Consider the following 288,358-nt stretch of genomic DNA (forward strand, 5'->3'; position numbering starts at 1 on the left):
TCCCTTAGATAAGTGCTCCTCAGGCCACCAATTAGGATATTTAAATAGGTGATGTCTGCCGTGGGGATCACCGTCTTCACAAATTCCAACAAATTATCCAGCGCTGCCTTCCTCTTTGTTTGGTTCTTATATTCAGGGTGATTTATCTGCCATAGACAGGGCAGCTCCCTGAACATATCAATGAAGATTGCCATAAAGTCCTTATCTTTCAAGATATCCATTTTCACTGCAAGACACAACACAAGACAAACCCTAATGTCAGCCTAAAGTCTACTAAACTTGTGCAAATACAGGCCTCAATCTAGAAGCAGTATAGGCCCAATGTTAAATCTTACCTTCGTTATCACGATTGGCACCTCCATTACTCCTTCCTCCGCTCACAGATCGTACGTACTACGCATGTGTGTTACGCTTTATAGACACTGCGCATGCATGAAACTCCGCCCGCGCCTGACGTTCTTTCTAGTCTATTCCCCGCCCCTTCTCGTTCGGCGCAGTGGGGAAGAGCACATGACGGAGTCAGAGCAGGTGTCTGATATTTACACCAACGAGGAGGAGGAGGAAAAAAAGCCCGGAGGCAGAAACGTCCCGATCCAGAAGGAGACAATTTAAGGCATCAAATATGTCCTTTGGGGAGATGTTGGAGATGGTCGACATCCTGAAGAAGGCCGACTATGATGGAAAGTATGGACCTTACCCCAACCCCAATGTCCGAAAGGCCAAGATCATGGCGAAAGTGGTCAAGAGTCTGCACCGGAATTTTGGGGTACGACGATGGAAAGATCAGCTCAGGAAACGGTGGTCGGACCTAAAATTAAGAGCGTACGGGCAGTACAGAAAGATCCGGAGAGTGCTGCAAAAAAGTAAGTAGTTGTGCTGTGTTCCTAGTCTTTTTGTGTTTATTACGTTCGTGCCGCTCCATGTGCTTTTCTTAACTGTTATCCAGTTTAAAATTGCAACTTTCATGTTCATGGGCACATTATTCGTTCATATCAAACATTTTTCTTTCGGCCTATAAAACACCATTGTTTTGGCCATATGCATTTGCCCACATTTTTCAGGGCCTACTTGTCTGAAAATAATTTGGTTGTGTAGATGGGTTTGTTACTAGAATGAAATGCAAACTAGATTCTGTGTAAGGAGAGGACACTCAGCAGCTGTTTAGACATCTGGACGCTGGAGCACTAGTGTGGGATACAAGAACACAACTTTTTATTAGGGGGCCCACACAGGTGCTCCAATGTATACTATAGGGGTGTCTCCATCTGTGAGGCTTGTACAAGACAGGTAAAGTATTCAAGCTTGACAAAGGACAAGAAAAATGCTACATCTTAGAACTCTGCCCACAAAAAAAATTGTACCCCATTTCCAAACAATGTTTCATATTTATATTTCTGCCATCAAATATCTGTGTGCTAAGTATACCATTTTTTTTTTTTTTACATAGGGGAGAAAAGACTCGGACACCCCTCAGCCGAGGAGACCAGAGACCCCCCCACCTCTGGAAGAAGGTTAAATCCACCCAGAACAAGCAGAGCAGGAGGAGGAAATTGGCACCACAACAGGTGAGTGTCTGCGACCACAGGCTCAAGGAAGAGATGGATGCTGGCATATTTATAATACATGTTTTTTTTTGGTTTCTATCTTTTTAGGTGATCGTGATGTTGTGGATCCAGATCCTTTCACCTCGGAAAGTGCACAGATCCTGATCGGGGAGATCATGGGGTGTAATAGGGACTTGGAAAACATCAAGAAAAACATCAATGATGTTCTTCAAAAAAATAAGAATATCATTGATGTTTTGGGGAGTTTAAAACCCCTCCAAATCCCTTTGTTTTATGGTGTGCTACAATTTTAACAATTTTTGTCAAATTGGAGAAAAGCCAAATTTTGAAGAGGCACACAGTGTGTCAACATGTGCTATCTGCCATCACGGGAGATCAATGGACGCGTTTTGGGGGCAACCTCTTCCTCAATAATAAAGTAGCTGAGAGGGGGGGGTTGCACCCCCAAAATACGTCCCTTGATCCCCCATGATGGCAGCTAGCACATATTGACATTCGGTTATTTGTGTGCATCTTCAAAATTTGGCTTTTCCGGGGGTGACTTCACCCCATCTGAACGCAATATCAAACACAGTTTCTAAATACTCATGTCTGATATTGCCTTCAAGTTCTACCAAATGTGAACTTTGTAAGTTCAAGATTTGTGTCTTTCTTGTTGGTTTTAAACATGCCTGTTTTATCGTAAATGGACATTTATACTTTTTCTAATGTGACCCCAAATTTGTTATACAACAAACATGTTGGTTTGTTTTAAAAGCCTTTTCTAAATGCACATGTGATTGTTCAGGTATTAAAAAGATTGTTAAGCAAGAATGTGTGGATTATTGTCTCAACGCTACAACACTTTTGGGGTGCTCTAATTGCTGCTTTCTGTGACAATGGGTGTTATTTCCTAAGGGCAAATCCACTTTGCACTACAAGTGCAGTTTCAAGTGCACATGTAGTGCAAAGTGTCTTTGCCTTTAGTAAATAACACCCAACAGTGCTTTGTAAGGTTACACAATCACGCCATTTTCAAGACTCACCACATTTCTGTCAGGGTCAGCTAAAACAAACACAAGCAGTAAATGTCACCAAAGATTTGCTTATTTTGTTTTTTTTATTTGAAAAAGGTTTTACACATTGTCTGGCATATTGATAGCCCCCCTACCCGTAGAGAATTCAAGGTATCTTAGCCGAACATCACGGGCACTCGGGGGGGGGCAAGCCAGGACGGCCACTTTCAAGCGCCGTCAGGGTTGGTTCATTTTGAATTCCAGCCTCTGGCCCAACCGAGCCAGCATAGTTGGCAGAATGTTGCCGTAAAAAGTTGTGTAGAACACAGCACGCCAGGATAATGTGATTCAGTTTGTACTCCGCCATATGTATGGGTGTAACGTGTTCTCCACCACTCTTCTTGCTCTGGCCAGCCAGTAATTAAAAACCCTCTGGTCCGGGGTGAGGGTTCTCATCGGGAATGGCCGCATAAGATGGTCCCCCAGCACAAAAGCTTCATCCGCAACAAAGACAAATGGGAGTCCTTCCACATTGTCTTCTAGAGGTGGCAAGTCCAAGCTGCCATTCTGGAGACGCCTGTAGAACTCCGTCTGGGCGATGACTCCACCATCGGACATCCGGCCATTCTTCCCCATGTCCACATACAGAAATTCATAAGTAGCCGACACCACCGCCAACATCACAATACTATTGAACCCCTTATAATTATAATAGTACGACCCTGAGTTGGGTGGTGGGATGATGTGGACGTGTTTCCCATCAATTGCCCCTCTGCAGTTAGGAAAGTCCCACCGCTGGGCAAAGTGGGAGGCCACAGTCTGCCATTCCTGTGGCGTGGAAGGAAACTGTGGAGTAAAACAAAAAAAAATGATTCTTTTTGCACATAAACATGGAAAGCAGATTAGACACAAACATTCTTGGCCAACATCAAGATAACATTTATTTATGGGAATTTTTAAAGACCAAAGTATAAGGTACACTGAACATACCCCCCCCCCCCCCCATGCGCCATTTCTAACATTATGGGGGGGGACGGGACTCTTGGACAGGTAACCCTCTCCACTTCATTGAGAGATGAATGCCTAAATAATGGGTATTACTTTAAACAGCCCCTTCTTAGTTACACTATTGGCAGCCCACTGGACAGGTAAGAAGTGTCATAATACAAAGATATAAATACACACTGTACACATTTGGACATTCTGCTATTACCTATCAAGATAATAATAGGATACAAAAACTTTAAACATTACCATTTTAAAGTATACAGGCAGGCCCTTGCACTACATGCTTTGGGGAATTCATCCATACATCTGAGCACAAAAGAGGTGGGTATAGTGTGTATAGGTTTGGCAAAGTCAGCAGATAGATGATTGAGGATAGACAGAGAATTGGTATCAGCTGACTTAGCAGTTGGGGGAAGGGAGGGTTCCAAATGATTTGGGGACCCCCCCCAAAAAAGCCTGTGGCACTCTGCCTGAATTTAAAGCACAAATCACATTTCAAAACATTTTAGGGGTGTTTGGGGTAAAGCACTACTATGGAGCTGATAAAATACATTGTTAAGTGACTACATGAGGTGAATATACGGCCAGGAGACCATGCTGGGGAGGTAAGTGAAGGCAAATATGTATGAAGGACAACAAAAATAATTACAAAAATATCAAGCATGCATGAGAACAAAGGGGACATTCACAGCATATTCCAATCATGGTAATTGGGGAATGAGGAAAGAAATACAATATATTATCAAACATTAAATACAATAAAATGTGATATTAAAGGATAAAAATCTTACCTTCATATACTCCTTCTGCAGGACCTGGATGATGGCAGAACAGGTCTCTGGGATAATGATCCCCAGAGCCTGGGGGGAGATTCCTGTTGAGAACTTGAGGTCCTGCAGGCTTCTCCCCGTCGTCAAGTACCGCAGGGTGGTAACGAGCCTCTGCTCCGGAGTGATGGCTTGCCTCATGCAGGTATCCTGCCTGCTGATATAGGGGGTCAGCAAAGTCAACAAACAGTGAAATACGGGGTCCGTCATCCGGAGAAAGTTCCTGAAATCATCAGGATTATTATCACGGATCTCACGGAGCAAAGGCATATGACAGAACTGGTCACGCTGAAGCAACCAATTCTTGGTCCATGAACTCCTCCCCACCCTGTTCATGGACTGGACTTGTGTCAAGGTCAGGACCCCAACACCAAGCCCCCGCACAGCACGAACTCTACGAGGAGTATGTATACGCAACATGGCTAGAAAACGGTCGGCTGCTCAGAACGAAGTAACAGAACGCACTGAAGAACAGCAAGGCCTGTGAAGAGCGACCTGAAAAACAGTAACGAACTAACAAGAACACAATGACAAAGTCACGCGTAGCTTTTTTGCACACACTGAAGAGCAGATACAAACCCACAAGCACAAACTGAACAGCAGAAAACGATCTGAAAACCACGAGTCTGAAAAAGCGCGAATCGTCTCTCACCAAACTTTTACTAACACGAGATTAGCAAAAGGAGCCCAAAGGGTGCCGCGCTTGGTTCTGAACTGGCCTTTTCTAGTCTCGTCGTGGTTCTTGGCGATCGGAAATTCCGACAACTTTGTGCGACCGTGTGTACGCAAACAAGTTTGAGCCAACATCCGTCTGAAAAAATCCATGGATTTTGTTGTCGGAATGTCCGATCAATGTCTGACCGTGTGTACGGGGCATTAGAGTTAGGGTCTGCAGGATACAGGGTGTCTTGCTGTGGCCTGCAGCTTACACATGTATTTGCAAATGTGTGCAACTAAACCCCTGTTTTTTAACGCAAATTGTTAGGCAGGTTAATTCGGTTGGTCGCAGGCTGGTTGGTAAGTTGAGCTTGGAAATCCTTTGGTTTTATTTTAAATATGGTAGAGAAAGGGGGGAGGAGGAGGAAGAGTGGAAATTCTACTTTTGGGTGAAGTTCCGCTTTAAGGAAAAGTAAAGCTACTTTTACACTTTTATATGCAGTTTATGTTGAGTGTGGTATATTTTAGGTGTGTTTTACCAATAATCTTTATAAAAAAAATTTTTTTTTTGCTTTGGAAAATGGACCAAGATGCATCAAACAGGATTTTTCAAGCGACAGCAGCTGTGATGCACCAAGGGCAGATGTGTCAACTTAAGCTAACCAGTGGCAGCTGGTGAAGTTTTAGGATGGGGGGGCGCCAGACCCCGCCCTTCCATTTTGACCTGTCCCACTTGGTGAAAATGGGCATGGTTTCAGCGGAATAGTGGGTGTGACTTAAAGGGGTGTGGCTCTAAGGGGTGTGTTTAGCATCTGAGATGAACGAGGGATGGAGGGGGAGGGAGGGAGAGAGAGAGAGAGAGAGAGAGAGAGAGAGAGATGGAGGAACAGCAGGCCCAGATCCTACACAACAATAGAAATATGTGTGTTCTAGAAAGTTTAACAATCAGCAGATAAAGATACTCCAAACACCTGGTGTTAGCACTTCAATCATCCCGGCACTATGGTTGTTATGGTGTAAGGATGATTGTAGCGCATTATTTCTATTATTACATTGTAATATAAAATGAAATCATTCAACTCACCATAATGCAGAATCAGTGGGAGTCCTGAGCGTGTCACCTGTAACGTTGCCTGCCACCAGATGCCATCAGGTGCCCCCAGCAGAGTCCGTCCTTACATCAGGTGCCCCCAGCAGAGTCCGTCCTTACATCAGGTGCCCCCAGCAGAGACCCTCCTTACATCAGGTGCCCCCAGCAGAGACCCTCCTTACATCAGTGTCCCCAGCGGAGTCCGCCCTTACATCAGGTGCCCCCAGCAGAGACCCTCCTTACATCAGTGTCCCCAGCGGAGTCCCTCCTTACATAAGGTGCCCCCATCAGCGGAGCCCTCCTCACATCTGTGTCCCCAGCAGCGGATTCCTCCTCACATCTGTGTCCCCAGCAGCGGAGTCCTCCTTACATCTGTGTCCCTATCAGCGGAGTCCCTCCTTACATCTGTGTCCCCATCAGCGGAGTCCCTCCTTACATCAGTGTCCCCATCAGCAGCAGAGTCCTCCTCACGTGTCCCCATCAGCAGCAGAGTCCTCCTCACATGTGTGCCCATTAGCAGCAGAGTCCTCCTCACATGTGTTCCCATCAGCAGAGCAGAGTCCTCCTCACATGTGTCCCCGGCAGCACAGCCCTCCTTCATGCCGTGGCCGTCTCTGTCCCCTTCAGCGGCAGCTAGTTTCCAGCTTTTTCCGTGTATTCAGTGGAGAGGGGAGGGGCCTCCCCACTCTACTGAACACAAGGGGATCAGTCCTCACGGTGGCGGCCATCTTTTTGTAGCCCGCCGGATGTGACGTCTGGTCTCACACTGAGAACAAAACACCTGGCCGTAGTGATACACTACGGGCGCCGGGCGGAAGCTGTCCGGCGTGATGGACTACGCCACAAAGCAGCTCCAAACCCCGCAAATGAAGCGCCTCATCTGCAATCTCGTGATTGCATAGACGTGGCGCTTCCCATAGTGCACTGTGTCCGGCGCCTGAACACAGTGCACTTAAGGACCTTTTTTTTTTTTTTTAAAGGGCCATGGATGGGCCACCACTGAAGCTAACAGAGTTTTATAGGAGGCACAATAAACATCTGGTATTCACCTTCCTAGTCTTCTGTCAGGGCCTATGCCTTTTATAAAGAAAAATACTTTGCCTAATGTGAGCAGAGTTTACTTTAGAGCGTAACTAAAGGAAGTTTTTTTTTCATTTAGCATAGAGTAATGGAGGGTTATAACAACTGTTAGTTTTTTTTGTTGCCATCTGGGGAGATTTTACTTTGCTTCCTGTCCCATAGCCAAAACAGGAAGGGAGAAGAAATCCCTTCACCAGAAGATTTCCCCTCTATTAGTGATCTGATGTCAACCCCAAATTTGGGATTTTCCTTTACCCTCACTTTTGATGATACCAGTAAACAGGACAGATAGAGAGGGTGAACCTTCTATTGGTCAACATTAATATTTACCAGCACATCACAGATCACCAAAGGAGAAAAGTACAATTTTTCAGAGCCGCGCAGGACCCCTTCGTCGGGCATGTGATTCGGTGGAAGTAGTGTCCCAAATTCCATGGTCACTATCAGGTTATAAGACCCTTAGTCTGGGGAGCCACAGGGGTGCAGATTATCCACTTGCCGACCGCCTAACGCACATATACGGCGGCAGAATGGCACGGGCAGGCAGAATCACGTACCCGTACGTGATCTGCCTCCCGCGGGCGGGGGGTCCGATCTGACCCACCCCCCGGTGCCAGCGGCGGTCGGCATTTGACTGGGAGCGTCGGGAGGCGAGGGGGAGACCATCCGATCGTGGCCCCCCCCTCGCGATCGCTCCCAGCCAATCGGAATCCTCCCCTGCCTGTGTGTAGTTTCACACAGGCAGAGGATGTGATGTCATCTCTCCTCGGCTTGGCAGTTTCCGTCCCAGCGCCGAGGAGAGAAGACATGTAAGTGCACAACACACACACACAGTAGAACATGCCAGGCATACTTTACACCCCCGATCCCCCCCCGATCGCCCCCCGATCACCCCCCAATCACCCCCCCCCCTGTCACAAACTGACAGCAAGCAGTATTTTTTTTTTTTTTCTGATTACTGCATGGTGTCAGTTTGTGACAGTTACAGTGTTAGGACAGTGAGTATTACCCCCCTTTAGGTCTAGGATACCCCCCTAACCCCCCCTAATAAAGTTTTAACCCCTTGATCACCCCCTGTCACCAGTGTCACTAAGCGATCATTTTTCTGATCGCTGTATTAGTGTCGCTGGTAACGCTAGTTAGGGAGGTAAATATTTAGGTTCGCCGTCAGCGTTTTATAGCGACAGGGACCCCCACATACTACCTAATAAATGTTTTAACCCCTTGATTGCCCCCTAGTTAACCCTTTCACCACTGATCACCGTATAACTGTTACGGGTGACGCTGGTTAGTTTGTTTATTTTTTATAGTGTCAGGGCACCCGCCGTTTATTACCGAATAAAGGTTTAGCCCCCTGATCGCCCGGCGGTGATATGCATCGCCCCAGGCAGCGTCAGATTAGTGCCAGTACCGCTAACACCCACGCACGCAGCATACACCTCCCTTAGTGGTATAGTATCTGTACGGATCAATATCTGATCCGATCAGATCTATACTAGTGTCCCCAGCAGTTTAGGGTTCCCAAAAATGCAGTGTTAGCGGGATCAGCCCAGATACCCGCTAGCACCTGCGTTTTTCCCCTCTGCCCGGCCCAGCCCACCCAAGTGCAGTATCGATCGATCACTGTCACTTACAAAACACTAAACGCATAACTGCAGCGTTCACAGAGTCAGGCCTGATCCCTGCGATCGCTAACAGTTTTCTTGGTAGCATTTTGGTGAAATGGCAAGCACCAGCCCCAGGCAACGTCAGGTTAGCGCCAGTACCGCTAACACCCACGCACGCACCGTACACCTCCCTTAGTGGTATAGTATCTGAACGGATCAATATCTGATCCGATCAGATCTATACTAGCGTCCCCAGCAGTTTAGGGTTCCCAAACACGCAGTGTTAGCGGGATCAGCCCAGATACCTGCTAGCACCTGCGTTTTGCCCCTCCGCCCGGCCCAGCCCACCCAAGTGCAGTATCGATCGATCACTGTCACTTACAAAACACTAAACGCATAACTGCAGCGTTCGCAGAGTCAGGCCTGATCCCTGCGATCGCTAACAGTTTTTTTGGTAGCGTTTTGGTGAACTGGCAAGCACCAGCCCCAGGCAGCGTCAGGTTAGCGCCAGTACCGCTAACACCCACGCACGCACCGTACACCTCCCTTAGTGGTATAGTATCTGATCGGATCAATATCTGATCTGATCAGATCTATACTAGCGTCCCCAGCAGTTTAGGGTTCCCACAAACGCAGTGTTAGCGGGATCAGCCCAGATACCTGCTAGCACCTGCGTTTTGCCCCTCCGCCCGGCCCAGCCCAGCCCACCCAAGTGCAGTATGGATCGATCACTGACACTTACAAAACACTAAACGCATAACTGCAGCGTTCGCAAAGTCAGGCCTGATCCCTGCGATCGCTAACAGTTTTTTTTGTAGCGTTTTGGTGAACTGGCAAGCACCAGCGGCCTAGTACACCCTGGTCGTAGTCAAACCAGCACTGCAGTAACACTTGGTGACGTGGCGAGTCCCATAAGTGCAGTTCAAGCTGGTGAGGTGGCAAGCACAAGTAGTGTCGCGCTGCCACCAAAAAGACAAACACAGGCCCGTCGTGCCCATAGTGCCCTTCCTGCTGCATTCGCCAATCCTAATTGGGAACCCACCGTTTCTGCAGCGCCCGTACTTCCCCCATTCACATCCCCAACCAAATGCAGTCGGCTGCATGAGAGGCATTTTCTTTATGTCCTCCCGAGTACCCCTACCCAGCGAACCCCCCCAAAAAAGATGTCGTGTCTGCAGCAAGCGCGGATATAGGCGTGACACCCGCTATTATTGTCCCTCCTGTCCTGACAATCCTGGTCTTTGCATTGGTGAATGTTTTGAACGCTACCATTCACTAGTTGAGTATTAGCGTAGGGTACAGCATTGCACAGACTAGGCACACTTTCACAGGGTCTCCCAAGATGCCATCGCATTTTGAGAGACCCGAACCTGGAACCGGTTACAGTTATAAAAGTTAGTTACAAAAAAAAGTGTAAAAAAAAAAAAAAAACACATACAAAAATATAAAATAAAAAAAAAAATAGTTGTCGTTTTATTGTTCTCTCTCTCTATTCTCTCTCTATTGTTCTGCTCTTTTTTACTGTATTCTATTCTGCAATGTTTTATTGTTGTTATGTTTTATCATGTTTGCTTTTCAGATATGCAATTTTTTATACCTTACCGTTTACTGTGCTTTATTGTTAACCATTTTTTTGTCTTCAGGTACGCCATTCACGACTTTGAGTGGTTATACCAGAATGATGACTGCAGGTTTAGGTATCATCTTGGTATCAGCCAGCGATCGGCTTTCATGTAAAAGCAATCCTAGCAGCTAATTAGCCTCTAGACTGCTTTTACAAGCAATGGGAGGGAATGCCCCCCCCCAACGTCTTCCGTGTTTTTCTCTGGCTCTCCTGTCTCAACAGGGAACCTGAGAATGCAGCCGGTGATTCAGCCAGCTGACCATAGAGCTGATCAGAGACCAGAGTGGCTCCAAACATCTCTATGGCCTAAGAAACCGGAAGCTACGAGCATTTTATGACTTAGATTTCGCCGGATGTAAACAGCGCCATTGGGAAATTGGGAAAGCATTTTATCACACCGATCTTGGTGTGGTCAGATGCTTTGAGGGCAGAGGAGAAATCTAGGGTCTAATAGACCCCAATTTTTGCAAAAAAGAGTACCTGTCACTACCTATTGCTATGATAGGGGATATTTACATTCCCTGAGATAACAATAAAAATGATTTAAAAAAAAAAAATGAAAGGAACAGTTTAAAAATAAGATAAAATAAAAATAATAATAAAGAAAAAAAAAAAAAAAAGCACCCCTGTCCCCCCTGCTCTCGCGCTAAGGCGAACGCAAGCGTTGGTCTGGCGTCAAATGTAAACAGCAATTGCACCATGCATGTGAGGTATCACCGCGAACGTCAGATCGAGGGCAGTAATTTTAGCAGTAGACCTCCTCTGTAAATCTAAAGTGGTAACCTGTAAAGGCTTTTAAAGGCTTTTAAAAATGTATTAATTTTGTCGCCACTGCACGTTTGTGCGCAATTTTAAAGCATGTCATGTTTGGTATCCATGTACTCGGCCTAAGATCATCTTTTTTATTTCATCAAACATTTGGGCAATATAGTGCGTTTTAGTGCATTAAAATTTTAAAAAGTGTGTTTTTTCCCCAAAAAATGCGTTTGAAAAATCGCTGCGCAAATACTGTGTGAAAAAAAAAAATGAAACACCCATCATTTTAATCTGTAGGGCATTTGCTTTAAAAAATATATAATGTTTGGGGGTTCAAGTAATTTTCTTGCAAAAAAAAATTATTTTTTTATGTAATCAAAAAGTGTTAGAAAGGGCTTTGTCTTCAAGTGGTTAGAAGAGTGGGTGATGTGTGACATAAGCTTCTAGATGTTGTGCATAAAATGCCAGGACAGTTCAAAACCCCCCCAAATGACCCCATTTTGGAAAGTAGACACCCCAAGCTATTTGCTGAGAGGCATGTCGAGTCCATGGAATATTTTATATTGTGACACAAGTTGCGGGAAAGAGACAATTTTTAATTTTTTTTATTTTTTTTTGCGCAAAGTTGTCACTAAATGATATATTGCTCAAACATGCCATGGGAATATGTGAAATTACACCCCAAAATACATTCTGTTGCTTCTCCCGAGTACGGGGATGCCACATGTGTGAGACTTTTTGGGAGCCTAGCCGCGTACGGGACCCCGAAAACCAAGCACCGCCTTCAGGCTTTCTAAGGGCGTAAATTTTTGATTTCACTCTTCACTGCCTATCACAGTTTCGGAGGCCATGGAATGCCCAGGTGGCAAAAAACCCCCCCAAATGACCCCATTTTGGAAAGTAGACACCCCAAGCTATTTGATGAGAGGTATAGTGAGTATTTTGCAGACCTCACTTTTTGTCACAAAGTTTTGAAAATTGAAAAAAGAAAAAAAAAATTTTTTTTCTCGTCTTTCTTTATTTTCAAAAACAAATGAGAGCTGCAAAATACTCACCATGCGTCTACTTGTGTCTACTTTCCAAAATGGGGTCATTTGGGGGGGGGTTGTGCCACCTGGGCATTCCATGGCCTCCGAAACTGTGATAGGTAGTGAGGAGTAAAATCAAAAATGTACGCCCTTAGAAATCCTGAAGGCAGTGATTGGTTTTCGGGGCCCCATACGCGGCTAGGCTCCCAAACAGTCCCACACATGTGGTATCCCCGTACTCAGGAGAAGCAGCTAAATATATTTTGGGGTGCAATTCCACATATGCCCATGGCCTGTGTGAGCAATATATCATTTAGTGACAACTTTGTGCAAAAAAAAAAAAAAAAAATTTGTCACTTTCCCGCAACTTGTGTCAAAATATAAAACATTCCATGGACTCAACATGCCTCAAAACAAATAGCTTGGGGTGTCTACTTTCCAAAATGGGGTCATTTGGGGGGGTTTTATGCCATCTGGGCATTTTATGGCCTTCAAAACTGTGATAGGTAGTGAGGAGTAAAATCAAAAATGTACGCCCTTAGAAATCCTGAAGGCAGTGATTGGTTTTCGGGGCCCCGTACGCAGCTAGGCTCCCAAAAAGTCCCACACATGTGGTATCCCCATACTCAGGAGAAGCAGCTAAATGTATTTTGGGGTGCAATTCCACATATGCCCATGGCCTGTGTGAGCAATATATCATTTAGTGACAACTTTTTGTAATTTTTTTTTTTTGTCATTATTCAATCACTTGGGACAAAAAAAATGAATATTCAATGGGCTCAACATGCCTCTCAGCAAATTCCTTGGGGTGTCTACTTTCCAAAATGGGGTCATTTGTGGGGGTTTTGTACTGCCCTGCCATTTTAGCACCTCAAGAAACGACATAGGCAGTCATAAATTAAAGGCTGTGTAAATTCCAGAAAATGTACCCTAGTTTGTAGGCGCTATAACTTTTGCGCAAACCAATAAATATACACTTATTGACATTTTTTCTACCAAAGACATGTGGCCGAATACATTTTGGCCTAAATGTATGACTAAAATTGAGTTTATTGGATTTTTTTTAGAACAAAAATTAGAAAATATAATTTTTTTTCAAAATTTTCGGTCTTTTTCCGTGTATAGCGCAAAAAATAAAAACGGCAGAGGTGATCAAATACCATCAAAAGAAAGCTCTATTTGTGGGAAGAAAAGGACGCAAGTTTCGTTTGGGTACAGCATTGCATGACCGCGCAATTAGCAGTTAAAGCGACGCAGTGCCGAATTGTAAAAAGTGCTCTGGTCAGGAAGGGGGTAAAACCTTCCGGGGCTGAAGTGGTTATGGAAGCCAGTCACAAGATAATGTTATTGTTCCTATCGCACATGCTCCTGGATCAGGTTTAAAAGTAGTGGATGCTGCAGCAACATCCAGCTGGAACTGGAATAATCATAGATTAACATTCATATTTGCCAGCACACTATGGATCACCAATGTCATCTGAAAAGGCTACTTTTATTGAAGAATGATCACATTACAAGGAGAAAAGTGCAACGTTTTGGAGCTGCGCAGGGCCCCTATTGTCAGGCATGTGATTAATTTTTTATTGGGGACACAGACAGCAATAAAAACCTGACAGGTGGTCTAGTCCCTCGCCACTCTATCCAAAACTAGTTTTGCCTTTAGTTACACTTTAACTGCTTGCCGACCGACAATTGACGGCCAGGCGGCGCAGCTCTCGTTGCGGGAGGGCATCATATAGCGCCCTCGCTTTCCCGGCCCACCAGGGGGCGCGCGCGCCGCCGACGGCAATCACGCGTGCCCGCTGTGTCACTGGGCACCCGGTGTGCACCTGCGATTGCCCGGTAACACAGCAGGACCGTGGATCTGTGTGTGTAAACACACAGATCCACATCCTGTCAGGTGGGAGGAGACCAATGGTGTGTTCCCAGTACAGAGGAACACCGATCGGTCTCCTCCCCTTGTGAATCCCCTCCCCCTACAGTTAGAAACACTCCCTAGGAACATAATTAACCCCTCGATCACCCCCTAGTATTAAACCCAAAAATATAGCCAAAATATTGTTTACTGTGCATATAGGCAAGTAGTTATCATGAAAAATACAATATCATGCACTACACGGCTGAATTGCCTGATCTTGAATATTTAAATTCCTCATGGATCAACGCGTTTCTTTTTCAAGCTTCATCAGGACTCATAAAGAGGTTAAAATAACTATATAGAAAATAAGACATAGAACATCATTACATCATGTACATGCATTAACATGTTGTGGCTAAGATCAAACACACGTGAGACTCTCACCCCCATGTCCATGCACAACCAACTATATAGACAAACATCCCTAGGTGGGCACAGGGACACCAAGAGGAACCAATAACATGGACAAGGATAATGTGATATTTTAAAATGTAATTGATGATAGGAAAAAGGAGGAACCAGGAAAGATAAACTGTAAGAAAGATTAAACTCAGCTTTAGGGTAGATGTAAACTTTAACTGGATGACATTTAGCTTGACTTTAGAATCTCCTGCCCCAGTATCCCACAGCTGCAATGACCAGATGCCTAGACAGACAGAGTTCAGTGCAGCTAATCCTTCTCTTAGCAGAGGTCATGGCTACAGTGAGCTATCATGAGATCCCAGAAGCAGTTTCTAACGTTATTTCATGACTTCAATTTATCTTTTATGGTTTGAAAACCAAATAAATCAAGAATTTAGGTTTCTTGTACTATAAGTGTGTGTTGTGCACTCATTTGAGACAGAGTCGTCTTTCAGGTCCACTTTCCCATAGTGTAAAGCAATGGAATACTATTATTAGTACTAGTAAAGCACAAAGGATAATTAGGAACCTGATTTTGATAAGCTTAGCTCAGAAGTGTCTTATTTCATCTAGTTTAATCAACTATTTGTCATGTTCATTGACCTTATTTCACAGCTGGATCACCACAGTAATTACAATCATTTGCTTTTTTAAATAGAGAACATGTTGTGTGAATATGAGACTTTTGTTAAGATGCAAGGTTCTGTTTTTTTTTTTTTAATTTGTGTGCAAGACTTTACAGACTGTCTTTGACTTACATAAGAGCTTTCCAAATCATTTTGGATATTTGTAACTGTAGCCTAGGGCTGGACTGGGACAAAAATTTGGCACTGAACTTCATCCAGACCAGCCCACTTTGACAGGTGACAGGTCTCTCCCATGCCGGCCAGACAAACCCGCCCCCCCAGCCGGCCAACTCCGATGGCCAACCAAGCCCCCCCTTCACGATCCATTAGCCGTTCTACTTTATTTCTCTTATAGGCAGTACCAGTGGGGAAGCTAGACATTATTTCACCTGGGGAAGAGAATCAGTTTGTCTCCCCCCCCCCCCCGTAATGGGACAAGATTAGGCAGGAAAGTGAGAAACTCCCAGGCCATAGCTGTTGAGTCAGCTGTCTGTCCCCTCCCCCGTACTCTTTCTGGTCCCCCCCATGCTCCTCTGTCCCCCACCTGTGCTCCCCCCTGTGCTCCTCTGGTCCTCCCCCTGCTTCTCTGGTCCCCCCATGCTCTTCTGGTCCCCCACATGCTTCTGCGTTCCTCTCTTGTTCCTCTGTTTCCCACCCATGCTCATCTGGTCCCCCCCATGTTCCTCTGTACCCTTGTGCTTCTCTGGTCTCCCCCCGTGCTCCTCTGGTACCCCCCCGCTCCTCTGGTCCCCCACATGCTTCTGTATTAGTATTGGTATTAGTATTAGTATTGGTTAATTTTGTTTCGCTTCACATTCTACAGTCCAATTCGAGCCCAGTCGCACGAGCAGCATGACGATTTGTATCGGTTCATTGCATTCGTTTCATTTCAGTTCACACACTCTACAGTCCACTTCAAGTCCAGTCGCATCAGCGGAATCTAGTCGCGTCGGCAGCACAGCGATTCATGACGGATTCATTTCATACACTTCACAACTGATTCATGTCAGATTAATTTCATTCATGTTACAACCGATTTGTATCGGATTCATTTCATACATTCCACAATCGATTCATGTCGGATTAATCTCATACACTCTACTACCGATTCATATCTGATTCATGTTCTACACCTTACAACCAGTTCGTATCGAGGGCATTTCATACACTCTATTTCGGATTTGTATCGGAGTCGCTCATACATTTACAACCGATTCATATCGGATTCATTAAATACACTCTCAGGGACGGCGTCAGTCATTCAGGACTACAGCCCATTCCTACATACTCAATTTTCTGCTTTCCTTTCTTGTTTCGCCTGCCAATAAAGCCACATTCTGTCCTTTCTCATTTAGGTCAGTTGAGGTCAGGCTCCATCCTGCACCAAGTTGGACGTTATTTTCGATAAAAAACCTCCAAAAAAACTGGACTTTCATGTCATGAGGCATCTGCCACAAGCGACTAATCATTACTCAGACTAATCTACTCAAACTCACGCATAACTCAGCCGATACTCTGCTTCACATACTCTGTCAGCTAATTTCACACATCCCACTGCCCATTTCGAATCTAGCCACATCAACAGCACAACGATCTGAATCCTCAGCAAGACACTACATAAGTCTATTTTCCAAAGCTTCCTGCAGCCCGATCTCCATCATGAGGCACCTGCCACGAGCCACCAGTCACTCAGCTTTTCGTACGTGCGTAGTATGCAAACCACTTCTAGCCAGCTATTCAAGTCGTTATTAGCATAAGCACGGGCGCATGGCTGTCCAAAGCGGACATGTCAGACACGTCTTAATTACTGCCCATTGAGCCATCCCTCTGGCGGCAGCAAGGCATCAAATGGAGAGGTTGAAGACCCCAATCAAGTTCTCAGGCTGGACCCAGCAGCTATAGCAGATTGACAATGTAAAATGAATTCTTCGCAAACTGGAACGGCATATTCATGTTTATTCTGTTATCATTAGCTTTGTCTCCTCAGGTAGTCATGAATACTGTAGCCTCCACAGGCTTCACTGCAATTTTTGGCCATCACTGGTTCACAGGGCCATGGCCTTCAGAAATCCTCCTAATCCTTAGATTCATTCAACCTTCACTTTTCAGAGTCATCTACTATCCCTCCTTGGTATCAGCTGACATTGGATTAAAGCCACACCTTCTCAGGGAAACCCGGCTCATCAATCAGTTTTATCCCACAACACACTGAAGGCATACCACACCTCTTGGAGCGCCTTCTGCAAGCTGCGGGCATCCTGCCCTGGGGCAACGTCAGGAGACATTAGGGACGTACTTGCCTTCATATCATGCCACACATGACTGGCTCTATCACATAACACCATCAGGCTATACCCTCGTAGTATTTAAAACCCATCAATCCGGCCCCCGGGTCGACATCCTTCTTTCCAGACTAACAACTTCTTGTGCCAGTAGCGATACTCAACTGTCTGCTATCTCACCTCCCAGCCAATTGAGCTCTAGCCCCCTGCTACCTTTTCCGACCAGCCCCTTGAGGGACAGCCAGTTCATCAGGCACGTCAGGATCCTCATGCTTAACATTAGACCTTGACCCATTCCAGTACTCCGGACACTCCTTCCAGATCGAAGCAGCTTTGACTGCTTCTCAGCATGGGGTTCCAGGCCATGTCATTAAAGTGGTGTTCCAGCTGAAATTATACTTTTTAAATAAAAATACCCCTATAATACACAAGCTTAATGTATTCTAGTAAAGTTAGTCTGTAAACTAAGGTCTGTTTTGTTTATAGCAGTAGTTTTTTATTTTATAAACTTCCAGCAGGCCGTGGCCATCTTAAGTGTGGGCATCTGAAGCCAGACTGTATTTCTTCCTGGATCTCATCCTTGCAGATCTCGCATATGCTCAGTGCAGCACAAGCAGTGTAATAGGTTTCAGGTCAGGTTTCCATAGCAACGGCAGTGTCAGAGGAAGTTGCCGCCCCTTCCCAGAAGGCATTGCAAACAGGAAATGATGCGATGGGCCATGGCCAGGGAGGAGGAAGTGAAAAATGAATACAGCAGATATACAGTAGGCGCTGAGAAAAAAAATAAAAAAATATCCAATTCGTTTACAGTGCACAGTTTAGTGAGGGATGCTGAAGAGTTGTAAAAGTGGGTGGAACTCCACTTTAAGTAGTTAGGTAGGTGGAAATCCGCCTGCTTCACCCGGTACATTCCAAACCCTCAGGTTTCTCCCCTAGCTGAATGTTTTTGCCCCCTTTTTTTGGTATACAGGACAGCAGACCAAGGCACACTTCAGGTCTATTTCATGTTGTAAGTCTTGTGGCATGTTTATGTGGTTCACATCCATCCCGGGTGAAGGGCTTCGATTATGAATATATAATATAACACAGTATAAAACAGTATCTCAAAAGTGAGTACACCCCTCACATTTTTGTAAATATTTTATTATATCTTTTCATGTGACAACACTGAAGAAATGACACTTTGCTACAATGTAAAGTAGTAAGTGTACAGTTTGTATAACAGTGCAAATTTTCTGTCCCCTCAAAATAACTCACACAGCCATTAATGTCTAAACCGCTGGCAACAAAAGTGAGTATACCCCTAAGTAAAAATTTCCAAACTGGACACAATTACCCATTTCCCTCCCCAGTGTCATGTGACTCATTAGTGTTACAAGGTCACAGGTGTGAATGGGGAGCGGGTGTGTTAAATTTGGTGTTATCGCTCTCACTAATGGTCACTGGAAGTTCAACATGGCACCTCATGGCAAAGAACTCTCTGAGGATCTGAAAAAAATAACTGTTACTCTTCATAAAAATGACCTAGACTATAAGAAGATTGCCAAGACCCTGAAACTGAGCTGCAGCATGGTGGCCAAGACCATACAATGGTTTAACAGGACAGGTTCCACTCAAAACAGGCCTTGCCATGGTCGACCAAAAAAGTTGAGTGCATGTGCTCAGCGTCATATCCAGAGGTTGTCTTTGGGAAATATACGTATGAGTTCTGCCAACACTGCTGCAGAGGTTGAAGGGGTGGGGGGTCAGTCTGTCAGTGCTCAGACCATAAGCCACACACTGCATCAAACTGGTCTAGCTGTTGTCCCAGAAGGAAGCCTCTTCTAAAGATGATGTACAAGAAAGCCTGCAAAACAGTTTGCTAAAAAAAAAGCAGACTAAGGATATGGATTACTGGAACCATGTCCTGTGGCCTGATGAGACCAAGATAAACTTATTTGGTTCAGAGCGTGTGTGGCGACAACCAGGTGAGGAGTGCAAAAACAAGTGTGTCTTGCCTACAGTCAAGCATGGTGGTGGGAGTGTCATGGTCTGGGGCTGCATGAGTGCTGCTGGCACTGGGGAGCTACAGTTCATTGAGGGAACCATGAATGCCAACATGTACTGTGACTTACTGAAGCAGAGCATGATCCCCTTCCCTCAGAGACTGGGCCACAGGGCAGTATTCCAACATGATAACAAACACATCTCCAAGACGACCACTGCCTTGCTAAAGAAGCTAAGGGTAAAGGTGATGGACTGGCTAAGCATGTCTCCAGACCTAAACCCTATTGAGCATCTGTGGGGCATCCTCAAATGGAAGGTGGAGGAGCGCAAGGTCTCTAACATCCACCAGCTCTGTGATGTTGTCATGGAGGAGTGGAAGAGAACTCCAGTGGCAACCTGTGAAGATCTGGTGAACTCCATGCCCAAGAGGGTTAAGGCAGTGCTGGAAAATAATGGTGGCCACACAAAATATTGACACTTTGGGCCCAATTTGGACATTTTTACCTAGGGGTGTTCTCACTTTTGTTGCCAGCGGTTTAGATATTAATGACTGTGTGTTGATTTATTTTGAGGGGACAGCAAATTTACACTGCTATGCAAGCTGTACACTCACTACTTTACATTGTAGCAAAGTGTAATTTTTTCAGTGTTGTCACATGAAAAGATATAATAAAATATTTACAAAAATGTGAGGGGGTGTACTCACTTTTGTGAGATACTGTGTGTGTGTATATATATATATATATATATATATATATATATATATATATATATATATATGCAGTGGGTAAAATAAGTATTGAACACGTCACCATTTTTCAAGGTAAATATATTTCTAATGCCCCGTACACAAGATCAGAAATTCCGCCAGCAAAAGTCGGATGTGAACTTTTGGTCAGAAATTCCGCCCGTATGAATGCTCCATCGGACATTAGCTGGCAGAATTCCAGCCAGCAAAGGATTGAGAGCAGGTTCTCTATTTTTCGGTCGGAAAATGTTCCTATCCGAAAATGCGTTCATCTGTATGCAATTTGGACACGCAAAAAAAATCACGCATGCTCGGAAACAATTTGAAGCTCGGAAGCATTGAACTGAATTTTCTCGGCTCGTCGTAGTGTTGTTCGTCACCGCATTCTTGACGGTCGAAAGTTCAGAACTTTTGTGTGACCGCGTGTATGCAAGGCAAGCTTGAGCGGAATTCCGTCTGATAAAAAAAATCCAAGTTTTTTCTGATCATGTGTATGGGGCATTAAGGTGGTAACAACCCATGCAATCCATATATGCAAAGAAACCAAAACAAATAAGTTCAGAAATTAAGTTATGTGTAATAAAATGGAATGACACAGGGAAAAGGTATTGAACACACAAAGAAAGGGAGGTCCAAAAAGGCATGGAAAGCCAAGACACCATCTTAATCAGTAATTAGAAAGCCATCCTGCCCCTTGTCAGTGCAAATTAATATCAGCTGGTACAGTCTCAAACTGATGGCCTACAAAAAGGTCTCGTTACCAATGTGTCACACAAAAAGCATTTCATGATGGGTAAAAGCAAAGAGCTCTCTCAAGGCCTTCGCAACATTGTTGCAAAACATACTGACAGCATTGGTTACAGTAGTATTTCTAAACTTCTGAATGTTCCAGTGAGCACTGTTAGGACCCAAATCCAAAAGTTTTAAGGACATTTCACCATAAACTGGCCAGGACCAGGTGCTCCTTGCAAGATTTCTGACAGAGGAGTGAAAAGAATTATCAGAAGAGTTGCCCAAGAACCAAGGACTACTTGTGGAGAGCTTCAGGAAGGTTGAATGATGCTGCCCATCAAACTGAGGACATCAAGCAGCAGAAAAAAACAATGCAGGGAAACACTTTGAAACTAAACTGAATATTGCATCGAAAGCTGTTTTTTTTGCTTTTAAATGGGCCTATCATTTTCATCTTGTTACCTGTGGCTGCAATTCCTCATTAAACAAATAAAACAACAATTTGCTTTATGCTCATAATTTTCAGCAGGATTACATATTATATAGAATGTATAGATTAGCTGCCAGACTTTGTACTGTGACCCTTTATCACCAATGCTTTTGAAATAGCCGCAAAGTCAAGTCTATTGTGAGCCATTACAAGTAGAAGGTCTGTTTGTGCATGGTACCAAACAAAGCACTGCATCTGATCATTATCATGTTTCGATTAGTTGGAAAAGCATTTTGGCATTCTGGTTAATGTGGTGAGAAGATGACAGATGTGTCTGTATTCATATGCATGTACAGAGACCAAGGGTCTGGTCTAGAGGGTCCATCTGCCCCAGATGTCTTTATCTGATTTTAGGTACTCATGAGTGGTAGGACCTGCCTTTGTATGGCCATGGTAAACATTACCATGTTCACCTTTCCTCCAAATGAACTATTTTCTCAAGTATTCTGTAACGTAACTGTTTCCTTGCCTGCCAGCATACAAGCATAATATTCCACATGGCTTTAAAGCTCTACTCCAGCCAAAATGTTTTCTTTTAATTTTTGATACAGTGAAAGTTACGGTTACAATTTTTGTCAGGTTTTTATTTCTGCTGGGAGATTACCCTTCAATTCCTGTGACATTGAGAAAAAAAAAAAAAAATAGGGCGTGCATTTGTCACTTGGAAAAGAAGGCAATCCAGCAATACTGTAAATACGAATAATTAGTTCAGGCAACTCAAATAATGGATTCTCAGTTCGCATAAATAATGCAAGCAAATAACATTCAAAAAATTTGCAAATAAACATGATAATAGAAAAAATCTATAAAAATATTGCAAGTATCGGCATAAAAGTCCAAATAATAAAATCACTGCTGTGACAATGTGAACTTAATCAAATGTACCTTGTGTCCCCATTAAGAAGTTCACATTGTCACAGTGGTGATTTAATGTCGATATTTGCAATGTTTTTGCAAGTTTTTTTATTTTATCAAGTTGGTTTGTACATTGTTTGGATTTTCATGCTATTAGCTTGCATTTTTTATGAGAAGTGAACATTTATTATTTGAGTTGCGCTGTACCAAATATTGCTATTCATATTGTGACTCTGTTGTCTGTGACCTATAGTGAATTAGATTTTGTGACTATTTTTCCCGAGCGCTATAGTGAATTCCATTTCCGTGCTAATTTGCGTGGTTTTAGCCATTTTGTGACCAATTATTCTCGCATTCGCGCTATAGTAAATAAACCCCACTGAGTGTTGTGAAATCACTTACTAAGTGTTAGCTGTCACGCATATTTAATTGTATTTTGGTTGTGCAAATTTGTTTTTGGTGTATTAAAGCGGAGTTCCACCCAAAAATGGAACTTCCGCTTTAAGGGAGGTGACCCCCTGACATGCCCAATTTGGCATGTCATTTTTTTGGGGGGGAGCCGGTACCCTCTTTTCAGAGAGTCCCAGCTCCCACTTCCTTCTGGTGTACCGCGGCACTGGAAGGGAGATCACTTCTCCTCCCTCTCGGCAATATCTGGGACACGTCACAGGTCCCAGGTGGTTGCCCGGGCAGTCACGGCGCGGCTCGCGCATGCGTTGTGGGTACCCGGCTGTGAAGCCACAGCCGGGCGCCCACACTTACAATGCCGGCGCCGCAGAGAGGAGGGGGAGACGAGCGGGGCTTCGTTCCCCAAGACACATTGCTGCACCCTGGGACAGGTAAGTGTCCAATTATTAAAAGTCAGCAGCTACAGTATTTGAAGCTGCTGACTTTTAATTTTTTATTTTTAGCAAGCAGCACTCCGCTTTAAATATTGTAAATATATTATCGGAAATTCTACCCCTCCCCGTTCTAAAAACAAAATAAAACCTTTTGCATGGAGTTAAACTTAAAGTGATTGTAAAGGAAATGTTTTTATTTAAAAAAAATAACAAACATGTCATACTTACCTTCTTTTGTGCAGTGGTTTTGCACAGAGCACCCCCAATCCTCCTCTTCTCGGGTCCCCCGCAGGCGCTCTTGGCCCCTGAGCCTTGCCGAGTGCCCCATAGCAAGCCGCTTGCTGTGGGGGCACTCATGCTTGCTCGCTCCCCAGCTGGCTCTCTGCATTTATAAGACACAGAGTGTGTCTCAGCCCCGCACCCGCCAATAGCTCCTGCTGCTGTATCTCAGCCAATCAGGAGGGAGAGACCTAGTAGACCCTCGGGTCTCGTGCACATCGCTAGATCGAGATCAGGCTTAGGTAAGTAAAATGCATTAAGATAAAAAGCCTTCAGCTTTTGCAACCACTTTAAAGAGAAACTCCCATTAAAACAGATTTTCATTTACTTGTATGTGGAGTAATCTACAATAAACATACTTACATGCCCAGAAATCCAGCTGATCTGGCTGGCCTGCTGTGTGCAATAGTTTTGCACAGAGCAGCTTCAATCCTCCTCTTCTAGGCCCCCCGCCGCTACTCCTGGCCAAACCCCCCAGAGTTTCTATGTATAAGACCAGTTTTTGAGCAGTAGAAGAAGTACATTGTCACTCTTTGCTTTTATATATAACTCTTTTCAGGTAATTTTGGGCGATCTCCTCCTTCCTAGAAGGTTTTGCTAGGCCAAGGACAGCTCAAGGAGAGCCATTGACATCATTAATGCTCTCAATAAGACCAGTTTAGAAGCCCTCCTGAGCATAGATGCTGAAAAGGCCTTCAACTGCCTAAGCTGACCTTTTAAATGTTCTACTCTTCAACACATAGGAGTCTGGAGTCCTTTTCTTTTAAAAAGCGTTTATTGAAATTTTCGAAAAAGTAAAATTACAGACAACAAGGTACAGTGGTGTCAAAAGTAGTGGATGCCAATAGGACAATAGAAGAAAAAGGAAATTAACCAATAGGCCAACTATTACAAAGGCAGAACAAAGGCAAATAAGCACTGTAACTACTGCAATTAAACCATCATAACCAGGACAGAAATGCTTAAAAGCACAGCAAGACACTCAAGTACGCGGGATCTGCACTTCATGCATGATCAGAGCCACCCAAAACCTGGGGGGAGAGGGTGGTACAAGTTCTCTATACAAGCAAGCATAAAAGAAGAGCCTATGGTGGCCCAAAACCAAAAAATAATTGTTAGGCAGGAGAAAGGAAGAGAAAGAAACAGAGGGGAATAAGGGGCAGGGGGGAATCCTGCAGGACACAACCATAGGTCCTTGATGGAGAGCCACATTAGTATCATAAAGTCGAGAGCAAAGAGCGGTCCAGGTTAAAATTTTCATTAAATAAGTGCGCATGCGCACAGCACCAGGAGCGGACATGTACTTACCGAGCTCCGCTCACCGCCGGGCTTTCCCAGCTACAGTTAGCAATCCGGGTGCAGTAAGCACTTTCTCGGGCACCGGGCCATACGATGCAGTGGATGGCAGCTAAGAAAGCCAAAAAAAACAGCAGCGCTATCATCCCACAACCCGCTCGGAGCGCCAGTTACCTGCAGCATGCCAGGCCCCCTCTCCCAAGATGGCGCCAGATCAGAAGAAGAAGCCTGGACAGGCGGCTCAGTAATCTCGCAATCCGGGCCTCCCCTCACTCTGCGGCAGCCTCACCAAATGCATCTGCCATCCCACAGGACACCCAGATGCTGGATCCATTCTCTTCCCAGTCACAGGAGGAGCTGACAGTGACGCACAGAGCTGAGCTCCCCCAGTTCTCTCCTACCACGGGGTCCCAGGGAGAGGGCCCGGAATATGCAGGATCCCCGGCCTACTCTATGGACAGACACATGGCAGACCTTACGGAAATGGCTCTGAGACAGTCCAGTTCCATACTGGATCAGTCCCAACCACCACCACCTGCTCCTTATTCTGGTGATGCAGCCCTGCTGGCTTGCTTCTCTGCACTGCTCCAACAAGAATTATCTAAAGCCTATACTGCAATAACAGCTGAGATAAGGGGTGACTTCCACTGCATTGGTGAGAGACTAGACACAATTGAATTCAAGGTGGATGGCACGGTGGGCAGGGTTAACCAGAATACTAAGATGATCTCCTCTCTGCAAGACCAACTTGACCAAGCTAACACAAAAATCGAAGATCTGAAAAATAGATCCAGACTGTACAATTTTAGGCTGTGCAGATCGCCAGAATTGATCACCGATCTGGAAGATGCAGTACACATCCTGATGCAGGACCTGATTCCAGGAATTTCCCCTTACCATCTCGCGCCTTGACTGCCCCGAGAACAGATGGCCTCACCGGAGATATGTTAGTAAAACCACATTTTTATAGGATCAAGGAAAAAATTATGTCGGAAGCCAGGAGTAAGGGAGACGTAACCTTATTAGGTCACCCAGTCCAAATATTTGCGGACATCTCCCAGCAAACCATCCAGAAGAGATGTGCACTGAAGCCATTATTGACGCACTTAATTAATCGCCACATAAAATATTGTTGGTCTTTTCCCTTCCGCCTCTCATTTGCCTACAAGGGTAAGACGCACTTGTTTGCCAATTTCCGAGATGGAGAGGAAATTCTGCTAGACCTAGGACTGATCACTCCAGAATCTTCATTTCCCTCTCCTCGGCAAGCAAGGGAAGGACCGCCTTCACCCAACAAGGCCGCTCCTCATCCAAGTGGTCCAACCCAGTCATGGGAGCATACAGATGAAGCTGAACTGAATTCCAATCTTCTAACCCAGAGTTGAGGCCTTGCCTGCCGAAACCCAGATCTGACGGAAGCCTAGTGAAACTCCTTCCTGATGATGGACACATTGTTCTTCCTTGACTCATTTTTTATTTTAGTTTTTGTTCTTTTTTTCCCCCTTTTTTTTCCTCCTTTTTTTTTTCTCCTCCTCCCACATACATATTCATGGTTGGAACTGTTGTGAAACTAGGATCTGCACACTTTAATCCAGTTCTAGGAAAGGGAGATATGATTTTTTTTTCCTCCCTATCTTGGTCCAAAGCTGAAAAAGATAATCACTTTGGCCGGATAGTGGTTGTCTACTGTATTCACTAAACTTGCCTGGTTATACTTATGTTGAAGTTTTGTATCCCGGATACTTCTTTCCTTCAAAGTAATAGGAGTGGAAAGACATTGAGGTGGAAATGCATGCCACTTCTTGGTGAGCTTGTCCCGCCTTGTTAGAGGGTGACAACCTCACAATACTTTATGGGAAAGTTGAATTCCCAGAGGTCATTGACCTACGTCACATTACAAGACGTTACGTTGCTTATATGTATTGCAACTTTTTTTGAGACACTGATAACCAGTGTGTCGGTACATTATTGAAATTCACTACTCTTTCTTTTATTCTTTCTTACTTTTTACCTAAGTGCACTCCATGCTCCAAACCTGAAGGTCCCCCTCAGAGCGATAGGATCTCGGACGAGACGATGGAAAACTATAACAGGCAAGTGCAGTCTATCGAACCACAATGTTGAGTACCCAATCAACCAAATTCACTGTTTTCTCCCATAATGTGCAGGGCACAAACTTTCCAGCCAAAAGGGCAAAGGCCTTTCACCAATAGCCATATGCATTGCTAAACGCATACCCTTTACCCCTGACATGGTCATAAAAGATAAAGAAGGGAGGTATATTATGGTGGTTGGGAGAATCAACAAACAGGTCATTAATTTAGTCTCCCATTATGCCCCTAATCGGGGACAGGTAAAGTTCTTTGAAACCATGCTAGCGACACTAATCCCACATGCAAAGGGTCAGACCATAATAGGAGGAGACAGTAATGCACATAAACCAGTTTTGAAACACACTCCGAAACAGGGCTGTAAACTGGCTAAGCTGTTACACTCCTACATCAATCAAATCAGCCAAAATATTGACCACAGCGTGGTCTGATCATTCCCAGGTGCAAATCTGCTTATCAGACCTTGGGACGAAACCGAAACCTACAATATGGCGCTTTAACGCCTCCTTACTTATTGATCCTATTATTATCACAGAAATTGAAAAGGCAATAGGCCAATACTGTACTGAAAGCCGAGCCACTGATACTACCCCGAGCGTCAATTGGGCAGCACATAAAGCCACAATTCGCGGCCAGTTGATCCAGCTAGCTTCTAGGACCAAACGCATATATGCACAAACAATAGAACAACAGGAGACTGATCTACAGGCCCTTATGCGAGAGTAAAAGAAAACCCCCGGCTAGATTTGAGACACAAAATTGACGCAGCACTCACGGCATTAAATCTTAGCCTCACCACCAAAGCGGAGAAGCATCTTCGCTGGTCCAGACACCAATTCTACACCTTGGGAGACAAGCCAAAAGCCTTGTTAGCTAGGAAACTCGCACCTCGCCCTTACAATCCAGCCTTACCAAAGCTATGCTTGTGTGATGCCAAATTGACCCAGAATCCACAACTGGTGGTACAGGAATTCTGTACCTTCTACTCTAAATTATACGCTTTACCAAACGCTTTTCCCGTAACTCTAGCTGATAAGTATTTTAGGGACATACCTTCACCTAAGGTGGTAAACGATCATATTGTGCTGATGGAGGGAAATTTTACGGAGGGCGAAATCAAAGCGGCTATCAAGAGTCTGCACCCCTCAAAGGCACCCAGTCCTGATGGATTCTCGAGTCAATATTACAAGAAGTATTCGGAGTTGTTGGTGCCCCACCTATGCTCCTTTTTTAATGACCTGAAGAAAGGCTTGGCTTTGGCTACACATGAAAATGCACCCTTTATCCATGTCATCCCTAAACCTGGGAAGGATCACGGGGACTGTGTTAACTATTGCCCAATTTCATTATTAACGTAGATCTTAAATTAATGACCAAAGTTTTGGCAAACCAAATAAATACCTTCCTATCCGGTTACATCCATCTGGACGAGGTGGGGTTTGTGCCCAATCGTCAGGCACCTGATCAGACCCGACGATTAATAAATGTTATATTAGCGATTCAGTCCAACTGGGACAATCGTGGACCCAGGAAGGGCATGCTGTTATCATTAGACCTTTGTAAGACCTTTGACTCCTTGTCATGGGATTATCTATTTTATGCATTGAAAGGCTATGAGTTTGGCCCAAAATTTTTGGGGGTGTTGAAGACTCTTTATAGCTTACCCACGGCAAGAATCCAGGTCAAGGGATACACCTCACCTCAAATGGATATCCATAGTGGAACTCGACAGGGTTCTATTTTTATGGGCCCTGGAGCCCTTGGCTATTAAAATTAGGAGTCATCCTGACATAAAGGGTATACATTGTGGGGAGCTCGAGCACAAGTGTGCTACGTTTGCTGACGACATCCTCATGCTCCTCTCACCCCCGGTCATGTACTACCAAACCTATACCAAACATTGTGCCACTTCTCCATGATTTTGGGTCTTTCCATCAACCATTTGAAATCTATTGCCCTCAACCTGTACTGGACACGGACATAGTAGCGCAACTACAAAACTAATTTCCATTTAAATGGCAGATGAAAGCCCTCCCATATATAGGAATCTTCCTAACTCCCACTCTAGATAAGTTATATCAGGCAAACTATACCCCTGTATACAACAAGATGGTGGCTGATCTCCAACGATGGGTTAATAATCCTCTGTCGTGGTTCGGTAGACTGTACACGATCAAGATGAATCTCTTGTAGAGGTTACTGTATCTATTCAGAATACTACTCAATTTGTATGCCAGACTTACACAAATTCCAAAACAAGGTTCTGAAATTTATATGGGGGAATAAGAGACCTCGGGTGAACAAGCGCACCCTATACACGCCTAAGATGAGGAGTGGCTTGGGAGTCCCGGACTTAGCCAGATATGCTGCGCAATTGGCACAGCTAATTCGCTCCTCAACACCTCCATCCATCTGGATGAAAATTGAATCTTCCCTACATCCCACAAAACCAATTAGTCACCTGATGTGGCTGAAACAAAAAGACAGACCAGTCATGATGTGTCCCACACTCTCATTTTCATTAAACCTATGGGATAGATTGACGAAACCCCATAATTTCAAATACCCACATACTCCCATGCCCCCCCCCAGCTGGCAACCCAGACTTTACCCCAGGTCTCAATTCCCAGACCCTTGCTTGATGGACAAACAAGGGTTTGATATGCATAGCTGACCTCTGATCCTAGGGGGATTCTATCACAAGGAACCCTTCAAAAAAATACCTCCTCCCAAACTTAAAAATCTTTCATTATGTGCAAATAGTGCATTTTCTGCACACCTTACATCGCGCAGCTGGTCTAACCACATCCACCTTAATGAAGTACTTACAACCCCTGGCAAAAATGATGGAATCACCAGTCCCTGAGGATGTTCCTTCAGTTGTTTATTGTTGTAGAAAAAAAGCAGATCACAGACATGGCCAAAAACTAAAGGCATTTCAAATGGCAACTTTCTGGCTTTAAGAAACGCTAAAAGAAATCAAGAAAAATAATTGTGGTAGCCAGTAACAGTTAGATTTATAGAACAAGCACAGGGAATAAATTATGGAATCACTCAATTCTGAGGAAAAAATTATGGAATCATGAAAAACAAACAAAATAACACTCCAACACATCACTAGTACTTTGTTGCATCACCTCTGGCTTTTATAACTGCTTGCATTCTCTGAGGCATTGACTTAATGAGTGATAAACAGTACTCTTCATCAATCTGGCTCCAGCCTTCTCTGATTGCTGTTGCCAAATCATCTTTGCAGGTTGGAGCCTTGTCATGGACCATTTTCTTTAACTTCCACCACAGATTTTCAATTGGATTGAGATCTGGACTGTTTGCAGGCCATGACATTGACCTTATGTGTCTTTCTTCAAGGAATTTTTTCACAGTTTTTGCTCTATGGTAAGATGCATTATCATCTTGATAAATGATTTCATCATCCCCAAACATCCTTTCAATAGATGGGATAAGAAAAGTGTCCAAAATTTCAATGTAAACCTGTGCATTTATTGAAGATTTAATGACAGCCATCTCCCTGGTGCCTTTACCTGACATGCAGCCCCATATCATAATTGACTGTGGAAATTTGCATGTTTTTTTCAGACAGTCGTCCGCATAAATCTCATTGGAACGGCACCAAACAAAAGTTCCAGCATCATCACCTTGCCCAATGCAGATTCGAGATTCATCACTGAATATGACTTTCATCCAATCATCCACAGTCCACGATTGCCTTTCCTTAGCCCATTGTAACCTTGTTTTTTTGTGTTTAGGTGTTAGAGATGGCTTTCTTTTAGCTTTTCTGTATGTAAATCCCATTTCCTTTAGGCGGTTTCTTACAGTTCGGTCACAGACGTTTCCTCCCATTTGTTCCTCATTTGTTTTGATGTACATTTTCTGTTTTCAAGGCATATTACTTTAAGTTTTCTGTCTTGAAGCTTTGATGTCTTCCTTGGTCTACCAGTATGCTTGCCTTTAACCACCTTCCCATGTTGTTTGTATTTGGTCCATGTTTTAGACACAGCCGACTGTGAACAACCAACATCTTGTGCAACACTGCGTGATGATTTACCCTCTTTACCTACATACTAACAAGCAGATTTAATCTGATGCAGGTGTTAGTGTTTGTAATGAAAATTTACAGGGTGATTCCATAATTTTTTCCTCAGAATTGAGTGATTCCATAATTTATTCCCTGTGCTTGTTCTATAAATCTAACTGTTACTGGCCACCACAATTATTTTTCTTGATTTCTTTTAGTGTTTCTTAAAGCCAGAAAGTTGCCATTTGAAATGCCTTTAGTTTTTGGCCATGTCTGTTATCTGCTTTTTTTCTACAACAATAAACACCTGAAGGAACATCCTCAGGGACTGGTGATTCCATAATTTTTGCCAGGGATTGTATGTAGATCCTTTGATAAGCACACTGGCTTTAGCTGCAAAATCTATAGTATGTTGACCTTTACTCCAGAAAAAGTGTTCTACATGAAGAAGTGGGAACTAGACATAGGTGAGACATTCGATCTAGCTGAATGGTCCACAATGTCACAGTGTGCGGCAAAATCATACATAAACACCTCATTAATTGAAGCAAATTACAAGGTTTTGCTTGGATGGTACATGGTACCGACGAGAATAGCTTCGTTTGTCCCAGGGGCCTCTCTCTCCTGCTTTTGAAGGTGCGGTTTGGAAGGCACGGTAATCCATATATGGTGGTCCTGTCCCAAGGAAACTTTATTTTTATGGCAGCCAGAATAGCAATTGCCAGATGATGGAAGACACCCACGATCCCTTTCGACCTGGTAAAAAATAAGTTGACATGGATCATGGTAAATGAATGCCTCTTGGCGATCCTACAGGACAAACTAGCCCTTTTTGACAAGATATCGGAACTCTGCATAAAATACTTGTCTGACCCCCTGGGAGATATCAGGGATTGACCAAATTAATCTTAGGGAGTGCACTTCCCTCTTTGATAATCCTTTCTTCTTACTTTTATTCTTTTCCTTTTTCCGGAATTGTCTATGGTCTTGGCCTTCCCCCTCACCCCCGGAGAGACAGGGAGACCAGGGGATATTCATAATTACCGTATATACTCGAGTATAAGTCGATCCGAGTATAAGTCGAGGCCCTAATTTACCACAAAAAAATGGGAAAAACTTATTGACCCGAGTATAAGACGAGGGTGAGAAATGCAGCAGCTACTGTAAGTGGAAAAAGAGGGTCAACAATGCCCATCTGCAGCTGTATACCTCCCTGTGTCCTGTGCATGTGTCATGTGTCCTGTGCATATGTGCATGTGTCATGTGTCTTCTGTATATGTGCATGTGTCATGTGTCCTGTGTACATGTGTATGTGTCCTGTGTATATGTGCATGCGTCATGTGTCCTGTGTATATGTGCATGTGTCCTGTGTATATGTGCATGTGTCATGTACCTGTGTCCTGTGTATATGTGCATGTGTCATGTACCTGTGTCCTGTGTATATGTGCATGTGTCATGTACCTGTGTATATGTGTATATGTACCTGTGTCCTGTGTATGTGTGCATGTGTCATGTGTATATGTACCTGTGTGCATGTGTCTGTGTGCATCCTACCTGTGTCCTGTGCATCCTCCGTGTGCCGCTCTGCACCGATCAGCGTGTGTGGCGGCCATTCACTGTTCAAAAGCCGCGCCTCCTCCTCGTCATTTCCCAGCAGTCAGCGGTCAGCCTATCATGGACACCACGGACGAGGATGAGAGAATGTCCGTGATAGGCTGTACACTGACTGCCTATCACAGACGAGGAGGCGCGGCTTTTGAACAGTGAGAGGCTGCTGAGTGCTATGTAGCACACACTGGCCGCCGTCTGCCTGCATGACACGCTGATCATGTAGGCAGACGGCGGTGACTCGAGTATAAGTCGAGGGGGGCACTTTCAGCCCCAAAAAAGGGTCTGAAAATTTCGACTTATACTCGAGTATATACGGTACCTTTTAGACTACAGAAATGTTAATTAGTTGTGTTATCATTTTATCTTTTTCGAAATTGGAACAATACGATAACAGATGTGCAGGTTGGAAGATAATACTCTTCTGGAAAAGTCACGCTGTATAATTATACTGAGATATGGTAAACAGTTTAAGCCCAAATGTCAAAAATGTTTTGCAACTTTCAATAAAAAACATTGAAACCCGAAGATTTTCATTATAGGCCACCCGTGGTTACCAAACCTTCAGATAATAATCCTGCATATAATTCAAAATAGAGATGAGCTTCTCGTGGACCATGGTCCCCATGAGGCGATTTTGGTTGGGTGAAGATGTTGCTGTTGTCAGGCCTTGGCCAGTGTCTGGCGGGCCACCTGGAAAACAGAGCCCACTCACTTCCACTGATGTTTAGTTAATATAGGCTTATGAAGCAAAGCCTCCCACGAATTGCACATGAAGGGTAACTTCAGCACGGTTCTGATAAGTGTGTATACTTGGGTCCAGAAACGAATCGTCCAGGAGCAAATCCACCAAATGTGGAGCAAGGTGCTCCATTCTCTACAAACCCAAAGCAAAATAGGGGAAGCGTTGGGGACAAACTGAGAAATTAGATCAGGGGTCATATAACACACGACAGAGCAATTTAAACACATTCTCTTGAGCAGGCTGCGTGCTTGGATAAGGGTCTGGTATGGCATGGATTTTGGGGGGACCCCACGCCATTCTTTAAAAAAAACATTGGCGTAGGGGGTTCCCCATAAAATTCATAGCAGACCTTAAAAAGCCTGGTATGGATTGGGGGGGGCATGCTGTTTTTTTTCACAATTTTCGATTGCTGGCAATGGTTTTTTGACATTCAGCTGTCAGCAGATGAAACCCAGCCTTAGACCCCTTTCACACTGGAGGCGTTTTTCAGGCGCTTTAGCGCTAAAAATAGCACCTGTAAAGCACCTGAAAGAAGCCTCAGCTGCAATCCCAGTGTGAAAGCCAGAGTACTTTCACACTGAGGCGCTGTGCTGGCAGGGCATCACAAAAAGTCCTGCAAGCAGCTCCTTTGCAGCACTGTAGGAGCGGTAAATACACCGCTCCTAAAGCGCCCCTGCCCGCCATAATGCCGGCAAAGCGCAGCTGCAGCAGCGTTTCGCGGGTGGATTTAACCCTTTTTCGGTCGCTAGTGGGGGTTAAAACCGCCCTGCTAGCGGACGAATAGCGGCGCTAAAATGACGGTAAAGCAGCGCTAAAAATAGCGCCGCTTTACCGCCGACGCCCGGGCGCTTTCAGTGTGAAAGGGCTCTAATGTATTGCAATTCCGTCTTTCCCCCGTGAGAGTTTTCTTTGCGACTTTATATTATATGAATGATTTAAACATAAATGCACACATTAAATTAAGAGTAAAGCGCTTGGGGAGATTACTAAATTATTATGATCATATTCTAAATCCAATATAATTTATAACTTGTTTGCTATGTTAGTTTACCTAGGATGAAGAAGACATAGAAAAAGCCAGGACAGCATAGCAAAATAAAAAGCATTTAGCATTTAGCAACTTATCACGGAAAGTGCTGTGCATCATCTGGCCGGTTAGCTCAGTTGGTTAGAGCGTGGTGCTAATAACGCCAAGGTCGCGGGTTCGATCCCCGTACGGGCCATAAGCTTTTTTTTTTTTTCTTTTTTTGCTTAATAGTTTTTTTTAATAAATTGTTAAATTATTTATCACCACCTTGGAGTTCTGAAATTATAATCTGTTTACACTGTTCATTAACATCTATATATATATCTATTTTTATAAATGATCTATGAGCTGAGTTACATTATCTTTTTGGGAGGTAATCTTATTATCTTATCTTATTGGGAGTATTTGTACGTAATAAATGTGGTACTAATTAGATGTTAAAGCAAAAAAGAAGAAAACAGTATAGTGTTATGCATATATGCACGAATTTGGTTTTCATCTAAGAACGCTGTTAAATGCATAATAAAATAAATTTGTCATGAATCACATAACACAGTTGTAGTTACCCATGAGGACCAGAGAGGGCACTGTTGTTTTTCTGTTTACATTGTTTTTCTGCATCCCAATTGTTTGATAAAATGTTTTTTTTTTTTTTTTTTTTGTGACATGCAACTCCTTGATTTTGTGGACTGTCCCTATTTTGAAAACATTACCCTTGTAAATACTCTTTATCTGTGCTGCCCACATACACAAAAAATGTCTTCTTTTTTTAAAGCTAGAAACAATAGAGCTTTAAGTTAGGGCCAGTTCACACCACATGCAGTACAGTGCATTTTTTTCTGCATCAAAAACGCATGGAAAGTAGGTTATATGGTTTTCAATGGCATAGTTCACACCAGAGCTTGCAGTTCAAGTGCATTCCAGTTCCAGAAAAAAAAGTAGAACATGCTGCATTTATCCTGCACTGGACTGAAACGCTGTAAAACGCATCAAAAATGCACTGGAACGCACCTAAACATACCAAAAACGAACATGTCCTTATTTAAGTTTAAGAAAAAAAGAGGGGGAAAAAAGGGAATGGACTGCATCAAAAACACACTGGAACGCATCACAAACGCGCATGCAGAAAAGCATCTGGAACGCATCCGGACTGCATTTCTATGGTGTGAACTGGTCCTTAAATAATAAAGTTAAAAAGACCCCGTCATCAATGTAAAAAATTGCAGGTGAAAGCACAGAAAAATCACATATTTTAAACCCGCGCAGCGTTTTTACCTTCCATAAATGATGTATTTATTCCCTTGCAATGTGCCTCTTAACTTGCTAGAAAATGTGACTACTCCAGGAGAGTCAGTTACATTGTACATCCCCTTAACCCCTTGCATGTCATTGCCCCCTCCAGGGCCAGGGTGAGGGGTGGCCATAGAGGCAAACACCTTGGGTACACCAACAGTGGAGGGGGTTCAAAAAAGACAAGGACCTACAATTTATGCTGTTGAGGTAGTTCATGGAGGATGGGGCCCATTTTGGTCCTTTTCCTTTGGGGGCTAAAGAACCTTGTTCCAGTACTGCTCTCCTCTTCTGAGAGTGTCTAATTATTGTCTGTGCTGGCCCAGCTCCTCCGCCCCTCATCTCCCTATGTAACTTTGAGAGGAGCCCTAATTGCAAGTTCTGAGTCTGCTGGGTTTGCTGACATTACATTTAAGATGACAGCAGTAGTCTTAGGCCTTTTAGTCCCTGTTACAATCAGGACAAATAGAGAGTGTGATTTTTTTTTCCAGTGGAGATACAAAGAAAAATAAAATACTTGACAAGCTACTCTATCCAAAACAAATTATTATTTTTTCTCTAGGAACCAGTGGCGGCTGGTGCTTACTATATTTGGGGGCAGCAAACTAACACCAATCCTCTCCCACAGGAGACAGCCGGGAATGCGGCGATCGCCATGTTTACTATGCTTCAGTGTGTGAATGAACAGAAAGCCGCTCAGCACGGAGCACTTCCCATCTATTCACTGTCCATTGCAGCTGAGGCTGCATAGAAGGGGACTGGGGAAGCTCTGTTTAGACGCTTGATATTTTACCAAAGCCACCCAACAAGGCTCTTACAAAGATTGTAAAAAAACAACAACAATATAATAAAAAATAATATTGTAAAAAAATAATAGAAAAAAAATAATATTGCAAAAAAATGATAAAAAATAATGAAAAAAAAAAATACTGACACGTCCACTGCCCTACTGACACCAATCTCTGCTCTACTGACACCGTTCACTGCTCTGCTAATATACACTCATGTGTGCTTGTGCTCTGGGGTGCACACTCTAATGCAATAGGCTGTGCACACCAATGCATAGGAAGAATTCATATATACCAGCCTCAGCCAGCAAAAGGAGCTCTAGAGCAGCCTGAGATCATCAGGGCTTCCGCAGCATCCTGGCTGAGAGAGGCATTAAAGCAGGGTTCCACCCAAAAATGGAACTTCCGCTTTAAGGGATGTGACCCCCTGACATGCCACATATGGCATGTTTTTTTTGGGGGGGGGGGGAGCGGATACCCTCCCACTTCCTCCTGGCGCACCACGGCACCAGAAGGGAGATCACCTCCCCCCTCCCTCTCGGCAATCATCTGGGACACGTCACAGGTCCCAGATGATTGCTCGGCCAGTCACGGCGCGCGGTGCGGCTCGCTCCTGTGCAGTGGGTGTCACAGCCGCCCACAGTTACAATGCCGGCGCCGCAGAGAGGAAGGGGAGACGAGCGGGGCTTTGTTCCTCCGCATCACTGGACCCTGGGACAGGTAAGTGTCCGATTATTAAAAACAGCTGCAGTATTTGTAGCTGCTGACTTTTACTTTTTTTTAAGCAGAACTCCGATTTAACATCAGAGCTGAGCTCCCAGTCCTCAGCTGAAAAGTACTTTGGCAGAGCAGGAGCACGATGAGGACAGGGAGACCTGAGACCAGACCTCTCCTCCTCCCCCTACAGTATCCAGAAGGTACAGTACTGCAGGTTTTAAGAATTCTGTGTGTGTGTGTGTGTGTGTGTGTGTGTATATGTATGTATTTATGTATATGTACTGTATGTTAATAGACTTCCTCAAGAGCTGGTTCTGGCCAGCTCAGTAGATTGTTTTAACAAAGACCTGAATTCTTTCCTAAATGTACATAATATAACTGGATACTAATATTTATAGGTAAAGTTGATCCAGGGAATATCCGATTGCCTCTCGGGGGATCAGGAAGGAATTTTTTCCCCTACTGGAGCAAATTGGATCATGCTTTATTGGGGTTTTTTTTGCCTTCCTATCTAGTGGTTTGCTCCATTCCTCCTGAATGTCGTGGTTCCAGGAACAGCTAGCACATGGTGATTAGGCCTGACACTGGCCCAGCCAAGCCTTAGCAATAGCCTTTTGCAAGCAGGGATCGCGGGCCCCTATAGTGTAGCAGAAAATATGTAAGGGTCCTTTCACACTGGGGCGGTTTGCAGGCGCTATTGCGCTAATAATAGCGCCTGCAAACTGACCCGAAAGTGCCGCTGCTTTCATTCCAGTGTGAAAGCCCCGAGGGCTTTCACACTGGAGCAATGCGCTGGCAGGACGGTAAAAAAAGTCCTGCTAGCAGCATCTTCGGAGCGGTGAAGGAGCGGAGTGTATACCGCTCCTTCACCGCTCCTGCCCATTTAAATCAATGGGACGGCGCGGCTATACCGCCGGCAAAGCGCCTCTGCAGAGGCGCTTTGCGGTGGTTTTTAACCATTTCTCGGCCACTAGCGGGGGGTAAAACCGCCCAGCTAGCGGCTGCATACCGACTGTAAAGTGCCGCTTACAATAGCGGCGCTTTACCGCCGACGCCCGCCCCAGTGTGAAAGGGCTCTTAAGTGTTGTTAGTGCTAGCTGTCCTACTGCTCCCAGTCAGTCCTCTTCAGGCCCTGGCTCCTGGCTGCAGCTGCTCTACTCCACTGCCCATGATATTGCTATCCTCTCTACTGGCTCCACACCCAGCTCTGACTGTTTCCTCTCAGTCCTCTCTAGCATGCGTCTCCAGTCCTCCTGACTGCACATGTCACTCACCAGCCCTCCTGGCTGCAACTGGTGGTTCCCACCTGAAGTATTGCCCAGCAATACTAGCTCCCGCTGCCCTTTCTGACTGTGCCTCTTGTTCAGATCCTTCATGCTTTCTTGAAGGGCTCCGTCCTGCAACCGAGTCCCAGGCCCAAGGTCACCCCCCCAGACTGTGAAGCTCCCACAAAGGCCCCGACAGCCTAGCACTCCATCCTCAGTTCTTCCACCCGACAATTCCTCCCCAGCTGGGCTGACCCTAGGTATTTCAAGGAGACCTGTCCCCTGCCAATCCTAGTTGGGGATTGGTCATATCATTCCCTGAGACACCCCAGACAGCTCCACCTCTCTTCCCCTCCTCTTCTTCTAGAATCCTCTAGAAGAAAGAGGGAGGTAATAGTGAGGTAATGCTGTCTGTGAGTCATTGCTGCTACTCTGAGCCACTCCCAGCCCACACAAACCAAAACAGCCAGGCCTGCCTAAATTTACCTACACTTACAAAAAAAACCTAGTCTAGCACCTACCTAGATAGAGGGTGCTTCATGTATATAGGACTATACATGTGTGTATATATGTACTGTATATATATACTTTTTTTTCCTTTTGCTGGTTGAACTGGATGGACTTGTGTCTTTTTTCAGCCAGAATAACTATATAACTATGTATGTATGTGTGTTATTTTTATGCTAACCTCTAATCCTGTACAATCAGAACTGCTTTTTATGGCTCGTTTACAATAGTGGCAAACCCAAATGATCCATGCTCGGATTGCTTTTCAGAGGCATTTGACAAGCGGTGAAGAGGCAATATGTCACCTCCTCACCACCTGTTTTAACCCCCTATATGGAACATCACAGTGCCTCAGACGCGTGCTATGCGGTTACATAGTTGCATAGCTCCCAATTGTCTCTGAATTTGAGGGTCTGCCCCTGATTTGGAACAAAGTCCCTCTGTCCCTCTTTCCTCCTCATGCGTCCCTCATTTTGGTCTGATGCATATATCTGTATATAAAATGCACTTTTTATCTATCAAAAAAGTGTTTTACAATGCTAATTCCTTTATCCAGTTTTAAAAATATAAAAATATATTTCAAAAGCCAATATAATGGAATAATAGTAGAAAAAAATAATAAAAAATAAAGCACTTGTAGATTTAACTAATATTTTTTGTAAAATTCTCCTTTAAGGGGGTGTGGCAGGGGGTGCGTCCTTTGCCTACATACTTTCACTAATAGGTGTCCCTTGTTCCAATCTCAGAAAATTGGGAGTCCATCCAATTCAATCTGTATAGGTGCGTGCGAGTTCATGGTGATTGCAGCGTGGCCCAATTCACATTGGAGTACATTTCCTGCTGCAGCCACAGCATGTGCATGACCCTAGCTACTGCCTATGCAGCTAAAAGTAGAGCAGTTGTGGGTGGTAAAAACATGGCTCAACCATGTGATTTTCTTTTTTCCGTCCCCCAACCTTATATTTCAACAGGCCCCTGGATCACATCTGTGTGGCTACATGCTGCATGTAGGGCTGCCTATTCATTTCAGTGGGCTGCGCTATCTGCACAAACAGAGAAAGACGTCCCTGACCCTTTTTTAAAAATCACACCAAAAACGCATTGTATTTGCAAATTCATAGGGGTATAATTAAGACTTAAAGTGGTTGTAAACCTGAAAAATCAAAAGGGAGTCCCGTAGTAAAAGAACAAAAGGGGATGGACGGAGGGACGGCATGACAGGGCTGGGCACAGTACAGGCAGGGGATAAGGTAGAGAGTTGTCCCCTTTAAGAAAAGGGGGGTGGTCTGGAGCCGCCGGGAGGAAGTAAGTGGAGGAAAAGGGGGGAAGTGACATCAGTTGAGAGCAGAGGAGAAAGAGATTCCCACCCACCCTCCTGAGGTTTGGTTTGTATTCAGGGGGACTGTCAGGACAGCCCGGCAGTGGTGGGTCTTTGGAGGAAGAGAAGATGGCTGTTATATATATAATATGGTTGGGACCCATCTGTGGTATGGGGTTCTCAGGTACCTTGCGGTTAACGAGGGGTTAACCAGGAAGGGGTAAAAATGTAGGTCACTGCGAAGGTTGAGTACCGTCTCTGAGTCGGTGGCTTGCGACTGGAGGCCTAAAGTTTAAAAGAAGTTGGTCGCAGTGACCAAGTTGTGTGTCGTTGCCCTCGAAGACCCCCAAAGTATATAGAGAAGTTGGGTGATGGTTATTTAAAACGTTATTTATTTAAATTACGTTAATTGTTAATAAAAAGGCCGTAAGGCCATTTTACTCCAAAAACCTTGTCACGTCATTTGTGGGGGAAGTGGTTTGGAGATTATGTTATAACAAGTTGGGGAAAAAGAGACTGTAGGTTATGTCCTTCATACGACAAGTAAAATAAGCACTTTACCTATTACAGTAAAGCAGCAGAAGCCACCTGTCCCCAGTCTTGCCAAAATAAAGATCATCCAGCACTCTAAATCCTCTATGCTTTCTAGCAGTGTTAAAAAGCTACACATTACATAAAATTTGTGTCGCCACACCCCTGCTCCTGTGACTGACAGATCACGTAGTTCCCTCATGCAAGAGCATGAGAGAAGGGGTGGTTCGCGCCTGGAGATTGCCGGGGGGGGGGGTGTAGAAATGGGAGGAGAGTCCAGTGACTCCGCTTCCTAAGCTCCGGCATGCAGACATGCCCAGTGTTCTGCGATTTACCTTTAAACTGTGGAAACATTAATTTGATGCATGTCTTTTATGTTGTTTGCACTTGAGGTTTACAACTTACAACCACTTTAATGGAACCCCTGCCCATCTGCTAAAGAGCAGCATGTTTGTCTGCATGTCGGGAACGCAGGCAATTTTGCGTGTTTTCCTGGCATGCAGTAATGTGAACCAAGCCTCAGACTGGGGTGCCTCGAGACTGAAAATACTTTAAGGGAAAAAGGTTGAGAAACATTGCTCTAGAGTCTATATGAGTTTTCTGCAGTTCTATGCTTGTGTGCTATAAAGAAAGTATATTCGGTCCCTTGTTGTTCAGCTTCATATAACACATACAGCTGAAAGAGTGAGAAGGAAGACATACCCCTCCCTGTCTCTAGTTTATAAGGTTCTGTATGAAGTATCCATTAGTCCAAAAGTGAGCAGATACTGATGGGCTGTCCTAATATTGGGAAGCCCAAAATTCTGTGTTAACCCATTGTCATAAAAGCACCGTCTATTAAATTAAACCCTACCCTGAGGAATTTATGTGACGAGTGACGCAACACGTCAGGCAGGGCCTGTGACATCACTTCCGGTGTCTCTGGCACCCAGAATTTAATGAGGAGGCATTCAGCCAAGATTTGTGTTGTATATACATGCTGTTTTTCAAGTAATTTTTATTGTGAGTGCATAACTTTGACTCATTAAAAAGGTTTTATACTTTAGCAATATTGCTCTATGAGTTCTTTCTTCTATATATTTGAATAAACTGGAGGTGAGTGGAGTGGATCCAGGCTAACCCTACAGAGGGATTCCTAGTGGAACACATAGATCCGGTTGGATATAGAAGTTTGGAGATTTATTAGAAAAAAAAATAAAAAGGTGCTGTGTGACCATATGGTCATATCTTAAAGGTGAGCGGCCAATTCATTCACTGGTGGCTGGTGGTGGATGTTTCTCAGCATGAAGAATCACTTCAACACTTATAGTATTAGAGAAGTGAATGTCCTTGGTCTTAGAGAACTATTTGCATACCTGCAGCAGAATTTATGTACCTTTTTGGACTGCTTTTGATTGTCACTTTGAATTACTACATTGGATGTGGGCATGTTATGGACTAATGAAGGATTCATGGATTTTTCACGTTTAGTTTTTTTTTTTGTTTTATTTTGATTTATGTATTTTAACTTTATATGAATGATCATGTATAGGTGATAGATACTATTTACAATATTTTGCACTAGCGCACCATTCATATATCATTTATTTCCTGATTACTAGTGTTTGGTTTCACTTTAGAAATGGTTGCAGCAGTTCATTAACTAAGTAGGTTGGGGTATATAACGATTTTACATAGCAGTGCATAAGTATTTTACATTATTATACCATCTATTAAATGTTTTTATTTTTCTGTAGTTTTTCTTGGGTTGCATACTTTCAGGACCATGCTGAGGGGTAGGCAGAAGAGGCAACCACCTTGGGTACTTCAGCAGGGGGGGGGGGGGGTGCAAAAAGAGCAGGACCTGAACCTACACTGCTGAGGTAGTTCAGAACTTTTTGGAAGGGTGCACTTTTTGCCTTGAGCACTAAAGGACCTTCTCCCAGCACCAGATACTTTATTAATTTCATCCAGTATTACATTAGGACAGTCTCAGCATATTTATTAATCTAAGCACATACTTATGGCAGCACATAACCACATTCTTCACTACTGGGTGGCAGCCATCCTTTCATGTAAAAATTTGTGGTCCTTGTCAGAAGCATAATTTGATCGTACATCCGCAATACTGAGGATTTTTTCCAGTTTTCTCTACAGCAATGAATGTTTTAAAGACTTTTTATGAACTTCCAAACCACAAATGACAATGTGGGTTCTAGCGTGGTGGTATCATGGATGCAGCCAACTCTTTCTATTCACTTTAGTGGGAGTTTCTATTTTTGCCCTAACATTATTAGATCAGTCAGAATATTCTTTTTTAGACCATTGTATCCAAATGAGCAAAATCTCTCTTTTTTGGGCAGGAGTACTAAACAGAGTTGCTCTCTATGAGGGCAATGATCAGGGACATGTAAGAGTGCGAGTGGGTAGGTGTGACGGAACTGCTTGGCACCCCACTTGGGTGCTTCCTTCCACCAAACAGTGCCTCCTGCCCTCCAAACCGTTACAGCAGACCGGGAGCTAATACCAGCTTTATTATCCCAAGCATCGTACACAGACAAGGTGTTGAGGTAAATTCCAAAGGAATGACTGTTTATTGAACAAGTTTTTATACACTTCAAAAGTAGGTCAGTCACCACATGAACAATCAAACCAAATATTTACCCAAAACATCACACAATGGTTTATATCAGGGTTCTTCAAACTACGGCCCTCCAGTTGTTCAGGAACTACAATTCCCATCATGCCTAGTCATGTCTGTGAATGTCAGAGTTTTACAATGTCTCATGGGATGTGTAGTTCCGCAACAGCTGGAGGGCCGCAGTTTGAAGATCCCTGGTTTAGATAATGAGGTAGGGCTGACACAGGTCTAATCTCATCATAGATACCTCCAAGAATTAGCCAAATTAGCCAACAGACAGAAACAATAGGTGAATGGGAATTCACACCTAGACAATGCTTTGATTAATCAGGAATCCCAGACTGTCCAGCAACAGTATTCAAGAAGACCCAGGGCTGTCCAAATCTCACTAACCAGCTTTTATTTCACATACATATGCTTACTGAGTTTCAAGTTGGCAAAGACCATCATGGCTTCCTTGACTGTTAAATATAATAATGTCCTCTTGCATTATATAACAGGACATTTTCCTAAATGCTCGTAGCTCTCTCGAAAGCTAGGTCCCATAGTCAGTATGCCAGAGGCTAGCCTGCAGTCACCTCCAAAAGCCCCTGTCCTGGTTGGGTCTGTCACAGTAGGAAAGGATAGAAGTTGATAATCTCTTTAGACTTAGGTTAACCACATATGCCTAAATATAAGGCATGACTTAAGCCAGCAATACATGGTGCAAATTTCTTTCCTGTAACGATTCCCCCATCAACACAGACAGTGCTGACAGGGGAATTGGCAGTTGTCTTTTACCGGCGGGGGAGCAGGGGTGGGAGAAGCTGTCTTTACCGGGAGAAAACAGGGATTATCACTAGGGGCTATAGCAGCCGCTAGTGATAATTGCAAGAGAATCCGGCAGGCTGGTTGTACTCAATTTGAACGGTTGTACCCAAGTCAACTTGGTACATTCAGCCTGCCCACTAACAGGGGAACCGGCAGCAATTGGAACTGTGTATGGCCGGCCTTATTCAAAGATCTTAGTCTGGAAAATTGACAGAAGCATAACTAAAAAACACTGGTAGGCCACAAGTAGAACTTGTGCTGCAAAGCCATAGCTAGCAGAGGTTGACTTACAGGTAGCCCACGCTCAGAAAATTAGTTATAAGTTACACTGTTCAGATCTGAAACAACACTGTTTTTAATATGCCAGAAAAGGCAGCTTATATAATGTCAATGATGTACTATATTTGTGCCATAGCCACTGAAAACTGGCAACATTGATTAGTACTGTTATGCTAATATACCCATATTGTATGAAATCACTATCATAATTACAATAGGTATAAATCTGTGAACTTTCTTGCCCTTAGTACAGCAAGAATATATTGGAAAGAACAGAGGAAACTAGAAGCACCTCAAACAGATTTTGGAAACCATCTGACTTAGATAATGATATACCTATAAAGGTGATGCCCACTTACTTTTGTAACACTGTAGTGTAGCAGTACCCCCGTAGGGGCTGCTGAATGTAGTAGTCCATCTGTCACCCTGACCAGCCAGGCACACACTTTTCACTCGCTCAGAGACATGAAAGCAGTCCTTGCACTTGTTTTTATGTTTTATTGAGGGGAAATTAACTTGGACGGGGGATAAGAGACTAATGAGATGCCCAAGTAATTAACAGTCAAAGTTGGGACTACTATATACAACACAGTATATACAATCTCCTCTAATCCTCCTGCACTACCTAGTAGATTATCTCTCCTCACTCCTCCAGCACATCACTTGCTGCATTTCCTGGATCAGCTAGCACTGCAGGCCTGACACTGGCTCATCCAGGCGTAAAGCAGATGCCCTTTACAGGCAGGGACCATGGGCCCTCTATGGTGTAGCAAAAATAAGAAAGTTCCAGTGCAAGCTGGAGCTGTGGCTACTGCTCCAAGCACCACCTCTTCAGGCACTGCCAGCCCTCCTGGCTGCAGCTGGCCCTTTCCACTGCCCGTGGCACCACCATGCTCCAGACTGGCTCTGCACCCATCCCAGACTGCTGTATCTCAGTCCTCTCAGGCGTGCCTCCCAGTTCTCCCGATGGTGTGAACACTCACCAGCCCTCTTGGCTGCCTCTTTGGAACTCCTGGAGACTTGCCAGGCAGTGTTCTCCCACTTTCCGCTCTTTCTCCTCCTGTGCCTCCTGGTCAGGACACCTCTGTTGGTTGTAAGAGGGTCCTGTCCGCACCTGAGCCCAGGCCCAAGGTCATCCCGCTAGACTGGGGAGCTCCCTTAAATGCCCTGACAGCCTAATACTCCATCTCCATCTTCCACTTGATCAACCCCTCCCCAGCTGAGCTGACCCTGGGTATTTAAGGAGGCCTGCCCCCTGCCAATCCAGATTGGGGATTGGTCAGGCCTCCTCAGAATTCCCCATGTGGCTCTACCTCACTTCTCCACCTCATTTTCCAGAAAGCACCAGAAGATTCTGGAAAGAAGTGGGAGGTCCTAGTGACACCACCTGCGAGTCACCCAGCTCTACTCTAGGTCACTCCCAACCCAGATCACATAAGCACTCCCAGGCTTGGCTGCCAGCCAAGTCTGAAAATTTACCTACTCTCAAAAAAACCTTGTTCTAACTTTCTAGCACACTAGAGGATGCTACAGTAGTAAAATCGACCAAAAGTCATAATTTTTTAATTTAGGTCTGTTGATCTCTCTAGGTTTTAAAAAAAATGCTGCCTAACAAAAGGTAACATTCCATGGATCATGACACAGGAAAAATCAGCTACTATTTTGAATGATCAAAAACAGCATTTGTAAAATATTTGGAACCCCTGGGTACAATATCAGTAAGCAATGTTACCCTTTTAACCACTGTACTGAAAATATCATAGAGATAGAGGGGAGGGGTCAAACAAAAACACCACATCCCAGTAAATAAATTGAAAAAAAAGGGGGACTTAAGGCCACACAGAGGCCAAGGGACTAACGTTGCTTGATAAGCAAAATGATCAGATGCTACACTGTATCTCCTGAAGAAGCTTAAGAAAGCGAAACATGTCGAGAAAGTGGTATCGAGCTCTGTATTATATTTTTACCAAAATCGCTCTGTAAACATTTATCAGTGTTTTGTCTCATGTCTGCCTTTTTTAAGATTTATCAATAAAATATATTTTTTTACCTTATAAATTTTCATTTTGCTTATCGAGCACCGTTAAAGTCCCTTGGCCTCTGTGTGGCCTTAAGTCCCCCTTTTTTTCACTGTACTGAAAATCTTTTAGAGCAGGGATCTCCAAACTACGACGTCCCATGGGGCATTGTAAAACTCTGACATTCAAAAACACAACTAGGCATGATAGGAATTGTAGTTCCTGAACAACTGGAGGGCCATAATTTGGAGACCCCTGTTTTAGAGGAAGGTTATCGTGGTCTTTACTTTTTCTATCTTTTCTATTCTTGACCTTTATCTGAGATTTCATACTTATCTGACTAGTTTACTTGGATCTTTACTTAACAATCTCATTGAAGAACATTAGAGTGCACCAAGAATGTCTTGTCCTGTCAGATCTGACTAAACCTTTAACTCTTTTCAAAGGAACATTTTTAACAACATTGTCTATGCTGCCTTAACTATATATCTGTACTGTCTTTTTGTACTTATGACAATAAAAACAATAGGAAGAAAAAAATTGCTGCCTCCCTCACCACTGACACTTCCCTCTCTCCTGGAGTCCCTCTGAGCCCAGGCTACCAGTTCCTCTCTTTCAGAGTGAGTTCTGTGGGAGGTAAATGTTCTAATTGGCTGCTCAGAAAGATTCAGCCAATCAGTGCCTTTGCCTCACAAAGATTCCAGGGGAACAAGCTTCAGGAGGGAGGAGCCTGGGGGCACTAAGAGAGTGCCAGGTGCTCCCTGGGTGTTTTGTAATGTCATATAATAAGGAGTGTCAAACTCAATTTCATCATGGGTTGCATCAGCATTATATTTGCCTTCAAAGGACCGGTTGTATCTGTAAGATTAAATGTCCAGAGCACCCCACCTCCCCTTACATCAGATGTCAAGAGCCCCCCACCCTCCCTTATATTACAGTGCAACCTCCTTACCTTGTGCTGCTGCAGGGAAGAAGCTGGGGGTAGACCTGGGAAGCAGAAAGTGCAGGGTCTGGAGGAAGACCAGAGGAGGGCTGGAGACAGCTGTCAGAGTCTTCTGAAAGCTGAGTGCAGGGTAGTCAGAGATGAGGGGGTGCTGTGGCTGCACAGAGAGGTACAGTATCTTTAGGAGGAGTTCTGTCCTCCTCTCTTTTGCCAACTGCTGACAAAGGGGGGGAGGCAGAGACAAACCTCTCTGTGGCTGCAGAGAGAAGTGAAGGATCTAGTGGAGGAGTTCTGTCCTCCTCTCTGCTGCCAACTGCTGAGACAAGGTAGGGGTGGAAACAAGGAGGGTGCTGCAGCTGCAGGAGAGGTGCGAGGGCCACATGAAATGGCCTGGTTGGCCGGATTTAGGCCACGGGCCTTGTGTTTGACACATGTGCCATACATTGAGCATAATGAGACCCCAAATATCCCTACAAATATAAGAGATTGTAACTAAGCCCAATCTAGCAAGTTACGTTTGGATGATGTAAAAATCTTTTGTTTAAAATTCCTTCACAAACCAGGTATAGCCTTCCTTGCTGAGCCCAATAATGGTAAGAATGATGGGCCGTGATGGATCTTTTTACCTTGGCACTATAGTTTTCCTCCAAAACAAGCCAGCAACTGTTGGCCCCCCACCTAACTGCTTCTTACATACAAACTTGGAAAGCTTGTTCTTCAGCTGTATTATGCATGCAAAGCCATAAAGCCATCTTAGTTTTGTAGGCTGAGATGAGAATATGAGATGGCCGCATGTACAGACACTCCAGCCTGCTTAGCTACCCTGTTCATAAATAGACAGCTGATGATAAAAATAAATTACTTTCAAGTTTAAATTTTACAGCAGTTCCCATGTGTGAGTCTCAAGTTATTTCAATCACCTTAAAAGAGCCTTTAAAGATAGAAAGAATTTAGGATACATTAATGAGACAGAACCTGTATGAGACATCTGGGCCAACAACCAATTGGCAATAAAAAAATAGGGGACAGATAACAATAACTATTACAAGTAAGCAGGCTGCATCTGACCTCTAAGGAGAAGGAACTCCCCTGAGAAGTCAGGACATAATGGGATGCAAGGAAGACATTCACTGGGTATGTGAGAGACATAGAGAATCAAAAAAGGTTCTGGTGTCACAAAGTCTTGCCATCTAAATTTAAATGCCAATACACAGAGATCACAGTCATTGTGAAATACATGTGTGTTATAGAATATTTGTTATACTTTCACTGTTGTCTGTATCCCTGTTGGGAGGTTTTCCCTCACCTCATTTTCTGGTAACAGATGGTCTTTGTCATAGGAAGTGAAGGAAAATCTCCCCAATGGGGACTTGTACAACAATAAAACATGACTGAGATGTTAACCCTTCCCAGCTTTAGCTAAGAAACAAAGCATCCATAACGGATCTTGATACATAGAGAAAGCACTTTGATTTTTATATCAGTGAAGTGATATATGATATAGCATTAGCTGTGAGATCATAGTTTAAGCAGATACAGTAAATGCTTGCTGGCATTTGTCATGGACCCAAAATGTCACATTTGTGAAAAAATTTACTGATTTTATCTCATTGCTAAAGCTATGCTATGAATTACTGCACTGATAGAATACTACAGGTGCGATCTTAACAGACTACAACCCAACAGGCTACAACCCAACAGGCTACAAGTAATCTGGGTTAATTAGTTTCCATTGTGAATACAGTGGGTAAAATAAGTATTTAACACAACACCATTTTTCTAGTAAATATATTTCTAAAGGGTCTATTGACATGAAATGTTCACCGCATGTCGGTAGCAACCCATGCAATCCGTACATACAAAGAAACAAAAACAAATAAGTTCAGAAATGAAGTTATGTGTAGTAAAATGGAATGGTAAAATAAAGAGACAATCAGCGCGAACCAAAATGTGAACTTAATGCAGGCTGAACACTAAGAGGATAACACCAACCTCAATGACAAACAATAAACAGAATAAGTGCAGCGCAAAAAAATATATATAAAGTACAGCACAAAAACATATAAAGAATGGTCTGATCATATATTAAAATAGTTCATTTATAATCCAGAATAGCTTTCTTCTGGGGACACTCGTACACAGCTCAAATCCAGGAAGTGTATATGAAAAAAGATTGTGCTTACCAGAACCAGTTGACCCCTTGGTTATAGGGGGTCAAAAACAGCATGAATGGATCCGTGGCAGAACTGCTGGGCTAGCTGTCATCTACAAAGATCCCCTCAGGTCTGTGGTATGGACAAATTAGTCATTGTATGCACCCGGAAGTTCCTGTGCTGGCCAGGATCTCCATCTAGGTGGACATGAACATACAGCAGTGTATCAGCTCCATACCACAGACCTGAGGGGATCTTTGTAGATGACAGCTAGCCCAGCAGTTCTGCCACGGATCCATTCATGCTGTTTTTGACCCCCTATAACCAAGGGGTCAACTGGTTCTGGTAAGCACAATCTTTTTTCATATACACTTCCTGGATTTGAGCTGTGTACGAGTGTCCCCAGAAGAAAGCTATTCTGGATTATAAATGAACTATTTTAATATATGATCAGACCATTCTTTATATGTTTTTGTGCTGTACTTTATATATATTTTTTTGCGCTGCACTTATTCTGTTTATTGTTAGTAAAATGGAATGACACAGGGAAAAATTGAACACGCTAACTGAAATTTATTGAATACTTCGTACAAAATCCTTTGTTGGTAATGGCAGCTTCAAGACGCCTCCTGTATAGAGAAACTAGTTACATGCATTGCTCAGGTGTGAGTTTGGCCCATTCTTCCACACAGTCTTCAAATCTTGAAGGTTATGTGGGCCTCTACTGTGAATTTTGATCTTTAGTTCTTTCCATAGATTTTCTATTGGATTCAAGTCAGGTGATTGGCTGGGCCATTCTAGCAGCTTTATTTTCTTCCTTTGAAACCGATTAAGGCCTCTTTCACATGAACGATCCGTTCAGGTCCGCCTGTCAGTTTTTTAGGCGGACCTGAATGGACCCTCCATAGACCTCTATGGAGCGTCGGATGTCAGCGGTGACATGTCCGCTGACATCCGACTCGCTCCGATAAAGTGTAACGGAGGAAAAACCTACTTTTCCATCTGTTTTCGGATCGGATCGGGTGACGACGGACTCTACGGTCTGTCGTCATCCGATCCCCCATAGGGGAGAGCGGCACTGTGACAGGTCCGTCGCTGCACAGTGTGCAGTGATGGACCTGTCATCTGCCTGCTCAGTGGGGATCGACGGAGCGATCCCCGCTGAGCAAGCGGATGTTCACGGGGCGGATCATCTTGGATCCGTCCCGTGTGAAAGGACCCTAAGAGTTTCCTTGGCTTTGTGTTTGGGATCATTGTCTTGCTGAAATGTCCACCGTTTCATCTTTATCATTCTGGTAGATGGCAGCAGATTTTTATCAAGAATGTCTTGGTACATTTTTCCATTCATCCTTCCTTCAATGATATGAAGTTTAACCGATTCCCGTCCGGCCGCCGCAGTTATACTGCGGCAGGTTGGCTCCCCTGGGCAAGCCGCTGCAACTGTATGTCAGCCCTTTAAGACGCTGTAGGAGGCGCACTGGCATGCGCCTGCAGTGTGTGCCCAGAGCCGAATTAGCCATTTTCCCTCCCCGGTGTCATGTGACTCATTAGTGTTACAAGGTCTCAGGTGTGAATGGGGAGCAGGTGTGTTAAATTTGGTGTTATCGCTCTCACTCTTCCATACTGGTCACTGGAAGTTCAACACCTCATGGCAAAGAACTCTCTGAGAATCTGAAAAAAAGAATTGTTGCTCTACATAAAGATGGCCTAGGCTATAAGAAGATTGCCAAGACCCTGAAACTGAGCTAAACCATGGTGGCCAAGACCATACAGTGGTTTAACAAGACCACTCAGTTCCACTCAGAACAGGCCTCACCATGGTCGACCAAAGAAGTTGAGTACACATGCTCACCGTCATATCCAGAGGTTGTCTTCAGGAAATAGACGTATGAGTGCTGCCAGCATTGCTGCAGAGGTTGAAGGGGTGGTGGGGGGTCAGCCTGTCAGTGCTCAGACCATATGCCGCACACTGCATCAAATTGGTCTGCATGGCTGGCGTTCCAGAAAGCAGCCTCTTCTAAAAATGAGAAAGCCCGCAAACAGTTTGCTGAAGACAAGCAGACTAAGGACATGGATTACTGGAACCATGTCCTGTGGTCTGATGAGACCAAGATAAACTTATTTGGTTCAGATGGTGCCAAGCGCGTGTGGCGGTAACCAGGTGAGGAGTACAAAGACAAGTGTGCCTTGCCTACAATCAAGCATGGTGGTGGGAGTGTCATGGTCTGGGGCTGCATGAGAGCTGCCGGCACTGGGGAGCTACAGTTCATTCAGGGAAACATGAATGCCAACATGTACTGTGACATACTGAAGCAGAGCATGATCCCCTCCCTTCAGAGACTGGGCTGCAGGGCAGTATTCCAACATGATAAAAACCCCAAACACACCTCAAAGACGACCATTGTCTTGCTAAAGAAGCTGAGGGTAAAGGTGATGGACTGGCCAAGCATGTCTCCAGACCTAAACCCTATTGAGCATCTGTGGGGCATCCTCAAACGGAAGGTGGAGGAGCGCAAGGTCTCTAACATCCACCAGCTCTGTGATGTCATCATGGAGGAGTGGAAGAGGACTCCAGTGGCAACCTGTGAAGCTCTGGTGAACTCCATGCCCAAGAGGGTTAAAGCAGTACTGGAAAATAATGGTGGCTACACAAAATATTGACACTTTGGGCCCAATTTGGACATTTTCACTTAGGGGTGTACTTACTTTTGTTGCCAGTGGTTTAGACATTAATGGCTGTGTGTTGAGTTATTTTGAGGGGACAGCAAATTTACACTGTTATACAAGCTGTACACTCACTACTTTACATTGTAGCAAAGTGTCATTTCTTCAGTGTTGTCACATAAAAAGATAGAATAAAATAGTTACAAAAATGTGAGGGGTGTACTCACTTTTGTGAGATACTATATGCTCCAAATGTTATCAATTTAATTTAGTAGTTTATTTGTGTCTATTAAAGCCCAAACCACACTAATACAAAATACATTAATTACTGTATATCATTTAAAGTGTTTTCATTTTGGAATATTTCCGTTTATTAATTGGCATATTGTAATAGCTCCCAACTGTACTTATTATCTATGTACTCATCCATGTTTCAAAGATCTGGCCCTAGAAACATTTGTCTCTAGAAAACAGTCTTTTTGGAGCTGCTAGATTTATAGGAATCCTTTTGGCTCGATTCACATCTATGCATGTTGCTTTGGAGCGTTTCTGGAGTGCTTTTTGCAATGCTTGCCGCATTTTTGGATGCATGTTTTTACTGTGATTTTGCCACGATTTGCGTATTTTTTTTCAGTGTATATAGCTGGTTGCTATAGGGGACCAGGAAGCCGGTCGCCACGTCCTGAACAACTGATGAGTCATCAGCTGTCAGTTGGCTTCTCTGCTGAATTAAAAAAAAAAAGAATTGCCGGCTAAAAAAAAAAATTGTGAAAAAAATTGGGTCTAGTATGGATTTGTAGGGGACCCCCATGCCAAAAAATAAAAAATAAATTGTGTGGGGTCCCCCCCAAAATCCATACCAGACCCTTATTCGAGCATGCAGCCCGGCAGGTCAGGAAAGGGAGGGGACGAGCGAGCTCCCCCCCAAACCATACCAGGCCGCATGCCCTCAACATGGGGGGGTGGGTGCTTTGGGGCAGGGGGGGCTCTGCGCCCCCCCTGCCCCAAAGCACCTTGCCCCCATGTTGATGGGGACAAGGTCCTCTTCCCGACAACCCTTGCCTGGTGGATGTCAGGGTCTGCGGGCGGGGGGGCTTATCAGAATCTGGATAAGGGGGCCCCCAGATCCCGGCTTCCCCCGTATGTGAATGAGTATGGGATACAAAAAAAAGTAGTGTAGCGTGAAAAAATACTGTAGACAGTTTTTGACAAGTTATTTAAAAATATCTTCTTCCTTCCCGCTTCTTCCTCCGGTCTTCCTCCATCTTCTTTAACATCTTCCTCCTCCGGGCTTCTCCTTCTCCCACTGCTTCTACTTCCGCTCTTCTTATTTCTTCTTTGTCTGGTGTTCTTCTTCCTCTGCCGCCGAAGCCCTCCTCCGATGCTGAGTCCCGCTCCCGCCTACGACCCTCCTCCGATGCTGCATCCTGCTGATCTGTCCCTGCCAATGTCAAGCATGTCTTAGATAATGATGGGGGCGTGACTATCGTATGACATCACCTGGAGGCCCGCCCCTTGTGATGTCACAGACCATCGTGCCCCAGGCGGTGATGTCACAAGGGGGCTGGGCCTCTGGATGACGTCACCCGATGGCCATGCCCCCATCATTATCTAAGACATGCTTGACATCGGCGTAGACAGATCAGCGGGATGCAGCATCGGAGGAGGGTCATTGGCGGGAGTGGGACTCAGCATAGGAGGCGTGTTGGCGGCAGCAGAGGAAGAAGAAGAACACCGGACAAAGAAGACAGAAGAAAGAAGAAGAGCAGAAGAAGAAGCAGCGGGAGAAGGAGAAGCCCAGAAGAGGAAGATGCGGAAGAAGATGGAAGAAAACCAGAGGAAGAAGATATTTTTAATAAAAAACTTGTCAAAAACTGTCTTCTGTATTTTTTCACACTATTCTACTTTTTTTTTGGTGAATGGGCAGGGGAACAATGTACCCCATACACATTCACATAAGGAGGGAGGGTGGGATCTGGGGGTCCCCTTGTTAAAGGGGGCTACCAGATTCCGATAAGCCCCCCCGCCCGCAGACCCCTACAACCATCGGGCAAGGGTTCTCAGGAAGAGGCCCTTGTCCCGATCAACATGGGGCAAAGTGCTTTGGGGCGGGGGGGCGCAGAGCCCCCCCTGCCCCAAAGCACCCACACACCCCCATGTTGAGGGCATGTGGCCGGGTATGGTTCAGGAGGGGGGGGGGGGGTCGCTCGCTCATCTCCTCCCTTTCCTGACCTGCCAGGCTGCCTGCTTGGATAAGAGTCTGGTATGGATTTTAGGGGGAACCCCACGCCATTCAAAAAAAAAAATTATGACGTGAAGGTCCCCTCCGATTCCATACTAGACCCAAGGGCCTGGTATGGACCTGGAGGGGGACCCCACGCTGTTTATTTTTTATAATTTTTTTTTTAGTCGGCAATTCTTTTTTTTTTACATTCAGTGGGGAAGCCTGCTGACAGCTGATGTCTCATCGGTTGTTAAGAAAGCGGCGGCCGGCTTCCTAGCCCCCTCCTTAGCAACCAGTTATATACAGTGAATGTACAGCTAAAAAAAAAAAAATTGCATAAAAATGTGGTACTTGCATTTTGGATGAGGGTCCATTGAAGTCTATTACATGCAAAACGCTGCATTTTGCGGAAAGAAAAGTCCCCAACCCTTTTCACAAACGAAGAGGCACAAAAATGCATTGATGTGAACATGTTCCATAGGAACCCATGTTAAAAAATTTCCCTGCATTTCTGCAAAATGCAAAGTGCATCAAAAAACGCATTAATGGGGTTATTCATGACAGGCATCTAGCATTTTTTTTTTCAAATACTTTTTATTAGGTTTTATGTTTTAAATTAGCAAAACACTTTTTGAGTTTAAGACCTGGTCACAGTCAATATTCACTGTTAACAAAATAGAAATCCTAAAATAAAGCATTGTGATATTGATAAAATCCTTTGCTCTGCTACTTTGTTCTTTTTAATGTGCTTTAAGGCTCCATTCACACTAGCGCGTTTTTTGATGCATTTTGCATTTTGCAGAAATGCACGGGAATTTTTTAACATGGGTTCCTATGGAACATGTTCACATCAATGCCTTTTTGTTTCTCTGCATTTTTGGAAAGGGTCAGGGACTTTTTTTCATGCAAAATGCAGCGTTTTGCATGTAAGGCTCGATTCACACCTATGCATGTTGCTTTTGAGCGTTTTTGGAGGTTTTTTTTTCATGCTTGCCGCGTTTTTGAGCCGCGTTTTTGAGCCGCGTTTTTGCCGCGTTTTTGCCGCGATTTGCGTTTTGCGTTTTTTTTTTTTTTTTTTTTTTCATTTTTTTTTTTACAGTCTTACAAAAAAATTACAAAAAAAAAAAAAAATAAAAAACGGCAAAAACGCACCAAAAACGCACCAAAAACGCATCAAAAACGCTGCAAAAAAGGTGCACTTGCGTTTTTGATGCTTGTCCATTGAAAACCATTACATGCAAAACGCTGCATTTTGCATGAGAAAAAGTCCCCGACCCTTTCCAAAAACGCGGAGATACAAAAAAGCATTGATGTGAACATGTTCCATAGGAACCCATGTTAAAAAATTCCCGTGCATTTCTGCAAAATGCAAAATGCATCAAAAAACGCGCTAGTGTGAATGGGGCTTTAGGCTCGATTCACACCTATGCATGTTGCTTTTGAGCGTTTTTGGAGGTTTTTTTTTCATGCTTGCCACGTTTTTGAGCCGCGTTTTTGCCGCGTTTTTGCCGCGTTTTTGCGGCGTTTTTGCCGTGTTTTTGCCGCGATTTGCGTTTTGCGTTTTTTTTTTTTTTTTTTTTTTCATTTTTTTTTACAGTCTTAAAAAAAAATTACAAAAAAAAAAAAAAAAAAAAAAAAAAAAAAAAACGGCAAAAACGCACCAAAAACGCATCAAAAACGCTGCAAAAACGCTGCAAAAACGCAGCACTTGCGTTTTTGATGCTTGTCCATTGAAAACCATTACATGCAAAACGCTGCTTTTTGCATGAAAAAAAGTCCCCGACCCTTTCCAGAAACGCTGAGATACAAAAAAGCATTGATGTGAACATGTTCCATAGGAACCCATGTTAAAAAATTCCCGTGCATTTCTGCAAAATGCAAAATGCATCAAAAAACGCGCTAGTGTGAATGGGGCCTAATAGAATTCAATGGACAAGCATCAAAAACGCAAGTGCACCGTTTTTGCAGCGTTTTTGCCGTTTTTTTTTTTTTTTTTTTTTTTTAATTTTTTTAAAATTTTTTTTTAGACTGTAAAAAAAAACAAAAAAACGCAAAACGCAAATCACGGCAAAAACGCCGCAAAAACGCCGCAAAAACGCCGCAAAAACGCTGCTCAAAAACGTGGCAAGCATGAAAAAAAAACCTCCAAAAACGCCCAAAAGCAACATGCATAGGTGTGAATCGAGCCTTACACCTGGTTCATACTTATGCATTTTTTTATGCTTTTCAGTTTTGCAGAAACACACTACAGTGCATTTAACATTATTATTATTATTATTATTATACAGGATTTATATAGCGCCGACAGTTTACGCAGCGCTTTACAACATTAGGGCAGACAGTACAAGTATAATACAATTCAATACAGGAGGAATCAGAGGGCCCTGCTCGTTAGAGCTTACAATCTAGGAGGGAGGGTCAAGTTATACAAAAGGGTAATAGCTGTGGGGGATGAGCTAATGGAGAAAATAGTGCAGTTGTTAGATGGAGGCAGGATAGGCTTCTCTGAAGAGGAAAGTTTTCAGGGATCGCCTAAAAGTGGATACATTTGGAGACAGTCTGACAGATTGGGGTAGGGAATTCCAGAGGATGGGCGAGGCTCGGGAGAAGTCCTGGAGGCGGATATGGGAGGAGGTGATGAGGGAGCTAGAGAGCAGGAGGTCTTGGAAGGAACGAAGATGGCGATTAGGTTGGTATTTTGAGACTAGGTTAGTGATGTAGCTGGGGGCAGAGTTGTGGATGGCTTTGTAACTTATTGTTAGTATTTTGAATTTAATTCGTTGGGCGAGTGGTAGCCAATGGAGGGATTGGCAGAGAGGGGTAGCAGACACTGAGCGGTTTGTAAGGTGGATGAGTCTGGCAGCAGCATTCATGATGGACTGAAGGGGGATAGCCTGTTTAAAGGTAAGCCAATGAGGAGTGAGTTGCAGTAGTCAAGGCGAGAGATAACCAGGGAGTGAATCAGGAGCTTTGTGGTTTCATTGGTTAGAAAGGGACGTAGTTTAGAGATGTTGCGGAGGTTGAGGCGGCAAGCTTTGGAAAGTGATTGGATGTGGGGCTGAAAGGAGAGTTCAGAATCCAGGATAACACCTAGTACCCTGACATGTGGGGACGGGTGGATGGTTTTGCCATTGCTCTTGACAGAGAAGTCGGGGGAAGAGGAACGTGGGGGAGGAAATATTATAAGCTCGGTTTTGGACAAGTTGAGTTTGAGGAAATGGTGTGACATCCATACAGATATGTCGGTTAGTAAGTTAGTGATGCGTGAGGAGACTGATGGAGTGAGTTGAGGGGTGGAGAGATAGATTTGTGTGTCATCAGCATAGAAATGATATTGAAAGCCGTGAGAGGCTATCAGCTGACCCAGGGAAGAGGTGTAGATTGAAAATAAAAGAGGTCCAAGAACAGAACCTTGGGGGACCCCGACAGAGAAGGGAAGAGGAGTGGAGGAAGTAGAATTGTAAGTGACACTGAAGGTGCGTTGGGATAGGTAGGATGAGAGCCACTGAAGAGCACAGTCACGGAGACCGAGGGAGTAAAGTTTTTTGAGGAGGAGGGGGTGGTCAACCGTGTCAAAGGCAGCTGAAAGATCCAGAAGTATGAGTACAGAATAGTGTCCGTTGGTTTTTGCAGTTAGTAGGTCATTTGTGAGTTTTAAAAGAGCAGTTTCTGTGGAGTGTTGAGGGCGAAATCCAGATTGAAGGGGATCAAGAAGGTTGTTTTTAATGAGGTGGTCACTCAGTTGGTTGTAAACCAGGCGTTCAAGGAGTTTAGAGGAAAAGGGGAGCAAGGAGATTTAACATGGTTTCCTATGGATTTAGTTCACATCTTTGAATTTTATGGAAAGGGCCAGGGACTTTTTTCTGTTTTTTGGTTCCATAGACTTCAATGGAATCAAAAATGTGTATTGAAAAACGCAAAATGCACCTGGGATATGCAAACTGCAACCTGCATAGGTGTGAACCAGGCCTAAGTGTATGAATCCCAGATCTCAGAGTAAGGAGCTGCAGGAATATTCCCCATATATTGTACCCCTGTCAGAGACTCTTTATGGACTTTATGGACACTGAATAAGTGTTAAATAAATAACACTTAATATATAAACAAGTGTTTAGTTTAAATTATAAAATAAAAATGTGAAATTCTGCATTGTCAACTTCTCCATACACAATGTCGTTGTATATGGTGTTATATCCACCACTCCAAAATGTTATTAGTCAATATAGCACAAATAGTGCAAAATATTATGAAAACTCTCTGAAATAAAATAATTTGAAAATAGACACTTTTTGTATAATAATGCTGTATAAGGCTCACTAGCCTTGAAAACAGAATTTAAAGACTTTATTAAGATAAAAGTCAAATAGCTGCGGAGAGTGAATTTTGACAGACACCATTCCTGGGTCAAAAAGTGGAATATTGTGTTTGTCATAGTGGTGTTTTACCAAAGTATCAAAAGAAGGACACTTTTTATATATATTAAAAGAGACTTTATTTAATTTCACAGGATTACAATTTTGCACATTGTTCGGAGTGTTTTTTAAGAGATACTTTGCATATGTGTGCATATGTTTGTTCATTATTTCTAGTATATGGGCACAAAAATAACGTATTCCAAAGATCACATTACAGTATCCAAAATGCGTTGACATTCACACTCGTTTCCTAAGGTCCCACTGGGAATCAGAATTTTGGTAAAAGTTTCCCATTTACTAACACAACTTGTAAACATGTACCTATCCATCCAACACAGGAAATAAAGAAAATAATGGTATAGAATTATTCACTGTCTAGTCTTCCCCCTGATAATAAATCACTTTCCATTCAATTTTTTTATTTTGTTTAAAGTGGATGTAAACCCTCACATATACCCAGTGAAGTGAACAGCCTCAGATGACACACAGAGATGAAACAAATCTCACTACATAAGTTTACATGTATATCTGCTGTCTTCAGCTTTAAACATCCTTTAGAAAGTGCACATTGTGTTACAGATGTTCTCTTCCTGTTTAGCACTAAGTGTGAAGTCTGGGCATACAGCCAAGGCAGCTGATTGGAGGAAAGGCACACAACCCCACACCACATTGGCAATGTAAGGGGGAGGGTGTGCAGAGCTCTACTGTGAGAATGCAAACTGTCTGCTAATCTATTTATAGCAACCTCCCACGACACAAATTTCAGGCTGCTTTTATCTCCTGTGTCGGAGAACTTGTCAGAAGTTATCAGGCTGATATCAGAGCTACGGAGCAGGAGAAAGCCACAGGACTCAGTGCTTTGGAGAGAGATAAGAAAACACTGCAGATGTATGTGCCCAGCTCAAATTACACGAATCAGGTTTACATCCACTTTAATTTTCAATTTTCCCACTTCCACTATCATTTATTGTTGTTTCATTAGAATAACTGTGGAAGATCAAGTGACAAAGGAGTAAGTTCCAGCATAGATAGACATGGGTCCCATATTTTATTAAATTTATTCAAACAACCTTTGTGTTGCAAGATGAGTTCTTCTCTAGGTAAGATGGCGTTGACTTGAAAAAGCCATTCCTCCGGCGTTGGAGGGAGGGAGGAAAGCCACTTCAAAGCTATTTGTTTGCAGGTTAGAAAAAAGAGTCTAGTGAAATGGGCTAAGATTTCTGGGGGGTATACTTCTTCATTTATTGTCCCTAGATGGCAAAATAGGGGTTCCAGGGCAATAGTCATCAGAGTTTGTTTATGGTAGCTGATTGCCAGTATTGAAATAGTTAAAGTGGTTGTAAACCTTTACATATACAGTACCTAGTGAAGTGACTGGCCTCAGCAGATACACAGAGATTGAACAAATCCGTCTACAAAAGTTGTACCTGTTTATATGCAGTCTGCAGAGCCGAATTTACACTCTGCAGAGCACAGTGAGGAGAGTTCTGTGAGCTGATTGGAGGGAAGAGACACACACACACCCCTTCACACAGAACACAGGAACAGAGCTTAGGCTGTCAATCTGCTGGAGGTCCCTCCCCTATCACCATTTTTCTCTTGGTGTCAGGACAACTTCTCAGAAGTGATTCGTGCTGATAGCAGAGGAACGAAGCAGCAGACAGAAATGACCCCTAGTGCGCTTATTGAGACAAGTACACACTATACAGGGATGTGCTTTGTTCACATTACATGTCTAAGTTTTACAACCACTTTAAGGACACCTCCATAACAAAAAAGCCCAACCTGACATCTCTGGCAATTTGATATATCCCTGCAATGTCTATGGATCATCTTTTGTTGGGTGTAGTATAACCTTTGCACTGTAAATAATTGCGTTAATCTCTGCAATGGTAATAAAGACATTGAGGGTATTATTTTCAAAGCTCTTTGCCAAGTTTCTTCCAAAGTGGCTCCCTGATCTACCTCCCAACCCCTTTTACAAGGTAGACTTATTTTACTGACCTCATTACAATGAAGTAACATATATAAATATAGATGTAAGCCCTAGTTCACATTGATGCTACTTTGAAATCGTGCTACTTCACTTGAAGTAGAGCGATTTTAAAGTAGCAAGGTCAGCGCGATTTCAGCTGCTACGTGATAGACATCTGTGTGGCTTCATGCACTATTGAAGTCTCACCTGAAATCAGCAAAAGTAGTGCAGGAACTACTTTTGCAAATCGCTGCAGCGCAGCAAAATCGTTGTTGCACCGATTGGAACAGTGCCATTGCCTCCAATAGGCTGCGACTTGTCATGCTCCAATGTGAACCTAGGCTAAAAGTAATTTTTTCCAACAGAATATGCCAATTTATCAATTAGGGGAGTGGGTGCCCAAGATATACGATCAGTCTTAACGCTGCTAGTTGGTTACAAATATTGAAAAAATGTCTGCTAAGGGATCTGATATTCTAATTGTAAAGATTGGAATGTCCTGATTGTATCGATAGTAAACAATTGAGAAATGTATTTTCTCTCTACTTGAAACCAGGAATCAAAGCCTTTGTGTTGATCTAGTTCTTGTAGTTGGGCATCTAGTATTTTTAGAAGAAGGTCAACAATGGCAGCCTGAATATTTCTCTGAGGTTTACTTTAATTGTCACTATCTGTTTATATTATGGTTGATTTATAAGTTGTAGGGACAGTTTACCCAAAACTGATACTAAGCTAAAATAAACCTATAGGGATAGAAATATGGAAACTGTCATTGTTGATTTGTTTCAAAGATGCGGGTTCTGAGATCATGGCATCACTACAATGGGGGGATTAGTAACCTGGAACAAGTATGAAGGGTTGGAGTTCACACATTGAATTTTTCTGGATGCAAATATGTAGGAGGTCAGTGAACTTAGCTCATTTACTAAGCTAAGTGAGGATGCATTGGGGGTTATTTACTAAAGGCAAATCCACATTGCACTACAAGTGCACTTGGAAGTGCAGTCGCTGTAGATCGGAGGGGAAAATCTGAAATGAGGGGAAGCTCTGCTGATTTTATCATCCAATCATGTACAAGCAAAAATGCTGTTTTTTATTTTCCTTGCATGTCCCCCTCGGATCTACAGCGACTGCACTTCCAAGTGCACTTGTAGTGCAAAATGGATTTGCCTTTAGTAAATAACCCCCATTGCTCAATGTTAACATTCACTTTGCTAAGTGAACAGCGTCTCCTCTTTTAATGATTTAACTCTACATAGTAAAGCCATGATCAGAACAACAGCCTGTAACTTTTCAAAGCCCAATTAAATGCCCTAAAACCTTTTTTTTCTCATTCAAAAATGCTGTTTCCTACATTCCAACTTTGCTTTGTGTTGGTATAGTGAAGTGACAACCGCACTCCCCATCACTAGCTTGGTTTGCAGAAAAGAGAGGGATATGTCCAACCATTTTTGTTATGCCCTGTACACCTGATAGGATTTTCCGACAACAAAATCCATGGATTTTTTCCGACGGATGTCGGCTCAAACTTGTCTTGCATACACACGGTCACACAAATCTTGTGGGAAATTCCGAACGTCTAGAACGCGGTGACGTACAACACGTACGACGAGCCGAGAAAAATGAAGTTCGATAGCCAGTGTGGCTCTTCTGCTTGATTCCGAGCATGCGTGAAACTTTGTGCGTCGGAATTGTGTACACACGATCGAAATTTACAACAACGGATTTTGTTGTCGGAAAATTTGAGAACCAGCTCTTAAATTTTGTGTGACGGAAATTCCGATGGAAAATGTCCGATGGAGCCTACACACGGTCGGAATTTCTGACAACAAGCTCCTATAGAACAATTTCCGTCCAAAAATCCTATCGTCTGTACGGGCCATTACTGAATGCTAGAAGGCAGTAGATTTAATTTTGGTGCCTATTAGACTACACAGTCATATTATAATTTCATCATATTAAGAGACAACTACTGGAATAGAGAAGCAAAGGCAAGGCTATACAAATGGGAGTTATTCAGAATGTCTATTTAACAGCATATCTATTTTTGTGATCAGGGATGCAGATGGGGGGGACCACCGGGCCTCCTGTAGGGTGCCTGGGCACACAGAGAGGCCCAGACGTGGGGGGGGGGGACACACACAGTGCATAGTTCCTGTAATTGCCCCCCCCCCATCTTTCTCCCTGTTCTGCCCACATCTGAACCCCTCATTTGCTCCCCTCCTCCCCGCAGCACCATCGGCTTTCCACTCCCTTTGGGCGCTGTGGGTACAGAGGGGGATGTGTCAGCTGTCAGGACTGAGAGCAACGTCTGGTAAATATGTAATTTACCAGCCCCTTCCTTTTCTGAATGGACACAGTGAGAGATCAGTAATGATCGCTCCTGTGTCCATTGATAACTGTGCATAGTAAACTGCATCTGCAATGCTGAGGCAGCAGAGAAAAGAATTGGAGAATCTGTGTTCTCAATGCTTTTCTCTGTCTCCGATGTAAAATTTCAGGGGTCTGTTTAGACCCCTGTTATTTCACCCAAGCCCTCCCAACAAAAAATAGTTAAACAATATTAAAATATGTAAAAAAAAAAAAAAAACCCTGTAAAAAATAGTTTAACCACTCACGTCGATATATGTTGGCAGAATGGCTCTGCTGGGCGAAACCCCGTATGGGTATGTTGCTCCCTTTAAGAGCTGCCAAGCTACCCACGATCATGGACACGAGAGCCAGCAGGGGGATTTGTGTGTGTAAACACACAAATCCCTGTTCTGTCAGGGGAGAGGAGACATATAGTTTGTTCCTACTAAGTTGAAACAGTGATATGTCTCCTTCTCCAGTCAGTCCTATCCCCATACAGTTAGAAACACTAACTAGGGAACACAGTTAACCCCTTGATCGCTCCTAATGTTAATCCCTTCCCTGCCAGTGAAATTTACACAGTAATTTGTGCATTTTTATAGCACTGATCGCTGTATAAATGTCACTGGGCCCAAAAATGTGTCAAAAGTGTCCGATCTGTCTGCCGCAATGTTGCCGTACCGCTAAAAATCGCAGATCACCGCCAGTAATAGTAAAAAAAAAAAAAAATATATATATATATATATATATATATATATAATAATAATAAAAATGTCATAAATCTTTCCCATAGTTTGTAGACGCTATATCCTTTGCGCAAATGATCAAGTGATCAAATACCACCAAAAGAATGGTGTTTGGGGCTGTATACCTGCATCTGCAGGCCTGTCAAATTAGGACATGCAGCTGTGTTCGTACAGCTGCTGTATCCCCATAGCGTAACATAAACTGTCTGCACACAGCAATAGCCACATTAAAAAATATGCGCCAATTCATACCGTACAGGCCACAGCACCTATGTTAATGAGCCCCAAGACCTCATTAACCACTTCTGCCCTGGAAGAATTTATCTCCTTCCTGACCAGGCCATTTTTTGCGATACGGCACTGCGTCAGGTTAACTGACAATTGCGCGGTCGTGTGACACTGTACCCAAACAAAATGTACGTCTTTTTTTTGCCACCAATAGAGCTTTCTTTTGGTTGTATCGGATCACCTCTGCGGTTTTTATTTTTTGCGTGACAATTTTGAAAAAAAAAACATAATGGGGGTTATTTACGAAAGGCAAATCCATTTTGCACTGTAAGTGCACTTGGAAGTGCAGTCTCTCTCAATCTAAGGGGTAGATCTGAAATGAGTGGAAGCTCTGCTGATTTTATCATCCAATCATGTGCAAGCTAAAATTCTGTTTTTTATTTTCCTTGCATATCCCCCTCGGATCTACAGCGACTTTATTTCCAAGTGCACTTACAGCGCAAAGTGGATTTTCCTTTAGTAAATAACCTCCAATATCTTTTACTTTTTGTTATAATAAATATCCCTAATTTTTTGCTCAGTTTAGGCCTATATGTATTCTTCTACATATTTCTGGAAAAAAAAAAATTATATATATCAATAAGAGTATATTGATTGCTTTGCGCAAAAGTTATAGTGTCTACAAAATAAAGGATAGATTTATTATTATTATTATTTTTTTTTTACTAGTAATAGTGGCGAACAGAGATTTTTATCAGGACTGCAATATTACGGCGGACAAATCGGACACTTTTGACACTTTTTTGGGACCAGTGACATTTATACTGTAATCAGTGCTATAAAAATGCACTGATTACTGTATAAATGTCACTGTCAGGGAAGGGGTTAACACTAGGGGGTGATCAAGGGGTTAACTGTTCCCTAGGTGTGTTCTAACTGTGAGGGGGGGTGGGACTGACTAGGGAAGGAGACCGATTCAGTGTTCCTACTTAGTAGATCACGCGATCTGTCTCCTCTCCCCTGACAGAACTGGGATTTGTGTGTTTACACACACAGATCCCGGTTCTCGCTCTGTCATGAGCGATCCACTGGGCACTCGCATCGGCTCTGGGAACACGCTGCACGTGTCTCCTACATAGTCTTAAAGAGCCGACATACAGCTACGACAGCTCACCCAGGGGAGCCATCCTGCCGCAGTATAACTGCAGCGGCTGGTCTGGAATTGGTTAACACACAGAACTTTACTAACTCCATACAGTTTTATCTTTTAGATTTAGCAGGAATTTTGTAAGTTATGTTGTGTTTATGTCCGCTAATAATGATTTTAGTGTATTTTTGGCAAGAATATTGTTTTGATATTTTCGGGGGGGGGGGCTGCCCTGTCAGGTAGCCTGTACGGGGCCCGTGATTTCTAACAGCAGCCCCGTTTGTGGTGATTGAGGTTATAAACCAGTAAGCAATGGCACCTGCCATTTCTTAAACCCTGCAGGTTTACTTTAAGAATGGATGCAGGTTGGCTATACCACACAATATTGTGCTGTCAATCTGGCTATAGATGATTAGAATTTCGAAAAGTCTTAGGAAAATTTGTATGAAAATTTCAGAACATTCTCAGAATATTCATATGTCATTTGAAAGATTTTGTTTGCTTTTAACAATTCATTTTGGAATGAATGGACTTTACCCAACGAAAACCACACTGTTAAAAATTCATTCAAAAAAACATTTTGGCTTCTTGGAATTTTTTTTTGTCCCTGCGGGGTCCAAAATTAATGTCGATTTGACAAAATAATGTTTAGAAAAACAAATGAACTTTCTTAGAACATTCTTTTCCTAACAATTTTCGTTCAAAATTTTACCCATCTTTGGCCAGCTTCATCTGGCCAAACACTGATAAAAAAAAATATAACAGATTCCTCCATCCATGCTAGACAGATAGGTGAACAAATCTTTTTTGTGGCTATTGCAATTTGACAACTGGCCCCACTGGCTGTCAAAATGCTTGAACAGCAGCTGAATCTGAATGGATGCATGCAGCTACTTTTGGCTGACCGTTTTCCACTTGGCTCCTTTGATTTTCTAATCAATTGATGTCGGGTGGGAGGTGCCAACAGGTCCACCTACTGAGCAAATATCAGCCAGTTCCTCAAGAACCAGTAGAAATGTGTATATTGTATGACCAGCTTTAGTTCCCACTTTTACTCTCCACCATGGAGCCTGGTGCCCTAACATGGATCCTCAGCCCTTTCTCTAAAATGTAGAAGAAAAAAAAAAAGTACACTATGGAAATCAATGGTTTAACCTTTTTTTTTCACATATTGTACATGCCTTCATGCAATAAGCCATTTCAGTTCTCTAATGCCTATCTAAAATGATTAAAATAAGAACAAAAATTGTAATAGTAATCATATTTTGTGATGGGCCCGAACAGATTAATGGTTTGCAGAGTCAGTGTACTTAGCAACTGTAATAACAGTGAAGTGCACCTTTAATGCGAGTCACCGGATTCCCCCCTTTCTCTTTCTTTTTTCAAAGTCAAATTTATATTGCACATCCTACCCAGGGTTGGTGCAGCAGTCGTGCCCATCAGCAGTTGTCCATTTTGAAAGCCCCATCTAGCCGTAGACAAGAACAATGTCCATCTCTGCCTCTTCCTTGGTGAATGCAATTGGGATAGACTTTTTCTCTATGGCCACACTTAGGAGACAACTCACAGGTTGGGCACCCAAGTAATGAAACACTGCCCCCACTCAAGGCAGGCCAGGCAGTATAAACTTGACTTTGGTGTAAAAGTATATATTTCATGGGTGGTTGAAATCCAACAGGTGGTTTTTAAATGTTCACCTATATTAAACTGAAGGAACACAGAGGCTGTCATTGCTGGCCTCCTTAAAGCTGAAGTCCGAGCAAAAAAAAACATTAAATTTTAAATATGTTACCCAATAGCCACAAATTATATAAAATTTGCTTTGTGTGCACCAAATGCTTTTGCAAGCCCAGATATTACCTTGCAAAAAGTAGCAGTGATCTAGTGGTTCCACCCACTACAGACTGCCTAAGAAAAACTAAAGGAAGGGGCAGATACAAGACCAGTCACCCTGCACAAAAGAGAGAGCATAAGTAAATGGGCTTTACTATAGAAAGTTACGGCACAGAGGCATAATTTCACAATGGATTACTTCACAGATCTGGAAATACACAAAGCACATCTAGATTCAAGGAAGAATACACATGCCCCTTGTATTTAAACTATATTTGCTCATCTCAGATCTCAGCTTTAAAGTGGTTGTAGACCTCTGATGACATTTCAACTTGCAAACATTATCTGACCATTAGGGTTTTTGTAAACTTTTGCATACATACATTGTTGTTTGGACACTACTTACATACACACAATCAAATAAATAAACCCACAAGGTAAATTTACTTAGGAAATATATTGAATAAGCGTGTACACTAGTCTGCAAGAAATGTTATACAGGTGTTATGGCACAGAACAGATACAATGATTATAGATAAGAACAGATGCTAAGAACTACACCCAGCACACAAAAGATGTGAACTGGCACTGTGTCATGTTTACATAAAAAACAAGAACTGACAATAATTAGATCCTGCATGTACGTTGTATAAAGAAAGGAGTAGCACCCATCTTTAAGGCCGCAGCTACATGGGCAATTCATTTTCTCTGATACTGAAAGATGTAACCACTCTTTGGCAGTCACCTCATTTTCGCAGCACACGGCTACTGGGATCAGGGTTGAGACGGGGGGGGGGGGGCGCAGAAGGGGCACACGCATCTGGCGCAGTGTTAATAGGTGGAGGGGGGCACTCTAAATGCAGGATTCTGCTCTCTCCTCCAATAGCTGCTTTCTGTGGCTAGAAGAGAGTGTGCACCTGTTGAGAACACACCTCAGTCTGACCTCAGCTCCACTGGGGAGTGACGGCAGACTGCCATTCTTCCTGTCATCCCCGTCATGGAAGGAGAGAGAGGAAATATCCCTTGTGCCGCACATCCACGGAGTCCTATGGTGGTATGAGAAAGACAGCCTCAGCCTGGGCTCCCACCAGGCCGTGCCCCCAATACATTTCACTCTGCCCCCCAGAGCTTAGTCATAAGGATGTCTTCCCCGTCGTGGGATTAATAAAATATTTTCATTCTGAGGTGACATAACATGACCAGGGATGGTAAGAAGGAGAATTTGTCTTTATTACTGGTGGGCGCACAGTACATTGCACCTTATACAAATGTGAGAAACACCCATTTTTGTTTATTGCAGCTTGTCTTTTTTGGGGGGTTGCCTACCACAGCATGCCGCAATTCACTTTAACACACAAAAATATGTGCAATACAGTTGTGTACATTACACTTTTGTGGTGTGAACTGGTCGTAATCTTTTTTTTTTTTTTTTGAATCGGGCCTAAAGGTTGGTATTCAGTGCTCAGAGACATGACCAAGTTAAGGTTGGCTGAAACCCAACCACCACTGAACAGACTGATGAGATGAGAGTGACTCTTGAAGGACCAGATAGATGGGCCTGTGGCTGAGTCAGTAATGGGCACAGAGCTCCACTTTGACTGAGATGCCAGGTGGTGCACTGGTATGGGCTGGTATTATTAAAAATGAGCTAGTTGGACCTTTTTGGGTTGACTCAAAATCAACTCACAAACCTACTGCGAGTTTATAGAAGACACTTTGTTCAAGCAGTGGTACAGGAAAAAATCTGCATCTTTCAAGAAGACCAATATATTGATGTAGAACAATGCTCCATCAAATGCATTGAAGTACTCCACTATGTGGCTAGCCAGTAAAGGCCCTAAAGATGAAAAAGTAATGACATGGCCCCCTTCCTCACCTGACCTAAACCCTATTGAGAACTTGTGGGCCCTTCTTAAACTGGAGATTTACGGTGAAGGAAAACAGTGCACCTCTCTGAACAGTGTCTGGGAGGCTGTGGTTGCTGCTGCACAAAAAGTTTATAGTCAACAGAAACTGACTGACTCCATGAATGGAAGGATTATGACTGTTATTAAAAATAAGGATGGCTATATTGGTCACCGATTTTTTTTTTTTTTTTTTTTAGGTCAGAAATGTTTATTTGTAAATTTTGAGTTGTTTTTTTATTCTCACATTAACAGATAAAAAAAATAAACAAGTGAGATGGGAAATTGTTTTAGTTTTTAATTAAGTTGCATAATAATTCTGAACACTAATAGTTGCCCAAAAATTGTACAAACATCAATATTCTCCTAAGAGAGCCAAAACCTCACATTTGCTTTCTTAATATTCAAGTTTGAGGTTTATTAACATTTTGGATTGACCAAGAGCACTGTAGTTTTTCAATAATGAAATTACAACGTGCCTAGTAGTTGTACACACAGGGGGTTATTTACGAAAGGCAAATCCACTTTGCACTACAAGTGCACTGCAAGTGCACTTGGAAGTGCAGTCGCTGTAGATCCGAGAGGGACATGCAAGGAAAATAAAAAACAGCATTTTAGCTTGCACATGATTGGATGATAAAATCAGCAGAGCTTCCCCTCATTTCAGATCTACCCCTCAGATTTACAGCGACTGCACTTCCAAGTGCACTTTCAAGTGCACTTGTAGTGCAAAGTGGATTTGCCTTTCGTAAATAACCCCCACAGTATACAGTACATTAAACATTGAAGTGTATATCAGTACCCACGCGGGGGGGGGGGGTTCCACCATTACTGTATCTTGCAGACTCAATACTTTAGCCTCCTGGCTTACATTCTTGCCATACGGCTGATTCAGACCTTTAGCCAACAACATCCAATTCTCAGGTTCACTAACCTCTGTGTGGTTACCCTTGGCAACCAAACCATCTGAGATCAACACCACATGCTTCTGTTTAAACTCAATAGCAATGTTCAACAAGGGGTTATTCAACTCAATATTATCATCAGAACCTCTAGTCACCTTGTTTGCTAGGACAGCGTCTAGGGAGGGACCATCTACAGGTAAGCAGTTACTCCCTATGGGACATTCCCGCAGTGTCACATCGCCCCCTGTTATCCAACACTCCAATAGCAACTGTCCTACCAACGCACATTTTTCCACACCAATCTCTTTAACCATTTCTGTGTCCATTGGTACCTCAACCAATACCTCTAAGCTATCCGACAGTGCTCTACAGTGCTTCTCATACACTTTTTCATTACAGTTACCAACACTGTTATTTCCTGTCAGAGTGTCTCCGGGTATCTCAAACTGCACCTCCCTGCGAGTGATGGACCGAATCCCCACTACTGCCACATCTGTTCAGAGCCCTCCCTTTACATGAGCACTAACGGGTGAGACAGTACACGCGCCATGTACCAACCACTGCTCAGCCGCACCTCGGACCGCACCAGCGGGAATGCACCGCATCACACCAGCATACGGAGAGACTTCCACTAGGTCTATTATTTCTGTTTCCACTAGCAGTTCCCCTGAGCGGCTTCTGCACATAACTGCCACTGGAAGCACTCTCGCAGAGAACTGTGAGACAACTTTCCACAAAAGTAACCAACAGTGCAGTAACCAATTTTTATCAACATTGCTTACCATCACCTGTACCACCTGTCTCCACCGATTGGTACTACGCAGTACCAGGTCGCCCCTCTGCTGTGGATACATGCAGGTGTACATTGGAAAGATTTTCACCAATTCCAAAAACATCTCAGTTATTTCTAGACATGCCACATCTAAACACAGAACTCTAGGGACTTTTCCTTTACCAACGACGTGCAGGGGCTCATTTGCTAAGGCTTGAGAGGCCGAGACACTGGAAGAGACCTCCACCTCAGAGGCAACTGACAAAACTTGCGGCTCCCCTTGAAAACTGCAAATCGCATGTGTCACACTCATCTTCTCATTTTCAGCAACACTGAGCCCTTCCAAGTCCCTATCCATTATCGCACCATCCTGACACTCAACATTACTCATCTCTTTTGTTGTGGACAAAACTTCTGCTATGTATGCGCCCTTTTCCGATCCTTCCGCCTGGAGGGGGTTAAGTTCTGCAACAGCCAATGCACCAGTGTCTACTGGCTTTGCAGCCTCTCCATTTGTCACAGCAGCAATAGTGTCCAGCTTACTATTACCTTCAGAAATGTCTTTCCACCACGCTAACACCTTTATGGTGAAACTATCCCAGTCTATCCTGTCTGTGCTCCAGTCACCAGCACTCTGTAGTACTGCTCCCTCTGCCCACGGAGACACAGGTGGACAGAGTGGTTTAGCAGCAGGCATCCTGCACCAGTCCCTGTCAACCACATCAGATTGTGATAATACATGCTCCATCATTTAAGCTGTTTTCCCATTGTGTTCCATCTGAGCAGAATCAGAGCTGTCCTGGACCCCCGCCGACTCCAACACAGGGAGTCCTCGTGAGATTTCCTGGGACAACTCTGCGGCACTGCCTGTGGTTACCATGGGAGACACCATGAGCTCCTGGGTGGTCTCCAGGGACACCTCTGCTACACCTGCCATGGTTGCCAGGGGCAACAGCACACATTTCTCAGTGGTCAACACTGACATTTCTGGATGCAACATCACATATTTAATCGCAGCAACACATTATATTCATTTTTACCACTTGTCTTCCTGCTACACAGTACACTGCCTGAAGACAAGTCCTTACCAGTCCTCAAGCTTGCTGCAGGTTCAGCTTCAAACTGGGCTTTGCTACAACACAAGGTATTCACTTGCAGCAAGTCTCTGAAAGCAGTTTTTTTTTCACTGGACTTATTCCCACTTCACCGGGAATGGTCCCATAACCAGTCTCTCTCACATTTGTAACTGCAACAGTCTTACCATTCCATTTGGAAGGTGTTGAACGCTTTAGTTGAGGGAGTTGTCTGTTCTTTGCTGTGCTCTCACAAGCTAATGCTCCCACATGGACACAGGGCAACAAAGCAATCCTTCTTGGATTTTCCAACATCCCCTGCAGGCCAAACAGATTTCCCCAAAGAAAAAAAGGGGGGGTAAAAAGAAGGGGGAATCTCAACTACTCCTTAATACCATCCGGTATTCACATATGGGAAATATTGGCCATAAATTGGCCTTACCCTTTGGAAATTTAACCGGCTTCACCGTCCAAATCGGGTATCTCAGACAACGAATTGAATATCGGAGACACCTAAATTTAGTTGTCCTCTGAGTTAAACATAATTCTCAGGAAACAAATTAGTAACAGTCACAAAGCAACTCTTCTATGAGGACAAACCGGTGATGAAAGTATTAATCTTTAATAGAAGCTATCCAAAAATATGATTCTAAATACAAATTACAATAAGAAGAATACATCCCTATTCCCAACACATACTAAAAAGACCTAGAGTCTAAAGAGGACATAGGTGGCCACCGTCTTCTAATTTCACCTCACACATCTCTCACTCTCACACGCACATACAGATCTCAATCGATCACAGGATCGATAGAGATTGCAATTATAAAAATCAAATGGCCAGGGAAATGTCAATGAGGATTTGTAACTGCAACAGTCTTACCATTCCATTTGGAAGGTGTTGAACGCTTTAGTTGAGGGAGTTGTCCGTTCTTTGCTGTGCTCTCACAAGCTAATGCTCCCACATGGACACAGGGCAACAAAGCAATCCTTCTTGGATTTTCCAACATCCCCTGCAGGCCAAACAGATTTCCCCAAAGAAAAAAAGGGGGGTAAAAAGAAGGGGGAATCTCAACTACTCCTTAATACCATCCGGTATTCACATATGGGAAATATTGGCCATAAATTGGCCTTACCCTTTGGAAATTTAACCGGCTTCACCGTCCAAATCGGGTATCTCAGACAACGAATTGAATATCGGAGACACCTAAATTTAGTTGTCCTCTGAGTTAAACATAATTCTCAGGAAACAAATTAGTAACAGTCACAAAGCAACTCTTCTATGAGGACAAACCGGTGATGAAAGTATTAATCTTTAATAGAAGCTATCCAAAAATATGATTCTAAATACAAATTACAATAAGAAGAATACATCCCTATTCCCAACACATACTAAAAAGACCTAGAGTCTAAAGAGGACATAGGTGGCCACCGTCTTCTAATTTCACCTCACACATCTCTCACTCTCACACACACATACAGATCTCAATCGATCACAGGATCGATAGAGATTGCAATTATAAAAATCAAATGGCCAGGGAAATGTCAATGAGGATGACTAATATAGTCATATGGTGATAAAGACACTTGATCATGGGTTGTTTGGCCAAGCATGGAAATAGAAATTATACATAGTGCAGGTGTGGTGAGGTAGTTCCTTATAGTCTCCGTAGCGCTAACTTGTGACAAGAGCAGCTTCAGTGCTTAGATGTGTACACAGTCTGGTTAGAAATCACCAATAGTGGGATAACTTTGCTGGTGGAATGTAACACTTAAGTGGTATATGTAGAATGAAACTGACTTTACCAGCAGCCGGAGCGGTACACTGATCAACACATCGTGTCAGATAGTAGAGGAAAGCCTGCCGTTACTGGCATCCAGACGGGATCATCGCGATCCATGAGTCACCATCACAGACACTGCAGGAAAAGATCCCACTCACGGACAGCAGAGCGGCTTCCTTTGTTCCAGGTGAATGCCTTGGTCAACTGTTAGACAGATCTTAGACCTCGCTAGTGTTACAGGAAAGACACCCGTTGTGAAGACTGCAGTGGTCAAGCTCTGGTGTTGGCTAATGGACCGATGGAATATAGAGAGGTTAAAGGGGCGACTTGGTGGATTAGTAGGTGGCCAGCAAAAGTCCTCCTCACATATACCAAATCATCCTGATGCTTACATGTTTCGCTAATATGCTAGCTTCTTCAGAGCATGTGCTGAAGAAGCTAGCATATTAGCGAAACGTGTAAGCATCAGGATGATTTGGTATCTGTGAGGAGGACTTTTGCTGGCCACCTACTAATCCTCCAAGTCGCCCCTTTAACCTCTCTATATTCCTTCGGTCCGTTAGCCAACACCAGAGCTTGACCACTGCAGTCTTCACAACGGGTGTCTTTCCTGTAACACCAGCGAGGACTAAGATCTGTCTAACAGCTGACCAAGGCATTCACCTGGAACGAAGGAAGCCGCTCTGCTGTCCGTGAGTTGGACACTTTTGTGAGATACTGTATGTATATGTAGCGCTGGCAGATTTTTGATCAAGCGCTTATGTGTAAATTTAGTGGGTCATCTGTTTTGTACATAGTTCAGATTTAATCTGTGGCTAAATTAGCCTCTGTTCCAGCATTGGCTGTGTTGCATGCAGTTTCACACTGTCGCCTGTAGGTGTCGTTGTCACCATAGGTCAGTGCTGAAAAACAACAAGCTGAAGTGTATTGAGTGCTCTTCTTTCCCAGAGGCAACTCGGCAGAGGTGGTCCGTTGCTATGCATTCTGGGAGAGAGTAGGGAAGAGTAGGGAAGGGACAGATGCCATGTGCTAAAAGGGAGTTTTAACTCGTGGCCCTCCAGGCCGGAGGGCTGCGATGCTTAACTCGTGGCCCTCCAGGCCGGAGGGCTGCGATGTGACCAGGCAGGTCACTTTTTGAAGTCTTGTCCTACCCGTCCTGGGAACACCCGAACCTTGAGGTCCTGTCATGGACAGACCTTAGGTGGTGTGTTGTCCCCAGTTATCCAGAAGGATAAGCCCCTGGTTTCGGTCACCCTTTCTTGGGCTAAGTCATCTATCGAGATACAGGCTCTAATATTTTTTTCATGTGACAACACTGAAGTAATTACACTTTGCTACAATGTAAAGTAGTGAGTGTACAGCTTGTATAACAGTTTAAATTTGCTGTCCCTTCAAAATAACTCAACACACAGCCATTAATGTCTAAACCGCTGGCAATGAAAGTGAGTACACACCTAAGTGATAATGTCCAATTTGTTCCCAAAGTGTCAATATTTTGTGTGGCCACCATTATTTTCCAGCACTGCCTTAACCCTCTTGGGCATGGAGTTCACCAGAACTTCACAGGTTGCCACTGGAGTCCTCTTCCACTACTACGACATCATGGAGCTAGTGGATGTTAGAGACCTTGCGCTCCACCCCATTCCGTTTGAGGATGCCCCACAGATGCTCAATAGGGTTTAGGTCTGGAGAAATGCTTGGACAGTCCATCACCTTTACCCTCAGCTTCTTTAGCAAGGCAGTGGTCGTCTTGGAGGTGTCATTGGGGTCGTTATCATGTTGGAATACTGCTCTGCGGCCCAGTCTCCAAAGGGAGGGATCATGCGCTGCTTCAGTATGTCACAGTACATGTTGGCATTGATGGTTCCATCAATGAACTGTAGCTCCCCAGTGCCGACAGCACTCATGCAGCCCCAGACCATGACGCTTCCACCACCATGCTTGACTGTAGGCAAGACACACTTGTCTTTGTACTCCTTACCTGGTTGCTGCCACACACTTGACACCATCTGAACCAAATAAGTTTTGGAAGGATCACTCATCAGACAACAGGACATAGTTCCAGTAATCCATGTCCTTAGTCTGCTTATCTTCAGCAAACTTTGCGGGCTTTCTTGTGCATCATCTTTAGAAGAGGCTTCCTTATGGGACGACAGCCACACAGACCAATTTGATCCAGCGTGCAGCATATGGTCTGAGCACTGACAGGCTGACCTCCCACCCCTTCAACCTCATGGCACATAGAAGGCAGCAAGGATCACTATGGCACATGGAAGGCAGGAAAGAAGGATCACTATGGCACATGGAAGACAAGAAAGATCAGTTTGGCCCATGGAAGGCAGGAAGGATCACTATGGCACATGAAAGGTGGGAAGGATCACTATGACACATTGAAGGTGGTAAGGATCACTATGGCACATAGAAGGTGGAAAGGATCACTATGGCACATGAAAGGCAGGAAGGAAGGATCACTATGGCACATGAAAGGCAGGATCATTATGGCACATGGAAGACAGGAAGGATCACTATGGCACATGGAAGGCAGGAAGGAAGGATCACTATGGCATATGGAAGTCAGGCAGGATCATTATGGCACAGGGAATGCAGGAATGATCACTATGGCACATGGAATGCAGGAATGATCACTTTGGTACATGGAGGGCAGGAAGGATCACTTTGGTACATGGCAGGAAGGAAGGATCACCATGGCATATGGAAGGCAGAAAGGAAGGAAGTATCACTATGGCCCATGGAAGGCAGGATCATTATGGCACATGGAAGGCCAGAAGGATCACTATAGCACATGGAAGGCAGGAAGGAAGTATCACTATGGCATATGGAAGTCAGGCAGGATCATTATGGCACACGGAACGCAGGAAGGATCACTATGGCACGTGGAAGGCAGGAAGGATCACTTTGGTACATGGCAGGAAGGAAGGATCACTATGGCACATGGAAGGCAGGAAGGAAGGAAGTATCACTATGGCACATGGAAGGCAGGAAGGATTACTAAGGCACATGGAAGGCAGGAAGGATCACTATGGCACATGGAAGGCAGCAAGGATCACTATGGCACATGGAAGGCAGCAAGGATCACTATGGCACATGGAAGGCAGGAAAGAAGGATCACTATGGCACATAGAAAGGCAGCAAAGATCACTTTGGCCCATGAAAGGCAAGAAAGATCACTTTGGTCTATGGAAGGCAGGAAGGATCACTATGGCACATGGAAGGCGGGAAGGATCACTATGACACATGGAAGGTGGTAAGGATCATTATGGCACATAGAAGGTGGGAAGGATCACTATGGCACATGGAAGGCAGGAAGGAAGGATCATTATGGCTTATGAAAGGCAGGAAGGAAGAATCCTTATGGCACATGGAAGGCAGGAAGGATCACTATGGCACATGGAAGGAAGGAAGGACCACTTTGGCACATGGAAGGCAGGAAGGATCACTATGGCCCATGGAAAGCAGGAAGGAAGGAAGGATCACTATGGCACATGGTAGGCAGGAAGGATCACTATGGCACATGGAAGGCAGCAAAGATCACTATGGCACATGGAAGGCAGGAAGGAAGGATCACTATTGCACATGGAAGGCAGGAAGGATCACTATGGCCCATGGAAGGCAGAAAGAACCACTATGGCACATGGAAGGCAGGAAGGCTCACTATGGCACATGGAAAGCAGGAAGGATCACTATGACACATGAAAGGCAGGTAGGATCACTGTGGCACATGGAAGGCAGGAAGGATCATTATGGCACATGGAAGGCTGGAAGGAAGGATCACTATGGCACATGGGAGACAGGAAGGATCACAAAGACAGGAAGGAACGATACTAAGGCACACTGAAGGAAGGAGGTGAGAGAGGGGTGATTTCAGTCACAGACTTTCACTCACCCAAGCCCGGCTTTTCTTCAAAGGCTCAGGCAGTGACACTGCTTCAAAATTCCCGCCCACACAAGCCTTCACAGCCACAGGATTGGTTGCACACCGGGGTTTGTGGGAGGGCACAGGGGGACATGGGGAGGAGGTAGAGCAGATCCAGCCTACCTTCTCTCCCATTCTGTGAAGAGGGCGGGGGAGCTGGCGGACGAGGAGGTGGGAGTACTGTGCGGCGCACACTGACAGGCGGAGTCAAGTTCTGGCACTGAGTTCCGCTGTGGGATTCAGTCCGGAACCGCTGAACACCTGGATTTACTTGAAATCTTGGGACGGTCCCAGCGAATCTGTGACAGTTCGGAGGTATGCATAGGGCTGCATGAACCTTCCGTCAGGTCTGCCTGAAAAACTGATAGACGCCGGACCTGGTCTGAAAGCCTGTCTGAAAAGGGCCTTATACAAGGGTGAGTTACTGGCTGACCACCAGGTGAAAACAGAGGGAAAAAAGCCCCACCAAAAATAGAAAACGAACACACCCACCACGTTTGTGTCAGGGCTGGCTCAGCCCTTCCTTCTCTGAGCTGGCCGCTCAGCTGTCTTCTCTCTCCACAGTTAACCAGCTGTTGTGGATCTGCTTGTCAGTCCCGCCTACTTAAAGATGTCCAGCTCACTTCATTCCAGCCTTCGCCTTGGTCACATCACAAGAAACCATCTCCTGTGTTCCTGCTTAAAGACTGGCTTTGCTGACATCCTTTCTAGCTCCTTATCCTGCTTGCTGTTCCTCTACTTGGATCCCTGACTTCTGCCCTGGCTGATTACCCGATCTGGTTACTGAACTCTGGCTTGGCTGATTACCCGATCTGGTTACTGAACTCTGGCTTGGCTGACTACCCAATCCGGTTATTGGACTCTGGCTATGCTTTGACTACGCTTACTCTATATACCTTTTTATTTTTATTAATAAACAAGTGTGATTTTACTGTACTTCTGTCTCGGTCTGGTTCATGGTTTCTGACAGTAGGCAAAGGCCATGAATTCAGAAGATACAGTCAATCCACTTGTTGGTAATATTTTTCCCAGATTGGATGAGCAAGATCACCGCATGGATCAGTTTGCCATGGAATCCCCCACTGTGGCTGCTTCGGTACAACCTGAGTTGCAGGCTGTCCCTGCCGTTGCGCCAGTCTCTGTGCAGGCACCCGCCTTGAGTATTTCTTCTATAAGAGGTATGTCTGGTTCCGCTCTGCTTCCCCAGCGATTTGGGGGCGATCCAGTTCAATGCAGAGGGTTTCTCAACCAAGTTGAGATATACTTTGAGATGCTGCCCCAGGTGTTTCCCATGGACAGAAGCAAAGTAGGGTTCGTGATATCTTTGCTTTCAGAGAGAACCTTGGCCTGGGCTAACCCTCTATGAGAGATGCAAAAACCTGTTGTCTTGAGTTACCCTGAGTTTGTGGCCTACTTTAAAAGGGTATTTGACGTTCCCGTACACTCCGCTTCTGCTGCCAAGTGCCTCATGTCCATCAGAGTATGAGAACTGTTGCCGACTACGCCATTGAGTTCCGTACTCTGGCAGCAGAGGTTGCTTGGAACAATGAGGCCCTCGTGGCTGCTTTTTCTCATGGTCTCTCGGATTCCATCAAGGATGAGATAGCAGCCCGAGATATGCCCACTGAGCTGGAGAACTTGATCTCGTTTGCCATCCTCATTGACTCTGAGAAAGACTTTCTTTTAAGGAGCGCTTGCGGAAGCACTCCTGTACGTTTGCCTCTGAGCTTTGCAGTCCCACCCGTGCCTCCCTCACCTCCCATGGCTCCTGGTACCAAGTCAGTCAGTGAAGATGAACCCATGCACTTGGGCTTCATGCATCTCTCTGCGGATGAGAGAGCCTTTAGGAACAGGGAGAGATTGTGCCTTTATTGTGGCCAGGCAGGTCACTTTTTGAAGTCTTGTCCTACCCGTCCTGGGAACACCCGAACCTTGAGGTCCTGTCATGGACAGACCTTAGGTGGTGTGTTGTCCCCAGTTATCCAGAAGGATAAGCCCCTGGTTTCGGTCACCCTTTCTTGGGCTAAGTCATCTATCGAGATACAGGCTCTAATCGACTCTGGGGCTGCAGACCTGTTCATTGATGCTGCCTTTGTATCAAAGCACTCGATTCCACTGCAGCTGTGTGACACTCCACTTGCCATTGAGGCTCTTGACGGGAGACCTCTACAGGCTGCCCATGTGTCTCATGAGACGGTTCCGTTGTCCATGGCCATAGGGGCTCTTCACCATGAGATAATCCAATTCCAAGTGATTTCCTCTCCTAAGTTTCCACTGGTTATTGGTTATCCTTGGTTACAGTGGCACAACCCCTCTTTTGATTGGCTCCGTGCTGAGGTTCTCTCCTGGTCACCACAATGCAGTGAAACATGCTTCCGGAAGGTAGCCGAGGTCCTGTGTACCTCTTCACTCTCCTCCCTGCTAGAGGAGTACTGTGATTTTAGCGATGCCTTTGACAAAGGTCAAGCCGGTAGTTTGCCTCCACACTGGCTGTATGATTGCGCAATTGACCTTCAACCTGGTGCCACTCCCCCTCATGGTCGGACTTACCCTTTGTCGGTCTTGGAGGATAAAGCTATGGAGGAGTATGTTGCAGATGCACTTGCTCGAGGTTTCATCCGCAAATCCTAGTCTCCTGCTGGTGCTGGTTTCTTCTTTGTGAAGAAGAAGAGCAGTGAACTGAGACCTTGCATTGATTATAGGGGTCTCAATTATTTCACGATTAAGAATGCCTACCCATTCTCCAGCTAGGCTCTACCGAATGCAAAGAAAGGACACTGCTATATGTCACAAATGTATGGAGGAGGAAGGCACTTTCATACACATGGTATGGGAGTGCAAAAAGGTAAGACCACTGTGGTCACAGGTAACTAAATTTATCTCTGATAAGTTCGCCTTGCCTAACATTTGCTCCCCCCTATGTTGCCTCCTGGGGGTCTTTGATCAGGAGGAGGTTAATACATGCACTAAATTGTTCCTTAGGAAGGAACAATGAGGAAACTCATTTCCAGACGCTGAATTCATGATGAACAATTGACTTTGGGAATGTGGAAAAGAATAGTAAATGCGGATATGATGATGTATAAGATGACCTATGAAGCTAGAGGAGCTCCCAAGAAGTTTAGGAAGGTATGGTTTAGATGGGTGGACTCTGAAAACACACTGGAGGAGGAAGGACCACCGAATACTAGATAGTAGGGAATGTCTTTTGCTCTCAAACAGAACTGATGGGAGGATAGGAACCATTCTCCTCTTACGATAGCAGGATATTGATTCTTATGTTTATTGCATGGAACACTGAATGCAGATATCTCAAGGGGGGGGGGGGGTTCTCTCTTATCTGGTTGGGATATATGGGGGAGGGTTTCACCCTCTGAGGGTGGGATTCCTGGTCTGTTGTCTCTCCCAGGGAGGGCACTGGTGGGAGTTGGGGAGGGGGGAGGGGGGTGTGGTGTTTTAGAGTTCTGAGAGGTTATCTCTAGCTTTGTTAACATAAAAATAAAAAAAAATGCACATATACTACAACAGTGGAATGGGGTTGGAAATCCACACGGCATATGGTGGGAAGATGGATATTGGCAATGGTAATGTAATGAATATGCAATTTCAGCTTGCTAGCTACCGATGTAATCCTGTCTATTGTGATGTATGCCTCTTCTTTTGTCATGTGCACAATAAAAATTCCAGAGTTGATTACAGAGTTATTTTACCGCCTCAAGGGAGCAACAATTTTCATTAAGCTTGATCTGAGAGGGGCTTACAATCTCGTGAGGATTAAGGAGGGCGACGAGTGGAAAACTGCGTTTAATACCAGAACAGGCCATTATGAGTACCTTGTAATGCCTTTTGGCCTTTGTAATGCCCCGGCAGTTTTCCAGGAATTTATTAACAATGTCCTCTGAGATTTGTTGCAGTTATGTGTGGTGGTTTATCTCGATGATATCCTCGTATTTTCCAAGTCCCTGGAGAGCCACCACACAGATGTCTGTCGTGTGGTTCAGAAACTAAAAGAGAACAATCTCTATTGTAAACTGGAGAAGTGTGAGTTCTATCGGTAACAGGTTAAATTCCTGGGCTATGTCAACCACTGCTGGTTTTTCGATGGACCCAGAGAAACTTTCGACAGTCCTACAGTGGCCTTGACCCGTGGGGTTACGTCCTCTGCAGCGTTTCCTGGGTTTTGCCAACTATTATCAGAAGTTTATTCATAACTTCTCGTCTCTGGTCAAGCCCCTGACCGATATGACCATTAAGAACGGTAACCCACAGAGTTGGTCTCCGAAGTCCATTAAGGCCTTTGAAAGTCTCAAGGTTGCCTTTGTTTCCGCTCCTGTGTTGGCACATTCTGATCCTACGTTACCTTTTATCCTTGAGGTTGATGCTTATGAGACTGGTGTTGGCGCCCTTCTGTCTCAACGTCCTACCTCTGAGAGTGCTGTGCATCCTTGTGGCTACTTTTCCAAGAAATTGTCACCTGCGGAGTGCAATTACGAGATTGGTGACAGAGAGCTGTTGGCGATCATTTTAGCCCTGAAAGAATGGAGACATCTCCTCAAGGTACCACTGTGCCGGTTCTCATTCTTACTGACCATAAGAATCTCACATTCTTGTCTGAGGCTAAATGCCTCTCTCCCAGAAGGGCACGATGGGCTCTTTCCTTGTCATATTTCAATTACATTGTCTCATTCTTACCCGGTACTAAGAATGTAAGGGCTGACACCTTGTCATGACAATTTTCCTCCACTTCCAAGTTGCAGTCGGTTCCGGTTAGTATGATTCCCCCTGATCATATTCTGGCTACGGTTCGCACCAGTCTTACTTCTCTTTTGGGTGACAAAATTCTTGCTGCTCAGGTCGATGCTCCTCCTGAGAAACCTTGTGACCGCTGCTTTGTCCCAGAGTGTCTCCTTACTGCCATGCTCCAGACTTACCATTCTCCCAAGGCAGCTGACCACCCTGGGAAGAATCAACTCGTTTGGGCCATTTCCCAACAATTCTGGTGGCCTAGACTACGTGCTGATGTAACTGCCTTCGTAGCTGCCTGTTCCGTGTGTGCTCAGAGTAAGACTCCACGACACCTTCCAGTGGGCCTCCTACAACCCATACCCAATGGAGAGAGGCCCTGGACCCACCTGTCTATGGATTTCATTGTGGAGTTGCCCAACTCCCAAGGCAACACGGTTATCCTTATGGTGGTTGACCGGTTCTCTAAGATGTGTCATTGTATTCCACTTAAAAAGTTGCCCACTTCTAAGGAACTGGCTTCCAGTTTTTGCTCGGAAGATCTTTCCCTTACATGGGCTACCCAAGGTGATTGTCTCGGACAGGGGTAGTCAGTTTGCGTCCCGGTTCTGGCGAGCCTTTTGTGCACAGCTGGGAATTCAGCTTGCTTTCTCCTCTGCGTATCACCTGCAGTCTAATGGGGCCGCAGAACGAGCCAATCAGTCCCTGGAGCAATTCCTACGTTACTATATTTCTGACCATCACAACAACTGGTCAGACCTATTACCATGGGCAGAGTTTGCTCACAACAGTGCCTTGAATTCTGCTTCCCGATTGTCTCCATTTATGGCGAATTATGGTTTCCAACCTTCCATGTTGGCTGACTCGTGTGTTCCACAGAGTATTCCTGCGCTAGAGGAGCATCTCCGTGGTCTTCGTTCCACTTGGGCACAAGTCCAGGAGGCTTTGCGTCATGCTGATAGGTAGAGACTCTATGCTGACCGCAGACGCCTGCCTGTGCCTTCATACCAGGTTGGGGACAGGGTCCGGCTGTCATCTTGCAAACGGACTTTGTGTTGCCTCACTGAAGTTTGCATCTTGGTTTATTGGGCCTTTCCGTATCCTTCGCAGGATTAACCCAGTGGCTTACGCGTTGGACCTTCCTCATAGTATGCGCATCTCAAATGTGTTTCATGTCTCCTTATTGAAACCGTTGGTCTGCAACCGCTTTACCACCTCGGTGCCACGTCCTCACCCTATACAGGTTGGGAACCATGAGGAGTATGAGGTACAATCCATTGTTGACTCCCGTAGGTTCCGTGGGCGCATACAGTACCTGGTGCATTGGAAGGGTACGGTCCGGAGGAACGCTCCTGGGTCTCATCCTCGGACGTACATGCCCCTACTCTCCTCCGTGATTTTCATAGACATTTTCCCCTCAAGCCCGGTGGTCCTCTGAAGGGAAGGGGTCATTGAGGAGGGGGTACTGTCAGGGCTGGCTCAGCCCCTCCTTCTCTGAGCTGGCCGCTCAGCTGTCAGCTAATTGCCAGCTCTCTTCTCTCTCCACAGTTAACCAGCTGTTGTGGATCTGCTCGTCAGTCCCACCTACTTAAAGACGTCCAGCTCACTTCATTCCTGCCTTCGCCTTGGTCACATCACAAGAAACCATCTCCTGTGTTCCTGCTTAAAGACTGGCTTTGCTGACATCCCTTCTGGCTCCTTATCCTGCTTGCTGTTCCTTCTACTTGGATCCCTGACTTCTGGCCTAGCTGATTACCCGATCTGGTTACTGAACTCTGGCTTGGCTGATTACACGATGTGGTTACTGGACTCTGGCTGTGCTTTGACTACGCTTACTCTATTTACCTTTTTATTTTTATTAATAAACAAGTGTGATTTTACCGTACTTCTGTCTCGGTCTGGTTCATGGTTTCTGACAGTTTGATTGGTAATCTGCAATATATTTTCATTTTGGTTTTGAGCTCAATACTGCTTTAACACATTCTCTGCATTAGGGCACTTTCACACTGGGGCAGTGAGAGCATCAGAGGTAAAGCGCTGCTCGTTTTAGCGGAGCTTTACTGTCATTTTAGCGGCGCTTTTCACTCGCTAGCAGGGCACTTTTAACCCCCGCTAGCGGCCAAAGAAGGGGTTAATAGTACCCGCAAAGCGCCGCTGCTGAAGCGCTTTGCAGGCGCTTCGGCAGCACTGCCCATTGATCTTAATGGGCAGGACGTTTTAGGAGGGTGTATACAGCACTCCTAAACTAAAAGATGCTACTTGCAGGACTTTTTTTAACGTCCCGCAAGTGCACCGCTCCAGTGTGAAAGCACTCGGGCTTTCACACTGAAGTGAGAGGAGAGGTGCTTTGCAGGCGTTATTTTTAGCGCTAAAACACCTGTAAAGCGCCTCAGTGTGAAAGTGGCCTAAAGGTAAAAAATGCCCCACTACCTGTCCTACCCCTCCTGCTTCAACACTTACCTGGCTCCACGTCACCTCTCCAGCAATGTCGTTTGCTCCAGCATCACTTACCTCACTTCTTACTTTCCGAGGAGAAATTAAGGACAGTTTTGCGTTAGCTGCCATCAGTCAGACTCATGTGAAGATGGTGCAGGGGTGTGGATTACCGATGCTGTGTGTCTCTATAGACACACACACACAGTTTGGCACTGTATCCAATGAAAGTGCACACGCACAAGTGCCTCCATAGCACTCAACTTGCTACAGGAGGCACCCGAAGGAGGGAGGTGCTCACAGTACCTATGGGGAATGCAATATTGTTGCACAGAGCAGGTAAGCAATACCTATTTTTTATTTTATTTTTTTTTATAATTTGCTTTTAATATCACTTAAAACTTTTTCCTGCGAAGATCAGAAGTTTAGGGAAGCAGGACTGCCAGAACAGGAGGCAGCAGCATTTAAAGTTGTAAACTGCAAGTGCGGGGGTAAGAATTTTTACTAGAGAATAGAGTTGGGCGGAACACCCCCTGGTTCGGTTCGCACCAGAACTCCCGAACAGGGAAAAACTTGAAGTTCCCATTTTTAAGGCTTATATGCAAGTTATTGGCAATAAAAAGGGTGTAGGGGCCCAGGTACTGCCCTAGGGGATGTGTCAATGCAAATATATTTTTTAAAAACAATCATTTTCAAAGCAGCAGTGATTTTAATAATGCTTAAAGTGAAACAATAAAAATTAAAAATTATTTAAAATTTAGTGCCTGGGGTGTCACCTAATGCCCCATACACACGGTCGGATTTTCCAATGGACAATGTCCGATCGGAGCGTGTTGTCGGAAATTCCGACCGTGTGTGGGCGCCATCGGACATTTTCCATCGGATTTTCCGACACACAAAGTTGGAGAGCAGGAGATAAAATTTTCCGACAACAAAATCCGATCGCGTCAATTCCGACCGTGTGTGGCCTGTTCCGACGCACAAAGTGCCACGCATGCTCAGAAGAAATTCTGACACGGGACAGCTCGTTCCGGTAAACTTAGCGTTCGCAATGGATACAGCACTCTCGTCTTCTTCTTTATAATGTGACAAGAATTAAGTAGTTTTGCTGCTCATATTCACACACACTTCTCACAAAGTTTTATTTGTGTTTTTTTAGTGGGATTCCCTGAATATATTGTTATTAGTTGTCACATCTGACAGTTTTATATTAGTTTTTTTTTTTTTTTTTGGATTTTAAGCCTTTTTTTTTCTTTAATGTTTGTATTTTTTCCATGGCTGATCTTTGTTCAATGTTATTTTTATTTTTACTCCAGAATATTTTTGTGTGTGTTTTGTGTGTCAAGTTACCCCAACACCATTGATATCTTTTATTATTTAATCTCCAGGAGATTGTTTGGTGTTGGTGTCCCTTGTTCATTTCACATTGTATATTTGAAATGTACCTGAATCCTCACAAACCAACTGTCATTTTTGAAGTAAAACACATAGGAGAGTATAATTCCAAACAAAAATACTTTATTAAGGGATCAGAACCAAACAAAGAGGAAGGCAACACTGGATCAACAGGAGAAATTAGCGAAGCCTGGGACCCCCACGGCAGACATCAATTCTTCAACATCAAAATTGGTGGCCTGAGGAGTCCATATGTAAGGGAGGGCAGTCTGGTCCAGAATTCGCAGAGATCTGGAAAGCAGCAGATGACATCTGTGTCCCCAGGCTGTGGTACCACAAGAGGCTGCATTTTTTGGCCGACCAGACTGAACCCAGGGCAATCACTGTCTGGTCTTCCTTCCACGCTTCCTTCCGGGCTGTGGCTGTGCAGTTGGAGATGTGGCAGGAGGAGGAGTAGGACCTGGAGGAGGACTGGGAGGACCTGGAGGAGAGGGAGGACGAGGAGGAGGACCTGCAGGAGGAGGAGGAGGACCAACGCAAAGGTGTGTCTGAGGTGTAATTTGGCCCCTCATACCTTTCTCCAGAGCCTCCGATATGAGGGCCTCACACATGACTTTTTGTCCCTCCTCCATCCTCTGCATTTTATATGCTATGAAGGCAGCAATGTTCTCCTCCATGGTGTGTGGTGCTCCCAGGACCTCTGTAGCCCTCCAAAAGAATCCTATAGCAGCCTCCTCTAGGGTACTCCTCCTACTGCTACTTTCTGTTTTCAGGGGGGGTGGAGGGACCTGCAGATCAGCCAGCTGGCTCGGCCTGGCCACCTCCTGGCTGAGACTTCCCTGTGTATGAAAAAGGGACATGGTTTTAGTTTTTGCTTCATCAATCACAATCCTAAATTAGTACTCCCAACTAACATCTAGTTAACATCATTGATTGGACAAGCAGAAATATTTAGAGGAATGCTATACCTGGCTCAGTCTGGGCTCCTCCACATGTGGCCTGGAAGGCCCAGGTTGGGCGTCAGAAGCCTCAGCCGGGGGGGGAAGGAAGCGTGGAAGGAAGACTTGAGAGGGATGGCCTGGGTTCAGTCTGGCCTGCCAGAAAGTGCAGCCTGTCCTAGTACAACATCCTGGGGACATAGATGTCATCTGCTGCTCCGGATCTCTGCGAATCCAGGACTTTCTTGCGCTCCCTCAGATATGTGCTCCTCAGGCCACCAATGAAAATCTTTAAATAGGTGATGTCTGCCGTGGGGATCACCTGCTTCACAATTTCACACAATTGCTCCAGTGCTGCCTTCCTCTTTGCTTGGTTCTTGAAATGGGGGTGGGTAATCTCCCACAGACAGGGCAGCTCCCTTAGCATCTCTACGAATACTGACATGAAGTCATTATCTTTTAATAAGATATCCATGTTCACTGCAAGACACAACACAAGGCAAAGCCTAATGTCAGACAAAACTCTCCTAATCTTGTTACAATATAGGCCTCAATCTAGAAGCAGTATAGGCACAAGTTTGTCTCTTACCTTCGTTCTTACGATCGGCGCGTCCAATGCTCCTTCCTCCTACGCTTTATACACACTGCGCATGCGCATGCGTGTAACTCCACCCGCCCCTGACGTTCTTTCTAGTCTATTCCCTGCCCCTCTTCGTTCGGCGCAGTGGGTGAAGAGCACATGGCGGAGTTACAGCAGGTGCATGCTAATTCTAGCAACGAGGAGGAGGAGGAGGAAAGCCCGGATCCAGGCACGTCCCGATCCAGAAGGAGACGTTTTAAGGCCACAAATATGTCCTTTGGGGAGATGTTGGAGATGGTCGACATCATGAGGAAGTCCGACTATGACGGAAAATATGGGCCTTACCCACACCCCAACATCCGAAAGGCAAAAATCATTGCTAAAGTGATCAAAAGCCTTCACAGGAATTTCAGGGTACGAAGATCTAAAGATCAGCTCAGGAAGCGGTGGTCGGACCTGAAGTTGAGAGAGCCAGAGCAGTACCGAAAGATCCGGAGAGTGCTGCAAAAAAATAAGTAGTTGTGCTGTGTTCCTATTCTTTCTGTCTTTATTCCGTTCGTTCTGCTCCATATGCTTTTATTAATTGTAACGTTTAAAAGGGCAACTTTAATGTTCATGGGCCCATTATTCGTTCGTATCAAACATTTTTCTTTCGGCCTCTAGAACACCATTGTTTAGGCCATATGCATTTTCACACATTTTTTGGGGCCTACTTGGATGCCAAATATTTGTTTGTGTAGATGGGTTTGTTACTAGAATGAAATGCCAACCATCTGGACACTGGAGCACTAGTGTGGGACCCCAGAACACCATTTTTATTAGGGGGGGGCACACAGGTGCTCCAGTGTATACTATAGGGGGGGCTACATCTGTGAAGCTTGTACTCAACAGGTAAAGTATTGCAGCTTGACAAAGGGCAATAAAAAATATACATCTTGGAACTCGGCTAAAATAGACAATTGTACACCACTTCCAAGCAATGTTTCCTATTTATAGTTCTGCCATCAAATATCTGTGTGCTAATTATACCATTTTTGTTTTACATAGGGGAGAAAAGACTCGGAGGACACCCCTCATCCCAGGAGAACACAGACCCCCCACCTATGGAAGAAGGTGAAATACTACCAACACAAGAAGAAGAGCAGGAGGAAGAAGAAGATGTGGTGGAGATTGGCACCACAACAGGTGAGTGTCTGCGACCACAGGCTCAGGTAAAAGAGATGGATGGTGGCAGATTTTTGAGACCTTTTTTTTTGTTCTTTATCTCTTTTTAGGTGATCGTGATGTGAGGGATAGAGAACGCTTTACTTCTGAAAGTGCCCAGATCCTGATTGGGGAGATCATGGGGTGTAATCTCGAATTGCACAACATACAGCAACAAATCAGTGATGTTATTAAAAAAAATAATAACATCATTGATGTTTTGGGGCGAATTTAAACCCCACAAAATCACTTGTTTTATTGTGGTCCAATCTTATAAAAATTTTTTCAATGTTTTGAAAAGCCAAATTTGGAGGATGCACACAGTGTGCCAACATGTGCTATCTGCCATCACGGGAGATCAATGGAGGCGTTTTGGGGGTGCAACCCCTTCCTCAATTATAAAGTCGCGGTGAGGAAGGGCTTGCTCCCCCAAAACACGTCCCTTGATCCCCCCTGATGGCAGATAGCACATGTTGACATTCGTAAATTGGTGTGCATCTTCCAAATTTGGCTTTTCCAGGGGTGATTTCCCCCCATCTGAACGCTATATCAAACCCAGTTCCTAAATACTGATGTCTGATATAGCCTTCAGGTTTTACCTAATGTGAACTTTGTAAGTTCAAGTTTTTTGGCTTTCTTGTTGGTTTTACACAGGCCTGTTTTATCTGAAATGGATATTTCGAATTTTGATAATGCTACTGAAAAAATTGTTATACAACAAACATGTTGGTTTGTTTTAAAAACCTTTGGTAAATGCACATGTGATTGTGCAGGTATAAAAAAGTGGCTTACTCAAGATTGTGTGGATTATTGTCTCAACACTACAACACTTTTGGGGTGATGTAATTGCTGTTTTATGCAAAAATGGGGGTTATTTCCTAAGGGCAAATACACTTTGCACTACAAGTGCAGGTTCAGTGCAGTTGCAAGTGCACTTGTAGTGAAATGTGTTTTTGCATTTAGGAAGTACCAGCCAACACTGTTTTTTATAAGGTTACCCAATCACGACATTTTCTGCACTCAACACATTTCTGTCAGGGTCAGCTAAAACAAACACAAGCAGTAAATGTCCACAAAGAATTTCTTTTGGTTGTTTTTTATTTGAAAAAGATTTCACAGATTGTCTGGCATATTGATAGCCCCCCTACCCGCAAAAAACTCCAGGTATCGTAACCGGACATCACGGACACTCAGGGAGGGCAAGCCAGGACGGCCACTTTCAAGCGCCGTCAGTGTTGATGGATTTGGGATTCCGGCCTCAGGCCCAACTGAGCCAGCATAGTTGGCTGAATGTTTTCTTAAAAAATTATGGAGAACACAGCAGGCACGTATTATATGGTTCAGTTTATACTCCGCCATATGGATGGGTGTCAGAAATAATCGGAACCGGCTGGCCAGGATTCCAAATGTGTTCTCCACCACTCTTCGGGCTCTGGCCAGCCGGTAATTAAAAACCCTCTGTTCCGGGGTGAGGATCCTCATCGGGAATGGCCGCATCAGGTGGTCCCCCAGCGCAAATGCTTCATCAGCAACGAACACAAATGGGAGACCTTCAACATTGTCCTCTGGAGGTGGCAAGTCCAAGCTGCCATTCTGGAGACGCCTGTAGAACTCCGTCTGGGCGATGACTCCACCATCGGACATCCGGCCATTCTTCCCCACGTCCACATACAGGAACTCGTAATTAGCCGACACCACCGCCAACATCACTATACTATTAAACCCCTTGTAATTATAATAGTACGACCCCGAGTTGGGTGGTGGGACGATGTGGACGTGTTTCCCATCAATTGCCCCTCCGCAGTTAGGAAAGTCCCACCGCTGGGCAAAGTGGGAGGCTACAGTCTGCCATTCCTGTGGCGTTGAAGGAAACTGTTGAGGAAAAAACAATAAACATTACTATTTTTTCACAGAAACATGGCAAGCAGATTAGACACAAACATTATGGGCCAACCTCCAGATAGCATTTATTAAGGGGAATTTAACAACAATAAAGTATAAGGTACACCTATCATATTCCCCCTCCTCCCCTCTCATGGGCCATTTCTAACATTATGGGGGGGGGGGGGACTCTTGGACAGGTAACCCTCTTCACTTCATTGAGAGATGAATGCCTAAATAATGGGTATTACTTGGAACAGCCCCTCCTTAGTTACACTATTGGCAGACCACTGGACAGGTAAGAAGTGTCATAATACAAAGATATAAATACACACTGTACACATTTGAGCACATTTGAACATTCTGCTATTACCTATCAAGATAATAATAGGATACAAAAACTTTAAACAGTACCATTGGAAAGTATACAGGCAGGCCCTTGCACTACATGCTTTTGGGAATTCATCCATAAATCTGAGCACAAAAGAGATGGGTATAGTGTGTATGGGTTTGGCAAAGTCAGCAGATAGATGATTGAGGATAGAGAATTGTGATCAGCTGACTTAGCAGTTGGGGGGGGGAGGGTTACTAAAAATTATTTGGGGACACCACAAAAAAAAGCCTCTGGCACTCTGCCTGAATTTAAAACAAAAATAACATTACCAAACATTTTAGGGGGTGTTTGGGGTAAAGCACTACTATGGAGCTGATAAAATACATTGTTAAGTGACTACATGAGGTGAATATAGGGCAGGAGACACCATGCTGGGGAGGTTATTGAAGGGCAAATATGTATGAAGGACATAAAATAATAATTACATAAAAATCCAGCATGCATGAGGACAAAGGGGACATTCACAGCATATTACAATCATGGTAATTAGGGAATGAGGAAAGAAATACACTATATTAGCAAACATTCAATACAGTAAAATGTGATATAAAAGAATAAAAATCTTACCTTCATATACTCCTTCTGTAGGACCTGGATGATGGCAGAACAGGTCTCTGGGATAATGATACCCAGAGCCTGGGGGGGGGATGCCTGTCGAGAACTTTAAGTCCTGCAGACTTCTCCCTGTCGCCAAATACCGCAGGGTAGCGACCAACCTCTGCTCCGGAGTGATGGCTTGCCTCATGCAGGTATCCTGCCTGCTGATATAGGGGGTCAGCGAAGCCAACAGACGGTGAAACACGGGGTCCGTCATCCTGAGAAAGTTCCTGAAATCATCAGGATTATTCTCACGGATCTCATGGAGCAAAGGCATATGAGAGAACTGGTCACGCTGAAGCAACCAATTCTTGGTCCATGAACTCCTCCCCACCCTGTTCATGGACTGGACTTGTGTCAAGGTCAGGACCCCAACACCAAGCCCCCACACAGCACGAACTCTACGAGGAGTACGCATACGAAACATGGCTAGAAAACGGTCGGCTGCTCAGAACGAAGTAACAGAACGCACTGAAGAACAGCAAGGCCTGTGAAGAGCGACCTGAAAAACAGCAACGAGCAGGCAAGATCACACAGAAAACTCTGATACGAACTGACTGCACGCACTGAAGAGCAGATACAAACCCACAAGCACAAACTGAACGGCAGAAAACGATCTGAAAGCCACGAGTCTGAAAAAGCGCGAATCGTCTCTCGCCAAACTTTTACTAACACGAGATTAGCAAAAGGAGCCCAAAGGGTGCCGCGCTTGGTTCTGAACCGGCCTTTTCTAGTCTCATCATACGTGGTGTACGTGACCGCGTGGTTGTCGATCGGAAATTCCGACAACTTTGTGCGACCGTGTGTAGGCAAAACAAGTTTGAGCCAACATCCGTCGGAAAAAATCCTAGGATTTTGTTGTCGGAATGTCCGAACAAAGTCCGACCGTGTGTACGGGGCATAAGTCTTCCTGCTAAGTGGCACATCTGTACCATGTATAGAACCTGCTGCAGCAAAAATGACATTTCTAAAGAAAAATCAAATCACATCTAAATTGAATTGTGGTTGCAATTGCCGGTCCGCAATTTAAAAAATAACAAGAAAACGGCGTCCCCCCCAGTCCATTTCAGGTCCTTTGGGTCTGGCATGGATTTTAAGGGGAACCCCATGTCAAAAAAAAAAAATAGTGTGTGGCCCCCCCCAAAATCTATACCAGACCCAAGGGCCTCATCCCCACAACTGTGGCCGGTGGCCTGTGGGCTCCCAGATCCCGCCCCCCCAAGTGAATGTGCATCAGGTACATATTACCCCTACCCATTCACCAAAAAAGGGACAAGCAGCCCCTGACCCATACCAGGCCACATGCTCTCAACAAGGGGGGCGGGGTGCTTTGGGGCAGGAGGGCTCTGCCTCCCCGCCACCCCAAAGCACCTTGTCCCCATGTTGATGGGGACAAGGGCCTCTTCCCAACAACCCTGGGTGGTGGTTGTGGGGGTTTATGGGCAGGGGGAACCCTACGCCAAAATATTTTAAAAAACGGCGTGTGTTTCCCCCCCTAAAATCCATACCAGACCCTTATTCAAAAATGCAGCCTGGCAGGCCAGGAAAAGGGAGGATGAGAGAGCAGCCCCCCCCCTCCTGAACCATACCAGCCCACATGCCCTCAACATGGGGAGCGGTTGGGTGCTTTGGGGCATGGGGGGCTCTGCTGACAACCCTAGGCGGTGGTTGTGGGGGTTTGCGGGCAGGGGGCTTATCAGAATCTGGAAGCCTCCTTTAACAAGGGGACCCCCAGATCCCACCCACCCATGTGAATGAGCATTTGGTACATTATACCCCTGCTCAGACATTCACCAAATGAATGGGCGTTGTGATTGACGATGGATCTAAATCGGGGGACATTGTTTTTTTTTTTTTTTTATTGAAGGACTTGTCAAAAACTTGTCTAGTGTTTTTATTTATTCTTGACAGTTCTGATAAACCCCTGCCCCCAGACCCCCACAACCACCACCCCGGGTTGTCGGGAAGCCCGCTGACAGCTGATGACTCATCCGTTGTTAAAGCGGCTGTATACCCGCATCCCGGTCCACGCGGACGGAGCTGGCATGTTTCCTCAAGGTTTCTTCCGGGAGTTTCTTGCAGGAGTCTTCTTCCCAGCAAGGTGCGGCAGTGTCTGCCGGACCTTCAGCCGGGCCTTCACAGCGCATGCGCCGCTGACATCAGCGGCTGCATGCAAAGTGAATATCTCCTAAACCGTACAGGTTCAGGAGATATTCATTTTACCTACAGGTAAGCCTTATTATAGGCTTACCTGTAGGTAAAAATAACTAAAAAGGGCATACAACCGCTTTAAGCATACGGCAGACAGCTTCCCAGCCCCGCTCCTTAACAACATATTGACTGCGCGATCGTCAGGCGAACAGCCCGCCAAATGCACAGAAAATTGGGGCAAAGTTCATGACAAATTTTTGCTCAGCCCAAACCGTTCGCTCAACACTACTAAAGAACATATGGGCTGCTGGGGAGGGCTGTACTCCCCCAGATTTTAGTTGTGCTCCCTTAGGTCTCTATGAGTGCATCCACTGATCCATGAGGCACTCTGTTGGAGGCATTTGATGTAAGGGGGCACTCTGATGGGGACAGTTGATGTGAGGGGGCACTCTGATGGGGACAACTGATGTAAGGGAACACTCTAATGTGGGGACAGTTGATGTAAGGGGGACTCTGATTGGGAAACCGGATGTAAGGAGGCACTGTGATGGGGACATTTGATGTAAGGGGGCACCTCGATGGGGACATTTGATGTAAGGGGGCACTCGGATGGGGACATTTGATATAAGGAGGCACTCTGATGGGGACAACTGATGCAAGGGGGCACACTGATGGGACATTTGATGTAAGGGGGCACTCTGATGGGGGCAGTTGATGTATGGGGGACTCAGATGGAGACAACTGATGTAAGGGAGCACTCTGATGGGGGCATTTGATGTAAGGGGGACTCTGATGGGGACAATCTATGTACAGTAATAGGGCACTCTGATGGGGACATTGGATGTAAAGGGGCACTGCGATGGGGACATTTGATGTAAGGAGGTCTCTGATGGGGACAATTGATGTGAGGGGGCACTCTGTTGGGGAAAGTTGATGTAAGGGGGAACTCTGATGGGGACAGTTGATGTAAGGAGAACTCCGATTAGGACAACTGATGTAAGGGGGCACACTGATGGGACATTTGATGTAAGGGGGCACTCTGATGGGGCAGTTGATGTATGGGGGACTCAGATGGAGACAACTGATGTAAAGGAGCACTCTGATGGGGCATTTGATGTAAGAGGGACTCTGATGGGGACAATCTATGTACAGTAATAGGGCACTCTGATGGGGACATTGGATGTAAAGGGGCACTGCGATGGGGACATTAGATGTAAGGGGGCACTCTGATGGGGACATTTGAAGTAAGGGGGCACTCTGATGGGTTAGTTTATGTAAAGGTATACTCTGATGTGTAAAGTTGATGTAAGGAGGTACTCTGATTGATGCAGGGGACACTCTGATGAGGACACCTGATGTACGGGGGTACTCCGATGGGGACACTTGATGTAAGGGGGCACTATGATGGGGACATTTGATGAAGGAGTAGTCCAATAGGGACAGTTGATGTAAGGGAGACTCTGATGGGGACAACTGATGTAAGGAGGCACTCTTTTGGGGACAATTGATATAAGAGGGACTCTTATGTGGATAATTGATGTGAGGGGGCACTCTGTTGGGGACAGTTGATGTAAGGGGGCACTCTGATGGGGACAACTGATGTAAGGGGGCACTCTGATGGGGACAACTGATGTAAGGGGGCACTCAGATGGGGACATTTGATGTAAGGGGGCACTCTAATGGGGACAGTAGATGTAAGGGGGGCTCTGATTGGGACAGTTGATGTAAAGGGGCACTCTGATGGGCACAGTTTATGTAAGCGGGCACCCTGATGGGTACAGTTGATGTAAGGGGGCACTCTGATGGGTACAGTTGATATAAGGGGCACTCTGATGGGGACAGTTGATGTAAAGGGGCACTGCAATGGGAACATTTGAAGTAAGGGGGCAGTCTGATGGATCAGTTTATGCAAAGGGGCACTCTAATGTGGATGATTGATGTAAGGAAGTACTCTGATTGATGCAAGGGGGCACTCTGATGACGACATTTAAGGGAGACTTTGATGGGGACAGATGATGTAAAGGGGACTCTGATGGGGACAATTGGTGTGAGGGGGCACTCTGTTGGGGACAGTTGATGTAAGGGGGCACTCTGATGGGGGCATTTGATATAAGGGGGCACTCTGATTGGGACAGCTGATGTAAGGGGACACTCTGATGGGGACATTCGATGTAAGGGGGCATTCTGATGGGGACAGTTGATGTAAGGGGACTCTGATTGGGACAACTGATGTAAGGGGACACTCTGATGGGGACAGTTGATGTAATGGAGCACTCTGATGGGGACATTTGATAAAAGGGGGCATTCTGATGGTGACAGTTGATGTAAGGGGCACTCTGATGGGGACATTTGAAGTAAGGGGGCACTCTGATGGGGACAGTTGATGTAAGGGGACTCTGATTGGGACAACTGATGTAAGGGGACACTCTGATGGGGACAGTTGATGTAAGGGGTCACTCTGATGGGGACATTTGATATAAGGGGCATTCTGATGGCGACAGTTGATGTAATGGGGCACTCTGATCTGGACATTTGATGTAAGGGGACTCTGACTGGGACAACTGATGTAAGGGGACACTCTGATGGGGACAGTTGATGTAATGGAGCACTCTGATGGGGACATTTAATATAAGGGGGCATTCTGATGGCAACAGTTGATGTAAGGGGCACTCTGATGGGGACATTTGAACTAAGGGGGCACTCTGATGGGGACAGTTGATGTAAGGGGACTCTGATGGGGACAATTGGTGTGAGGCGGCACTCTGTTGGGGACAGTTGATGTAAGGGGGCACTCTGATGGGGGCATTTGATATAAGGGGGCATTCTAAATTGGGACAGCTGATGTAAGGGGACACTCTGATGGGGACATTCGATGTAAGGGGGCACTCTGATGGGGACAGTTGATGTAAGGGGACTCTGATTGGGACAACTGATGTAAGGGGACACTCTGATGGGGACAGTTGATGTAATGGAGCACTCTGATGGGGACATTTGATATAAGGGGGCATTCTGATGGCGACAGTTGATGTAAGGGGCACTCTGATGGGGACATTTGAAGTAAGGGGGCACTCTGATGGGGACAGTTGATGTAAGGGGACTCTGATTGGGACAACTGATGTATGGGGACACTCTGATAGGGACAGTTGATGTAATGGGGCACTCTGATGGGGACATTTGATATAAGGGCGCACTCTGATTGGGACAGCTGATGTAAGAGGACATTCTGATGGGAGCATTTCATGTAAGGGGGCACTCTGTTGGGGACATTTGATGTAAGGGGACTCTGATTAGGACAACTGATGTAAGGGGACACTCTGGTGGGGACAGTTGATGTAATGGGGCACTCTGATGGGGACATTTGATATAAGGGGGCATTTTGATGGCAACAGCTGATGTAAGGGGGCACTCTGATGGGGACATTTGAAGTAAGGGGGCACTCTGCTGGGCACAGTTGGTGTAAGGGGGCACTCTGATGGGCACAGTTGATGTAAAGGGGCACCCTGATGGGTACAGTTGATGTAAGGGGGCACCCTGATGGGTACAGTTGATGTAAGGGGCCACTCTGATGGGCACAGTTGATGTAAGGGGGCACGCTGATGGGTATGGTTGATGCAAGGGGGCACTCCAATGGGGACATTTGATGCAATGGGGTCTCTGATAGGGACATTTGAAGTAAGGGGGTACTCTGATGGGTCAGTTTATGTAAAGGGGTACTCTAATGTGGATAGTTGATGTAAGGAGATACTATGATTGATGCAATGGGGCACTCTGATGAGGATACCTGATGTACGAGGGCACTCTGATGGAGACATCTTATGTAAGGGGACACTCCGATGGAAACATTTGATGTAAGGGGGCACTCTGCTGATGTGGACAGTTGATGAAAGGAGGACTCTGATGTAATAAGGCACACTGATGTGGATAGATGATGTAAGGAGGTACTGTGATGCAAGGGGCACTCTGATGGGAACAGTTGATGTAAGGGGGCATTCTGCTGGGGCAGTTGATGTAAGGGGGCATTCTGGTGTGAATAGTAAGGAGGTACTCTGATGAAAAGGGGCACTCTGATGGGGACACCTGATGTAAAGGGAACTCTGACAGGGACACCTGATATAAGGAGGCACAGGTTCTTTTTATTCATTCTAATCTATTGACAGTACTGCCTCGGTTTGCCAGATATTATCTCGGGGTTGTGACTCTTGCTAGTGAAGCGCACTGACACATTCCCACAAATGCGATTTCCAATGCAACTTGAGTTGCACAGAATTGCATGACAATAGAAATAACATTGTTTTTAAGGGTGGCCATTCACATCAATGCAATGTGACTGTGATGTGACTTATAGGGTAGGGTCCTGTGCTATTTTAGTGCGATTTTGTGGGCCATACTTCAATGGAGACATATGAAGATGAATTTAGATAAGGTTTTTTTTAAGCAGTTTTGGCTTAAAACAAAGTGTGAACCAGGGTTACATGATGGGGTAATGCTGATCCCCTACATCTCTGTCATACTGCTGACCTTATTAATACCCCCTGACTTTTTATACTGCACCCCCAGATCTGATAGGCTAGTCCTGGGCAGGCATGTACTGGCCATGGGGACTACAGGGAGTTTCCCGGTGGGCCGATGGCTCGGTGGGCCGGTTTCAGTGACAGCCTGTCAAAGTAATGGCTTTCTTGGTTCTGCCTCATCTTCACGCAGTGATGTGAGAAAGATGAGAAAAATACAGAGGAGAATAAGTGAAATAATAAAAGAGGTTAGTGAGGACTCCTTAAGGATGTTATGCTACTTATTTTTTTTTTGCACAATTGCGTATAGTTTATATACTGTTTTTGTGCTTGTTTGCACAATTAAAGTGGGCCAGTCTGGATGAATTCCAGGGCCAAATTTTTATCCCAGTCCAGCCCTGGTCCTGGGGATACTAGGGAATGTTCATTGTATTGTGTCCAGTGTGCAGGTTTATTTGGAGAAGAAAAGTTGACATGTGAAGAGATGAACTCCAGATGAGTGTCCCCTTGTCTTTGCTGTGTCAGTGTTGTCACCTTGTACTCAGCACTTTGCAGGTCACATACTTATAGAGGAGAAATGTACAGCCAACGTGCTGAGACTTCGCTCTCTGCTCCGGAGCCGTCACGTGACTGGGATCGGCCGGGAGGAGGGAGGCAGAGCAGCAGGAGATCCCCCCCCTCCTCCTCCTCCTCCTCCTCCTCCTCCTCCTCCTCCCCAGTGTAGCCAACCTGGGACTCCTGATCCCCTTGCAACTTTCCTGACTACGGAGGAGCTGCTGACAGCACACAGATCGGGGCATCCCATCAACAAATAAACTTTGCCTGCAAGCCATCCTTAGTGTCCTGCCCAATAAGAAGATCAGGTCCACCATGGAGAAGCAATGATTTAGCAATCATTTTCCATGACGGACCTTGTAAAAGTGAAAGGGGATCATCTGAATGAGGAGTGAGATGTTGGGGATCGCCATGTCAGCAGATGGTGTGTAGCCAGCGATCTCCTATGTAGTGATGAAGAAGGAGGTGAGCACCATGCCAGACTCCACAGCACTCAGCCTCTTCCAGGAGATCAGCCCTGAGGGACCCCTAACTAACTTTCTGAGCAAGGCACTCAAGTGTAGACAGGGAGTGACAGCTCTGGAGGAGGTAAGTGCTCATTGCCCTGTGTGCAGACTTTTGTGACATCAGTTCTCCTTTTATTTGTTGATGTTGTGCTGGTGACATGTGTGGATGTCATTGTCACACCTTGTGGGGAGCAGAGGGTGAGGTGATGGGAGGAGTGCTGGATGGAGTGCAGGAGATGCTGGAAATCAAAGGAGCTTCTTTATTTCCGCATACCAGTAACTAGAAGCGATTCTTTCTTTCTCCTTCCCACAGACCCCTCCTTCTCCCCCCATCACCTATTACATACCCTCTTCTCTTCTCTTTTCTTCTACTCCTTAACCACTTCAATACTGCCCATCTTCACACCCCTTTCCTGCCCAGGACAATTCTCAGCTTTCAGCCCCATCGCACTTTGAATGACAATTGCGCGGTCATGCTACATTACATTTTTTATCATTTTGTTCACACGACTAGAGCTTTCTTTTGGTGGTATTTACTCATCACTGGGTTATTTATTATTACTTGCTAAATAAACAAAAAAGAAGACTGATTTATTTATTTTTTATTTTTTTTAAACACGTTTTTCTTTGTTTCTGTTTTGCAAATAAATAATTGTTCTTCGTAAATTTAACCCAAAATGTATTCTGCTACATGTCTTTGGTGAAAATAACCCAAATCAGTGTATATTATTTAGTCTGTAGTAGAGCTGCACGATTCTGGCCAAAATGAGCATCACGATTTTTTTGCTTAGAATAAAGATTGCGATTCTCGTGGCGTAACATCAGCTTTCACATTATACAAAGAAAATGGGCTAACTTTACTGCTTTTTTTTTTTTTTTTTTAATTCATTAAAGTGTATTTTTTTTTCCCCCCCAGAAAATTGCATTTGAAAGACCGCTGCGCAAATATGGTGTGACTTAAAATATTGCAAAAACCACCATTTTATTCTCTATGGTCTCTGCTAAAAAAATATGTACACTGTTTGGGGGTTCTAAGTAATTTTATAGTAAAAAATAATGATTTTATCTTGAAACCAAGTGTCAGAAAAAGGTTTAGTCTTTAAAGTGGATGTAAACCCGAATTTTTTTTTATATATATATATATATCATACTGTAGAGTATAAAATTTCCTATCATTTGAGCCCAGTCTTGCCGCACAGAGTTAATCCAGCTCTGAGCAATCCTCTTTTATTGTTCAGTGAGATAAATCTTGACAAACTGAGAAAAACTTTGTCAAATCCTCCCCCTTGCTGTGAGTGACAGGGGATTTACATATCTCCTGCACTAGCCTAAGACATGCATTATTTTTTAATTCCCTCCCCCACTCCTTTCTTCAGCAGCTCTGCAAGGATTGGCTGTTCCACAGCTCAGCATGATTTGGCATGCTGAAGTCATGTGGTTACTTTCCTGTCTTTTCACTGGATGTTAGAGATCATAGCAGAAGTTCAGTGTAAGGGCTCTTTCACACGGGGCAGATCAGTCATGATCCGCCCCGTGAACACCCGCTTGCTCAGCGGGGATCGCTCCGCCGATCCCCGCTGAGCAGGAAGATGACAGGTCCATCGCTGCACGCTGTGCAGCGGCGGACCTGTCAGAGCGCCGCTCTCCCCTATGGGGGGATCGGATGATGACGGACCGTAGTGTCCGTCGTCACCCGATCCGATCCGAAAACGGATGGAAAAGTAGGTTTTTCCTCCGTTACACTTTTCGGATCGGAGCGGGTCGGATGTCAGCGGACATGTCACCGCTGACATCCGACGCTCCATAGGGATGAATGTATGTCTGTTTTTCATCCGAAAACGGAAGGATGAAAAACGGACATACGGATCGTCCGTGTGAAAGAGGCCTATGAAATACAGTGTGGAGTGTAGAGGTGGGCGGGGAGTCTACTGACATCACAACTCCACCCACCGAGCTCCAGACAACAGACCCACCCACAGAATATGCAGTTTTTCATCTCTCTTAACAGACAGAGGGGAGACATTTGACAGGTAAAGATACATGCAGAAGGCTTGTATATCCTTATAGATAACCCCTATGGCAGTAGTTTAGAAAGGATAACATTGGGTTTACATCCACTTTAAGTGGTTAACCACTTGCCTACCGGGCACTTACACCCCCTTCCTGCCCAAGCCATTTTTCAGCTTTCAGCGCTGTCGCACTTTGAATAACAATTGCGCGGTCATGCTACACTGTACCCAAACACATTTTTTTAGCATTTTCTTCACACAAATAGAGCTTTATTTTGGTGGTATTTATTCACTGCTGGGTTTTTTATTTTTTACAAAAAAAAAAAAAGACCAAAAATGTTGAAAAAAAATATTTTTTACTTTTTTTTGTCAGTAAATTTTGTAACTAAGTAATTTTTCGCCTTCACTGATGTGCGCTGATTAGGTGGCACTGATGGGCACTGATAGGCTGAACTGGTGGGCATTGATGAGATGGAACTTATGGGCACTGATTAGGTGGCACTGATGAGGATGCACAAATATGCCGTACTTATGGGCACTGATAGGTGGCACTGATATGTGGCACTGATGAGCATTGATAGGCGGCACTGAGGGGCACTGTTAGGTGGCACTGATGGGCACTAATAGACAGCACTGGTAGGCAGCACTGGTGGGCACTGATAGGTGGCACTGGTGGGCACTAATAGGCGGAATGGATAGGCAGTACTGATGGGCATTGATGGGTGGCACTGATGGGCATTACTGATAGGCATTGATTGACAGCAGTGATGGGCATTGATGGGCAGCACTGATAGGCAGCACTAATTGCCAGCACTGACTGGCATCGCTAATGGGCACTAATTGGTGGCACTTGTGGGCAGTGGTGGGCACTGATTGCTGCCACTGGTGAGCACTAATAGCTGGCATTGGTGGGCACTGATTTGTGACACTATTTTGCAATGATGTAATCAGGGCACTGATAATCAGTGCCCTGATTACATTCCTAGATGTCCCCCTGCGTGGAGATGCCGCTGATCGGCTCTCCTCGCCACACACTCTGTCAGTGTGAGGCGAGGAGCGCGGATTACCGGAACTTCCTTGTTTACATGTGATCAGCTGTGATCGGACACAGCGGATCACATGGTTAAAGAGCCACAGAGATCGGGGCCGCGATCGCCACGCTGCGTGCCCCCGCGAGCGTGGCCATTTGATGGTGGATGGGCGGCAAGCAGTTAAACTTCCCTCATTTACAGACCGAAGTTCATTCCTTTGATCTAAAGAACAAAATGTTACAATGTTTATAGTTAGCTCAGGGCTGAGGAATGTTGTGAAACTAGGCAGACTGCCTGTTTTTGTTTTGTTTTTTACAGCTGTCGGCTTGAGCAGAGAATTCTCTTCATAGAAAGAATCAGGAAACAGCTTTGTTAAAATTGCGAGGGGGAAAAATTTGATTCTCGATTCTTAATGATTAATTGTGCAGCTTTAGTCTGTAGGAATGTTATAGAGTCCACAAACTATGGTATACAGTGCATCCGGAAAGTATTCACAGCGCTTCACTTTTTCCACATTTTGTTATGACAATGTAAAAGAAGTTTTGTTTGAAATCTTTGCAAATTTATTAAAAATAAAAAAGGAAAAAAAAATCACATGTACATAAGTATTCACAGCCTTTGCCATGACATTCAAAATTGAGCTCAGGTGCATCCTGTTTCCACTGATCATCCTTGAGATGTTTCTTCAACTTGATTGGAGTCCACCTGTGGTAAATTCAGTTGATTGGACATGATTTGGAAAGGCACACACCTGTCTATATCAGGTCCCACAGTTAACAGTGTATGTCAGAGCACAAACCAAGCCATGAAGTCCAACGAATTGTCTGTAGACCTCCGAAACAGGATTGTATTGAGGCACAGATCGGGGGAAGGGTACAGAACATTTTCTGCAGCATTGAAGATCCCAATGAGCACAGTGGCCTCCATCATCCATAAATGGAAGAAGTTTGGAACCACCAGGACTCATCCTAAAGCGGGCCGCCCGGGCCAAACTGAGTGATCGGGGGAGAATGGACTTAGTCAGGGAGGTGACCAAAAACCCGATGGTCACTCTGACAGAGCTCCAGCATTTTTCTGTGGAGAGAGGAGAACCTTCCAGAAGAACAACCATCTCTGCAGCACTCCACCAATCATGCCTGTATGGTAGAGTGGCCAAACAGAAACCACTCCTCAGTAAAAGGCACATGACAGCCCACCTGGAGTTTGCCAAAAAGGCACCTGAAGGACTCTCAGACCATGAGAAACAAAATTCTTTCCTCTGATGAAACAAAGACTGAACTCTTTGGCCTGAATGGCAAGCGTCATGTCTGGAGGAAACCAGACATCGGTCATCCCCTGGCCAATACCATGAAGCATGGTGGTGACAACATCATGCTGTGGGGATGTTTTTCAGCGACAGGAACTGGGAGATTGGTCAGGATGGAGGGAAAGATGAATGCAGCAATGTACAGAGGTATCCTTGATGAAAACCTGCACCAGAGAGCTCTGGACCTCAGACTGGGGCAAAGGTTTATCTTCCAACAGGACAATGACCCTAAGCACACAGCCAAGATAGCAAAGGAGTGGCTATGGGACAACTCTGTGAATGTCCTTGAGTGGCCCAGCCAGAGCCCAGACTTGAACCTGATTGAACATCTCTGGAGAGATCTGAATGTCTGTGCACTGACGCTCCCCATCCAACCTGATGGAGCTTGAGAGGTCCTGCAAAGAATAGGAGAAACTGCCCAAAAATAGGTGTGCCAAGCTTGTAGCATCATACTCCAAAAGACTTAAAGCTGTAATTGGTGCCAAAGGTGATTCAATAAAGTATTGTGCAAAGGCTGTGAATAGTTATGTACATTGGATTTTTTTCTATTTTTATTTTTAATAAATTTGCAAAGATTTCGAACAAACTTCTTTCACGTTGTCACTATGGGGTATTGTTTTTTTAGAATTTTGAGGAAAATATTGAATTTAATCCATTTTGGAATAATGCTGTAACATAACAAAATGTGGAAAAAGTGAAACGCTGTGAATACTTTCTGGATGCCCTGTTTAAACACTATATTACCAAAAGTATTGGGGCGCCTGCCTTTACATGCACATGAACTTTAATGGCATCCCAGTCTTAGTCCGTAGGGTTCAATATTAAGTTGGCCCACCCTTTGCAGCTATAACAGCTTCAACTCTTCTGGGAAAGCTGTCCACAAGATTTAGGAGTGTGTCTATGGGAATATTTGACCATTCTTCCAGAAGCGCATTTGTGAGGTCAGGCACTGATGTGGATGAGAAAGGCCACATCAGCTGAAAAACTCCTTTTCAAACCCACTAGTTCTTGGGTTTTTCCAGCCAGAAAATGCTGTTGCCAAAAAATGCTGATAAAAGCCTTTGTGTGCATGGACAGATAGGGTAACATGCTCGGGAGTTTACTGGGTGCAGAAAAAAAACGCCTGAAACTAAAAACAGCAGCTGTAAAAACATCCAGTGTGCATGAGGCCTAACTGTTTTTTGAAACTGTTAAATCGATGGGTTTAATCCAGCTTTAAGTTCACGATGTGGGTACAAATCAATTTCAACAAAATTTTCCACTACTTTCGATATAGGAAAATTGCAAAAAAGTGAAATAAAAAAAAAGCATGGTTCTGACAAAAGTCCGTTGTATTCTGTGCATTTTCAAACCGAAAAAAGTGACAGTTGAAGTCTGTTTAGTTGCTACAGTCAGCACCCACGCGTTTATAGAATATTCACTTTAGACCCCTTTCACACCAAGGCATTTTTGCAGCATTTTAGCGCTAAAAATAACGCTATTAAAACGCGCATAAAACGCTCCCCATGCATCTCAATGGACCCTTTCACACTGAGGCGTTGCGCTGGCGGGGCGTTGAGGAAAGTCCTGCAAGCAGCATCTTTGGAGCAGCTTTTGGGCGTTGAAAAAAGCGTTTCTAAAAAGTCTCCATTGAAATGAATTGAGAACGCTGTAAAAACGCCTGAATAGCGCCTATAATCCGCCCTGAGCTGTAGAAAAGTCACGTGATCTTACAAAAAGGTAAACATGCAAGCAGAAAAGAGAGCATCTAAAACAACAGGACTGAAATTGTGGGAAGGTCAGAATGATTAAACAGACCATCTAAGTGCCAAAAAAACTAAATTAAAGTGCCAAAAAAAGAAAATAATCCCAGAAAAATGAAGATTTGAAGTAAAACAAGACACTGCTTGTTACTTTACAAGACACTGCTTGTTTTACATGATATCACAAAGGATAAACATGCAAGCAGAAAGATAGCATCAATAACACATGCATCAATAACGCTTGAAAAACGCTGTTAAAACGCCTGCAGCGTTGCGTTAATCTTACCGCTAGCGCCCCTAAAACGCGGTAAAAATGCGATAAAAACGATAAGGCGTTTTAGGGAGTTTTTGAAGCACCTTGGTGTGAAAGGGGTCTTAAAGCGGAACTAAACCCCCCCCCTATCTTTTTTAGCCACAGAGGCTGCCATCTTAGCCTCTGTTTGATCTGCAGTTGCCATTTTGCTGCACATGTGATCAGTTGTGACACCATATTTGATAGTTTGACAGTTTGCTTGAGAGCACAAGCAAATGTGACAGTTAACATTTCTGGCATGTGCGTGTAATGTAACTGTTTTTTGAAACCATTAAATTGAAGGGTTTAGTTCTGCTTTAAAGCATAACTAAACTCATTGATTAAACACTTAGGCCCCTTTCACACTGGGGCGGTGGGGGCGTCAGCGGTAAAACTGCGCTATTTTTAGCGCCGCTTTACCGTCATTTTTGCTGTGGTATTCGGCCGCTAGCGGTGCGGTTTTAACCCCCGCTGGCGAGCGAAAAAGGGTTAAAAATGCTCGCATAGCGCCGCTACAGCGGTGGTATAGCCGCGCTGCCCCATTGAATTCAATGGGCAGGAGCGGTGAAGGAGCTGTGAATACACCGCGCCTTCACCGCTCCAAAGATGCTGTTTGCAGGAGTTTTTTTCTCTCCTGCCAGTGTGAAAGCCCTCGGGCTTTCACACTGGAGAAACAGCAGCGGCAGTTTTAGGTCGGTTTGCAGGCGCTATTTTCAGCGCAATAAGGCCTGCAAACCGCCCCAGTGTGAAAGGGGCCTTACATTCATGCCATGAATGAAACTGTCACATTCTCTTGTTTTCTCAACTGAACAGTCAGGCCATCAAATGGCTTGTGTCATAACTGATCAAAAGAACATCACCATGGCAACTGCAGATCAAACCGAGGCTAAGATGGCAGCTTCCGTAGATGAAAAAGATAGGGGGCTTTAGTTCCGCTTTAAGCGAATATCCGTTACAGTCTTGATTGTACAATCACATTTGGGACTTAAAATGATTAGGTAGCCCAGGGGCCTGCAGAATTAGATACATTAGATTGGAGCATAGTCTTTGCAAATCTAAAGCTGGCCATACACTAGTGAATTACAGCCGATTCCTGATGAACCAGTCAAAATGCCCTGCTGGCCAAGCAGATGCAGCCGCTGTTTGGCTATTCTGCCCAGCAGGCAGAGAGGTTTGTCCATTGGTGCTGTTAGTGTGGATCAAGGAATCTGTTAGACTTCTTTCGTTCAGCCTGCAGTTTGAACAAAAGCAATGTATCAGTATATGGCCAGCTTAAAAGGTAACTTCTCTTCGGAAAAAAAAAAAAAGCAAATAAAACAAAATAATGTAGCCTATACAATTGCTACACAAGTCATATTGTAACTGCATTTTATTAAAAATTAGCCTTCCTTTTCAGTCTGCAGTATTGTAATTTTCTGTAAAATGCAATGCACTATGGTTACCTGGAGGCATTCTGTACACAGATGGTTTGCAGAACGCCCCCAGAAAATGTCCTGCTTTTGTGATTGGCTTACAGATTTTCCCAGAAGTCTGCACTAAGATATAAATCAGATTTTGAGCATCCCCTGCAACAAAAATGACATTTTTGGTGAGACATTCTTAAAGGGAAATCACCTCTAAAGGGATGCAGACCCTGCCAATTTCCTCAGAGCCCTGCAGGTGCAGCAGCTGACTGATGATTATAAAATCACTCCTATACAGATGCACATGGACGCAGACAAGCACACATCTATTTCTTCAAAATAACAAAAGGTAGGAATCTGCAACAAAGTTTGTTAAAATCCTTGCAAATGTACATTAAACACCCAGAGGGGAATGTTTTTTTTTCAACAAAAGTGGAGTTACTTTTTAAAGCTAGCCAAACGCATACAGATTTCTCTTGTTCAGCCCATAGGCCGAACAAGAGCAAATTATTAGATTTCCCCATGAGTGCGAAACAGTGCAGATGGAAGAATCTGTCCTTTTGGCTATTCTATTCTGACAGATGACACCTGTAGTTGTCAGAATACATGAACTGGGTGCAGTCACTGCTTAGTCAGCAATTTTCCACCCAGCTCCTTTAGCAAAAGCTGATTAAAAAAATCAACTTTTTTTGAGTTGGGCGGCGCCCAATTTTGGCTGTTTCAATAGGAATCATTGAAAATTTCAGCTGTGTATGACAGGCTTAAAGTGGAACTTTAGTCAGAAAATTAAGTCCCGCTAGATCACTTCAGGCTGCCCCCTTTTGTAGGTGTAGCTATGTAAAACACACACACATGCTCAGTTGCTCTCTATTTTTTGGCACTGTACCTAACATGTAGAGGCTGATCTGCTGACAGCCTAAAGATTTACTGCTGCTCAGGGGCTCTGAGCTTCAGAAAAATGGCAGCCTCCAGCAAGAAGAAACAGGAACAATGCTGGAGGCAATTTACAGCACACACTCATTTTAGTAGCATAATTATTAATGTGAAAGGTATGTTCCTTGCTAGAGAATTTTTTTTATCAAGTTGTTATGGTTGTTATGGGTAAAGTTAAGAGCCAAAACTCACCTTTGTGGTGCATTGCAGTTAGTACACTGTGGTGCTTTTCCTTTTAAGTGGTACTCCAACTCACACTATGCAGCTCCAACTACCTTGTGTTCAGGGCTAGATTTCCCAACAGACAATGTAGGCATGTTGCTACAGGCACCTTTCTTAGAGAGGCGCCCGTCTGTATGTGTTTTTTTAATCTCTCTATATACAGACTGATTGTGATATACACAGAGCACAGACTTTAGATGGGGGATATTACAATTCTGGAACGAGGATCAGTCTGTAGATGATTCCTCTATTTACACACACAAAGGGGTCCCGGGGGGAGATAACTTTAGATCGGCGGTATGTAGTGCAGCGGGGTTTCCTGCGGTGATCGGACCTGGGATGTCCTGGCTCCTGGTCTCTGTACATGGGGTACGAGGAGCGGATACATCTCAGTGGTGATTGGTGCAGTATATTAGGGACTCATCTTGGTGTTGGGGGGTGTCCGGTGCTCACAGCTCTACGCCCCGGGGATCGGTTTCCTCTCCGTTCTCCGTCTAGTACCGGATCCATGACGCATATCACCCAATAATCCCTCCGGGACAGTGGCAGTGCTACGATCACACCCCCCGCACACTGCCCAAAGTTTTCCAAGGACAAGGCCCTGATGGGACTAGTGGTGTGTCCTGTCTGAGCTGTGCGCTGCCCTCCCCCCACTAGATGAAACCGAATAACCGAATCCCCTCCCTACATGTGGGCTGGACGAAGCAGGGAGCTGCAGAGGAGCTGGGATGGGATCAGGGGATGGATGGAGCCAGGATGGGATTGGGGTGATGAATGGAGCCAGGATGGGAACAGGGTGATGGATGGAGCTGGGATGGGATCGTGGTGATGGATGGACCTGGAATGGGACCGGGGTAGTGGATGGAGCTGGGATGGGATTGGGGTGATGGATGGAGCCAGGATGGGATCAGGGTGATGGATGATGCTGGGATAAGATCAGGGTGATGGATGGAGCCGGGATGGGATCTGGGTGGTGGATGGAGCCGGGATGATATCGAAGGGATGGTTGGAGCAGGGATGGGATTGGGGTGGTGGATAGAGCCGGGATGGGATCAGAGGGATGGTTGGAGCAGGCATAGGATTGGGGTGGTGGATGGAGCCGAGATGGGATCGAAGGTATGGTTGGAGTAGGGATGGGATCGGGGTGATGGATGGACTTGGGATGGGACCAGGGTAGTGGATGGAGCCAGGATGGGATTGGGGTGATGGATGGAGCAAGGATGGGATCAGGGTGATGGCTGGAGTTGGGATAGGATCAGGGTGATGGATGGAGCCGAGATGGGATCGGGGTGGTGGATGGAGCCGGGATGGGATCAAAGGGATAGTTGGAGCAGGGATGGGATTGGGGTGGTGGATGGAGCCGGGATGGGATCAGATGGATGGTTGGAACAGGCATAGGATTGGGGTGTTGGATGGAGCCGAAATGGGATCGGAGGGATGGTTGGCGTAGGGATGGGATCGGGGTGGTGGATGGAGCCGGGGTGGGATAGGAGGGATGATTGGAGCAGGGATTGGATCGGGGTGGTGCATGGAGCCGGGATGGGATCGGAGGGATGGTTGGAACAGGGATGGTATCGGGGAGGTGGATGGAGCCGGGATGGGATCGGGGAGGTGGATGGGACCAGAATAGGATGGGGGGGGTGGGGGGTGTAATGGGATCGGGGGCGCTTCAGAATTCTCTCTCTATAGGATCCTGAGATAAAAATCCAGCCCTGCTTGCGTTGGGGTACGCTGGGTCAGAAAAAATCCATTGTCCATTCTGGTGCAATGGCAGCACTTTCAAAATGAAAGGTATTTCAAAGAGCAAAGATGATCAAAGAGGGGAATTGCAAGAGAATAAAGTATTCAAAAAAAAAAATAAGGAAAAAAAAAGAAAAGATTGAGACAAAAACTTCAAATCAAGTCCCTCTCTGTTTAGTTTTTTTTTTATTATTATTGCATTCTTCAAGATTTGTATTTGCATATTGTTTGTTATATGCTGTACATTATTTGAAAAATGTTCTCTGTACAGTTTAATTGTGCTATATACTGTAAACTAAATACCTATAATATATAAATTCACTTTTTAATTGGTTTGCTGATGCAGTGCTATTTGTAGGACTTTGTGGATTGCCAGAATTGCTCCCCATTCTTTTCTCTGGAGAGCGTTCTATATCACTGAGTTGCAGACTTTTCCAAAATGACCACCAGACCCCTCAGTTGTGAATTTACAGTATGCCCATGTGATAATAATTTATTGGCCATCTCTGCCTGTGCTGCCTTGTCATTTCTGCTACCTGGCCGAGGGAGAGAAAATGCAAGTAGCATGGTGGGGAGCATCCCGTGACAGAAACAGTGGTATCTTGTGAGTAATTAGAGGGGCCCCAGTGGCGTTCAGTGACTGGGCCCCATAATACCCAAAATGCAACTTTCATGATGATATCTGTAAAGCAGTGTTGCCCTGCAGCAGTTTGCAGTGCAGTCATATGCAGTGACAGATACATTTAAATTTGTTAATAGTAGTTACAGCAGGTTTAACAATGCCCTATACCAGGGTATTCTCAAGGTTTAGTGGAACTCTAGGGTTCCTTCAGAGGTTTTTTAGGGTTTTTTTTAGCTGTGGCTGATTGACTTCCCACCTGATGGTACCTGCATAGGTTTGGGTCCAGTGCCACTTGGCAAAGGGGGGGAGGGGGGCATTCTGACCACTAATGTAAGGGGGGCATTCTTCCCACTGAATACCACTGTAAGGGGCATTCTTCCCACTGACCACCAAAGTAAGGGGGCAATCTTCCCACTGACCACCAAAGTAAGGGGGCAATCTTTCCACGGACCTTTAATATAAGGAGGCAATATTCCCACTGACCTTCAAAGTAAGGGGGCAATCTTCCCACCGACCTCCAGTGTAAGGGGGCAATCTTCCCACTGACCTCCAATGTAAGGGGGCAATCTTCTTGCCAACCTTCAATGTAAAGGGGGCAATCTTCCCACTGACCTTCAATGTAAGGGGGCAATTTTTCCACTGACCTTCAATGTAAGAAGGCAATCTTCCTACTGACCTTAAATGTAAGGAGGCTATCTTCCTACTCACCTTCAATGTAAGGAGGCAATCTTCCCACTGACCTTCAATGTAAGGGGGCAATCTTCCTACTGATCTTCAATGTAAGGAGGCAATCTTCCTACTGACCTTCAATGTAAGGAGGCTATCTTCCTACTCACCTTCAATGTAAGGAGGCAATCTTCCCACTGACCTTCAATGTAAGGGGGCAATCTTACCACTGATCTTCAATCTAAAGGGCAATTTTCCCACTGACCTTCAATGTAAGGAGGCAATCTTCCTACTGATCTTCAATGTAAGGAGGCAATCTTCCTACTGACCTTCAATGTAAGGAGGCAATCTTCCCACTGACCTTCAATGTAAGGGGGCAATCTTACCACTGATCTTCAATCTAAAAGGCAATTTTCCCACTGACCTTCAATGTAAGGAGGAAATCTTCCTACTGACCTTCAATGTAAGGAGGCAATCTTCCTACTGACCTTCAATGTAAGGAGGCAATCTTCCCACTGACCTTCAATGTAAGGGGGCAATCTACCTACTGACCTTCAATGTAAGGAGGCAATCTTCCTACTGACCTTCAATGTAAGGAGGCAATCTTCCCACTGACCTTCAATGTAAGGGGGCAATCTTACCATTGATCTTCAATCTACGGGGACAATCTTCCCACTGTTCTCCTGTGTAAGGAGGCAGTCTTCCAACTGACCTTCAATGAAGGGGGGAAATCTTCCCAATGACCTTCAATGTAAGTGGGCAATCTAGGCACTGACCTTCAGTGTAAGGGGACAATCTTCCCACTGACCTCAACTGTAAGGAGTCACTCCTACCACTGACCTTCAATGTAAGAGGGCAATCTTCCCACTGACCTCCAATGTAAGGGGGCGTTCTTCTCACTGACCACCAATGTAAAGGGCATTCTTCTCACTGACCGCCAATGTAAAGGGCATTCGTCCTGCTGACCACCAATTTAAGGAACATTCTTTCCACTGATATATTATATATTTTGACAATATAAGGGGCATTATTCTCAGCGACCTGCAATGTAAGTGGGCATTCTTCCCACTGACCACCATTGTAGGGGGCATTCTTCCCTCTAACCACCAATGTAAGGAGGAGGACTCTTTCCACTGATCACCAATGTAAGGGGATGATTCTTCTCACTGACCACCAAAACAAAGGCAGGATTCATTTCACTAACCACCAATGTAAGGGGAGGATTCTTTCCACTGACCACCAAAATAAGGGGGGCATTATTCCCACTGAGCACCAATGTAAGGAGCATTTATTTCAAAAGGAAACCCAAAAAATTAATTTTAGCAGGGGTTCTTTGAAATCTAAATATTATTTTAAGGGTTCATGTGGGGTAAAAAGGTTGAGAAAGGATGCGCTATACATTAATGAACTATCATGAATTCTTATTTGTAAATCTCTAATATAAAAGGGCATTACAAAGACAGTTTTTTTTGCAGCTCAGTTATTAAATAACAAGTGGTTGATGTGGTTGGGCATCGACCCTGACTCTCAATACTTGTGGTCTTTGAATGGTTTCTTTTGATCCAGATATTTGGCTTTAGTGTTTGTGTGTAATCTGGCGTATACATGGATATGTGATGGTTAGGTTGAATGGCCAGACCAGTTGAAGACCCAGGATTTGGAACCAGAAAGAAGTGTTTCAAAGCATTGCCCATGTATGTTTAATGTTAAATGTAGAAGATCTAGATGCCTGTAACCACTGGTGAACGTCAGAATTGTGCAGGGGGCAGTGAACTCTGTTGTATGACCACATGCACATATATAATTATATCTAACAACCTTTTCAGTGAGCTTTTTAAAATTGTTAACTGGCTGCTCTAAGAGACTAACTAGTTCCAGAATTTTTCTTTCTATTCTAGAAGATTGGGGGTATAGATCTCCTGCTCCTCCATAGCATTCAGTGATTCTTCCTGTCGACCTCAATGTCACTAGGGTACATGGTAGTGACTTACAGGTTGGTAGGAGGAACCAGTGTGTGCTGTGGGGGACCAGGAGATCAACACCACTAAAAGTGTTGGTTTCTGCAGAATACTTTAGCTGGGGATCTCTCTGGATCAGAGTGGTGTTCAGTTGCACGGGTGATGGGAAAGATAAGTATTTACTTGCAGGTGGGCACTTTTAATTATGAGACAGACAGAGTCGCTTTCAAGTAAACTTGTAGTGCAAAAATATGTTGGATGAAATTGCTAAATTTTCCATTTGAAAATGCTTATCCAATGACTCCATTGCTTTCTAAGTCACTGATCCAGGAAATGTATGTATATCAGGAGTTCTAACTATACCAACTGCATACTCATTCAAAGTCAGTGGTGTTGACTTGGAGTAGATGTTGTTCACCTAGAAAAGTGTAGGTATATTAGTACAACCCAGTGCTGGTCAGATAATTTCTAAGCATGAAAAATATAGAGACAGACAATTCATTGAGGCTCGGTTCACATATCTGCGAATCTGATGCATTTAGAACTGCATCCGATTCGCATAACATGTGAACTGGACCAGCTTACAATGGAGCGGGTTCACACATGTCCGGGGCAGCCACAGTCCGTTTTTTAAAAGAGTCCTGTCCTGTGTGATTTTAGATTGGGTTCAGGTGCAAATTCAAATAAAAATTTGCACGTCAATCGCACCTTAACCGGTAAAAAAAGCTGCAAGGGACTCCTTTTTAAAACTGACTGAAAACCGCAGCCGGACGTGTGTATACCTAGCCTAAAGTGGTTGTAAACCTTCACATATACCCAGTGAAGTGACTGGCCTCAGGTGATACACACAGATGAATCAAATCATCCAACATCAATTGTACCTGTTTATCTACAGCCATCTGTCCCCTAAATCCATGCAAAGTGCAGAATTTACACAGAATCTCTCAGCTCTGAAAAGCAGGGGGCAGAGAGCTGAAGTTACATCAGTGAGGAGAGCTGATTGGAGGGAAGAGACACACCCCCTTCACACAGGAACAGAGCTGAGGCTGTCAATCAGCTGGAGGTCCTCCTGTCACCTTTTTTCTCTTGGTGTCAGAAAAACTTGTCAGAGGTGATTCATGCTGATAGCAGAGGAAGGAAGCAGCAGACAGAAATTACACTTATGCCCCATACACACAAGCGGATTTTCACTTTAAATGTGAAAGTGGCCACTATAAAGAAGGGAAGCTAAAACGTGTTTCTTGTTTAAATCTTTATGCTACTTGTGTTGGCTGCTGCTGTTTGACACTATCGGATGCCTGATAGCATGCCAGTGTACACGAGTCTCAAGGGTTTATGTTTTACATTGTGGAATCCACGTTGTGCTTATTGCGTCTCTTGTGCACAACATCTTAAAGTATAACTCCATTCAAAACTTTTATGAATAGAGTGGAGAAGGATTAGAAGCTTTGCCAGGTGTTTACTGTTGTCTGTGTCCCCTTTGAGAAGATTCAACCTTATGCCCCGTACACACGATCGGACATTCCGACAACAAAATCCTGGATTTATTTCTGACGGATGTTGGCTTAAACTTGTCTTGCATACACACGGTCGCACAAATGTTGTTGGAAATTCCGAACGTCAAGAACGCGGTGACGTACAACACGTAAGTTGAGCCGAGAAAAATGAAGTTCAATAGCCAGTGCGGCTCTTCTGCTTGATTCCGAGCATGCGTGGAACTTTGTGTGTTGGAATTGTGTACACACGATCGGAATTTCCGACAATGTATTTTGTTATTGGAAGATTTGAGAATCAGCTCTCAAATTTTTGTTGTGTGTACGGGGCATTACAATTGGTCCTCTGGAAGAGAAACTGAGGGGAGCTCCAGAATTTTAAGGTTGTCACCAGAACTTGAATAGAAGGGATATGTTCCAATAGGGACACTTGTTGCTGTGATTACTGTCAAAGAGGGCATTTCCCTTCATTCTGAGAAGACTCCCACCTACTTTTTGCACAGGAAGTGCAGGGAAATCTCACCGATGAGGACACAGATAACGATAAAAACCTTACAGAATTTTATCCTTTCTACATTATAATGAAAACTAAGACAAAACCTTTTTTGGGTTGGAGTAGAACTGAAATTTTTACCAGCAACTGTGGCAATCAGCGATTTTTAGCAGGACTTTGACATTGCGGCGGACAGATCGGACACTTTTAGGCTCGATTCACATCTATGCATGTTGCTTTTGAGCGTTTCTGCAGTGTTTTTTGTGATACTTGCCACGTTTTTGAGCAGCGTTTTTACAGCGTTTTTGCCAGGTTTTGCGGGTTTTTTTTAACAGTTTTTTTTAGACTGTATACAGTCTAAAAAAAAAAAAAACGCCAAAAACGCAAAACGTGTCAAAAACGCAGCAAAAATGCTGTAAAAACGCTGCAAAAACGATGTTTTTGATGCTGGTCCATTGAATTCTATTACATGCAAAACGCTGCATTTTGCATGAAAAAAAGTCCCTGACCCTTTCCAAAAACGCAGAGGTACAAAAATGCATTGATGTGAACATGTTCCATAGGAACCTATGTTAAAAAATTCCCATGCATTTCTGCAAAATGCTAAATGCATCAAAAAACGCGCTAGTGTGAATGGAGACTTAAAACTTTTTGGACCAGTGACATTATAATGCCCCGTACACACGGTTGGACATTGATCAGACATTCCGACAACAAAATCCATGGATTTTTTCCGACGGATGTTGGCTCAAACTTGTCTTGCATACACACGGTCACACAAAGTTGTCGGAAAATCCGATCGTTCTGAACGCAGTGACATAAAACGCGTACATCGGGACTATAAACGGGGCAGTAGCCAATAGCTTTCGTCTCTTAATGTATTCTGAGCATGCGTGGTACTTTGTGCGTTGGATTTGTGCACACGCGATCGGAATTTCCGATAACGGATTTTGTTGTCGGAAAATTTTATAGCAAGCTCTCAAACTTTGTGTGTCGGAAATTCCTATGGAAAATGTGTGATGGAGCCTACACACGGTCGGAATTTCCAACAACAAGGTCCTATCACACATTTTCCATCGTAAAATCCAGCAAAAATAAAAGTGTAGCGCTATATATTATACAAACATATTAATCAAAAAAATCCATAAATGTATACAGACAGTAAATAGAACCTTATCACACCTTGTATGACTAAAAATGTGAGATACACAGTAAAGTAACACTGTGTTAATCAGCGAAACAGTTAAGGTGAAACATTAAATAGTAAACTTAATTAGCAATTATAAGCAATAACTTAAATTTGAAAAACCGTAAAGGTTCGGCAAATCAGCCACCTAATTTACACAAAGAAAAAAGTCCACAATAAAATTTTGTAGAAAAAATTGTGAAAGAAAAAAACCACCACCAAAAGTCTATGGGGGTTGCACGCTGAGGTGGTAGAAATATAACTCCCAAGTTCACACGTAGATAAAATTCATCAAATCTGGCAGATAGGTAGACAATGAAGGAACCACAGGTGAACAGAGGGTCTAGATTGGTGTCAGGGCCATCACCGGAAACATCAAGAGGCTTACCGGAACTTAATGACTTGAAAAGACATACGTCCTACAAGTCAAAAAGGCTTGTTGACAAACCGGTCTGAATAGTATATCTTGTCAGGTATCCTCAGCATACAGTGGGAAGGGGGATATCAGCACAGCTTCCACATCTTCTCGTAGCTTCTCTCGTCTCTTGCAAAAGCCCGTTCGGGGCGTATGTCTTTTCAAGTCATTAAGTTCCGGTAAGCCTCTTGATGTTTCCGGTGATGGCCCTGACACCAATCTAGACCCTCTGTTCACCTGTGGTTCCTTCATTGTCTACCTATCTGCCAGATTTGATGAATTTTATCTATGTGTGAACTTGGGAGTTATATTTCTACCACCTCAGCGTGCAACCCCCATAGACTTTTGGTGGTGGTTTTTTCTTTCACAATTTTTTCTACAAAATTTTATTGTGGACTTTTTTCTTTGTGTAAATTAGGTGTCTGATTTGCCGAACCTTTATGGTTTTTCAAATTTAAGTTATTGCATATAATTGCTAATTAAGTTTACTATTTAATGTTTCACCTTAACTGTTTCGCTGATTAACACAGTGTTACTTTACTATGTATCTCACATTTTTGGTCATACAAGGTGTGATAAGGTTCTATTTACTGTCTGTATACATTTATGGATTTTTTTGATTAATATGTTTGTATAATATATAGTGCTACACTTTTATTTTTGCTGTTATCCCCTACCTTGAGTCTATAGGTGTGTTAGCTGCTATTTTAGTGTTTTTCCTGATTTTAGCGCAGCGCTGTACTTATCTCCCTATTCTCCATCGTAAAATCCGACCGTGTGTACAGAGCATTACATTGTTCAAAGCTAAAACTATCCACTGATCACTGTATAAATGACACTAGCAGGGAAGGGGTTAACACTAGGGGGCGATCAAGGGGTTAAGTGTGTCCTAGGGAGGTGTCCCTAGTTGTGGGAAGTGAGTGGACTGACTGGGAGTAAAGAGAGATCGCTATTCCTAATCACTACCGTAGAAACAGACGATCACACTGTACTCCCCTGTCAGGACGGGAATCTGCTTTGTTTACACTGGTAGATCCCCGTTCTGCCTCTCTGAGGAGTGATCGTTGGTGGCTGGCAGGCATTGCGGCCGCTGGACCCGAGAATCAGCTTCCCCGCTGTGCAGCGGGCTTGTGCGTGCACCCACAGTGACTCGTGCAGGAAACGACGTACGGGTACGTCGTTTCGAGCAATAGGCAGCCCTGCCGCAGTATATATGCGGTGGGCGGTCCTTAACCACTTGCCGACCGCCTAACGTATATATACGTCGGCAGAATGGCACGGGCAGGCAGAATCACGTACCTGTACGTGATCTGCCTCCCGCGGGCGGGGGGTCCGATCGGACCCCCCCCCCGGTGCCATCGGCGGTCGGCATCTGACTGGGAGCGTCGGGAGGCGAGGGGGAGACCATCCGATCGTGACCCCCCCCTCGCGATCGCTCCCAGCCAATGGGAATCCTCCTCTGCCTGTGTGTAGTTTCACACAGGCAGAGGATGTGATGTCATCTCTCCTCGGTCTGGCAGTTTCCGTCCAGCGCCGAGGAGAGAAGACATGTAAGTCCACACAACACAAACACACACAGTAGAACATGCCAGGCATACTTTACACCCCCGATCCCCCCCCGATCGCCCCCCGATCCCCCCCCAATCACCCCCCCCCCCGTCACAAACTGACATTAGCAGTATTTTTTTTTTTTTTTTTTTTTCTGATTACTGCATAGTGTCAGTTTGTGACAGTTACAGTGTTAGGGCAGTGAATATTACCCCCCTGTAGGTCTAGGATACCCCCCTAACCCCCCCTAATAAAGTTTTAACCCCTTGATCACCCCCTGTCACCAGTGTCACTAAGCGATCATTTTTCTGATCGCTGTATTAGTGTCGCTGGTGACGCTAGTTAGAGACGTAAATATTTAGGTTCGCCGTCAGCGTTTTATAGCGACATGGACCCCCATATACTATCTAATAAAGGTTTTAACCCCTTGATTGCCCCCTAGTTAACCCTTTCACCACTGATCACCGTATAACTGTTATGGGTGACGCTGGTTAGTTCGTTTATTTTTTATAGTGTCAGGGCACCCGCCGTTTATTACCGAATAAAGGTTTAGCCCCCTGATCGCCTGGCGGTGATATGCGTCGCCCCAGGCAGCGTCAGATTAGCGCCAGTACCGCTAACACCCACGCACGCAGCATACGCCTCCCTTAGTGGTATAGTATCTGTACGGATCAATATCTGATCCGATCAGATCTATACTAGCGTCCCCAGCAGTTTAGGGTTCCCGAAAACGCAGTGTTAGCGGGATCAGCCCAGATACCCGCTAGCACCTGCGTTTTGCCCCTCTGCCCGGCCCACCCAAGTGCAGTATCGATCGATCACTGTCACTTACAAAACACTAAACGCATAACTGCAGCGTTCGCATAGTCAGGCCTGATCCCTGCGATCGCTAACAGTTTTTTTGGTAGCGTTTTGGTGAACTGGCAAGCACCAGCCCCAGGCAGCGTCAGATTAGCGCCAGTACCGCTAACACCCACGCACGCACCGTACACCTCCCTTAGTGGTATAGTATCTGATCGGATCAATATCTGATCCGATCAGATCTATACTAGCGTCCCCAGCAGTTTAGGGTTCCCACAAACGCAGTGTTAGCGGGATCAGCCCAGATACCTGCTAGCACCTGCGTTTTGCCCCTCCGCCCGGCCCAGCCCAGCCCACCCAAGTGCAGTATCGATCGATCACTGACACTTACAAAACACTAAACGCATAACTGCAGCGTTCGCAGAGTCAGGCCTGATTCCTGCGATCGCTAACAGTTTTTCTGGTAGCGTTTTGGTGAACTGGCAAGCACCAGCCCCAGGCAGCGTCAGGTTAGCGCCAGTACCGCTAACACCCACGCACGCAGCATACGCCTCCCTTAGTGGTATAGTATCTGATCGGATCAATATCTGATCCGATCAGATCTATACTAGCGTCCCCAGCAGTTTAGGGTTCCCACAAACGCAGTGTTAGCTGGATCAGCCCAGATACCCGCTAGCACCTGCGTTTTGCCCCTCCGCCCGGCCCAGCCCAGCCCACCCAAGTGCAGTATCGATCGATCACTGACACTTACAAAACACTAAACGCATAACTGCAGCGTTCGCAGAGTCAGGCCTGATCCTTGCGATCGCTAACAGTTTTTTTGGTAGCGTTTTGGTGAACTGGCAAGCACCAGCGGCCTAGTACACCCCGGTCGTAGTCAAACCAGCACTGCAGTAACACTTGGTGACATGGCGAGTCCCATAAGTGCAGTTCAAGCTGGTGAGGTGGCAAGCACAAGTAGTGTCCCGCTGCCACCAAGAAGACAAACACAGGCCCATCGTGCCCATAGTGCCCTTCCTGCTGCATTCGCCAATCCTAATTGGGAACCCACCGCTTCTGCAGCGCCCGTACTTCCCCCATTCACATCCCCAACCAAATGCAGTCGGCTGCATGAGAGGCATTTTCTTTATGTCCTCCCGAGTACCCCTACCCAACGAACCCCCCCAAAAAAGATGTTGTGTCTGCAGCAAGCGCGGATATAGACGTGACACCCGCTATTATTGTCCCTCCTGTCCTGACAATCCTGGTCTTTGCATTGGTGAATATTTTGAACGCTACCATGCACTAGTTGAGTATTAGCGTAGGGTACAGCATTGCACAGACTAGGCACACTTTCACAGGGTCTCCCAAGATGCCATCGCATTTTGAGAGACCCGAACCTGGAACCGGTTACAGTTATAAAAGTTAGTTACAAAAAAAAGTGTAAAAAAAAAAAAAACACATACAAAAATATAAAATAAAAAAAAAATAGTTGTCGTTTTATTGTTCTTTCTCTCTCTATTCTCTCTCTCTATTGTTCTGTTCTTTTTTACTGTATTCTATTCTGCAATGTTTTATTGTTATTATGTTTTATCATGTTTGCTTTTCAGGTATGCAATTTTTTATACCTTACCGTTCACTGTGCTTTATTGTTAACTATTTTTTTGTCTTCAGGTACGCCATTCACGACTTTGAGTGGTTATACCAGAATGATGCCTGCAGGTTTAGGTATCATCTTGGTATCATTCTTTTCAGCCAGCGGTCGGCTTTCATGTAAAAGCAATCCTAGCGGCTAATTAGCCTCTAGACTGCTTTTACAAGCAGTGGGAGGGAATGCCCCTCCCCCCCCAACGTCTTCCGTGTTTTTCTCTGGCTCTCCTGTCTCAACAGGGAACCTGAAAATGCAGCCGGTGATTCAGCCAGCTGACCATAGAGCTGATCAGAGACCAGAGTGGCTCCAAACATCTCTATGGCCTAAGAAACCGGAAGCTACGAGCATTTTATGACTTTGATTTCGCCAGATGTAAACAGCGCCATTGGGAAATTGGGAAAGCATTTTATCACACCGATCTTGGTGTGGTCAGATGCTTTGAGGGCAGAGGAGAAATCTAGGGTCTAATAGACCCCAATTTTTGCAAAAAAGAGTACCTGTCACTACCTATTGCTATGATAGGGGATATTTACATTCCCTGAGATAACAATAAAAATGATTAAAAAAAAAAAAAAATGAAAGGAACAGTTTAAAAATAAGATAAAAAAATAATAATAATAAAGAAAAAAAAAAAAAAAAAAAGCACCCCTGTCCCCCCTGCTCTCGCGCTAAGGCGAACGCAAGCGTCGGTCTGGCGTCAAATGTAAACAGCAATTGCACCATGCATGTGAGGTATCGCCGCGAAGGTCAGATCGAGGGCAGTAAGTTTAGCAGTAGACCTCCTCTGTAAATCTAAAGTGGTAACCTGTAAAGGCTTTTAAAGGCTTTTAAAAATGTATTTAGTTTGTCGCCACTGCACGTTTGTGCGCAATTTTAAAGCATGTCATGTTTGGTATCCATGTACTCGGCCTAAGATCATCTTTTTTATTTCATCAAACATTTGGGCAATATAGTGTGTTTTAGTGCATTAAAATGTAAAAAAGTGTGTTTTTTCCCCAAAAAATGCGTTTGAAAAATCGCTGCGCAAATACTGTGTGAAAAAAAAAAATGAAACACCCACCATTTTAATCTGTAGGGCATTTGCTTTAAAAAAAATATATAATGTTTGGGGGTTCAAAGTAATTTTCTTGCAAAAAAAAATTATTTTTTTATGTAATCAAAAAGTGTCAGAAAGGGCTTTGTCTTCAAGTGGTTAGAAGTGTGGGTGATGTGTGACATAAGCTTCTAGATGTTGTGCATAAAATGCCAGGACAGTTCAAAACCCCCCCAAATGACCCCATTTTGGAAAGTAGACACCCCAAGCTATTTGCTGAGAGTCATGTTGAGTCCATGGAATAATTTATATTGTGACACAAGTTGCGGGAAAGAGACAATTTTTTATTTTTTTTATTTTTTTTTGCACAAAGTTGTCACTAAATGATATATTGCTCAAACATGCCATGGGAATATGTGAAATTACACCCCAAAATACATTCTGCTGCTTCTCCTGAGTATGGGGATACCACATGTGTGGGACTTTTTGGGAGCCTAGCCGCGTACGGGACCCCGAAAACCAAGCACCGCCTTCAGGCTTTCTAAGGCCGTAAATTTTTGATTTCACTCTTCACTGACTATCACAGTTTCGGAGGCCATGGAATGCCCAGGTGGCAAAAAAACCCCCCAAATGACCCCATTTTGGAAAGTAGACACCCCAAGCTATTTGATGAGAGGTATAGTGAGTATTTTGCAGACCTCACTTTTTGTCACAAAGTTTTGAAAATTGAAAAAAGAAAAAAAAAAATTTTTTTTCTCGTCTTTCTTTATTTTCAAAAACAAATGAGAGCTGCAAAATACTCACCATGCCTCTCAGCAAATAGCTTGGGGTGTCTACTTTCCAAAATGGGGTCATTTGGGGGGGGGGTTTGTGCCACCTGGGCATTCCATGGCCTCCGAAACTGTGATAGGCAGTGAGGAGTAAAATCAAAAATGTACGCCCTTAGAAATCCTGAAGGCAGTGATTGGTTTTCGGGGTCCCGTACGCGGCTAGGCTCCCAAAAAGTCCCACACATGTGGTATCCCCATACTCAGGAGAAGCAGCTAAATGTATTTTGGGGTGCAATTCCACATATGCCCATGGCCTGTGTGAGCAATATATCATTTAGTGACAACTTTGTGCAAAAAAAAAAAAAAAAAAAAAAAAAATTTGTCACTTTTCCGCAACTTGTGTCAAAATATAAAACATTCCATGGACTCAACATGCCTCAAAGCAAATAGCTTGGGGTGTCTACTTTCCAAAATGGGGTCATTTGGGGGGGTTTTATGTCATCTGGGCATTTTATGGCCTTCAAAACTGTGATAGGTAGTGAGGAGTAAAATCAAAAATGTACGCCCTTAGAAATCCTGAAGGCAGTGATTGGTTTTCGGGGCCCCGTACGCGGTTAGGCTCCCAAAAAGTCTCACACATGTGGTATCCCCATACTCAGGAGAAGCAGCTAAATGTATTTTGGGGTGCAATTCCACATATGCCCATGGCCTGTGTGAGCAATATATCATTTAGTGACAACTTTTTGTAATTTTTTTTTTTTTTTTTGTCATTGTTCAATCACTTGGGACAAAAAAAATGAATATTCAATGGGCTCAACATGCCTCTCAGCAAATTCCTTGGGGTGTCTACTTTCCAAAATGGGGTCATTTGTGGGGGTTTTGTACTGCCCTGCCATTTTAGCACCTCAAGAAACGACATAGGCAGTCATAAATTAAAGGCTGTGTAAATTCCAGAAAATGTACCCTAGTTTGTAGACGCTATAACTTTTGCGCAAACCAATAAATATACACTTATTGACATTTTTTTTACCAAAGACATGTGGCCGAATACATTTTGGCCTAAATGTATGACTAAAATTGAGTTTATTGGATTTTTTTTAGAACAAAAAGTAGAAAATATCATTTTTTTTCAAAATTTTCGGTCTTTTTCCGTGTATAGCGCAAAAAATAAAAACGGCAGAGGTGATCAAATACTATCAAAAGAAAGCTCTATTTGTGGGAAGAAAAGGACGCAAATTTCGTTTGGGTACAGCATTGCATGACCGCGCAATTAGCAGTTAAAGCGACGCAGTGCCGAATTGTAAAAAGTGCTCTGGTCAGGAAGGGGGTAAAACCTTCCGGGGCTGAAGTGGTTAAGTGGTTAATTGGCTCCTGTTTAAATTGGCCCTAGTATGTGTATGTATATGAGTTAGAGACCTTAGATTGTAAGCTCCATGGGGTAAGGAACTGATGTGAATGAACAATGTACATGTAAAACACTGCGTAAATTGACGGCGCTATATAAGTACCTATACTTAATAAATAAATTGAAAGAGTTATTGTGACTGTTCCTTTGCACTACCCCTCTTTGTAATCCTGTGTTTGCCGTGTTTTATTTTTCTTTGTAGAGCTTAGAATCGGATCTCCAAGTTTTGGGTACAATCCGGAAGAGTGTACGATCCATCTATACAGCAGGTCTCTGTGAGTATCAGATACTTAGAGGAAGGTTCAAGGTATCTTAGGATGGTGTAGCGAGCGTATTTCCCAGCTTCCACTTTGAAACATTCAGCACAGCTACAATATGTCTTGCCTTGCAGCAAACAAGGTATAAATTAAAGTGGATGTAAACCCAATGTCATCCTTTCTAAACTACTGCCATAGGGGTTATCTATAAGGATATACATGTCTCCTGCATGTATCTTTACCTGTCAAATATCTCCCCTCTGTCTGTTATGAGAGACGAAAAATTGCATATTCTGTGGGTGGGTCTGTTGTCTGGAGCTCGGTGGGTGGAGTCGTGATGTCAGTAGACTCCCCGCCCACCTCTACACTCCCCTTGTCAATATGCATTTTCCCCTGTGTATTTCTTACACTGAACTTCTGCTATGATCTCTAACATCCAGTGAAAAGACAGGAAAGTAACCACATGACTTCAGCATGCCAAATCATGGTGAGGTGTGGAACAGCCAATCCTTGCAGTGCTGCTGAAGAAAGGAGTGGGGGAGGGAATTAAAAAAATAATGCCTGTGTCTTAGGCTGTCACTCACAGCAAGGGGGAGTATTTGACAAAGTTTTTCTCAGTTTGTCAAGATTTCTCTCACTGAACAATAAAAGAGGATTGCTCAGAGATGGATTAACTCTGTGTGGCAAGACTGGTCTCAAATGATAGCAAATCTTATACTCTACAGTATGATGTAAAAAAAAAAAAAAAAAAATTTGGGGGGTTTACATCCACTTTAATAAGGATGGCTGGGTTATGGTAACTTTGCAAATGAACATTGATGGCTCTCACTATATCATTGCTCCCAACTGTCCCTGATTTGGAGGGACTGTCCCTGATTTGGGGCAATGTCCCTCTGTCCCTCATTCCTCCTCATTTGTCCCTCATTTTGGTCTGATCTATATCGTTGTATATAAAATGCACCTTTTATCTTTCAAAAAGTGTTTCCCAGTGCTAAACCTTTCATCCGATTTCTAAATTGCTGCATTTGTAAATTCCAAAAGCCAATATAAAGGAATAGTAGTGGTAAAAAAAAGCACTTGTGGGTTTAACCAGTTTTTGTACAATTTTCCTTTAAGGGGGCGTGGCAAGGGGTGTGTCCTATGTCTGCATACTTTTGCTTTTAGGTGTCCCTCATTCCCATCTCAAAAAGTTGGGAGGTATGCAATATATGTGTGTGTGTGTGTTAAAACCTCCTTGCACATGGGACTGTCTAGCTGCTGTGAGTCCTTCCTGGAGTTTTAATGCGCCCAATAGGGACAGGTGCAACATCCAGCCCCAATGCCTACAGTCTGTCAAAGTCTATGGCAGGCTGCAGCTGGATGAAGCTGAACACTGTACTGAGTGGTATTCGCATTTAGGGCCCTATGTGTTTAGGGCCAAATGCCTGGAATGCAGGTCTTCAGCATTCAGGACATTCATTCTTGAACGCATAGGGTTTTAAAATGGACTACCACTTGGTACAGGGTTCAGTGTTCAGCCTTGTCCAGCCGTAGCCTGCAGTTGACTCTGGCCACAGGCAGTGAGGCCGGACGCTGCACTTGTCCCTTCAGGGTGCATTGAAACACCAGGAGGGACACACGGCAGCTGAACAGCCCCGAGTGCAAGGGCCTTACTGTTTTACAACCAAGTCAGCTTAAAGCAAGATTCCGGCTGTAAGTAAAAAAAAGGTGTAAAAGTCAGCAGCTACAAACACTGTAGGTGCTGACTTTAAATAAGTACTTACCTGTCCTGGGTGCCCGCGATGTCGGCCACCCAAGGCCGACCTGTCCCTCGGCTCCCTGCACCGCCATCCTAGGTAAGGGAAACAGGCAGTGGAGCCTTGCGGCTTCACTGCCAGTTTCATACTGCGCACGCGCGAGCAGCGCGGCGCTCTGTGAATGGCCCTGTGGTGTTCTGGTGTTCTGGGAAGCAGAACACGCCGCGGAATAGGAAGAGGCAGATTAGGAAGACTGCCTAGCAACAAGGGTTTAGGTAAGTTTAAAATTTTTTTTTTTTTTCAAATGGTTTTTTTTTAATTTTATTTAGGATTTTTGGTGAATTTTTTTCTTTTCAGGGTGGCCCTCCACTTTAATATGTTTACTTTAGGAGTGTTATGTAAATTTGATTTGAAGAATCAGTCTGCCCATAAGATACATATTAGGCATAAGTGGTGAGGTGGTAGAATGGGACCCTGACTTCTTTTATGATGTCTCGGACATTCCAACAGTAATGCCCCGTACACACGGTCGGATTTTCCAACGGAAAATGTGTGATAGGACCTTGTTGTCGGAAATTCCGACCGTGTGTAGGCTCCATCACACATTTTCCATCGGATTTTCCGACACACAAAGTTTGAGAGCAGGATATAAAATTTTCCGACAACAAAATCCGTTGTCGGAAATTCCGATCGTGTGTACACAAATCCGACGCACAAAGTACCAGGCATGCTCAGAATAAATAAAGAGATGAAAGCTATTGGCTACTGCCCCGTTTATAGTCCCGACGTACGTGTTTTACGTCACCGCGTTTAGAACGATCGGATTTTCCGACAACTTTGTGTGACCGTGTGTATGCAAGACAAGTTTGAGCCAACATCCGTCTGAAAAAATCCTAGGATTTTGTTGTCGGAATGTCCGAACAAAGTCCGACCGTGTGTACGGGGCATAAGAGCTTCCTGCCATAAATCCGGACCTGTCCTTAGCCACCTTGGGGTTTTTAGTATAACTGACCATCTTTGTTTCATATCCTCCTGTTTTATTTTCTGTAATATGTAATAAGCAAAAAAAACGAACAAAGTGGGAACCCCTCATAATGATCACAGTAGGTGTACAGACCCAGGAACTCAAGTGGAGCTACACTGTTCCATCAGGTAAAATAAACTGTGAGTCTGTTTATCTTTCCAGCATCCACCAAAAACTTAAATATGAGTCTTGGCTGATCTGGCCCTTTAACGTTTGACATCTTTCTCCCTTTCTTCTTGTTAATTCCTAAATCCTATTCACTTTTGAGTTTGATCTTCATCCAGCTGCTGCACGGGTGTGGGAAAATTCCCAGGGGCTACTATGAGTCTTCTGGACAATTGCAGCCAGCAGTGCTTTATGGGGCCCATCCACACTATGAGGGTAGAATCCAGAAGAGTGTACAATCTGGATTTCTATGTTTTTTGTTTTCTATTTGCCCTTGCGATAACTGGTGTTGATCACATGCGTGAAAATGGCAGTCATCGCACAAAGGGTGAACACGTCCTAAGGCCCCATTCACACTAGCGCGTTTTTTGATGCATTTTGCATTTTGCAGAAATGCACGGGAATTTTTTAACATGGGTTCCTATGGAACATGTTCACATCAATGCTTTTTTGTATCTCTGCGTTTTTGGAAAGGGTCGGGGACTTTTTTTCATGCAAAAAGCAGCGTTTTGCATGTAATGGTTTTCAATGGACAAGCATCAAAAACGCAAGTGCACCGTTTTTGCAGCGTTTTTGATGCGTTTTTGGTGCGTTTTTGGTGCGTTTTTGCCGTTTTTTTTTTTTTTTTGTAATTTTTTTTTAAGACTGTAAAAAAAAAAAAAAAAAAAAAAAAACGCAAAACGCAAGTCGCGGCAAAAACGCGGCAAAAACGCGGCAAAAACGCTGCTCAAAAACGTGGCAAGCATGAAAAAAAAACCTCCAAAAACGCTCAAAAGCAACATGCATAGGTGTGAATCGAGCCTAAGGCCTGGTTCACACCTATGCATATTTAGTGCTTTTTTGAATTTTGCAGATTTTCACTACAGTCCATTTTAAATGATTTCCTATGGAACACGTTCTGTAGTGAAAATCTGCAAAATGCAAAAAGCACTAAAAATGCATAGGTGTGAACCAGGCCTAAAGTCCTATCAAGCACTGGCTACAATTGATTGAGCCCTGTTTACACTGCAAAGCTGCAGATGGATTTTTATGCAGTGCATTGGAGCACACCTGAAGTCACAGTCCATTTTTTTGTGCATAGGAATGATTTAAATTTTCCTTAGACAATTCAATAAAGTTCAAACTGGTTCACACTAGATGCAGTCCAGTATGTTTTTAAAGTGGAACTTCACTTTCCCAGTCAACATTGATCATGTTTAATCCTCATGCTGCTAACATTAGTTAATAGATAGGAAAGTATATCATATTTAATTGTTTTATACTTTTTTATTTGTATTTCTTCAGTTACTTCCTGCTTTCTTGCCTAAGCAAATTATGTCATACATCCCAGGAGTCTTCAGGAGGAGGGGTTTCCTCACCAACGCACACTCTCCTGCATGCATGTCTGAGCTAAGGGCAGATGGATTCCTTTAAGCAAATGCTACATTAATCATTTGCCCTTACTCAGGAAGACCATGGCCAGGAATGCTATGGGGGTGTTTTTCAAAGTGATTTCTCAAAAATTTCTCAATAAAGCATGGAGACATGAATGGATGGGAGAGTTTGCTTTGAATATAAAAAAATGAATTATTTTTGGTTTGTGGTGCTCAGATATAGTGTCGTTTCGCTTTACTCTGCATCAAAAAACCATGCACGTTGTATTCCATGTACTCCACTCGCCCTAGTTCACACCAGCACAGTGCGTTCCAGTGCAGTCAACAAAAGTGGAACATGCTGCATTTTTTTTGTATGGTACACATCTGCAAAATGCAGAAATGCATCCGGAATGCAGAAATTGTGGTGTGAACTGGCCCTGAAAAAAAATAAAGGATAAACAGTGCCTTGCAATGTAACGACGCAAGGCACTGCCCATCACTACTGACGCAGATCGGACACTAGCCTGGATGCTAAAACAGATCATGTGAACTTTTTTTTGTTGTTGATACTTTCATAATCCGAAAGGGAAATTATACATTAAAATTCAATATGTACATTTATATGCATTTAGAAATGCCCAATAAATGCATACAATCGCAGGTTTGTCACTGCCCGTGTTAACGAGGCCTTAGAATGCAGGAGCACCAGAGGAGGGATAGGTAGGTAAGTTAAAGGGGTTGTAAACCTTTGACATTTTCACCTTAATGCATTCTATGCATTAAGGTGAAAAACATTTTTCAATGCAGCAGCGCCCCCGAGCCCTCCTTATACTTACCTGAGCCCTGAAATTTGCGCGACGGGAACAAGCACACAAGCTCCGGCTGGTGTTTCGTGTCCTGATTGGATAGATTGATAGCTGCGCAGCCATTGGCTCCCACTGCTGTCAGTCAAATCCAATGATGCGGGCACGGGGGGCATACATTCGGTGTCTATGGACGGCGATTACTGGACTCAAGAGCGCGCCCGCAAGGTAACCCCCTCGGGGAAGTGCTTCCCCAAGGGGGTTATCTGATGATGGGAGGAGCCACCGGGGGACCCCAGAAGAGGATGATCGGGGCCACTCTGTGGAAAACGAGCTGCACAGTGGACGTAAGTATGATACGTTTGTTATTTTAAATAAAAATTTTAAAAAAACAACCCTTACAATCACTTTAAGCTGGCCATACACTGTTTGCATTTTGGATAGCTCCTGATAAACCGGCTAAAATTTGATCAGTGGGTAGCCCTGTCAGCCACCTCCTGCCCGATATCCCTTGATAGATGCAACCAAACAATTACTGCATCCAGTCTTATGCAGCTGGGCCACTTGTCAAAATGCATTGGGAGATGTGTCCATCGGTGCTGTGTAGAGTGGTTGGAGGAATCTGCTAGATTCTTTCTATTTAGCCTGCAGCCTGAAGAAAAAAAAGTCAATGAGTATGGCCAGCTGTAAACAGCACACTCGCTTCGTAGAGCCTCTCCCTTTTCTGGCCTTGTCTACATGTAGTGTGCAGTCACTCTCTGTCACGTTAATCATCTTTTGTGTGTTTTCATCCCCTAGCTTTTGTGAATGCTCAGGAGAGCTACGTGGAAGCCTTGCAGTCCCTGGGTTCAAACCAGCTATCGTCAAGCAACCATGAACTGACCACCGGATTTCTGAACTTGTCTGTTCTCTCCAGGGAGCTATGTGCCCTCTTCAGCAACATGGTGAGAGGGTTTGTGTGGTCTGCAGACACGACCATCTCTCCACCTTCACCTCTCTCTATACTCCTCACTCCATTAATCTCTTTCTGAAATGTTTCCTTTTGTTCCCCACCCCCATTCCTTTCTGACTGTATATGATATTGCAGCACTGACAGAATAATTTCCTCTTCATATGGCTCCAATTAAACACCCAGAGAACTTGTGGGAGTGTGTGTACTGATGTTTAGGGGGTGAGGGAATGAAATAGAAAAGGGGGATTTAAGCCAAAAGAATGTGTTACTAACTCAGAATAGATGTCTGAATACAATATCTCCTTGTAAGGCCTCATTCACGTGTGCGATTTGTGCCAGCTGCGGCAAGAATCCAGTATATTCCTGCAGCTGGATTCTCAGGTGGTCGCGAATAGTACCGAAGCAATGACCGGCTGACAGTGGCCGCAGCTGTCCAAGGCTGTGATTGGACATGAAGAAGTTACCTGGACAGATAATCGCCGCTGGACGAAAACAGCTAACATGTGGGCCGATCATCCGTCTCTAACCACAGGTAATTGCTCCATGAGTGATTAGATCTGAACACCATTAGAAGATTTCACAGACAATCCCAGGAGCCTTTCCCTGCTTCACGTGTACACCACAAACAAAAAGAGCTGCAGTCCAGCAACGGTCATCGGAATGTTTTTTTAAGGTAGCTAGGAAGTAGCATAGTCCCACCTAAAGCCTCTCCCCTTTAATGTGTTTCAAAGAAGGGGTTAATTGTAGAGATCCAAACAACTGTGGACAGCCGTGGCCGTTGGTATCCTGTAACTACATTGTACAGGTTGCATGGCCTAAATGTCCATGACCATACGTAAACCCAGCTGGAGTAATTGTCCATGGCCTAAATGTCCATGACCATACGTAAACCCAGCTGGAGTAATTGTCCATTGCCTAAATGTCCATGACCATACGTAAACCCAGCTGGAGTAATTGTCCATGGCCTAAATGTCCATGACCATACGTAAACCCAGCTGGAGTAATTGTCCATGGCCTAAATGTCCATGACCATACGTAAACCCAGCTGGAGTAATTGTCCATGGCCTAAATGTCCATGACCATACGTAAACCCAGCTGGAGTAATTGTCCATGGCCTAAATGTCCATGACCATACGTAAACCCAGCTGGAGTAATTGTCCATGGCCTAAATGTCCATGACCATACGTAAACCCAGCTGGCGTAATTGTCCATGGCCTAAATGTCCATGACCATACGTAAACCCAGCTGGCGTAATTGTCCATGGCCTAAATGTCCATGACCATACGTAAACCCAGCTGGCGAAATTGTCCACGTGAATGAGGCCTAAAGCCTCGTACACACGGTCGTATTTTCGGCAGGGAATTGTGTGATGACAGACTGTTGGCCTAAAATCCTACCATTAGTACGCTCCATCAGACAATTGTTGTCCAACTTTCTGCCAACAAATGTTGGATGGCAGATTAGTAAATTTTCGTCAGACAACGGTCTGTTGTCAGATTTTCCTATCGTCTGTACACAAGTCCATCACACAAAAGTACAAACCCGCACGCTCGGAATCAATGCTCACCAAACGTGACATTGGCAGAAGGTGCCCAAAGGGTGGCGCTCAAGAGCTGAAATTCCTCGTAGCAAGTCACTACGTTCGTGTTTGTTGGCCGACAATTGTGTGCCGTTTGTATGCAAGTCAAGTTCCTGGCAGACGCCCTTTGGACAAAAGTCTGACGCTTTGTTGGCCAACAATCCGATTGTGTGTACCAGGCTTAAGGCTTCATTGTACCCGGGATGTTTTTACAACCTCTCCTGAACGATTTAACTTGACAGATAGTGACACACGGTTAAAACATCCGTTTTGCTGCGTTTACATGCCGCATTTGCGTTTAGAAGCGTTTAAAATTTTTTTCTGTAAACGAAACGTGCCTTTCTGCGTTTAGAAGCGTTTGGTGCTTGAAATGCCTCTAAACTCAGCGTCTGAACTCATTTTTGCTTTCCAAAAAAGGCCTCTAAACTCAACTGCCTAGAAACGACATTAAACGAACCTGTGTACATGTACTGATAGGATAACATAGAGGAGAGTTCAGTAGCAGTTGAAAAAAATGCCCAACTGCTCCTAAAGCCCCATACACACTATCAGATTTTCTGCTGATTTTTGTCTTCAGATTTACCAAAACCATGTAGTGCAAGGACCTGCCTGATTGCATACAAATTGAAACTCTTAAGGTTTGACCTCATATTATATGGTTTTGGTAAATCTGAAGGAAAAAATCAGCAGAAAATCTGATAGTGTGTATGGGGCTTTAATGTCCGTTTACCAGCAGCAGTGTACATGAGGCCTAAGTATGCTACATTTTTATATGTTCAGTAATATGACAAATTCATTAATACTATGCCAACCATTATTACAGTTACTTATATAGCGCCTTCAATGTATGCAGCACTTTATATATATATTATACACTCACACCAGTCCCTGGGCTCAAGGAGCTTACAATCTAAGGTCCCTAAATCACATTCATACATACACATACTAGGGCCAATTTAAACAGGAGCCAATTAACTTATGCAAAGTAGCTTATATTATCCAAATAGGAAGTTTGCTTCCTAAAGGGGTTGTAAACCCTATTTTTTTAAAATAGCAAATATGTTATACTTACCTGCTCTGTGCAATCTTCTTCTGGGGTGCCCCGCCGGTGCTCCAGGCCCCTCCTCTTTATCGGGTGACCCCAGGGAAAACCGCTTTCCACGGGGGCACCGTGCGGGACTCGCCCCCGCGCATGTCACGTGTCACTGGATTTGATTGACAGCAGCGGGAGCCAATGGAGTTACTGCTGTCATGCACATCGCTGGATCGGATCAGGCTCAGGTAAGAAAAAGGGGGGTGGGGGGTCTGGGGGGAAGCTGCAGCACTACAGAAGGTTTTTCACCTTAATGTATAGAATGTATTAAGGTGAAAAACCTTGAGGCTTTACAACTGCTTCAAATTCTGATTGTTTCCACAGCTAGATATTGTACAAGTTAGAGGACACGTATGAGCTTATTCAATAAATCAGTAGCAAAGTTCAAAGAGAGGAAACCTTTAACAACCAATCAGAATCCATCTTGTTATAGTATGACTTTAATAATACTCTACAAAGTGTATATTTGTAGATTTCAGGGAGGGGGAGTATAAAGGTGTAAGTTGCAGTCTGATTTTTGGCTTCTTTCAGTAGGTAGCCTGTTTTTAAAATTCAGTCCCTTTATTGTTCTGGTCCCTCTGCTGCCCTGCAGGTTGGAATAAAGTAGTTGGCCCCATAGAAGTCCATGGGGAGTTCCTGACCTCCCAGCATGTTCCAGCATATGTAAAAAAATATACAGTTTGTGGAGTTTATCTAAAGAAATCTGAATGGAGAGGAAAAAGGAGGCTGTCATCTGCTTCTGAAAATGCCAATAGTTTGGCTTTACATTTATTACTTTGAGACACCCACCTGTAGTGCCCTTGATGGATACTGAATAAGGACCCAGGAGATGCAAGGTTAGTATACTAACCACTTGGTTGCCATGTATAATTGAATTATAGGGGAATTAGATATCCTGAAACAAATAAGTAAACCAAAAAGAGGGCCAAACAAATGGCAGCAATCTCCGCCTGGTCTCAGGCATTGATGAGTGCGCTCCACGCGAGTGTTACCCCGAGTGTGTGGGCGCAGGAGACCCTGCCCACAAACAGGTCAGATCGACAACTAAAAATGACTATAATAACTAACTTCAAAAAGTCCTTTATTCTTGTCCCAAATAAAGCAAAATGCAGCCAATGATTCATGGATCCATCTCTTCCATTACCCCCATCTGGACCCAAACGTAATCTCACCTCAAAAATGCCTGGACTCTAAGGGCTTTGAAAGTATTTTTAGACTTGACATCAAGGGATTGATTTACTAAACTGGGGAGTGCAAAATCTGGTTCAGCTCTGCAGAGAAACCAATCAGCTTTCCAGATTTTATTGCCAAAGCCTAGTTTAACAAGCTACAGTTAGATGCTGATTGACTACCATGCACGGCTGCACTAGATCTTGCACTCTCCAGTTTTAGTAAATCGACCCTAAGTGAGTCCAACAGTAGTTTAATGCAGTGGTTCTCAACCCTGTCCTCAGGTACCACCAACAGGCAAAAGGCCATGTTTTGGGTATTTCTCGTAGATAAAATAGCTGTTCCAAATACCAAGGTAGTGCCTCTGATTTAAAGCACCTGTGCAAGATAAAGGAAAACCTGCAAACATGGACTGTTGGGGGGTACTTGAGGACAGGGTTGAGAACCACTGGTTTAATGTAGCACGATGCCTCACACTGAATTAAAGCAGAGCTCAACCCAAAAGGGGAAGCTCCGCTTGTTTGCTTTCTCCCCTCCTCTGCTGCCTCATTTGGCACCTTTCGGGGGGGCGGGGAGGGGGGGGGGTACCTGTAAAAACCAGGTACCGGCTCCCACTTACCTGACTTTGTAAGATCACCGTAATCATTGAGTGGCAATCTACGAAACTTCCGGCTCCTCCTCCTCCCCCCCCCCACACCCTTCTGGGAGACACACAGGTCCCAGAAGACAGCGGGACCATTTAGAAAGCGCAGCGCAAATCATGCATGCGCAGTAGGAAACAGGTAGTGAAGCCGTAAGGCTTCACTTTCCTGTTTCCCTTAGTGAAGATGCCTGCACCCGGAGCCAATGGACGGATAGGCTTGGGGCGCCGACATCGCAGGCTTCTTGGTCAGGTAAGTGTCCTTATATTAAAAGTCAGCAGCTACAGTATTTGTAGCAGCTGACTTTTATTTTATTTTTTTTTCCCCCAGGCTGGAACTCCTCTTTAACCTGAGGGAGGAGCTTTTAGACCCCTAAAATACGTTTGGCTTTTCTGTTGTTATTTGGGACAAGATTACAGGACTTTTTCGACTCTCGAGACAACTGTTTGGCACTATTTTTGTGTTCACTTATATGCGGATTTTTGAATTTGGGTGACCCCTTTGTCTTGTTGGGGCTCTCTGCTAGGGTTGCCACCTTTTCATCAAGCCAAAACCGAACACCTTAGGGCACAGCAATTATTTTTTGCAGTTTACACTATAGGATTGTAAAAGACCTGGGACACCTTTGAGTGCCCCGATAAGAGTAGTATTGCAGCGCGTAGCGTCCGTGATGAACAGTGGGTGTGGCCAAAATATGTTAATAGTGGGAGAAGCTTAAGAAACATAGTTAAATCAAATAAAGGTCAGTCTGTCCCCCAGTACAGTCCCCCCCCAGGTCAGTCTGTACCCCAGTATAATCCCTCCTTGATCAGTCTGTCCCCCAGTACATCCCCCCCAAATCAGTCTGTCATCCAATATAATCCCTCCTTGGTCAGTCTGTCCCCCAGTATAATCTCCCCCCAGACCAGTCTGTATCCAAGTTAAAGCACCTCTCCCCACCAATATAATTAAAAGCACTGGAAGCTGTCAGGAGGGGGGAGGCGGATAGGAGGACTAGTGCTGCAGGTCTGCCACTGATGTGTTCGGGTTTCCGGACACAGGATCTAAAACCCGGACTCTCCAGGTGAATCCCGTACAGGTGGCAACCCTACTCTCTGCTTTTTTGGAGAGCTGCTGATCCCAAGCCACCAGGCTCAACCATTTGTTGTTTTTTTATGACTTAAAATTTTAAGTCTAGTGCCTCACTTCCACCTCTCCCTGTTCAGATGGCAGGCCTCCAGTTCACACAGTACATGTTTCATGTCTGCTATAGGAATGGAAGCCTTCAGGCCACAAATGGGCCCTCTAGCCTCTATTGTGGCCTGCTGTGGTGGTAGCTCTGCTATTAGGTACACCTATACTTTTTATTCTCTTTAGTTGTGCTATAAATTGCATTTTTTCATTGCACAGAATGCCCCCCCCCCCCCCATAGATCTTTAACCACATCATACTCTGCAGACTTCCTGGCTGTCAATTCTTGGTTAACAAAAGAATTTGCATGCCTTAACCCAGCAGCTGGTTGTCAAATCCACATTCTGTCCACATTCTCCTCATTTCGCCGATATCAGCATTTCCAAAAGCCCAAACGTTAATCATAAGATGCAGGCAGGGTTGGCAAGCAGCTGTCTGGCTACTGGGAGTCTATTAACATGTTCACAGCTATAAGCAAAGGACAGATTTAGCCCTGGGAATGTGCTAATTGCTGCTTTTACAAAGTGCACCATCAGGCATATGGAAATGATTTGAAATATTAACTGAGAATTTTGCATTTCAATGTAATCTTTTAGATCCAGAACCTGAACAGCATTCTCTCATTTCCTTTGGACTCGTTATTGCGAGTAGATTTAAAAGATGGACGAATGGTACGTTAAAGTCTTTCTCAATGTTGGAATAATATAAGATCAGATTGTGTTTTTTTTAGCTATTTGCTTTCCTAACACCTCTTTTTATGTCTGTGCAGGAACTGAGGAAACAAGCAGACAAGAGCTGGAAGGAATGTGAGATAAGAGCGTAAGATTACTGCTTGTTGTAGATTGTCTATGTGTGGTGTGCAGTAAGGGCAAGCAGGAACATGGTACATGGTAATAGGAAGTGTTAAAGATAATATGTGCTGAGAAAAACCTGGAGGATGCCAGTTGTGACCTCTTCTTTCAGTGCCGTTCACACTTGTGCACTGCGAATTCCATATCGCAACCAAATCGCACCCCATTCATGCGAACCACTGCGGGTGTGTATGTTAAGTTAAGAACACCCTGAAATCGGTTTGCAAAACGCAGTGCAATGCAGAATCGGATTACATGGGTCTTCACATTCTGGTGCGGCCAAAAAAACAAAAGGGTCCTGCTAAATTTTGGTGTGGATTTGGTGTGATTTGAGTCATACAGAATAATGGCTCAAATCGCACTGCTGAAGAATCACGTGATTTGAACAGGAATGCGGTGCGATTCCTGTTCAAAATCACATGCAGTTCCAACACCACATGGTGTGAACTTGCACTTAAGCCTCTTACACACGGAATTTTAAAAAATTGCCACGGTTTTTACTGTTTTAAACACAGTTGCATTGTTGTCTATGGCAGTGGTCCCCAACCTTTTTGCCAAGGCCCAGGGGGGTGTATGCGGCTTTTCACAGGTTTATCAGGGCAATGGCTGGTGTTAGAGCTTCAATCATCACAGCACCATGGTTGTTGTGGTGTCAGGATGATTGAAGTGCATTATTTCTATTATTACATTGTAATACAATGAAATAGTTCAATTCACCATTATGCAGAATGTGCCACCAGATGCAGAGTGTCACTTGCCACGTTGCCTGCCACCAGATGCAGTTGTCCCTTCCCACATTGCCTTCCACCAGATGCGGTTTGTTACTTACTACGTCACCTGCCACCAGATGTGGAGCGTCGCTTGCCATGTTGCCTGCCACCAGATGTGTTTTGTCCCTTGCTGCGTCACCTGCCACCAGATGTGGAGTGTCACTTGCCACGTCACCTGCCACCAGAAGCAGTTTGTCACTTGCCACGTCGCCTGCCATCAGATGCAGCTTGTCGTTTGCCACGTTGCCTGCAACCAGATGAAGATCGTTACTGCAGTGGTGGCAGCACAGGCGTGTGCATTAGTTCAGAGGCAAGCTAAGCCTGGTGTAGTGAGGGAGAACAGCAGTGATTGGGGGTGGGGGGGCGGTGAGAGATGATCCCATCTATCTGCTCCCCCTGTCTAACCTCCAGCATTATATGGGTGAAATGATAGTAAAACATACCTGTTGATTCTGCCAGAAGCCATACCTGCATGTCACTTTTTGTATAGGGTAACAATGCTGACACAGTAACATACCCAAACCCATGGCTCTGCTCAAGACTTATGCCCTGTACACACGGTCAGACTTTCCGACGGAATATGTGGGATCGGAGCTTGTTGTCGGAAATTCCGACCGTATGTGGGCTCCATCTCCATTGGAATTTCCGACACACAAAGTTTGAGAGCAGGCTATAAAATTTTCTGACAACAAAATCTGTTCGCATAAATTCCGACCGTGTGTAGACAAATCCGACGCACAAAGTGCCACGCATGCTCAGAATAAATTAAGAGACGAAAGCTATTGGCTACTGCCCCGTTTATAGTCCCGATGTACGTGTTTTACGTCACCGCGTTTGGAACGATCGGATTTTCTGACAACTTTGTGCGACCGTGTGTATGCAAAACAAGTTCGAGCCAACATCCGTAGGAAAAAATCCATGGATTTTGTTGTCGGAATGTCCGATCAATGTCCGATCGTGTGTACAGGGCATTACTCTTTTCATCACACACAGATAGCCCAGGGGCTGGTTGCCACTCTTTGTCAAAAATATAAAAAATGTAAGCCACACTCTAAAACGTAGCTCTTCTTTCTGTGTTTAGAAATTGTCAAAAAAAGACTGCATACAATAATGTCTCCACCTGAAACAACATGATAATGGAATTTTCCATATTTGTGCATGCTTTCAAATTTTGTACTATGAACTAATAAAGAAATTATACACAGTCACACTAGTTTGGATCTACTAAAGTACCTACTTTCTTCGGGAGTTCTATTCATGGGTATATTATTAGCTCGCTTGCTCACAAGGAATAAGGGAGGACCTCCCCTACAGTATCCTTGTGAGCAAGCCAGTAGCGGTGAAACGCGTCAAAAAGGTTGTTTTTGGGTGGAGACATTATTGTATGCAGTCTTTTTCGACAATTATTAAACACAGAAAGAAGAGCTGAGTTTTGGAGTGCGGGTTACATTTTTTATATTAATGCTGACATCCAATAATGACAACCAGTTTTGTCACCCCAGTGTCTATAATCCAAGGCTGCACGACAGAAATACATACTGTAACCAATGTGGGCACAGTACCCTGACCAAGAGTTGGAACAGCAGCAAATATATAAAGGATAACCATGTAAGAAAGGAAAGGCCATATTAAAATTGCTTTAAATCTAAACTCTAGGTTGGTATAAAGGATGCAAATCAGTGCAGCTCTGTATTCGTTAAACACATCATTAAATTTTTTTTTTTTTCAATGCTTTTTTTTGAATGCTTGAATCTGACCTTGTATCAGCCTCTTGCAGTCTCTGTACAGCAGAGCTCAGAGGGTGCTGGAAAAAATGGTACAAAGAGCTGATACAAAGCATGCTGATAGGAGGAGAAAGCAGAGTGACAGAGAGATGAGCCTATCACTGTGCAGCTTCCCCAGTGTCCAGTCACAGGCTGGGGTGGGGACAAGACACCCGGGACTCAGTAGAAGTAAGTTTTTTTTAAATCAGAAAAGAAAATTTATTTTTTTTTGACTTTCACATTACATAATATATGACAGTTGATGTACTACAATATCATGGGAATATGGAACATACATCTTCAACAACACATCATCGGGTATTACCGGATATCAGTGACCTTAAGAGTGCGTTTTCATATTACATTGTCATAGTCATATATATCAAAAAAAAAGAAAAAAAAAGAGCGCAAAGAGAAGAATATAGATGGGTAAAAACAGAAACAAAGAGAAAACAATCAAACAAAACAAAGCTCTTCTCTTTTTTCCCTTCCCCCTCCCCCTCCTCCCCTCTTCTTGCCCCCTTCTCACCCAAGTTTCCCCAATACCCTAAGGGCACAGGGCAACAAATCCACATAAAAGCTGCCTCAGCCCACCATGGTGTGGTGCCCCCCCTGGAATCATACATTTTCTTTTTGCCAAGTGATTAATTACCTCCTTATCAATGCAGTTAAAATCTTACATTTGTAATAGCCTGTCTTTAATCAGCTGATGTGGTGCCAAACCCGGAACATCTAGCCATGCCTGCCACAATGAGTAGAACTTACGTGGGGCTTTTCTGTGTTGATATGTTAGTTTCTCCCTGATTAGTAATTTGTTCACCTGTTCCACCCATTGTTTTCCAGTGGGTACCCTGGGAGTGATCCATAATTGAGCAATGAGTTTACGTGCAATGTATAATAGTCGAAGGACCGCTGTATGTGCCGAAGGGGTTAGAGCCTCCTCATCCAATGCTCCTAGTAAACACACTACTGGCTCTCGTGGAATATTGAACATATAAACCTGTGATATTATGTCTAGGACTTCCTTCCAGTACCGAAAGAGTTTGGGGCATCTCCATATCATATGGAGTAGGTCCCCATGGGCACCCTCACACTTCGGACACAATGGAGTCTCTCTAATCCCCCATTTGTGCAGCCTAGCCGGAGTCCTGTAAACCCTGTGCAGCAGATACAGATGCGATAGCTTTTGGGATGCGGATACCGAGACTAAGGGTGCAGAGGATAGACACAGGTTCCACTTCTCTCCATCTATGTTCCCAATATCCTCCTCCCAGCCTCGCCGACAAGGAAGACCAGATGGGTCCTGCATGGCATTAAGAAGTATGTTATATGCTCTGGAGATCATTCCTTTCTTATCGTCTTCCATGAAGATCCCCTGTATCAGCGTATGGTCAGTCCGATGTAATGGAGTACGTTGCGATTGTGTTTGTATCGCATGTCGCAACTGTAGATATTTGAAAAAATTGGTTCGTGGGATATTAAATTCCCCCTGCATTTCCATGAAAGATTTAAAATTTGGACCATTATACAGTTGAGACAGGTATCGGATTCCTAACAGTTCCCAGTTTCTAAATCCTTTTAATTTTAATAACTCTTTATAATTGGTATTATGCCATATTGGTGTATGCGCTATGAAACCTCTGATCCCCACTATTTTTTTCGTGTGAGCCCATAATGTTTTAAGCATTCTCACTGTAGGGGCTTCAGGGTCAAGGTGCATGTAGCCAGCCTCCAGGCACTCCAGAGCCGTCACACTCCCATCCTGTACAGCCAGCAGTCTGCGGATAGGGTCCGCTAGATCTGTCACCCCCCAGCCCCCCAGTTGCTGGAGCTGGGATGCCAGGTAATAGGCCCTGGAGTGAGGAACCGCCAACCCGCCTCCATCCTTTCTATACTGCAGTGTTTTTAAGCTAATCCTTGCTGTCTTTTTGCTCCAAATCAATTCCCTGAATTGGGAGTCTATCCTGTCAAACCACTTTCTAGGGATCCAAACCGGGGAGTTGTTAAATATATATAAGAGCTGCGGTGCCCATATCATTTTTATCAAATTAATTCTTCCTACCACTGAGAGTGGTAGTTTGCACCAGGACGTGCATTTTTCACGGAATTTACTAAGCAAAGGGACTAGATTGAGATTTATATATTGGGATGGGTTTGGGGATATCTGTATACCTAAGTAACGAAAGGTTGGTACTATTTGTATCATCTCAGCTCCCTGTGGCAATGGTTCAGTTATGGGATCTACCGGCATTAGCACTGACTTATTCCAGTTAATGGAAAAGCCTGACAGGTTTCCGAATTCTTTAATAAGGGACATAACATGCTTCAATGTATCCTGTGTATCACCCAAGTACAGTAAAGTATCATCCGCATACATGGAGACAATATCTGTACCCGTATTTCGTTTGAATCCTGTTATATTTGGGTCCCCCCTTATCTTTGCTGCCAGAGGTTCCAGTGCCAAGGCAAACAGCAGGGGCGACAAAGGGCACCCCTGCCTAGTGCCTCGAAACAAGGAAAATGGTTCCGACAGTTCTCCATTAATCCTGATCCTAGCTGAGGGTGCTGCATATAGCAGTTGGACCCATTTAATGAATGTTGCCCCCAAGCCCATATGCTCAAGCACCTTCCACAGGTAAGGCCACTCGACGCTGTCGAAGGCCTTAGCTGCGTCCAACGAAAATATTGCTCTATTGCCAGGGTTATCCACAGGAATTTGCAGGTTCAGAAAGAGCCTTCTAATATTTTGGGCCGTGGATCTAGTTGGAATGAATCCTGATTGGTCCCTATGCACCAGTTTGTGTACAACCTTAGCGAGTCTGGTTGCTAATATCCTAGCCAACAGTTTCACATCCGCTGTAAGCAAGGATATAGGTCTATATGAGTCTGGGGATGTTGCATTCTTGTTTGGTTTCAATAGTACGATAATAATCGCTTCATTCATGGAATCAGGGAGTTTACCTTCCCTCAATCCTTCATTGTATACTTTTAACAATTCGGGGAGCAATGTATCTGCATATCGCTTATATACCTCGGATGGGAGACCATCTATTCCTGGAGATTTATTATTATGCGACTGTGTTAGAGCATTAGACAATTCTTCCTCAGTCAGTTGCGCATTAAGCATATTAGCATCCGAGGCTGACAAGCGAGGCAGTTCACACCGTCCTAAGAAATCATCTATCTGTTCCCCTGTGGGTTGTACCTGAGAGGTGTAAAGGGAGGCATAAAATGACTTAAAAGTTTGTAATATGTTTGTGGTCTGGTATTGAGGGGATCCCTGCTCGTCACAGACGGCCGAAATCAGAGAAGAGGGCCGCTGCGCACGCGCCATCACAGCTAGCATGTGCCCAGTTGCCTCACCCTCCTCAAAATGGCTCTGTTGTAGGAAAAAACGTTTGTTTTCGGCCAGCTGTAACGCCAATTGGGCGGACATGGACTGAGCTCCCAGCCATGCACTTTTTGTGTCTTCATTAGGGTCAGCAATAAATCTATCCTCAGTCTCAGTGACCTTTTCTCTTACCAGTTTTTCCCATGCCTTAGTGTCTGTTTTAATACGATTTATTGTTCTGATAAATTGGCCACGTAAATATGCTTTTGCTGCATCCCACACTATACTACGTGTAGTACTACCCAGATTGTCCTTAAAAAAAAATTGTAGTGAGACCCGTATGGGGTCCTGTTCCGGGAACAGTGAAAGCCAGAAGGGATTTAACTTCCACTCTGTCCTTTTCTCTGTGCCGGGGAGCAAAATAGTCACCCAAAATGAGGAGTGGTCTGAAATATGTCTGTCACTATAGTCTGACTCCACCACCAATGGCAGCATTGCGAGATTGCCGAGACCTAAATCAATTCTGGACAGTCCCCCATGTGATGCTGAGTGACATGAGAATTTTTTTGTGTGTGGATGACCTTGCCGCCATATGTCTGTCAGTCCGAGTTCCCCAAGCAACCTGGCAAAGGGTGTAAACCCCCCACCCCCCATCGGTATATTAGTGGGAGTTGGAAGCTTATCCCATTGATATAGTAAGTAATTGTTAAAGTCTCCTAATGCTAGTAGCGGGGTATCAGGAAATTGAGCCATAAACCCTGCCAGACACCTGAGGACCCCCGCCGAGAACGGCGGCGGTATATATATTCCTGCTATAATACATGAAAAACCAAATATTTTACACAATAGGAACACATATCTCCCTCCTGGGTCTATAAGTTTACGTATGCATTTAAACTCTACGTCCTGGCGGATCAGAACGCTGACTCCTCTGGAGTATGCTGTATAAGTCGAATGAAATTGAATATTATAGATGCGAGGGCTGAAACTGGGCGCCGGATCTGGAGAAAAATGCGTCTCCTGTAGGCACACGATTCCAGCCCCCACAGATTTAAGGTGTCTGAGAACCGCCACTTTTTTTATTGGGTTGCTCAGTCCTCGAACGTTCCAGGACATAAATTTAAATTTAAATTTAGCCGCCATAGGGAAGTCTATCCATCAATAAAAATAATAACCACACATTTGCCGCACAATCCCCCTCCAGCATTCGCGTTAACTCAGTATATGGATATAAATGAGCTGCATTTGCTAAGCCAATTTTACCATAAGTACATGTGAATACGCACAGAGTGACTTTATAGTTCGTGATGGGTTTGGTCCTTCGTGTATTTCCTGGTGGGCTAAAGCAGCATCCAATGGAGTAGCGTAAGTCTTGTAAGAGGCAGAAACACAAAAAAAAAAGAGAAGAGCAAACTGTTAGAGCCAACATGACTCCTGGCCGAACAGGCCTCCGAGTGTATAGTTTCCATAGCTTAGCCATGGATGGGGGAGGGCAGTGGAAACTCCCGTTAAGATAGTGGAGGGGGTTTCACCTCTGCATACTACGTGGGATGTACCGTGCGATTATGCTTCCAGTGTTCTCCTTTTGCAATCCGCCTTAACTAGGGGTAACCGAACAAAAAGAAATAGATATTCTAAACCTGCGATCAGTGTCTCCTGAAAAAAGAGAAGTCAATGAAAAATGGGGAGTCTCTCAGTTGACATCAGAAAAGTTTTTTACATTTTTATGTTCAGACCGGTGCTTGACGTTGCGATTTGGCTGTCTTAATTGCACGTTCCTCTCGTTCCAGCCACTGTGCAGCCATATCCGGGCGGTCAAAGAAATGTGTTGTTCCCAGGGCTGTTACCCTAAGGCGCGCAGGATATAACATGGCATACTGAACACCCAGATCCCGGAGCCTCCTTTTCACTTCAATAAATTTAGCACGATGTTTCTGCAGCTCTGCAGAGAAATCTGGAAACAGAGAGATCTTGGAGTTGTCAATGGCCAGGCTGCCACTCATGGTTCTAGCCTTGGACAGGATAGCGTCTCTATCTTTGTAGTTAAGTAGCTTGAAAAGAAATGGACGTGGGTGATTACCCGGTGGCAGGGGACGTGCTGGCACCCTATGCGCCCTCTCCACAGCAAAAAGTGGAGAGAAGGCCTCTTTGCCAAAGGTAGTTATCAGCCATTGCTCAATGAAAGAGACAGGATCCTTGCCTTCAGCCCGCTCAGGAATACCTATAGCACGTACATTATTACGTCTCATGCGATTTTCTAGGTCGTCCAAACGTGCCGCATGCTGATCTGTGAGGTGACAATTATATTGTAAGTCTCTTTTCATGGGGGTCATTTCATCTTCCATTGTGCTTATTCTGCCCTCTATGGCGGAGGTGCGTTCCCTCAGTTTTTGCATATCATGGCGCACAAACGATATTTCAGCTTTCACCCCCTTAAGTTCATCAGCCATAGCAGTGATGGACATATTACATGATGTCACTGCCGACAATATATCCCTTAAAGTGGGTTCTGTCTCATCTGTAACCGGTGATACATTCTGACTCCCTGTGAACACATTTCTGGGGGTACTCACTGTGTCCCAGGCCTGAGATAATCCATCGACATCTTCCAGTGGGGCTGTGTCATCTGTTTCAGACTGGCCTCCCACAGCTTCTCCTTGTGCCGATGAGGATGTCTGAGGGTCTTTGGGTAATTTACCTCCATATAGGAGTTTCTGTGCAGCCTCCTTGTATTTCTCTTTGGAAGATCTCTGTGCCCAGGCGCCATCTTGGCTGAGTTCCTCCATGAGGCCTCTGGATTCTTTACTTTTCCCCCTTGTCATGACAGGATTCATGCAGGTAAATCCGCGGTACGGGTCGCGATCGTAGCCTGATCAGTTCCGATCCACAGGGGGGTCCAATATGGACCTGCAACAATGTTCTATAGGATGTTTTGTCCGGATTCTCGGCGGAGCAGGAGAGAGATGCGACCGTCTACATCTGCCGCTAAGCCACGCCCCCAGTAGAAGTAAGTTGAATGATGCTAGCCATCATTCAAGAAGACTGAGGACATCTGGGGACAGAAAGGAAGTACTCTAGGAGACAGCTTTAGATTGAAGGTGAGTATTGCCACAAAGGAGGCTTTAAGGAGCAGGTTTAAGGCTAAATAATGCAATCCCTATTGCATTTGTAGTGTCTATGACCTAGATTCCTATACACATACAGATTATCTGCATTGAATGGTCAGTTTAGACTTTCCATGAATTACCTCTTATATGGGCTGCCACTACATTCAAAGAGAATAAAACCTCCTTATATATAAAAAATTATTGCAGTGAATTATCTGAAAACAGGTTTACTTCTTCCGTTCCCTGTACGATAAGGGGCATTTTGTACACAATCTCAATTAATTGAAATTTTGGTCACCTACAGTCAATCTAGAGAAGTGATATCATCGGTCAGTGAATGGTTAGCCTGGCGACGGCTGAAGAGTATTTTAGGATCAGTAAATGTAAAGCCTTATGCATGCTGGACTTTTGGGTTTCTCCTCTGAACACCTTTTACTTTTGGCAGGAAAAAGCTGCTTAAAAAAACGTGGCTAAAGGCACGTTTTGCACACACGTTTAGGCATGAAAAGTGGTTCAGTAGACATGTGCAATTCGTTTCGTTCCGAATTAGTTTTTCAACGAATTTCAACAAATTTGTTAAACGGGTTATTGTTAATTCGGATATTTGCGAAATAACGATAACTCGTTTAATAAATTTTTCCGGAAATTCGAAAATTCCAAAATCCAAAAAAACAAAAATTCGAAAATCTGAAATAATAACTAACTAATAATAACTTAACTTAAAGTGATTGTAAAGCTTCAATTATTTTTTTTTTTAACCACTTCCCGCCCGCCCTATAGCGGATTGACGTCCGGGAAGTGGTTGTGTTATCCTGACTGGACGTCATATGACGTCCAGCAGGATAACATGCCGCAGCGCGCCCCCGGGGGCGCGCATCGCAGCGATCGGTGGAGCGGTGTGTCAGTCTGACACACCGCTACACTGATCTTGGTAAAAAGCCTCCGGCGGAGGCTCTTTACCACGTGATCAGCCGTGTCCAATCACGGCTGATCATGCTGTCAATAGGAAGAGCCGTTGATCGGCTCTTCCTCACTCGCGTCTGACAGACGCAAGTAGAGGAGAGCCGATCGGCGGCTCTCCTGGCAGGGGGGGTCTGCGCTGATTGTTTATCAGCGCAGCCCCCCCTCAGATCACCCCACTGGACTACCAGGGATGCCACTAGGACCACCAGGGAAGGGGCAACGTGGATGGCCAGGTATGTACCCCATGGCCATCCACATGTGCCCAATCTGTGCCAATCAATGCCCACAAATGGGCACTGATTGGCACTATTATGTCCATGATATGCCCAGATCTGCCCAGCAATGCTCTATCAGTGCCACCTGTCATTGCCCATCTGTGCCACCTGTCATTGCCCATCAGTGCCACCTGTCAGTGCCCATCTGTGCCCATCAGTGCCCACCTATCAGTGCCCATCAGTGCCACACATCAGTGCCACACATACGTACCCATCAGTACCACCCATATATACCAATCAATGCCACCTACGAGTGCCCATCAGTGCCGCCTATGTGTGCCCATCGGTGCCACCTATGAGTGCCCATCAGTGCCGCATACCAGTGCCACCTATCAGTGCCCATCAGTGCCACCTATCTGTGCCCATCAGTGCCGCCTATCAGTGCCCATCATCAGTGCCCGTTAGTGCCACCTCATCAGTGCCACCTCATTGGTGCCACCTCATCGGTGCCCATCAGTGCCGCCGTATCAGTGCCCATCTGTGCCGCCATATCAGTGCCCATTATTGAAGGAGAAAGCGTACTTATTTACAAAAAAATTTAACAGAAACAAAGAAAAACGTGTTTTTTTTCGAAATTTTCGGTCTTTTTTTATTTGTTGCGCAAAAAATAAAAACCGCAGAGGTGATCAAATACCACCAAAAGAAAGCTCTATTTGTGGGAACAAAATGATAAAAAATTTGTTTGGGTACAGTGTAGCATGACCGCGCAATTGTCATTCAAATTGCAACAGCGCTGAAAGGTGAAAATTGGGCTGGGCGGGAAGGTGTCTAAGTGCCTGGTATTGAAGTGGTTAAATAACAAACATGTCATACTTACCTCCACTGTGCAGTTCGTTTTGCACAGAGTGGCCCTGAACACCAACTTCTCGGGTCCCTCTGCGGCTCTCGTGGCTCCTCCCCGCATCAGATAACCCCCTAGGAGAAGCGATCTCCCAGGGGGTTTTTTCAACTTAATGCATAGGATCCGTGGCTCTGCTGCGCAAAATCACGTTACTGTACGTGATCTCGCGAGGCTTGTATAGCAGGCGCGCGCGCTGCGAGCTCCATGAGTCCGGCCGCAGGTCACGCGGACTCGATGTCCACGGGGATACCCGCGACCGGCTCACGGACCGTCTCTACAGTTAGAACACATCCCTAGGGCACACTTAACCCCTTCACTGCCAGTCACATTTACACAGTAATCAGTGCATTTTTAATCGCACTGATCGCTGTATAAATGTGAATGGTCCAAAAATAGCGCCAAAAGTGTCCGATCTGTCCGCCATAATGTCGCTATCATGATAAAAATCGCAGATCGCCGCCCTTACTAGTAAAAGAAAAAAAAATTATTAATAAAAATGCAATAAAACTATCCCCTATTTTGTAGACGCTATAACTTTTGCGCAAACCAATCAATAAACGCTTATTGCGATTTTTTTTTTACCAAAAATATGTAGAAGAATATGTATCGGACTAAACTGAGGAAAAAAAATGTTTTTTTTATATATTTTTTGGGGGATATTTATTATAGCAAAAAGTTAAAAAATGCTTTTTTTTTCAAAATTGTTGCTCTTTTTTTGTTTATAGCGCAAAAAAATAAAAACCACAGAGGTGATCAAATACCACCAAAAGAAAGCTCTATTTGTGGGGAAAAAAAGGACATCAATTTTGTTTGGGAGCCACGTCGCACGACCGCGCAATTGTCAGTTAAAGCGACGCAGTGCCGAATCGCAAAAAGTGCTCTGGTCAGGAAGGGATTAAATTCTTCCGGGGCTGAAGTGGTTAACTGTTAACTATTAAATTATAGGTATTGCAATTTCCTTTCAAATTTGGCTGTTAGTGGACGTAACGAATGCAAATTTATCCGTAGTTACAAATTATCCGAAATAACGAAAGCCGTATTGTGATTTTTTTTTTTTTTTTTTTAAACCAAAAATATGTAGAAGAATACGTATCGGCCTAAACTGAGGAAAAAAAATGTTTTTTTATATATTTTTTGGGGATATTTATTATAGCAAAAAGTAAAAAAAAAATGCTTCTCTTTTCAAAATTGTCGGTCTTTTTTTGTTTATAGTGCAAAAAATAAAAACCGCAGAGGTGATCAAATACCACCAAAAGAAAGCTCTGTTTGTGAGAAAAAAAGGACATCAATTTTGTTTGGGTACAACGTCGCACGACCGCGCAATGGTCAGTTAAAGCGACAAAGTGCCGTATCGCAAAAAATGGCCTGGTCATGGGGGGGGGGATCCTCTGGGGCTGAAGTGGTTAACTGAACAAGCTGAAGTTAGAAGCCGATGAGCAAGCACTTGGTGTAAGTGCGAAACGTGTCAGCTATTTTTGTACCACCCCACAGTCGTGTTTTGTGTACCCAATGATCCTGTATTTTGAATAAAAAGACGGATTTATCCATTCGGGTGTGCGGCTGTCCAGGCCTTCTTGTTCTCTTCTACTAGAAGCTGATTTTGGTTACTATGCACAGCTACACCAGCTTTAGTAAATCTCCCCCATAGGCTAACACAGAGGTGCGTTTTCAGGAAGAAAAAAAGCAGCATTTTTTTAAGCCCAGTTTGCTTGAGCCCTAAAATACAGGCTGGCTTTTGTAAAAGAAGATGCAAAGTTACTAAAGCTTCTGAGACGGGATAATGGAGTCGGAATTGTTCCTATGCAAGGGTGATATTTACACAAAACATCCTGTGTAAAGTAATCTAAAGCAGTTCCTCCCTCCCAGCTGAGGCCATAAAAGATGAACTCAACCAAGAATTGTTATTAGAATGGAAAGGTACAGAAAAAGTTGTTTAAGAAGTCATTTCAGGTGTGTTGGCCCTTTGAAAACTCCCTGATGGTTGTTTGCACTCTACGAAGGGCTACATTTCAGTTCTGGATAGTTTTCCAGTGTCCTCCTTATGACCACACATTTTTCTGTGTAGACTGTTCTATATAACGCATAAAAAACAAAAATCTGTATGTAGCTGAAATCTGAAATACTAAAATAAACAAAAGAATTGGTGTGCCTCTTTAACTACTTCCATACCAGGCACTTACACCCACTTTTTCAGCTTTAAGCGCTGTCAATGTTTAAATGACAATTGCGTGGTCATCCGTCACTGTACCCAAACAGAATTTTTATCATTTTGTTCCCAGAAATAGAGCTCTTTTGGTGGTATTTGATCACCTCTGCGTTTTTTATTTTTTGCTAAACAAATAAAAAAAGACCTAAAATTTTGAAAAAAAAAAAGTTTTTCTTTTGTTTCTGTTATAAAATTTTGTAAATAAGTACGTTTTCTCCTTCACTGATGGGCACTGATAAGGTGGCATTGATGAGGCGGCACTGATGGGCACTGACGGGCACTGATGATAGGCACTGATAGGGGGCACTGGTAGGCGGCACTAATGGGTGGCACTGATATGCAGCACTATGGGCATTGATAGTCGGCACTGATGGGCACTCATGGGTGGCACTGGTGGGCACTGATAGGCGACACTGATGGGCACTGAAAGGCTGTACTGATGGGTACTTATGGGTGGCACTGATAGGCGGCACTGCTGGGCACTGATAGGCGGCACTGCTTTGCACTGATACGTGGCACTGATGGGCACTGATATGCGGCACTGATAGATGGCATTGATAGGCATCACTGATGGCACTGGCAGGCATTGTGGATGGGCACTGATTGGCAGCTGCCTGGGCACTGATTGGCATTTCCCTGGTGGTCTAGGTTGGCATATCTGGTGGTTCAGTGTGGTGGCATCCCTGGTGGTTCTGGTGGTATCCTGATGGTCCTGGGTGGGCATACGAGGGAGGGCTGCGCTGATAAACAATCAGCACAGACCCCCCCTGTCAGGAGAGCAGCCGATCAGCTCTCCTCTACTCGCGTCTGTTAGACATGAGTGAGGAAAAGCCGATCAACAGCTCTTCCTGTTTACATCATGATCAGCCGTGATTGGACACGGCTGATCACGTGGTAAAGAGTCTCCGTCAGGGGGTCTTTACTGAGATCGGTGTAGCGGTGTGTCAGACTCACACACTGCACCACTGATCGCCGCAATGCACGCCCCTGACGTCCACCCAGAAAGAGAGCCACGCCGCCGGCTGGCTTGCGGAAAGCAGTTAAAGTGATGTTAAAGTCTTTGTTTTTTTTAGTTAAAAATAATAAACATGTCATACTTACCTCCTCTGTGTAGTGGTTTTACACAGAGCAGCCCCAATCCTCCTCTTCTCGGGTCCCTCTTTGGCGCAACTGGTTCCTCCCTCCTGTTCAGCAAGCAGCTTGCTATGGGTGCACCTGAGCCGAGCCACTGCTGTGTGTCCATTCAGATGGCTCAGCCCAGCCCCCTCTCTCTCCTCATTGGCTCACTGACTTTGTTTGACAGCAGCAGGAACCACTGGGGCTTCGCTGCTGTCTCAGCCAGTGAGGAGGGAACGTCCCAGTCTCTCATGCACATAGCTGAATAGAGATGGGGCTCAGGTAAGTATTAGGGGGGTTGAGGGGAGCTGCTGCGCACAGAAGGCTTGTTAGCTTAATGCATAAAATGCATTAAGATAAAAAACCTCCCACCTTTACGATCACCTGCCAGCCATTTTAAACATTTAACCACTTGCCAACCACCAGACGCAGTTATACTGCAGCAAGGTGGCTCGGCTGTGCAAATCACCGTAGGTGTACGTCGGCTTGTGAACTCGCTTTTGTGGGCGCGCGCAAATGCTCATTTGACCAGCGGGGGAGCCATTGAGTCCGCCGGCCACCCGCGATTGTGGATCACACAGATCCTGTCTTTCTGCTTTGCAGGAAAACAGATCTGTGTGTTGTCCCAGTGAGCCCTTCCCCATACAGTTAGCACACACACAGTGAGGGAACACAGTTAACCCCTTGATCGTCCCTGATGTTAACCCCTTCCCTGCCAGTGTCATTAGTACAATAATGGTGCATATTTTTAGCACTGATTATTGTATAATGTCGCTGGTTCCCAAAAAAGTGTCAAAAATGTCCGTTAGGTGTCCGATCTGTGCGCCGCAATGTCACACTAAGAATCACTGATCGCCGCCATTACTAGTAAAAAAAAAAATTAAAAAAATTAAAATGGCATAAATCTATCCCCTATTTTGCGCAAACCAATCAATATAGTCTAGATTGTAAGCTCTAACGAGCAGGGCCCTCTGATCCCTCCTGTATTGATTTGTATTGTAAGTGTACTGTCTGCCCTCATGTTGTAAAGCGCTGCGCAAACTGTTGGCACTATATAAATCCTGTATAATAATAATGATATATGCTTATTGGGATTCTTTTTTGCCAATTTTTTGTAGCAGAATAAATATTGGCCTAAATTGATGAATAAATTAGTGTTTTTGGGGGTTTTTTAGGGGTTTTTTTTGTGGAAATGTTTTATAGCAGAAAGTAACATTTTTTTTTTTTTCAAAATTGATGCTTTGTTTTGTTTAGAGCGCAAAAAATAAAAATCGCAGAGGTGATCAAATACCACAAAAAGAAAGCTCTTTTTATGTGTAAAAAAAGGACATCAATTTTGTTTGGGTACATCGTCACACATTCGCGCAATTGTCAGTTAAAGCGTTCGCAAAAAAATAGCCTGGTCAGAATGTAGGTAAATCCTTCCGGGGCTGAAGTGGTTAAAGCATAAAGTAGAACTATAGGCAAAACGTTTTTTTTTAAATTTTGGATAGAGTAAGGGAGAGTTAGATCCGTGTTGGTACATTTTGCAAATTAAGAGAATCTCTTGGGGACCCCCAGGTCACCAGAACTAGTGTCCCCATTGGAAGATTTCCCCTCTATTACTTTTCTGGGGACATGTGTCCGCTGACACCTGCCGGGCATCCAATCCAATAAAATCTGCTAAAGACAGACCTTTGGCCATAATTTCGCCATCCATCCAGCGGATCAGATGGCAATCAGAAGGAAATGGACATGCAGTCTGTCTCCATCTGATTGCCCCAAGGAGGACAGCGGGCTGTGTATGTGTCCGCTCTGCAAAGCGGACACGGACCAGTCATTCGCTTGATCAGCGTCCCCTACTGAGCAGGCGGATTCCGCTTGGATGGGGCCTAAATGAATGAAGCTGAATCCGAAAGATGCACAGAAGATGCTTTTTTGGGGTTAAATAATGACAGACAATTTGTGGTGTCTAAAAACAGGTTATAACAGATAACAAACATGTTATACTTACTTCTTTGTTGGTTCCCCTGCCGTGTGACCCAAATAGCAAGAGAGGTGGGCTTGGAGGGGAGATGCACCTAGAAGTTTTTTTTTTTTTTACTTTAAAGGGTAACTCAACTTTTGTGGAAAAAAAATAGCAAATTACAAGAAATAATATAGTATATACAATTACGACTCAAGTCATATTGTAATTGAATGTTATTATTATTATTATTATACAGGATTTATATAGCGCCAACAGTTTGCGCAGTGCTTTACAAAATGAAGACAGACAGTACAGTTTAAAGTGTAGAAAGAATTACTGCGCTATCTAGAAAAGAAAGCGGCTACATACGAATGTAACAAAATTCATAAATGGAAGTGGGTGTAAATGTAGCGCTAGTAAGACAGTGTTAAGAAACTGTGCAAGTACAAAAAAAAAAACCCCCAAAAAAACATATAAATGAGTGATACAATCTGAGCGTGAATAAGTCCCAATTGTACACTGTGAAAAGTCAATAATATATCCCAAATAGGTCAATCCCCAAGGGATGGCAGGTAAACCACAAGTGAAAAATTGTTCATAGAAGGAGCCAAGGGCACCACAAACTGAGGTTTTCTTCATGTAAAGAGCCAGGAACACCAGGTATAATATCGATATTAGATACCACAGAAGAAAAATGAGAGTGGGTACTCTTGCCGGAACCAGTGGACCTGGATGTCAGCGGTACCAGGTCAGACAGGCATAGATAAGTGACAGCTCGATACGGCAGGAGCAGTTCGAAGTATCCTGGAGAATTCAAGGAGACTGGAGCCGACAACGATGTCCTTGAGGGTCCGGTATTCTCCCAATGGGGTCAAAACAAAGGGGCCAGCCACTGGGCCATGGATGGCCGGATGAATGGATCTGGCAGGCTCGTGGTGCAAGGAATATGCAACAAAGAAGAAGGCTTCCAATGGTGCAGATCAAAAAAATTGGGTGTTTATTTCCATAAAAACCAGCATACAATAAAATGTGATCAAAGATAAAAAGGCAATGTGGAGAGCAGGAAAGCAAAGTCCTACGCGTTTTGTCCTACTAGGATTTCTACTGGGGCATCAAACAACTCCCCCACATTACTCTAATATAAATAAATACTAAAAACCATAAAAGACCAATCAAGAACTCACTCACTAATTGGTAACAACAGGTTCACAGATAGGGGGAGAGATGGTCACATGGTGAACCATATTATAACCACCCAGTGCTAACCTATCATGTATTGTAATAGTTAAACCAGTTTATAGCGTCTACAAACGACAGGGTATTTTTTATTTATTTTACTAGTAATAGTAGCAATCAGCAACTTATAGCAGGACTGCGATATTCCGGCGGACAAATCGGACACCTAACTGACACTTTTTTGGGGACCAGTGACAATAATATGCACTGTCACTGTACTAATGACACTGCCAGGAAAGGGGTTAAAGTGTTAGTAAACCCAGTAATATGAAAATAGTTCATCTGCCCCCCCCCCCCCCCCAGTGCCCACAGTATATAAATCTTCTTTTTACATTAAAATATTGCCACTATATACCTTTTTGGCTAATCTGTATACCACTGCACAGTTTCTCCAGGTAGTTCAGGTAGGAGACTTACACTTCAGCCTGTATACACATCCACATGTGTGATGCCAATATCATGTGACCTGGCTATCTCTAAGAACAAGTAATTATTCTCTCCAGCATAAAAGACACAACTGAGCATGTGCAGGTCGGCTACTGTGCCTGTGTTAGTTGGCCTTCCACAGATAGACAGTGCAGGGAGGGAAGGATCTATGCATACAGGATAAAACAGCCTTTTTACACAATGCAGAGAATTAACCCCTTAAAATGATTGTAAAGCTTGTTTTTTTTTTTGTTTTTTTTTTAATAACAAACATGTCATATTTACCTCCACTGTGCAGTTTGTTTTGCACAGAGTGGCCCTGATCCTCCCCTTTTGGGGTCCCTCGGCGGCGCTAACAGCTCCTCCCGCATCGTATAACCCCCTAGGAGAAGCGCTCTCCTGGAGGGTTACCTAGCGGGTGCGTTCCCAAGTCCAGCATTTGCGTCCATAGAATGTAGGACTTAGCCCTGCCCCCCGGCACCCGCGTCATTGAATTTGATTGACAGCAGCTGGAGCCAATGGCTGCGCTGCTATCTATCCAATCAAGAGCTGAGAACCCCGGACAGAGAGAGGAAGAGCGCGTCTCCGCCGTGGGAATTACAATTACTCAGGTGAGTAAAACGGGGGGGCTAGGGGGCCAGTCACTGTCAGAAGTTCTTTCACCTTAATGCATAGGATGCATTAAGGTGAAAAAACACAAGGGTTTACAACCCCTTTAAGTTCCACAGTGAGTATAACAAGCATGCTATGCTGCATATACAGACTGATTTTACTGTTGTGGGTTAAGTAACACTTTAACATCAGGGGCGATCAAAGGGTTAACTGCGTGACTAGCTAATATTTCAGTGTAGTGGGGGAGGTGCTTTTACTTGTGGAAGACATGGATCGGTGTTTCTGCTTTACAGAAACACAGGATACACGTCTTCTGTACTCATAGAATGATAATCTGCCTTGTTTACATAGGCAGACTGGCATTCAGTCAGTGTAATGAACGATCAGTGAGTCCTGGAGGAGATTGGGTCCGTGGGACCCACTTTGTAAAATCACAGCAGAAACGAGCCGCCGGGAGCACGCACTCACACCCACAACCCGGAAATGCACAATATATTATTATTATTATTATTATACAGGATTTATATAGCGCCGACAGTTTACGCAGCACTTTACAACATTAGGGCAGACAGTACAAGTACAATACAATTCAATACAGAAGGAATCGGAGGGCCCTGCTCATTAGAGCTTACAATCTAGGAGGGAGGGTCAAGTGATACAAAAGGGTAATAGCTGTGGGGGATGAGCTAATGGAGAAAATAGTGCAGTTGTTAGATGGAGGCAGGATAGGCTTCTCTGAAGAGGAAAGTTTTCAGGGATCGCCTAAAAGTGGATAAAGTTGGAGACAGTCTGACAGATTGGGGTAGGGAATTCCAGAGGATGGGCGAGGCTCGGGAGAAGTCCTGGAGGCGGATATGGAAGGAGGTGATGAGGGAGCTAGAGAGCAGGAGGTCTTGGGAGGAACGGAGATGGCGATTAGGTTGGTATTTTGAGACTAAGTTAGTGATGTAGCTGGGGGCAGAGTTGTGGATGGCTTTGTAACTTATTGTTAGTATTTTGAATTTAATTCGTTGGGCGAGTGGTAGCCAATGGAGGGATTGGCAGAGAGGGGTAGCAGACACTGAGCGGTTTGTAAGGTGGATGAGTCTGGCAGCAGCATTCATGATGGACTGAAGGGGGGATAGTCTGTTTAAAGGTAAGCCAATGAGGAGTGAGTTGCAGTAGTCAAGGCGAGAGATAACCAGGGAGTGAATCAGGAGCTTTGTGGTTTTATTGGTTAGAAAGGGACGTAGTTTAGAGATGTTGCGGAGGTTGAGGTGGCAAGCTTTGGAAAGTGATTGGATGTGGGGCTGAAAGGAGAGTTCAGAATCCAGGATAACACCTAGTACCCTGACATGTGGGGACGGGTGGATGGTTTTGCCATTGCTCTTGACAGAGAAGTCGGGGGAAGAGGAACGTGGGGGAGGAAATATTATAAGCTCGGTTTTGGACAAGTTGAGTTTGAGGAAGTGGTGTGACATCCATACAGATATGTCGGTTAGTAAGTTAGTGATGCGTGAGGAGACTGATGGAGTGAGTTGAGGGGTGGAGAGATAGATTTGTGTGTCATCAGCATAGAAATGATATTGAAAGCCGTGAGAGGCTATCAGCTGACCCAGGGAAGAGGTGTAGATTGAAAATAAAAGAGGTCCAAGAACAGAACCTTGGGGGACCCCGACAGAGAAGGGAAGAGGAGTGGAGGAAGTAGAATTGTAAGTGACACTGAAGGTGCGTTGGGATAGGTAGGATGAGAGCCACTGAAGAGCACAGTCACGGAGACCGAGGGAGTAAAGTTTTTTGAGGAGGAGGGGGTGGTCAACCGTGTCAAAGGCAGCTGAAAGATCCAGAAGTATGAGTACAGAATAGTGTCCATTGGTTTTTGCAGTTAGTAGGTCATTTGTGAGTTTTAAAAGAGCAGTTTCTGTGGAGTGTTGAGGGCGAAATCCAGATTGAAGGGGATCAAGAAGGTTGTTTTTGATGAGGTGGTCACTCAGTTGGTTGTAAACCAGGCGTTCAAGGAGTTTAGAGGAAAAGGGGAGCAAGGAGATTGGGCGTAGGTTGTTAAGATTGGTAGGGTCCAAGGACGGCTTTTTGAGTATGGGGGTAACCAGTGCATGTTTTAGAGCATCGGGGAAGATGCCAGAGGTGAGGGAGAGATTGAAGATGTGGGTTAGAGAGTGTAGGATGGGGTCAGAGGGTGACCGTAGCATTTGAGAGGGAATAGGGTCCAAGGTACAGGTGGTTAGGTGGGCGATAGAAAGGAGTTTAGCAACTTCATCTGTAGTAGTAGATTTGGTAGAATATATATATATATATATATATATATATACACACATGATTCTGCACAGAGCGGCCGCCATGTAGCAGTAAATCTACTATGGGGTGATCAGGAAGGACCTGGGCATTGAAAATTTGATTTAGTTTGTCTTATATCTAGAAAAGACAAATAGGATTTGTTTCTCTGTGTAAGGTCTTCTATATTTTTGCTTTTTTGCTGCTCTTATAAAACAGGTAGAGCTGAGAACACACTGAATCTCCATATTCTTTCCTTCCTAACCACTGCTACTTTCATGGCACAATGCTTGTTGGGTGATTGTAGAAAATTCCACTCTCTTTGCATGTGATAGGAATGATAAGGCTGGACTAAAGTCTACAAATCTCCTTCTCTCCCTGCAGGACAAAGAAAGCTCGCTCAGGGGGGTCTCGTGCAGAATCAGACAGCACAGAGGATGCAGACAGGGAGAGGAAACTCTTTCAGCTTCACTCATGTGAGGTGAGCAAGGCAGAAAATAGGCAGCAAGGTTCTGTGTCCTTGAAAATGGATTGCCCCTACTTATATTGCTCTTTTTCTTTATTATGCTCTTTTCCCAGTATCTTCTCAAATTAGGAGAGCTGCAAATGAAGCAAGGCCCTGATTTCTTAGAGTGTCTTATCAAAGCTTTCCATGCCCAGCGAAAGTAAGTATGGCACAAATGACAGCTAATAGCATTTCCACCTTATCTTGTGTCAGCTTCTCTACAAGGACCACTCAGTGCCGCAAGTGTCACTTCCAGGTTCCAGCCCTATGAAGTATATTGAATGGGAAGCAGCCTAACGCTGTGTGTGGGATGGGAAAGAAACCTTTAGCTACTGCCACCTTCAGCCTAGAATACTATTTTATACCATATGTTTATTTTATTTAGATAGTATCTTTCCCCCCTGTTTTGTCATCCAGTATCATGAGAAAAATGTTACGTTTTAGGTGTAATGTGAGAATAGATGTAAAGGTATATGATTAGGTACCATCGGTTGACATCTGGTATATGACACCCCCACACACTCAGACTCGGTGTCTACTGCAACCATCACACAAGATAACACAGGAGAAAAGATACACGCACAGTGGTCTTTGCAGGCTTAACCCATAAATAGAAAGCTATTATCCACAGATTAAATACTTGAACAGTCTTAAGCAGACCATACATGGATCGATATTCTGCCAGGTCAGCAGGGAACCGGATGAATTTCGATCCATGTATAGGCAAGGTGGTTGTACAGAAGTCCATCTACCGATCGACTTCTGTACAACCACTCTATTGGAACATTTCCGTTTGATTATCTGATCAGTGTATTCTGAAGCGGGGTAGTCTCCCTGCTTTCAGAATACAATAGCACAGTGGGAGGATTCCCCCATCCACCTCGAATGTGTGGATGGGGGAATCGGGTTATTTTATTTTTAAAATATTTAAAAAAAAAATTAATCTGTCTTAAGCCTAGTACACAGGGCCCAAGTGTTGGGCGGCGTTGACCGGTTCAATAGAAATCGACATTTGGCCCATGTGTACGACAGTAGGTCCAACAGATGCTGGCTGAACCAAGGGGCATGACTGAAAAAGGTCTGCCGACCGACTCCCATTCAGCGCTCTCAGTAAATGGCTGAGAGCGCTGACTGGAGTGTTCTGGCGGGGGGCCGTCCCCCTGTCAGAACACAATAGAACAGCAGGGGAGATCACTGTACTAACATCGGATTGTTGGTACAATGGCTCACCCCCCCACAGGTCACCTTCTCTCCTCTCGTCCACAGTTCATCCGCTCCCCCCGTCCACAGCTCACCCTCTTCCCTCCTATTCACAGCTCACCTCCCATCCACAGGTCACCTTCTCTCCTCTAGTCCACAGTTCATCCTCTCCCCCCGTCCACAGTTTACCCTCTCCCCTGTCCACAGCTCACCCTCTTCCCCCTATCCAAAGCTCACCCCCCCATCCACAGGTCACCTTCCCTCCTCTCATTCACAGTTCACACTCTCCCCCCCGTCTACAACTCACCCTCTCCCCCCTATCCACAGCTCCCCCCCCTATCCAAAGCTCACCCCCCCATCCACAGGTCACCTTCTCTCCTCTCGTTCACAGTTCACACTCTCCCTCCCATCTACAACTCACCCTCTCCCCCCTATCCACAGCTCCCCCATCCACAGGTCACCTTCTCTCCTCTTGTCCACAGCTCAACCTCTCCCCCCCTGGTCACAACTCACCTTCTCCCTCCCCATCCACAGCTCACCTTCTCTGCCCACATTCCACAATTCACCTTAGCATGAGCCCCCCTTCCCCCATAAACAACTCTCCCTTTCACCCTCTATCAACATGTCAGCTCTGCACACCCCTCCATCCACAGCTTGCACCCCCAGTCCACAATTACCTCTGCACCCCCATCCACAGCTTATCTCTCCCCTCTTCATATTTCAGGTCTGAACCCCTATGTACAGCTCATCCCAATCCACAGCTCTCAACCTCTGCAACCCTCATCTATCACCTCTGCACCCCCAGCTCCCCCCACAGCTCATTTTTGTACAAATCCCCCTGCCCACAGCTGTCACTTTGAAAAATCTACACCCCCCCCAGCTCTGGCCTCTGCAGATCAACCTCAGTCTTCACAGTCTCTCTGTACGACTGCAAAACTTCCTCTACCGACTTCTGTGTTATGTGACAGGCTGAAGAGGAGAGGGCTGCTGGAGGTGGCGGAATGCCGTTCCACCACGTTTCTGCAGAAAAAAAGCCCTGTATACTGCCTATGGTGGCCCAAAGCAATCCTCTCCTCTGCACTTTCAAGTACTAGGGACAGTTAGTTCCTCCTGGTGACAACAACAAGGAATGATAATTGATCATTGCATCTTTGGACAGCATTCTGACTTCTTTACGAAATGACAGCATACAAAATCTGTGCATATAAATGTTTCGCGCTTCACACACCACTTTCTCAAAGACAGTGGTATCTACTAAAAGCAGATAGGTTGTTCACTTTGTGAGGGAATTTTCCCTTTGGTGAATGTGATAAAAATTTGCTTTGCAAAGTATAATCACATGCATGGAAAAAAAAACAAAACGGCATTTTTGCTTGCATATAATTGGATGATGGAAGTAAGTAGCTCTTCGTTTTATTCACTAAAATAAGGGAAAATTAAATTACAATTACAAACAAGTACAATTTCCTTGTTTTGAATCTGACCGCATGCAACTGCCCTTTCTCAGTATTCTCTGTGTACTCTGCCCACCTCCAGGATAGCACTGCTAGATTAACCCTGCAAACTACTTGGATATGCTTGCTTTCCTAACTTCTAAAAAGGGCAATGTTTACGCTCCCATTCTGAATTCTGCATTGTCCAGGCATCTCATCAAGCTTGCCTTTCAAGAGCTGCCTCATCTCTCGCATAGATAGTCTCTCAAGGCAACCATGACATATCCTCACTGATAACTTCTTGCACCGTGAAGTTCCCCTCGTGGCCCCGGGTGCAATTCTGTGTGCCTTCTGCTGCCAGTAACAACCTAAGAAAAATTCCAGTATAACAGGGAAAATCCCCCAGACCTGCTGTTCACATGTAAGGAGCACCTGTCAGCTCCTTGCATCTACAGGACAAACTAAAATGTATTGTACTGATTCTCCTTTATGTCATATGGTATTACCTCTTCTCCATTAGTGTGTGTAGTGTTTGCTTTGATCTGCTCTCTAATTCAGGCTTTATATGACACTGTAATAATAATTTTGGATTTAGCTTTTTTCAGGATGGATTAAATGCTACACAAAGTCTCCTTCCTTTCATTGAGAAGTTATCTACTTCTTTGCATACTGTGAGTATTATTCTCAATGGAGTTCTGTAGGGCATTTTCTTTGATAAAGGGTATCGCCATACCTTTTGTGCTTGTTCCATTTACTAAAGGGAATGCTTTGTGATGTACTTGTAGACTCACCAGACTCAGGATGAAGAGCTAAAAAAACTTGCAGAAACTAGAGAAAATCTTCAGAAGCAACTACAATTAGAAGCTAAAGAGGTGAGGAGCTCATTATAATTAAACACGTAACTGATAAAAGTTAACAAGGGAAAAGAACGTGATAGACATTTCTTGAGAAGACATTTTGTTATATGGAAACATTTCTTCAATACACAGCCCTCAGCTTTATATTGCACTTTCTGTATTTTTAGGATGGATTAAATAGAAAAGATTCTGGATACAACTTGCACCAACAGCAAGGGGACAAACAGCATGGAACAGAGAAGTCTGGTTTTCTATATAAGAAGAGTGAAGGGTACGGCTTAATTGATTTCTATACCGTGCACTGCATATTTAGGAAGTACTCTAGCCTAAATGCTCATTTGTATACACTGCAGTCAAGGATTTGTATATGCACCAAAGTTAAAGTGGTTGTAAAGTCTCAAGGTTTTCACCTTAATGCAGAATGCATTAAGGTGAAAAACCTTCTGTGCTGGGCCTGGCCCCCAGACCCCCCCTTTTTTCTTACCTGAGCCCAATCCAGTGATGTGCATGAGCGCAGCGGCTCCAGCCGCTGTCGCTCTGCTCTTCGGACAGATTGTTGATAGCAGCAGGAGCCATTGGCTGTTGTCAATCAAAGACTGTGACATGGGAGGGGGGGGGCGGGGCCGAGTGAGCCCGCACGGGTGCCCCCAAGGACAACAGCTTTCCGTGGGGGCACCCGATGAAGAGGAGGAGCTTAGAGCGCCACTGTGCAAAACGACTGCACAGAGCAGGTAAGTATAGGCATGTTTGTTATTTTTATTAAAAAAAAAAAGCTTTACAACCCCTTTAAGGCTGTTAATATCTTTAAATATAATATTGCATCAATTCATATTTTTTGGTTTTGGAAAGCCAATAAAAAGCAAGGATTTTTCTGACTCCTGGTACCCTGATATATCAAGGTGTGTCATCCTGTCTGTGTTTAGATGACTCTTGGCTACTCCCGGATGAACAGTGACTCAGCCAGGGTTTTTTAAAATTAGGCATTACCTAATTTTTGCAGAGCTGTAGAATAGTCAGACAGGCAATTCAGAAGATATATTTTTTTTATTAAAGGTTTTGTTTATCTTTATAAAAAAAAAATACTATGCAGTCAACAAGCACCGTTACATAATTCTAATATAATCTGATTTTGAAAATATGCATTTACACACCTCCCATACCTGTAGAACATTTGTCCACCAAGTGAAACCTGCTCCGAATGCTTCTGATATTTTTTACAGCTCTGTCCTGTCCTCTTGTGTAGGATGGCCCAGCCTTTAGGATGAGAGCCCCCTAGCAGTACAGGAGCACTGTCCTTCTTCCGAGCCCCGCATATGCACATGTTGCTCTCTCGCAGGGCCCCAAAAAGCGCTCTCTGGTCCTCCTCTTCTCTGTGCGCCCCTAAAGGAAGCTGCTTCATATGGTGGCACACCTGCGGACTCACTGCCGAGCCAGGCTGTGTGCGTCCATAAACACACAGCGCAGCTCAGCCCCATCCCCTCACAAGAGTTGATTGGCAGGAGCAGGAGCAAATGGCCCCTACTGCTGCCTCCATGTCCTGTGAGGAGAGAGCCGCTGTACACGGGCACAGCGCTGGATTGAAATAGGACTCAGGTAAGTGTAAGTTGGGTGAGCGGGCGATACAACTGCTGAGACATTTTTTTACCTTAATGAAAGGAATGCATTAAGGTAAAACATGTTCTGTCTTTACAACCACTTTAAAGTGAAGCTAAAGGCAGGAATACTTATGTTGGGTCCAGCAGTCTGACGACCACGAGTCCCCTCATTGGCATATTCCTCCCAGCTTCGCCTCCACTTTTCTTGATAATTATGGGGGCTTGGCCTTGAAATGGTTGAAAGCCACAGATCTATAGAATTTCTAGTAAATTCTTGCGCTGCTATTGTTAACAATGAATAAAACACAGGTAATTTCAGGGGACTATATATTAATAGTCCACCTCCTTTTTCTTCTACCTCAATTTGAGTCCATAAAAAATGAAATGTGCACAAGTGAATATTCTGGATGAATCACCACCACAGAGTGCTTCTTCCACTTTCCAAACAGACTGCTTACCTCAGATTTTGACCTATTAAAGACCTTTCCTCCAAAAGTAGCTCATAGGAACAAAAAGAACCTCACTGCGCAATATATCAGCTTACCAGATCTATCTGTCTACTCCTCACCTCACTCCTTCAGTCTCCTCTCCCATTACTAACTTACTAACTGACATATCAGCATGGATGTCGCACCATTTCCTTAAACTAAATCTCTCTAAAACTGAGCTATTAATATTCCCCCCCGCCCGTGCCCCCCTCCATGACTTTTCCATCAAAATCAACAATGCAACCATCAGTCCCTCCCCTCACGCCAGGGTACTAGGTGTAATCCTAGATTCTGACTTGTCATTTCAGCCTCAAATCCAATCGCTGTCAAAAGTTTGTAGAATGCACCTCTGTAACATCTCTAAAATTCGCCCTTTTTTAACAAATGAAACCACCAAGCTCCTCATTCACTCCCTTGTTATCTCTCGCCTTGACTATTGCAACTCCCTTCTCATTGGCCTACCGCTCCATAGGCTATCCCCTCTTCAGTCTATCATGAATGCTGCTGCCAGACTTATCCACCTTACCAACCGCTCAGTGTCTGCCAACCCTCTACTTCAATCCCTACACTGGCTCCCAATCACCCAGCGAATTAAATTCAAAATTCTAACCACAACATACAAAGCCATTCACAACTCTGCCCCAAGCTACATCACTAATCTTGTCTCCAAATATCACCCAAATCGACCTCTCCCCTCTTCTCAAGACCTCCTGCTTTCAAGCTCTCTCATCTCCTCCTCCCATGCTCGTCTCCAGGATTTCTCCAGAGCCTCTCCCATCCTCTGGAACTCGCTACCTCCATCTATCCGGCTATCCCCTACTCTTGCTACCTTCAGGCAATCCCTGAAAACTCATCTCTTCAAGAAAGCCTATCACGTCTCCAACTAATCTCCTACCACTTCCACCAGCTCATTCCCCACAGTTACAACCTTTTGTACCACCTGCCCCACCCTATTAGATTGTAAGCTCTTCTGAGCAGGGCCCTCTTAATCCTATTGTATTGTATTGTATTATAACTGTATTGTCTCCCTTTTATATTGTAAAGCGCTGCGTAAACTGTTGGCGCTATATAAATCCTGAATAATAATAATAATAATTTATGAAAACAAACGGTTAAAATCTTACTCACAAAATGAGTGCACTTCATCCAGTGCACATAGAAACAATTTCCTCTTTAACTCCTCCCGCCCGCAATATTGTCAAGTGATGGGCAGGTGGGCAGCGTCTCTCTCGTTCATCGTCCCACGCTCGCCACGCTTGCACACCTGTGGGGGTGTGCGGCGATCGGTGGTGTGCTCTGTCCCTGGACACGGCACATCACTGATCCCAGTAAAGAGCTGATAACGAGGCTCTTTACCCTTGTGATCTGCTGTGTCCAATCACAGCTGATCACATGTAATCAAGGAAATGCTGGTTATTGGCATTCCTTTCCTCAGACTGACAGTGTATGAGGAGAGCCGATCAGAGGCATTTCCTCACGGGAGATCTGCACAGATAATCAGGGTACTAATTATCAGTGCCCTGATTATCTGTGCAGCCCCAACAGTGCCCAGCAGTGATGCCAGTCAGTGCCCATAAGTGATGCCAGTCAGTGCTGCCAATTCAGTTCCCATCAGTGCCGCCCATCAGTGCCACCCATCTGTGTCCATCAGTGACACCTGTCTGTCCCGCCTATCAGTGCCACCTATCAGTGCCCATCGGTGCTGCATATTAGTGGCCTCCTCATCGGTGCCCTTCAGTGCCATCTCATTAGTGCCCATCAGTGCAGCCTATCCGTGCCCATCAGTGCAGCCTTATCAGCGCACATCAGTGAAAGAGAAAAATTACTTATTTATAAAATTGTTTAACAGAAACTAAGAAAAACCTTTTTTTTCTTAAACATTTTGGGTCTTTTTTACTTTTTTTTAGCAAAAGAAAAACCCAGTGGTGATTAAATACCACCAAAAGAAAGTTCTATCTGTCTCAAAAAAAGTTATAAAAAATTTGTTTGGGTACAGCAGTGCATGACTGCGCAATTGTATTCCAAAGTGCGACAGCGCTGAAAGCTGAAAATTGGCCTGGTCAAGAAGGGGGTAAGAGTGCCCAGTAGGCAAGCAGTTAAACAAGCATTTCCCCCTTAAGTTTAGACTTTGACTTCAGATACCTATCCCAGATGGCCAACTTCCAGTTCTTGTCAGCGTAATAACATCATCCGGCCATGCCCTTGGCGCGTTTCATCATTCAATCATGACTGTTTCAGAAGGAAAGTTTCTTTCTGAAGCAGTCATGATTGAATGATAAAACATGTCAATGGTGTGGCCAGATGATGTCTATGCGCATGTTGACCTATTTTTCAAACGGTCAAAATCTGAGGTAAACAGCCTGTTTGGAAGGTGGAAGAAGCACTCTGTGGGGCTGATCCATTCAGATTATTCACTGGTGCATTTTTCATTTTTTATGGACTCAAATTGAGGTGAAAGAAAAAGAAGGTGGACAATTAATATATATAGTATCTCACAAAAGTGAGTACACCCCTCACATTTTTGTAAATGTTTTATTATATCTTTTCATGTGACAACACTGAAGAAATGACACTTTGCTACAATGTAAAGTAGTGAGTGTACAGCTTGCATAACAGTGTAAATTTTCTGTCCCCTCAAAATAACTCAACACACAGCCATTGTTGTCTAAACTGCTGGCAACAAAAGTGAGTACACTCCTAAGTGAAAATGTCAATTTTCCCTCCCGGGGGGAAGGTGTCTCGTTAGTGTTACAAGGTTTTAGGTGTGAATGGGGAGCAGGTGTGTTAGATTTGGTGTTATCGCTTTCACTCTCTCATACTGGTCACTGGAAGTTCAACATGGCACCTCATGGCAAAGAACTCTCTGAGGATCTGAAAAAAAGAATTGTTGTTCTACATAAAGATGGCCTAGGCTATAAGAAGATTGCCAAGACCCTGAAACTGAGCTGCAGCACGGTGGCCAAGAACCTACAGCGGTTTACCTGGACAGGCCTCGCCATGGTGGAACAAAGAAGTTGAGTGGATGTGTTCGGCGTCATATCCAGATGTTGTATTTGGGACATAGACCTTTGAGTGCTGCCAGCATTGCTGCAGAGATTGAAGGGGTGGAAGGTCAGACTGACAGTGTTCAGATCATACGCCGCACACTTCATCAAATTGGTCTGCATGGCTGTCGTTCCAAAAGGAAGCCTCTTTTAAAGATGATGCACAAGAAAGCCTACAAACACTTTGCTTAAGACAAGCAGACTAAGGACATGGATTACTGGAACCATGTCCTGTGGTCTGATGAGACCAACATAAACGTATTTGGTTCACATGGTGTCAAGCGTGTGTGGCAGCAACCAGGTGAGGAGTACAAAGACACGTGTGTCTTGCCTACAGTCAAGCATGGTGGTGGGAGTATCATGGTCTGGGACTGCATGAGTGCTGCCAGCACTGGGGAGCTACAGTTCATTGAGGGAACCATGAATGCCAACATGTACTGTGACTGAAGCAGAGCATGATCCCCTCCCTTCTGAGACTGGGCTCCAGGGCAGTATTCCAACATGATAACGACCCCAAACACACCTCCGAGATGACCACTGCCTTGCTAAAGAGGTTGAGGGTAAAGGTGATGGACTGGCCAAGCATGTCTCCAGACCTAAATCCAATTAAGCATCTGTGGGGCATCCTCAAACGGAAGGTGGAGGAGCACAAAGTCTCTAGCATCCACCAGATCTGTGATGTCGTTATGGAGGAGTGAAAGAGGACTCCAGTGGCAACCTGTGAAGCTCTGGTGAACTCCATGCCCAAGAGGGTTAAGGCAGTGCTGGAAAATAATGGTGGCCACACAAAATATTGACACTTTGGGTCCAATATGGACATTTTTACTCAATATAATAAAATAATTACAAAAATGTGAGGGGTGTATTCACTTTTGCAAGATACTAGCTCTCTCTCTTTATATATATATATATATATATATATATATATTAATATATATATATATATATATATATATATATATATATATATATATATATATATATATATATACATACACACACTTTTTTCAATATATATATATATATATTTCACTATTCATTATAATTTGCCTATAAGTGGATGTTACACTGCATTTTGGACTTGGCACTTTATATTTTGCGATGGAAGATATTCAAATAATATTTTGTTAGTCACACGGATCTATTATTCATGCATTACGTGGAGTTTTATTTATTTTTATGGCATTTCATTTTTTTGGTATGGAAACACATGACGACAGCTGCAGCAATCATTTTATTATTTGTTGGATTTGGTTCACAATTTGCATGGTAGCGTGGGAGACTCTGGTGTAGTAATTTCAGGGGACTGCTGATGGGCTGAAAGATTGAAAGTTGTCCATGTGGTCCAGTCAGCTAAGGGACCCCATAGCAGTACTTGACTATAAAACTGAATTTTCCAGAATGTTTATCCCCCTGCTCATGTAATCACCTTTCTCTTTCCAGTAGTGTGCACAGAACTTGAGGTCAAAATACAGCTAAACTTAGCTACTGTATTGAAGAAATGGATTCTGGACAGCCGCACTCCGATAAAAGCCTTTATTGTAATGCATAGTTAACGTTCATGTGACAACAGAAGCAGGACAAATAGTCGCTTTTCCACCATATTTCATTCGTTTGTGTTTTCTGGTGATTATATATCCCAATTATTCTTCGGGTCACCCAAGATTTAGATATCTGTAGGGTTTCTATTGAATATTATTTTTGCATGTTCATGTGGTTAAATGTGTTCTTTGATGTAGTCATCACTAATTAATAGAGTTTTTCTAACTATTTACTAACTAGACATCATCACACCGCCACTTTGCATTTGTATTTGTGCCCTTATTCTTTAGTGGCACCCCGTGAACTGAAGTTCCTACATATAAACATGGTATGTTCCAACATGTTTTGGTAGATTTTTAGACATTATTTATAAACACGGTTTTACTATTAAAGGTTGCTTCGCAACAATTTGCACATGTACATTGTGTACTTAAAAGTGGGGTATGCCTGTACTTTTCTAGTTTTTATTGTTACGGTTTCATGTTTTCATGCGTTTCCCCTGTATTATACATGGTGATGGTTTATTATGTCTTTATTATCAGGTTTTTACTTTTTTGACTATTTCGAGATATTGGATTTTCTTATATATGCGTGTCTTTGATATGTACATGTATAAATAGCAATCCCTTTTTCTTTTTTTGTTTTTGTTAACCATCTCGTTTTGTGGTCTATTTCCTTGTTTTCCATGTTTTCTCAGGGGGTTTGCATGTATGGATGTATCTCCCCCCCCCCTTTTGGCCACATGTTTTTGCAATTAAAAATCATTGAATGCATCATGAGACAAGTTTGAATCTAGTATATATTTGTCAAACAATATGTGGTCATTTAGCTATGACTAAGCAACAATGATGTTGTGAAACGCGTCAGTCGTTTGTCCTGCTTCTGTTGTCACATGAACGTTGACTATTCATCACAATAAAGGCTTTTATCGGAGTGCGGCTTTCCAGAATCCATTTCTTCAATATTGGTCGTGCTGAGCCTGCACTTGGCTTCCACTTTGAGGAGGATGTTTTCTTCAGTACACCACCTGGAGCGGTTCACCATTTTGCTACTGTATTTGCTGTAAAAAGTATTCCATCATTGGTCAGTACATGTAGGGTGCTACACATTTAAAAGGATGGAGGACACTGGGTCTGAAAATGTGTATATACAGTTGTGCTCATAAGTTTACATACCCTGGCAGCATTTATGATTTCTTGGCCATTTTTCAGAGAATATGAATGATAACACAAACTTTTCTTTCACTTATGGTTAGTGTTTGGCTGAAGCCATTTATTATCAATCAACTGTGTTTACTCTTTTCAAATCTTAACCCTTTCATGCCTAAGCCTGTTTCTGACATTTGTTGCTTGCAAGTTAAAATCCGTATTTTTTGCTAGAAAATTACTTAGAACCCCCAAACATTATATATATATATATTTATATATATATATATATATATATATATATATATATATATATATCTTTTTTTAGCATAGACCCTAGAGAATAAAATGGCGACCGTTGCAATATTTTATGTCACATGGTATATGCGCAGCGGTCTTTCAAACGCAATTTTTTGGGAAAAAAGACACTTTCATTAATTAAAAAAAGACGAAACAGTAAAGTTAGCCCAATTTTTTTCTATAATGTGAAAGATGTTGTTATGCTGAGTAAATAGATACCTAACATGTCATGCTTTGAAATTGCGCACACTCGTGGAATGGCGACAAACCACGGTACCTAAAAATCTCCATAGGCGACGCTTAAAATTTTTTTGTGGTTACCAGGTCAGAGTTACAGAGGAGGTCTGGTGCTAGAATTTTTGTTCTCCCTCTGATGATCGTGGCACTACCTCACATGTGTGATTTGAACACCGTTTACATATATGGGCGTGACTTACGTATGCTTTTTCTTTGCTGTGCGAGCTCGTGGGGATGGGGTCGCTTTAAAATGTTTTTTTTTCTTATTTATTTTTATTTTTTTAACATTGTCCCTAGAAAAAAAAATATGTTGATCACTTTTATTGCTGTCACAAGGAATGTAAACATCCCTTGTGACAGTAATAGGCAGTGACAGGTAATCTTTATGGAGGGATCGGGGGTCTTCAGATCGCCAAAAACGACGATTCCTTCATATTCTCTGAAAAATAGCCAAGAAATCATAAATTCAGCCAGGGTATGTATACTTATGAGCACAACCGTATAAGATAGGTCCTTTACTTAGCATTGGAAGTTTCACTTTTAAGGGTCCATGCACACTGCCTTAAAAAAACTCTGCTTCTAGAAGAGTTTTGCCTTTTTCCTGTAGAAAAAGCTCAATGTCATCCTATGTGTCCAAGCACATTAGGACGTGTAGAGGCATAGCATTTAAGCTCAGCATTTAAACCCTTGGTGAAAAAAAACTCTTCTGGGTGCGTATTTGAGAGGAGTTTTCTGGTGTACAAAAAATGTGTAATATGAAGGTTTTTTTCTGCCAAGGGAACCAACATTTTATTAAGCCCAGTGTGCATGGACCCCTATTATTAAATGGCAGCTTTCTTAACTATGCTTTTTTTTACTGCTTGATAATCTCCCGCATGAAAATGCCTGTCATCTCTTTGCTGTCAGCATAATGCTTTCACATTTTTTTATTTTATTTTTTAGCATACGTAAAGTTTGGCAGAAAAGGAAATGTGGTGTAAAGTATGGGTATCTCACAATATCTCACAGTACGGTAAGTCATACTGCTTTCGAATATTACTGCATGCTCAGCATTGCTTAAAGCAGTACTAAAGGAAAATACATTTTTTTTTGAACAGACAGGCTCTTTGTTGCAGAAAAGACATGCAAAGTCTTTTCTAGCTATAAAATAATCTTGCCTGCCTGTTCACAATTTTATACAGAATGTACACTGAGTTGTGCATGTGCAGCTCAGTTTAAATTTCTGGCTTGATGCCAGGGTGTCTTGATTAATAACTCTCACGCATGGGTGGGAGTGACATCATCCTGCATCAGCCAATCATGATAGCTGAAGGTCAGCACCTGGAGGAAGCTGGGAAGAAGATGCCAATGAGGGAGCTCGTGGTCGTCAGACTGCTGGAGCCAAGGTAAGCATTCCTGCCTTTAGCTCCACTTTAAAGTGGATGTAAAGGCAGGACATTTTTTTTTTCTTAATGCATTCCTTACATTAAGGTAAAAAATGTCCCAGCAGTTGTATCGCTCCCTCAACCCCCTTATACTTACATGAGTCCTATTTCAATCAAGCACTGTGCACATGTGCAGGCGCCTTCTCCTCTCTCTCCTCACAGGACATGGAGACAGCAGCGGGGGCTCCTGTCAATCAAATCCGGTGAGGAGGGGGTGGGGCCGAGCTGCGCTGTGTGTGTTTATGATCGCACTCAGCCTGGTTCGGCAATAGTTTTCAGGACCGCCACTATATGAAGCGGCTATTGGCGAAGAGGGCCTAAGAGCGCTGGTGGGGGACCTGCGAAAGAGCAAACATGTGCAAGCTCAGAAGAAGGACAACACTCCAATACTGCTAGGGGGTGCTCATCCTAAAGCTTGGTCCATTCTAAAGAAGAGGACAGGACAGAGTTATAAAAAATATCTCTCCTTTGGCTCTCCGCTCCCGCTGCTGTTAATCAAATCCTGTGACGAGGGGGTGGGGCCAAGCCACGCACTGCTGTGTCTATGGAAGCGCACAGCCTGGCTTGGGAGCGAGTCCGCGGGTGCGCCACCATAAGAAGCGGCTTCCTGTTGAGGCACACAGAGAAGAGGAGGACCTGAGAGCACCGTTTGGGGGACCCCAGAAGAGGAGCTTCGGGGCCGCTCCGTTGCAATATCATTGCACAGAGCAGGTAGGTATTACTTTTTTATTATTTAAAAAGAATACAATTTTATCATTTGCAATCACTTTAACGTCTTGTATACGGATGAAATGCAAAGTGTAACTACCTCTGTGCTTATCAGATTTCAGTCAACGCTCACCATCCTGTGTTGAATGAAATTATTCTTTAAAAAAATCACATAAAAATGACTTTCCGGTTTTTTACATATAGGTCTTCCATTTTTTTTTAATTAGCTATAGATTTTTAGATTAACCAGCAGGATGGATCTCTGTGTTTGACTCTGCATCTATCAGTCTGCCTGCTTAATAACTACTGTTATCAGAAAGCCCATGGTTTTCAGTGAGTCAGCCAACTCATAGACACAAAAGAAAAAGCAGTAAACCACAACCATGGTATAGTACCGCAGAACAGAAAGCAGAGCAGTGTGTTTAAAGTACAGTAAAACCTTGGATTGCAAGCATAAATCGTTCCAGAAACATGCTTCTAATCCAAAGTACTTGTATATCAAAGCAAATTTCCCCATAACAAATAATGGAAACTCAAATAATTAGTCCCACAACCATTTATTCATAGGTCTTTCAATTTATAGTCCATATAAAAAGATTATAGCAATGTGACCAGGTTGTGTAACCATAACATGACCATCTACAAATGGAAGCCTCCACAAGGGGATTAGAAGCAAAATCCAGCAGGAGCTACAGAGTATAAAAGAGAAGAGAGGTTCCTCTAAGTGTAGCAATATGGTTACATTTAATGAAGGTAAAACATTTAGCAACTCACTTGGTTGATGATTAAAAGAGGCACATCTAAGTATGCAGGCATCCGAGGTAAAGCTGTCCACATAGACCATCCTCTGAACCACCAGTTCTCACCGCTGTCAGTCTGCAATCGTGACAAGGAAGACTAACCTGCAGTAGAGTGATCTGAGAGCAAGGCTTGAACCGTGGAGCGTAGCGTGGAAGGGATGACGTCTATGGAGGTGAGGAGGATGGTCTATGTGGACAGATTTTCCCTCGGATGCCTGCATACTTAGACGTGCCTCTTTTAATCATCAACCATGTGAGTTGCTAAATGTTGTACCTTCATTAAATGTAACCATATTGCTACACTTAGAGGCGCCTCTCTTCTCTTTTATACTCAGTTGTGATGTAACGCTACTCTTATATCACGACATCGCTTGTATATCAAGTCAAAATGTATAAAATAATTTTGCTTGTCTTGCAAAACACTCTAAAACCAAGTTACTTTCAAACCAAGGTTTCACTGTATATGTAAACCCTAATAATAAACTTCTCTTATTAGCTTCCCTTTTGTCTGTTAAAAGTACAACTGAAAGTGTTTTGCTACAGTATATTCGTTCAGTATAGAATAAATATTCTCGCTGACCTGGCAGAAATCTTGTGACTTCCCCTGCATCTGCTGCATTCTTATCAGTAAGCATAATTCCCCTTTATATTATGGGAGATTAAGAAGAGGGGGAATTCTGTAGTCCTAACAGTTCCTATCCCAGGGGGACAATGCTGCTCCTCCATAGAAAAAAGTGGAGTGAGTGAGCGTTTTCATACTAGGACAGTAAGGGGGATTGACTAAAACTGGTGCACACCAAATCTGGTGCAACTGTGCTTAGTAACCAATCAGCTTCCAGGTTTTGTTGTCAAAGCTTAATGGAACAAAGTGAAGTTAGAAGCTGATTGGTTACTATGCACAGTTGCACAAGATTCTGTGTGCACCAATTTTAATAAATCTCCCCCCTTAGTGTGTTACACTCAGGATAACTGGGTAAAAATTAAGGAACAAAGCCTAAAAAAAATAATGCAGCCCCTACATCTACAGTATATTACAGTTTTGTTCTTGGATTTTGTTCATTTTAATGAGCATATAAGGTTTCCACTATACATATATATAGTATACACTTTTTTATTTTGGGTTAAACACTCATTAATAAGATTACTAACATCAAGCTGGCGAGACCATACATGCTTTAATATTTCTATACAAATCCTAAATGTTTTCTTTAGAAATGCTTGTATTTTATAATTAACCCACTAAACCAGAAAAGCCTCGGAAAATGTAGCTTTATGCGCTGTGCCTGGCCTAAGGAAGATTATGAGGGATGGGATTGAGTGCATGGAGGATTTCATTTAGTGCCTTGCAGCAATAATTCATCTTTTCATAGATCCTGAATGCACAATTCCAACATACCATTAAATTAATTCATTATGTGTGTCATGCACCATACCCCATGGATTTAGGATACAAGTTTTGCTTCCAACGTTTCTTGTTTAGGAGTTTAAAGTTTATCATGTACAGATGTCAAACTTGATCTAAGAATAAAAAGTGCTTGGACGCTCAGTAGTAAAACATGTTTTTATATCCTCCTTACATTTATTTTTTGTTTAAACAGACAATAGCGTGGTAACATTTTTTGTTCCTATATATTGATTGGAAAGTTCAGTGGTCTCCATACTGCGGCCCAGGGGCCAGATGCACCCCTTTGCTTGCTTTTATCCAGCCCTTGGGGCGCTGTTTTATTCACTGACACCAATGAAGGGTACAGTTCCTCCCAAAGACACAAACGATGGGGCGCAATTCCTACCAATGTCATCAATGATGGGGCACAGTTCCTCCCAATGACACCAATGATGGTGCACTATTACTCCCAATGATGGGGCACAATTCATCCCAATGACAGCAATGATGGTGCACTATTCCTCCCAATGATGGGGCACAATTCATCCCAATGACGGCAATGATGGTGCACTATTCCTCCCAATGATGGGGCACAATTCATCCCAATGACCGCATTGGTGGTTCACTATTCCTCCCAATGATGGGGCACAATTCATCCCAATGACAGCAATGATGGTGCACTATTCCTCCCAATGATGGGGCACAATTCATCCCAATGACGGCAATGATGGTGCACTATTCCTCCCAATGATGGGGCACAATTCATCCCAATGACAGCAATGATGGTGCACTATTCCTCCCAATGATGGGGCACAATTCATCCCAATGACGGCAATGATGGTGCACTATTCCTCCCAATGATGGGGCACAATTCATCCCAATGACCGCATTGGTGGTTCACTATTCCTCCCAATGATGGGGCACAATTCCTCCCAATGACACCAATGATGGGGCACAATTCCTCCCAATGACAACAATGATGGGGCACAGTTCCTCCCAATGACACCAATGATGGGGCACAATTCCTCCCAATGACACCAATGATGGGGCACAATTCCTCCCAATGACACCAATGATGGGGAACAATTCCTCCCAATGACACCAATGATGGGGCACAATTCCTCCCAATGACACCAATGATGGGGCACAATTCCTCCCAATGACACCAATGATGGGGCACAATTCCTCCCAATGACAACAATGATGGGGCACAGTTCCTCCCAATGACACCAATGATGGGGCACAATTCCTCCCAATGACACCAATGATGGGGCACAATTCCTCCCAATGACACCAATGATGGGGAACAATTCCTCCCAATGACACCAATGATGGGGCACAATTCCTCCCAATGACACCAATGATGGGGCACAATTCCTCCCAATGACACCAATGATGGGGCACAATTCCTCCCAATGACATCAATGATGGGGCACAATTCCTTCCAATGACAACAATGATGGGGCACAATTCCTCCCAATGACACCAATAATGGTGCACTATTCCTCCCAATGATGGGGCACAATTCATCCCAATGACAGCAATGATGGTGCAGTTTTCCTCCCAATGATGGGGCACAATTCATCCCAGTGACAGCAGTGATGGTGCACTATTCCTCCCAATGATGGGACACAATTTCTCCCAATGACACCAATGATGGGTAACAATTCCTCCCAATGACACCAATGATGGGGCACAATTCCTCCCAATGACAACAATGATGGGGCACAATTTCTCCCAATGACACCAATGATGGGGCACAATTCCTCCCAATGACACCAATGATGGGGCACAATTCCTCCCAATGAAACTAACAATGGGACATAATTCTTGCCAATGACACCAACGATGGGGTACAATTCCTATTAATGATACCAATCATGGGCCACAATTCCTTCCACTGACACCAATCATGGAGGATTGTTTACTCCCACTGATGCTGGGACATTTCGGAATCCCCAATGGCCAGGACCCAGCCCTCCTAAAGTCTGAAGGATAGTAAACTGGCCCTTTGTTTAAAAAGTTTGGAGACCCCTGGTATAGTTTAAAGTTGATTTCTACCAAAGACATTTATTTTTTAGTTTTAGATTGAGTGGAGTAGGACTAAAGTCTTTGCTTCTGTTAGTATTTGTATCTGCATTGGGACGATTTTCCCTTACTTCTTAAAGACGACTTGGGGTCCTTTCACACTGCTCTGTAGCAAAATTGTGCTAAAAACACATATGCATTTTTATCGCGATTTTGCTGTGTTTTAGATGCGTTTCTGGTGCATTTTTGGGTTGCCTGCACCTGAGAAAAATGGACATGTGACTCAAAAATGCACCAAAAACCGCAAATCAAGGTGCCTTTTTACTGTAATTTTACAGCGACTCCTATTCATTTCAATGGGAGGCTGCGTTTTTGGTGCGGTTCTCAAAACGCACCAAAGATGCAGCATGCAGAACTTTTCAAAATGCACTGCACCTGTAATGCAGTGGTATGAAAAGTCCCATAGGATTTAAAGGGAAATTTGAAGAATCAGTGTGAAGGGGCCCTAAGGCATGGGTTAGAGTTTCCTAGCTATGAAATCTATTGTAAATGTATTTCATTGGTGAGTCCACAGGGAACTATTGGCCCTGCTACCAAGATTTAGTGGATTCTCTATAAGGATATAAGACTTTAGCACTCCTGAGAGGGGAAAGAGCAAACGGCAAATGGCAATTTCCCGGTATCCTGGTAGGCCAGTCTGACCCTGGTTGCGTGTCCCAAAGGATAGCTTTTACTCTTATTCCTACATCTCTCCGCTCAGTTTTTCTCCTCTCGTCTCCCCGTCTCAAGATCCCCTTCGGCTATGTGTCTCCAATCTATATACCCCCCAGGAATGGGTGTGGAAATGCCTTTCACGTCGTAAGTGACGCCAAACACGTCATTTCCTGCCCAAAAATCTATAGGGGCAATATCGAATCTTTATTCACAGTGGCCAATAGGTGGCGATTTTGTATAGAAAATTTACTTCATTTAATTCCCGAATAACCTTTTGACTTAAGCTTAGAAAAAGAACATAAAATATCAAAAACCATCTCTTATAGTTGCAGAGTAGGTGAGGGTGAAAAAAGACCATCAAGTCCAACCTGTGTGTGTGATTATATGCCAGTATAACATTGTATATCCCTGTATGTTGCAGGTGCATATCTAATCAATTTTTGAAACTATCGATGCCCCCCACTAAAGTCAACTTCTTAGACTTCTTGGCTAAAACTCAGAAATATGGTTTTCTAGATTGTGTAGCCCACATAAATTACCTTATACTTTAAATTCCTTGAGGTAATTAATGGGGTACTTAAAAACCTCATGTAATTATTTCAGGAGAATTCTTACTCCCAGAAACTCCATACATTTAAAAATATTCATAATGTTACAATCGTGCTCTATTCACTATAATATCTAAACAACTATATCCAGGATTACTATTCAACAATAGATAATGAATAAATATATATGTATTATATAAAAAAAAACATATATATATATATGTATCTATATATATAAGTGCACAAACCAAAATATGTGACATTGTTCAATTAAGTAAGCATATACTTGCCCTATTATAATGTAATAATATATAGTAGGAATTTATGGCTAATATAATTACTTGCAGTGAAAATTGCAATTAATTTTAGGAACAGCTTGTTTTGTAAAATAATTTTTGAATGAGCCTCATTCCCTTCTCTCCTTTAAGAAAAAAATATGTCTGTCAGCTCATTCGAAAAATTAGTGTTTAGTCTAAACACTTGTCATGGGCCTTCTTTTTATCTCTTCTGGCTGACAGAAATAGAATTTACGACCTGAGAGAAAATAAGACACTTAAAACCTTCTTGTGAGGGTTTCTTAGTTTTAAAGACAATGAACTTAAGTTAACCTCTTTAGAAAAAAAATATAGGCACAAGATGGCTTCTGAGTCATTCATAAAATATATATGAAAAATATACGATATGTAGAGGCCTTAGGAATTAATTATTTTTAACCCCAATATTCCTGACAATGGGTTGTCCCCAGAAAAGTAATAGAGGGTAAATCATCCAGTGGGGACCCTAGTTTTGATGACCTTGGGTTCCCCAAGAGATTTCCTTTATTTGCAGGGATTTCCTCTCACTTCCTGTTTGGCCATGGGACAGGAAGTGAAAGGGAATCTCCGCAATGACACAAAGATGGCAAAAATAAACCTTACTTTTACTCTTTAACAATATTTATGGGAAGTTTGAGGCTGCATTAGATAAGATACATCAAACTAATAAAAAGACTAAAGTAAGCAAGGAGATAGTATAAAATATAATATAAATATAAAATTAACTTTGACCAGTGTTTAGCTTCAAAAGAGTTTTGGCTAAAGTTCCTCATCAAAGCTGACCATACACTAGTAGATTTTTAAACGAATGTCCGTGCACATAATCATATGCACATTCATAAGATAATTCTCAGTACATTCGATGACTTTCGAAAGTACTTCAAAATGTTGTTTGCTTTATCTTTCAGCTTTGGAATGAAGGTAATAACCTAAACAAAAACCACATACACTGTTAGAAATTTGTTTGTTCAAGAAAAAAAATTCCATCTTGCTCCTTTGAATTTTCTTCTCACTGCGATTGAAAATCAAATGAACATTTTTAAAACAAAAAAAATTTGAATAAAATTCTGCTAATGTGTGGCCATCTTAAATTATTTTTATTAAAGAGAATTGGGCCACTCCTTGGTAAAGTACAGAGCAACTGGGAGCTACAATCTCAGATGTCATGTTTTCTGAAAATCCATTTGAATAAAGAAATATGTATTTTGCTCTACTACATTTCAAACGTGGTATTTGTGCTGTGTGTTCTTGCATATTTTTATTGCATTTCATGCTTTTTGTTTTATTTAGATTAACCGGCCTCCAGTGAAAATTAAATTACTGACTTGCCAGGTGCGGCCAAATCCAGAAGACAAGCGCAGCTTCTATTTAATCACACGTGAGTTGTGGAGAGACAGGTTGTCCACGTAGACATGTTTAGACCTGTGAGAAAAGCTAAACATTTCTGCTAAGCTACAAGAAAAGTTATTTTTATTCTGCTAGAAGAGGAGGAAACTGATGCTAAAGAAGAATTCCAGGTTTGGTATACATTCACCGGGCCACTTTATTAGGTACACCTGTTCAATTACTTGGTAACACAAATTGCTAATCAGCCAATCGCATGGCAGCAACTCAATGCATTTAGGCATCTAGACGTAGTGAAGATGACTTGCTGAAGTTCAAACCGAGCATCAGAATGGGCAAGAATTTAAAGCAGACCTTTAGTCATTTTTTTAACTTTCTATCTATTAAACCTTCTGCCCTTGTTGTTTTAACTTTGGATTGTAAAACTTTTTTTTTCTGCCAGTAAATACCTTATACAGCCCACTTCCTGTTTCTTGTCTGGTCATTAGCCCAGGCTTATGACATCATGCACAGCGCTCTCTCTCAATCTTGTGAGAGTTTGCCAGGAAGGGAGGGGGGATTAGTCATAAGAGGGCCAATGAAGGCTGCAGAGCTGGAGGTGTGCCTCTGTGTGTCTGTGTAAATCCAGGAAGTGAACAGGCAGCAGCTTCAGCTGCCCACAGTTAAAATGGTTGCAGTCAGACTCAGTGGAGGGAGATTTCTGCAGCATATTTGGCAAGTACAGAATCACAGTATATATAAAATAATATGCAAAGTGGTTGTGGGAAGCTTCAGAACGGCAAAGATGTTTTTATTACAAATTATGTGAGCAGACTGCAGTTCCTCTTTAAGTGACTTTGACGTTGCATGGTTGTTGGTGCCAGACGGGCTGGTCTGAGTATTTCAAAAACTGCTGATCTATAGGGATTTTCACACACAACCATCTCTCAGGTTTACAGAGAATGGTCCGAAAAATAAAAAATATCCAGTGAGCGGCAGTTGTGTGGATGAAGATGTCTTGTTGTCAGAGGAGAATGGGCAGACTGGTTTGAGATTTTAGAAAGGCGACAGCAACTCAAATAACCACTCATTACAACCAAGGTATGCAGAATACCATCTCTGAATGCACAACACATCGAACCTTGTAGCAGACGGGCTACAGCAGCATAAGACCACACCGGGTGCCACTCCTGTCAGCTAAGAAAAGGAAACTGAGGCACAATTCACACAGACTCACCAAAATTGAACCATAGAAAATTGGAAAAACGTTGCTTGGTCTGATGAGTCTTGATTTCAGCTGTGACATTCAGATGTTAGGGTCAGAATTTGGTGTAAACAACATGAAAGCATGGATCCATCCTGCCTTGTATCAACGGTTCAGGCTGGTGGTGGTGTAATGATGTGCGGGATATTTTCTTGGCACACTTTGGTCCTCTTAGTACCAATTGAGCATCATTTAAATTCCACGGCCTACCTGAGTATTGTTGCTGACCATGTCCATTCCTTTATGACTACAGTGTACCCATCTTCTGATGGTTCCTTCCAGCAGGATAATGCACAAAGCTCAAATCATGTCACCACTGGTTTCTTGAACATAACAATGAGGTCACTGTACTCCAATGGCCTCCACAGTCACCAAATCTCAGTTCAATAGAGCACCTTTGGGATGTGGTGGGACGGGAGATTTGCATCATGGATGTGCAGCCGACAAATCTGCAGCAACTGCGTGATGCTATCATGTCAATATGGACCAAAATCTCTGAGGAATGTTTCCAACACCTTGTTGACTCTATGCCATGAAGAATTAAGATGGTTCTGAAGGCAAAAGAGGGTCCAACCCGGTACTAGCAAGCTGTACCTAATAAAGTGGCCGGTGAGTGTATTTTTTCATACCTACATTGATCCAATTTGGACCAGTATAACTATGTAAACACCATACCTGGCTAATGCCCCTGGAAGCTGGAAAAACAGGCCAGGTGTTGGAATACAATAGCAGCAGCGGGAGATTTGTCCATCCAAGCTGTGAAGCCCGAATGGAGGAATCTGTTATTTTTTTTCTGTTTAGCCTGCATGCTGCATGAAAATGATCTTTATGTGTATGGCCAGCTGTAGAGAAAGTTGAATAGGTGCAGCTTTGGAGGGCGGTAGTTAAGTGAACCTATTTACTTTGCCCGGCCTTGGAAAATCACAGGTTGCTATAACTAGTGTGTACACAGCTGTTTATTGTCCTGTCTGCTGTCTCTTCTTTTTAACACAGCAATCCTCTATAGTGTGTCAACACAAAGAGACGGAGATGTTTAGAGCCTCATGCACATAGGACATCAAAAATGCTGTTTTTACAGGTCTTTTTTTTGTTCTGCCTTCAAACACCTTTCTATGTTAGCATATAAGGGAGATTTACTAAAACTGCCACATGTAGAATCTGGTGCAACTGTGCATAGTAACCAATCAGCTTTTAGGTTTTATTGTCAAAGCTTACTTGAACAAGCTGAAGTTAGAAGCTGATTGGTTGCTATGCACAGCTGTACCAGATTCTGTGTGCACCAATTTGATTAAATCTCCCCATGTGTGTCCATGTACACATAGGCGTTTACAGGCATTTAGAGGCAGGAAAAAACCTCATCACTTGTGCATTCAGAAGAAGAGCGTTTGGGCGCATAAACAGGCTTTACCGTTAGATGCGTTTAGGCACGTTTGCACGTAAAAGCATTCTAATAACCAGAATAAATGAATATTCTGGTCAATAAAATTCATTAATACCAAACACATGAACGGGCGGCTTTAGGTGCGCTTTTTTTAAGCCTTCATTTTCATCCAGGGAAGTCAAAAAATGTCCTGTGTGCGTGAGCCCTAATATATGTACAAACCCCAGAGCTGTTTCATGTGTGCCATTCAGTTGCCTAGTGCAGGGGTGTCAAACTCAATTTCGTCGCAGGGCATCAGTAGTATGTTTGCCCTCAAAGGGCCGGTTGTATCTGGGGTACGCAACATATAGAGTGCAGAGTTCAGGAGCGCGTTAAGTACAAAGTGTAGAGTGCACGATTATGTTACATACAGAGGGCAGAGTTTGGGAGTGCATTACGTACAAAGAGCAGTGTTCAGGGGTGTGTTGCGTACAGAGTGCAGTGTTCAGGATTACACTATGTACAGAGTGCACTGTGCAGGAGTGCGTTACATACAGAGTGCAGAGTTCAGGAGTGTGTTACGTACAGAGTGCAGAGTTCAGGATGCGCTATGTACAGAGTGCAGTGTTCAGGATGTTGCTATGTCCGTAGTGCAGAGTTTAAGAGCGCGTTACGTACAGAGTGCAGAGTTTAGGAGTGTGTTACGTATAGAGAGCAGAGTTCAGGATTATGCTATGTACAGAGTGCAGAGTTCAGGAGTGCATTAGGTACAGAGTGCAGTGTTCAGGAATGCGTAACATACAAAGTAAAGTTTCATGGGTGCCCTATGTACAGAGTGCAGAGTTCAGGGGTTTGCTACGTACAGAGTGCAGAGTGAACGGGTGCGCTATGTACAGAGTACAGTGTTCAGGAATGCGTAACATACAGAGTAAAGTTTCAGGGGTGCCCTATGGACAGAGTGCAGAGTTCAGGGGTTTGCTACGTACAGAGTGCAGAGTGAACGGGTGCGCTATGTACAGAGTGCAGCTCCAGGGGCGTCCTATGTACAAAGTGCAGAGTTCAGGGGTTCGCTACCTACAGAGTGCAGAGTTTTGGGGTGCGCTCTGGACAGAGTGCAGGGTTTTGGGGTGCACATATTGCAACACCTAGCTCCCCCCTCCCTTCCTACCTTGCCTTGCTCCAGTAACTCCCTATGTAGGCGGCTCTAGTACCATACCTATGTAGGTGCTAACCGTGTACTAAGCATGTATTTGGCTCTGACATTATACTTCACGTGTAGGTGGCACTGCCTTGCAGGAGGATTGTTCTCGCTCTCACATTCTGAAGAGCTGTCCCAGTAGTGAGGGATCTGTTATATCCGGGAGCCGCTGAAAGCAAAGCTGTCCCTTGTAAACACTGAAGGCTTCTGTGTTTACAAGTGACAGCGGGGAGCAGGAGTGGAGGGTGAGAGCTGGAGCTGGTGGAATGGAGTTCCGCCACGTTCCAGGCTGCAAAACTGGGTGGGAGGGCTACATGACAAGGCCTGGCAGGCTGGATTTGAAATATGTGTCCTAGTGTATTGCCTTTGATTAATGGCAATGTTATACAATTGTTTTAGTTTCTAATTCTGTGTCAAAGCTATCTAGGTCATCTCTTTGGACGTACCATGTACATCCAAAGAGTGAACCTTTAATCACAAGCTGATGGCTGTAGTTCCTGGGCTCTCCCGCTTTTACCAGAACCTGGGAACTCCGGCTAAGAGGGAGAGATCACTGTAAGACCAAGGCAAATCCATGCCTCAATCTCACATGCAGACAATGAAACCGGAAGTGATGTCACTTCCAGTTTCAGATGCACCATTTCCAGGCCAGTACAGCCAGGGGACACATCTAACCAAGCCTATCTGTGCTTGGTTAGATGGTGTGAAGAACAGGGGAGACATTGGGGTCTGTTAGACCACTAATGTCTCCATAAAGAGTACCTGTCACCTGCCCAATGCTATAACATAGGGATAGGGATTTATTAACCCCCTGTGATAGCAATCAAGTAAGAAAAATATATATATATAAAAGAAAGAAGAAAAAAAAATAAAAAAAATTAGAATATTAAAAAAAAGAAATTGTCGAAACCCCCATTGCCCCATGGATCTGCAAAAATGCAAACGCAAGCCCAGGGTGTACACACACATGTAAACCACAGTCATGTGTGTGACATATTGCCGCATACGTCAGAGTGAGAACAATAATTCTAGTACAAGAGCTCCTAGTTAACTCTAAACTGATGAGCTGTAAAGGCTTTTAAAGCATCACCTATAGTGATTTTTGGGCACCATCGTTTTTGGCGATATTGCGGGCGACTTTTAAGACATGGAATATTTGGCATCTATTTACTCGATGCAACCTCATGCTTTATATTTTAACCAAAATGGGTATTATATGGTGTTGTTTTGCACTAAATTTTTTCCTGAAAATTGGCATTTCATAAACAGTTGCGAAAAAATGTGACACAGAAATTTACAACTTACAATTACAATTTAAAATTAACGCCTTTTTATTCTACAAGGCCTCTGCTTTCAGGCAACATATACTGTTCTGGGGGTTTAAGTAATTTTATAGCCAAGAATTAAGATTTTTACAAATATGTGACAAATAAACAAAATTGCTCTGGAGCCGAACTGGTTAAATTCCTGGGAATGTGAAAGATCCTTGGAACATGAACACTTCTCACCTAAGATTCAGGTCTGGACTTGGCTAGACAGTCCTGGCATTTAATGGCGTGTCCACATTGTACCAAGCCTGATGGAGTAGTAGTGTTTATGTATTACCACCACTGCCAATGTAATACCATTACTGGACTCAGTATGTACATAGACCTCAGTTTGCTGTTTTGTCAACTTTGGCTATTGAAACCAGTTATGATGACAAAGCTAGAATTGATAGACGAGAGACATAAGAAGAACAGACATTGTGGTTACTACACCAGAGTGGGCGCGCTGTCTCCCTCCCTTCCCCGCTCTTTCACAGATAATCAACAAGAATGACTGTGAAGGTGAATGGAGCTGTCATTGTAATAGTGATATCTGTAACATTCTGGACATTGGAGGCATACTGCTGCAATACTGTACATTTAACATCTAGCCTAATGTAAATCTGCACTTCCACCAAATAATCATTTTTACTTGTACCCTTTAGCCCTGCAGCCTTTGAAAGCAACGCCATTATGATTGGTTACTGAAATCCCGTTTCTTGTAATACTACCTGCAGCCTCCTGGCACCCAACAGATGATTGGCTCCATACAGAGCTGGTCTCCCATCTCCAAACAGCACCCTCTAGTGGTGACCAGGAAATGCTCATTTCACAGAGCCAGACTCTGCTACTGGAAACAAGATATTTCTTTAGTACAAGTATCATATTGGTGTTTTTCATAAGCCAGAGTGACAAGTACAAATGTATAATAATTAGTGATAGTAACAGTGATCGATCTAATATTTATTATACAGAGATTGTATGGTGATATTGTAACATATATGGTGAGCCTTACAGTGACTTTTTATTTTTGGTATTGGTTAAAAACATCTTCAGAATTGTATGAATAAATAACTCTAAAGCACTTGTGTCTGCACTTTTAGATAACAGAACTTATCACTTTCAAGCTGAGGATGAATCCGAGGCATTCGTGTGAGTATTATGAAATCTACTTTTCTTCTAATTCCTCTTCTTCTGCTTTGTATTTGCGCATGACTGGTCCATTCATTAAAATGTTTTTCCAAAACTCCTTTTTTAAATTTATTTATTTTTTATTTGCGAAGGTGGATATCTGTACTGCAGAACAGTAAAGATGAATCACTGAATGCAGCCTTTGGTGTGGATGGAAGCTCCAGTGACAGCTCCCAGCAACTAACAAAGCAGATCATTAATGAGATCAGGTCCTTACCTGGGAACCAAGTGTGCTGTGACTGCGGAGCCCCCGGTGAGCTTTATTAACCACTTCAGCTCTCGTACCTATATACCCCCTATGGACTTGAGCAATTTTTACATTTCCACTATGGGCCTGTTTATTCGGCTATAGCTTTGTTGTTACTTAAAGTGTTACTAAGCCCAGGACCCTGCATTCACTGTATCTAGTCTCCCACAGTACACAGATCATGGAAATGCAATTATTTTAGTAAATACAAATTGCTAAATATCTTTTCTCATCAGCAGTATATAGCAGTCTTATGACTTCTATCAGTGTCTGGCTAAAGCTTGTAGGAAGAGTTTTTTTTCTCCTCTGACTGTCCTATGAGACTGCAGGACTCCTGACCCTCTGTCTGGACAGTGCTGCTTGGCCCTGTGCCAATCACATGCACCCTCTTAAGAAAAAAAAAAACTCTCTAGCATTACACACCAAACTGAGCATGTGCAGAGTGCTCCCAAGGCCCTGCTCTATCAGGAGATGGATTGGGGACTGTGGATGAAGGGGAGGATCAGATAAAATAGGATAAAACAGCCCTTTTACAAATAGCGGAGGACTAACCCCTTAGGTTCCACAGTGAGTATAACAAGCATGCTTTACTGCATATACAGACTAATTATACTGTTGTGGGTTTAATAACACTTTAAGAAAACAAAATAATACCATAGAGAAAATTGTGTGTGCTTTAGAGGTTGGAACTTACTTGGTTCATTTTCCCACATATTCTGGGAATGTGATAAAGTCTCACAAATATGGAATCAATTGAGTAATTTTGCAACATCAGTATCGGGTTCTCCAATAATGACTATCTATACCTCATATGAGACTGGTTCACACCATATGTGTAGCAATTCATTGGCTCTTTTAGTATTTATTTTTTCATCATATATACATTCTTTACACTACTGTACAGACATTTATTTGTACAAAACCCTTGATAGATTGTATCAATATATATTTTCTACTTGACAATTTTTCGATAACTGCAGCCTCACAATTGCCCATCAATGCAGCTTCATTAATGCCCATCTGCAGCCTCACAATTGCCCATCAATGCAGCCTGATCAATGCCCATCTACAGCCTCACAATTGCCCATCTGCAGCCTGATGAATGCCCATCTGCAGCCTGATCAATGCCCATCTGCAGCTTCACCATTGCCCATCAATGCAGCCTGATCAATGCCCATCTACAGCCTCAAAATTGCCAATCAATGCAGTCTGATCAATGCCCATCTGCAGCCTCACAATTGCCCATCAATGCAGCCTGAGCAATGCCCACAGCCTCACAATTGCCCATCTGCAGCCTGATCAATGCCCATCTACAGCCTCAAAATTGCCACTCAATGCAGCCTGATCAATGCCCATCTAAAGCCTCAAAATTGCCCATCAATGCAGCCTGATCAATGCCCATCTACAGCCTCAAAATTGCCCATCAATGCAGCCTGATCAATGCCCATCTACAGCCTCACAATTGCCCATCAATGCAGCCTGATCAATGCCCATCTAAAGCCTCAAATTTGCCCATCAATGCAGCCTGATCAATGCCCATCTACAGCCTCAAAATTGCCCATCAATGCAGCCTGATCAATGCCCATCTACAGCCTCACAATTGCCCATCAATGCAGCCTGATCAATGCCCATCTAAAGCCTCAGATTTGCCCATCAATGCAGCCTGATCAATGCCCATCTACAGCCTCAAAATTGCCCATCAATGCAGCCTGATCAATGCCCATCTACAGCCTCACAATTTCCCATCAATGCAATCTGATCAATGCCCATCTACAGCCTCACAATTGCCCATCTGCAGCCTGATCAATGCCCATATGCAGCCTCACCATTGCCATGAATGCAGCCAGGGATGGACTGGCCATCGGGACTACCGGGAGATTCCCGGTGGGCCGATGGCTCAGACTGGGCCACTTTCACTTTCAGGCGCATCTGCGGTGCGCGGCGATCTACCCGTCAACCGCCAACAGCTGGCGCCTGACGGGTAGATCGAGATTAGCCAGCATGCAGAGTAGCGCAGGGAGCTTCTGTAGTAATAAGTTCTCTCTCGTGTCATCACGCTGTTCTCCGGCAGCCCCGCCCCCTCCTCTCTTCTCGTCTATACCAATTGGCTTGTAGGATCATCTGGTATAGACGAGAAGAGAGGAGGGGGCGGGGCCGCCGGAGAACAGCGTGATGACACGAGAGAGAACTTATTACTACAGAAGCTCCCTGCGCTACTCTGCATGCTGGCTAGTAAGACCCCACAATGTGCCCTGATGATGTGCTATGTGCCCCGCTATGTGCCCCATCATGTGCCCCGCTATATGCCCCATCATGTGCCCCGATGTGCTATGTGCCCCATCACCCCATCATGTGCCCCGATGTGCTATGTGCCCCATCATGTGCCCCGATGTGCTATGTTCCCCATCATGTGCCCCGATGTGCTATGTTCCCCATCATGTGCCCCGATGTGCTATGTTCCCCATCATGTGCCCCGATGTGCTATGTTCCCCATCATGTGCCCCAATGTGCTATGTTCCCCATCATGTGCCCCGATGTGCTATGTTCCCCATCATGTGCCCTGATGTGCTATGTGCCCCATCATGTGCCCCATCATGTTCCCCATCATGTGCCCTGATGTGCTATGTGCCCCATCATGTGCCCCGATGTGCTATGTGCCCCGATGTGCTATGTTCCCATCATGTGCCCCGATGTGCTATGTTCCCCATCATGTGCCCCGATGTGCTATGTGCCCCATCATGTGCCCCGATGTGCTATGTGCCCCGATGTGCTATGTGCCCCATCATGTGCCCTGATGTGCTATGTGCCCCATCATGTGCCCCGAGCCCTGATGTGCCCCATGCCCTGATGTGCCCCGATGTGCCACGTGCCCTAATGTGCCATGTAGCCTGATGTGCCCCATAATGTGCCCTGCTGTGCCCCATCATGTGCCCTGATGTGCCATAATGTGCCCTGATGTGCCATGTGCCCCGTGCCCTAATGTGCCATGTGGCCTGATGTGCCATGTGCCCCATAATGTGCCCCATCATGTGCCCTGATGTGCCATGTGCCCCGTGCCCTGATGTGCTATGTGCCCTGATGTACCATGTGGCCTGATGTGCCCCATGCCCTGATGTGCGATGTGCACCATAATGTGCCATATGCCCCATCATGTGCCCTGATGTGCCATAATGTGCCCTGATGTGCCCCGTGCCCTGATGTGCCATAATGTGCCCTGATGTGCCATGTGGCCTGATGTGCCCCGTGCCCTGATGTGCCATGATGTGCCATGTGCCCTGATGTGCCCCGTGCCCTGATGTGCCCCGTGCCCTGATGTGCCATGTGCCCTGATGTGCTATGTGCCCCGTGCCCTGATGTGCCACGTGCCCTGATGTGCTATGCGCCCTGATGCGCCCTGATGAGCTATGTGCCCTGATGTGCTGTGTCCCGATGTCCTATGCCCTGATGTGCCTTGTGCCCCGATGTGCTTTGCCCTGATGTCCTGTGCCCCGGTGTGCTGTGCCTCAATGTCGTGTGCTCTGATGTTCTGTGCCCTGATGTGCTGTGTCCTGATGTGCTATACCCTGATGTACTGTGCCCTGATGTGTTGTGCCTTATTAGCTGATGTGCTGGGCTCTGTACCCTGATGTGCTGTGCACTGTACCCTGATATGTTGTGCCCTGTACGCTGATGTACTGGGCACTGTACCCTGATATGTTGTGCCCTGTACGCTGATGTGCTGGGCACTGTACCCTGATATGTTGTGCCCTGTACGCTGATGTGCTGGGCACTGTACCCTGATATGTTGTGCCCTGTACGCTGATGTACTGGGCACTGTACCCTGATATGTTGTGCCCTGTACGCTGATGTACTGGGCACTGTACCCTGATATGTTGTGCACTGTACACTGATGTACTGGGCTCTGTACCCTGATGTGCTGTGCCCTGTACCCTGATGTGCTGTACCCTGATGTGCTGTACCCTGATGTGCTGTGCCCTGATGTGCCTTGTGCCCTGATGTGCCTTGTGCCCTGATGTGTTGTGCCCTGATGTGCCTTGTGCCCTGATGTGCTGGGCTCTGTACCCTGATGTGGCCTGATGTACCGTGCCCTGATGTGTTGTGCCCTGGGCCGGTCTGGATGAAGTCCAGAGCCACATTTTTGTCCCAGTCCAGCCCTGAATGCAGCCTGATCAGTGCCCATCTGCAGCCTCACCTCAGATTACTGCTGCCTCGGCGGGGACAGGGAGGGGGGCGGGATGAGCGCCGTGCGATTGCATACAGCGAGAATTTCCTGTTTACCGGGCAGCCTCTTTAATACAAAGTCCCGCCTCCTGGACCAGCTTCTATGATAGACAGAACACTGGTCCAATGCCGGCCCAGGAGATGGGACTTCCTATTACAGAGGCTGCTGAGTAAACAGGAGATTCTTGCTGTATGTAATCTGACGGCTCTCGTCCCACCCCCCCTCCTAGGCAGCCCAAATTGCAGTATCGGCGTATAACACACACACTATTTGCACCAGGGAGAAAAAACGCGTGTTATATGCCAATAGATACAGTAATATAACTGAATAACCTTCTACATGTTGTTTTTACTGTAATTGAAACCTCTTATTTTACCACAATTTAACCTCAATAAAAGTTTGTAAACATAAAAAAAACAAAAAACAAAATAATACATACATGTTTTTTGGTGACAAACTAGGCTTTCTTTTGGCCACAGTGTATTGCAGAAATGATTTATGTTTTATATGTTCTAAAGACAGAAAAACAAATTGTTTCCATTTTAACCTGTGTAAGTTTGAAAATAAGCAGTGATACGGTAAATAAAAAGTATACCTTTTGATGTTTCTGTTACAAAGCATGGCCAATATATTTGCAAATGAAAAATGGGTTTTTCTTTTTTAATTTTGCACCTTTGTTTTATGCAACACTGAAAAAATATTAAACACAATGAACGTAAGAAATATAATAGCTAAGGAGAGAAGGGCAGGAATGAGTTAAAGAGGGATGGTTTGGGTTAACTAATGCCCCGTACACACGATCGCATATTCCGACAACAAAATCCATGTTTTTTTTCCCGACGCATGTTTGCTCAAATTTGTCTTGCATACACACGGTCACACAAATCTTGTCGGAAATTCCGAACGCCAAGAACGTGGTGACGTAGAACATGTACGACGAGCCGAGAAAAATTAAGTTCAATGGCCAGTGTGGCTCTTCTGCTTGATTCCGAGCATGAGTGGAACTTTTGGAATTGTGTACACACAATTGGAATTTACGACAATGGATTTTGTTGTCGCAAAATTTGAGATCCAGATCTCAAATTTTGTTTGAGGGAAATTCCAATGGAAAATGTCCGATGGAGCCTACACATGGTCGGAATTTACGACAACAAGCTCCCATCGAACATTTTCCGTCGGAAAAGCTGAGCATGTGTACGGGGCATAAGGGTAATGAGGGTTTAAATAGGAACACATACTTTTTTTTTTTTTTTTTACTTGTAAGGTTTCTTTAATTCAATTCCTGGGCACTTTCACCCCCTTCTAGGGATGAGCTTCGTGTTCGAGTCGAACCCATGTTCGACTCGAACATCGGCTGTTCGATCGTTCGCCGAATTGCGAACGATAAGGGCCGTTCGCGCCAAATTCGTGTGGCGCGTCACGGCCCATAATTCACTGCGGCATCGCAGTGCATTGCTTGCTGATGATTGGCCAAGCATGCACTATGACCCGCATGCTTGGCCAATCACAGCGCCGCCTTAACAGAGAGCCATAATTGGCCAAAGCCAAGGAGGCTTTGGCCAATTATGGCTCAGGGGATTTAGTACACGCCCCACACTATATAAGGCCGCCTGCACGGCGGCCCTGTGCAGTGTGTTCCGGTGTGCTTAGAGAGAGAGAGAGAGACAGTGTCATTTCATTTGAGTTAGCTAGATTAGGCAGGACAGTCAGTCAGTTAGCTGCACTTAAAGTGTATTGTGTATATATATGCATCCCAGGTGTTGCATATATATATATATATACACTGTATTCAGTTTAACTAGATCCGTTCCTGTTATCTTCTAGACTATTTACATTTAGTGCAGTGCGTCCTGCTCACAGTGTTCAGCTAGATCCGTTCCTGTTATATTCCTACTGACAGGCAGGCTTGTCTTGTTACAGTATTTTGAAGAAAATTACTGGTGTTCTTTTGATCCTATTAGTACCACAGTCAGGCAGCTAGACTATTTACATTTAGTGCAGTGCGTCCTGCTCACAGTGTTCAGCTAGATCCGTTCCTGTTATCTTCTTACTGACAGGCAGGCTTGTCTTGTTACAGTATTTTAAAGAAAATTACTGGTGTTCTTTTGATCCTATTAGTACCACAGTCAGGCAGCTAGACTATTTACAGTTAGTGCAGTGCGTCCTGCCCACAGTGTTCTGCTAAACCTACAAGTAAGTGGGGTGCGTCCTGCTCACAGTGTTCAGCTAAACCTACAAGTTAGTGGGGTGCGTCCACCTCACAGTGTTCAGCTAAACCTACAAGCTAGTGGGGTGCGTCCTGCTCACAGTGTTCAGCTAGATCCGTTTCTGTTATCTTCTTACTGACAGGCAGGCTTGTCTTGTTACAGTAAATACAGCTACCTGAAGAAAATTGCTGGTGTTCTTTTGATCCTATTAGTACCACAGTCAGGCAGCTAGACTATTTACAGTTAGTGCAGTGCGTCCTGCTCACAGTGTTCTGCTAAACCTACAAGTTAGTGGGGTGCGTCCTGCTCACAGTGTTCAGCTAAACCTACAAGTTAGTGGGGTGCGTCCACCTCACAGTGTTCAGCTAAACCTACAAGCTAGTGGGGTGCGTCCTGCTCACAGTGTTCAGCTAGATCCATTTCTGTTATCTTCTTACTGACAGGCAGGCTTGTCTTGTTACAGTAAATACAGCTACCTGAAGAAAATTGCTGGTGTTCTTTTGATCCTATTAGTACCACAGTCAGGCAGCTAGACTATTTACAGTTAGTGCAGTGCGTCCTGCTCACAGTGTTCTGCTAAACCTACAAGTTAGTGGGGTGCGTCCTGCTCACAGTGTTCAGCTAAACCTACAAGTTAGTGGGGTGCCTCCACCTCACAGTGTTCAGCTAAACCTACAAGCTAGTGGGGTGCGTCCTGCTCACAGTGTTCAGCTAGATCCGTTCCTGTTATCTTCTTACTGACAGGCAGGCTTGTCTTGTTACAGTAAATACAGCTACCTGAAGAAAATTGCTGGTGTTCTTTTGATCCTATTAGTACCACAGTCAGGCAGCTAGACTATTTACAGTTAGTGCAGTGCATCCTGCTCACAGTGTTCTGCTAAACCTACAAGTTAGTGGGGTGCGTCCTGCTCACAGTGTTCAGCTAAACCTACAAGTTAGTGGGGTGCGTCCACCTCACAGTGTTCAGCTAAACCTACAAGCTAGTGGGGTGCGTCCTGCTCACAGTGTTCAGCTAGATCCGTTCCTGTTATCTTCTTACTGACAGGCAGGCTTGTCTTGTTACAGTATTTTAAAGAAAATTGCTGGTGTTCTTTTGATCCTATTAGTACCACAGTCAGGCAGCTAGACTATTTACAGTTAGTGCAGTGCGTCCTGCTCACAGTGTTCTGCTAAACCTACAAGTTAGTGGGGTGCGTCCTGCTCACAGTGTTCAGCTAAACCTACAAGTTAGTGGGGTGCGTCCACCTCACAGTGTTCAGCTAAACCTACAAGCTAGTGGGGTGCGTCCTGCTCACAGTGTTCAGCTAGATCCATTCCTGTTATCTTCTTACTGACAGGCAGGCTTGTCTTGTTACAGTATTTTAAAGAAAATTGCTGGTGTTCTTTTGATCCTATTAGTACCACAGTCAGGCAGCTAGACTATTTACAGTTAGTGCAGTGCCTCCTGCTCACAGTGTTCTGCTAAACCTACAAGTTAGTGGGGTGCGTCCTGCTCACAGTGTTCAGCTAAACCTACAAGTTAGTGGGGTGCGTCCACCTCACAGTGTTCAGCTAAACCTACAAGCTAGTGGGGTGCGTCCTGCTCACAGTGTTCAGCTAGATCCGTTCCTGTTATCTTCTTACTGACAGGCAGGCTTGTCTTGTTACAGTAAATACAGCTACCTGAAGAAAATTGCTGGTGTTCTTTTGATCCTATTAGTACCACAGTCAGGCAGCTAGACTATTTACAGTTAGTGCAGTGCATCCTGCTCACAGTGTTCTGCTAAACCTACAAGTTAGTGGGGTGCGTCCTGCTCACAGTGTTCAGCTAAACCTACAAGTTAGTGGGGTGCGTCCACCACACAGTGTTCAGCTAAACCTACAAGCTAGTGGGGTGCGTCCTGCTCACAGTGTTCAGCTAGATCCGTTCCTGTTATCTTCTTACTGACAGGCAGGCTTGTCTTGTTACAGTATTTTAAAGAAAATTGCTGGTGTTCTTTTGATCCTATTAGTACCACAGTCAGGCAGCTAGACTATTTACAGTTAGTGCAGTGCGTCCTGCTCACAGTGTTCTGCTAAACCTACAAGTTAGTGGTGTGCGTCCTGCTCACAGTGTTCAGCTAAACCTACAAGTTAGTGGGGTGCGTCCACCTCACAGTGTTCAGCTAAACCTACAAGCTAGTGGGGTGCGTCCTGCTCACAGTGTTCAGCTAGATCCATTCCTGTTATCTTCTTACTGACAGGCAGGCTTGTCTTGTTACAGTATTTTAAAGAAAATTGCTGGTGTTCTTTTGATCCTATTAGTACCACAGTCAGGCAGCTAGACTATTTACAGTTAGTGCAGTGCCTCCTGCTCACAGTGTTCTGCTAAACCTACAAGTTAGTGGGGTGCGTCCTGCTCACAGTGTTCAGCTAAACCTACAAGTTAGTGGGGTGCGTCCACCTCACAGTGTTCAGCTAAACCTACAAGCTAGTGGGGTGCGTCCTGCTCACAGTGTTCAGCTAGATCCGTTCCTGTTATCTTCTTACTGACAGGCAGGCTTGTCTTGTTACAGTATTTTAAAGAAAATTACTGATGTTCTTTTGATCCTATTAGTTCCACAGTCAGACAGCTAGACTATTTACAGTTAGTGCAGTGCGTCCTGCTCACAGTGTTCTGCTAAACCTACAAGTTAGTGGGGTGCGTTCTGCTCACAGTGTTCAGCTAAACCTACAAGTTAGTGGGGTGCGTCCACCTCACAGTGTTCAGCTAAACCTACAAGCTAGTGGGGTGCGTCCTGCTCACAGTGTTCAGCTAGATCCGTTTCTGTTATCTTCTTACTGACAGGCAGGCTTGTCTTGTTACAGTAAATACAGCTACCTGAAGAAAATTGCTGGTGTTCTTTTGATCCTATTAGTACCACAGTCAGGCAGCTAGACTATTTACAGTTAGTGCAGTGCGTCCTGCTCACAGTGTTCTGCTAAACCTACAAGTTAGTGGGGTGCGTCCACCTCACAGTGTTCAGCTAAACCTACAAGCTAGTGGGGTGCATCCTGCTCACAGTGTTCAGCTAGATCCGTTCCTGTTATCTTCTTACTGACAGGCAGGCTTGTCTTGTTACAGTATTTTAAAGAAAATTACTGATGTTCTTTTGATCCTATTAGTACCACAGTCAGACAGCTAGACTATTTACAGTTAGTGCAGTGCGTCCTGCTCACAGTGTTCTGCTAAACCTACAAATTAGTGGGGTGCGTCCTGCTCACAGTGTTCAGCTAAACCTACAAGTTAGTGGGGTGCGTCCACCTCACAGTGTTCAGCTAAACCTACAAGCTAGTGGGGTGCGTCCTGCTCACAGTGTTCAGCTAGATCCGTTTCTGTTATCTTCTTACTGACAGGCAGGCTTGTCTTGTTACAGTAAATACAGCTACCTGAAGAAAATTGCTGGTGTTCTTTTGATCCTATTAGTACCACAGTCAGGCAGCTAGACTATTTACAGTTAGTGCAGTGCATCCTGCTCACAGTGTTCTGCTAAACCTACAAGTTAGTGGGGTGCGTCCACCTCACAGTGTTCAGCTAAAGCTACCTGTAGAAGGTTGGTGGTGTTCTCATACTACAGGCAGGCAGTTGATTTTGCTAGCTGCAGTATCAGTACATATATATATATATATATATATATATATATATCCCAGCTTAGTGCAGCTACAGGCCATTAGTATGTCTGGAAGGCCAAGAAGGAGAGGCAGACAGTCACAAGCCAATAAGAGAGGGCAAGCAGGCTCTGTGTCTAGTGCTGGTCGTGGAGATGGTGCATCCTCATCAGCACGTGGCCATGGGACACGCTTGGCCTTTTTTTCGGCAGCTGGCCATGTTGAGCCGCAACATGCGGAAGACTTGGTCGAGTGGATGACCAAGCCGTCCTCATCCTCCTCATCCTCTCTCACCCATGCCCAGGGTACTTTGTCTGGCAAAGCAGCGGCCTCTTCCCTCGGCTCAATGTCATCAGTGACTCCTTCCCTAGCCCCACCATGTCCTCCTGAGGAGTCCCTCGAACTGTTTGACCACAGTGTTGGGTACATGCTCCAGGAGGATGCCCAGCGTTTGGAAGGCTCTGATGATGATACTGAGCTCGATGAAGGCAGTAACACGAGCACGGACAGAGGGGGTGCCCAAGAAGGACAGCAATCTGGCAGTCATGCTCCCCCTGCTGCAGCATACTGCCAGGTTTGCTCCAGTGATGAGGAGGGAGGGGATGATGAGGTCACTGACTCAACGTGGGTGCCTGATAGGAGAGAGGAGGAGGAGGAGGAGGAGGAGGCGGCACATCACCAATGAGGCAGGATGCCCTCCAGGGGCCAGCCTAAGGGCAGCACATTGACTGCATCACACCCCAAAGCTCCACATGTGCAGGGCGCTGCAGTCTCTGCGCGTTATTCAAAAAGTTCTTTGGTGTGGGCCTTTTTTGAGACGAGTGCATCAGATCGCACCGCTGCTATTTGCAACATATGTCTCAAGCGTATCTCGCGTGGCCAAAACATCTCCCGCTTGGGTACCACATGCTTGACCAGACATATGTTGACCTGCCATGCAGTTCGTTGGCAAGCGTATCTAAAAGACCCACACCAAGGAACAAAGAGGACCTCTGCTTGCTCCTCATCAGCTGAGATTTCCAACCCCACTAGACCTTCAGTCCTCTCTGAGACCTGCACTGAGAGGAATGAAGGTGTAGAATTAGGTGTGTCACAGCCACGTACTTGTGGGCAATCTGATTTTGGTACACCGACGTCAGATTGTACCAGGCAAATTTCCCTGCCCCAGCTGCTGCACCGCCGAAAGAAGTTTGCTCCCAGCCATCCACATGCCCAACGGTTGAATGCTAGCTTGGCAAAATTGCTAGCACTTCAACTGCTGCCTTTTCAGTTGGTAGACTCTGCCCCCTTCCGTGAGTTTGTGGAATGTGCGGTTCCTCAGTGGCAGGTACCCAAACGCCACTTTTTCTCACGGAAGGCGATTCCGGCTCTCTACCAGCATGTGAAAGGCAATGTCCATGCCTCGCTGGACAGGGCGGTCAGCGGTAAGGTGCATATTACCGCTGACTCATGGTCCAGCAGGCATGGACAGGGACGTTACCTAAGTTTCACGGCGCATTGGGTGACTCTGCTGGCAGCTGGGAAGGATGCAGGACAAGGTGCAGTAGTGTTGGAGGTTGTTCCGCCACCACGCCTCCAAAATGCTAATGATTGTGACACACCTCTCTCCTCCACCCCCTCCTCTTCTTCTTCCTCCATGGCCTCTTCCTCGGAACCAGCGGTGCTCCGTAGTCGTTCAAGGGGCTACGCAAGTACGCAGGCCAAAAGATGCCATGCGGTGCTTGAGCTGGTGTGCTTGGGGGACAGGAGCCACACTGGGGCAGAGGTTCTGTCAGCTCTGCAGGGGTCAGAGGTGGTTGACGCCACGCCAACTTAAGGCAGGAATGGTGGTTTGCGACAATGGCACCAACCTCCTCTCTGCCCTCCGACAGGGACAAATGACCCATGTGCCCTGTTTGGCTCACGTCCTTAACTTGGTGGTGCAGCGGTTCTTGGGCAGGTACCCGGGCTTACAGGATGTCCTGAGGCAGGCCAGGAAAGTCTGTGTGCATTGCCGCTGGTCATATAATGCCAGTGCTCGGCTGACGGACCTCCAAAAGGAGTTTAACCTGCCCAAGAACCGCCTAATCTGTGACATGCCCACCAGGTGGAACTCAACGTTGGCCATGCTGCAGCGGCTGCACACGCAGCAGAGGGCCATCAATGAGTACCTGTGTGACTATGGCACCAGGACAGGGTCAGGGGAGCTTGGTTTTTTTTCCCCACGCCAGTGGGCCATGATCAGGGATGCATGCACTGTCCTGTCACCATTTGAGGAGGCCACGAGGATGGTGAGCAGTGACAGTGCATGCATCAGTGACACTGTCCCCCTTGTCCACCTGTTGGAGCACACGCTGCGTGGAATAATGGACAGGGCACTTGAGGCAGAACAGAGGCAGGAAGAGGAGGACTTCCTTAGCTCTCAAGGCCCCCTTTATCCAGACAGTGTTCCTGCGTGCCCGCCGATCACACAGGAAGAGGACGAGGAGGAAGAGGAGGAGGAGGAGGAGGAAGATTGTGTCAGTATGGAGGTGGAGCCTGGCACTCAGCATCAGCAGCAGTCTTTAAGGGATCAGTCCCAAGAAACACATGGACTTGTACGTGGCTGGGAGGAGGTGGCTGCGGACCATGTCGTCCTTAGTGACCCAGAGGACTCCGGACCGAATGCCTCAGCAAACCTACGCTGCATGGCCTCCCTGATCCTGCAAAGCCTGCGTAAGGATCCTCGTATTCGTGGTATCAAGGAGAAGGACCAATACTGGCTGGCAACCCTCCTTGATCCACGTTACAAGGGTAAGGTTGCGGACCTTATCTTGCCATCGCAGAGGGAGCAGAGGATGAAACATCTTCGGGAGGCCTTGCAGAAAGGTCTGTGCAACGCGTTCCCAGAGACTGGGAGGTTACAAACTCCTGTTTCTGGACAACGTGTTGCTGAGGCTTCGGTCAGTCAAAGAAGGAGCGGGGAGAAGGTGGCCGTCTGACCGATGCGTTCAGACAATTTTTTGGTCCGCAGCCCCAAGGTATGATCGGTTCCAGCAACCATCACCAGCGTCTGTTTTACATGGTGCAGGAATACCTAGGGGCAAGATCAGACTTGGACACCTTTCCCACCGAAAATCCTCTGGGTTACTGGGTCTTGAGGATGGATCACTGGCCAGAGCTTGCACAGTATGCAATTGAGCTACTGGCCTGTCCTGCATCCAGCGTTCTGTGTTCTTGTTACAGTAAATACAGCTACCTGAAGAAAATTGCTGGTGTTCTTTTGATCCTATTAGTACCACAGTCAGGCAGCTAGACTATTTACAGTTAGTGCAGTGCGTCCTGCTCACAGTGTTCTGCTAAACCTACAAGTTAGTGGGGTGCGTCCACCTCACAGTGTTCAGCTAAAGCTACCTGTAGAAGGTTGGTGGTGTTCTCATACTACAGGCAGGCAGTTGATTTTGCTAGCTGCAGTATCAGTACATATATATATATATATATATATCCCAGCTTAGTGCAGCTACAGGCCATTAGTATGTCTGGAAGGCCAAGAAGGAGAGGCAGACAGTCACAAGCCAATAAGAGAGGGCAAGCAGGCTCTGTGTCTAGTGCTGGTCGTGGAGATGGTGCATCCTCATCAGCACGTGGCCATGGGACACGCTTGGCCTTTTTTTCGGCAGCTGGCCATGTTGAGCCGCAACATGCGGAAGACTTGGTCGAGTGGATGACCAAGCCGTCCTCATCCTCCTCATCCTCTCTCACCCATGCCCAGGGTACTTTGTCTGGCAAAGCAGCGGCCTCTTCCCTCGGCTCAATGTCATCAGTGACTCCTTCCCTAGCCCCACCATGTCCTCCTGAGGAGTCCCTCGAACTGTTTGACCACAGTGTTGGGTACATGCTCCAGGAGGATGCCCAGCGTTTGGAAGGCTCTGATGATGATACTGAGCTCGATGAAGGCAGTAACACGAGCACGGACAGAGGGGGTGCCCAAGAAGGACAGCAATCTGGCAGTCATGCTCCCCCTGCTGCAGCATACTGCCAGGTTTGCTCCAGTGATGAGGAGGGAGGGGATGATGAGGTCACTGACTCAACGTGGGTGCCTGATAGGAGAGAGGAGGAGGAGGAGGAGGCGGCACATCACCAATGAGGCAGGATGCCCTCCAGGGGCCAGCCTAAGGGCAGCACATTGACTGCATCACACCCCAAAGCTCCACATGTGCAGGGCGCTGCAGTCTCTGCGCGTTATTCAAAAAGTTCTTTGGTGTGGGCCTTTTTTGAGACGAGTGCATCAGATCGCACCGCTGCTATTTGCAACATATGTCTCAAGCGTATCTCGCGTGGCCAAAACATCTCCCGCTTGGGTACCACATGCTTGACCAGACATATGTTGACCTGCCATGCAGTTCGTTGGCAAGCGTATCTAAAAGACCCACACCAAAGAACAAAGAGGACCTCTGCTTGCTCCTCATCAGCTGAGATTTCCAACCCCACTAGACCTTCAGTCCTCTCTGAGACCTGCACTGAGAGGAATGAAGGTGTAGAATTAGGTGTGTCACAGCCACGTACTTGTGGGCAATCTGATTTTGGTACACCAACGTCAGATTGTACCAGGCAAATTTCCCTGCCCCAGCTGCTGCACCGCCGAAAGAAGTTTGCTCCCAGCCATCCACATGCCCAACGGTTGAATGCTAGCTTGGCAAAATTGCTAGCACTTCAACTGCTGCCTTTTCAGTTGGTAGACTCTGCCCCCTTCCGTGAGTTTGTGGAATGTGCGGTTCCTCAGTGGCAGGTACCCAAACGCCACTTTTTCTCACGGAAGGCGATTCCGGCTCTCTACCAGCATGTGAAAGGCAATGTCCATGCCTCGCTGGACAGGGCGGTCAGCGGTAAGGTGCATATTACCGCTGACTCATGGTCCAGCAGGCATGGACAGGGACGTTACCTAAGTTTCACGGCGCATTGGGTGACTCTGCTGGCAGCTGGGAAGGATGCAGGACAAGGTGCAGTAGTGTTGGAGGTTGTTCCGCCACCACGCCTCCAAAATGCTAATGATTGTGACACACCTCTCTCCTCCACCCCCTCCTCTTCTTCTTCCTCCATGGCCTCTTCCTCGGAACCAGCGGTGCTCCGTAGTCGTTCAAGGGGCTACGCAAGTACGCAGGCCAAAAGATGCCATGCGGTGCTTGAGCTGGTGTGCTTGGGGGACAGGAGCCACACTGGGGCAGAGGTTCTGTCAGCTCTGCAGGGGTCAGAGGTGGTTGACGCCACGCCAACTTAAGGCAGGAATGGTGGTTTGCGACAATGGCACCAACCTCCTCTCTGCCCTCCGACAGGGACAAATGACCCATGTGCCCTGTTTGGCTCACGTCCTTAACTTGGTGGTGCAGCGGTTCTTGGGCAGGTACCCGGGCTTACAGGATGTCCTGAGGCAGGCCAGGAAAGTCTGTGTGCATTGCCGCTGGTCATATAATGCCAGTGCTCGGCTGACGGACCTCCAAAAGGAGTTTAACCTGCCCAAGAACCGCCTAATCTGTGACATGCCCACCAGGTGGAACTCAACGTTGGCCATGCTGCAGCGGCTGCACACGCAGCAGAGGGCCATCAATGAGTACCTGTGCGACTATGGCACCAGGATAGGGTCAGGGGAGCTTGGTTTTTTTTCCCCACGCCAGTGGGCCATGATCAGGGATGCATGCACTGTCCTGTCACCATTTGAGGAGGCCACGAGGATGGTGAGCAGTGACAGTGCATGCATCAGTGACACTGTCCCCCTTGTCCACCTGTTGGAGCACACGCTGCGTGGAATAATGGACAGGGCACTTGAGGCAGAACAGAGGCAGGAAGAGGAGGACTTCCTTAGCTCTCAAGGCCCCCTTTATCCAGACAGTGTTCCTGCGTGCCCGCCGATCACACAGGAAGAGGACGAGGAGGAAGAGGAGGAGGAGGAGGAGGAGGAAGATTGTGTCAGTATGGAGGTGGAGCCTGGCACTCAGCATCAGCAGCAGTCTTTAAGGGATCAGTCCCAAGAAACACATGGACTTGTACGTGGCTGGGAGGAGGTGGCTGCGGACCATGTCGTCCTTAGTGACCCAGAGGACTCCGGACCGAATGCCTCAGCAAACCTACGCTGCATGGCCTCCCTGATCCTGCAAAGCCTGCGTAAGGATCCTCGTATTCGTGGTATCAAGGAGAAGGACCAATACTGGCTGGCAACCCTCCTTGATCCACGTTACAAGGGTAAGGTTGCGGACCTTATCTTGCCATCGCAGAGGGAGCAGAGGATGAAACATCTTCGGGAGGCCTTGCAGAAAGGTCTGTGCAACGCGTTCCCAGAGACTGGGAGGTTACAAACTCCTGTTTCTGGACAACGTGTTGCTGAGGCTTCGGTCAGTCAAAGAAGGAGCGGTGGAGAAGGTGGCCGTCTGACCGATGCGTTCAGACAATTTTTTGGTCCGCAGCCCCAAGGTATGATCGGTTCCAGCAACCATCGCCAGCGTCTGTTTTACATGGTGCAGGAATACCTAGGGGCAAGATCAGACTTGGACACCTTTCCCACCGAAAATCCTCTGGGTTACTGGGTCTTGAGGATGGATCACTGGCCAGAGCTTGCACAGTATGCAATTGAGCTACTGGCCTGTCCTGCATCCAGCGTTCTTTCGGAACGCACATTCAGTGCTGCTGGAGGCGTGGTAACCGATCACAGGGTGCGTCTGTCCACTGACTCGGTCGATCGACTGACCTTCATAAAAATGAATGAGTCTTGGATCACCACCAGCTACCAAGCACCTGATGCTGATGTAACCGAATAATTTTTTTTGAAATCTCAGATCCCTTCAAAGACTGCCTATGCTGATGCTGAGTGACTATCCCTGAGTAATTATCCTCTTCCTCCTCAATCATCACGCTGATAGCTTGTAAGAACATTTTTGGTTCTGGGTGCCACCACCAGTGCCTAAGGCACAATTTTTCAGCCCCTGTTTAACAGGGGCGTGTAATTACGATTTTTGATGTAATACTTTGCAGCAGGGCTCGTTCCTGCATTCCAACTAGAGTGTCTGTGAGGGGTTGCAGTGTTGTGGCACCAGCACCAGTGCCTAAGGCCCAATTTTTCAGCCCTTGTTTAACAGGGGCGTGTAATTACAATTTTTGATGCAATACTTTGCAGCAGGGCTCGTTCCTGCATTCCAACTAGAGTGTCTGTGAAGGGTTGCAGTGTTGTGGCACCAGCACCAGTGCCTAAGGCCTAATTTTTCAGCTCCTGTTCAACAGGGGCATGTAATTACAATTCTTGATCTAATATTTCACAGCAGAGCCCTGTGAGGGCTTACAGTGTTGTGGCCACAGCAACACCTAAGGCCCAAATTTCTGCTGAGTATATAGGGCAGGACCCTACTTTCAAACAACTAACTTACAAACGACTCCTACTTGCAAACGGAAGGAGACAACAGGAAGTGAGAATAAATCTACCCCTAGGAAGGGAAATTCTCTCCTGTAAGAGTTAATATGGGAAAAACATTTCTCCTTTCCACTGATGCTTTCCAATCCATTGGGACAAAAAGTGAGGTGAAATCTTCTGAAGAGGAGGAAAGACAGCAAAACAAATGTCACAGGGTTGATAACCCTTCCCTATGTTTTCCAAAAAGCTTAAAAAAGATTTTTTGGCTGGAGCTAAACACGTTAAAAATGTACCCGTTCAAAATTACAAAGAGATTCTACTTAACAACAAACCTACAGCCTGTATACTGCTGTTCAGAGTATATAGGGCCTGGTGGCCCCACACCTTTCCTTATTTTAATTTGGGTGCGGGGTTCCCCTTAATATCCATACAAGACCCAAAGGGCCTGGTAATGGACTGGGGGGTACCCATGCCGTTTGTCTCACTGATTTTCATCCATATTGCCAGGACCCGACATTACATTAAACCCGCAAGCAGTTTTAAATGAGATTTTTTCCTTTAAAAATGACGGTGCAGGGACTGTTCTAAACACGGGAAACACGCGTCACTTTACAGGCATACTATAGACACCCCTCAGGTACGATATTTAAAGGAATATTTCACTTTTTTTTTTTTTACTTTAAGCATCATTAAAATCACTGCTCCCGAAAAAACGGCCGTTTTTAAAAGTTTTTTTTGCATTGATACATGTCCCCTGGGGTAGGACCCGGGTCCCCAAATCCTTTTTAGGACAATACCATGCAAATTAGCCTTTAAAATGAGCACTTTTGATTTCGAACGTTCGAGTCCCATAGACGTCAATAGGGTTCTAACGTTCGTGCGAACTTTCGGTCCGTTCGCAGGTTCTGGTGCGAACCGAACCGGGGGGTGTTCGGCTCATCCCTACCCCCTTCCTGCCCAGGCCATTTTTTAGCTTCCAGCAATGTCGCACTTTGAATTACAATTGCGCGGTCATGCAACACTGTACCCAAATACATTTTATATCATTTTCTTCACACAAATAAAGCTTTCTTTTGGTGGTATTTAATCACCACTGGGTTTTTTATTTTTTGCTAAAAAAAAAAAACAAAAAAAAAACATTTTGGAGAAAAAAAAAGTTTTTCTTAGTTTTTGTCAAAAAGTTTTGTACATGAGTCAATTTTCTTCACTGATGTGCGCTGATGAGGCTGCACTGATGGGCACTGATAGGCTGCATTGATGGGGTGGCACTGATAGGCACTGATAAGGAGGCACTAATATGCAGCACTGATGGGCACTAATATGCAGCGCTGATGTGCATTGATAGGCAGCACTGCTGGGCGGTACTTATGGGCAGTGATAGGTGGCCCTGATGGGCGTTACTGATAGGCTGCACTGATGGGGAGGCACTGATAGGCACTGATGAGGTGGCACTGATGGAGAGGCACTACTATGCAGCACTGATGGGCACTGATATGCAGCACTGATGTGCACTGATAGGCAGCACTGATGGGCACTGATAGGCGGCACTTATGGGCAGTGATAGGTGGCACTGATGGGCGGCACTGATGGGCGATACTGATGGGAACTGATAGGCGGCACTGATGGGCAGGCACTGATGGGCACTGAAAGGCAGCACTGATTGGCATAACTGATGAGCACAGATTGTCCTTACTAATGGGCACAGCCTGGTGTCACTGATGGGCACAGACTGGTGTCACTGATGGGCACAGAGTGGCATCACTGATGGGCACTGTTGGGGCTGCATTGTAATCAGGGCACTGATGATCAGTTCCTTATTAACCTTTACACGTCTTCCCTCTGAGGAGATGTCGCTGATCGGCTCTCCTCGTCTCACACTCTGTCAGTAGGAGGTGAGGAAAGCTGATAAATAGCAATTCCTTGTTTACATATGATCGTCTGTGATTGGACACAGCCAATCACATGGGTAAAGAGCTGCAAGATCGGCGTTGCACCGCGTACCAGGAACATGCGATTGCGATTAAACTGGGCACCATCATATGACAGCATTCCAGCACGAGAGCCACACCACTCCGCTGTCATTTTACTATACGGCGTACAGCAAGTGGTTGAAGTGATTATAAAGGGTTTTTTTTTTTTGCTTTTTTAATAACAAGCATGTCTATACTTACCTGCTCTGTGCAATGGAATTTCACAGAGCAGCAGGGAACCTCCAATTTTTGGATCCCCCACCGGTGCTCCTGGCCCCTTCCCTCTGTCCAGTGCCCCCATGGGAAGCCGCTTCCCATAGGGACACTCTTGCGTGCTCGCTCCAGAGCCTGCTGCTGCATCGATTGACACAAACAGCAGGTCTTCGCCCTGCCCTCCAGTCCCTCATCACTGGCTTTGATTGACAGCAGTGGGAGCCAATGGCACAGGGGGATCCTGACACCTAAACATTTTTTACCTCAATGTAAGGAATGTATCAAGGTAAAAAATGTTTAGGCTTTACAACCCCCCAAGTGTCATTGTTATTCCCAAGTGTGGCTCGGGGTGAATTTTCATTACCAAAAGCGGTACACACTCGAGATTGTATCGCAAGAACCATGTACAACTTACGTACCTTATCCCCTGGATCCTGCGATGTCTCCCTGCTGTGTATGCGGGCTGTGTCTCCGCTCGATGTATCACAGTGCCGAGCTCCGTTCCATGCGAGCGTTGCGACACACGGGGATGGAGTCCGTTGCCAAATTCAAAAAGTGAAAAACACATACAGTACACTATAATCTTACAGATTACATTACTGTATCAAATTATTTCACATCCCTTTTGTCCCTAATGCTTTGTCCAGTGCCCTGCAAGCAGTTTTATATTATTAATACTGTTCTTTCTGTCTGGAAACTTGAGATTGTCCATAGCAACCACAAAGTGTCCCTTTACCTCAAAAGCGGTTTTAGACCAGCTAGAAAACAGTGATAGTAAATTAGAATCACTTGCAGAATTGACCGATAGTGATTTGTGGGGAAATTTGTCATCAAACACTGAAAGTAACGACAGCGACAATTCAGCCACTGAGCAAATTTTAGTGTTTTTGATTTGATTACATTATTGAATACATTTTATTATTATTATATTATTATTTGTTATTATTATTTATAATTATTTATTATATTAGAATTTATGATTTTGTGTTTCAAACTTTATCATACCTGGGACGTCTACTAGACTCTTGTTTGGACAGATTTAAGTGTGTTATTACCAAGAATTACAGGCCTACAATATAAAACGCCAAATTTCCATGCAAAACAATGTACCACTTGGAGCATCAAAAATATGACATAATCATACCACCAGGGAGGTTAACCTACTAATGTTTTATACAGAGCAAAGATCGCACCTTTGATCTACAATATGATTGTAGATGTGCATTGTTAGACTGCATTACTCATTGACATTTGCACTGGAAGTGTCATTTTACACAGAGCGAGGCAGCTACATTTAGACTGTCACTACTGCTGTGTAAAACACATTATTTTGATAGCCAGTAATTGCTGATAAGAGATATGACTTTTTTTTAAGGGCACATCTCCTGTTCTTAAATGGTTAATAAATTGATTCTCTAAATTTTTTTCTCCAACACTCAATGTTGTCTTTGTTATGTCTTGTTATTGCTTGCGAATTCCATCTTCTATTTAATACTTTGAACCCATCTTGCTTATTTGCCTAATTTGTTTGTATCTGTTTTTGTTCTTGTGACAGATCCCTCTTGGGTGTCTACAAACCTAGGTGTTCTCATCTGCATCGAGTGTTCTGGGATTCATCGTGATCTTGGGGTGCGCCACTCACGGGTCCAGTCTTTAACTCTGGATTTGCTGAGCACATCTGAATTGCTGGTAGGTGTTTTGTTGTTCATATTTAAGCCTGTCTGATTCTATATTTGCAATTCACATACCCACGCATTTTCCTGTCTTTAAAGCTCGCAGTTTCAATTGGGAATGCTAAACTGAATGAGGTTTTTGAAGCTGCACTTCCTACGTCAAATCCAAAGCCCACATCTAGCAGTGATATGTAAGTCTTTGTGTGGATGACCAAGGTATAGATTGTGAATTATGATGACTGCCTGCAAGACAACAATGTAAGATGGGACATATACTGTATATTTAGAGCAGTACTCTCCAAACTGCGGCCCAGGGGCCGGATGTGGCCCTTTGCTTGGCTTTATCTGGTCCTTATCTGGCACTATTTCACCAACTGACACCAATGATGGGGCCCCATTCCTCCAACTGACACCATCAATAGGGCACTATTGTGCCACTCATACCAACAATGAGGCACTTTTTCTTCCGTTAAAATGGGGCACTGATGCTGGGGCATTTTCTACTCCCATTGGCCATAGTCTGGCCCCCCTAAAGCCTGAAGGACAATAAACTGGCCCTTTCCTTAGTAAGTTTGGAGACCCGTGATTTAGAGTATAATTTGAAACTTCATCCAATGATTGGGGGGTTAGGGTGGAAAAATGTAAAATCTCACTATTTTTTCCGATTTGAACACACCACATCAAACATATAAAGCTAAAAGTCAAGCGACAGCTAAAAGCTCAGCTTAGCTACAAAAATGGGTTTAGCTGTCAAAAGATGTGTATTTCTTTTCAGCAAGTCTTGTAATCAAAAGTCAGGCAATTGAGCAGTACAGCTTGGTCAAGGCTGCACACCCAGGCTGCCGATTGGACAGTGAAGGACCAGCAGCACACTCTTCAAGTCATCTCTATGCTCTCCCCTCCTGTTAGAATTTTCACAGACATATTAGATTACAAGTAAATGGATGCACAATGTACAGAGCAGAGAAAATATATTATATTTAAAAAAGTAATAGTACCTGGAGTCCCTGGAATTTCTGTGAAAACTGATGGATCTTATTTATTGTTAAAGGCAATGAGGAAAAGAATATTAAAGCCTACTTCCACCAAAAACTTTTTTTTAGCCTTGAAGTAAATTGGAGGAGGGATAGAATGTCTTTCTGTTTTTTTATTGCTATTTGTAACTCTCTATTGGCAAGATTGTAAAGGTTGTCTTTGCTTTCCTGGCTCCATGACACCACATATTTGTGTTCTAATGTCACAGGGTGTTTAGTGAATTGAAGACAGCAATAAAACCTAGAAGAATATTAACTCTTCGCCACTCTTTTTCGTAGTAAAAGAGATGTGACTGGAGTTGGGTGAAAAGTAAACATGTAAATGCCCTTGCAAAACAAAGCAACAGTCTGGCTTTTAGGGCTCATGGACACGGAACTTTTAAAAAATGCCAACGCTGCTGCTAGAATAAAGCAGCTGTAAAAACATGCGTTAATGACATTTTTTGACTAACGTTTATGGGCGCTTATGCACGTTTTTTTTGGCGTTAGCGTTTTTGGGCATTTTTACAGTAAAAACTCTCCCTATAATGTAAAAGCGTCAAAGGTGGGTACGCGCGGCTAAAAGCTTGTTACATCATTTAGCCGCGTTTAGCAGCGTTTTTTGGCGTTTTGCGTTTTTACAGCTCAACAGCCTCTGCTCCTGGACGCACAGGCTGTCGTTTTTTCCTACTGCCCCTAAGCGCTTATGCCTCCAAACGCCTCTGAAAGTTTATGTGTGGATGGACAGCAATGGGGCTGATTTACTAAAGGCAAATCCACGGTGCACTTGGAAGTGCAGTCGCTGTAGATCTGAGGGGAAGCTATGAAATGAGGTGAAGCTCTGCTGATTTTATCATCCAATTATGTGCAAGCTAAAATGCTGTTTTTTATTACCTTTGCATGTACCCCTCGGATCTACAGGGACTTTACTTCAAAGTGCACTTGCAGTGCACTTGTAGTCCAAAGTGGATTTGGCTTTAGTAAATAACCCCCAAAGGCTAACATGAAGGGGCGTTTAGAGTCAGTAAAAAAAAAAAAAAAACGTCAGACGCCCCTAACAGCAGCCGTAAAAATGTCCTGTGTGCATGAGCCCTTAATACCATCACACCCTTTTCACAGGCTGCCTGGGGAAGGGGGGGCTTAACGGGGTTCCTGTATCCTCCACCTGCAGTTAAAGACCGAAGCCCCATGCACTGGGGCTAATTACTCAGGGGTTGGTTTACTAAAGGCAAAGAGACTGTGCACTTTGCGAAGTGCAGTTGCGCTATACAATTGCAGTTGCTCCAGAGCTCAGTAAATGAGCAGAAGCTCTGCTGGCTTCCATCATCCCATGTGCAAGCAAAAATGCAGTTCATTTCTTTTCCTTGCACACGATTGGGTATTCTTTGCAAAGTGAACCTTTACCTCATTTACTAAGCTTTGGAGCAACTGCACTTTCCCTTTAGTAAATCAGTGGAGAGTCTATTTGCCTTTAGTAAATCAACCCCTCAGTGTGCATGGGGCCTAACTCTCCAGCATCTACCAAAACTAGCATATCAGTTTTAGGGGTAATGACCCTAATGACCCTACATGTGCCAGAGCAAGAGCAATTACAAAAAAATTAGGCATGCATATTTTTATTGAGTGTTTTTGAACACTTGCAGTGTTGTTTTCAGCTTCAATGAGGGTATTGTAATGATTTGTTTATTTCCTAATGCAAATATTTCACACTAAAGCATGCCATATGCCCAGGAGACATGCATGGGATTTTTGACTAATGTATGGGATATTTTTTAGGCTAATGCAAATTATATTTTGTGTCTCTCTTGTAATAATCAACTGGGTGATTATCAGTCATAAGCAAGCAATTTTATAGTGGAGTAAATCTGCACTGTAGGCAGATATCTGCCAGCATTCTGTCATACTAACATCATACATTTAGAACAAAAAAGAAGAAATAGGACCGGACTTTGGAGGCACCAAAGGAGATTTTCAGTACACATGGTTGGATTTTCCGACGGAAAATATTCGATGGGAGCTTGTTGTCGGAAATTCCCACCGTGTGTAGGCTGCATCGGACATTTTCCATCGGAATTTCCGTCACACAAAATTTGAGATCTGGATCTCAAATTTTCCGACAACAAAATCCGTTGTCGTAAATTTTGATCGTGTGTACACAATTCCGATGCACAAAGTTTCACACCTGCTCGGAATCAAGCAGAAGAGCCGCACTGGCTATTGAATTTCATTTTTCTCGGCTCGTCGTACGTGTTGTACGTCACCGCGTTCTTGATGTTCGGAATTTCCGACAAGATTTGTGTGACCGTGTTTATGCAAGACAAGTTTGAGCAAACATCTCTCATTTTCGGAGTGTCCGATCGTGTGTACGGGGCATAGGTCACACTGGTGCCTCCAAAGTTCCGTCCATAGGCGTGCACATAGGGTGTGCCAGGGGTGCCTGGACACACCCTAATTCCCCCGTGTGGCGCAGATTCCCCTTGTTTAGACCTCTGATATTTCACCAAAGCCCCCTAATGGGGCTCCTAAAAATATTGTAAAACAAAATTTTAAAAATAATAAAAAATAAAAACTACTGACACCATCCACTGCCCTACTGATACCACTCTCTGCCCTACTGACACTGTCCATTGCTCTATTGACACTGTCAATATATATACATGCACACACATGCATATGTGTTTGAGATTTGGGGTGCACACCCTATGGCCCCGTCCTATTTCTTCTTTTTTTGTTCCAATATTCATTGGGATGTGGCACCTCCTGGACACCTGGATATTTTAGGCCTTTTTGATAGAAAATTTCTCTAATATCATGCATTGGAAAAAAAATAACATTCAGCTGAGTCATAGAAATAATCATTTTGTTGTACTGGAAATGGATATTGGTTTGCCAGGAAGCTTGCATGTTGAATGATTATTTTATTGCAAATAAATAGTTGCTTCCTCTTTTGGTTGGCTGGATGATCATTTGGAGAAGCAGATATTTTGACATGTTGGACACCCACTGATCAATGCCTTTATATGTTGTCAGCTTTTAAGTTGTAATTTATACAGGGATCTCTGTATATCAATAGGAATACCAGGAAAGATTATATCATGGCTAAGTACGTGGAGCACAGGTTCGTAAACAGAGATAAAAGCAGTGGTCTTCATGGGCTCAGAGATGCTATTCAGAGGCATGACCTGATGGCACTGCTGCAGTGCATGGCGAATGGGACAGATCTGAGCAAACCACTCAATCAGGTATCCTCTTCTTGTACTATAAAGTCACACAGCACTCCCTATGTTCCGTGTGTCCATCTGACACATGTTCTGCCTACTTCCCCTGCAGGATCTCTGCGAGTCTCCACTTCACCTCGCTGTTTCTCTGTGTGAGAGGAACTGCCTCCCGCTGGTGGATTTCTTGATCCAGAATGGGTTCGTACATTTGCCTACGCATGATTAGTAGAGAATTGCCTAGAGCACAACTACATATACTGTTGCACATATTGAGATGCTCTGTTTTACTGGATGGATAACTCTGCTTTCACAGGGGAACTCTGGAAAAAGTAACAGCAGATGGACAGACAGCTCTGCACTATGGGGTCAGATATAACAAACCAGATTGTATACGACTTCTCCTGAGAGCAAAGGCATCTGTGAATACTGGTAACCACATGTCTCTCACTCCCACCTTATGCCTAGAAACATTACTTACTATTTCTGAGTGCATAGAGAACATCAAGATTTCACTATAATCAAATGTATTTTTATTACTGTACAAAAAAAAGAAGCTATTTATATTTAAAGGAAACACGTACTGGAAAAAATCGGGGAGCTACTAGTTAAGACTTCACAAGCTGGTCAGCCGGCTGTGTCTGGCCCTACTATGGACCTGGAACCAGCATACAGATTAGAAGGTTATAGTAAAATTCGAATCTGAATATTTTTTTCTAGGTCTGTTTCTCAGAAAGTATTAAAACTGAACTCCAAGCTGTATAAAATATATAGATAGATAAATAGATGGAGATATATATATATATCTCTATCTATCTATCTATCTATCTATCTATCTATCTATCTATCTATCTATCTATCTATCTATCTATCTATCTATCTATCTATTATCTATCTATCTATTTTATACAGCCTGGAGTTCAGTATTAATATATATATAAAAGACAAAAATGTATTTTATATATATATATATATATATATATATATATATATATATATATATATATGTAAAACACAAAAATAAATTCAATAGATAAATAGATGGATATATATATATATATATTAGACAAAAAATAAATTCAGCTCTGGATTCATTATTACATCAGTGAATGCATTTTAATGCAGTGTAAGTACCTGCATTTGATTTGATATCTGTCTCTTGTGGTCCCCTGTAGCAGCGCCAGCAGAGCTCAGACTAGAGGAGGGAGAAGCAGCATTAGGAGCCTGTTAGTTGTACACATGTACACAGTCACAGGCTGAGGGAGGGACAAGACCTTTAAGTGCCGGTTCACACATATGCGATGCGGGAGCCAGCGCGATTCCAGTGCCGGTTCCTGCATCGCATAGAACTGGCAGGCAGTTCACCCTGCCCTATGCGAACCACTGCCAATGTCAATAGAAAGTTAATGACACCTCCAGATTGGTTCGCATTTCGCAGTGCGAACTGTAAATTCAGACAGGAATCAGATCGCATGGGTGGGAACACCCATGCGATTCGATTCTGGTGCAGACTAAAAAAAGGGTCCTGAGCGAGTTTGGATCGAATGCGATGCGAATTCAGCCATACTATCTGTATGGCTGAATTTACATCGCACAGACATCGCATGTGATCTGCACAGCAGTGCGGTGCGAATCACATGCGATGTCTGACATCACACTGGTGTGAACTGGCACTTAGTGTCACTTAGGTGCAGCAAAGAAAAAAGGAGTCTCCTGTTCTGGCAGACAAGGTTGTGCTGGGTGGCAGAATTGTATAAATCTCAGGAATGGGTGTAAAGATTTGCAAATCATTTAGCAGGTAAAATAATTTATTTTTATGTGTTTCATTTGTGTAGTTAGTTGTTTGCCTGGAGTTTATCTATAAATTTAGGAAGGAGAGATCAGCAGTAGCAATCTCAATAGTCCTTCAGTGTAGATTTTGTAGAGGAAAAAAACATTTCCCTCTAAGTACGGTAAACTATATGCACTGCAGAGATTTCAAGAAATGTTTTGCAGATGTCCTACTGTATGTCAGATTTCAGAATCGGTGCGTCAGTCTTCATCATAACCACCTTGTATTATAATGAGAAAATGTACTCCTGTAGAAGTGCGTGAGCTTAAGGCAGGCCATACACGGTGCAAATTTCTTTCCTGCAATCATGGGTTGATGCGCGAACCCTTTCTGCCAGGCCACTGTCTTCTCCCGGCGGGGGAAGCCATCTCCGCTAGGAGAAGACAGTGATTATTGCTAGCAGCTATATCAGCCGCTAGTGATAATCGCAAGTAAAATCCATCAAGCTGGTTGAACCAAAGTTGATCGATCGATCAACTTGGTACATTCAGCCTGCCCATACACGGTTCGAATCTCAGCCAGTTCCTACTGATTCGAACCATCTATGGCTGGCATTAGGTTGGCCATACATGGATCGAAATTTGCCTGGTTCAGCAGGGACCGGCCACATTTTGATCCATCTATGGCTGTTCGATCCATCTATGGCTTGAGAGAAGGAGATTTAATAATCCGCTTCTCTCACACGGGAATGTTTCAACATTTTAATTTGATCAGTGCCTTCAGCCAATCAGCTGCATCGCTAATCTGTATTCTGATAGCAGAGGAGTCCCCGTTGTCAGAATACAATAGCACAGCTGGGAGAAGTCCTCCATTCACCTTGCTTTTGTGCATCAGGGAATCTGTTTGTTTTTTTCAATCAGCCTGCTGCCTGATCGATAAAAAAAATGATCCATGTATGGCCAGCCTTAGAGAATATTTTAACAAGAATAACACTCCTTATGTAATCCTTATGTAACTCCTTGTTGAATGTAATACATTCCTTCTCTTTATGCTATCTTGCTATAAGGACCCTCTCTTGTCTATTCCATTGACAGACTATGTACAACATACTGTAGGTTCATGTCATTTTCAGCATTGATGTTACTTTATGCCCATTACTAATGAAAACAGTTTTGGCTAAAAGAAAAAAGAATGACACCCCTATTGCAGAGATGCCTCAGTGCAGATGTTTGGAACGAGCCATCAGCCAGTCACACAAGCAGGGAATGAGACTTCTTGGGGTATTTTGTACACCGACATTGTACATGCTGGAAAGGAGGCATTGTTCAATTTTATATCTATTTTAAATGGTTTAAGTTAAATCATCTGCAGGATAAAACAGAAGGGACAATTGTAATAACATTAAATTACAAAATGGCTTGTTTAGCAAAATTATATATTACAGTCAATAATGTATCTAGCAAAAGTGGAGTTTTCTTAAAATATGGAATTCCAACATTCTATGATGAACAGTCTACCAGGCCTTCATGAATTGCTCCAAATTCTTCTAAAATTGGCCATACATGGTTCAGTTTTTTTTTTCCGTTCAACCAGCGGTCGGAACGAAAAAAAACTGAACCGATTCCCGAATCCACACATTCGAGGTGGATGAGGGAATCCTTCCCACTGCACTATTGGGGAAGTCTCCCTGCTTTCAGAATACACAGATCAGTGCTGCATCCTATTGCCTACAGTGCTGATGGAGCAGCTTTTATCGGACAGGGCGGTTGAACAGAAGTTGATGGGTAGATTGACATCTTTTTAACTGCTGTGGTCTCACATGGATCTAATTTTGGCTGGTCCCTGCTGAACCACTCACATTTTGATCCATGTACAGTGGGTATAGAAAAGAATCACCCCCCTACTAAAAAACACTTGTAAACCTAATCAATGGTACACAAAGCCATTAGACTTTCAAGTGTGATCTGTTGTGGTCATTTTGATTATCTCAGCAGGAAAAAGAGCTTTCCTGGTACAACTGAAAGCAAACAATCAACTATGAGTGGCAAGGCACTCTCAAAAGATCTCTGAGATAAAGTTGTGGAGAGGCACAAGTCAGGAGATGGATACAAAAAAAATCAAAGTCTTTATAAATGCCTAGAATCACAATATAGTCTATTAAGTGGAAGGTATTTGGTACAACATAAACCCTCCCTGGATCAGGACGTCGCTCCAAACTGGATGAAAGAGCCCGGAGGAAACTGGTCAGAGAGGTTACCAAGAGGTCTACAACAACTCTGAAGCAGTTGCTGGAATTTATGACAGAGTGTGCATGTGACAATCTTATCACAAATTCTCCACAAATGTGGCTTGTATGGGAGGGTTGCAAGAAAAAAGCCACTCCTCAAGAAAGGCCACATGCGGTCACGACTGAGCTTTGCCAAAACGCACCTTGAAGATTCTCAAGCCACATGGAAAAAGGTGTTGAGGTCAGATGAGAATAAAATTGGTTTATTGGGAATCAACACCGAACGACATGTCTGGCAGAAATCCAACACAGCTCACCATCCAAATAACATCCTTCCTACAGTAAAGCATGGAGGTGGTAATATCCTATTATGGGGGTGTTTCTCTGCAGCAGGGACTGGAGCACTTGTCAGGATAGAAGAACAAATGGATGGGGCAAAATACCATCAAATGCTTGAGGAAAATCTGCTGCCCTCTACCAGAAAGTTGTCAATGGGAAGAAGGTTTACCTTCCAACATGACAATGACCCAAAGTACACAGCAATAATGACCACACAGTGGTTGAAGGATAAAAAGGTGAATATCCTTGCATGGCCTAGTCAGAGCCCAGACTTAAACCCCCTTGAAAATCTGTAGAATGACTTGCAGACTGCAGTCCACAAATGGTTGCCATCAAATTTAACTGAACTTGAGCAGTTCTGCAAAGAAGCATGGGCAAATATTGCAAAGTCTAGGTGTGCAAAGTTAGTAGCGACATATCCCAACAAACTAAAGGCTGTAATTAAGCTGGTTCAACAAAATACTGATACAAGGGGGGTGATCCTTTTTTTAACTTCTGTTTTTTATTTAGATTTTTTTCGATTTTTTTCTGACATGTTGCTGTTATATCTTTAACTTATGCCGCGTACACACGGTCGGACTTTTCAGCTACAAAAGTCCAACAGCCCGTCCGACAGACTTTCGACAGACTTTCGACGGACTTTTGGCGGACTTTCAACAGACTTTCTAAGGACCGGACTTGCCTACACACGTTCACACAAAAGTCCGACGGATTCGTACGTGATGACGTACACCGGACTAAAATGAGGAAGTTGATAGCCAGTAGCCAATAGCTGCCCTAGCGTGGGTTTTTGTCCGTCAGACTAGCATACAGACGAGCGGATTTCTGGGTCCGGCGGAGTTACGACGTAAAGATTTGAAGCATGTTCCAAATCTAAAGTCCGTCAGATTTGCGGCTGAAAAAGTCCGCTGAAAGTCCGGGGAAGCCCACACACGATTGGATTGTCCGCCGGACTTGGTCCGTCGGCGTCCGTCGGACTTTTGTAGCCGAAAAGTCCGACCGTGTGTACGCGGCATTAGATGTTACAAGTTGTACTGAGTAAATACAGCTGGATAAAACAAAACCAGCGTCTGTCTGTCTTCATTTCAGGCTGCAAAGCAACAAAATATGATTCTTTTCTATATCCACGGTATGACAGGCTTATCATTCATTCCACATATCAGCTATCTCTTTTCTTGTTTACAATACGACAGGCTGATTCTCTTTATTCATTGACATTAATGGGCAGAGTGACATATTTTCAAGATAAAACCATGATATGAGTCTGTTCTGTTGGGATCCAATGTAAATGGTTTCAAAGCTCATCTCCGTGATTGTGGTTGTCATTAAGGATTTCACTATTGTTTGATTTGTTCATGGATTGTCAAACTAATTAGCTGAGTGAGAACCCCTCAGAGGTTTTGTGTTTTGCTCTTTGCTTTTACATTATTGGAGTATGGACATTGCAGTGGCCTACAAGATAACCAGCCTAGGTTAACCTGATGCCTTCTCTCTTTTAACAGTGACCCATGCAGGATTAACCCCTTTGATGCTAGCTCAAAGCTTGAAGCATGCCGATTGTGAAGAATTGGTATGTAGTTTAGGAGAGGATTAAGAACAAACTCCAGATATTTCAGTTATTGGTGAATAGTGGTGAGTTGAATCAGCAGCAAATGTCTTTAATCTCTCTCACACTTCACTGGTAAGTCCCAGTTTATCCCTCAGTGTCACTCTCAAAGATGCTTTACCCAAATTATTTGTATATTCCACACTATGGTGTACGGCATCGGGAAAGCCTGACACCCTTATTAAGCTTTGCAATCACATTGGCAGAACTGGGAATCCCCAAGAGATCTAAGACATGTGATTCAGCTCGCCCACAATGATGCAAAACTGAAATATCTTTCTAGATGGAGTTCTTTAATATTACCTTACAGAGAGGCAATTTTATAATATTTCCTTTTTAATTGGCCACAGCTGGAAAAAGCTGGAGAAGGGAATTTTAATGCTGAATTGGATTTCGACTGGTTCCATCAAGAAGAGGAAATAAGCAATAGTGATGAAGAGGATGCAGAAAAGGTGAGCTGTAGTCAGCAGTTCTTCTATATGCTAAATAAAGTATGATTTGTAAATGGGACTTTTTTTTTTAAACAGATTTCAGCAACCTTTATTGTTAACCCTTCGGCAACACAGTTCAGATATATTAAACATGTAAACTGTAATGTTTGTTTATTGCACCAACGTATGGTCCCTTCTAAAAGTCTACACACCACCAGTATCTTGATAAATTCACTTACAATTCACTGGCTGCACTCTGGCCACTGGGAGCCCAGTTTTCAGGTTTCAATACTGTTACCTACTGATGAGAGCAGTCCAGTAGAGGGTTGTGCCAGCTTCTGCCAGTGGTACAAGCATGAACGAAGGCCTATGTTGATGGGCTGAAAAGTGTGCAATCCAGGGCTCCATTAGACACCTTGAATTTGTCTGCATCCTTTTTAAGCACAGGTTATACTTAAAGATGCATATGTTCATCCTAAATATCAGGCAACAAGGTCGTTTTGGAATTACCAGTCAAAAAAGATATACACCAGCATATTAGGCTGACAAGATGGTCTACAAGGTTATAGCAGTTGATGGCATTATACATATCATATGACCCGCATAAGTAAACATAGGTGTGGAAAGTGAATGCCAGGTCTATTACATGGAAATATGGAAACTGCGAAAATAATAACAAGTTTTAATTTTTATTAAAACCATATTATTAAACCAACAGGGTTCATCAAGCAATATCAGAAAAAGTATTGCCTCACATTCATGATTAAAAAAAAAAAAAAACACGTCATCTACAATATAGCCCCTAGAGTGATGGAAGATTCAGTGTAAAATATGTTCTCTCTCTCAGTGTAAAAATATCAGTGTAAAAATAATCTTTACAAAAAATACACACACAAAAGAGAAAACTAGCAGGTGCGCTGATCAACAGTTTGGTATAGCCCTCCAGCTGGCTATTGGTGATAATTAGACAAGTCAAAGGGTGCTGCTGCTCTCTATGGATCCTCTGGGTGGCAGGAACACATCTAGACAAAACGCAAAGCTGCCCTAGTGTAACTCAGCTTTAATATGGTAAAGTTGAAAAACACTACAATGGTCAAGGATTCCACTGTGGCTCTCCTAGAACCACCTCAAGATCCCAACAGGGGAAGGCGGAGCCGTGGACTTTCAACCTAGCTGCCCGAATCCTGGCAGCACATCCGAGGCTGTCCACCACTACGCTCAACATGCAGATCCTAATGCGCATGCGTCCGGTCCAGCCGGTGCTGCTTTTCGAGGACACACAGACCCACACGAGCAGGATACAGGGGGGAAGAGAGCGAGGACGTCACACAGTTGCCATGACAATGCCTTTCGGAGGCATGGCCTCCTACCTAAGGTCATCTGGCTGGACAGGATGCAAGTGCATTAGGATCTGCACGTCGAGCGTAGTGGTGGACAGCTTTGGATGTGCTGCCAGGATTCGGGCAGCTAGGTTGAACGTCTACGGCTCCCCCTTCCCTTGTCGGGATCTTGAGGTGGTTATAGGAGTGTGGCCACAGTGGAATCCTTATGCTGTATCTATCTTCACACAATGCGAGTTTGACCATTGTAGTGTTTTTAAACTTTACCATATTAAAGCGAGTTACACTAGGGTGGCTTTGCGCTCTTCTTTTGTGTTTTTAAAAAAAATCATCTTTACTTCATTTCACTTTTACTTCATCACCCCGCTTTTCCCTATGTCCTGGCATCATTTTTTCTATCAGCTGACCTCCAATAACCAACAGAAAAAGAACAGTAATTCTAGCTGCCTTTTCAAGGCAATTTGAGTCAATTGTTTTCCTACTGTAGCTGTGAAATGAGCAAAGGCAAAATATTATGTGTACAGAAACCCTAACAGGTACTGTTAGATAGAATAGCCAGGGGAATGGCAGGAATAATTTTATATATATATATATATATATATATATATATGGTATTGGGATCCGGCTCATATAGCATACGCAAATCCTTCTCACAGCGACAGATGTTTTAGGGGCTGTGGCTAATGTCATTTGCATCTAGTGAACTTACCCACATGTAACTGGATTCTGGTCTCAGGTCTTCAGACTTTTGCACACTCTATTTCATGTACCCATCTGTAAAGATGCAAAACTGGATTTATTACACTGTCCTATCCAGGACCTGTTCTCATATCAACAGAAGCTGGCAACTTAACTATTCCTACCTGCCAAACGTATTTTAGCCAAGGCTTGGAAGAAACCCACTGTTTGATTAGCAGCGGTGCAGGACTGCCTGGCTGCTATGATGATTAAGGAAAAGTTGTCCAGCATTTTACACGATTCCCATTCTGAATTCTTAAAAGTATGGGAACAATGGCTATCTCTTGTCTCAGTCAGTATTTTAGGCCCACGGTTTGCATCACAAGGCCGTGTAGTCTGATTCCCAAAATGTTGTTTACTGTTAAGCTGTACATGAACCCACCTTCATTGGCAGACTATGTACAACCATTAGCAACCCACTGTGTGGGTGATCTCTTGTTATGCACTTTCTTAAAATTCTCAATAAAATTAAATTGTGCCAGAAATTTGCTCAGTGCGTGGCCAGCTTTAATGTTGCGTTTACACCATACAAACCAGCTTTTTACATTCATTTTCAGCTGAGCCCATTATCACTGTCCCAGAATCCTGTGTTGTCATCTTCGATCAGGCATTATTCCAGGCAGAGCACGCTGGGACTGGACATCAGTAACAAGACCTATGAGACTTTTGTTATGCCTGCAAGAGCTCCACCAACTCAAAGATCTCAAAGTGTGGAGAATCCACCGCCTTTACCCGCCAAAACCCACAGCCGCAGTAAGCACGTCTCACCTATCTTTTTTTTCACGTTTTGACAGCACGTAATATGCTGACTAATTAAAGTTAATTTCTGATTTCAGTGGTTTACTTAAACCTGACAAACACTTTGCTTCAATCTGAACTCTGGGCAACACCAGAATAAACTGTGGTCTCCTAGATTTCTGAGGATGTTTTGGATTTTAAAAAACATATAAAGTAGTTCTTCTTAATACCTCAAATTGTTCTTTGATGGCGGTTCTCCTGTTTGAATCACCACACTGTATAGGAGGGATTTAATAGCCATGTTTATACTGCAGAATAGTGATATAGGTGCTGTGCATGAGCTGAATTCCCCAGTTTATGAGCTTAGATAGGCAGACTCTATGCCCAGAAAGAAGGGCCAGCTGAACAGTTTGCCAGTTTTAAAGAAGGAGGGGGTGACTGAACAGTCTGCAGCACAGGAAATCAGTTGGAACCAAACCTGTTTCGTAGCAAATGGCTCTTTTCAGTAAGTGACTGCTGTCATACAGAGGGTTTGCATCGACGAGCAGGAGAGGGAACATGTTAGCAAGGGTGTGAATTTGTCCTTTAACTAAAAGCAGTGGTTCTTCCATGTGTTTTGTTTTGATGTATTACAGTACAAGCATGAACTTCACTTTTGTTAGTCAGAATTCCTTTTCCTGCACTAGCCAGCATGCATGACATGTTGGGACATTCTTCTGAACTAACTATAACTTGTTTGAAACGGGGCATATCTTTAGGAGACTGATTCTCATTGTAATATGGCAACATCTATGTACCAGTGCCTTTTTATATGTAGATTTATTGAAGCGTTCATATAATGATGTCTGCATTTCTATAGAAAGTGCCAGTTTTAATACTTTTGAATTCCATTGTCTTCATCTCGAAAGCATTTTTTTACCTGATCATTAATTGCTTTTATAGCGATTAAATAGAGAATCATTAGAAAACTTGCTGCATTGATATAACACATTCGGGCTGGGTTCACACTGTCTTCACAAGCGGCTCAGGACAGGCGTCTGGTGTGTCCCTGTTCTCCGTTTCAGGGACGAATCAGGCCCAAATTTTTGCCTGAATTTGGACCTGAAACTGAGCCAAAGACTGCACAGGGCCCTTGTGCAGGATGCTCCGCAGCCGCCACAGAGATGTGTTAAACGGCTCCATTGAGATCTGGTCACACTCTCCTGTCATGCGAATTTGTTGCGCATCCAATTCGCACTAGTGTGAACCCAGCCTAACTCTTCCATACATTGCGTGTTCCCCCTGTTAATCAACTCATTGTTGTACCCCAACATCTCACTCTTGCATGTGATTTCCGGGTCCCAGTAATATTTGCTTTATTTACAATATAGCCAAAGTTACATTTTTTTAGCACCAGTTCTTTTGAAATATTCACCCTTTTCAAATGGCAAATTGCTTATTTTATCAATGATTCATAAATTTTTCCCAGGGGGGCCCACCATGTTTGATTTTACTGCAAAGTAAACATGCAACAGATTTTAGCATAAAAGACCTATTTGCCTATGGTGGCAGAATTGGTTAATGTGATGTCAAATAAGTACAAGTTGCACTTCCAATTGATGACACAACTGACAAGCTTATTTCTCATCCTGTCTAGAAGGTCATGAATTGACTTCCCCTGTAACTGGCAGTTTGGAGAGACCACTAAGTTCTTCCTCTTACTCCCCAACCAGAGAGGACTGGGAGGGAGTTTCCGATGCAGGATTACAGCGAAGAGCATCTGAACCTACTCGCTATAATGCTGAAAATAGTCATAGTCATGGACAGTTTAGGTGAGAATGCAATTCATAAGGCTTACTCTTTTTATATATCTTTTATGTGTTTACTGGCATCAGGTCAACTTTAAAATCTAAATCCAGTCCAAACTGATATTTCATTTTTGTATGAATATTGCTACACTTCCTAGCCTCTTCTGTATCTGTGGGGTTCCAGTGGTTAGACTTCCCAAGTAGAATGATTGAATTTGGCTGTAATTCTCACTCCCTTGATGCTTTCTTTGTGGCTTAAAATAAACAGAAGATTGTAGCAAAAGTAAGACTGGGTTCACACTGAGGAACGGAGCGGCTCACAGCAGGAGGTCCGATGCGTCTCCTTTCACCATTTCAGGACCTATTTCAGCCTGAATTTTTGGCTGAATTTGGACTTGAGGCGGACCAGAAAATGCACAGGACTACTGTGCAGTTCGCACCGGAGCCGATCAGGAGGTGTGTGAACTGGCTCCATAGAGAGCTGGTCACAATCTCCTGACATGCAAATTGGATGTGGGGAAACCTGCATCCAATTTGTACTGGTGTGAACCCAGCCTCAGATCTTCTCATGATGGCATGGCAGATGGGTGGAGCTGGGAAATGCCAGTGGCAGGTTGGACTCACTGGCATCTACCCAAAACTGACTTCCAGCCTTACCTAAGTCTTGCACAGTTCTACGGGCTCCTTTCCTGCACTGACATTGCTTACTCTGATTTCCCTATACCATATGAGCTTCTCACAGTGTGCATTAGAAGCGGCAGCAAGTCAGACACAACTCATTTCCTAGTGGAATATTAACTAGGATGGTCTGTATGCAAACTGAATCTGTCTAGGAATGCCCACATTTTGATATTTGCTTAACCCCCTCCAAGAGAGCACTCATTACTTGCATGAATATGAGAGGTTTTTGAGGGAAGTACTTAGACAAGGTGCTGTGATATTTCCAGAAAGTTGTGTATAGCATGATCTGCCTGCAATGCAAAGAGAAGCACAGAGTACCCATGATGACACCACTGGGTCAAAAATAAAGTATGCAATGAAAACATAAAGGTTTTAAAAATGTATCTACCATGTTAGTAAGGAGGATGGTGGTGGAGGAATGCTGTGTAAAAGTTGGGATGCTGTGTAAAATCTACATAAAATAAGAGTGCAATGATTTGCAAATCTCATAGACCCATATTTTATTCACAATAGAAAACATATCAAATGTTTACATTCAGAAAATGTACCATTTAAGAAAAAAATAAGGTAACTTTGAAGTTGATGGTAGTAACACGTCTCAAAAAAGTTGGGACAGAGCTATGTTTACCACTGTGTAGCTTCCCCCCTTCTTTTAACAACACTGTAAATGTTCAGGAACTGAGGAGACTAGTTGCTTGAGTTTTGGGAGAGAAATGTAGTCCTATGCTTGCCTGACATAGGATTGTAACTGCTCAACAGTCCTGGGGCTTCTTTGTTGTATTTTTCAGTACATCATATGCACCAAATATTTTCAACTGGTGAAAGGTCTGGACAGTAGACAGGCCAGTTAAACACCCAGACTTTTCTACCACCAAGCCATGCTGTTGTCATAGATGCAGTATGTGGTTTAGCATTGTCCTACTAAAATATGCAAGGCTTTCCCTGAAAAAGACGTCATCTGGATGTGAGCATATGCTGCTTTAAAACCTGGGTATATCTTTCAGCTTCCAGTTTTTTTTTTGATAAAGTTTAATTGAACAAGCTGAAGTTTGAAGCTGATTGGCTACCATGCACAGCTGCACCAGGTTTTGTACTCTCCAGCTTTAGTAAATCAACCCCTCTGACTCTCTAAGGTGCCCTTTTTAGCCCATTGATATCACTGACCTGTTATCAATTAACCTAATTAATTGCTAAATGTTCTTCCAGCTCTTCCTTGTTGGTACCACTTAGTTTGGCAGCATTTTGTTGCCCTGTCCCAACGTTTGACTCGTGTTGTTGCCATCAATTTCAAAATGACCTTCAAACATTTGATGTTCTCTATTTTCTATTGTGAATAAAATATGGGTTCATGAGATTTGTAAATCATTGCATACTGTTTATATTTATATTTTTATACATCATCCCAACATTTTTGGAACTGGGGTTGTAAAAGTAGATTAAACTTTAGCTTTAAATAATACCGATGTCTTCATATTGCAGCACGGATGGAGTAAAGTCCTATAGGAGGGTGAGATGCTCCCAAAATATGGAAAGTTCAGCACAAGGTAAGCCTCCACTGCTGTGGGTGGACACCCAGGTACCTGGAATCATTTTTACAGGTGTGACAGCACAGCAAGAAAGAAAAAGTGCATTGTCAAAGGAAATATATTGGCCTAAATATATATATGCCTTTAGTAGATCAACTCCATAGTTCCTAGGACTGCTTATGTAAAAACTGCACCCAAGAAAAGTGGAGGGTATTGCCCATAATCAGGTTCCATCTTCCATCTTTACAAAGCAGAACATGGATGGATGACTATGGGCAACAGCTTATTACTTTTGTGTTATCAACATCAGCATGTACAAGAGGGATTTAGAATAGTACAATCATTTAGGGCATAGAACAAATTCGGAGGATTTCAGGGAGAGATAATATTTTAAATTGTAATACTAATTTTCTTAATGCAGCATGTTTTGTTGGGTCTTATGATTTCAGGTGGAATTTCCAGAGGGAGATTTTATCGTGATGATAATCAGCAACCTCCGTCATCTCCACAGCAATAATAACCTACCTATCGGCATGGGACTGTCTACTTTGAGAGTAGTAAACATTGATATTGCTTGAATATTTCCACCACCATTTATTTATATAGTGCCCAGACGGCTTCTAAAAACATTCCAAGCATGTTCCACGTCTATTTTAAATATTATCTGTTTTATAGCCTGTACAGATAGCTGTAATGTCGCCTCTTTTTTTTTTTCCCTAAATAGTCATTCTGTTTTGTATTTTTATTCCTATTTTTTGTCTTCCATTCATATCAAGCAAACATAGTTATATCCTATAGCTAAAACTGTTAAAGTCAGGATAATAACCTTGTAAACTTTTTCAAAATATCTATTTTACTGCATACATCATATGGAAATGTTTGTACTAGATACAGTTGTTTAGTGCTGTGAGCACATGATAAAGCTGTGTATGTTTTCCCATATTGTGTGTCTTTCACATTGATTGCCCCTTACATAACTTTTTGCATCTCTAAGCCCATTACCATCCTTGATGGTGTTATCCATTTACTGGCGTCCTAGCCACAGTTTATCCTGCTGTATTAAAGCAGTAATAAACCCAAAAACAAATATTTATTATATTGCAGCTTAGCAATTCTAATGCCCTGTACACACGGTTGGATTTTCCGACAGCAAATGTTCGATGGGAGCTTGTTGTCGGAAATTCCAACTGTGTGCAGGCTCCATCGGACATTTGTTGTCAGAATTTCCGACAACAAAAATTTGAGAGCTGCTTCTCAAATTTTCCGACAACAAAATCCACTGTTGGAAATTCTGATCGTGTGTACACAATTCCAACGCACAAAATTCCACGCATGCTCGGAATCAAGCAGAAGAGCTGCACTGGCGTACTTCATTTTTCTCGGCTCCTCGTACATGTTGTATGTCACCATGTTCTTGACGTTTGGACTTTCCGATAACATTCGTGCGACCGTGTGTATGCAAGACAAGTTTCAGCCAACATCAGTCGGAAATAAATCCATGGTTTTATTGTTGGAAAATCCTATCGTGTGTGCATAGCATTAGATGTGATGACTGCATTCGTTTTATTTTTTAGGCTTTCTTTCCTTCATTTGCACTTGGTGATCCAGCCAGTAAGGCTGTTGTTTTTCAAAGGAACAAACTGTCCTGCAGATGTAGCAGTTAAAGGGATGAGACAAACAATTTACCACTGACAGGAGTGCTTACAATGATTAGCTTTTATTTATTTATGTAAAACCTTTATCCCAAGAGGAAAAAAAAAAGTTTGCTGTAACCAGGACTTTTTTTCTCAAACAATAGGTGCTGGAACTCAACCACGACCCCGCAAAACCCCTCCCCCCACACACACCCTCCAAATTACATCAAATAATGGGTGTGGTCAGTCAAATTTCATGAACAGTAGGAGGGTCTTAAAGGGGCATTAAATACCAGGTTTGCATTACATACAGAGTGCAAAGTTCAGGGGGGTTACACACAGAGTGCAGAGCTGTCGCTTGTAAACACAGAAACCGGACTTCTGTGTTTACAAGTGATTGTGGTGAGCAGGCACCCCCCCCCCCCCCCCCCAAGGGTCTGAGCCAGAGGTGGTGGAACTGAGTTCCACCGAGTTCCCCCCCTGAAAAAAAGCCCTGGCTGTAACTGCTTAAAAAGTGTGAGCTAGAGCGCGGCTTTAATTTGTTTGTGTATTTAAATCTACTAGTAAATCTAACACTCCCTTCCCCCAGATTACCAATGCTGCTGTCCAATGGTTACATAGTTAGTCTGGTTGAAAATAGACACTGGTCCATCTAGTTCAACCAATGAGAGGTGTTTCTGTTGCTCTTTCATCCAGAGTGGGCCCCCCCCCAAGACATGAAGTATGTAACTGGCCAGATCACCAGGTGAAACAGAGGGGGAAAAAAAACTATTGCAGCCACCTCATCTACTGATTTGTAAGCTGCAATATGTAAAATGTTTGGTTTGGGTTTAACACCTCTTTAAGATTAATATTATCATCACATCACAATGACAATGAAATGCAGAATGGAAATAATTTATCAGCAGTTACACATTTTGATGGAATTTCTACAACAATATTTGTGTGCATATATAATATTTATGTCTGACAAATGCATGGGTAAATAAAAATTGATCTTCCCTTACCTACAGTTGAGATTCTTTGAATTACAAGTAGTAATACAGAGTAAAAGAACCTATCATTACCAAGGGTGCTTTCACGCTGCCAGCTGCAGTTAAAGTGGAGGTTTGCTGAAAAAAAAATATTAAAAGTCAGCAGCTACAAATACTGCAGCTGCTGACTTTTAATATATTGGCACTTACCTGTCCAGGGAGCCCGCAGTGTCGGCAGCCGAAGCCAATCCGTCCTTCGGCTCTCGGCTGCTGCTGCCGCCATCCTCGGTAAGGGCTTCACTTCCTGGCTCCCTACTGCGCATGCGCGAGTCGCGCTGCGCGTCCTCTCAGGTCCCTGCTCTATTCTGTGTCTCCCAGAATACAGCTGGGGAGGACGGGGTAGGCGAGGGAAGTGGCATAGATCACCGCAATCACCGCGGTGAGCTATGCCAGGAAGTAGGAGCAAATACCTGTATTAGACAGGTTTCTGCTCCCTCCTCCCACCTGAAAGGTGCCAAATGTGACACCGGAGGGGGGGAGGAATCCAAAAAGTGGAAGTTCCATTTTTAGGTGGAACTCCACTTTAAGCCCGCAGCACAAGTGCAGTGCAGTGTTCTCATGGTTTTCCATAGCCTTCTACTGTATTATGTTCTATTTAATAGACTTCTATTAAAAATGTAGCATGCAGGACTTGTGTGCTTTCAGAATATGCACCAAAAATGCAGGTTAATAGAAGCCTATGAGAAACCGCAGATAACCTGCAGAAAAACTGTGGGTGTACTGTGCTGCACCTGCGTTGCGGTTAAACCGCAGCAGGGCAATGTGAAAGAGACCTTATGTGTGTGTCAGGATACCCACACTGCTTCATTTTTTAGTAAAAATGTAACGATTATAACCGCTTCCCGACCAGCTCCTGCAGTTGTACTGTGGCGGAATTATATGTGGGGGAAGAAACCGCGCTTACCAAATAACAAATTAAAAATTTAAATCAGCAGCAACTCTAATGTGTGATATACACAAGAACAACATAAAATTAAAACAGAGTCGTGCATATCATTGGCACAAAATAGCTGAACATAAACCTCTCAACATGTGCATCAAGTGTCTAGTATTATGAACCCTTCTTGTTAAAAAAAAAAAAGAGTTTGCACAAAATTGTATGACATAAATATCCAGTAAAACCACAATCTTATATAGGGGAAAAAGAGAGTCACAATTCCAAGCTGTTAATCAATAGACACACTCTAATCCTTTTGAGTCTTTTGAGTTGTTGACACCACATGTGACCACCACCATAAGTAAGAAGTGCCTGCTTACCAGATGCACTAGACCTGTAAAAGGTCAGTGACACTTGTGGCTGATTACCCTGCCAGGGCCTTTAGACTGTGATCTGGTCAGCGGTCCTGCAGACAGTCTCTCTCACTCTCTCACTCTTTCGGCTGTCCAGAGGTGTCCCACTCGTCAGCAGGTCACCGGCGGCTGCACGATAATCCTGAGGAGTCAGTAAGCAGTAACGATATGCTGTAACCTCTGGCAACCAATCGCAATCGCTGCCTGATCTGATACAGTAAACTGATTTTGAGTCTAACTGCTATTTATTGTATGTCTCAGAGCAGATGGAGAGCGAAATTGCATAGGGGGCAGGGGGCCCAAGAAAAATTTTGTCCAATCAATATTAAAGATGTGAAAAAACACAGTGTTCGGCAAACACAGCGATAGCTGTATGAGCGGTGAAGCTGTCTGACCATTGTAACAAAAGCGATTCAGCTACTACGAATATGTGAGTGGATTACACTGATTGCTCAGTTTTGTAGCATTTAAAAACACTGCGCAATGATGGTTTTTCTTTTATCTATATGTGAATCATCACCTTGCAAATGTAATTCATCATGCAACTGTGATCTGTGATAATTGAAATACAAGCAAGTTCATCAAAGGCATTGGATTGGACATTTAGTCCTCAGCTGGATTAATACAAACAGACACTATTTATTGATTTTTCATTTTTATTTCTTTCATCAACATATATTTAGGGATATGTGTTCCCCTATATGTCTTTTGGTGCATTTATTTGCATTTATTCACTTTATTGATTGATATATTTATTTGCACTTATTCACTTTACTGGTTGTGATATCAGGGTATTTTTTATGGTTTAGGAATTTATACACAAGCACCTCTCCAATAGATGGGGAGAGTTCAATAAGCGCACCAACATATTTTATATCAATATTAAAGAATGCCCTGATTAGGAACAGCGATCTCTCTCTATTTCCTGTCCGTCCACTCCCCCCAAAGTTAGAAAGTACTTTGATCGCCCCTGGTGTTAACCCCTTCCCTGCCAGTGTCATTTATACAGTAATCAGTGCATTTTTATAGCACCGGTCGCTGTATAAATGTCACTGGTCCCAAAAAAGTGTCAAAAGTGTCCAATCTGTCTGCCGCAATGTCGCAGTCCTGATAAAAATTGCAGATCACTGCCATTTCTAGTAAAAATAAATAAATAATAAAAATGCCATAAATTTATCCCCTATTTTGTATTTTGCGCAAACCAAGCAATATATGCTAATTGGGAATTTTTATACCAAAAATATGTAGAAGAATACATATTGGCCTAAACTGAGGAAAAAATTAGTTTTTTTTTTACATTTTTATTAGAGCAAAAAGTAAAAAATATATATATTTTTTTCAAAATTTTTGGTTTATAGTGCAAAAAATTAAAACCGCAGAGGTGATCAAATACCACCAAAAGAAAGCTCTATTTGTGGGCAAAAAAAAGACATCAATCATTTGGGTACAACGTCGCAATATTGTCAGTTAAAGTAACGCAGTAAACAGGAATGAATTCTAGACAGCTGCACTTGTAGATTGGCCACGTTTATTTGTAAATGTTCACATCAAATTCAAAAGTAACAGCAGACAGAAAAAAGCTGACGTTTCGCACTAACGTTAGTGCTTACTCATAGCTAACGTTTATTGCTATCAGCAATTGCCAGCACCTACAGCCTCCTAACCAAGAAGGATTTACCTCCTGTCTGTTTAATGCTCCTGGAGCGGTGATATTTCTTCCTCTAAAGTAACGCAGTGCCATATCGCAAAAAATGGCCTGGTCAGGAAGTAGGTAAATCCTTCCGGGGCTGAAGTGGATAAATAAAGTATACCTAAGCATTTTTTTTTTAGTTTTGAACAGAGTAAGGAAAGATTAGAACACGTCAGTCTTTATTGCTGCCTCTGCCCCATAAGGGAGATTCATCCTCTCTATTTGTCCTGTTTACCATTATCAATGAAAGTGATTTGTGCATACACACAAATGTTGTCGGAAATTCCGAACGTCAAGAACGCCGTGACTTACAACACGTATGACGGGCTGAGAAAAATGAAGTTCAATAGCCAGTGCGGCTCTTCTGCTTGATTCCGAGCATGTGTGGAACTTTGTGCGTCGGAATTGTGTACACACAATCAGAATTTACGACAACGGATTTTGTTGTCGGAAAATTCGAGATCCAGCTCTCAAACATCTGTTGTCGGAGATTATGACTGCAAATGTCCGATGGAGCCTACACATGGTTGGAATTTCCGACAACAAGCTCACATCGAACATTTGTTGTCTGCATTTCCGATCATGTGTACACAGCATTAGAGTGGAAATCTTCCGATGGGGACACCTGGGGATTCCACCACATCCTGTTTTGCGTATGGGACAGGAAGTGAAGGGATTTCTCTCCTATGGGGAACAGATGGCAAAAAAAAAAAACCAGACGGAGGTTATAACCCTCCCTGTTGACTTATGCAGCTGCCTCCTATTTGAATAGAGCAATTTTTTTAAGAAATCATTGCCAATAATGTTATACAATAAAAAATCTTAAAGCAGATTTAGCTTCCGCACTTTTTTTTTTTTTACTCTATTAAATATCAACTTGCTGACTGCGATATAGCCGAATGACAGCTACAGCGCGGCCGGCCAGTTCTGGGAGGGCATCATATGACATCCTCCTGTGATCGCACCCGTCGCAGCACATGGGAGACGCACTAAGAGATCACTGTGTTGGGTTAAAGAGCCAATCGGCGACTCTTTACCACATGATCAGCTGTGTCCAGTCACAGCCCATCACGGTGTAAATAAAAGCCAGGTATCGGCATTCCTTTCCTCACACTGACAGATTATCAGTGCAGTCCCAATGGTGCCCACCAGTGCTGCCAATCAGTGTCCATCAGTGCCTCCTCATCAGTGTTGCCTATTAGTACCGCCTACCAGTGCCACCTATCAGTGCCCTTCAGTACCGCCTACCAGTGCCGCCTATCAGTGCCCATCGTCCCTCCTCATCAGTGTTGCCTATCAGTGCCGCCTTCAAGTGCCACCCATCAGTGCTGCCTATCAGTACCCCCTATCGGTGCCCATCAGTGCCGCCTATCGGTGCCCTCAGTGCAGCCTATCAGTGCCGCCTCATCAGTGCTCATCAGTGCAGTCTATTAGTGCCCATCAGTACAGCCTCATCAGCACATATGAAATTTACCTATTTGCAAAAGTTTATAACAAACTATGAAAAACTTTTTTTTTTAAATAATTTTCTGTATTTTTTTCTTTTATTTAGCAAAAAATAAAAAACCCAGTGGTGATTAAATACCACCAAAAGAAAGCTCTATTTGTGTGAAAAAAATTAGAAAAATTTCATATGGGTACAGTGTTGCATGACCGCGCAATTGTCATTCAAAGTGTGACAGCGCTGAAAGCTGAAAATTGGCCTGGGCAGGAGGGGGGTAAAAGTGCCCAGTAGGCAAGTGGATTTAAAAAAGTGCGGACACTTTTTGAAGACCCCTCATATTTAGGGTTAAGTGCATACACAATAAGTAATATTTAGGTGCAGCACCTACAGAGATTTAGTATTTCCGGTAGACCACAGTGATCCCCCTGACAATGCCTTCCTCTGCCTTTATGGCCAGAAGGCCAGCACCAGCAGTGTTCAGGCTTAGCATCTACTTTCTGGAGTGAGATGCTGGCTCAGAGGTGATGCAGTCATGTAAATCCTGGTGCCAGTTCATGGCCACATTTACCTTACACAGATCAGTCCTCTACCCCAGCCCCCCACATTCTGACTTACTACAAAATTCAATGTTGCAGTCTGATCACGCTGTAAAAGAAGACTGAGGAAATGCTTCCTCCTGCCTGCAGCAAACTGAAAACATCTCAACGTGAGGAAATGCTTCCTCCTGCCTTCACAAAACGGATGACATCATCTAAGCCTAGGACTCATTAAATTAAACAGTTTTCTAAATATTATAACATGACAGGAGTTTATGGAGACTAGCAAGACAGTAACAACTAACCATACCATTTCCAGAGGACCCTGCAACAAACCTGTGTGTTACCTTCTTGAACCCTGACAAGTTAAAGAGCAGTGTAGAGAATAGTAAGCAATAGCAAGTGGTGAGAATTTATAATTCATGGAATTGACAAGTGTAGCTCCCTACACCTTTATATCACCTTTGAACTGGCTTATTAAATGAGCCTGAATGAGCTCTATTCATAAAAATAAGTTGCAGTTTTTTTGTTATTGGCAAGTTGTTTTAATTACTCACAGTGATTCCTCGGCTTCCGAGCTGTCAATCACTGCTGTGGAGGAAGAGCAGAGGCATGGCTTTGGCCCGGTGTCCCTCTCGTGTTGTCTGTTTGTGGGGCACTAAACAACCCGCACATAGCATTGCAGTTCCAAATGGTAGTGTGCATGTAGAGGAGACTCCTGCAGGACTCCATAGGTCATAGTAGGCATAGTGGACACCAGCATAATGAGGGAGTAGCAGTGTGGTCGGGGTAGAATTTGAGAAGGAAGCTCAAAGGAGGAAGGTTTAAAAAATAACATTCTGTTGTCAGCATCTCATTTATCAAAAAAATTTACTTTAATATCACTTTACTGTATTAAGAGTTTAAGCAGATGTCCATACTCATTTCAGAAAACATCAAAAATAAACTGTCTGTAACAGAGTTACATATGTTCACTATATCCCTTTATTTTTTCTTTTCCACTTGTGTAGGCGTATTTGCTAATTATCTCATATGTAATATGTTTATCAGCTTATGGCACGGTTTTCTTAGCTTTGTATATGAAAAGCTTTCCTCGCATTAGCAGTAAAGTCCAATGTGTTAGCCATATCTTGATACTTGGAATGTACCTAAATTTATTATTACAAAGCTGATTAGTCCTGCTAGGTATTTGTTTCCCTTTGAATCTCTTGTCAGACAGCCAACCTTCTGAGTAGATGTTCCCAGGAATCTCAGAGAAAACAGTTTTCTCCATTGTCCATTGAGGGACACGTGAATTCAGAAACAGTCAAGTTATAGTATCACCTACATAAGAGTGGGACACTGACAAACATATAAACTGTAAGCGCTCTTTCACACTGACGATCCGTATGTCCGTTTTTCATCCTTCCTTTTCGGATGAAAAACGGACATACATGTATTCCTATGGAGCGTTGGATGTCAGCGGTGACATGTCCGCTGACATCCGACCCGCTCCGATCCGAAAAGTGTAATGGAGGAAAACCCTACTTTTCCATCCGTTTTCGGATCGGATCGGGTGACGACGGACTCTACGGTCCGTCATCATCCGATCCCCCATAGGGGAGAGCGGCGCTCTGACAGGTCCGTCGCTGCACAGTGTGGACCTGTCATCTTTCTGCTCAGCGGGGATCGGCGGAGCGATTCCCGCTGAGCAAGCGGGTGTTCACGGGGCGGATCATCACTGATCCGCCCCGTGTGAAAGAGCCCTAAGACAGCCCCTGTATAACCCCTTCACCGCCCAGCAAGTCTCGTTTTTTTGCTAGTATCCCAGATGGTTGGCCGCATTTTCTGCAGCCCTGCTGCAAAAAGTCTAATGCCACGTACACACTGTTGGATTTTCCGACGGGAAATGTTGGATATGAGCTTGTTGTCGGAAAGTCCGACCATGTGTATGCTCCATCGAACATTTGCTGTCGGACTTTCTGCCAACAAATGTTGGCTAGCGGGTTCTTAAGTTTTCCGCTAACAAAACTTTGTTGTCGGAAAGTCCAATCATGTGTACACAAGTCTGCGCACAAAAGTCCACACATGCTCAGAAGCAGAAGCGGCCAGTCTTGTAAACTAGCGTTCGTAATGGAGTTGCTTTGTTGGTGATACTGATGGAGTTATTGCAAACAAATTTTCAAAGGCTTTTTTCTTCAAGTGATATCAAGAGTAATAATAATAATAATAAAAAACGCAAAAAGAAAAGCGCGAATCAACACTCACCAAACTTCTACTAAGACGAAATTAGCAGAAGGAGCCCAAAGGGTGGCACTAAAGAGCTGAAAAACCACGTAGTACGTCTAGTACATCACTACGTTTGTAATTGTTGGCTAACATTTGTGGGACCGTGTGTATGCAAGACAAGTTTGAGCCAACAGCCTTCGAACAAAAATCCACGGTTTTGTTGGCAGAAAGTCCAATCGTGTGTACGCGGTATAACAGTTTTTTTGCTATCTTTGCTAACATTTTTTTCCATGGTCACTTGAATCAAGATCTTTGTGACACCTTCATTTACATTTTTTTTTCCTTAGGCACTTCAATCAAGATTTCCATGTTGCTGCTTGAGCTGGTCTCTACATAGTAGATATCTGGAATGGCGAATCCACAGGAACAGCTTTTGAGGCCATACCCCGACCCTGCTGGATTGAACAATTGCAGAGTCGGTCTTGAATGTAACCATCAGGCACTGGACTCTGCTGTGTGTTGCCTGCCAGGCCAGTGTTGGTTAGCTGTGGAACACTTAGCAGGTCCAGACACAAGCATCTGGACACAATCTCTCTGAAGACTCTAAGGCCGGGTTCACACTATAACGCGCTGCGGATCGCACAGGAACGCTGTGCGTCCCTGTTCCCCTTTTCAGGGACGAATCAGGGCCGATTCTATGCCTGAATTCGGCCCCTGAAACGGAGCCAAAGACGCACATCGTTTTTGTGTAGTGCGCGCCGCAGCCGACCTGGAGATATGTGAACTGGCTCCATAGGGAGCCAGTCACATTCTTCTGCTATGCTAATTAGATGCGGGGAAATCTAATTTGCATAGGTGTGAACCCTGGCTAAGTGTTTAAGATTGAATGGGCTGAAGCACTGGTAGCACCCTTGGGAGATTTTTCTAATTCTCTGCTACCGCCAGTTTTACTGTTGTAAAGTTGAGGGCTGTGACCGAGTACTGATGTCATCAGCTAGACGGAGTGCCATGCACGCACTCTATGCTTTCTATTCCACTGTTCAACCTAGGGGAAGCACCATGCTGCTCCTGCTCTTAAAGCACCACATGGCTCATGCAGTCTCTCATCTCATTCCACTGTCTGGCTACAGTGACTGGGTCACCTCCGGCCACCAGAAACCCTCATCAGCACCAGTTGCCTCGGTTTGTGTGTACTCCAAAGCCTTGCCTCCCTTTGGGCCTAGTTGCTTCTGTTTCTCAAAGACAAACAGAGGACAGTTTCACTGCTGCTGGTGACCTCAGCCCTTACTCCCCTAGTTATTCTGAAGGCATTTATCTGGTATTGCCAGAAGAACCCAATGCTTGGAATCTAGAACCTGTGACTTCAATTGTTATATGGTCATCCTCACTGGAGTCTTCTTCAACTCCATTGGATGGAACTGAAGCCTCTTTCATGCCCACCAGGACCTTCATGACCATGACTAGTGTATTCCAGATGTACCCACCTACTACCTCTTATCGCTATACCATTTTACTCTGACCCCTTTTACTTCTTATCTTAATTAACGAGACCACACCAACTTGCTGGAGTATAAACTGGCCACAACAGCCTTTTTATTAAACAAAATGAATAAATAACTCCAATAACTTAAAGTATAAAAATACCATATAACTTCAGTGCAAACGACATATTATTAACCGCAATCTGTTGGTCAATGGCAGAGCTACCCCCTTTTACCACATATCAAAACAATACACTGCGGGAACCATTTCCAACTTGATAGGCCTCCAGCTGTGCCGCTCGGAGACAACCCCTTGCCCGCAGTGTAAACATACCGGTATTCCCATTTCGGGAATACACCGGAGGGGCCATACTATCGATGACCCCCCACCCCTTTTACCACATTTGTTTACTGCTACCGCCACCGACCAACAGAAACAACACAGCCAACCCCCCATCTGTCATGACGACCTCTTCTTCCGAACCTGAAAAATAAACACACACGTTAACCACACTAAAACAGACCTAAAAAGGGAGGGAGGGTGGGAAAATCTGCCTCCTCGTGTCTTTCCTCGATCCACTGACCCAGAGCAAAACTCCGCCCCTCCTTTTGTATGGCCGCTCCCCTCAAGTTTCCTGCTGCCTCCGCCCCCCACCAAAACACAACCCAGGTTAACCCTGTGTGTCACTAGACACACTGTCATGCCCGGCCCTGCACTATTCTTTTCCTTCTTTGACGTTCCGGGCCTCACTTGACTAGTGTATTCCAGATGTACCCACCTACTACCTCTTATCGCTATACCATTTTACTCTGACCCCTTTTACTTCTTATCTTAATTAACGAGACCACACCAACTTGCTGGAGTATAAACTGGCCACAACAGCCTTTTTATTAAACAAAATGAATAAATAACTCCAATAACTTAAAGTATAAAAATACCATATAACTTCAGTGCAAACGACATATTATTAACCGCAATCTGTTGGTCAATGGCAGAGCTACCCCCTTTTACCACATATCAAAACAATACACTGCGGGAACCATTTCCAACTTGATAGGCCTCCAGCTGTGCCGCTCGGAGACAACCCCTTGCCCGCAGTGTAAACATACCGGTATTCCCATTTCGGGAATACACCGGAGGGGCCATACTATCGATGACCCCCCACCCCTTTTACCACATTTGTTTACTGCTACCGCCACCGACCAACAGAAACAACACAGCCACAGCCCGAAAGGATGAAACCTTATCCTTAAGGGCCCCTCCACACCCTCAACGCCCTTTGGATTCCATCCTGCAACCCCATGGTCCACAAATCTATCCCCACATCCGTGAGGTGAACACCATCCCTGCGTAAATAAAGGCCAACATTAATCTCCAGCTCTCTATGCCTTATCACCATACCCCCCTGTTGCACCAAAAACCTCCCCACTACCTTGTTAACGCGTATTCGTGCTTTGTTAAGCCGTGCAACAGATCTTGCCATCCGCCAGGTGGTTCGAGCCACCATGTCGGACCATAACAGAAGTGTATTAGGAAAAATCGTGCGGATATATAACAAATCCGACTTAACATCTGCCATTAATGCTCTGACCGTACGTACCCCTAGATCATTTCCTCCTGCGTGAATGACCAACACATCTGGTGGTCTGTCTAACCACGCATAACGTTCTACTTCTGGAACAACTCTACTCCACATCATACCCGGTCTCCCCAGCCACCTGATATAAGCCTCTCTCCTTGATATTCCCAGCTGCCGCCCATCGGGTCTCGCATCACCTCTCCGGGCCCCCCAACACACGTAAGAGTGCCCAAGAATCCAAACAAGGCGTGGAGCACCTCCTTCTGAAATGAAAAGATCACAAACCAAGGCATCGTTATTTATAATGAACTTGACAAGAACCCCCACTTACCCGGACTTTCTCTTTTTATATTATTTTATTTTTTTTTTTTTTTTTTTTTATTCTACAATCAGCTGAGGTCGTATGTAGGTGCGGAACCTTCTCGATTCCCATCTACCGATCCTCCTCACGGCTGCCTCATCCAACCCACATCTGGCAGCTTCGGTAGCCGCCCCAATGCGGAAGGAGTGTGAAGCGTAAGCCTTCCCATCCAAACCCAACTTCATCAAACATTTTCTAAATACTGCTACAAATTGAAACCTAGATAAATAGGACCCGTCCTCATGACGCAAAAATGGTCCCCCACCCGTCGGCCTCACTCGTGCCAATTCCTCGACCGCCCTTACCGGGCATACCGTGGATCCAGGCAGAGCGAACAACCATACGTCTACCCCCTTCCCCGACTGATCAGTCTTTGACCTCCGCAATCGCAAACACACTTTATCCCTGTGTGACCTAACGTCCTTTGCCAAAATGCCACCCGCAGTCCCCCGTGTCGGGCTAACCAATTCCCCAATCCTGAACGCTCCAAAAAACGCTAATGAAAAAGCAGCTGTAAACAGCAAACGTTCATAACTAGAAGAACATATTGACCCTAACTGCCCGCAAATGGACATCAGGTTTGCAAAAGTGACGGGCCTTCTTGTATCTTTTCCTTTTTTTCCTTTTTTGTACCCCTTGAGGGCTTGCCTAACCCAAAAATCCTTCGTCCAGTCCTCCCTCCTTTGTAACTTGAAAAGAAATGACAAAGCCGCCATCTTCTTTTCAATAGACGAAACCGCAACCCCGTTTTCTATATGTCTGGACGCAAAATACAAGACCAGTAGTCTCACCTCGGACCCATCCTTCTCCACCCCAGCTTCTTGTATTAGATCTGCCCATTCTCTCCATACCTTCACATATGCCATCCAAGTTGAATTACTCACTGATTGCTGGATCCATCCTGCGGCGACTCCAATGCCAGCTCCCAAATCCACTCCGGGCAAGGAATCCCTTCCTTCTCTGCCGCAGGAGCTAGTTCCCTGAACTTGTCCCACTGAAAGCGAGACAGCGAATCAGCCAATGAGTTGTCAATTCCCGGTATGTGTACAGCATATATAAAGATATTCAATTGCAAGCACCGTAATACCAACTGTCGCATCAGCCTAATGACGGGTTGGGAAGACGCTGACATGCGATTGACCACCTCCACAACCCCCATATTATCGCAATTAAGCCTCAACTTTAAATTCTGGCAGGACCGCCCCCATAACTCAATAGCCAGCACCACTGGAAACAGTTCCAACAGTACCAGGTTACGAAGAAGCCCTGCCTTCCCCCATGATTGTGGCCAAGGTTCGGCGCTCCATTGCCCCTGAAAATATGCTCCGTAACCCGTAGAACCCGCCGCATCCGTAACTAGCTCCACGTCAAAGTTACTTACCGGACCTGACATCCACACTGCTCTTCCGTTATACACTGACAGAAATTGATACCATACCTTCAGGTCCTCACGATGCTCCCGAGTCAACCTGATAAAATGTGTAGAGGCTTTAACTCCCGCCGTGGCTGCGGACAGCCTTCTACAAAACACCCTACCCATAGGTATGATCCTACAAGCAAAATTTAGCTTACCTAGCAATGACTGCAGGGTCCGCAATTGCACCTTCCGCATGCCATGCATCTCCCGGATCTCCTTCTGCAAATCCACTAATTTTTCTTGCGGTAACCTGCATTCCATTTGTATCGTGTCGATAACGATACCCAGGAAACTAATCTCAGTTGTCGGGCCTTCTGTTTTCTCAGCTGCCAATGGCACACCGAACCTTTCCGCAATGTGCTGCAACGTGGACAATAAAATCGCACACACACTGGAGGAAGGAGGACCTATACAAAGGAAGTCATCCAAGTAATGGATAACCGAGTCCAGCCCTGACACATCCCTAATCACCCACTCCAAAAAGGAACTAAATGCTTCGAACATGGCGCAAGAAATGGAGCAACCCATGGGCAAACATTTATCGACATAAAACTGTTCTTGCCAATGGCAACCCAGCAGCCTAAAGCTGTCCGGATGCACTGGGAGAAGCCGAAACGCCGCTTCTATGTCGGATTTTGCCATCAGTGCCCCCTTTCCGTACCTCCTAACCCACCGCACCGCTGCATCGAATGAAGTATAGGATACAGCGCAGGCATCAGGGTCAATGAAGTCATTGACCGAGCCCCCTCTTGGAAAGGATAAATGCTGAATTAACCGAAACTTATTAGGTTCTTTTTTGGGGACCACCCCCAGTGGGGACACGACTAAATCCGGTAGTGGCTTCTCCTTGAATGGCCCTACCATGCGGCCTAACGCCACTTCTTTTGCCAATTTTTCGCCCACCACCCCCGAGTGTTGCCATGCTGATTTTAAATTCCTTGCCATGGGGGGAACCGCCTCCAATGTGCATGGTATTTTGAACCCCTCCCTAAAACCTGCAGTGATTAGCGATGCCGCTTCCTTATCCGGATACTTACTTAGGAAAGGCAGCATCCTTTCCACCTTCACCGGCGTCATCCCTCTTGTTAGCAGGCTCCCCGGTACGTTTCCCTTTTTTGAAGCATCTGGCAAATGTGTGGGCTCCCCCGCACCCTGAGCATTCGTGCTTGAATTTGCACGAACCCCCAAACTTACAGTTGCCTTCGTTGTATTGCCAACACACTCCCCATTTTTTACCGGCCGGTAGTCCTGGGGAGTGTGTACCCCCGGCCCCCCCTTGAAAAAACTGAGGCGAGGCCTTGGCCGAGGACATCAGTCTCATCCACAGACTAATGTCCTTATGGTCCCAACGCAGGGCCGGACGAACCGCTCTGCGTTGCCGGAACTGCTCGTCATAGCGCAGCCAAGCCGTTCCCCCATAAACTCTGTGAGCCTCTCCGATAGCATCCATATAACAAAACAACCCTGAACAATGTTCAGGATTCTTTTCGCCAATGACGCTGGCCATGATAGCGAACGCTTGTAACCAGTTAACAAACGTCCTTGGAATCAACCTGTATCTCCTCTTCTCCTCCTCTTCCTTCTTGGAGTCATCGGGCCTAACCCTGTCCAAGTTAAACTTTCCAACGGCAACAAGGAAAAGATTTCCACATATTCCCCTTTTTGAATTTTTTCCCGCACCTCCTGTTTCAGATGCGCACCCAGCGGGCCCTCAAAACAGACGTATACCTCGCATTTCGCTGCGTCCGCGATCCTGACAATGTCCGTTCTACCCAGAGCCTCCGCTGCCCCTCTTTCCCCCATCCTTTCCTTACTGACCCCGATTCCAGGGTCTTGTCAGCAGACGCCCCTGAAGTGACTTCTACCTCCCCCCCCGCGGACACACCCCCGCCAGTCCCTTGCGCTCCTTGCGATGCTGAACTCGTGGTCGCCTGAGGAGGTTGTTCCCCAAAGCGCCCCACTAGTGCCCTCAGGCCCTCCAACAGCTCCTGAAGTTGTCCCCCTGACCCCGAACTGGCGGATCCTGGTCCCGCCAATTGGTGGTCCTGGCCCTGTCCCTGCAAATGTGGCGGGTAGGCGGCTACCCCTGCCGTACCCGAGGTAGCCATGGCCCATATACTTTGTAACTCATTGGTGACAGAAAAATTATTACTGGACTTACCGGGCCGACCCGGAGACCTCCCGACAGCCGCTGATCTGGTTTCCACCGCCGTATCTTGTGGGCGTGTCTCCACCTCACCTTCTTCTGACTCCTCATCATCCGACGGGTCCCCTTGAGATGGGCTTGCCGGCGTAGTGAGCCCCCCAGGCGCGTCTCTCCTGGAGGCCGTGTGTCCCCGCTGGGACCCGATCTGTCCGACCTCCGAAGCCCCGCCTCCCGACTGGAGTCCGCGCTGCCCTGGAGTGACTGACACCCGTCCGGCCTGATCAATCTTCTGGCCTTCCCTCTGCAGCTCTCTCCCAACGCCAGGTGACCGATGCCCACCTGCGGTGCCGGTCCGACTTCTAGTTACGGCCCTGGACGCCGCTGCAGCTGTCCTCTCCCTTCTGTCCTCCCCCCTCGGCTCGTGCTGAGCTGCTGGGGGGTTCGCTCGCTCTCGCCTAGGCCCTGTAATTGTGCCACCGGCGCCATGTTGCCTCGTAGCCCCGCCCACCGCGCCGTGGTCCCGGCGTGTGTTCCGCCCGGTCCCAGCAGCGGCCGTCGGGTGACTCCTCTTGGCCGGTGGGGCTGACTGTTCTCCCCTAGGGCTTCGTGCCTGGCGACCCGATCGGCCACCGGGTCCCGGCGAATAACGCGCCGGAGGCCGCGACCTCCGCGCACGCGCAGTCCCCTCACCTGCCTCCGCCGAACCGCCAGCCTCAGTATCGATGATCCCCGCCACCTGGCTATGGAGCCACTCCGGTCCCCTGGACGCCGCTGCCTGCCGCAAACGAGCCAGGATCAGATCAATGTCGGCCATAGCTGTAGAGGAGCAGAGAAAATCTGCCTCCTCGTGTCTTTCCTCGATCCACTGACCCAGAGCAAAACTCCGCCCCTCCTTTTGTATGGCCGCTCCCCTCAAGTTTCCTGCTGCCTCCGCCCCCCACCAAAACACAACCCAGGTTAACCCTGTGTGTCACTAGACACACTGTCATGCCCGGCCCTGCACTATTCTTTTCCTTCTTTGACGTTCCGGGCCTCACTCTTTGGACTTTATATTCAAGTGTGTGCCCAATTACTAATGCAGTCTGGATGCAGACTATAAGACCCCTTTCAAACTGCGGGCGTTAGCGGTAAAGCTATCAGTAGTTTTAGCTGCGCTGTACCGCTGTTATATCCCCAGACGGGGTTAAAAGCGCCCACTTATTGCTGCTTTCAAAGCGCTTTTAAGGCGCTTTGAAAGCGGCACCATTTATTTCAATGGGCAGGGGCAGTGGAGTAGCTGTGTATACACTGCCCCAAAGATGCTGCTTGCAGGAAAAAAATGCTAGTTGACTGCAATTGTTCTGACATAGGGTTTCTGAATTCAGTGGTTATTAACAGGAACAGGTATGCAGATAGGAGCTTAGTATAGATCTTTAACTGCAAACAGCAATCACAGATGCATGTCAATAACATGCAGATCCACTTTGTCAATAACTTGACAAAAATGACCTTTGTGGCCTCAAAATGTGCATCAGTGATGCTGTTTACAGTAAAAGAGCTATATCTTACATGGAGTGCTGGAGTTTCTTCATACTGTCTTTAGCAGCGCAATCTCTGGCTGTGAACCCTGGAAGTTTGTAATGAGAGGTTTGTGTATGGAATGGATATATTTCTCTTTCAGCTAGGAGCTGGTGAAATTACTCTGATTTTCCCACGCTCTTTTCGGTAACTCAGAATGTATTAGCGCCCATTCAGAAGTCTGTGGTAAAATGCATTAAAGAGAGCATTTTAAATTACTGTGCCCTTCAATTTCCATTGCACTCCAATGCACTACACCAGCACACATCAAACCCACCTGTGTCATCACCCAGTCGGTAACATGCTACTGTACCTTCAGCTACCTTTATACAGTGGGGAGAACAAGTATTTGATACACTGCAGATTTTGCAGGTTTTCCTACTTACAAAGCATGTAGAGATCTGTAATTTTTATCATAGGTACTCTTCAACTGTGAGAGACGGAATCTAAAAAAAAAATCCAGAAAATCCCATTGTATGATTTTTAAATAATTAATTTGCATTTTATTGCATGGTATAAGTATTTGATCACCTACAAACCAGTAAGAATTCTGGCTCTCACAGACCTGTTATTTTTTCTTTAAGAAGCCCTCCTGTTCTCCACTCATTATCTGTATTAACTGCACCTGTTTGAACTCGTTACCTGTATAAAAGACACCTATCCACACACTCATTCAAACAGACTCCAACCTCTCCACAATGGCCAAGCCCAGAGAGCTGTGTAAGGACATCAGGGATAAAATTGTAGACCTGCACAAGGCTGGGATGGGCTACAGGACAATGGGCAAGCAGCTTGGTGAGAAGGCAACAACTGTGGGCACAATTATTAGAAAATGGAAGAAGTTTAAGATGACAGTCAATCTCCCTCGGTCTGGGGCTCCATGCAAGATCTCACCTTGTGGGGCATCAATGATCATGAGGAAGGTGAGGAATCAGCCCAGAACTACATGGCAGGAACTGTTCAATGACCTTAAGAGAGCTGGGACCACAGTCTCAAAGAAAATCATTACTAACACACTACGCCGCCATGAATTAAAATCCTGCAGCGCACGCAAGGTCCCCCTGCTCAAGCCAGCGAATGTCCAGGCCCGTCTTAAGTTTGCCAATGACCATCTGGATGATCCATGAGAAGGTCATGTGGTCTGATAAGACAAAAATAGAGCTTTTTGGTCTAAACTCCACTCACTGTGTTTGGAGGAAGAAGAAGGATGAGTACAACCCCAAGAACACCATCCCAACCGTGAAGCATGGAGGTGGAAACATCATTCTTTGGGGCTGCTTTTCTGCAAAGGGGACAGGACGACTGTACTGTATTGAGGGGAGGATGGATGGGGCCATGTATCATGAGATCTTGGCCAACAACCTCCTTGCCTCAGTAAGAGCATTGAAGATGGGTCGTGGCTGGGTCTTCCAGCATGACAACGACCTGAAACACACAGCCAGGGCAAGTAAGGAGTGTCTCCGTAAGAAGCATCTCAAGGTCCTGGAGTGGCCTAACCTGTCTCCAGACCTGAAACCAATAAAAAATCTTTGGAGGGAGCTGAAAGTCCATATTGCCCAGCGACAGCCCCAAAACCTGAAGGATCTGGAGAAGTTCGGTATGGTGGAATGGGCCAAAATCTCTGCTGCAGTGTGTGCAAACCTGGTCAAGAACTACAGGAAACGTATGATCTCTGTAATTGCAAACAAAGGTTTCTGTACCAAATGTTAAGTTCTACTTTTCTGATGTATCAAATATTTATGTCATGCAATAAAATGCAAATTAATTACTTAAAAATCATACAATGTGATTTTCTGGATTTTTGTTTTATATTTGGTCTCTCACAGTTGAAGAGTGCCTATGATAATAATTACAGACCTCTACATGCTTAGTAAGTAGGAAAACTTGCAAAATCGGCAGTGTATCAATTACTTGTTCTCCCCACTGTATATAAGCGGCTAAAGGACGTTACAAACAGGTAATTGATCTGCATTTTTAATGCTCCCCATGACCACCCACCTACTAGCGGACATGGTGCTGTTCAGGTGAGTACACACTGCTGTAACCATGATGCTGTGCATCGTGGTGCGGCAGTTTTACTGCAACATGCCAAGTTTGCCAGTTGGCCCTGCTTTTCAAACTCTGTAAGTGAAAGCAAAATCACTGTTCGGCAGTAAAAAAAAAAAAGGCAAAAAAACCACAACCTGGCATCAGTCGGGAGGTGTCAGTACTGTCTCCTGAACGCCGGCAAACTTCTTTTCACCATGGTGGATCGCTTTTTGGGGAACTTGGAACTTTTGTTGAAATTTGGTCTGCATGTAAATGTGGAACGAAATATAAATAAAAAGAAAAAGAATAATCTGTATATGAATTCATCATTACAAGTATTAATCCCACATAGATGTCAGAGTTGAATATTTGTTCGATACAGTATTATTAGCAATCCTTTAGTCTGACGCTCTCTCCATCCCCCTATACTTCAGTCTTGATAGAATTTTCTGTACCTCACATAAACTGATGCAGTCATTGAAAGTAAGGCTACCCTTCTTCTCCCATCCTACATAGGAATTAATTGGATGCTTAGCAAATGAGACCCTGACTACTTAGTTGGTCTGAAAGCAGTATGATGCATGGTTGTGAATTTTATATGTAGCACCCTCTAACAGAAGGTAGGTGCTAGTAAGGGTTGTTTTACTAGGTATGTTCAGCACAGGCAAATTTAGGCAGGCTTATGTTGCAAGCTAGGCCTGTCTGTTTTGATTCTGGGGCTGGGAGTGGTTAGAGTAGCAGTGGGTGTGATCACCTGCATTTCAGTTCTGAGGCACCCCCCCTGCTTCCAGGGAGAATGTTCTGGAAGAGGAGGCTGGGTCTAGAGCTGGAGTGGCAGGCAGCACATATGGGAGCTCTGACCAATCCCTAACTGGCATTGGCAGGGGGCGGGCCTCCTATATATGCTGAGCTCAAATGCTGCTGGGGAGGAGTAATCGACTGGGTGACATGAGGAATGGAGTGCTAGACAACCGCAGGATCACACCCCCATCTGGGGATGGGGTGGGGTGGGATCGCAGGAGGAGGCCCAGGGAGAACTGTGAGGGAACATTGCCTTTACACGGTCACTGGCAATGTCTCTGTCACCACACGGTCAGTGGCAGGGAACTCCTGGAGCAGAGAGGGAAGGAGAAGTCGGAACACATGGTCCAGGAAAGTTCCTCATCAAGGACTCAGGGCTGGAAGGTAGCAAGGTTGGTGAGTGTTACCACAGTGGATGGCAGGGGTTCTGTAAGGGAACTCTGCTTCTATACGGTCACTATCAGAGTCTTTATCATGTGTGGATGGTGAAGAATCCTGGATCAGAGAAGACATTGTGGGGATGTGTGTGTCAAATCAGTGTGGCCAGGGAACACATGATTTTCAAGTTGGACTGGCTGGGAGCAGTAGTCCATTTCCTAGAAAATAGACTTTAACCTACTAGGCCTCCGGGGAGAGGTTCTGCAGGCCTCAGGCCTAGTAGCAGCAAGTCACCAGAGCCAGTAGAGGGGCTTATTCAGAGTGAGTTCTTCATACCCATTAGAAGAGGATGTGTTATACCATAATGTAACTACAAGTTGTGCAGGAGGAAACCAAGTGTGCAAGGAGAAGCAAGTTTGGGCTGGTGGTGAAGAGAATTAAGACAATTACTTTTACACGGTCAAAAGTGATGTTTCTGTCCCTCACACGGTGATGGATAGAGAACTCTTAGTAACAGCAGTCTGCATGGAGATGCAGGGAACAATAGTCTGCATAGGAGATGCAGAGGGAGTAAAAGTCTGCAGGGAGCTGCAGGAGAAGATTTCTACTTTGCACATTCATTCTTCAGGCTCTAACTATAATCAAAGTAACTGAAACCTGTAAATATGATGACAATTATTAATTCTATGGGCATCCCATATCCCAATCCCTATCCAAGTTGTTCCCCCCAGTAAAACAACAAAAACAAAGCTCGCAAAAGACTGTTCATTGTCTCTGGAAAGGATGCAGAGAGGCATGAAGTCTGGCAGTGGGGTGATTTGGCGGATTGTTTGTCAGTAGTGCTAACACCATGGCTACATATAGAAAGCAGTGAAAATGTAACAAAATTTCTTTATAGGGCATCAAAGGATACAGGAATTCAGATACAGTCAGGTTATACAGCCTCCTACTGAATACCGTACATGGATCGTGCTGGACTGGACATTGTGAAGCTAGCCTGAATTGTGACCTTTGTGCACTGGGTTCCTTTTGTGGTGATTTTTGGAGTACTGATAAAAGTTAACCTCTGGGTTCTTTCCATGTCTAGAGTCATGTCATTGCCTCAGCGCTTGAAGTCTCGCTCTGTTGAGTAGGCCAGTTGGGCTGGGCACTAGGAGCTACTTCACTATTTTCACTGCTGGGGCCCCTTTCAAATTATCCCCTATGGATAGTTTAACAACAGAAAGGGTTGACAAAGAAACTGAGCTAATCTACAGGTGGAGTGTCGCATGCGATTGCTTAGTGCTCTTGTTCCCGACATTGAGCATATAGGAAGCTTTTTTAGTTTACTTTTCCCTTTTTGCAGAGCAACACGTGAAACTTCAATGCCTGGTCTGCCCAACAGTGACTTGGTCACCTCCAGCCACCTAACCCCCATCAGCACCAGCTGCTTGGGTTTGTGAGTAGCTGAGGCATTACCTCACACTTTGTGTCTAGCTGCATCTCCGCCACATGTGCACAACATGCCTGTACATAAGACACAGAAGGAAAAGTAGCCTTCCACAGGTGCACCCAGCCCATACTCTCCTAATGGTTTTGGGAGCATCTACTTCATATCCTCAAAAGGCACTAATGCCTGTAATATGGAATAAAGTGACCCTGTAGTTATAAGGCCTACACTATTGGAGTCTACCTCAGCTTCAGCTGTTGAGTCTTCAAGGCTGGCTAAATTCACCCAATAATCACAGAGCTTTTAAGTGTGATCCAGCTCCATCCCCTGCAGAGTGTGTGTCTGGCCTTCCTAAGGCCTTAGAACAGGCCAGGACACCAGTGTGACTGACTGTGACCATCCCTGACTCAGATTCAGAGTCCCAACAGCCAGGGCCGGACTGGCCTACAGGGATAGCGGGAAATTTCCGATAGGTGGGCAGGCTGCCCTTAGTATCCTGGGGCCACTTTGGGCTCAGCGCTTGCTACTCCCATCTGAAAAGAAGTGGCAGTGGCAGCCGTGATGCGATGCTCCTCTTCCAATCACGGCGCCGCCCACTGAACTGGTTCCTGCTGCTGCGGAGTGATATGCCTGGGGGCAGCGGGAGAACGGCCGCTGGATTTCTCTTTCGATCAGGCGTGGCACCAATCACTAAACTCATGCCTGCGGCCAGTGCGGAGTGACATGCAGAGGGAGAACGGCAGAAGAATTAAGGTGCTGGATTTATTTTCTCTCACTGGTGGGAGCTGGTCAGGCTGCATAGATGGGCACTGGTCAGGTTGCATAGATGAACACTGGTGAGGCTGAACTGGTCAGGCTGCTTAGATGAGCACTGGTCAGGCTGCACTGGTCAGGCTGCATAGATCCACACTGGTGATCCTCAGGGGGCAGGGCGGCCAAGAGAGGAAAGGGATGCCATATAGTGTAGTAATTTTTAAAGCCAAGTATGCTTTATTATCAGTAAAAATACTACTCACACAGTGTATAGCAGAGAGTGCATATAACCAACGAGCAGCGAGCTCATACACTTCTGACAGTGGAAGGTGCCTGTCCCGTCCCTAAAGAGCGGCAAGCGGCAAGCGGCAAGCGGCAGAGAGTAAATAAATAGTGATAATTGTAGACACGCACCCACACTCACTCAGGTTGGACTGGTGTCTTTATTCATGTTTTGGGCTAGCTCTATACACATTTAGACGTTTAGCACTGCAGTACGCCCTTTATTTATTTATCTATTTATTTCTTTGGATTAGCGCAGCACCACAGCCACTCGTTAGTTTACTGTATTAATAGGGGCCAGTTAGGACCCTATCCGGTGCAATCGGCTTTTCCTATGTTATTACATTTCCTACATGGTAGCGCGGGAATAAAATATTTTAGAATGGTGAGGCTGCACTGATTAGGCTGCATAGATGTGCACTGGTCAGGCTGCATAGATGCGCACTGGTGAGGCTGCACTGGTCAGGCTGCATAGATGCGCACTGGTGAGGCTGAACTGGTCAGGCTGCTTAGATGAGCACTGGTGAGGCTGCACTGGTCAGGCTACATAGATCCACACTGGTGAGGCTGCACTGGTCAGGCTGCATAGATGCACACTGGTGAGGCTGCACTGGTCAGGCTGCATAGATGCGCACTGGTGAGGCTGCACTGGTCAGACTGCATAGATGCGCACTGGTGAGGCTGCACTGGTCAGGCTGCATAGATGCCCACTGATGAGGCTGCACTGGTCAGGCTGCATAGATGCGCACTGGAGAGGCTGCACTGGTCAGGCTGCATGGATGCCCACTGATGAGGCTGCACTGGTCAGGCTGCATAGATACGCACTGGTGAGGCTGCACTGGTCAGGCTGCATAGATGTGTACTGGTGAGGCTGCACTGGTCAGGCTGCAGAGATGCGCACTGGTCAGGCTGCACTGGTCAGGCTGCATAGATGCACACTGGTGAGGCTGAACTGGTCAGGCTGCTTAGATGAGCACTGGTGAGGCTGCACTGGTCAGGCTGCATAGATGGGCACTGGTGAGGCTGCACTGGTCAGGCTGCATAGATGCACACTGGTGAGGCTGCACTGGTCAGGCTGCATAGATGCACACTGATGAGGCTGCACTGGTCAGGCTGCATAGATGGGCACTGGTGAGGCTGCACTGGTCAGGCTGCATAGATGCGCACTGGTGAGGCTGCACTGGTCAGGCTGCATAGATGCGCACTGGTGAGGCTGCACTGGTCAGGCTGCATAGATGCCCACTGGTGAAGCTGCACTGATCAGGCTGCATAGATGCGCACTGGTGAGGCTGCACTGGTCAGGCTGCATAGATGCGCACTGGTGAGGCTGCACTGGTAAGGCTGCATAGATGCACACTGATGAGGCTGCACTGGTCAGGCTGCATAGATGGACACTGGTGAGGCTGCACTGATCAGGCTGCATAGATGCGCACTGTTGAGGCTGCACTGGTCAGGCTGCATAGATGCGCACTGGTGAGGCTGCACTGGTCAGGCTTCATAGATGCACACTGATGAGGCTGCACTGGTCAGGCTGCATATATGGACACTGGTGAGGCTGCACTGATCAGGCTGCATAGATGCGCACTGGTGAGGCTGCATTGGCCAGGCTGCATAGATGCGCACTGGTGAGGCTGCATATATGCGTACTGGTGAGGCTGCACTGATCAGGCTGCGAAGATGTGCACTGGTAAGGCTGCACTGGTCAGGCTGCATAGATGCGCACTGGTAAGGCTGCATATATGCGCACTGGTGAGGCTGCACTGGTCAGGCTGCATAGATGCGCACTGGTGAGGCTGCACTGGTCAGGCTGCATAGATGCGCACTGGTGAGGCTGCACAGGACAGGCTGTATAGATGGACACTGGTGAGGCGGCACTGGTCAGGCTGCATAGATGCACACCGGAGAAGCTGCACTGGTCAGGCTGCATTGATGGACACTGGTGAGGCTGCATTGATGGGCACTGATCAGGCTGCGTTGATGGGCACTGGTGAGGCTGCATTGATGGGCACTGGTGAGGCGGCGCTGATCAGGCTGCATAGATGCGCACTGGTGAGGCTGCATTGGCCAGGCTGCATAGATGCGCACTGGTGAGGCTGCATATATGCGTACTGGTGAGGCGGCGCTGATCAGGCTGCATAGATGCGCACTGGTGAGGCTGCATTGGCCAGGCTGCATAGATGCGCACTGGTGAGGCTGCATATATGCGTACTGGTGAGGCGGCGCTGATCAGGCTGCATAGATGCGCACTGGTGAGGCTGCATTGGCCAGGCTGCATAGATGCGCACTGGTGAGGCTGCATATATGCGTACTGGTGAGGCTGCACAGGACAGGCTGTATAGATGGACACTGGTAAGGCGGCACTGGTCAGGCTGCATAGATGCACACCGGAGAAGCTGCACTGGTCAGGCTGCATTGATGGACACTGGTGAGGCTGCATTGATGGGCACTGATCAGGCTGCGTTGATGGGCACTGGTGAGGCTGCATTGATGGGCACTGGTGAGGTGGCATTGATGGGCACTGGTGAGGCTGCATTGATGGGCACTGGCGAGGCTGCATTGATGGGCACTGGCGAGGCTGCATTGATGGGTACTGATCAGACTGCATTGATGGGCACTGGTAAAGCTGCACTGATTAGGCTGCATTGATGGGCACTGGTGAGCCTACATTGATGTGCACTGGTGAGACTGCACTGGTGAGGCTGCATTGATGGGCATTGGTGAGGCTGCATTGATGGGCACTGATCAAGCTGCATAGATGGGCACTGATCGGGCTGCATTGATGGGCACTGATCAGGCTGCATTGATGGGCACTGATCAGGCGGCATTGATGGACACGGGTGAGGCTGCATTGATGCACACTGATGAGGCTGAACTGGTCAGGCTGCTTAGATGCGCACTGGTGAGGCTGCACTGGTCAGGCTGCATAGATGCACACTGGTGAGGCTGCACTGGTCAGGCTGCATAGATGCGCACTGGTGAGGCTGCACTGGTCAGGCTGCATAGATGCGCACTTGTGAGGCTGCACTGGTCAGGCTGCATAGATGCACACTAATGAGGCTGCAGTGGTCAGGCTACATTGATGGGCACTGGTGAGGCGGCACTGATCAGGCTGCATAGATGCACACTGGTGAGGCTGCACTGGTCAGGCTGCATAGATGCGCACTGGTGAGGCTGCACTGGTCAGGCTGCATAGATGCGCACTGATGAGGCTGCACTGGTCAGGCTGCATAGATGAGCACTGGTGAGGCTGCACTGGTCAGGCTGCAGAGATGCGCACTGGTGAGACTGCACTGGTCAGGCTGCATATATGCGCACTGGTGAGGCTGCACTGGTCAGGCTACATATATGCGCACTGGTGAGGCTGCACTGGTCAGGCTGCATAGATGTGCACTGATGAGGCTGCACAGGACAGGCTGAATAGATGGGCACTGGTGAGGCTACACCGGTCAGCCTGCATAGATGCACACTGGTGAGGTTGCATTGGTCAGGCTGCATTGATGGACACTGGTGAGGCTGCATTGATGGGCACTGATCAGGCTGCATTGGTGGGCACTGGTGAGGCTGCATTGATGGGCACTGGTGAGGCGGCATTGATAGGCACTGGTGAGGCTGCATTGATGGGGACTGGTGAGGCTGCATTGATGGGCACTGATCAGACTGCATTGATGGGCACTGGTAAAGCTGCACTGATCAGGCTGCATTGATGGGCACTGGTGAGCCTACATTGATGTGCACTGGTGAGGCTGCACTGGTGAGGCTGCATTGATGGGCACTGATCAAGCTGCATATATGGACACTAGGCATGTGCAATTTGTTTTGTTCCGAATGAGTTTTTTAACGAATTTCAACAAATTCGTTAATTCGGGAATATCCGAATTAACGAAAACCCATTTAACGAATTTTTCCCGAATATTCGTAAATTCGATAAAATTGGACATTCGTAAATTCGGGCATTCGTACATTCGTACATTAGTAAATTAGTGAATTCGTAAATTTGTAAATTCGAAAATTCGGAAATCTGAAATAATAGTTAACTAATAATAACTTAACTATTAATAATTACTAGTAACTTTTAAATTATAGGTATTGTAATTTCCTTTCAAATTTGGCTGTTAGTGAACGTAACACATACAAATTTATCCCAAGTTATGAATGATCCGAAAAAACGGAATGGAACGTAATGAATTAATAATAATAAATAACAATAATAATAATAACGTTTTATTATTATTATTTATTATTAATTTGTTCCGTTCCATTGGATTAGATGCAGCATTCGTTTTGGATAATTCGTAACTTTGGATAAATTCGTATTTGTTACGTTCACTGACAGTCAAATTTGTAAGGAAATTACAATACCTATAATTTAATAGTTAGTTACTATTTCAGATTTTTGAATTTTCGGGTTTTTGGATTTTCAAACTTTGAATTTACAAATTTCTGAATTTTCTAATTTACAAATGTGCGATTTTACGAATTTACGAATGTACAAATGTAAAAATGTACGAATGTACGAATGAACGAATGTACGAATGAACGAATGTACGAATGAACGAATGTTCGAATTTACGAATGTACGAATGAACACATTTACGAATTTACGAATGAATGAATTTACGAATCGCGATCATAACGAATGACCCGAAAAACGAAAAAAATAATAAACTAATGAAACGAAAACGAAAATGAACAAATGTTTTGGCTGTGCACATGTCTAATGGGCACTGGTGAGACTACATTGATGGGCACTGATCAGGCAGCATTGATGGACATGGGTGAGACTGCATTGATGGGCACTGATCCGACTGCCTTGATGGGCACTGGTGAAGTTGCATTGATGGGCACTGATCAGGCTGCATTGATGGGCACTGTTGAGGCTGAGCTGACGGGCACTGATCAGGCTGCATTGATGGGCACTGATCAGGCTGCATTGATGGGCACTGTTGAGGCTGCATTGATGGGCACTGATCAGGTTGCATTGATGGGCATTGGTGAGGCTGCATTTATGGGCACTGATCAGGCTGCATTGATGGGCACTGGTGAGGCTGCACTGATCAGGCTGCATTGATGGGCACTGTTGAGGCTGCATTGATGTGCACTGGTGAGGCTGTATTGATGGACACTGGTGAGGCTGCATTGATGGGCACTGATCAGGCTGCATAGATTGACACTGGTGAGGCTACATTGATGGGCACTGGTGAGGCTGAGCTGATGGGCACTGGTAAGGCTGCATAGATGGCCACTGGTGAGGCTGCATTGATGGGCACTGGTGAGGCTGCATTGATGGGCACTGGGGCTGAGCTGATGGGCACTGATGGACACTGGTCAGGCTGCACTGATGGGCACTGGTGAGGCTGCATTGATGGACACTGATCAGGCTGAGCTGATGGGCACTGGTGAGGCAGCATTGATTATGCTGGATAGGCACTGGTGAGGCTGCATTGATGGGCACCGATCAGGCTGCATAAATGGGCACTGGTGAAGCTGCATTGATGGGCACTGATCAGGCTGCAGTGATGGGCACTGGTGAATATAATACACTCTTCAAATGTGCTTTAAAATGCACAGTTTTCCCTTTTACAAGAAAATAATGACGTTATGCTGTTGGGCTGGTATAATAATGCTATGGGGCTGGTATGAAATTATTTCCAGGGCTGGTTTTTATTCCCAGTCCGGCCCTACCAACAGCCTAACTCACCTCAGCATTACAAGGGGTTATTTGGGTCTGTTTGATGAAGTACAAACTGCTCTGCAGTTGCCTTATTGTTGTCTCCAGCCTTGGGTCTTTCAGAGCTCCTGCAGCTGCACAAGCCTTTCCTTTATAACTGTAATGCGAGGTATTCCGATATGCAGACTAGGAACCATTTGAAGGGTCCTGAACCCAACCTTAAAGTGTGCTGGGTCTGTTCCCCTTTACCAGGAAATTCATTATAACATTATCTATATTCACTGTGGATACACCAGTGACCCATCTTAACAGGAAAACTGCTAGACAGCTACAGGGGCTTGCTTATTGATAAGAATTCTACAGGAATTTAGAATCCCTTCCTAAATTCCAGTTTACTCCAGCTCCTTTGTGTATTAGCTGTGACCTTAATCTGTCAAATGGTGGTAGAATTGGTGAGTCTCTCCACTGCTGGTGTAGACCTTTAATTAACTGAGTGTGTGGAGTCTTTTTTTTCGGTTGTGATGGCATGTTATAAGCATCTAAACTTCTGTCCCGCAGGGGTCTAATGTCTAAATAAATGTATTAAGCATCTGGTTAAGCTGCTGGGATGCTGATGCCATATCAAAAGACCATTTGACTTGATTGACCTTCGATGGATGTTGTCTCTTTGGACCTACACTTGATACTATTATCATGATTCCAGAGCATACTCTTGCCTTAGTGTAGGGAGTCTGTACTTTTGCAGTAGGTGAGTACAGGTCCCCAGAACCTGACTATTTAGGCAGCTCGTAAGGCTTGAAGTCAGAGACCGGCTAAACTCTCTGAAAACCTTCTGCATGAAGGTTCGCCCCCACTTTTATAAGTGGGGGCTGATTGTGAACCCTGTCAGGTCTATGGGTAGTGTGACTCTCAGGCATTTAGGAGCAGAGATTGCCCCTTTAGAGCCATGGGCTAATTCGTTGTCTCTAGTCCCCTCTTCAGCTGCTCCCTCTTATCTCCCCTGTGCTACTGCACAGACTAATGCACCTTTCCAAGAACATATAAGGCCCTTCATATTACATAGTATGCTTCAATGTTCCATCTCTCCAAAGGGGCCTACAGCTCTATTAGGTTTACCAGGATCAGCTCTGACTGTTCTCTTCCTTGATAAGGAACTGGATCCTCAATGTCATCAATGTACACGTGATACTTTTCTGAGCACTGGCTCCTGGGTTTGGCCTAGTGCTTTTTCCTAAAGTCCTTATTGTGGGATGCTCAGAAGACCTCCTGTGAAAAGTGAGCTTTGTAAATCCTTGCAGTTAGCATCATCCCAAAGAAACCAACACTTGCAAGATCCTGCTGGATCTGGCTTTGTTGGGTTTCAGCATTGGAACTGTCTCATGTTGGAGAAGTTAACTAGCTTATTTCCTCTCTACAAAGGTCCACAGCTTGTGTGCCTTCTTGCCCCTTGTCATCAGAGAGGGAGTTAACCCTTCTTCTACCTAGTGTGAGCTCTGGGGGTCACTTTTCTAAGGGTCATCTCCCTCTCTACTATTTTTCTTGTCTATTGCAGACCACTTTTTCATAGTTGCATGTCTTATTTCCTGAGCGGTCTAATGTATCTGTTTTTCTTGACCAGGTAGTTGCTGGTGTGATCCCTCAGGTGTGCCTCAGACCCTGTGTGGCAGGTAGATAGAAACACTGGAGGGCCCTGTGCCTTCCTGAATCATCAGCCGGTGGAACACAAAGTATGTCTTGGCAATTTCATGGGAGCTATCCTGCTGGGGATAGGTTCCCCTTCTTTGACTAAACCACAGGCTCTTGAGAAAGGTTCTTTCAATGCCTTCCCTTGTTCTGCCCTTATTCATGCAAATGCTCTTAGTTGTAATGCTAAAATTTCTGTTCCTTGCTGTTGATACTTCACTGGATCTGGGGGAAATCCTTCAGCAGGATCCTTCTGATGTGCCATAGTGGCACCTCTTTTGTGTGCAAGAGAAGATGTACTAGCTTCATCCTCAGTTCTAGCTGGTGGCTTAGGTCTAATTTCCACTTCCTGTCTACCTTGCTTCCCATGAACTCTACCGCTTTAATCACATTGACTTTCTGGGCTCCAGCCCCAGCTGACTCAGGAGTCACTTCACACTCCTTGTGAGCTGTTGTCTTTTTGCTGATACAGATTTTTCCCTGGTAATTCTTGCCTAGTGAGAATGGTTGGCTGGGCAGTTTTCATCCCTTTGATCCTAGAGGATAAGGGTTGTAAAGGCCTTGATCCTTCCTATGAAGACTGGCTGGTCTTTTTTCTCCTAGTTTCCTTCTTGGGACCTGTTCCTTCTAGGGGTTGCCCCCAATTTTGATTGACTATATCAGATTGTGGATCTTCTTCTTCCCCTTATGGAAATTGGTTATGATTTCAGCTTCATTTTTTTTTGGTAGGTTAGGTTGATCACCTTCTCGCTGGTTCAGGTTTGGTGTTCCCTTCTATGTGGAGTAATTTCCTCTGGTGGTGACCTGTCTATCTAGTTCATAAGCATCAGGTAGAATTTTTGTGCCTCCATCTGTGTCGGCAGCTTCCCCCGTCTGGTAGGGGGCTCGGCCTCACCTGGTGAACATGTAGGTGTAGGTCCTTCAGGTGACTCTTGGACTGTAGGCAGTGTCCAGTTCTCTTTTTTGGACCTGTTAGTGGTTGTTGCTGTGTTTACCACCCCTCTGCTGGACCGCTTATAAACACCTCAACAGTATCTCAATTCTGGTGCTCCTCAATGAATGAGAAAGTAAAAAGGGTTTTTGTACTCACCATATAATCCTTTTCTTGGGAGTCCATTGGGAGACACGGGTTCCACCCCTCTGTGTTTATGTTCATGCTCTTGGTACTGCTTGCTACAGATTAAGGGATGCTAGGGTGAGCATACAATTTTTTGTTGGCCAGTCTCCAATCTTCCTAGGTAACAGGAAAACCAAACAGTTTCCAAACTCCTGAGTGCCTAAATGGACCCCAAGAAAAGGATTTTATGGTGAGTACAAAAATCCTATTTCTTTCCAAAGGATTTTCCTTGAAGGTATTGTTAACTGGAGCCACTGATTTAAGTTAGCATTTTATCCTTTTTTTTTAACATATTTATTTTTGTGCTCAGATTATTGTATCTGGCAGACAAGTTCAGGCAATACACTCTTTATAAAAATCTGTTCAAAGTTTGAGAAATATGGAATTATTGGCCCACACATGCCAACCACAAACTTGTATGGGAATCAAGGAGAGCTTGAAATACCACAAATCGGCAATTATACCTTGTCAGCCTGGAGAGCAGCTTTAAAAAACAATGGTTTTTCACAGGAGATTATTAGTACGCTGTAACCAAGATTAAAGCTAAAGTCTTGACATGCATACAGGGAGAAAAGCCTATCTGCATAGTAGTTGCATTTTTATTCAAACATTGCTATTCTGCAACAGTCCATCTTCTTCCTTTCATCAGTAATCTCCACCTGAACTAAAATACCTGTTTAATGGACTACTATGGACCAACAAATATATAAGCCTTTCTGTAATAAAAATTCTAACAACCTATGTCCCCATAAAGTTTATTTGTGCAAAATAAATATATATTAAAAAAAACATAATTAAGGTAAATGTAGCAGACTGCTAAATACTTCAAAGCTGGATACCTATATATGTATATTCATCTGTAGCAACACATAATGTAATGTAAATTATATGATAAATAGAAGCCACTCGTAAGATCAAGTACACTGTATTCTGTATATTTCCCTAGTAGTCACCAAACAATAGAAAGAGATATGAGACACAGTTCCCATGATAAACCTGCAAAGTTGTAAGAAATCTGTGTTGTTAAGGGGGAATATAAAGGTAACATTTCCTTATAAAAGTAGGGGAACCTGAACAATGGAATAATATTCTAAAAATGCTCTCCTTTCTACTACTAAGAGACTTCCATAATTATTCATTCTGCATAGGACTGACAAGATATCTCAAAGGCTGTGCAGAACTGGTCACAGGGATTTCCCCTTGTGCCCCAGATGCACTAGGGACACAGTTTACAGGATGTTATGGCCAAAACTATTCTGGTATTCGCAGGATTTTTATGGATGTTATTAACTATATCTTTAGTATGCATATTATTAATAACCCTTTAACTCCCATTCTTAGGCTCTTTGAGGGACCAGATGACAATCATCAATCTTAGTGATTAGCCAACTTCCTGGCAAGGATATAGTTGTTGTCCTTGACCCCTGCTGTTGAATTGTGGGTAAAAGAGGCCAATGCCTAAGCCTACTTATCAACAGCTGGGCTGTCCCCACAAATTTGAGAAGATGTGGTTAGTGTGGTTAAATACACCTGAAGTGGCACTGACAGTTATAATCCTCAATTAATTGCCTAGAATGTGCTATTCCTCCTTATTAGTAAATAGTGTTGGGTACTGCTTTATAATGCTTTAATCAGTGTATTAAGATTAAGACTCAAGAAGAGTTTTTATCTTAATTTTTTTGGACATATCCCATAGAGGTCCCTGGGTGACTGCTGAAAATTATTTACTGTAACAAACATTCCACAATTACCGAAATTGTGTTTTTAACTGTTGCAAAGGATGCAAAGTAGTCGTGTGTATAACCCTTCTGATCCCTGCCCCCCCCCTCCCCCCGTATTTGTGACCTTTTACAAGGCTAGGTGGGGATTTACTAAAACTGAAGCTTGCAAAGTCCACTGTAGATCTGCATTGAAACCAATCAGCTTCCAAGTTTTATTGTCAAACAGGCTGAAGTTAGAAGGCGATTGGCTGCTATGCACAGTTGCACTAGATTCTGAGTGCTCCAAATTTAGTAAATCTCTCTGTAAGTGTCATATACCAAGATTCTACCGCTTGTTTTTGTACATACAGTATCTGTATGTGTATAAAGTATTATACAGTAAAAGCCTTCGTTTGAGAGTAACTTGGTTTGAGAGTGTTTTGCAAGACAAGAATTTTTTTTAATCAATTTTGACTTGATATACAAGCGATGTCTTGATATACAAGTAGCATCATATTACAACTGAGTATAAAAGAGAGGAGAGGCGCCTCTAAGTGTAGCAATATGGTTACATTTAATGAAGGTACAACATTTAGTAAGTCACATGGTTGATGATTAAAAGAGGCACGTCTAAGTATGCAGGCACGCTGCTCTGCGCCAGCGGTTCAAGCCTTGCTTTCAGATCGCTCTACTGCAGGGTAGTCTTCACGGTCACGATTGCAGACTGACAGCGGTGAGAAATAGTGGTGCAGGGATGGGCTATGGACAGCTTTACCCCAGATGCTTGCATACTTAGATGTGTCTCTTTTAACCTCCCTGGCGGTATGATTATTTCATATTTTTGATGCTGAAAGCGGTACCATTATTTTGCATGGAAATTTGGCGTTTTATATTGTAGGCCTGTAATTCTTAGGAATAACTCACTTAAATCAGTCCAAACCAGTATGATTGTCTAGTATACATCTGGGGTATGATAAAGTTTGAAACACAAAATCTTATATTATTATATATTAAATAACTATAAATAATTATACCAAATAATAATATAATAATAATAAAAAATATTCAATAATGTAATTAAATCAAAAACACTAAAATTTGCTCAGTTGCAGAATTGTCGCTGTCATTACTTTCAGTGTTTGTTGATGGATCTCCCCACAAATAATATCGCTCAATTCTGTGATTCTTATTATCGCTATTTTCTAGCTGATCTAAAACCCCTTTTGATGTAAAGGGACGGTTTTGGTTGCTATGGACAATCTCCAGTTTCCAGGCAGAAAGAACAGTTTTTATAATATAAAACTGCATGCAAGACACTGGAGGAACCACTAGGGACAAATGGGAGGTGAAATAATTACATACAGTAATGTAATCTGTAAGATTACAGTATACTGTATGTATTGTGTGTGTTCCACTTTTTGTACTTGGTGCCTTTCTCCGTCCCCGTGCGTCGCAACGCTCGCAGGGAATGGAGCTCGTCTCCGTGATGAATCGAGCGGAGGATAAGCCACTCACACTGCAGGGAGACATCGCAGGATCCAGGGGACAAGTTAAGTAAGCTCTTCCTGGATCCTGCGATGCGATCCCGAGTCTGGCTCGGGGTTACCGCTTTTGGTTCTGAAATTCCACCCCGAACCAGACTCGGGAATACCGTCAGGGAGGTTAATCATCAACCAAGTGAGTTGCTAAATGTTGTACCTTCATAAAATGTAATCATATTGCTACACTTAGAGGCGCCTCTCTTCTTTTTTATACTCTTTAGCTCCTGCTGGATTTTGCTTCTAATCCCCTTGTGGAGGCTTCCATTTGTGGATGGACATTTTATGGTTACACAACCTGGTCACATTGCTATAATCTTTTTTAAATGGACTATAAACTGAAGGACTTACGAATAAATGATTGTGGAACGAATCATTTGAGTTTCCATTATTTCTTATGGGAAAATTTGCTTTGATATATGAGGGCTTTGGATTACAAGCATGTTTCTGGAGCTAATTATGCACACAAGCCAAGGTTTTACTGTAATTCCCATAATAAAAGATGTATTAAAAAAAGGGATGGGGGCATTCCAAAGGAACCTTGAAGAACCAATCCAGCAGTTGATCAAACAGATATTTTGGTTTGCGTGTAGTTAGTCATTTTGCCTGGGGCTTCAGACCAGTGAGGTGGTAGAATGAGCCATTCACTTTATTCACTGATTCTGGAACACACCTGCTGGTGATTCTTCCTTCTTACTGTATCTCTTACACAGAAAGCCCACTGTAAACATTTTCAGCACCAAGATATTTCTTACTGCCACCAATCAGATTCCAGGCTACCTTGAGAGTTTAAATGTGATTAGGATGCAGGAAGCAGAAGGAGAGCATGATATGCAGTATAGTTTTTTGGGAGAACAGTCCTATTGTAAATCCTCTGAATGCAATGGATTTCTAAAAATACAGAACAAATTATAGGGACGTACTAAACTGCATATTGGGATGATGGGATGATTGGATTATTGGCTGCAATACTGAGAACTCTCACTAGATGTCAGTGTACCATATACACATATATATGGTAATGACTCTGTTGTTTCTCAAAATATGTTATTCTTTACTGCAGTGCTTGATACAATGTTGCAAGAAGCAGTTGCTAATGTTTAACTCTTCACTTGCTGATATATATGCAGCTGTACAACAGTTGCTGATATATATGCAGCTGTACAACAGGATACAGAAGTAATATAAAAATTACATTTGACCTGTTTTTGATGGGAATATGGGTAGAATTATTATTGCTCATGGGGATTATTGGAGGAATATCATGTTAACACCCGACAATGAACACATTTAATTAACAATAATAATATGCATGTACTTTTTCTACATAGGGATTATGGGTGGAATATTTTAGTTAGACATACATAGGAATATATTAAACCTATTTCTGATATAAATATGTATATAATTATTTTTCTACATGTGGATTATTGGTGGAATATTGTTTATAAATATACATAGCAACATATTAAACCCATTTCTGATGAGAAAATGCATATAATTATTTTTCTACATGGGGATTATTGGTGGAATATTGTTTAAAAATATACATAGCAACATATTAAACCCATTTCTGATGAGAATATGCATATAATTATATTTCTACACGTGGATTATTGGTGGAATATTGTTTATAAATATACATAGCAACATATTAAACCCATTTCTAAAGAGAATATGCATATAATTATTTTTCTACATGGGGATTATTGGTGGAATATTGTTTAAAAATATACATAGCAACATATTAAACCCATTTCTAATGAGAATATGCATATAATTATGATTCTACATGGGGATTATTGGTGGAATATTGCTTATAAATATAGATAGCAACATATTTAACCCATTTATGATATGAAGATGCATGTAATTATTTTTCTACATGTGGATTATTGGTGGAATATTGTTTATAAATATACATAGCAACATATTAAACTCATTTCTGATGAGAAAATGCATATAATTATTTTTCTACATGGGGATTATTGGTGGAATATTGTTTAAAAATATACATAGCAACATATTAAACCCATTTCTGATGAGAAAATGCATATAATTATTTTTCTACATGGGGATTATTGGTGGAATATTGTTTATAAATATACATAGCAACATATTAAACCCATTTCTAAAGAGAATATGCATATAATTATTTTTCTACATGGGGATTATTGGTGGAATATTGTTTAAAAATATACATAGCAATATATTAAACCCATTTCTAATGAGAATATGCATATAATTATGATTCTACATGGGGATTATTGGTGGAATATTGCTTATAAATATAGATAGCAACATATTTAACCCATTTATGATATGAAGATGCATGTAATTATTTTTCTACATGGGGATTATTGGTGGAATATTGTTTAAAAATATACATAGCAACATATTAAACTCATTTCTAATGAGAATATGCATATAATTTTTCTACATCAGGATTATTGGTGGAATATTGTTTAAAAATATACATAGCAACATATTAAACCCATTTCCAATGAGAATATGCATATAATTATATTTCTACATGGGGATTATTGGTGGAATATTGTTTATAAATATACATAGCAACATATTAAACCCATTTCTGATGACAATATGCATATAATAATTTTTCTACATGGGGATTATTGGTGGAATATTGTTCATAAATTTACATAGCAACATATTAAACCCATTTCTGATGAGAAAATGCATATAATTATTTTTCTACATGGAGATTATTGGTGGAATATTGTTTATAAATATACATAGCAACATATTAAACCCATTTATGATATGAATATGCATGTAATTATTTTTCTACATGGGGATTATTGGTGGAATATTGTTTATAAATATACATAGCGTGTATACTTATAAACAATATTCCACCAATAATCTCCATGTAGAAAAATAATTATATGCATATTCTCATGGGAAATGGGTTTAATATGTTGCTATGTATATTTATAAGCAATATTCCACCAATAATCCACATGTAGAAATATAATTATATGCATATTCTCATGGGAAATGGGTTTAATATGTTTCTATGTATATTTTTAAACAATATTCCACCAATAATCTCCATGTAGAAATATAATTATATGCATATTCTCATTGGAAATGGGTTTAATATGTTACTATGTATATTTTTAAACCATATTCCACCAATAATCCCCATGTAGAAAAATAATTATATGCATATTCTCTTTAGAAATGGGTTTAATATGTTGCTATGTATATTTATAAACAATATTCCACCAATAATCCCCATGTAGAAAAATAATTACATGCATCTTCATATCATAAATGGGTTAAATATGTTGCTATCTATATTTATAAGCAATATTCCACCAATAATCCCCATGTAGAATTATAATTATATGCATATTCTCATTAGAAATGGGTTTAATATGTTGCTATGTAAATTTATGAACAATATTCCACCAATAATCCCCATGTAGAAATATAATTAAACGCATTTCTGATGAGAATATGCATATAATATGTTGCTATGTATACTTATAAACAATATTCCACCAATAATCTCCATGTAGAAAAATAATTATATGCATTTTCTCATCAGAAATGGGTTTAATATGTTGCTATGTATATTTATAAGCAATATTCCACCAATAATCCCAATGTAGAATTATAATTATATGCATATTCTCTTTAGAAATGGGTTTAATATGTTGCTATGTATATTTATAAACAATATTCCACCAATAATCCACATGTAGAAATATAATTATATGCATATTCTCATTGGAAATGGGTTTAATATGTTGCTATGTATATTTTTAAACAATATTCCACCAATAATCCATATGTAGAAAAATAATTATATGCATATTCTCATCAGAAATGGGTTTAATATTTTGCTATGTATATTTATAAACAATATTCCACCAATAATCTCCATGTAGAAATATAATTATATGCATTTTCTCATCAGAAATGGGTTTAATATTTTGCTATGTATATTTATAAACAATATTCCACCAATAATCTCCATGTAGAAATATAATTATATGCATTTTCTCATCAGAAATGGGTTTAATATGCTGCTATGTATATTTATAAACAATATTTCACCAATAATCCCTATGTAGAAAAATAATTATATGCATATTTATATCAGAAATAGGATTAATATATTCCTATGTATGTCTAACTACAATATTCCACCCATAATACCTATGTAAAAAAAGTATATGCATATTATTATTGTTAATTAAATATGTTCATTGTCGGGTGTTAACATGATATTCCTCCAATAATCCCCATGAGCAATAATAATTCTACCCATATTCCCATCAAAAACAGGTCAAATGTAATTTTTATATTACTTCTGTATCCTCTTGTACAGCTGCATTTATATCAGCAACTGTTGTACAGCTGCATATATATCAGCAAGTGAAGAGTTAAACATTAGCAACTGCTTCTTGCAACATTGTATCAAGCACTGCAGTAAAGAATAACATATTTTGAGAAACAACAGAGTCATTACCATATATATGTGTATATGGTACACTGACATCTAGTGAGAGTTCTCAGTATTGCAGCCAATAATCCAATCATCCCATCATCCCAATATGCAGTTTAGTACGTCCCCAAATTATATCTAAACAGATGTTTTTTGTTTTGTTTTAGTAAGAAATGAAAAGAATTACTTGAACCAGTGGCGGAACTATCAGGGTTGCAAAGGTCGGGGGCAGCATATAGAAGAACCAATCCCCCCCATTTTCGTACTTCAGCCTTTCAGCGGCTGCAAGAGGAAAATGAAGGGGGTCATTTCCTCTATATGCCGCCCTTCCTATCCACCTTCTGCTGTGATGGGGCTATTGTGCTCTCTACTGGCCCCCTCTCATCCCCCCGCAGCACCACCAGGTTCCCCTTCCCCTCTCCCGCCAGCTGCTGCAGCGGATGTCAAGCAAGTCTTGTTTTTCAAAAAAAAGCTCTCCAGCAGAATGTATTCATTTACCTGGATGCAACAAAGCACTTCACAATGGCAGGGGTGATCAACTTTTATTTATGAATGCTTATATTGTACCCAAATAAAATTTGTGTCCTTTTTTCCCACAAATAGAGCTTTGTTTTGGTGGTATTTGATCACCTGAGGTTTTTATTTTTTGTGCTATAAACAAAAAAGTAACTGACAATTGTGAAAAAATAAATATTATCTATCTATCTATCTATCTATCTATCTATCTATCTATCTATCTATCTATCTATCTATCTATCTATCTATCTATCTATCTATCTATCTATCTATCTATCTATCTATCTATATAGATAATATATAACAATAACAATATTTTTTTACTTTCTGCTATAAAACATATCCAATAAAAAAAATGTAAAAAATCTAATTTCTTCATCAATTTAGGCCTAAATGTATTCTGCTACATATTTTTGGTAAAAAAAAATCCCAATAAGTGTATATTGATTGGTTTGCGCAAAAGTTATGGCGTCCAAAAACTGTGGGATATGTTTATGGAATTTTCATTTATTTATTCTTTTTACTAGTAATGAAGGCAATCAGCGACTTCTAGCAGGCCTATGATATTGCAGCCATCATGCGTTACTGTGTACTGTGTATGCTGCTTTTACTAAGCAATGTGCTGTTTTTTTCTTCCTTGCAGGAAAAAAAAACAAAAAACAGCACATTACTGCTGTCAGAAGCAGTGGCGGTTGGTGCTCAATTTTCTTGAGCCACCGGCACCCACTGATTGGTTCGTGCTGCAGGCAATCGCAGCATAGCCGAGGCAGCACGGGCACATTTGCTATCCTGGCGCGCGGATCACGTGCTAGGTATATGATACATTTTTGTTTTTAGGTTTAATATCACTTTAAGGTAAACTGAGTGAACACCAACTTTAGCCCAGCTGCAGTTTGTTCATTGTGTATGTCACTGGTTTCATCAGCTGTCTCAAGTTGCTGTTTAAAAATGGCATAGAAGATTAAGAAAAATCTGGAAAGTACAGTATTTTAAAATGATCCCTGTACTGTGGTGTTTAAACGCCAAATTAAAGTAAACCTGACTTGCTGTGAAAGTTATAAAGTCAACATAGAAAGTTAAAAGCGCGCCTCCTAAATGTCCTTCTGAGCTGGAGCACTGCCAGCACCTCTCCAGCACTCTCCATAAGTCATTAAGACATCAGTGAACTGTATAAGGGGATACAGAAGGGAACGTGCCAAATTGCTGAAGGCTGCAAACACATACTAAGAACTCCAGGTTCACAGGCTCCTGGCACACTCAAAAGGACATAAAAGAAAAAAGGATGTGTAAGCACCTTTCAGTACCTGTTTTAAAATTATTTTGTTGGCTTTATAACTTACATAGCAGGCAAGTTTACTTTAAATATAGATACCAGTGAGTAAACAGTAAGTGGCTGTGTGCCAAGACGATAACAGTTTTGTTTTTATTAGTTAGATAGTGGTCAAAGGTCCCTGAGCTTCCAGCAACAATTATATAAAATTGTGCAAGTTAAAGTATAGTTAAAACATTTTTCTTTGTCATCCATTAAGGGATACCGGTAACTATCATCACTGCCACCTACAGGATGTTTCTTGCTAGTGTCCTAAAGGGATGGACATCTTTTTCTTTAGCTCTGCTCAGGAAAAATCTACCCTATGCTTTTTTTTTTTATTCATTTTTCTCTTCAATCAAGACTCCTCTCTACATCATTGTTAGAGCTGATCTCAATGTTTTCAGCTATCTGAAGCAACCTATCCTCAGCTTGGCTTTCGGAGTACCATGACCAGACCCTGCTGGATTGGACATGGCAAGGCTAGCCTGGAAATGAACTCCTGACACTGGTTTCCATGTAAAGCACATTTCATACCCTGTTCTGGTAACAATTTTGCCATGGGGAGCTTTCCAGGTCCAGAATTGTTGGCATTGCCTCAGGGCTTTCCCTGTCTCTGAGGAAAAAAACCCGCTGCTCCAGGTGTATGCATAGCTCCCAACTGTCCCTGATTTGGAACAAAGTCCCTCTGTCCCTCTTTCTTCCTCATTTGTCCCTTATTTTGGTCTGATCTATATATAGTTGTATACAAAATGCACTTTTTATCATTTAAAAAGTGTTTCCCAGAACTAAACCTTTCAGCCTATTTCTAAATGTCTGCATTTGTAAATTTCAAAAAGCCAGTATAAAGGAATAGTAGTGGTAGTGGGTTCAACTAATCGGTGTGGCAGGGTGTGTGTCCTATGCCTACATACTTTTGCTAATAGGTGTCCCTCGTTCCCATCTCAAAAAGTTGGGAGGTATGTGTATGTAATGAGCCTGAATGGAACCTGACCAGAAGTGCCAGTCCCGGCCTGCCTCCGTGGAAATACTTGAAGATAAGAAGAAAAGGCCACACATCCAGAGGTTCCAGTTGCCTTTATTGAATCACTGTAATGACACCAGGGACACCAGCAAACAGTCACATAGACAAGTTTCACATATACATCTTGTGCTTAATATTTCCTTATATTTCCCTGCCTCTGAAGACTCTCTCTGTGAGTGGGTTGATCAGCCTGAGTACCAGGACTTACCTCATCGTTTAGATCACTGGACACCTTCAAAATTCCCCACCGTGTGTACTTTGGAAGGGGTTAATCGCTTCTTGGCCTTTTGGCTAAAATCAAGTGTAGCATCTGTTCTTATCAGTGTCTAGTAGGGGTGCTCCACCGTCATTCCAGTGTTTTGGTAGGAATGGCTGGCTGTAAAGTATCCCTGCTGGTATGATGGGGGCTCTAGTACCGCCTGGAACAGAAACCGGGGTGCCCACAGGCAGTTGGGGTATGGGAGTAATTCCCCCCGGAAAACTGGAATTGCCCAATTCCTCCTGATTTGAATGGGTCTACCTTGTGTGGCCATGGGCTGGGAAGGCAGGGAGTCTTTGGTGTCTTTGCCCCCTGGGAGTGGTTGCCCCAAGAGTGCTCTTAGTAACACTTGGGTGTGGGACCCCACTGTGGGAACAGGCACATGGTCACGGCATCAAATACTTTTTCTGCACTTCGCCTCTATGGGTTAGGCCTTTTGGCTAAGTCTCAGGGCCTTGCCAGTGCACAATTGCACTACCACTATTTACTTAATTTATTTTCTCTCCCTCATGTTTGTCACTTTTCATGTTTGTGTGTGTTTTTTTACTGGATGAAGGGTGTGAGGCTTCGGGCTTACCCTGAAGTCTAGGGGGAGGATGTGTGGCCACCAGGTTCCTTCCTCCTCTGAACTGGGGGGGCCTCTCTTCGGGGGAGCCTCTCTACCTGTACTCGGTGGTCTGCTTTGGCTGGCCATGAGGAGAGGGGTCAGCCAGGCCTTTTGGCTAGGTGGACCAAATTTAAAACCTTGTCCCTGTCAGAAGCCTTGCACCCCAGGGGTTTAGGGTATGTTCCTACCTCTTTGAGGGGTGGACAAAAGCACAAAAGTAAAAATTGCACTTTTTTTGTGTATGTTTTCACATGCACCTTTTTTTGTACACTTAATGGTTTTAGTTTTTAGATAGAAAAAAAAGTGCTAACATCATCCCCTGGGTAGATTGTTACTCATGCTCTCACTTTCCCACCATTTAGCATCCAGGAAGCATCCCTTGGCCGCTACTGCTTTGCAAAGAGCCATGTGGAACTCTAAGCTTCGATCCATTCCTGCCGCCAGTCTGCAGTGACTTCTGGCCATCTGATCCTAACCAACTGACAGATGTCTGGGGCTTTAAGAGTACCTTAGGCCTTGCCTTATACCCTAAACCTATTTGTATCACTGCTACATGTCTTTTTCTAGACATGTTCTCTAGTTTGACCTTAGCTCACACTCCACTAATATTTCCTTCCACAAGCAGGGTAGAACTAATGTAAACTGGACTCCTGTTACCCTATGACTATGGGATTTACCTTGTCATCAAAATCCTCCTTAATTTGCCTTATTGACCAGTATCTCCACTATTGTCATATCAGACTTTGTGGCTAAATTCACCCATGCTACTACACCTTGCCCTGCGGAGACTATTGCTGATCTGCCCACAACCTTTAGAGGCAGCTGGCGCATCATTTGCAGTGGCCATTTGTGATTCTGGTTCTGGGTTACTTCAGTCTCTCCCTGATGAGAGTATCTTGGACAAATTGCAGTCTTCTGCTATTGTCCCAGATATAGGGCCCTTGAGGACAACATTGGTTTTTTTGTGTGGATTTTGTGTCATCAGAATGTTGCATTGGAAGCTTTTCATTGGCCTGCAGACTATTCAAAATAGAAAGTTCTGTGGTAGGGGAATTTACTGCTCCCTTGAACTCATGTCCCATTCCCTTGGTCATGAAATTGCCGGTCTCTCAGCTGTTGCAGGAGAATTGTGTGCTATGTTTCATCCTCCCTGAGGCACCCCCTTTCCCCCTGTATGTTTTCAGACTACCTCAGACCTTTCCTCTGCTGTTGTGGATTGAATTTCTAAGCAGACTAAACTGCCTGGCCCTGAGGAACAATTAGTTCTCTACCTGGTGAATCAGTTTTTTGGGATAGATGAAGATTTCTCTTCCCGCCTTCTTTAAGGTCCTGTCTTCAAGAGAACCTTTGACTCCTGATCAACATTCTAGAGTCCCCTATCCCTGTATAGGTCTTTTAATAAACAGCATAGAATAACATCACAATGCAGGTGTACCTCTACCACCGATAAGGAACTGGTGATCTTGATTCGGAAAGAAAAGTAGCTTGAATCCATACCTGGACACAAGCTTCTATTCTAGACATGCCTGCTATGTTTACATCAGTTTCGGCTTCAGGGGGCAAGTTTTTCCCAACTGGCTGCTTCTGGATATGGGGGAGTGGTCCAGGTATCTGGATATGTTTCTGATCCTGTGTTGCAGGTGGAAGTTGTTGATCCATCTTTGGCCAGCATATGTCTTCCAATAGGAGCACCTGTTCTGCTGACCATCACTGGGAAGGTAAATCTTCCTATGAGACATAGACAGCAAAAAACTGACAGAGGTTTTAACCATTCCCTACGTTATTGAAATCCTGGTTTAAAAACATTTAAAGTGTGCTGATGTCACAGTAGTTCTAGACCATAACTTTTTAAAGAGAGGCTAAGGTACACATTGTCCAGCATGCCTCAGCCCTAATTGTGGAACCTCAATCATAGCATACATATGAATAGTGGGGAAAAAACAGCAGAGCAAAATAAATAAATAAATGTATAACTAGGGGAAGAAAAAGAGGAAGGAGTTCTAAAGGAGTAACAATAAGAGCTAACTAGTTACTTGAGGGTAATAAAGGGTTAAATACGACCAACTTTTAAACTACATTTGCAGTCTTCCTTCGTACAGGACCTCCTAATTCACAGAGGAGGACTGGGCCAATTGACAGCCTTGCCCTGTAGATTATGGGTTCTGCTACTAATTGGACAGACTGCTACTTGCCCAGGGATTCAGTGTGCATATTTAAAAACTGGTAATGTATTCTCATTGTCTTCCGGGGACCTTTGACCACTGCCTTCTTGAACTCTAAAGCAACGGGTCATATTGGCCGTGGTTAGCTTTTCCGCAGTGGGATATTCCTGACTGCCTCCACTCCCCCCCCCCCCTTCAGGCCTCTTTTCTTCCTTTTCTCTCCTTCTCTATCTTTCGCCTCTCTAATATATTGTGATAACCTGCCTCACCTTTGTGCACACATTGGGCCCTCATCAATGGCTCTGACTTAATGTCACTGTTGTGAGCAATTGCCACCTCTCATTTTGCTATGATTACTTGTACATTTTGACTTACAAGGCTAATGAGCCTTTTTGTATTGTTATATTTGCTATATTTGAGATAACTTGCATGATATGATAAGGTCTTTTATTATGCCTTTTGTAAATTTAATAAAAACATTGAACTATAAAAAGAAAATAGTACTGTAAGGGTAAAATGGAAAATATGTAACTAATTGTGTCCTTTTTAAGTGTTAGGACAGCCAGACTGCTGACCTTGGGTTCCCCATTTCAACCCTGACATGTTGGGGGTGGGGGAGGTTTGGAGCATCTCATGGCCGCAAAGAAATATGAGAAAAATATTTTCCTTATTTTCAGTGGTTAATCTGTGGCAAATACAACCAGTTGTATTTATTGCATTACGCTCTTTATGCATTCTAGTATGAATAAGCAGATGCAGTCCGCTGTCTCCACTACAGCAGAAATGCAGGGGGAGAGGATGTCATGAGGAACAGAGTTCCTCTATGGTTTCCTGAGTCAATAGGGCAGCAATCTGATTCAATGATGGCCACCCATGTGACTCTGGTGGCCATCTTAGGTGTGGCAGAGACTGTCAGTTTGGCTGGAACCTACTTTTTCACATTATTGAAAATTGTAAGTGTGCCCAGCTGGGTACCTGTCCCACCAGTTTTTTGTAAATTGTTGCTGCATTACTTCAATATAAGTTTTCTATTGCAACTGGCTGTGTGAATTATTGCCGCTGAACCCCACCTACATATGCATCCTGTAGGTGATCCTACAAAAAAGAAGGGGGAGAATGGGCTTCCCTGATCCGACTAAGTATCATAAGGAAACCCACCTGACCAGATTGCCTAAATGGTGTACCCAAACTGACTATAAACCATGAGTTAAACTTGAGCAGGCTCTGTTTGATTTTCCTTAAGCTGGCCTCCCATTGCTTTACCATCCATGGATCCCCTAACAACTAATAAACATGCGCTTGTTGCGGCAACCATACAGACCGTTCACACAGTGTTGCGCAATACATTATTCTCATCACCACCTTGTCTCACTTCTATTCCAGATTCTAAAGAATTCGGACACACCAGAAAACAGTGATTTGACATATAGGGATTGGTTTAGTAACAGTGGAGAGTACAAAATCTGGAGCAGCTCTGCATAGAAACCAATCAGCTTCCAGGTTTTTGTTAAAGCAGTCAAAAAATTAAAAGTCAGCAGCTACACATACTGTAGCTGCTGAATTTTCATATTAGGACACTTTCCTGTCCTGGAATCCAGCAATGTCAGCACCCCTGCTGATGTTTTCATCGGCTCTCAGGTGCTGCCACCGCCATTTGTAGTAAGGGAAACTCACAGTGAAGCCTTTCGGTTTCACAGCCGGTTCCCTACTGCATATGGTCAAAGCGCGCTGAGCTTTCTGAATGGCCTGGTGGCGAGGGAAGGAGGAGGGGGGCCGCTTTAACTGAACAAGCTGAAGTTAGAAGCTGATTGGCTACCATGCACAGCTGCACCAGCTTTTGCACTCTCCAGTTTTAGTAAATTAACCCCATAGTGTACAATGTACATGAAACTAATGACTGTCATTTCTCTAAGTTTACATATGAGGTTCTCTCATAAGTATTCAAAGTAGAGTAGAGAAAAGATGATAAAGGAATGAAAGAAACAAAAATATGTGTGTGTATGTGTGTGTGGGGGGGGGGGACATCTACTACACCTCCATCTTCTCTTCAAGCTCAGAGCTTGTGGCACTAGGTGCATGTGGGGCAAGAGCCCAGTGTGTGTTGTTGTACTGGGATGCTAAGGGAGTTTGATCGTTGTAAAAAAAATCAAGGTGTCCATATTTGCCAGTATTTCTCATCCTAGTCCTTTAGGGCCAAAGTGAGTTGCTCCATCCGTTGCATCCCTGAGATCCTAGTAAACCATTGTGCGATAGTAGGTGGTGAAGTTTGTTTCCACCTCATTGGTTGGAGGTGCTGGGCCAGCACAGAGATTAATTAGACACTCCCAGAAGAGGAAGGGCTATGATGTGCAGGGAAGGAGGGGTCAGTGCTAGAGAACTGTGTGCCATGGGAAGATGAAGTATTACTTGCGCTAGAGAACTGACTCTTCTGGTGAAGTCAAAATCTTTTTTAGCTAGTTTAAAGGCACATTACAAGTGAATAAAAATAATTAATGGAAAGAGAAAACCTTGCAAGCGAGCATGTAAAATGCTTGCTTTTTTTCTTTGTCTTTGCCTACAATTTTTTAAGTTAGTGACCCCTTTAGAGTGATGATGCGTCACCTAATCATTCAGATTTGTTGCATATCTTGTGTAAAACATTGATAAAATAGCAGGATTGTCAGCCTTGGTTTGTCAGTTGCTGGCCATATTCTAACAATATGGAGTTCCCGGGCAATTATGCAACTGTGTGCATGGTCTGCCACTTTTCTGTTGAACAAATGTGTGTCAAAACATTTGCTTGCTGACAAAACCAATTTAAAATTATTCATACCAAAGTTAAGCAATTGGATTTATGGTGTGTTTGAAGTCTGAAACAACCCAAAGAAAGCCTTAGAAGACCTTAGATGTGTATTACAAATAATGCGTTTCAATGAAACATCATGTAAATGTTTTGTACAATGAGTATTATACATTTTTTTATTTTATTGGATTTGTATAAATATTTAACCCCTTCCCGCCGACCGAACGCACATATGCATACTCGGCTTTCCGGGGTTATACCGGGATGATGCCTGCAGCTGCAGGCATCATCCCGGTACCGTTGTTTACAGCGGGCGATCGGCTACCCGTGTATAACAACCGATGCGGCTAAAAGCCGCTCGGCTGTTATACCGGAGGAGCGGGAGGGGACATCCCCCCCCTCCCGCCGCCTCCCGCCGCTGTTACCGGGCCTCCCGTGCGATCGGGAGACCCGGTGTCCATTCGACTGCCTTCGGCGGCTGGGGGCAGGCTGGAACGAAGCTGCGAGTGGCTTCGTTCCAGCCTTCTTGTTGTAAATGCAGAAGCGACGTCATGACGTCACTTCCCGTTTACTCGGCTGCCAATGGCGCCGAATTTAAAAAAGTACACAGTATTCAGAATCGCCGTTTTCAGCGATCTGAATACTTTGAAGTGTAAAGGAGGGATGGGGGGTCTTTTAGACCCCCCATCCCTCCATAAAGAGTACCTGTCACCACATATTACTGTCACAAGGGATGTTTACATTGCTTGTGACAGCAATAAAAGTAAAAAAAAAAAAAAAAAAAAATTTTAAACACAATTTATAAAGTACAAAAATAAATAAATTAAAAAAAAAAAAAAAAAAATTTTAAAGTGCCCCTGTCCCCGCGAGCTCGCGCAGCGAAGAAAACGCATACGGAAGTCGCGCCCGCATATGTAAACGGTGTTCAAACCACACATGTGAGGTATCGCCGCGATCATCAGAGTGAGAGCAACAATTCTAGCCCTAGACCTCCTCTGTAGCTCAAACCTGGTAACCGTAAAAATTTTTTAAATCGTCGCCTATGGAAATTCAAAGGTACCGTAGTTCGTCGCCATTCCACGAGTGCGTGCAATTATAAAGGGTGACATGTTTGGTATCTATTTACTCGGCGTAACATCATCTTTCACATTATACAAAAAAATTGGGGTATCTTTACTGTTTGGATTTTTTAAAATTCATGAAAGTGTCACTTTTCCAAAAATTTGCGTTTAAAACACCGCTGCACAAATACCGTGTGATAAAAAATATTGCAACAATCGCCATTTTATTCTCTAGATTCTCTGCTAAAAAATATATATATAATGTTTGGGGGTTCTAAGTCATTTTCTAGCAAAAAATACGGATTTTAACTTGTAAACACCAAATTTCAAAAATAGGCTTAGTCATGAAAGGGATAAGCAAGTTTACTTAAAGTGGAAGTCCACCCTAACACTAAAATCTCCACATTTGTCCACGATCTAACCCTAGTCTATCTAACCCCGTAAAGTAGAAATCGCTTTTCTGAAGCTGCTTCGTTCCAGTCTCCAGCTGCAGAAGCTCTGCAGAGGACACAGCCAGCAACAGCTGTGAATTTAATCGGAAGTGACTTCACCCATAGAGTTACTATGGGGCTTCCGTTGGCGGCTGCCTCCTCTGCACCCGCCTCCACAGGAAACCGCCGCTGACAGCTCAGCGTGGGACCAGACTGGCTTCAGAAAAGGTATGTATAGCAATTTTTTCTTTATAAGGCTAGATAGGTTAGTCTTAAATCGTGGATGCCTGTAGATTGAGGCTGGGTTCACACTGATGCGAACTGGATGCGTTTGGCCGCATCCAGTTCGCATGACAGGAGAGTGTGCCCGGCTCTCAATGGAGCCAGTTTACACAGCTCCGGGTCGGCCGCGGTCCAAATTGTAGAAGGGTCCTGAATGAATGAATGAATGAATGAATGATTTGTAAAGCGCAGCAAATGCGAACTGAATCGCCTCAAGGCGCTAAGTGCATCTTCTGGTCCTTTTCAGGTGCGAACTCAGCTAAAAAGTCAGACCTGATTCCCACCTGAGACGGTGAACAGACACGCACCGAACCCCCTTCTGTTAGCCGGGGCCGCAGCTAGTGTGAACCCAGCCTCAAAGATTTTAGTGTTAGGGTGGACTTCCACTTTAAGAGTCTGCATGATTAAAGCTAGCCATACATGGCCAATTGATCTAATGGTCATTGGTGGTGAAATATGTCATTGTAGGGACATTTCATTTTAGTAGAACTAGTATATATTAGTATATAACTAGTATATCATTTTTAGTTTGATCTGTTTTAGTAGTGCAGCTGCAGATTATTACATATTTCCAACACCATTACGTAAGTAATACCTACGTTTATCATGTGAGACATGACCATATTTGTTGCCCCAGTAGAAGTCTGATGACGAAACGCGCGTAGGGCGGGACTTACGGACATTTTGCAGCATCTCCAGTCTAATGAACACAGGCTGTTCATGACAGGACCAACACTTTCTTTTATGTTTGCTTTTTGCCTTGCAAATGTGAGTACATTACTTTATCATCTATAATAAAGTTTATCAATTCGGTTTTACACTATGGGCATCCCTCCTTTCTTTTATATGTAAATTCGAAAAACAAAATTTAAAAGCACAGACCGGGGACATCCAGGAGTGCTACACAGTAGCCAGTACTGTGACTGCCTGTACCCCTGCAGGGGGAAGTGAGTCCGGTGAGTGCAAGCAGTAAAAGAGCACGCTGTTGAAGCACCATTATCTAGCCAGCACCTGGACAAGAAGTTTCCCATATCAATTTGTTCCCAAAGAGGGGTTCCTCTCAGAACCACTCTAAAGACTTTTGCAATTAATGGAACTTTTCTTATCCAAAAACACTGGTTTTGAAGCACATAAGTCACTTTTTGTATAACTCAGCACAAGTCACTTTATTGTACAATCCAGCACAAGTCACTTTTTTGTAAAACCCAGTACAAGTCACTTTGATTGCAATATCAGCACTATTTGCACGTTGTTATTTCTTATATAGATAATGAAATATAAGACTGTGGCACTTTATTTTGGAATTTCACCCATATTATAATGAGGTAGAACTATGCATTAGAGTGATAATAGAACCTGTAACCTTGTATTAACAAATAATCATAGATTTTGATCCAAATCATCCACGGATTTAATTTTGAAACACATTTTAAAAAGAAATCATTATTATTTATTTTTGGTATATACAGGTATTTATTTATGTTTTTTTGCTAATTTTTATCATATATACACATTATTTAAGATCCACAGAAATTAAGTAATCACGTTAAGCACCAAATAGGGTAATTGATCACCATAAAATATTTTATCCCAAAAGAGCAGCGCCATATCTACTTTTACTTTCCACATGACCATATTTGTGTTCAGAGGAAATAAAGCATGATGTGAAGATATTATTTTTTGCTGGGATGTATTCTGATACATATAGTTATGGCACGTGAATATAAATGAGAATAAAGATTGCATGTTCCATAGAGATATGAGGCGATACATGGGGGAAAATGGAGCTGTACATAATATGACTCATTCTGTAGGATCACTGGTTCAGGGAGCAACAGTCATGACGAAAATGGAAACTGCAAAAACAGCAGCAGTGAATCACTGTACACCATACTTGAACTCAAACCCTGCTTATAATTTTCAGTTTGATCTGTTTTAGTAGTGCAGCTGCAGATTATTACATATTTCCAACACCAAGTACCATGTAATGAAATGCTGAAAAGCTGGATAAAACACCTTCTGGGAATGAGGCTGTTCCAGAATGTGTCAAAATGTTTACAGCTATGATCTGAAGGGGACTTGCACCCAGTTGTCTAAATACCTGACCCTGTAGGATTAGCATGTATTTAACCACTTGCAAACTGCCCACAGCCTTTTCACTGTGGCAGGGTGGCCCCATGTACATGTATGTGATGCAGCATTTCCGGGTAGGGGGCGAGTGTCCCCTGCCTTATCTGTGCTGTCATTGGATAAAGCACAAGTCATTTAGCAAGTCCCAGGCAGTGATTTATGGCTGGGACCTGCTGATTGGCTTAGGGAATCACAGTACAGAGCCCTGTGTTTACTAAATACACAGGGCTCTGTACACGGAGCAGCGATGTGGCTATGTTTTCTCCTTGCAAAGCAAAAGTGAAAAAACAACCACATCTCTTAGTAAAAGCTGCACACATTACACATTGTTAGGCACGCAGTTAACCATTTGATTGCCCCTAGATATTAATCCCTTCCCAGCCAGTGTCTTAGTATAGTGGCAGTTTATGGTATTATCACTTATCACTGTATTAGTGTCACTGGTGATGTCAGTGTCAGTTAAACAGTTCCCACTCAGTGTCAGTTAGTGTCAGATTGTCCGCCACTATAAGTTGCTGATCACCGCCATCAGTAGGATAAGGGGAAAAAAAAAATTCAGTATATATACTATAGTTTGTAGATGCTTTAACATTCATGCAAACCAATCAATATACACTTATTTGTTTTTTTTTCTTTTTACCAAAGATTTGTAGCAGAATACATTTTGGCCTAAATTTATGAAGCAATGGTAACCTACAATGCAATTTGGCATGTGTGGTTGATCCAAAAGAGTGGCTGATCAGAATTAATACAGACAAAACATAAATGTGTTATTCTGTAGGTAGTTATTCTGTGGTTAGTTGCTTACCCATATAATTTTTAAGTGTCTAAAGTGAAATCAACAATGTAAAATATTGGAGCTTTCCAGTGCTTAGATGTGGTGCCCCTGTTATTGCTTTTGCAGGTTTTTTTCCTCCTTTATTTACACCTGGTAATTCTGCAAGTAATACACTCCCTTTTTTAGGGTGGCTATGCTCATTCCTCTATTGCAGGGATATGCAATTAGCAGACCTCCAGCTGTTGCAAAACTACAAGTCCCATCATGCCTCTGCCTCTGGGTGTCATGCTTGTGGCTGTCAGAGTCTTGCTATGCCTCATGGGACTTGTAGTTCTGCAACAGCTGGAGGTCTACTAATTGCACATCCCTGCTCTACTGTATCCATGGAGGGAGTTTATTGGCTGGAGCCAGGGGTTTGGAAACTGTTAGTAGTTAGGCAAATATATAAAAGAAAACTTTACTGGGCAATATATACAGTACAGTGCTACAACCAAAAACATAAATGTATTTTATTGGGATTTCATGTGATAGACCAACACAAAGTGGCACATATTTGTGAAGTGGAAGGAAAATGATAAATGGTTTTCAATTTTTTTTTACAAATAAATATCTGAAAAGTGTGGCGTGCATTGATCATTGCCTTCAGAAGTCACCTAATTAGTAAATAGAGTCCACCTGTGTTTAATTTAATCCCTGTATAAATACAGCTGTTCTGTGAAGCCCTCAGAGGATTCTTAGAGAACCTTAATGAGCAAACAGCGTCATGAAGGCCAAGGAACACACCAGACAGGTCAAGGATAAAGTTGTGGAGAAGTATAAAGCAGGGTTAGGTTATAAAAAATATCCCAAGTTTTGAACATCTCATTGAGCACTGTTCAATCCATCACCCGAAAATGGAAAGAGTATGGCACAACTGCAAACCTACCAAGACATGGCCGTCCACCTAATCTGACAGGCCGGGAAAGGAGAGCATTAATCAGAGAAGCAGCCAAGAGGCCCATGGTAACACTGGAGGAGCTGCAGAGATCCACAGCTCAGGTGGGAGAATCTGTCCACAGGACAACTATTAGTCGTGCACTCCACAAATCTGACCTTTATGGAAGAGTGGCAAGAAGAAAGCCATTGTTGAAAGAAAGCCATAACAAGTCCCGTTTGCAGTTTGCGAGGAGCCATGTGGGGGACACAATAAAAATGTGAAAGAAGGTGCTCTGGTCAGATGAGAGCAAAATTGTGTGTGTCGGAAAACTAACACTACACACCACTCTGAACACACTGTCCCCACTGTGAAGCATGGTGGTGGCATCATCATGTTGTGGGGATGCTTTTCTTCAGCTGGGACAGGAAAGCTGGTCAGAGTTGATGGGAAGATGGATGGAGCCAAATACAGGGCAATCTTAGAAGAAAACATATTAGAGTCTGCAAAAGACTTGAGACTGGGGCGAAGGTTCTTCTTCTAACAGGGCAACGACCCTAAACATACAGCCAGAGCTACAATGGAATGGTTTAGATCAGGGGTAGGCAACATTAAAGTGGTGGAGATCTACCTGAACAAGACGGGAGAAGTCAAATATCACTGGGCACAGTGTCGCCTCCTCACACCTGATTTAAACCTCTAATTGCAGTACTACCGTGTCGCAAACATGTGCATTGCACGGCAATCATGGGTTTAAATCAGGTGGTGAGAAGGCAATATATCGCCTCCTCACCACCTATCAACACACACTTGGATCGCTTTTCAGAGGAGCAGCACTTGAATGAGCCCTTAGTTGCATTCAGCAGTGGTACCTTAGGGCTCATTCACACATAAAGTTGGGGGTGGTAAAACAGCAGGATATAATAGAAGTCTATGGCTAAGTGCTGCAAACCCGTAGGAAAGCTGCAGGTACACTGCACTACACCAACGGTGTGGGTAAACCACAGCACATCAGTGTGAAAGCAGCCCTATACTATTGTGCCCAGTGTATTGCTTCACACTGACCTAAAGATCTTTACTTTCCTGCTACTAGCACCACTCTGGAGACAGCTACCTGACATAAGAGGTGGAGTGCAGTTGGTATCACTCCTCATGGGACAGGAGCCAGCACTACAGAGGAGGCATCGGCTTATGTGGCTCTTGCTCCCTTCTACAGCTCTAACTTTAAAAGTAGTTCCTCTGCATTGCACTCTGTTTGATGCTTTGCAAGCCCAGACCAAGATTTATCAGTCACCTGTCTGCAATCTACTGGTAAATTGCTATGTACTGTTTGCTGACCACTGGTTTAGATGAAAGCATATTCATGTGTTAGAATGGCCCAGTCAAAGTCCAGAGCTGTGGCAAGACTTAAACATTGCTGTTCTGACGCTCTCTACATCCAATCTGACAGAGCTTGAGCTATTTTGCAAAGATGAATGGGCAAACATTTCATTCTCTAGAAGTGCAAAGCTGGTAGAGACATCCCCAAAAAGACTTGCAGCTGTAATTGCAGTGAAAGGTTGTTCAACAAATTATTGACTCAGAGGGGCTCAATACAAATGCATATCACACGTTTTACATATTTATTTTAAAAAATGTTGAAAACCATTTATCATTTTCCTTCCACTTCACAATTATGTGCCACTTTGCGTTGGTCTATCACATAAAATCCCAATAAAATACATTTATGTTTTTGATTGTAACGTGACAAAATGTGGAAAATTTCAAGGGGAGTGAATACTTTTTCAAGGCACTGTATTTGGTTGTTCGGAATATATTTTTGCAAAAAAACATTGACAGTTTAATACTACTTTTGTGGTAATGTTAGCAGCGGTTCACTGCTAAAATTTTCCTTCCATATTAGAGTCTACTACTGGGGCTTTCAATGTGGTGCCAAGTCATTATTTTTAAATATGAAAGAATCCTAAAAAAGGTTCTTTAGCAAAAATGGTTGAAAGGACTCAATATACAGTCAGGTCCAAAAATATTGGGACATCAGCACAATTCTAATCTTTTTGGCTCTATACACCACCACAATGGATTTATAATGAAACGAACAAGATGTACTTTAACTGCAGACTTTCAGCTTTAATTTGAGGGTATTTACATCCAAATCAGGTGAACGGTGTAGGAATTACAACAGTTTGTATATGTGCCTCCCACTTTTTAAGGGGCCAAAAGTAATGGGACAATTGGCTGATCAGCTGTTCCATGGCCAGGTGTGTGTTATTCCCTCATTATCCCATTTACAAGGAGCAGATAAAAGGTCCAGAGTTCATTTCAAGTGTGCTATTTGCTTTTGGAATCTGTTGCTGTCAACTCTCAATATGAGATCCAAAGACCTGTCACTATCAGTGAAGCAAGCCATCATTAGGCTGAAAAAACAAAACAAACCCATCAGAGAGATAGCAAAAACATTAGGTGTGGCCAAATCAACTTAAAAAGAAAGAATGCACCAGTGAGCTCAGCAACACCAAAAGACCTGGAAGACCACGGAAAACAACTGTGGTGGATGACCGAAGAATTCTTTCCCTGGTGAAGAAAACACCCTTCACAACAGTTGGCCAGATCAAGAACACTCTCCAGGAGGTAGATGTATGTGTGTCAAAGTCAACAATCAAGAGAAGACTTCACCAGAGTGAATACAGAGGGTTCACCACAAGATGTAAACCATTGGTGAGCCTCAAAAACAGGAAGGCCAGATTAGAGTTTGCCAAACAACATCTAAAAATAGCCAACATCCTATGGACAGATGAGACCAAGATCAACTTGTACCAGAGTGATGGGAAGAGAAGAGTATGGAGAAGGAAAGGAACTGCTCATGATCCAAAGCATACCACCTCATCAGTGAAGCATGATGATGGTAGTGTCATGGCGTGGGCATGTATGGCTGCCAATGGAACTGGTTCTCTTGTATTTATTGATGATGTGAATGCTGACAAAAGCAGCAGGATGAATTCTGAAGTGTTTCGGGCAATATTATCTGCTCATATTCAGCAAAATGCTTCAGAACTCATTGGACGGCGCTTCACAGTGCAGATGGACAATGACCCGAAGCATACTGCGAAAGCAACCAAAGAGTTTCTTTAAGGGAAAGAAGTGGAATGTTATGCAATGGCCATGTCAATCACCTGACCTGAATCCGATTGAGCATGTATTTCACTTACTGAAGACAAAACTGAAGGGAAAATGCCCCAAGAACAAGCAGGAACTGAAGACAGTTGCAGTTGAGGCCTGGCAGAGCATCACCAGGGATGAAACCCAGCGTCTGGTGATTTCTATGCGTTCCATACTTCAGGCTGTAATTGACTGCAAAGGATTTGCAACCAAGTATTAAAAAGTGAACGTTTGATGGATGACTGTTAATCTGTCCCATTACTTTTGGTCCCTTAAAAAGTGGGAGGCACATATACAAACTGTTGTAATTCCTACACCATTCACTTGATTTGGATGTAAATACCATCAAATTAAAGCTCAAAGTCTGTAGTTAAAGCACATCTTGTTTGTTTCATTTCAAATCCATTGTGGTGGTGTATAGAGCCAAAAAGATTAGAATTGTGTCGATGTCCCAATATTTATGGACCTGACTGTAATAGCGATGAAGCCTAAAAATTAGAAAAGCAACACGTGTCAAGTAAAAACCCAATATTTGAAGAGGTTTATGAACACTTTTGCAAAAGCCTTCAATTGACTCCCGTCAGAAATATTCCATATGGAGTTTTCCGCTGAAACCTCCAGCGAGCAGTGAAAAAAATCTGGAAGATATTAAATTGGGACTTCATCATCCCCACATAAAACCACACCAGCGTCTTTTACAGGCATAAGTGAAAGGACTTTACAGGATGATTTGAAGCGTTTAATAAAAGAGTTCTATGCTGGCCATGATTTTACATCAGATGTCTTGAATTAAGGGCTAACCAAAAGTGAGGGAAAGCAACAGGGAAAATGAGGAGAAATGCAAGCTAGAGTGATCAGGTTTAGAGGTAAATGAAAAACATTGTTTAAAAGCAAATGCAGAGGTATAAAAGGCACAGGAGAGTTAAATGCAAACGTCACAAAACATCCCAAAACAAAAGTGCAAAAGAAAGTGAAAGGTGAAGCAACCAGCATCGCTGAGGGCAATGAATATTATGTAGAAATATGTCCAAACATAAAATGTACATACGGAAGAAACTGTAAGAAACACAAAAGGCTACGAAAAAAAAAAATCAACGATGAAAAACAGAGCACACAAAAAGAAAATACCTGAACAGAGACTGAACAGGTAAAATAAAGCATTAGGACTTATTCACACCATATGCATTAGGCTGGATTCACACCTATGCATTTTTGGTTCTTTTTGCAGATTTTTTTTTAAATCAGAAAGGTTTTTATTTTGCATAAAAAAACAAATACATATAGCATACAGACAAATGTGCATAACATATACATATTTTGGAATTCTCTCAAAGCATTTTATGGGAACATTTATCAGCTACTTAAGATTATTGTAAGGCAGTTTCGATTATATCCTATCAAGAATATCACCTATCGTACCCTTATCTTTTAATTATAGCAGATCTAACATGTAATATAATGCGCAAGGAGTATGACTCCAAATAAAGTACAATTTAAGCAAGTACCAGTTATAATAATGTTACCCTTATATGCTGAAAGCTCTAGTGAGCTCTGATCAACTTAGAGTATAAAAATAGAGAACCCGTTGTTTATTTAACAGTAGTATCAAAATCAACTCTACTACATTATAATTCCGACAACCTTGTCTAGATTCGTTATGTTTGGTTCAATATAATATTCATCAGTGGAAGGAAAAATAAAATAGAAGAGAAAGAAAGAAAAATTAGAGAAAAGGAGAGAAAGAAAAAGAAAGATAGGAACAAAGCAGAACAAAACCCTGCCATACAGTGCCTCATCATATGTACTGTCATATATCCCATAGGGGCTGTCTCTTTTTATAGTTCACACTTCCTTGCATGTGTATAGTTTCTATACAGTAGTCAAGTCTACCTCAACCCAAGAGTAACCTATCTTTAATTAATTGGTGCGGGGCCAAACCAGGAACGTCTAACCACGCTTGCCATATGGAGAGGAATTTTTGTGGAGCCTTCCTATGTTGATAAGTAATTTTTTCTCTTATTAGGAGCCTGTTCACGCTGTCTATCCATTGCCTTCTGGTGGGAACTCGCGGAGTAATCCACAGCTGGGCAATTAGTTTCTTCGCTATGTATAGTAGACGAATAAGCGCTATACGTGTAGGTGGGGGTGCTAGCTCTTCATCTATTCCCCCCAGTACACAGACCACTGGAGTTCTCTCAAGAGGTATCATATACACTTCTGAAATCGTGTCCAGTACTTCCTTCCAATATCTGAATAGCTTGGGGCATTTCCAGATCATGTGGAGTAAGTCTCCATGATCCCGTTCACATTTTGGGCACAGGGGTGAGTCCCTAATTCCCCACCTATAAAGTTGAAGGGGGGTTCTATACGCCCTATGTAGTAGGTAGAGGTGCGAAAGTTTCTGGGATGCAGAAATTGATACCAGGGGGGCATTCATAAGGCATATATCCCAACTGTCTCCGTTCATTTCTCCTATATCCTCCTCCCACCGCTGTCTGCATGGTAGTCTAGAGGGATCTTGTATTCGTGTTATAAGTGTATTATAGCATCTAGATATCATGCCCTTTTTAACTTCATCCATAAATACATCTTGTATAATCGGATGTTCTGTTTGTTGGGTCCTGACATTTCTATTCTGGGTTTGTAAGGCATGTCGCAGTTGGAGGTATTTATAAAAATTATTGCGTGGGATCCCAAACTCTGTCTGAATCTGCTGGAATGATTTAAGAGTATTATCTTGGTATAATTGTGAGATATATTTGATGCCTGCTTCCTCCCAGCTCTTGAAGCCTTTTAGTTTTTGTATTTCTTTCAGTTGTCTATTTCGCCAGAGAGGTGTGCTGGACAGAAAGCCCGTGATGCCTATTAGTTTTTGACATAGGCCCAAAGTGAAATCAATAATTTAACCGTAGGAGCTTCCGGGTCTAAGTGCAGGAATCCCGCCTCCAAATTTGCCAGTGCTGAATAGCCATTGTCTTTTAGTATTATAAGTCTACGAATCGGGTCTTTCGGGTCCAGCAAGCCCCATCCTCCCAGTTGTTGTAGTTGGGAGGCGAGATAATACATCCTGGGATGAGGGACTGCAAGTCCCCCCTCCTCTTTGCCATATTGTAATGTTGATAGTTTTATCCTCGCTGTTTTTTTTCTCCATATGAGTTCTCTGAATTGGGTCTCTATTCTATCGAACCATTTTTTAGATATCCATACCGGGGAATTGTTAAAAATATAGAGCAGTTGTGGTGCCCATACCATTTTAATAAGGTTAATTCTACCAACAACAGACAGGGGTAATTTACACCAGGCCCTGCTTTTTTCCCGGAATTTAGCTAACAAGGGTGTTAGGTTCTGTTCAACATAAGTGGCTGGGTTAGGGGTCACCTGGATCCCTAGGTAGCGGAATGAACTTACTTGTTGTATCATCTCTGCACCTAGTGGTAGTGGGGTGTTCAGGGGGTCAAGCGGCATCAGCACTGACTTATCCCAGTTAATGGAGAAGCCCGATAATTCCCCAAAGTCCTTGATGAGGGACATGACTGTTTGTAGTGTATCTTTTGTGTCTCCTAAATAGAGCAGGGTATCATCTGCGTACATGGACACTACGTCTTTATTCATACCTCTTTGGAATCCCGCTATTCCAGAGTCACCTCTAATTTTTGCTCCCAGAGGTTCCAGAGCCAAGGCAAACAGCAGGGGTGACAATGGGCACCCCTGTCTGGTGCCTCTAAATAAAGGAAAAGGTTCTGAAAGTTCCCCATTAATCCGTATCCTGGCTGTGGGCGCAGCATACAAAAGCTGTACCCATCGAATAAATGTATCTCCCAGTCCCATGTTCTGCAGCGTTTTCCACAGGTAGGGCCACTCGACACTGTCGAAGGCCTTAGCTGCGTCCAGTGAGAAGATTGCTCTATTGCCTGTATTGTCCACTGGGAGCTGCAAGTTCAGGAATAATCGTCTTATATTTTGGGCCGTGGATCTCGTGGGGATGAACCCGGATTGGTCTCTATGTACTATTTTATGAATTACTTTGGCCAATCTGTTTGCTAACATCCGAGCCAGCAACTTGATATCAGATGTGAGCAATGAAATGGGTCTATAGGATCCAGGGGAATTCGCATCTTTGCCCGGTTTTAATATAACAATAATGATCGCCTCATTCATCGAGCTGGGCAATGAACCCTCCTTTAATGCCTCATTGTAAACTTTCAGTAGTGTGGGGAGCATGGAATCAGCGTAGCGTTTGTATATCTCTGATGGGAGACCATCTATACCTGGTGCTTTATTGTTTTTAGTTTGAGTTAGGGCGATATCTAGTTCTTCTGCAGTTAAAGGGGCATTAAGCATGATCCTATCTTCTATTGGTAGACTGGGGAGTTCACAGCTATCTAAGAAGTCTGTTATTGCACTGTCAGTGGGTGTAACTTTAGAAGTATAGAGATCAGCATAGAAATCACCAAAGACCGTCAGGACATCAGGAGTAGAGCGCTTCAGAGCGCCCTGTGCGTCGCATATGGCGGAGATGAGAGAGGACGATTGTTGAGACCGTGCCATTACTGCAAGCATATGACCAGTCGTCTCCCCCTCCTCAAAATGTGATTGTTGCAGAAAAAAACTTTTGTTCTCCGCCAGCTGCAGCGCCAGTTGCCCAGACAATGTCTGTGCACTCAACCATGCCCTCTTGGTGTCTCCTGTGGGGTCATTAATATAATCGTTTTCAGTCTCTGTGACTCTATTTCGTACCAATAGTTCCCAAGCCTTGGTGTCAGTTTTAATCCGTGATATTGTTTTGATAAGTTGTCCTCTCAAAAAGGCCTTCGCTGCATCCCAGACCACCCCCAGCTTAGCCGTACCAATATTATCCTGTAGAAACAGTGTAAGTGCTCTGCCTATAGGGTCTGGTTCGGCAAACAGCGAGAGCCAGAAGGGATTAAGTTTCCATATTGGCCGTCTGTATCTACTTGGTAATGAGATGGTCACCCAAAGTGCCGAGTGGTCAGATATATGCCTGTCTGCATAACCAGATTCCTCTATTAAGTGTAGCATCTTGTCATTCCCAAGGCCCAAATCTATTCTGGATAACCCGTCATGTGAGGCTGAGTGGCAGGAGTATTTTTTATCGTTTGGATGTCTGGATCTCCAGACATCTATCAGCCCCGCTTCTTCAAGTATTCTGGCAAAGGGGGTACTACCTTTCACCTGAGATGTGCTAGCAGTAGGTACAGGAAATTTATCCTTGAGAGGATTTAAAAAATTATTGTAGTCCCCCATTGCCAGTAAGGGTACTTCTGGGTATTGGGCCATAAAACCTGCCAGGTGTCTGACAACCTCTGAGTTATACGGTGGGGGTATATAGATGCTTGCAAGAATACATTTAAGGCCTGTAATTGAGCATAGAAGAAAAACATATCTACCAGCCGGGTAAATGCGTTTTCTAATGCAATTGAATTGAATATCTTTTCTGAACAGTATACTTGCTCCCCTTGAGTAAGTGGAGTGGGTCGCATGAAACTGGTTAGTATACAATCGTGGACTAAGGCTGGGGGGAGGGTCCGCAGAGAAATGGGTCTCCTGTAGGCAAACCACCCCCGCATTCAGCGACTTGAGATGTCTAAGGACCGCCACTCTTTTAACTGGATTTCCCAGTCCTCTGACATTCCAAGTCACAACGGTCAATTTAGCCATCCCCATCTTGTTTCAGAAGCATTGACCAGGCCAGCATAACCCTTATCAGACCTCCCAGGTCATACAATAACATATTATCTGGAGGGGGGGGTGAGCCCCCTCTCCCCAAATCATGCTTGGTTACTCCTTTCAGAGAACATTTAGGTATCTGCAGACATGGAATCATGTTGCAAGGCAAAGAGAAATATACTAGCAGGTTAGTGTATAAGTACATAAAACAGTAAATTGTTGACTTAATACATGTTACTCTGTATGGCAAGAATCTAAAGGTCAGCAGTTCGCACAGCCACATGGCTGCAGTGTTAACTTTTCCCACACAACAGGTGTGGGGGGGGGTAAAAGCCTTGAAAACTCCTAGTTAACCAGTAGGTTAGATCCCGTAGGGGTTTCACAGCTACGGTAGGCACGTATTTCTTCATTAGTTGCAGACAAAAATGTGGGAAAAAAAGGGGTCAGAAGGAACAAAAAAGTGGGGGGGAGGGTGAAACAAACAAATAGTTCTCCTCGACCGCCTGAACATCGGATATGAGAGTAGGAACTGTCCTCCTTAAACAACAATCTTG

The 288,358-nt window shown here is 44.0% G+C and overlaps 1 protein-coding gene, 1 non-coding gene and 1 pseudogene across 2 annotated transcripts; all 3 read left to right on the forward strand.

Moving 5' to 3' along the window:
* Positions 1–34,342: 34,342 nt before the first annotated feature.
* TRNAI-AAU (transfer RNA isoleucine (anticodon AAU)) lies at positions 34,343–34,416 on the forward strand. The gene has a single exon. It is a non-coding gene; the product is annotated as a tRNA-Ile (tRNA).
* A 64,498-nt stretch (positions 34,417–98,914) lies between these two features.
* LOC141128746 (arf-GAP with SH3 domain, ANK repeat and PH domain-containing protein 3-like) lies at positions 98,915–227,111 on the forward strand. Its single transcript, XM_073616211.1, has 25 exons — positions 98,915–99,381; positions 124,200–124,272; positions 130,136–130,281; positions 136,539–136,613; positions 136,712–136,761; positions 158,043–158,139; positions 158,238–158,323; positions 161,392–161,467; positions 161,582–161,668; positions 161,821–161,924; positions 170,947–171,016; positions 179,215–179,302; positions 185,480–185,528; positions 185,660–185,820; positions 206,942–207,075; positions 207,159–207,250; positions 211,146–211,314; positions 211,403–211,488; positions 211,604–211,719; positions 217,127–217,194; positions 217,581–217,682; positions 220,297–220,492; positions 222,114–222,288; positions 224,425–224,489; positions 224,921–227,111. The coding sequence occupies exons 1-25, from the start codon at positions 99,247–99,249 to the stop codon at positions 224,986–224,988; spliced, it is 2,568 nt and encodes an 855-aa protein (XP_073472312.1). The 5' UTR covers positions 98,915–99,246; the 3' UTR covers positions 224,989–227,111.
* Positions 227,112–267,826: 40,715 nt separating this feature from the next.
* On the forward strand, positions 267,827–267,947 carry LOC141130838 (U2 spliceosomal RNA; annotated as a pseudogene).
* Positions 267,948–288,358: the final 20,411 nt, after the last annotated feature.

Source organism: Aquarana catesbeiana, linkage group LG02 (genome assembly GCF_042186555.1).
Source record: "Aquarana catesbeiana isolate 2022-GZ linkage group LG02, ASM4218655v1, whole genome shotgun sequence".
Classification (NCBI taxonomy): domain Eukaryota; kingdom Metazoa; phylum Chordata; class Amphibia; order Anura; family Ranidae; genus Aquarana; species Aquarana catesbeiana.

Bases quoted from the DNA above. Each gene is read 5' to 3' on its own strand.
- LOC141128746 (XM_073616211.1), top strand. From the start codon at position 99,247: ATGAAGAAGGAGGTGAGCACCATGCCAGACTCCACAGCACTCAGCCTC. The intron at 179,303-185,479 runs GTGAGTTGTGGA...CTGCACTTTTAG, and splicing joins CAGCTTCTATTTAATCACAC to ATAACAGAACTTATCACTTT. The intron at 217,195-217,580 runs GTATGTAGTTTA...AATTGGCCACAG, and splicing joins ATGCCGATTGTGAAGAATTG to CTGGAAAAAGCTGGAGAAGG.